Source organism: Lontra canadensis, unplaced genomic scaffold (genome assembly GCF_010015895.1).
Source record: "Lontra canadensis isolate GAN:19392208 unplaced genomic scaffold, GSC_riverotter_1.0 scaffold1, whole genome shotgun sequence".
Lineage (NCBI taxonomy): Eukaryota > Metazoa > Chordata > Mammalia > Carnivora > Mustelidae > Lontra > Lontra canadensis.
The window spans coordinates 8,160,070-8,426,616 of NW_022630995.1; the positions used below are offsets into that span (position 1 = coordinate 8,160,070).

At 39.1% G+C, this 266,547-nt stretch overlaps 3 protein-coding genes, 1 long non-coding RNA gene and 1 pseudogene across 7 annotated transcripts; 2 read left to right on the forward strand and 3 right to left on the reverse strand.

Annotated features, from left to right (window-relative positions):
- Positions 1-27,153: 27,153 nt before the first annotated feature.
- EPGN (epithelial mitogen) lies at positions 27,154-33,484 on the reverse strand. Its single transcript, XM_032840463.1, has 5 exons — positions 33,276-33,484; positions 32,632-32,721; positions 29,644-29,764; positions 28,763-28,915; positions 27,154-27,394 (listed from the first exon to the last, which is right to left on the reverse strand). The coding sequence occupies exons 1-5, from the start codon at positions 33,316-33,318 to the stop codon at positions 27,340-27,342; spliced, it is 462 nt and encodes a 153-aa protein (XP_032696354.1). The 5' UTR covers positions 33,319-33,484; the 3' UTR covers positions 27,154-27,339.
- A 4,700-nt stretch (positions 33,485-38,184) lies between these two features.
- MTHFD2L (methylenetetrahydrofolate dehydrogenase (NADP+ dependent) 2 like) lies at positions 38,185-168,267 on the reverse strand. Of its 4 annotated transcripts, none has more exons than XM_032840591.1 (8): positions 168,113-168,267; positions 150,689-150,873; positions 149,780-149,902; positions 128,702-128,854; positions 127,462-127,569; positions 110,181-110,273; positions 66,354-66,479; positions 38,185-39,513 (listed from the first exon to the last, which is right to left on the reverse strand). In XM_032840591.1, exons 1-8 carry the CDS (start codon positions 168,250-168,252, stop codon positions 39,401-39,403), a joined length of 1,041 nt encoding a protein of 346 aa, XP_032696482.1. In that variant the 5' UTR covers positions 168,253-168,267; the 3' UTR covers positions 38,185-39,400. The 4 variants fall into 4 exon arrangements, with proteins under 4 accessions (XP_032696482.1, XP_032696620.1, XP_032696542.1 ...); XM_032840729.1 differs by lacking the exon at positions 168,113-168,267 and adding an exon at positions 163,625-163,741; XM_032840651.1 differs by lacking the exon at positions 66,354-66,479.
- Positions 67,402-69,354, forward strand: LOC116871274 (annotated as a pseudogene).
- Positions 168,268-197,427: 29,160 nt separating the features above from the next.
- LOC116857060 (growth-regulated alpha protein-like) lies at positions 197,428-199,197 on the reverse strand. The gene is made up of 4 exons (XM_032840921.1): positions 199,067-199,197; positions 198,842-198,965; positions 198,675-198,758; positions 197,428-198,192 (listed from the first exon to the last, which is right to left on the reverse strand). Exons 1-4 carry the CDS (start codon positions 199,158-199,160, stop codon positions 198,177-198,179), a joined length of 318 nt encoding a protein of 105 aa, XP_032696812.1. The 5' UTR covers positions 199,161-199,197; the 3' UTR covers positions 197,428-198,176.
- Positions 199,198-225,785: 26,588 nt separating this feature from the next.
- Positions 225,786-233,820, forward strand: LOC116870466. Its single transcript, XR_004383230.1, has 3 exons — positions 225,786-225,881; positions 228,098-228,178; positions 233,791-233,820. It is a non-coding gene; the product is annotated as an uncharacterized LOC116870466 (long non-coding RNA).
- The last annotated feature ends 32,727 nt before the right edge of the window (positions 233,821-266,547 follow it).

Sequence of the window (266,547 nt, forward strand, 5' to 3'; positions counted from 1 at the left end):
AGAGTTGGGGGAGGAGAGGCATAGGAAGCCAAAGAAGGGAGAGATCTTGTATTGATTGAATATTCACTATGTATGAAATATTAAACCAAGAGCTTGACACATATTCTGTCTTTCAATCCCACAACAACTTACTGAGTAGATGTAATAATCACCAATTTACTGAGACTCAGATAACACTTCCAAGGTCATGCAGTGGTGGTCATGCTAGGTTTGTTAGATTTAAAATTCCTGGCCTTTCCTTGTAGTCCCTTTGCTTCCCAAGACCAGTCTACTGGTGTGTGGTTTCCTAAGTCACCCTCCTCCCTCCTGCCCAGGCACAGGCTCTCTTGCTGATCAGGGTCAGAACCCTGAGCCACATTACTCCTGTTCTCCCTCTCCTTGGTCCTCTTCTGGCCAATCCCTTTGCGGTTCCTCCTCCCATTTGGGGGCCTATCCCACCCTTCAGACTCAGCCATCTTGTTCTTTGGCTTGTACTTAACCCTGGTTTAGCTTTAACTTTCAACTACAGGTCGTAAGTCTACCTTGGGTTAATATGACTCTTGGTTGAAAGCAGTACCAGAGCCCCACTGGGTCATTCCTCCTACAAGAAAGACATCTCCTCAACTTATGCTCGACCTCCAAGAGTAGAGGATTAACATGTATGCAGACACTTCACCTCACTATAACTCAAGCTTTGGTGAGAAAATACTTGGGTCTGAGATTTGAGGGTCTATCGGCATGATAATTAGAGGAGCTGGAGAATTGTGAAGCCCAAAGGAGCAGACTGTTTGAGGTGAATAACTAGCTCCAAATGAAACCCTCAGGAGCATGCAGAGCTGAGCCACCCCGTTCTCCCACTCCAAGCCATATATCAGGTAATGAAGAGGGCCATTCAGAGGAGATGATTGTTGGGTGTCATTTGCTTGAAGTGGGAAAGAATTTGGTGGTTGTGAGTGAGAGCATAGAAGGCAGAAAACTCGTAATGTTTTCTACAAGGGTTTCAGAGGCTAAACAGAAAGTGTGGGAATTGTAAGTCAACCACAAAGCTATAGCATCCAGTTTTGTAGAAAACTGAGGATATAGGGACACAGTTCCTTTGTGACATAATAACATTATAATGCTGTTGAGGGAAAAGAGATTTCTCCTTGCTTTTCAGCCTGAGTAAAAGAAAACAATGAAGAGCTTTCTTCCAGTGAAGTCTAGATCCTCAGGAATGGGAGGTTTGCTGCACCTAGAACCCTCCTGACCATCTGGAGAACTCTGGTGTACAGAACGCCCCAAAGAATCTCCTCTTCTGTAGATCAGAGAAGGACATGGGAAGGGGACTGAATTTCCCCAGGCCACACTAGAAAAGCCTGAGGAACACTTTTAAAGTGTCTCTGCTTTGCCGGAGGGTGAAGCAGGCTCCATATTTTGCACTTTTTTCATATCCTGCAGCACCTGGCTCTGTGCCTGGGAGCATAATCAGTGTTCTGTCAATGTTCTTCAGGTGAGTGAAAGGGTTGGGCTTTAAATGGAATGGCACCTGGGAAAGCATGAAAGAGGGGGAGGCTTAAAAGCATGGACTTGGAGCCAGAGTTCTTGGGTTGAAATCCTGCTACTCCATTTACCAGTAGTGTGACTTTGTCACTTAACTTTTTTTGTGCCTCAGTTTTTCCTGTAGGAATAATAGTTTTACTGTGTTTTAAAGATCTTGTGGGTCTTCAATAAGCCTGAAGTGTTTAGAACGGTGCCTGGCTTCTCGTAAGAGTTCAGTAAAGTTTTGCCACTTGGAATTTAGCATTTTGGAAACTATAAACCATAGAAGGTTTTCATTGTTTTTAAAATGACTGAGATTGGATAAAAGGCTAATGTGATATGGTAAACCCACAGCATTCAATTGTTTCATAATTTAAGTCTGACTGTTTATTTTCAGTACCAAAGGTGGTAACGTGGAGTAATTTGTAATTTGACTTATTCATGAATGTCAGTCCCAGTGCTGTTAGTCTTGCATGCAAGATGGACTTTTCTCTGGAGTATGTGTCCCAAAACCTTGCCCTCAGCACCTGATACCTCATGTAATTTCATAGTCATTATTTATTTTTCTAATAAGAACTGTAGGAACAAGGATGGTGTCTGTCTTATTTCTGGAACCTAACACGATAATAGCTTAAAAATATGGTAGGTTTACTGTGGCAGCTAGAACGCTAAGAGCTTATATAATTGACATCAATTAATATCTTATTCAATACTCACAACGCTTTGAAGCTAACCATTATCATAGTAGATTATTGCTCAAAAATACTCATTCCCCTACTCCCACTTTCATGTGTAGAAGGTACTTCCCTACCTCTTGATTCTACTTGCAGCCACATGACTTACTGGGACAAATGGGAAGTGAGCAGAACTGGGGCAAGCTGAGTCTTGGGAAGCAAGTGCATGGATGTCATTTCCTTCTTGCACCTCTGCCATTACCATGGAAACCATCGGTTGGTTGAGCCACTGGTCCCCAGAGAAGGATGAGGGACGTGCAGAACAAAGACCCAAGTCCCGAGCTGAGATGAAACCTGTCAAGATCAACCCTCCTCCAGGCAGATTTCCAACTCACAAGGGAGCCCATCCAAAATCAACAGAACTTCCCGGCTCCCTAAAGAAGCACTGTAACCTATCAATTTTAGTAAATTGTATTTTTATTTTCGCTAGTTCAAAATGTTTTTATTTTCACTTGAGACCTCTTTGACTTTTGTATCATTTAGAAGCATGTTATTTACTTATAAAATATCAAGAATTTCCCAGCTATTTTTCTGTTACTTACTTGAAGTTTAATTCCACTCTGCTCTGAAATCATTCTTTGTATGATTTCTATACTTTGAAGTTTGTTGAGGTATGTTATATGGCCCAATATGGGGTCTATCTCCGTGAATGCTCCATGTGAGCTTTAGAATAATGTGCTCTCTGGTTCTGTTGGGTGAAGTATTCTATAAATGTTATTTAGGTCATGTTGATTGATATGTTCTTCACGTCAACTGTATTTTTCTACCTGCTTGACCTATTAACTTCTGGAAGAGAGGTGCTGAAGTCTCCAACTATCATAATGAGTTTGTCTATTTCTCTTGTCTATTTTTTCTATCAATTTTGGCTTGCATTTTTTAATACACTGTTTTTAGATACATACACATTTAGAATTGTTTTGCCTTCTTGGAGAATGGAACCCTATATCATTAACTAATGCTCTCTTTATCCCTGGTAATTTTCCCTATTCTGAAGTCTGCCTTTTCTGACATCAATTCATCTCTTCCAGCTATTTTTTCATTAGTGTCAACATGGTATGTCTTTCTCCATCCCTATACTTCTAACTTTTCTGAGTCTTTGTATTTAAAATTAGTTTCTTAAAAAAAAATGATTTTCTTATAGATGCTGTGTAGTTGGGTCCCTAGCAATCTTTTAATTGCTGTATTTAGACAATTCTCATTTAAATTGTTTTTTTTATATAGTTGGTTTAATATCGACCATGCTTGTAGCTGTTTTCCATCCGGGGTATTTGTTCCTTGTTTCCATTCTGGGTTTCTACTATTTTCCTGTCACTTGCTTTGTTCGTGTTTTTTCTTGCCTTTTATCATACCTTGTAATTTTCTGCTGGAAGCTGGACATTATGTATTGGGTTATAGAAACTGAGGTAAATAAACTTCCATGTGAGGTTTTATGGTAATTTGGCTAGGAATTGGGCTGTATGTAATCTTTATTGCAGTTGTAGGTGTAGAGGCTTAAAAATTCCTCTAGAGTCTTTGTGTGTGTGTGTGTGTGTGTGTGTGCCCTCATTACTTTAGGCTTCCCTAAGTATTCTTCCTCAGAGAAAGTCTGCATATCTTGCAGCTCTTTCTGCTATAATCTACTCTTTAATACTGAAATCCCATTGCATTGCTATAAGGTGTGTGGGAAGAGAAAAGTTCTATAATCCTATGATGAGATCTACTTTTTCATGAGTCTTTGTCTCTGGGTTGTGAGCTTGACAAGTATTCCTTAGCTTGTTTTTTCCTCCGTTAGATGAGTTAAGAAGACGAGAGGGAACTGGAGTGGTATAAATGCTCTTGCCCCAGGTGGGATAAGGCTCTGGGGAAGTATTTCCTGTGGAAAATAGGCATTTGTTATGGAGAATGCTCTATGTGTATTTTGTAAGGTATGCTTCCTGTCCTCAGTCAGAGCCAGCAGGGTCTCTTTCTTACCTCTTCACCAAGAGAGTTATGGCTTCTGAAGCTAAAACCCATTAAAAGTCAGAGCCCCCTACCTGCCCCCCCTCACCAACACTACAGCCCTTAAACTTTTCTCACTCCCACAGTATTCCATAATCAGCCTCTAATGAGTCATCAAAATTACCATCTATTTACTAGTAACATTTGATGAATTACCTGTTCATCAAAATTACCTAGCATTGTACGACTCCAAGGGCTTCCGCTTCAGATAGAAGCAGCAGATCTCATCTCTCTTCCCATCTGTCTTTTTAGATTTGGTGGTAGCAGTGTGTCCTGGGACCTTAGTTCTCTGAGAGACCCAAGAAAATTTGTTAATTTTTAGTTTGTTCAACTTTTTCTTACTGTAGGTTGGAAGTGTTACCTTCTAAGCTTTTAACATGTTGGAGCTGGAATCAGATAACCATCAAATCATTTTTTAAGTAGTGAAGATGTTAGTCATAAATTACATTCTTACTTGAAATAGATTAATCTCATACTTAATAGCCTTCCTCAAATAAGCTCTATTCATACATTTTCCAATTTGTAAAATAGCCATTAAAATAATCTGAGACACAATAATTTTGCCATTGAATATCAGAAGACTATGTGTATTCATCTTCTATTTGTGAACTTATTTTACCCTTGGCCCTCTCCCATCCCAAATGGAACCTGCGATTTTAATTATGTGACAAAATTTTTAGTAACATCAGAGATCAGATAAAGACAACTTCCAGAGAAGAAGTGCCTATGAACTTACAGTTTGTACCCAGAAACAAAGACAATGTTGGACATGCAAAGATACCATGTAATAACTTCTATTATTTACATCATGTAAAAATGAACAATAATTATGTCATAGATACAGTTATAGAAATATACTGGCAAAAAAACACAGGTAAAATGCTTTGGATTTCTTTCATTTATCTATTTGAGGAAATTTTTATGTATTTAAACTCATTCTATTATTCCTGTTCATCTCCTTGTTTAAAAAGTCATATAGGTATTGAAGACATACTGAGTAAGCCCCAAGAGATCTGGCTCAACTGAGAGTCATTCCCATTTGAAATAAAAACATGGATTAAGGCTAGCAGTTAGCCTGTTCATATAAGTACCAAATGGACTTGGAGAGATTACAGAACTGTGATTTGGTGGCAGGATCACCCTGGGAAGCTATGGTGAAACCCAAGGACAGACTCAGATCCGTGTCTGTGCTGGAGTTTCTGGGCTGAGCAGAAATCCAAAAACAGCCACAGGAATGGGGTGTGCTATAAGGAGAGAAAATCTTTAAGTTTTTAGTGGTGGTGGACAGACTGTCTCTTGCCTGAAATGAGACAAACAGAAATTTTCTCAAAGGTGAAGATGTTTCCAGGAAGTCCTCTGGCTGATAAGTATAGGGACTGGACTAGATCACAAAGGACTGGTGCAGTGTTGTATTTGAAGATGCAACTGGGGTTGCAGAGGCAGAATGCCATCTACGGGTGGAGGGCAATTTTTGTCAAAAGACAATAAAATGGATCAGAAAACTTCTTGAGGTTATTGACTCTTCTAATGATGATTTTTTTTGCTTTTTTTTTAAACTTCATTCTTAAACTCCAGCTCCTACACATCTTAGCATCAAGTTGTTTAACAAACTCAAATCAGTTTTATCTATAGAATGGAGCTAACACAATATGTATCATAGGATACTTTTGAGGTTGAAATAATTTCTTACATTCAGAAGAATTCCTGGCCCGTGTAAGGTATTTAAGAAATGATATGTCAATTCCCCCTAAACACACACACACACACACACACACACACACACACACTGGTAACCAAGAAACAATTCTTGTCTATGATGAAGGTCAGAGATAAACAATATATGCCAAAATGTCAGAAAGGACCCTTTAATTTTATTCCAAAATAAACAAAAGTTTAGTAGATATAAACTTCCTCATTGTGGAGAATGTTGCAATGCTGTGACAGTTTAAGCAATGTTTTCACATATGTGTAGTTGCTGGATATCAGAAGGATACTTAATTATAAACAATGACTCTTCAAAATTTAGAGTGGGAAGATCTTTTTCTTTTATAGAAGAAGGTTGAACAATAGGATATTTTTTTGAATGTCTAAACTTTGGGGAAATACATAACGAAAATAGTATATTTACCATCAGGAACAATATGTGAGAAAATCTTACGTTCCGCTGTTTATATTGCCCTACACATGTAAGCATAAAGGACAAAAAGAAAGAATTGATTTTAAATGATTTCTTTCTCTTGTTTTAGTTTACTTGTAAGTGTGGCATCTATCTTCACTTTGGTTGTTAATTGATGCCAATTTAATATTGTATATGTTATAATATAAATGTTGTAAGCCTAAGCTTAATTTTTTCCTTAGAATTTTTTTTCATAAAACATAACCATTATAACAGGCTTGAAATAGCTGCATATTTAAAGCTTTATTTTGTTCAAGGACATATGAAGTTATTAAATACAATAAAATCCAGAGTAGAGAATCCGTGAAAGCACAATGTTATTCATCTAAAGTTATAGAAGTTATAAACACCCATCCTAAACAATAGCAACATTGTAGGCAATCTGAAAGATTCCAGAATCTATAAATTCTGTAGTTATCTACAGAACTGCAGATTAACTAATGTCGACTGCAAATACTCCTTACATTATTTATTCACTTAAACCTTAGCCATAGACCACAGGACCTTACGTAACTTAGACTATAACATGTAATATAATAATGTTATAATTAAACTATAACACAATTTACAAACAATTATTTATATTTACAAGGTTGCTATTTTTTCCTACCTTCATTATCTCTGCTGGATCAACTAATTGTGTTGGTTTCATTAGTTAGACTGAGAACAAATTTACACTATCAAGATAAAAACAATATCATCTGAAACAGAATGGGCAAAGATTTGTGTCCTGAGCTGAATTTTCTCCTTCCAAAATTCGTAGGTTGACATCCTAATCCTCAGGACCCCAGAATGCAACTGTATTTGGAAAGAGAGTCTTTAAAGAGATGACTAAGTTGAGGCCTTTCAGGTGGGCCCTAATCCAATCTGGCTGGAGTCTTTCTAGGAAGAGGAAATTTGGACACAGAGAGGTATCAGATACAGCTACCTGCACAGAGCAAAGAAAATGTGAGGCCATGGCAGGAAGGCAAGCCCAGGACACAGACCTCAGAAGAGACCAAAGCTGCCAATACCTTGATCTTGGAGATCCCAGCCTCCAGAACTATGAGAAAGTAAATCTCTGCTCTTCAACCTACCTACTCTGTGGTATTTTTTACAGTAGCCCTAGCAAACTAACGCAGATTTGATTCTTACAAACCCCTAGGAGAAAGGTAGAGTTATAATTTTTTTTAATTTATTATTATTTTATAGAAAACAACACCACCACCACTGCAACAACTAAAACACAGGAAACAGGGTTTGAAGCTGGCAGTAAAAAAAATCAGAGCCTTGCCTTTGACCTCCAAGTTTCGTATTCCCTTACTGCTCATTATATACATTGCGATTGAAACCATATTTATGTTGTACATATTTATTTTATTGTCTAATTGAGTATATTGTTAGTAAAAACAGTTTATAAGCTATGATAGGGAAAAAAGGAGGAAAGGGAAAGAGAAAAAAATGCGGGTTTAGAACATTCATAAGGAAAATATTTCCACTGAGCAGATAAAAACCATGACAATACGTTGCCATAAACTTGCATGGCTCAAAGTAAGAATCAAAGTTCATGCGGATAACACAGAAGACCTCAAGACCTGTGATGAGACACAGAATGACTGGAGGCACATTGTCAGCACCTAAGGAAAATATGGAAGGAAAGTAAACTTTTGTATAAATGGGCACCTTTTTGAAATCGCAAAAAAAGACAATATGCTTAAAACACATAGGTGGCATAGAGAACAGAATTGAGAAACACAAGTGAAATCATGTATATAAGCAAAATTACAGAGCAGAAAATCTTAGTTTCAATTTTGCAGTAATGATAGAAAGTGGAGAGACTACAGTATTTTGAATTAACCTCTCCACTGAGAATAGCTGGAAAAAACTGAAGCAAAATGAAAGAAGGCATTGATCTGAAGGCATCAGACAGTGGGCCAGGCAGTAAGAAACTGAAGAATCCATATCTGGGGAGAGGGCGGTGAGCCCCACTGTGGACGGCTCTTCCTCAAGATGATCCCCCCAGCACAGAGAATAGAGGATGAGGGACTGAAAAGCTGAAGGGGCTATTGACACACTTATGAGAATGGGGACAAAAATTAGACTTTAGAACCAAAAAGGAGGTTCCTTGTTACCAATTGTCCCGCCTTTCACTGGGGACTTGAAGAGTTACATGCTAGTAGTAAGAAAGAACCAGAATAAACCTGGTCTCCTATTTTACAGTCAAGGAAACTGATACTCAGAGAGGTTAAATAATTGGCCCAAGGTCCTACAATGAATTATAGCAGAGCTGGTATTTGAACCTGGCTAGTCTGGCTCCAGAGTGCATGCTTTTTATTATCATATTACAGTATTAAGTCTGCATAATATTGGCATCCTAAAGACAACAACAGCACAAATGAGACTTTAGACCAATTTCACATATAAATTTTGATACAGGAATCTTGAAAAAAAAAAAACAGAAAAAAATTTAGCAGCACATTAAAAGAGTGATATAAGAAGAGCAGATGTGATCCATGTTAACAGTGCAAAGAGGATTTACCATGAAGAAAATTACTAATTTAATTCAAAATATTAATACAAGGACAAAATCATAATAATCTCCATAGATGTTAAAAATTCTTTTGATAAAATGCAATATCCACTTTTTATTTTAAAAATACTTTCAGTAAAACATAAATGAAAAGATGTTTTAATTATACATAGATGAACTCGAGTCTATATTATGTTAATGGAAACTACTAGATATATTTATACTAAAGTTGGAAATGAGATGTTATTATTAGCTAGTATAATTATCAGCATTAGATAAGAGAAAGAAATAAGAGGCAAAATATTTGTATAGTGGGAGACAAATTTATCATTAATAGAAGAAATGATTTTCTATCTTTAAAAAACAAGAGAATTGTCTCAAACTATTACAATCAAAGAGATTTCAATAAGACAGCTGAAATGAATTCAATATATAAAATTTGATGGCCTTTCTATATAGAATCAACAACCAGTTAGAATATAAAATGGAAGATCGGACTTGTAGGAATACCAATATGGTTTTTAATATTTATGAGTAACTTTCATATGAAATGTGCAATAGCTCTGTGAACAAAATATTTTTTTTAAATGCTATTGTTTGATATAACAAAAGACTTGAATCAATTGAAAGATGTAGCCTAGTCTTGGACAGAAACACTCAACATCATAACAATGTACATTCTTTCTAAAATAAGGCTCTGCATTTGATACAATTGTAAGAAAATAACAACATTGCAATTTTTAAAATAGACTAGGTAAATCAATGACATGAAACAGAATCCAAAGACAGAAAGCAATATGGGAGTAGTATAGAATATTAAGGTAACATTGCAGAGCAGTGCATAAGAACAGAAATTACTCAAGAATTGTTGGGTTGCATCACTAAAGACTCATTATTGCCTCAGCGAGTGTCCATCCAAGTTATTTAGCACCAGGCCAATTTGGAGAACAGTGCAGAGATTCCTCAAGAAATTAAAAATAGAGCTTCCCTATGACCCTGCCATTGCACTAGTAGGTATTTACCCCAAAGATACAGATGTAGTGAAAAGAAGGGCCATCTGGACCCCAATGTTTATAGCAGCAATGGCTACGGTCGCCAAACTGTGGAAAGAACCAAGATGCCCTTCAACGGACGAATGGATAAGGAAGATGTGGTCCACATACACTATGGAGTATTGTGCCTCCATCAGAAAGGATGAATACCCAACTTTTGTAGCAACATGGACGGGACTGGAAGAGATGATGCTGAGTGAAATAAGTCAAGCAGAGAGAGTCAATTATCATATGGTTTCACTTATTTGTGGAGCATAACAAATAGCATGGAGGACAAGGGGAGTTAGGGGAGTTGAGGGAAATTGGAAGGGGAGGTGAACCATGAAAGACTATGGACTCTGAAAAACAATCTGAGGGTTTTGAAGGGCGGGGGTGGGAGGTTGGGGGAACCAGGTGGTGGGTATTGGAGAGGTCACGGATTGCATGGAGCACTGGGTGTGGTGCAAAAACGATGAATACTGTTATGCTCAAAATAAATTTTAAAAATTTAAAAAAAAAGAATTGTTGGGAAACTCAGAAAGGCATTTAAATAATAAATGACTTTATTTACTTCCTCCTTGCACTAAACCAAGTTTTAGAAGGATTAAGTTTTAAGCCATAAAAGTATTAGGGAGCACCAGGAAAGCGTGCTTTCTTTTCTTTTCTCTTTTTTCTTTTCTTTTATTTTTCTTTTCTTTTTTCTTTTCTTTTCTCTTCTCTTCTTTCTTTTCATTTCTCTTTTCTTTTTTCTTTCTCTTCTCTTCTTGTTTTTCTTTTGTTTCCTTCTCTTTCCTCTTCTTTTTTCTTTTTTCTTCTTTTTTTTTCTTTTTCTTTCTTTCTTTAATTTTTTTTTTTTTCATAACCTCAAATGAAAGCTTCCTCAAGTGTGGAAAAAGAAACAGAAATCATAAAATAAAAGAAAAATAATAAAAGTTGAAAATAAATTCAACTACATATAATGTTACAGGTATCAAAAAGCACGATAAAAAAATTTAAAGACAAACAACAAATATTTGCAAGACATGTCAAAAAGAAAAGGGGTAATTTTCTTTCTATAAATGGTGTCTTATTTCTGACTTATTTATCTGCCCTGGGGTTGATAAAGAAATGGAAACACTAATATCTTTTAAGTACAGGAAGAGGTAGGTCTGAACTAGCAACCCCAATTTAAGAACCAGCTACCTGATTTCTGGGAGCTCATCTTTCCATATCTTCCATATGTTTCCATTTCTGCAACGTGATATACTTGTACGGATATTCCCTGCAGGCCTATTTGCTGTGATGACACTAGAGGCCATGTAAATAACCATCTAGTGGAGACCAGTTGATTAATAATGTAAAACTCTCCAATAAATGATGCAGCCTTGGATGTGCTTTCATGAAAAAAATCTGCAAAGATACATTAGATTAAAAAAAAAAAAACTAGTATATATAGTATGGTTTGCTTACCTTGTAACATGGAGACCCCAAATGTTTGTTTTAAAACACCATTTTTGTGGTACATGGGTGGCTCAGTTTTAAAGCATCTGCCTTTGGCTCAGGTCATGAGCTCAGGGTCCTGGGATCGAGCCCCCATCAGGGTCCTTGCTCAGAGGGAAGACTACTCTCTCTCCCACTCGCCCTGCTTGTATTTTCTCTCTCACTGTGTGTGTGTTTCTCTCTGTGTCAAATAAATAAAATTTTTAAATAAATAAATAAATGATATAAATAAAAACAAAACACCATACGTTTAAATGTTTGCTCTAGTAAACTATTCACTTTGTCACAGAAAACAGGTACAAAATAGACCCATTATGTCAGATTTCACTGGATTTTTGTCACCTCAATTACATCTAAGTGGTTTGAGTACACTTTGTAGAAAGCATCAACGTCTTTTGTGGCTGAATGTCTTTATTTTGTTCTTACTATTAAATGAGGTAGAGTTCCATGGTTGCATTGATTCTACCTAAATATTTTTAATATTTCATTTCATTTCATTCCACTGTATAATAATCTGCTCCTCTGATGGGAAATTTGCTGCTATTCTGATTGACTTTTTCAGGCAATCTATCTTCTTTTCATGGCAAGTTTTAAGAGTTTTGAGTCCTTCTTGTTTTGTAGTGTGATTGTGATTTGTTTAGGTGTGGACTTATTTTTACTCACTTATCTCAAGAGCAGGCATCCATCTCCACAGTAAAAGTTCATGTCCTGCTTTGATGCTGAAAGCCACTAGCCATCATTCCTTGAATGTTCCCTCTGAGCCATTCATTCTTTCTGGACCTTGTATTAGACTCACTGTGGAAGTTTTCATGCTTTGCACCTTTTTATTTCCCTGTGCTACATTCTAGGTGATTTCTTCAGATCTTGCCTCCCTTTTGCAGATTCTCTTTGTTGTGCCTAATTACTGATTAATCTAGATGCCGGATTTTATTTAATTCCAAAGACTGTATTTAAGATTTTCTCTTGTCTATTTTTCCATTCTCTGCTCTTATTTTATCAGTTCCTTTCTCCCTTTGAACAATTTCAGCTACCCTTTTTAAAAAGCATTTTGGATCACATGTCTTCAAATTACTTAGGTGTTAATTTCACATTTCTTGGGTCAGTGGACTCTCATCCCTGATATTCTTCATTTGTTTTACAATTTTTGTTCATTAGGTCATCTTAAGTGGGAACTATCTTCTCTGGAAGGTCATCATATACCATTGGCTACGGAGACTTCACTATAAAGCATTATGATGAACTCTGCTTGTGCAGTTAGGATCATAGGTTTTGAATCTTTCTCTTTTTTGTCTTACATTCCATTTCTCAGCTTGGGATTCCCATATGCATGAGTACTGTGATTTCAGGCTCCATATCCTTCAAGCTCTGCTTTCTTGAAATTGATTCTGTTTCTACTCATAGCCTAGGTTGGGCATTATTCCATTGACTGAGATCTTGACTATCTGATATAACTTTTCTAGTCCTTGTACATAAACAGAACAAAGGTTTTCTAGCTCAGATCCCTAAGCGTTTGCTCAGAAGATCTTAACACCCTCAGACCAAAGACATATATCTATTACAAATTCCAACCACTTATCCTTTTCTTCCTATATAGCTTCAACTTCTCTATGACTCTGGGATTACTCTCTTTTTGATATATAATGATATCCCTTTCTTTCTTCTGAGTTCAGTCATGCAACAGCACTTTCTGACACTAAAATCATTTTTCCAGGTTAAGATATAAGCATAAAAATGATGCAATTGTGATGATAGCAGAAAGCATGGAAAAAGAACTTTACAAAGTTACGTTTTGAACTCCTGTGATGGCATTAGGTCTGGCAGCTGTGCTAAGTGAGGAATATGGCAGATCTATAATGCATAGTTTTGTTGTGACAGAGTTGTATTAATGGTAACAGCACTCTCACTGAAGTGAAATTATAGAAGTTCAGCCTGTCTCACTTTATACTTCAGAGTTTTCAAAGTACTTCAAAACAGAACTGATTGTGGAAAGGCCATCTTACTTTTGAAAAGATATTGCATGCATAACATAATAGCCAATGAAAGGTAAATTACCAAAATCAATGTGCTGAAAGGTAGCAGTTCAACACAACAGAAAGTGTAGAACATTCCCAGGGCCAGCCCAAGAAGATTCAGTACCAATTTACATGTCAGAACATTTTCAGACCTATTCTAGAAAGAAAAAAATTCCACCTATTTATTGTAGTGGAGGTGACACTAATCAAATTTCATTTTGTCTGACAGGCCCACATCAATAAGAATTAGCATATGAAAAGTGTTACTTGGATGACACATAGGAAAAGCCATGACACGTAATTTTAACTACATTGAGATTTATTTCCTCTTTTATTCATGCTTCTGCTTAACAAGCCAGAACAAATGTAATCACATAATTTTGAAACCAAGAAAAGTCTTGAGGCTAAATTTTGCATAAACATCTGTATCCACATACTTTGAACAGGAGGTTTTAAGAGCAATCTGTTTGAAAATCTCCAGGGCTAATATTTCAGATTATTTTTCCTATCTTTTAAAAACATAAAGAAAAAAATGACAGAGCTAGAAGCAATATTCTCCTTGCAAAGAAAATGACTGTATTGCTTGCTTTTCATCTTTACTATCCAAGAACTCCAACAGTGTGTTTCTGTGACTAATTGGGAGTGGGGAGGTGGATACAGAGTACCTTTAAAAATATCAATTCCTAGGAACTGTCTCCTGAAATTCTGATTCTCTTGATCTGTGTTGGAGTCCAAAAATCTGCATTTTAACTAATATCCCTTCCACATGATTCCTGGGAACAGTAAATTTTAATATAAAAATACCAATTTGAAGAGACACATGTGCTCTGATGTTTATAATGGCATTATTAACAATAGCCAAACTATGGAAAAAGCCCAAAAGTCCATTGATTGATGAATGCATAAAGATGTATAGGGCACCTGGGTAGCTCAGTCAATTAAGTGTCTGCCTTGAGCTCAGGTCATGATCCCAGGGTCCTGGGATGGAGTTCCACATCAGGCTCCCTGCTCAGCCTAATTCTGCCTCTCTCTCTCTCTCTCTCTGTCTCTCATGAATAAATAAATATATAAATATATAAATATATAAATAATATATTTTTAAGAAAAGATGTGCATATAAAACATATGTGTGTATATATATATAATTATATATGTGTGTATATATATGTATATATATAATGGAATATTACTCAGCCATTAAGAAGACTGAAATCTTGTGATTGTAATGACATGGATGGAGCTAGAGAGTATTATGCTAAGGAAAATAAGTCAATCAGAGAAAGATAAATACCATACAATTTCACTCATGTGTGGAATTTAAGGAACAAAACAGATGAACATGGGAGGGGAAAAAAAGTGAGAGGTAAACCATAAAACAGACTCTTAGCTATAGAGAACAAACAGTGTTTCTAGAGAGGATGTAGGCTGGAGGGGGATGGGTTAAATGGGTGATGGTGATTAAGGAGCACACTTAACTGTGACGAGCACTGGATGTTGTTTGTATGTATCGAATCACTATATTGCATATCTGAAATTAGTATTACACCATATGATAACCAACTGGAATTTAAATAAAAACTTGAAAAAGAAAAAAAAAAGCCCATAAAACAAAACCAAAATATATCATCCTGCAGTTTAAAATTTATACACTATACGATAGATCTGAACAATTAAATTAGGAAAATACCAAGAACAATTTTCAGGGAGAAATGTCACCAGAGAGGTGATTAAAATGTAAATGAATAAAAAGAAGAATGTCTGAACCATAGGGATTTTGATAATGAATGAACCCTAATATAACTGATGTGAATTTCTTATAGTTTGCTGATGGATTAGGTAAAAAAAATACAGAAATTAATAGAATTTAAAATTTACTTGAATTTAGGTAATTAGATTATTAGATTATCACTAGCAGAAATTAACCCATAACTGGCTGAAATTACACACAATCAAATTTATTATTCATGAAAGCACTTATATTAGTTGATTGAACAGTCTTAAAATCATTGTTTGTTAAATTACCCAGCTTTTAAACCTAATGTTATTAAGATAATCCACGAAATCATTTTCCTTTTTTGCTTTAAAAAAATCATTATTGCAATATTATTACTTTTTAATCATTATTTTTAATATAGAAAACAATTATTCAGTTTTAGTTTTGAAAACAGACAAGAACCTGTGATCCTCTACACCAGCATATGAGTAGAACAAGTTTTCAGGTGTGCCTGGGTGGTTCAGTCAGTAAAGTGGCTGCCTTCAACTCAGGTCATGATCCCAGGGTCCTGGGATGGAGTCCAACATGGGGCTTCCGGCTCAGTGGGGAGCCTGCTTCTCCCTCTCCCCCAACTTGTGCTCTATCTCTTGCAATCTCTCTCTCTCTCTTTCTCAATAAATAAATAGAATCCTAACAAAAAAGAACGAGTTTTCAAAACCTTTTTATTTTATTTTATTGCTTCTTAATTAATTTGTATCGTTTTACACATTAATCTAAAACAAAAACATTAAACAACTGCCATTTCTATTTTGTTTAGTATTAATAAATGTGAATATTTATATGATCCCAATAGACACACAGAGAAAAGCATAGAACAAACTCTTTAAGACAAGGAGAATCCAGCTACAGTGCACAATGGCTCTGACATGGACCCTTCCATCAGAAATTGTGTGTCGTGGGGCGCCTGGGTGACTCTGTTGCTAAGCGTCTGCGTTTGGCTCAGGTCATGATCCCAGGGTCCTGGGATTGAGGCCCACATCAGGCTCCCTGCTCAGTGGGAAGCCTGCTGCTCCCTCTCCCACTCGCCCTGCTTGTGTTCCCTCTCTTGCTATCTCTCTGTCTGTCAAATAAGTATATAAAATTAAAAAAAAAAAAGAAATCGTGTGTCATAAATTTGATGCGTAGATGTAAACACCGTACTTTTTCCCCCAGTATATACCAAGAATACCAAAAAACTCTTTAAAACGTCCTCAGTTGTTTTACCATGAAGCAGTTCACAAATTTATTTATTTACGAACATTATCCACAAATTTAGTAACAACACACATTATACAGCAGTTAAATTCTCGGCTGTCATCCAATGTTAAAATTAAGCAAAACTGGATCGAGTTCAATCTTGCAATCATTTGTCGACTATTAAAATGTGAGTCGCTTTATAAAGGCAGATTCTCCAGCTCAGCTTCAGCCTGCGGTTGCAGGAGCCAGGCAGGGCTCCCTAAATTATCCTTCGGGGACGTCCAGTTGATTATCCAAGGTGATTCTGGAATTGACTTCGAAAGGAAACTTTAAACAATTATAATTTGATCATCCTGATCGGGTTTTCTATTCTCCCTGGTTAAGACGTCTTTCTTGGGAGTTGCAAAATACATGGAAGGCAGTTTTCAAATGTGCAGGGTCGTTTTGAAGTACACAGTCGGACAGACGATTTCATGCATCTTTGTATCGTATAGTATATAGTGTATCGTATAGTGTATCTCTGGGTTTTCTAACCAAAGAAACACCAATATTTTGGATCACTTGCAGCTTCACAGCAATACAACTGACCTTGCATGAATCATCTAACTGTTAAAATGTGTAGATCTGCTGCGGCAGCTTGCCACCACTGGTTCGCCACTTGTGGTTGAGGTCTGCCTCACTTTCAAGGTCAGTGCTCTCAGCTGCCTCACTTCCAAGTTCAGTGCAAGAGGCCTAACAGCCAATTACTCTTTTTCAGCATGCCTCATGATTGCAGGTTGGTCTGAATTTTTCTCATCATGAATAATCCTCTATTAGCATAGGAGTTAAACTTCTTGTTTGACGTAAAGAAAGGAGATGTTTAAAAAAATAATTTTAAGTTTGCACTATCTGGGAATTTACTGCAGAACAGCAGAGCTCTGTACATTTAATAAGAAAAATGTTTGGTGTAGAGTAAGTCTGGTCAGTAGCGAAACCAGCGGGTTATGTAATCAAAAGTTAAAAGTTGCCACTAATGTATTAGGTTACAAATTAATTTTTTAAAAAAATCTGTGCAGACTCCTGGACGGGTAGGTCTAGAAAGCATGTTTTCTAGCACAGTCATGTGGCTTACTAGCTACCATGTTAATATCCAGATCCTTCCAAGCTTTGAAAAAAAAAAAAGTGGCATATTTTTCTGTTCACTGATTGCATGTGCAAGCTTTTTAGTTTTTGAGCTTTCATTTTAAAAAGGAGTGGGTTGTTGGACTCCTGGCAGGCTCAGTCAGAAGAGCATGCAACTCTTGATCTTGGGGTCATGAGTTTGAACCCAACATTGGGTGTAGAAATTACTGAAAATTTAAATAAGCTTCAAAAAAAAAAAAAGTGACTGGGTCTGCATGGAAAAATGAGACTACATATGTTTTTTGGTTTTTTTTTTTATTTTATTTATTTATTTGACAGAGGGAGAGAGATTACAAGTAGGCAGAGCAGCAGGCAGAGAGAGAGAGGGAAGCAGGCTCCCTGCCAAGTACAGAGCCTGATGTGGGGCTCGATCCCAGGACCCTGAGGTCATGACCCTGGCCGAAGGCAGGGGCTTAACCCACTGAGCCACCCAGGCACCCTGAGACTACATATGTCTTACAAAAACCTCTAAGGATCAAAAAGTTCAGTAGTTTCTACTATAAATTTTTAGTAAATTTGATTATTTTGGAAGCTAATAAAATGTTTAAGCTGACAATGAAATGCATTGACTCGCTTATCTTAAAAATCCCAGGGACTTGGGGCGGCACCAGGCTCACTCAATCAGTAGGGCATGGGACTCTTGATCTCAGGGTTATAAACTCGAGCCCCACGTTGGGGGCAGAGATTACTTAAAAAGAAACTCTTTAATAAAATAAAATAAAAATTAAAAGTCCAGGACCAGAGTTGGCTCAGATCAGAGGTTGAAATCTCTTCCCTGTTTCTTCTGCTAATTTAGCAATACAATCAGCAAAGAGAGAATTTGACACCACAGAGTTCCAATAAAAACCCAAGATTTGTGGCACCTGGCTGTTTGTGTTGATAGAGCATGTGATTCTTGATCTCGGGGTCATGATTTGGAGTCCACGTTGGGTGTAAAGATGACTTAAAACAAACAGGGGCGCCTGGGTGGCTCAGCGGGTTAAAGCCTTTGTCCTCTGCTCAGGTCATGATCCCAGGTCCTGGGATCGAGCCCCGCATCCGGCTCTCTCCTCAGCAAGGAGCCTGCTTCCCCCCTCTCTCTGCCTGCCTCTCTGCCTACTTGTGATCTCTGTCTTTCAAATAAATAAATAAAATTCAAAACAAAACAAAACACCCAAGCACTGATTTCCGTTGACCTGGATTAGGTCACAAGCCTGCCTGCCTCTCAGTGAGTAGCTCGTATTGGGGGTGGTGGGACTCTCTGAGTGGCTGTGGGATCAGGGGTAAGCTAACGACAGCTAAACCAGGTACGGGGAAGGTGAAGGAGAATGGTACTCCCAACGGCCATTGGGGTGCTGTTCACAGAAGCAGCTTGGATGCTGGCAAGGCAAACACAGGAATTGTTCCGACATGCTACCTCATGCCATATATATCTGTAGCCATGGAAACAAGCCACTGGTGGATAGTCCGCTCTGATCAGGTTTGAGAAGCATCTGAAGGTCTGCTCACTCACAGGGTGCCCTCCTGTCCCTCAAGCACATGGACTTCAGCCTGCCTGGAGCCCCAGGTTGCAGACACTCCTGGGCAAAGGCCCGGCTCACTCAGACAGGTCTGGACCCTGGACCAGAGCAGTTAAGGCTCAAGCTGAGGACTCCAATATATGCCATGTGTGACTTTTCTTTCTTATGAATTTCCTTGGGCTTAAGAGCCCCTTCTTTGCAGTTTTGTTAATTCTTTTTTTTAATTAATTAATTTATTTGATAGAGATTACAAGTAGTCAGAGAGGCAGGGAGAGAGGAGGAAGCAGGCTCCCTGCTGAACCGAGCGAGAGCCCAATGTGCGGGTCGATCCCAGAACCCTGAGATCCTGACCTGAGCCGAAGGCAGAGGCTTTAACCCACTGAGCCACCCAGGCACCCCGCGGTTTTGTTAATTCTTAAGAAAGTTCTTGCTGCTGGAAGGTCTGTAGTTTGGCATAATTTATTGCCCAATATAGACTGCCGATGGAAGCAAACTTTTTTTCCCATTCTGCATTATTTAAAGATCTTTGAACAAAAGCAACAGTTTCCTCAGAAGGTGAGAAAAAGGGAGGAGGGGAATAAATCATGATGAAGGAAGAAGAACTGGGTCTCTTCGCATTCATGCTGCAAGTCAGTAATATTTGGGGGAAAACCATCTTAGTGTTAATTAAGAAAGGAAAACACAGTAAGGTGGTTTTCTATTTATAGCTTAACAAAAGAAGGAACAAACACAATAATAAGTTTGTCTGAGAAAACTTGAATCCACAGTAATAATTTGGAATTATGTCCTTGGCATTTCCGCTAAAATTTGGTGGGAGAAATGAGGGTTCTCATAATCCCCCTTAGTGTCTAATATAATCAGGATATTTCAAGTGCTTAATAATAAGAATTAAGTTGAGAATTATGTTGAGAGACAGATGTTGTGATACTTGGAAAGCTTATTTGGAAATCATCAATTTAGGGGTCCCTGGGTGGTTCCGTGGGTTGAGTGTCTGCCGCCAGGCTAGGTTGTGAACCCGGGGTCCTGGGATCGAGCCCCGAGTTGGGCTCCCTGCTCAGCGGGGAGCCTGCTTCTCCCTTTCCCTCCTGCTCATGCTCTCTCTTGCTTGCTATCTCTCTCTCATAAATAAATATAATCTTTTAAAAAATGTGTGAAAACATCAATTTACTCCAACATAAAGGGACTATCTGAGCATACAGAGGATTTTGTTTTTGCTGATGCATGGTTTCAGCTGTTAGAGCTGCTAAACAAAGGCACAGAGCTGCTGAGCAAGCTGCGTGAGCTGCTCGGAACGCAGGTGCCTGCTGGGACCCGAACATAGCACCTTGGTTCCTGCTTGCGTTATGAGCTGCACACATCCACGTCCGCTGGTAGAACTCTCCATCCTATTTCTGCAAAACTTCCTGCATCACTTGACAATAATGCACGATCCACTCTCCGACACTCCCTTCCATGAACGACGGCATGTGTTCCTCCGAGGTGCCCTATATACTGAACTGTTAATTTCCTAACTGTTTAACATGTACAAAACTGTGCTATGGTATTTGTTAGGTTTCTTCTCCTTCTCTCCTCCTCCTCCTTCCCCTCCTCCTCTCCCTTTTCCTCCCCCTCCTCCCCCTTCTCCTCCCCCTTCTCATCCTTCTTCTTTTTCTCCTCCTTCTACCCCTCCTCCTCCTCCTCCTCCTCCTTCTTCTTCAACATATCATTGACAGTTTTTGAACATGGTACCCCTAATTCCAGTTTTCCCGTAAGCCCTATGGTTTTTATTACTCAGTTTTTTAGGGCAATGATTTTTAGGAAGGCATATGTCACATTATTATAAAACCAACTGTATTGAATGTCAACAAAGCTTCTTCAACAGAAGCGCCCATTGTTAAATAATTGCAAGTAATATTTATGGAATGGGCACTGTGTTTTAGATTTTTACATATATGAGCTATCTAATTTAACTTAGTCTCTCTCTCTCTCTCTCTCTCTCTCTTTTTTTAGAAAAAAAAAGAGAGAGAGAGAGAGAGAGTGTGTGCACACTTGGGCATTAGTTGGGGGCGGGTGGAGCAGAGGGAGAAGGAGAGAGAGAATCTTAAGCAGGCTCCACGCTCAGCAGGAAGCCGATTCAGAGCTCTGGATCTCACAACCCTGAGATCATGACCTGAGCCAAAATCAAGAGTCAGTGGCTTAACCAACTGAACCACTCAGGTGCCCCAAATTTAACTTAGTCTTAAGACTAAGTTAGGTGTAATTATTAGGTGTAATTACACCTAAGTTAGGTGTAATTATTGTCCCCATTTTATAATAGGATTTAAAGCAGTTAAATAATGTATTCTCCATCACAGAACTAATAAAAGTTGGGACTCAAAACCGAGCTCTCTGAGATTGCAGATCCTGCTTCAAACAAACCTCAGGTCCGAGCAGCAGCCGTGGTTAAAGGACTGTGCCAGGTGAATCAGGCCTTGAACCTGGGCGGCCCTGAAGTCTGGTCCAGGTTCTGCTGCTCCCTAGATGTTTGTCATTGAACAAGTGACGTGAACCTTCTGTACTCAGTTTCCTAATCTGGAAAATAGAGAGCAATCATAAAAATACAGCTATTACATATGGTGCACTAACAACTTCTCTCAAGACACTGTAGGGGAGAAATACTATCCCCTTTCTACAAACGATGGAACTCAGGCTCAGGAAAGTTAAGAAATTAGGTCACAGAGGCGCAGTGAGTAAGGCTGGAGCCGGGATTTAACCTGTCTGTTAAACTCCGGAGACTCACCGAACCCCTCTCCGCCACAGCCCTCAGTAAAACCTTTCTCCTGGCTGCGCCTGCAGAGTGAAAGTGAGGCTCTCTTTAAATTACTTGGCACTCTGCTCAGTCTCAGGTATAAACCGGTGAACAGAGTCCCTTATTATTACCGCTGGAATTAGCCAAGAACAAAAATCATTATAAAACAAGGTAAAATGTAAACAGTGTTTGGGAGATTAAAAAGCAAGGGAAGAAGGGAGCATAAATATCCAGGGAATTCAAAGGAGGGAAACGTCGTTTCTGTAAACAGGCAGAGGTGGAGAAGGGTAATGAATGTGGCGTGAACACGGAGACCCTACCGCAGATAGGCTTGAGCTCTGAGAACACAAATCTGGTTGGGATTAGACCTGAGACCGACTGAGGGCATGGGCAGGATGGTGTGTCTGCTTCCAGGTGAGTGTGGGTTTCCCTGCTGAGGACCTTCCTAGGCAACCCAGCCTCTGCCCTTCCCTTATGGCTTGTGTGGTTTGTAGTCCAACAAGGCCCTCTGCAGGCAAGCTGATGGCTAGACTCAGGGTTATGGAGATGAGGCGGTATCGTAAAATCAGTCCAGTCAAAGGACCAAGGCTGCAGATTTTAAAGGCCCACGGAAACCCTGAGCAGAAGCAGGCGAGGCGTTGAGGGCACGCTCCGAACCAAAGCAAGGCAAATATGTGGGACCAGCGCTGTGTATCCTCTATTTTCTACAAGAAGCTAGATTTTTAAAACTGTATTAAAATATCTAGATTTTTAAATGTGAGCTTGTTTTACAATAAACCCCAGGAAGGTTGAAGGCAGTGTGTCTGCAGGCTGTATCTACTGTAGAAGCCGCAGGTTTTCCAAACACAACTTTCAACCAGGAAGGGGATGTAGAGATCATCCTTAGTCTAACTTTTCCACTTAACAGACGAGAAAAATCACTCAAAGGAGCCTGACAGAGTTAAACAACCACGCAGCTGGACTAGATTGCAAGTCATTTAAGTGTCTGTGCCTTACCCTGATTTTTTAGTGTTGCTTCCAGATTTTGCCCCTCGCTGGACCAGCATCATTGAGCATCTTTCTTTAAAGTGTACATGGGACTCGGGGTAGGATCGTGAGAGTGAAGTTGTGGGAAGGAGAATGATGATATTTTTCTGTACATGGGAAAACCACTCATTCCCCATCCCCTCAACACACTAAACCAGTGTCCCAGTTAGGCGACCAGCACCAGAGAACCCTTCTTCACAGGCTGGGAGGCTGGGGTCAAGAGTTCCCAAGGGACTTCATCATCCCCAGAATCCTAAAGATAAACCAGGGTCTACTTACAGCCTATCATCTCTCCCCAAAATGTACATTCATCTGTCAGTGGGCACATGAACCCTGTTCTGACCCCACTCAAAGGATGGTATGCCTTTGTTACTAATCAGCAGGTGACAACAGGGAGTTTTTCTGGTTGATCCATGGCAAAGGTTATTATTTTATGTATTTTAAAGAAAGGGGCTTTCTTTTCATTTGCATACAAACCAATTGGATATTATCTCTAAGCCCATCAAGAAGCAAACCCCCTAACACCAATATTTTCCCTACAATATTGGGAACCTTTTTCATACAGAGTTTCGATGCGGGACTTTGGTCTTTACCTGGTTCAGGTCTAGGCTCTGCTACTGAAAGGCTAAGTAACCTTGAAAAAGGGAAAGTCTTTTCTCCAAGCTTCAGTTACACACTCATGGATTAATTAAAATAATGCTAATAATGCTTTTCAAACGTTGTAAGTGCTCATGAGTTGTAGCTATATTATACTTTGTATTTACACTTTAACTTGGTTTGTGAGGAGACTCAATATTGAATCGATATTTCCGTGCAGTTTTGAAGACCTATAGATGCCATTCTTTCCAGAAGACTGTGAAGCCTAATTAACAGCCTCTTGAAGATCAAAAGAACTGCTAGTTTGATCCTGCCTGACCGCAGTCCTAACTAGATTTCAATCCAAGTGGTTTATGCTCCAATAACACCTGAGACATGAAAATTATAAAGAAAGGCTATGAGATATATTACAGATAAGATCCAACTAAACAGTTCAATTCTCCTTGTTAGCTTATAATCACATTCCTAATCTTTATGGGATGTTTCTTTGGAGGCTGTGGGTGTTGCCCACAATCTGGAATAGCCATCATGTTCCGCTTTGGCAGAGGAATGAAATAGAATGGTGGGACTCGCTGATTCATGTAGCTATTCTCCAGGGGCCTAGCCTTTGCCTTTGGAGGCAATGAATGGCTTGGGCTCTTGTACTCATGGGCTGAATAACTAACAGAAATCAGAGCTGAATTTGGAAGATCTGCTTCTGAATGTGCTACTGAACAGGACCGCACCAAGTTTTGGACAGCAATGTGGACTCACCCAGATGAACAGCGCCAGACTTTGACAAATTAAATTTCAACACTTCCAGTTCATCTTGGCAGTTGCTAGTAACCTGATGTCATGCAGCCATGATGTAAGCCAGAAAGAGCGGTATTTTGCAATAGAAAGATTCTGGTAACCCTTCCCTTGAATGTGGGTTGCAGGATATCAATATTTACATCACACTACGGAGAGTTTGTGACATTTTGCAATACTAGAAGTTAGATGGCTTACTCACAGTCTTCTGCAGACAAAAATTGTCCTTATGTCCAACATCAAAAGCTCAAATTGCTGATGTTTGCCTTGTTATTTTCTTAAGACATTTTTTTCAATTGCATATAATGAATGGAAATCTTCTTGACATCACCAAAATGGACCATTCAAAATTAAAGGAGTAGATTTGTATTGTGCCCGGAAATGCAGAAAGATAATCTATGTTTTAATTTCATCTACTTCAAACATTATAAAAATATAAGATACCAAAAGGCATTTGGGCTGGGTCACCTGGCTGGATCAGATGGTAGAGCGTGCAGCTCTTGATCTCACAGTCATTAGTTCAAGCCCCATGGTGGGTATAGAGATTATTTTAAAAAATAATAATAATTTGGGGACAGAGGATACAATAATAAGTAATTACACTTCTTTTTTTTTGGTAAATTTACTGGTTCAAATGTGAAGTTACAGTGTTTTTTCCCCCACCCCTATCATGGTCCAATATGCTAACTAATGAAGCACTTATGAATATTGATGACTTAAGAATGTGTCCTCAAAGATTGAAGGACAGACACAGGAAGAAGACAAAATGGGAAGTGAATGAAATCGATGATCCCTTTATCCAGTTTGTTTTACTCAAAGATGCCAGAAGCATGTTCCCAGTCCTTTCCTAGATGATCCAGCCCACTTAATAATTCATGACTGAGAGCTGAAAATGCTGGCTGACGCAGGGCCTCCCTGGCAGACTTTTCTCAGGGTCTTACTGCAACAGGGAAAAAAACAGAATGGAAAAGTTTGCAGAACATATTGTTTGTATGCATTTTTCTCACTGGAGTCTCGCTTACATATGTAAATATTGCCATAGGAATGCCAGAGATTCATTCCTCCCTGCAAAATCCATTCTAGGTTGATCATTTTGTACGACAGACCATGAACCGTTGGCTTCTCATAAACCACACTTTAAATTTCTGCCGACTCACTGGGGTGGGGAGGGGATCTTATCCTATTCCTCAGTGAAAAAAATCTGACTCCTTATTGGTTTCTGTTTTGGTTTGGCAATCTGGAAATTTTAATTCTCTTCCTGGTGTTATTTAATTTCAATTATATTGGGCTTACAATTTATAAATATTTATAACCAGATATTTATAACTTTTTTGGTTATCACCTCCCTGGACTCCAGCATTAATTCCTCTTTCCTTTCATCAAGAGTCAGTCCTTAATTAAGCTTTATTGCTTCTTCGGGGACTCTCCCCAGCTTTTTAACACCTTTTTGAAATGCCCAGGAAGGGCACAGCTTTCTAGGTGCGGTCGCTGGAGTCACTGGGAGGATCCTTCTCCTCCCCACTTTTTGGTATGATGTAACCTTTGCACAGTTTGCGAGGACAAGCAGGAAGTGCTGACACGCAATTCATCTGCATGAAATTCCTCAGGGAGGAAAAACAAAGCTGGAGAAATACCTTCTCCTCAAAGGAAAGCAGAATGTGAGGTTTTGTTTAGAAGTGAACGGAAAGTCATTAGAAGCTAAAGTCTTGTTACCATTGTAAGAGCGTTCATGTTTGATTCTCTTTTAACCCATCTTGTGATCAGAACTGTTTCGCTTATCTATGTCATGAAGGAGAAAAAAAGTCCATAGTTTTAGATTGAATCCAAAAGAAAATTGGTAGGTATCATTATTCTTTAATTCCTGTTTCACTTCCTTGGAAAACAAAATTTTAATTTATTATTCTACAAAACACACATTAAACACACAGTGGTGTGTCCGGGTGTTCGAGGGGGTACGGGGGGTAGAGATGGGGTTAAGAGTAATCCCACTTGCAGAACAAATACAGAAAAATTTCTCTTGACCCACTGTCCAATTTTGAAGCTGTCAGGGCCTTGTAGAAAATAAAACCAAAGCCCAAAGAAATTAAAGGACCTGCGCAAGACTATTCGACTTACGTGGAAGAAACAGGATTAAAGAGGAAGGACCCTAATTCCTAAATAAGTAGTTTTGCCATTGTTCCATTTTTCTCTCACTATGTGCAAATCTGCTATCAAGTATTCAGAAATGGTAAAGAAAGTTTCCACATGCTGTTGGCTGGTGAGAAGATTCCTATGTCCAATTCTTCAGTTTCTATTTCAGGGCCAATGGTCGAATTTTATTAGTAGGATTCTAGAATTGCGGTCAAAATGGATAGTCACCAGGTAGTTCCACTAACAACAGGAAGAGGTGATGACCATAGGCATTAAGGGACCAATGAGTCCAGCACAAAGTTTTATAATCCATGCAGAAACAGAAATGTTTCACCTACTCAGGACTCAATATCCAGTCAGCTTTCAATCATCAAGAACTCTTTAGCTTATTCCGTATTTCACAGATAAAGGCTACATAGTGTTGTCATAAGCTGGGCATGATTTGTGTTTGCCTTGGACACTCCATTTTCTTTTCTCTGGTTTAGACTTCAGGCACATGCTTGCGTTCCTGGAGGTGCCATAACACTGACCTCATCCTGACAGCTGACACCACATTCTCTCAGACACCGTGAAAGCAACATGTTTGGGACCAGGTCCAGAGAGCAGTGATCCAAAATATTGGTGGTAGCAAAGCACACGAAGAACCCAAGCTTGGCCTTGCCTTGGCTTGCTGCAAGGTTGATAATGATTCCCACGGACTTCACATCTGACATTGGGTCCTTCTGCAGTAAGAACAATAACCACACAACAACAGCGACCAACCCAGAGTAGGACTATGAACTTGACTTCTGTCACCATAGCTTGTTCACTCGGCTCCCATGGCACCCTAACGATGGCAGAGGCCGAAGACCAACGTTGAAATTTATTCTCTCATTTCATCATGATCTCAACTTCCGTTATTTTCCAGTCTAGTCAGCTTGGGAAGTTTTGTTGTTCCATTTGAAGATTTCAATTTGGGGCCCACTGATTTTTATAAATGCCTCATGAACATTTCTGACAAAGGCCTCACAGTGGTCTTCCTCTGGAACAGATGTTGTAAGGTGATTTCAATTTTAGACACCTAAAACAGAACATTGGTTTCCATGTGAATTTGACAGCTGTTTCTATAGTTAATGGAGAATGACATCTATGCTCTTGGTGCCCTACCCCAAATCCATGGGGTGGACCCATACCCCAGGCTCACAGCTGCATCCTTCTCCAGAGGATCGCCCTTGGCCAAGAGAACACTTAGCCCGAAGCTTCCTGGGAGATTCCAAGCCCTTGGCCCCTTTCCCACCAGGAGCAGCCTGCCACCCATGCTTGATGACACAGAGCACTAAAACCAAGACTCCTCGCTCTAGTGGGAGACGTCTGCCATGCCATTCATATTCTAGATCTCCCTATGGAATTGGGCCGAGGCTAGACCTCAGCAAAGTCTACACTTTGCTCACCTTCTTCCTCCACTCTAGTTTTCCTTACTCCGTTACAGGGTTCACCTTAGAGCACTCCCTCAGCCAGTGACTTGCACAAGAATCCCCATCTTAGGTTTAGCTGCTAAGGAACCTGACCTCACAAGGAGCCTGACCTCACACAGCAGACTTGTTAACACTAAAAGGTTTTCCTTCCTTTTTTTTTTTTCTTTTTCCTTTCTTGGTCTCTTAGGCAACTGATACAACAACATCAGTTGATAGAACAGATTTTATAACAATTGATCTACAATCGACGTAATAGATGTTCTTCTCTCTAAGATACAATTATTAAGCAAACAAACTTTTATTTTGTACAGTCAGTGTTGGTCATTTTTAAAAATGGCAACTTCGTCAATAGAGTACAGCCAAGGAAATGTATTTGCACTTTTCTCTTTAAAGTATCTCCCATTACTTCTTGCTTTTATCCTAGTGACATGGATTTAAGAAAAAATTACCAGTGTGGATAACAGAAGGAATTTGTATGTGTGGATCAAGCTTATTTTCTTAGGCTTTTGGCAGTCGACAAAATCTTCCGAATAAACCCTTACCTGAAGTCTAAAAAGAAAATGGCCCATGTTGGCCATATATTTTCATTCATTTAATATTCATTTCTTGATTTGTTCATTCAACAAATATTTGCTGAGTGTCCACTATGTGCCAGGCTCAGTAATAAACACTGAATATACAACCGCGAACAAGTTACATTCTCTACTCTCATGGTGTTCACCAATTTTGATGTGGGCAGACAGATGAGGATGAAGGGAAACTGTAGATTGGAGCAATTCTAGTGCAATTGCAGGCTAATTTTTACTGCTTGTCTGTGTTTATAAGGAAAAGCATCAAAACAAATATGTAGGAAACTACCAGATCATTTTTTAACTAAAAAATTACACGTCAGTGCTTGGTATGTTCTAGGGGCTCAATAAATATTCATCAAGTGAACCAGTGCCCAGCGACTTCACATTTTCATTTTTTCCTACCTCTTTCTTATGTAGCAGTAAAAAATAGCAAGAAAACCACTTAACAATAATCCAACGCCAATCCCAATTGCAATGTATTTTTCATAAGAATCCACAGCGTATGAAGTTAAGGTCAAGTGCTCACACCTTTCTCCAGTATAACCAGTAAAACACCTTTAAAAAAAAAAAAAGAAAAGAATGCATAATTAAAAAACCCACAGTGGTAGAAATTACCAATTTCAAAGAATAAAAATTTCAACAGAAAATAAGTAATGTAAATTAAAGAGAAAAATGCCAAATGAAAGCCAACTGTAAATGTATTGAGGAAGCTAGGTATTTCAAAATAGTCAATTCATTAAGGCCCCATATTAATGTAACTTCCCTCACAGGTAGAAGGGAAAGGTAGTCTGCTTGCATGAGTTGATCTAGAACACTGTTAATCTACTCTTTCACAGGAGAATGCCTAGCAAACCAATGATCATAAAAATAGTATTTAATTGCTCTAGAACTTTATATTCCTCAAGAGTGTTTGCTACCATCTATTTCATCTCATCCTGTAATCAATCCCGTGAAAATCCAGGATCATCCTTGCATGTTGCTTAAATGCACATTTGGATTCAGTAGTTTTGAGGTGGAGCCTAAGCTTCTGCATTTGTAACAAGCTCCCTGGTTACAGAGAAGCTGTTAATGTGGGGACCCTATTTTTGAGTAATGAGGGTTAGGTAGTTTAGAAAAAGACTCCTTAGATATTCAATTACAGTGATTCATGTCTGGATGATGTACCCTTTTTACTAGATAAGAAACAGGTGTGTGGAAATGTACTATGTGAACCGCATAGAAACGTGTCAAACGTAAATTCATCTCCTCCCATCTCTAGGACTTGGAAAGTTCTTTGCAATTACGTGCAGATGGCTTTCTCCAGCTCATGGTGGAATGCGCAAACACCATTGATGCAGTAACTATTGTGGTCTTCCAGGCAAGGATGTGAGAACTTCAAGGCTATGGGTCCTTCTGTGTAGTCAACTAGGAAAAGGACATACAACATTAACAGATGAAGTGGGTCATACTCGTATAGTAGATTTGTTACACGTATGTCAAGAGAGTTTTGTTACACGTATGTAAAGAGAGTTTTAAATTTAAGAATATTCTTTGGGTGCTCTGCCTTTTAAACTACTGACTGGTTCCTTCAGCAGGTTACAGTCACAGGCTCTAGGTTAATATCATTTAGACGTATCACTAATTAGGGGCTGGAGGTGGATGGATGATTGCTCTGTTCCTTCTACATAATATGGTAGAGATACAAGTTTGCCTAAAGGTGGCAGCATTGATTCTCATTTTAGCCTTGATTCTCCTTTTTTATTTCTCCCATTCACACCTGAGAAGTCAGCATAGGGAATCGGGATTTATGGAGATAATGAAGTTGAGAAGATGAGAATTCCCCGCTTCCTCTTCTGTGGACTATCAATTGAGAAAGGACTTGTAAAGGGAGCCCTGTGCCTGATTTCATAAGAGGAATTTTCATGACCTATACAAGAAGCCAGAAACGAGTCACGGCTCAAGCTTTCACACAGTTGAAACAACACCTTTGAATATTAATTGGAAATTTTACTCGTTAAGAGACATTCTGAGAAAATAGAGAAACCCTCGAGATAGACAGAATGAGAAAATTTGGGTTTTGACTTCTAACACTGTGCAAATGACATCTGGCAAAACTTCCATGGTCAAGTGTCTAGAATCTCTGAAGGAAGCTTTCCTTTGGGAAACTGTCTTGTGGCAAAATGTATACATTTCAGGATGCTTATTCCTTGTTCTCTGATGGACTGAAGACATATACCTATGCTATCCTTGGGGCCTATGCAGTCGGGATGGTACTTGAGTAAAGCCGTGTAATTGAGTCCTCTTTGGTAAAAATCTAATTACTGATTCTTAAACTCATCCCAAGCAGAATTGGTGACATTCCATTTTGTCTTGTTATGAAAACTTATTTCCCCATTTTTAGTTATCATGTGACACCATATTTGCCTTGCTAGCTAAGTAGATGTACAGAATCCTACTTATTTATTTTTAGGGGAAAAAAGATATAAAAAGGCATATTTTTCTTATATTTAAAACACTGAATTTTAGGTACTAAGCCACCAATAAGATAACTTCATTTTGGTTGAGAACATACAATATTACCTTAAGATTCACCTTCATTTTGTTGAATGCGATATTGTGAATCTAGAGTCTCATTTTAATAATTAACTCTAAGCCAGTAAGAATTTCCCATTGTACACTGTATTTGGTTCTTCCTGCTTCAAGACTAAATCAATTGAATTAGCCAAGCCTGAACCAGGATTTGCTAGATAATGTGAGAACTGAAAGAAAACATCTTCAAAGAAAGAGTGTACTAGAGAGCCTCATCTTTCCCCTAAGGAGAAGAATATTAGGTACAAGTTTACAAAAAATTTCCTAAGATATTGGATGCAGATTTTTAAATTAAATTCAAAACAGAAAAACTGAAGTTCTCCATCAAGAAAACAAAGGAAAACTGTAGAGATGATACATTCAGTCCCCTGTTTTCTATTATTATTCTCTGTAACTTGGAAGAGTTTCACTATTAAGGAAGTAAAAAGGTGGTACTGGGTGCACTTTTACGAAGCCAGTCATTGAGGGGAAACTGTTCTTAAATTTTCTAAAGTATTATCCCCCAGTGAAGATCTTTCCTCTTGGCTCAAAGGCTCAGAAGACATGAAGAAGTTTGGCTAAAAATTATTCTAAAGCTCACACAGATTTTCTTTTGCAAGCGGGTAGTTATTCAAAACTCACATGGGCAAAATATTTTAAGTTAATTTTTTTTTAAATTTAAAATCACTGGTGAAATGTAGAATGTTTAAATATTACTTGCCTTCGTATTCAGAAACAAAACATCTGACTTGATCTTCTCTTTGCCTGGCTCTGAGAGCAAAATATCGTGTTTTCTCTGTCCTATGTCTTATTACCTGTCTTCACAAGAGGCAGTAGTGATTTGTGTGAGGATTGTAACTACCGGGTACACAGGTCTTGGCAAGTCACAAGTTTACCAAGTCCACCTCTGAGAGTTCAAACAGGCTTAAAAAATAATGACGCGCAACAGCAGCCAGAAGCTATTCTAATAACAATAGTCATGGTGATGATATATCATCACCACCAACAACCAAAATTGGGTATAAATGGTTTGGAAGTATAGCATATGCTAAAACAACAACAAAATCCCCCCAAAACAAAACAAGAAAAAAGATCTTTCCAAAGATGGATTAAGGCTTCATCTTGTCATAGTTTCTTTGGCTGCAAAGTCATGGTCACAGATGAAAAGACTGTATCATAATAGCAGTCATCAAGAATGCCAAAATGGGGGGCACCTGGGTGGCTCAGTGGGTTAAGCCTCTGCCTTGGGCTGAGGTCATGATCTCAGGGTCCTGGGATCGAGCTCCGCATCAGGCTCTCTGCTTAGTGGGGAGCCTGCTTCCTCCTCTCTCTCTGCCTGCCTCTCTGCCTACTTGTGATCTCTCTCTGTCAAATAAATAAATAAAATCTTAAAAAAAAAAAAAAAAGAATGCCAAAATGGGGACAAACCGCCTTGGGACATGCGTGGGTTATATGCAGAAAATGTGGCATGTGTCACATTCAGGACCGTAACTGAAAACGATTTCTGTGTCTCTCATCCACTTTGCTTGACCCTTTTATAAAGGTAATTCTTTGCGGGTACATGGATTGTCACTTCCATTTAACAACATCTTGCTAAAAGAGTCGATTATCTAATAATAAAATATATATTTCAAAATTTCCAATGTTGCTTTGATCACAATCCAAGTATCTCTCAAAAGGTTAAAAAAAAAGGCACTTAAAATACACAAGTGTGAAGAAAATACCTTCCGTTTTGTTAACTGTCCAGTTACTTTGCTGGGTTGTGATTGGGGGTGTTCCCGACACGGCTGCCTCTGCGGTCAAGGCTGTCATTGCTATATGAAGGAGGGGGGAAAAGGCATCTTTAGCAGGTGAGCTCCTTCTATGTGCAAGCAACAGATTGAAAGTTAGGTGCAAGTCATGGATCCAAAATTCTTCTTAGTCTACTTATTCCCACTTGTGTTCTATTTTAATTCATTTACATTTGAAATCCAAAATCTGACCGGGGCAGTTTCCTGACTGTTTCCCATCCATACCGATTCCAGGGATTACCTTATAATTATGGAAAATAGAAATACATTTATTTTTACGAGTAAGTGGATATGTGGGTTACTAATTCAATCACAAGGCTGCTAGGACACAGTAGTTAAAATGTATCAACTGCTCTTGTTGTATAAAGCAAGCATACAGGTCTCAAAAAAGGGGTTGTAACGATCTGTTAGGAACCCAACCAGCTTTACATAAGAAAATTAATTCACAGATTTCTTGCTCTGTCCTTTGTCATGAGGAACGAAGGTTAAAAGCCAACTGCTCGTTAATTCAGAGAAAACAAATTCTATGCATAATTTACACGGACACAAAATTAACAAGATGAAAAGGAACTACCTACCTTTGAATAAGAGATAGACTGAGATTGAGACTCCGAAGGCCATTTCCTGCTGCTGTTAACAGTATCTTTCTTATCCTCCGAGACTGACGGTGGAAGGTTTTTATTGCGCTCTCCGGAGCCTTTCTTGCATTTATATTTCATGAAGCGTCATCTGCCAGTTCTTAGCAATCAAAAAAATATGTACTCCTGGCAGCAGCCGCAGGTAGAGCCCTCCAGGCGCTAGCACATTTGTTTAGGATACCTGTGTTATCTAGCAATGTGATCAGGTTTTCTTTTGAAACACTGGTTTCTTGTTACCTGTGGGCATAATCGTGTATTTAAAAGTACTTAAAACAACAAAAAAGAATCGAAATCCGGGAAAGGCCCCATTGCTGGGAACAGACTGGTACCAGCTCCAAAGTTGCTAATGACCTACATAGGATTCCAACCCAGGTGAGCTCTGATATTTGCAAACCAGGAAACAGCATCACCAGGCAGTAACTCAAACATCCCTGAAACTGCTGTCAATTACGCCACCTCTCAGTACAGACTGCAAGCAAATCAAGATATCTTGGAATTTAGAAGCAGGGGAGAAAATGAAATTTGGGTAAAAGCAGAGGTTTCATATTCCATTGTAATTGTTTGCTACTTTGTGTTGCTACTACAAGTTCTGTGAAAATAATTATTTTGAAGAGCGTAACGTTTGCCTTTATGTGATTCTGCCATTTAAGTTTTTTCTGATGAAATGGAATGGGCTCCCAATTTCCTTAGAGCTACCATGCTTCAATCTGTGCTAAAGGGCTTTGGCTAGAGAGAACCAGTGAGGTACCAAAATGATAATGATGATGATGATGATGGTGATGATGATGATGTCATCTCCACTAAGATAAAATTAAAATATTTAAGTTTGGTATGTCTAATGAATGGAAAGTTCTAAATTTAACACGACATTCAAATGTTTCTGTTAATCTAGTTATGATTACTAAAATACCATTTTAAAGGCCAAGATGTGATGATTGCTATTAGATTTTGTGAGTGTAGGAGGTTCCCATAAATTTTCACTTGCCCCAAATTATTATAAAGAACCTATATAAATATGTTTTACTGAGGTGGCATGTCTTTCTACTAGGAATTTCAATTGCTCATATTTTCTGGACCTTGAAAACCTGTTTAAGTCAAGATAGGTTATCATTTGCATTGTGTCCATCTAGCAAATTTGGTTTACCAGAAAGGATCACTATTGAAATATGAATTTGGCTTCAGAAATCACACAAGAATGAGCTTGTTGAACTCATTATAAGTTGGGCAATCACCACAAGAGTCATCATTTTAAAGTTAAAAGAATATACAACACTTGGCTTACTTCAAATGTGCCTACATTTTGTATTTCTACTTTTGTAGGTCTTTTTTTTAACTGTTCATTATTAAAACAATTTCTGGATAATATTTTTCCCAGGCAAATATTATTTGAATTATAAATCAAATAACATCCTCCGCACCACTGCTGTGAATTTAAGAAGAAAAACTTTGCAAAAGATTAAATAAACTATTATGATCATTGCAGTTGTTGAAGGGAGATACTATGACTAATTTTGAATATCTTTATCTGTAAGGCTGGGACATAGTACAACAGCCATCTTGGTTATTAATGGTTAAGTGGAGTTTGCATAATGCTTTGCATTTTGCCAAAGACTTCCATGCACATCTCCATCATTTCTTTAGTAATCCTGGCCCCAATGAATCCAGCGCCTAACATATGGTATATACCTAATGAATCCAACTTGAGTCAATGAAGAAATAAACAAGAGGTCTTATTTCTATTAAGGCATATGAAAACTGAGGAATAGAGGCTCAAAAGAGTGACGTACCAAATCCCCTATAGTCAGGACTTAAATCTGTATTCGGATTCCAGATCTTATGTCCCTTTTACTTCCCCAGCTCTGTTCTCTGGTAGAAATCCATATACGGATCTGAGGAATTCTCTGAAGGATCTCCTAAAATCAAACTTTAAATAAATTACCTCTATCCTAAGAATCTAAATATTAAATCAACTGTGGCTTTCACTCACATATGGGCTGAGAGGAATGGCCTCTGTTCTTTCCTGATGTTTCCCCACTCTGGTGAGATTAGGCAACATAACACAGAAACTCACCTACCACTTTCCAGAAGACATACCAGAAAATCGCTCTAGTCAGCTCATGCACATCTTTCCTCTGGGACTCCTACTAATGGATCCCACTTACACACTCTTTAAGAGAATCCCCTGCCTTCATTTCTTCAGTCCTCTCACAAAAAAGGCCCTTACCCAATCCTAAAGAATGGGGGAATGGGCATTGCGAGGTGGCCTTACTGATACCTTCTTTCTTGAGACACATTGGAGCACGTTGGAAAAAGGGGAAAGAAGGCTAAGAATCCTCCACTATCTTCCCTTCTGCCACTTTTTCTGTTTTGTTTAATTTACTCATGTCTCTCCTCTGGTCATAAGCATCTCTGACAGTGTCTTCCCTCCCCCCACCCCCCACTCACCCCTCTGCCCTCCTTTCCTTTCTTTGCCTTCTTTCTTACTCTTTCAGTAACTCAACAAAAATCCATTGCTAGACAATGGCAGGAAATGATCATCGGTCCATTGCTCTCTCTCTCTCTCAACTTATTCTGTAATTCTCATGTATGCAGTTGCCATTCCTTCATTCAATATCGAATGCCTGACACATCCAGGGCTCTGGGCTGGATGTGGTGTTAGTACGACAAAGAGACAAATCACGCATGGACTCTGCCTTCAAGGTACTAACGGGAGTTAAGGAAAGCACATACATATCTACAGAACTTGGTAGGAACTGAGAAGGGCCACGGATGTGCAGAAATGGCTGTGAGAGTTCAGGGGTGGGACTTCGTCAAATTCTCGTGGCAGTTTTCATGGAGGGAACCTGGAATAACAAGGAAGATGTAGGTATGTAAGAAGAGAAAGGATTCCAGGTCAGGGAGGCAGTGAGGGAGGGAGCGTGTTGTAATGACAAGAGAGTGAGCTCTGACTCACATCATCCCAGACCTTGTTTTGAATTCTAACACCACGTCCACTATCCATCTGGCCCTGGCTAAGGCTTTTTAATAACCACAAGGGTCAATTTCCTCATCTATCAAATGTAAATTGTCCATAACAACACAAAAAGTAAAGCATTTAGCACATGCTGGGTGCTCTCTTAAGGACAGCCGTTGCTACTGAGCAAGAGTAGAGGCACAGGGTGTGTAGAATGGCCAACAAGGTCAGGGATTTAGTGGTTAGTACATGGTACTGAGTCCTAAATTTTCATCACTAGTCTCTTCCCAGACTGATGTTATACCAAGACTTTATATATTTTGTCATCACGTGACACTGTTAAACTGAACATAATCTCTTCTCCAAAATCAGCTCCCTTTTGTAACTTTCTCGTGTTAATCAATGATAATATCTTCTAGGCTCTAACAGCAATTCTCCTAATTCACCAAACATGGCCTTCAATTATCTAGGCACGCTCAAAATCTATCTCTGCTTACTTATCCAGCTGGATTTCCACCACTGTCCAACACACACCATTCATTTCAGTCTGACTCTCGCTTTCATATATGCTTGCCAAACCCATTCTCACCTCCATATCTTTGTATTATTGTTCAATCCCCCTTCATTCTTTTTATAGAGACTTGCAGGAGAAGAAAAGTTGCTTCTCCAAATCCCTGCTGCATGGCTGTCATCTTTTTTTATTTTTTAAGATTGTATTTATTTATTCGACAGAGATCACAAGTAGGCAGAAAGGCAGGCAGAGAGAGGAGGAAGCAGGCTGCCCGATGAGCAGAGAGCCCGATGCGGAAATTGATCCCAGGACCCTGGGATCATGACCTGAACTGAAGGCAGAGGCTTTAACCCACTGAGCCACCCAGGCGCCCCGTCTGGCTGTCATCTTTTTGATGTCTACCTTTTACTCACCCCAAATATCCATAAATGAAGTCATGGTACCAACGAACCAACTTTATCTCCGTTTTGGGCTGACAAAGGCTTCCTTCTTGACTGGACTTCAGACTCCTGAGTCGTCTTCTTGACTAGGCTTGCTGAACCCAGTTTTAGCAAAGAATGCTGCTAAGTCAGTTTATGGAGGACCTCCTCCCCAATATCTGATCAGGTTCTCTTGTCCTACCCTTGATATCTGGCCTGCCTTCAGCAAGAATCCTGGTAAGCTAGTTTAGCAAGAGTCTTCCTACACTTGAAATATAATCAATTTCCTCTTAGAGTAATTTCCCACCTACTGATCCCCTTACTCTGCTCACTGGATATAGATCCACAGCCATCTTTGCTGTGTTTGGAGTTGAGTTCAATTTTTTCTATTGCAGTCGCCTTGATCCCGCTGCTACAGTCTTGGATAAAGTATTCCTTACCGCTTTTATCAAATGTCAGAACAATTTTTCTTTTCTAGTATTTTAGTCTCTAGAAAGATTCCCTCCTGAATTTTAGCTTAGCCAAGGGGCAGAAATCTTCCCAAAATAATTCCTGCTGTACTTTCGGGGGTTGGGAATGGTAAGCTCAAAACTGCAGACTTTACTTTTTCCATGTACATGTATTTTGGGTCAGTTTTATCTGTTTGGGGGAATCTGGGGCCCTTTCTGAAATGTTTACTTGGGAGCTTTGAATTTAAACTTCTGTCGAGGTTACCACACAAAGATAGATCTGGACTGACTTTGGAATGGGCTATAGAACCTTTTCTTGCATGCCGAAAAAACTTGTACATTTCCCCAGCAGGCGGTAAAGAAATAGGTAACAATTCTATTCCTGAAACTAATATTACACTATATGTTAACTAACTGGAATTTAAATAAAAACTTGAAACCATGAAAAAAGAAAGAGGTAACAAATACATGAAAAAAAAAATCTCATAAATATCTTAAGGAAGAAAGAAGACAGGTATTCTTCAAATCGCTTTTATTATACAGTTGAAATATGATTAATTATAAGTATCTAGACTATTTTCACACAGTTGATCAGGGGCACACACTGATAAAAACATGCACTGGGTAAGAATCATTATTGGTACATAAACACACCGGGATTTGGAATGAAAACAATACAATTAAGTGACTAAGGTAGTCTCAAAATAGCCTTCAAGTGACATTCAGGTTTATTTCCTAATTTAAAATGTGTTAGAAATGTGGCATCTACTCTGAGAACCAACTCAACTGCCATAACAGAAGAGGGAAGGACTGTAGGCAACAAAGCAGTAGATTTTCAGTTATAGTCTAAGGTTTAGTGTTGGCACATTGTAAATGTATTATTTTCCTATTAGTTTCTGAATCTATGAACAAACCTTCATTCTTTAATGAAGTCCTCGCTCATACTATACCATATTTTTCTAGTATTTGTGGGAGGACACAACCACAGTTTTGTTTTGTATGTTTGGTTTGGATTTTCCATTATTCCTCAAGGAAGATATTATCAATTACACGTAAACCTAACATAATCTCGTTACATTTTACTATGGCAAGTAGTCACTCACAGTTTGAAATGATCACTTCCTTTCTAAGCAGCACACATTTTTTTGCCTCCTTTGTTTACTTTTCTTACTTTGAATGGAGTATCGTTTCTCATTAAGATGCCTCACAGCATCCATTTGGGAGACACATGAGACCAAGATTTTACTTTTAATATTTTATCTTTCTTTTAGCACGTAAGCTCTTTTTCAGCATATAGTAAACATAAAATATATAAAAATGGAGTCTGCTTATGTCAAAACCTAAATTATACTATCCACGGGCACCCATTTGGCTGATAAGACATCTATTGAAAGCATACCGTGTGCGATATTTGTGTCAAAAATATATTCATTTGTTATGAGCCCTTTATTGTTTAATATTATGAACAAATATTATTCACAAAATAAACCACTGTTACCAAAGTTTTCACTGGAATTGGTTGTTTTTCTTTTTTTTTTTTTCCTCTAAAACTCAAAATCCGTGAGCAGGAACTGCGTCAAGTTGCATGAATCATCTGATCCACGACGATTCCATCCATGAAAAAATAAATACGATGTAGAAATAAATAGCTTTGTAGTAAAATATAAAGGTGTTTGCCCTTTGTCAAATAAGTAAAGAGCATGATTTCATTTTGTTTTATTCTTTCATGTGACCTAGTAAATGAGTTTTTTAGCTGCCAGAAGAGTGTTCCTCAGAAGCATTGCCACTGTCATGGGTCCCACACCTCCTGGAACTGGAGTGATAAAGCCAGCCTTTTTCTTCACAGCTGATGGAGAAAACAGAAAGCCATCTTTATTTTTAAATTTTCCTGAGAATTTCGTATTTTTAAATAACTAGTTAAAAGGTAAACTGAGGCATATAAAACATTTTTTTAAAGATTTTTTTTTTAAAGTAATTTTTATACCCAACATGGGGCTCAAACCTATAACCCCGGGATCATGATCTGAGCTGAAGGCAAACGCTTAACCAACTGAGCCATCCAGGTGCCCTGAGCTTATGGCTCTTGATCTTGGGTCCAGGAAGGGAGACCCACATCCAGCTCCTTGCTCAGCGGGGAGTCTACTTCTCCCTCTCCCTCCGCCCCTCTTTTGTCTTTCTCTCTCTCAAATAAATTAAAAAAAAAAAAATCTTAAAAAAAAAATAGGACTTGCAGGCTTTACTAACTGAGCCAGCTAGGCACCCCGAAAGTTTTTAAGAGTTTATTTGAGCACTTATCAGTCTGAATTGGACAGCAGCGACCTGGAAGTGGTCAGGAGTGCTCCACCAGCAAGGAGCTGGCCAGAGACTCCTAAGAGAAGAGGTGGAAATAAAGCAAGGTCGTTGTGGATAGGCTATCACTTAAAGCCCAACTGGCTTCTTGCGACCCGTTGTCCTCAGGTTTTGACTGTGTAACCGTGAGGCATTTATAGGCTTAGATTTTGGTTTGCTTACATAGGCTGTCATGCCATTAGAGTCCTGTTCCAGCCTCCTTGTTTCATGAATTTAAGAGACTATAGTGGATTTTCCTGCATTACACCTATAACTCTAAGAACCTCTAAATACTTCAGAATGAGGTAGCCTATAAACACTCACACACTTAGACAAATAATCCTGTGTATGTTATCTAATCAGCCTCAGAGGTGGGTTGAACCTCCACGCAGTTGCTTTTACATGATGAAAACCTATAACCCAGGAGGGACTCGACTACCTGTAATTCCGGTGATCTACTTCTAAAATACATGATATTGGTCACAAAGGGGGAACAGGATATAGACAGTTCAGCACACACCATTTGTTAAATTGATGAATTCCTGTTCTAACAATAGCATCACTTATGTGTGGATAATACGTTCCAGTGCACCTCTAATAAAAATCACCTATCATACTTGAATTACTGAGCATATACACATAGTCCTGTCCTAAGGTATGCAGACTTCTTATTCAGTGAATAAACTCAAAGAAAATGACAGAAAACTTTCAGCAAGTTTTATTTAAGAATGTTTCACACCCATATTATCACACATGAATGGCCCCATGCTTTGACCCGATGGTTTTATGCTTTACCATGTGAATATGAACAATGAGGTTTTCCCAGGTAACTCTTACACAAAGTTAGCATCAACAATACTTCTCTAATGCATACTCTGACATTATTAGTCACGTTATTGAGATGTATGGCCTTTTACAAGTTTGCTCGTGTATGCTTCTATAAGAATCAAAACTAACAGATGTTATCTGGATCTCAAGTATTATTTTTGTACAATTTATACTGCTTTCTTGAAATAGGGTTTGTAAAATTTACACTTACCTTATTTGAAGTCTAGTAGTACACTAGAATTTTTTTTTTTTAATCATAGGAAGAAAAAGGAATAGGGTTCTTTCATTTAAGCACAAATAGGCTTAAAGACATCACAAAAAAAGAAAAAGAAATCCAGTATGTATTATGGATTTTCTCATGGTATGTAACAAAGATAAGATGAGAATACTTATGATCTGGAAGGTAACAGATTAGTTTTCCAAAAAGCCCCTCTACACATGAACATTTCTTTCCCTCACCACACATCCATCCAATACCAAACACTAGGCTAGGTCAGTAGCCATTCCACAAATAGCTGAGTCTGCAATCCTTCCCTTTACCCTGGCTATTCCTTCCACCTGGAATACTCTTCTACTTTATCCAAATAAGAGAATCCTTATTATTCTTTGAAAGCCAATAAAATATTACCTGGCTATAATTTTCCTCAAAAACTCACCCCTCCAGTGTTCAAGTAAAAGCCCCACTTCCTGTGTTTCCAGTAACTTTATACACAACTCTGTCATGGAAACCAACACACTGTGCTGTCTGTCCCCTTTGCCAGGCACTGGTGCCTGGATGGTAGCAACCAAGCCTTTACAGTTGGGTGCTGTCACCGTTGGGTTTCATCTTAGAGTCTCTCCGTGTACAGGTCAGGCATTCAGTAAATTCTGATAAAGTGAACTTAATAGCCTTTGAGATTTATTTATTTTTATCTTTACTTTTTTAAGATTTTCTTTATTTGTTTGTCAGAGAGAGTGAGTGCACGTGCGGGGGGAGCAGCAGGAAGAGGGAGAAGCAGGCTCCCGCCCTGAGCAAGGAGCCCGACGCAGGACTTGATCCGAGGACACTGGGATCTTGACCTGAACTGAAGGTAGACGCTTAACCGAATGACCCACCCAAGTGCCCCTAGCCCTTGAAATTTAAAATCTGAAATCAATTTGCAAGAATGTGTCAGTGGATACAAACAGTTCAGTTCAAGCTAATTGAAAATTAGCTTGAAAACCTCAAACTACTAATTTGCATGACCAGTGCCTTCCAGGAACTTTACTATAGAATTGGAAAAGCCATGGCCTTAAAACATCAATGAATCTCTAGAAGAAATGTACTATGCTACTATTTATTCTGATAGTATTTAGAATCATGTATTTGTCACATTCTGCCTCTGAAATATTAATGGATCAAAGTAAAAGACAACTGGGTGATGCGGCAAATGAAGATTCAAGTACAACTAAATCTTCAAGGGAAAACAGGACGGTCCATTTCACAGTCAAAAGGTAGATCAAATTGACGTCAGGGAATCTGCTGTGCATAAGTAGTCATTTTATATAATGCAGTTTTCAACTCTGAAAGGTAAAGGGGCTTGGAATTATGCATATATAAAAGCAGTCATAACCATAGCTACTATTGACCAAATACCTGCGACTTGCCAAGAACTTTATAAACACTATTTAAATAACACCTATGGGATTATTATTTCATTTTAATAGACAGAGAAAGTGTGTCTCCCTGAAGTTAGAGTGACCTACCACTCCCTTATATGGTAGAGACACTGTTTACAGCCAGGTCTGAAACATTCTACGGTTCCATAATTGCACCCCAGCCCAGTGCAACTGGAATACCATGACCCGAATAAGTAGAAAAGTCCCAAGAAAGACTCATGAGCCAAAAATTAACAGAGTTTTCTCAAAGGGTTTGGAGGAGAGTCTGAAAAAGGAAACAAGGAGGGAAGTTCTAGCAAACTAACTTTCCAACATTTTTACTCCAAGTACTCACAGCTCATCATCTCCGAGTTACATCCAGCACCTCGATTACACAGCTAGCTGAGCAGTCGGGAGTTTGCTTTCTTCCTGGGTGTCAGATCAGATAAACCACGGGTCTACTCAGGTATCATGACACTCCTCTTTCAAATTAGGTTTTTCACAATATGCTTACAATTGCATTCTTTGGCTCAAAAAAGTGAGGTTTGGGATGGAGGGAGAGGGGTGAGGACAAGCTGGTGCACGAAATCACACCTGCCTGAGATCTGTAGCTGGTGTCTGCTTTTTTGCACTCTTTACCTGTAGAAAGTAACACACATTTATCTCATCTTGCCCACCATTTCATAGAAATACACTATGTGATGGGTAGTGGGTCTTCACCTGTCCTGGCTAGGGCTTCTCTAGATACTCAGAAGCATTCATTTGCATCAACAGAGCCCTGTGCACTGCTCGCTAAGCAGAAGATTATGTCACTATGAACATATCTGGCCATTCAAATGCTGTTTCAAGTATTTTTTTAATCTTTGAAATAAAGTGGAGGAATATGAAAAATCAAGTTAGTACACAGTCACAAGACGTCAACTGTGATTTTTTTTAAGATTTTTTAAAATTTATTTGACACAGAGAGAGAGATCACAAGTACGCAGAGAGACAGGCAGAGAGAGGGGAAGCAGGTTCCCTGCTGAGCAGAGAGCCCAATGCGGGGCTCGATCCCAGGACCCTGAGATCATGAACTGAGCCGAAGGCAGAGGCTTAACCCACTGAGCCACCCAGAAGGCAGAGGCTTAACCCACTGAGCCACCCAGGTGCCCTCAACTGTGATTTTGATGGGAAAGAAAAAATATATATAAAGTTCTCTATCCCTTTTGAATTGATTTTCATGGGAATCTGTATCTGAGAAAGAACTAGAAGTTTATCTGCTGCTGGCTAGGGTTAATGTATCATTTATTTCCATAAGAACCAGGATATGGAAGTATTGGTTTCCCAAGAAAGGTAGGGAATGCCAGTTGGTACAGATGTCAATGCTCAAAAGAAATTCTGTAGTCTAATAATTTTGCATAACTATGTCAGGGCTGTCCTACACGACATGTTTACGAAGCAGCAGAAGTGGCTTGTGAGCTGTAATTAGTCAGGTGAGAAAGAGTTAAATTCAATACGTTTGATGCTCTGAAAAGCATCTTCCCCAATTGTGTCTGCAAGAGAGTAAGTTAACAAGCATTACATCACCAGAATAATCTCTCATTGGTTGGTCTTTCCCTGAGGGCAGACAAAGGTTTGCACCTGCTTGGAGAAGATGATGCTTTTAAAGATTAATCCTATTAGATGTGGGGGAAAGAGTTCTAGATGCTTTATTGAAATGAATTACAGAAGCACTTTAAGGCAAAATTTTCTTCAAAGACTTATTCACTTTGCATTCAGGTGTGTGGGAGTTATGTGTGTGTGTGTGAAGAAAAATGCCAAAAATTCTGTATGGATGAGAACCAGGTACAGGCTCCATCCTGCTATCCAAAAGTAGAAAGAGCATTCCTAGGAAGCCTTTCAGAAGCCAAAATAGTGTAATCAAAGAAGCATATGCCATTAATTTATATGGAAAAAATGTTGAGCATGCCCAGATCTAAAAAATAACCTCGCTTTGGCTTTCCTGACATCTTAGGATATCTCTTGCTAACAGATGCACAAAATAAATGGGGCTAAGCATAAAGGCTCACAGACACGGCTCCCAGCTCTGGTGGCTGGAGGCTGATCTGCTGAGTGCAGGTCCCAGGGAAGGAGCTTGGTGCCCCACCTCCCCCGCCATGGCTTGGGGTGTACACTGCCTCTGTGATGCTCACTGTGAAGCAAATACTTAACGCTTTTTGCTTTGTACCTTTTCTTTATTTCTTTTTTCAGAAAAGCTACAATCCTCATTTAGATGTCTTTCACTTAGTGAAAACAGAAACTAATGTAGTTTTTTTGGTAAAAGCAAAGTGACAACATGAACTTCCAAAAAGTGGGGGAACATGTATTAGATCTTGAATTAACATGATTCTAGAGCTACTGAAACTGACAGTGAGCACAGATAAAACCATCATCACAGATCCTATTGTTATCTGCATGGAATGTGCTCTGGGAAAGAGACTCAGAGAAAATGAGTTGGTCAAGCTTCAAGGTTTCTGCAAATAAGGACTGTTTTGAGGAAAGGCAACAATTATCGTGACAATTTATTTCAATGACCTCTCTATACACTGTAGACACTGCAAAGTAAATTCTGTAGATTTCCTTGAGGGTGATAGAGTTCCGCCGGCACGATCTAGACTATCAAAGAGTATGTTCAGTTGTACAGAAAGAAAAGAGATGACCACTCAAAATCAGTCATCTGGGAACACAGGACTTGCCTTTGCACATTCTACTCTTTGTTTGACATACCTTTCCTGCATTTTTCCACCTGATGAATATTTATTCTTCCTTTTCAGATCTGGCTAAATGTGACTTCCTTCGTGGTGCTCATTAACTCCACAGGCTGAGTTAACGGTTCACTGACTGACCCATGAAACTCAGCAGTGATTTTCCATTTGCAGCCATAGCATATGCTGGAACCAACCTCCTGAGAAATGTAGTCACACGACATATGCCTCCTCCCACCTCATGATTCTGGTGCACGCCACTGAGAATCATTTGCTAGAGTGAGATTTCTAATAATGGGGTGTGAGGGGAAGTGGGTTATGCATGTTAACAGCAGCAAAGAGGAAGTTTAAAACATGGTTGAAATTCACTGCTTCGTTAAGCTACCTCACTTGGGGATTTCTGGTTTCCCCGTCAGGCCCCAGGCAAACCCCCTCATGCAAATGTTTGAGTCACAATTGCTAATGCCCCATCAGTCAAAGCAAGTCACGTGGTCAAACTCACACTGAGAGTCTTGGGGTAAGGAGAATGGCAAAGCCACATAGCCAGAGGGACATGCGCATAGGGACAGAAGAAATACCTGGTCGTATTTTTTTAAATAATCTACTATAATAGTTTTTCGGTTTAGAGACAAAATCTCTAACCTGCTGCCAGATTCATTCTTTTAAACACAGATTATTAGATCATTTCAGCTTTGAAACATCTGATGAATCTCCACCGTCTTCAGGATAAAGTCTAAACTGTTTATACTTGTGGCAATTAAGGTCTTTTAGGATCTGGCCCTCCACCCGGGCCTGGCATTATTTCCCAACACTTGCATATTTTCCTAACTTATTCACTGTTCCCACACTGGCTCCAGCTGGGCCCAGAGAGAGTCACCACAAATGTTTCTTGAGGAAGACAGCCAGAGCCACTATCCCTTGGAGTGGATAGTGTAGCTAGGAGATGGATATTAAAAAGATAATCACCCAAATAATAATTGAACTCTGGCTATGAAATGTGCCACACGTGTGAATGTGATAAGGCCCTCACTGAGCCTTGCATATGTGGGTGGTGTTTATCTAGGCCGGGCCCAGAAATATGAAGGATAAATCCAACCTTTCCTGCGAAACAAAGAGGTGGTGTGTAGCCAGTGTTCTTGGTTAGGGGAGGCAAGGTCTGTGCAAGAATGAAGGGGAAGAGTCATGCTCCTGTAGAGCCCAGAAGAATATGTTAAAATTCTGGATATTAACCTAAGAACAATGGCTAAAGTATTTTTTTTAAATTTGGGGGGGGATATATATATATAACTATATATATAACTATATATATATTCTGAAGCAAGATAAGGTCAAATGGAGAAACTGTTTTGGATTGGCATATTTCTCTAATGAAATGAGTTTATCATCTGGGGCAGAGGAAAAGGAGATAAAGAGAAAGTAAGAACATAAGGTTAAGATGTGCTAAGATGGTAGTAAATTCTGGTTCTTCTGCAGCTCAAGGAAGGAACAGGAATCAGAAATGGGCATCAGAGAAAGCTCTGTAAAGTGACAGAAAAGCTTCCAGATCTGATGGATGCCTGAGGGGTAAGATAAAGGTGAGAATACAATGCAGATATAAGGAAATAGTAAAAGCAAGGAGGTTTGATCTGACAATGAAGTTGATGCAATGGAGGAGTTAACAGAAGTTCATTATGACCTAAGTACAGGAGGAAAACAGAATAGAATGAGATGTGGGGTGGTGGGGGTGGTGGGTTATATGACACCTCAGGGAGGGGGCAGGACATTTAGGCTGGGTGATGGCAGCTGTAGTTATTGTGTCCTGGTGACTTTTTAAAGAAAGTCTTTTGTGAATAAACTTGGTTATTTCTATCTGTAGGAACAACCAATTTTACAAAATGAGAAACTGGGAGTGAAAAATGTATACTGCTTAATAATTTCCAGATAATGACACAGAAATTCATGTTGCATTTTCACAAAGTTTCAGGTCCTTGAACATTATTAAATTATTATCCAAGAAATCATTTTTTACCCTGAAATCCAGAGGCCAATCTGTCATGTTCCCTTTTCTCCACTCTGTGGATGACTATTTTCTTTTGGTACCTAGCTTCAGTCCAGGGTCAAGAATTCAGATGGGCATGGCTTGACAGATTTCCCAACATTCTTACTTGAAGACAACCATGTGTCATGGTCAGGATTAAAACAAGAAGTACAGAACAGAAGTGATTAGGTTATTTCATGTTTAAAATCTGAGGTGATGACAGGGATGATGGAAGAAATGAGGTGTCTAGTCTATGTGTCTCAAAAAAATCCAGGGGTGACATGTGATCACAAGGTGTGGAAAGATTACTCAGGAAGGATACTAACAGCAACATAAGAGACAACAAAACGTCTTTTAACAACTAGGGTGAGAATGAAAGAAAAACGTATGTGACCATTGACCTTTGGTACAGCAACCCATGTTTCATCACAGGGTATCTCCGGCTGGTGTGTTCTGTGCCATTATTTCCTCTGGAAACTTTATATTTGAGGTTCCTAGGGTCTGGAATTAATAATCCAAACTCTCGCCTAAGGTACTCTGTTAGGGAGACTCGATAATTCTTTGGCACACAGTGAATTTCTGCTTTGTTACATTACATACTACGCCAAAGTTTCCAAAAGGAATTTCCAGATGTACCTAAACAATTGATTTTCTGGTATGCCTTGGAAGTTGTATTATTCCGGCAGAGTCAAAGAATATATTTGTTCTTTATAAATGTAGTTTCAGGTAGAGGATGAGGAACTCATGTCTCAAGTTCCTGTAATATTGTTGTATTTCTCTTTGCATTTTGTCCAGTTTTCTGCCACTTTTGAGGAAGTACTCCATGACCCATGTCAGATTTGCAACTAATTTTTAAAACAAACTTCCATCCCACAAAGGAAAAGGAATGGTTCCTTACGTGTGGCAAAACAGCAGATGAAAATTTCCTGTTTTTCTCATATGAATTTCAGCATTCTAGTATAAAAGCGTAATTGTCTCAATTAAATGCTTGGAGAATTTTCCCATGCTTCTAAATGCAGGCCATTTAGACATGACCTCTCAAATACATCCACTATAATGAAGTGGAGACAAGCTTCAGGAAAATGAAGTACATGAATAACAACCAGAAAAACCTGACTGGCTCAGGACTGGAGAAACAGTATGACTCAGGAGGTAAGATGGAAAACACTCCACTTTCTCATATGGTTGATATAAAAATGACACTTACGAGCACGATGAACCAGAGAGAGTAAAGGGCTCCTTGGCAAGTGAATGGCTCACTGCTGAACTCTCGCAAGGCTACAAGGAGTCAGAGACCCCAATGGCAATTCACTCTGCTTCCTCTTGCATTTATCTGGTTGCCTGATTCTGGGGTTTCTACAAGATTTCTACATATATTAGGACATTCATTATCTAAGCACCCTTTGGGGCAGTAATAGGACAGACAGGATTAATCCCCTAATGGAGTAAAAGAGTGAGCCTCTGATCCACATTTCTAGATGGATTGTGCTGGTTTCATTAGCTTTGTAAGTTGCACTTACACATACATTCTTCACCTATTTACTGTGCTATCTGTATGTGCAAGATGGCTAAGCCTTTTTTTCCCTCTAATGTTCTCCTTACATTAAATCAAATCTCCATATATCCAGCTACCTGCCTCATAGATGTGAACACCAACAGAGAATGCTCATACCACTCAGAATGCATTCAATGGAGTCAAATAGCAAATCAATCACCAAATGAAAATCTGAAATTGCTTTCTGTGAACTATGTCTGTGATCCTTCTGTGGAACCTCCTTCATGACCATGGATGGTATCACCTACCATTGTCCATTTCCCTTTCAGTAGGCAGGAGTAAGGATTACCGCCATGTGTATTTCTAGTACTTTACCAAAAAGACTAACACTATCTCCCTTTCATTAATTCTTGAGAAAAACATAATCATCATGTACTCATCTCATTCTCCCATAGTCCTTTTTCCTCAAGTCACTGAACATTCCTATCATACAGTGAGAAATGTGTAAACTAGATAGGCTGTTTGGAGGATTCTCCAAATCTCTTAGCAAGGCCTCGATGTCAGTAGCCTGCCATTATCAACCCAAGATGCTAGGAGATAAAATCTCCATCTAGAGATATTTGTACTTTAGTATGGAGCCCTGGGAAACAACTAAAAAAAAAATCGCATCCTTAGGTGTAAAAGAAGAAGGACTTGCAGAGGCAGCAGCCCTTCTCTTGTTCCTGGGGATGTCCTCTCTGTGCTTCAACTTTTACCTCCTCTGTGAAGGTAGATTGCGCAATTTCAAATATGTTCTTCTACAAAGAATGTCTTTACAGCTGATCTGATTTCAAAGAACGTAGACTTCACAATGAGCACCGTGCTGTAAAATGTAAGTGTGCAGTGAGCCACAGTAGGGTAGGTGGCCCCCTGAGAAGGATCTCACGGTGACCATGACTACTTGTTTTATGAAATGACCTGTAGAGGCACTAGACCACAGTGTTGGTAGCAGTCTCTCTAACAGAGATGTTTGCAAATTTCCATTCACTATTTTTTTTTCAAGATTTTATTTATTTATTTGACAGAGAAAGAAAGCACAAGCAGGGGGAACAACATTCCATCTACTTTTTAAAAATGACAGGAAAAGGCGAGCCTGGGTGGCTTAGTCACTTAAGTGTGCGACTCTTGGTTTCGGCTCAGGTCGGGATTTCAGGATCATGAGATCCTGCCCTGTGTTGGGCTCCATGCTGGGCATGGAGTCTGCTTCAGTTTCTCTCTTCCTCTCCCTCTCCCCCTCTTGCTCATTCTCTCTTTCTCTCAAATAAATAAATAAATCTTAAAAAAAAAAAAAAAAGATTGGAAGAAATCACCTCTGGGATAAAGTGTTAGGTTCTCTCCTCCCTTATCCTAAAGCTGGACTTTTGGGCTACCTTGTAATCATCTACCACAAAAAGTTGATATTTTGAGCCAATTGGCCATATTGTTATGAACTGAATATTTGTGTCACTCCAAAATTTGTATGTTGAAATCCTAACCTGGGATGTGATGGTATTAGGAGGTGGGGGCTTGGGAAGGTGATTAAGTCACGAGGGTGGAGACCTCAGGAATGGGTTAATGCTTCTATTAAAGAAACCCCATTGAACTCTCTCATTCTTTGCACTATATGAGGATACAATGAGCAGTTAGCTGGCTGTAACCCAGAAGAGGGTCCTCATAAGAATCTGACGATGGTGGCACTGTGATCTTGGACTTCCAACATCCAGAACTAAAAGAAATAAATGCTTATGGTTTTAGTTGCAGTTTGTGGAAATTTGTTAAGGCAGCCTGAACTAAGACACCTGCCATCAAATTGAATGATTAACACTGAATACTGAGTTGATGGGGAGTCTCTTTAACTTTTTCTGTTGGTTTTGTTTGTTGGTTTTACAATATCACAGACTAATAGTTCTGTATAAATGATCTACATCAAAGATAGTAACATTTCATTAGAAACTGGCAACACTCTCTTACTTTCCCATCTTGTAGAACACATACTTAGGAGTAAAGAGTACTAAAATCCCTTCCAAAAGAAGCTTACTTTAAATCAAAACAGATGAACATAGGGAAAAGAAAAAAAAAAGGAGAGGGGAAGGCAAACCATGAAACAGACTCTTAGCTATAGAGAACACAATGAGGGCTGCTGGAGGGGAGGTGGGCAGAGGGATGGGTTAAATGGGTGGTGGGCATTAAGGAGGGCACCTGTGATGAGCACTGTTACTTGTTGTAAGTGATGAATGACTACATTCTACTCCTGAAACTGGTTTTACACTATACATTAACTAACTAGTACTTAAATAAAAGCTTGAAACATTAAAAAAAAAAAAAGAGGAAGAAGAAGAAACTTATTTTAACATGTAATTTGGAGAATATAAATTCCATGAAAGCAGGAACTTTATCCTGTGCATGGCTATAGCCCCAGTACCTCGAAGGTGTGCTGCATGAGAAATACGTGTTGAGTAAATCAACGAATGACTCAATGGATGTATTGTTACTGGATCTAGATTGTTGTAGGTTAATAACATGCTTAATGCTACCTTGAGTGGCAGCTTTTGTCCCCATTAAGGCAGCTTGAAGGAACTACTTCTGTAATGGAAGAGTCACATTAGAGATTTCTAAGTACAGAGGAGGATCATATAGTTGACCAAGGGTATGACTAAGAAGGCTGAGACCTGCTGTGGGGATGGACAGATAAAAGAAATATAGGACAAGAAGCTCACTATACAGCGACATATAATTCAGTAGACAACAGCTGAGTAGAAGTATAAGGTAGTATAGGATTAAGAACAAAATGAACAAGGCTTATGGGACCTGCTACAGGAACTTGGAGAAGGTGGGGATAAGCATGAGAGCTTTAAAGTGGCTTTGCATGAAGAGCAGACTTGGCCAGAACAAAGTTGAGGCCAGAAAAGCAACGAGGGACAGGGTGGGAATGTAAAGTTACATACTTCTGGATTAGTTCAGAAGTGAGCATGGAGAGGGAGGTGAGTCATGTGAGCGCACAAGTGCACACACGCACACACACACACACATACACACACATACACACTCTCTGTCTTTTGCCAGGCACTGCACTCAGCAAGTCACATACATTAGCTCATGTGAGGCGATTATTTCATTTAATCTTTGTAACAACTTTATAAGATAGCCTCTATTATCTCAGTTTTTCAGATGATAAAATCAAGTTTCAGAGAGGTGAAGTGATTTGCCTAAGATCATAATTGTTTTATGCAACAGAACTAGGATTCAAAACTAAGTCAGCTTGACTGCAAATTATAATATTTTAAGAAAGATTGGACACAATATAGAAAGAGAAAGGAGGGACAAGGTAGATCTCAGGTTTCAAAGGTGAGATACTGTGTGTACAAAGACATCTGGAAGTGACTGTGGTTTTAGTTCCACATCTAGTAGTTTCTTAGAAAATGGTGTTGGGCTTCTATAATAATTCTAGACCTCTTTTGTCCTCATATTTTGACTACTGTGTTAGAATTTTTCAGAATAATTCTACCGGCTAGAGTCCCAAATTATAGAGTCCCTTTTGTTGTAGTAGGGCTTTCATGGCTTTGAAGAATGCAAAGTAAGCCTCCAGCTACTTGGGGCATAATTCACGACTGTTTACAATGTCTCATTTCCCTTGTTCAACAATGGTGAGCCTACTATTGAGTCCAAAAGACCTTTTGCAGTTTTTCTTCTTTGCCTTTGGTCTGCTATTTCTCACCTGGAAAGAGCCCCTTTTTCTCTTTCTCTGTCCACTCTCTACCCTATATACACACACACTTGGGTAAAATTCATCTTTTCAGACTCATCTCAAAAGGATTCTAGAACTGGCGCCTTCACTCTTGCTTATTTGAAAACTCTTAAGAGTCATAATTGATTCTCTTCTTTCTTTTATATCTAATCATTCAGCCAATCCTTCCAACTCGTTCTTTAAATTCTATCTACCATCTAAAAACCTGTTAACACCTTCACCCATTACTGTGTTGGCCCACACCTCATCTTGGATAATTTCTTACTTGGATAATTATAATAGCCTCCTAAGAGGTACCCTATTTATATCCTAACCTCTCTAAGGTCTATTTGCCATCAGTAGCCAGAGTAATCCTGTTAAAACGCAAGTCAAATGTCATTTCTTTGCCCCAAATTTTCTAATAGCATTCCAATGCATTTAAAGTAAAGTCCAAATATCTTTCCACAGCCCTACATGATATGGTATCTCTGCTGTTGCCTCTTTGACTTTATCTCCATGATTCTTCCCTTTATTTACTCTGAGCCCGTTACAATGGCCTTACGGCAGCTCATGATAGCCAGCAGGCATGCTGGTCCTCAAGGCCTTCATGCTTGCTGCTCCGTGTGTGTGGACTAGTCCTCTGCCCTATATCCACATGGCTCCCTCCCTCACTTTGCTCAGGCTGGTGGTGCGCCTTCCCTGAACACCCATTTTAAGCAACCTTACTCTATAATTCTCTAGCCTCCCTTATCTTGTTTCGTTTTTGTAACAGCAAACACTTCCTAATATATTATATGGATATGTATGTATTTGTTTACTGTCTTCTCCCACCAGATGTAAGTTACCTGTGGGTTAGGACTTCGCCTCTTCAGATCAGTGTCACGCCTCGAGTGCCTATCACAATGTCTGACAAATAACATTGCTCCAAATCCTTCTGCATTCCAGCCTCAGCCTCTCTCTGGCCTCCAGGAATTCCTGGGAGGGCCAAGGGAGGCTCCTTCCCTTCCCACTGTGCTCCTTAGCTCTGTTTGCAAAGGATTGTTGTGAGGGACCAGAGAAGTCCCTTGGACTACAGTGCTGGGAATCATGGGCCAGGAAGAAAATCACTGGCAGGAAATGGGCTCAGCTGTTGTGACCCCTACAAGGCTGATAAAGACCATCCTTGGCATAGTTTAAGAAAAGGGCAAGTTATAAGCTGGGATCTGGGCCTTCTTTTCTCCCTTACTATCTGTGGCAGTTGGCCTAGGGGTCCCCTTTCCCTCCCTCCCTAGGACCGTTCTCTCCCTATCCACATACTCCTCTCCAAGTTTAAGCACTGAACATCATGAAAATTATTCTTCTCATGAGTTCAATGAACTGCTGTTGGTCCTGTGTCATCCTTCTGCAGCCTAGAGGGTGAGGTAACCCGGCTTCAGGAGGGCATTTGGTCCCATTGCTCTCCCAGCATATCCATGGGATGGTACAAGAGGACCCCACAGGAGGCTCTGAAGAGCAAGCAAGACACTGTAGAGCAGAGAGCAAACAAATAACACTAGGAGGGAAAGGCCCTGCCCGTGCCCCAGTACCCCCTGTGTCCCATCCTGAACCTAGAGCCCCCACACTGTATTTTTTTAAAAATTTTAATTGAGATATAATTTATATAAAACATTATTTAAGCTTAAAATGTACAACCTGGTAATTTGATACATTTATATATTACAATATGATTACCATCCTGTCTTTACTTAACACCTCTATCACACCACATAATTATAATTTTCTTTCTGTGAGAAAACATTTAAGATCTAGTTTTTAAAGCAATTTTGAAATATATGATATGGTATTGTTAGCTAGAATCACTATGCTATGCATTAGAGCTCCAGAACTCACTCACTTTCTAGTTACAAGTTTGTACCCTTTAACATCTTCCTAGTTCCCCCACCCCCCAGCCCCTGGTGACTACCATTCTACTTTGCTTTGACAAGTTCAGTTTTTTCAGATTCCACATATAAGTAATACCACACAGGATTTGTCTTTGTCCGACTTATCTCATTAAGCATAATCCCCTCAAGGTCCATCCATGCTGTCACAAGTGGCAGGATTTCCTTCTATCTTATGGCTGAAAATATTCAGTTGAATATATATATACCCCATCTTTACCCCTTATCCATTGACTGACACTTTTGTTCCACAGCTTGGCTACTGTGAATAATGCTGCAATAAACATGGTTACATAGGTATCTTTTTGATAACCTGTTATTTTATTTTATTTTATTTTATTTTATTTCTTTTCAGTGTTCCAAAATTGATTGTTTATGCACCACACCCAGTGCTCCATGCAATACGTACCCTCCTTATACCCACCACCAGGCTCACCTAACCCTCCAAGCCCCTCCAAAACCCTCAATTTGTTTCTCAGAGTCCACAGTCTTTCATGGTTTGTCTCCCCCTCCGATTTCCCCCAACTCACTTCTCCTCTCCATCTCCCAATGACCTCCATGTTATTCCTTATGTTCCACAAAAAAAGCGAAACCATATGATAATTGACTCTCTCTGCTTGACTTATTTCACTCAGCATAATCTCTTCCAGTCCTGCCCATGTTGATACAAAAGTTGGGTATTCATCTTTTCTGATGGAGGCATAATACTCCATCATGTATATGGACCATATCTTCTTTATCCATTTGTGTTGAAAGGTATCTTGGTTCTTTCCGCAGTTTGGTGACATGGCTATTGCTGCTATGAACATTGAGGTACAGGTGGCCCTTCTTTTCACCACATCTGTATCTTTGGGGTAAATACCCAGTAGTGCAATTGCAGGGTCATAGGGTAACTCTATTTTTAATTTCTTAAGGAATCTCCACACTGTTTTCCAAAGTGGCTGCACCAACTTGCATTCCCACCAACAGTGTAAGAGGGTTCCCCTTTCTCCACATCCTCTCCAACACTTGTTTCCTGTCTTGTTAATCTTTGCCATTCTAACTGGTGTAAGGTGGTACCTCAATGTGGTTTTGATTTGAATCTCCCTGATGGCTAATGATGAACATTTTTTCATGTGTCTGATAAGCCATTTGTATGTCTTCTTTGGAACAAGAGCCCAGGACCTGACGGATTCCCTGGGGAGTTCTACCAAACATTCAACGAAGAAATAATACCTGTTCTCCTGAAGCTGTTTCAAAAAATAGAAACAGAAGGAAAACTTCCAGACTCTTTTTAGGAAGTCAGCATTACCCTGATCCCCAAACCAGGCAAAGACCCCACCAAAAAGGAGAATTTCATACCAATATCCCTCATGAATATGCTAAGATTCTCAACAAGATCCTAGCTAATAGTATCCAACAGCACATTAAAAAGATTATCCACCATGTCCAGGCAGGACTTATCCCTGGGATGCAAGGGTGGTTCAATATTCGCAAATCAATCAATGTGACTGAACAAATCAGTAAGAGAAGACAGAAAAACCACATGGTCTTCTCAATGGATGTAGAAAAAGCATTTGACAAAATACAGCATCCATTCCTGATTAAAATGATTCAAAGTATAGGGATAGAGGGAATTCCTCAACTTCATAAAATCTATTTATGAAAAACCCACAGCGAATATCATCCTCAATGGGGAAAAGCTCACAGCCTTCGCTTTCAGATCAGGAACACGACAAGGATGTCCACTCTCACCACTCTTGCTCAACATAGTACTAGAAGTCATAGCAACAGCAATCAGACAACAAAAAGAAATAAAAGGTATTCAAATGGGCGATGAAGAAGGCAAACTCTCTCTCTTCACAGGTGACATGATACTTTATATGGAAAACCAAAAAGACTCCACCACCTAAACTACTAGAACTCATACAGCAATTCAGTAACGTGGCAGGATACAAAATCAATTCACAGACTTTCTCGTACACTAACAATGAAAATACAGAAAGGGAAATTAGAGGATTGATTCCATTTACTATAGCACCATGAACCATAAGATACCTGGGAATAAACCTAACCAAAGAGGTAAAGGATCTGTACCCGAGGAACTACAGAACACTCATGAAAGAAATTGAAGAAGACACAAAAAGATGGAAAACCACTCCATGCTCATGGATCGGAAGAATAAACATTGTTAAAATGTCTATACTGCCTAGAGCAATCTATACTTTCAATGCCATCCCAATAAAAATTTCACTGGCATTTTTCAAAGAGCTGGAACAAATAATCCTAAAATTTGTATGGAACCAAAAGAGACCCTGAATTGCTAAGGAAATGTTGAAAAAGAAAAAACAAAACTGGGGGTATCATGTTACCTGATTTCAAGCTTTACTACAAAGCTGTGATCACCAGGATAGCATGGTACTGGCACAAAAACAGACACATAGACCAGTGGAACAGAGTAGAGAGCCCAGATATGGATCCTCAACTCTATGGTCAAATAATCTTTGACAAAGCAGGAAAAAATATACAGTGGAAAAAAGACAGTCTCTTCAATAAATGGTGCTGGGAAAATTGGACAGTTATGTGTAGAAGAATGAAACTCAACCATTCTCTTAAACTATACTCAAAGATAAACTCGAAATGGATAAGAGACCTCAACGTGAGGCAGGAATCCATCAGAATCCTAGAGGAGAACATAGGCAGTAATCTCTTTGACATCGGCCACAGCAACTTCTTTCAAGATATGTTTCCAAAGGCAAAGGAAACAAAAGTGAAAGTGAATTTTTGGGACTTCATCAAGATCAAAACTTCTGCACAGCAAAGGAAACAGTCAACAAAACAAAGAGGTAAGTCACAGAATGGGAGAAGATATTCGCAGATGACACTACAGACAAAGGGCTGATATCCCAGCTCTATAAAGAACTCCTCAAACTCAACACACACAAAACAGATAATCACATCAAAAAATGATAACCTGTTCTTATTTGCTTTGGATACATACTCAGAAGTGGGATTGTTGGATCATAAACTCAACATGCAGAAATCAGTTTTGTTCCTATACACTAACAATGAAAGAAATGAAAAAGAAATAAAGAAAACGATCCCATTCACAACAGTATCAAAAACAATAACATACTTACAAAAAATTGAACTAAGGAAATGAAGGATCTGTACAATGGAAATCACATGACTTTGATGAAGAAAACTGAAGAAGACACACAGAAAAGTGGAAAGGTATCCCATGCTCATGGGCTGGAAGAATTAATTGTGTTAAAGTGTCCGTACTACCCAAAGCCATCTATAGATTCAGTGCAATTCCCACCAAAATTCCAATGGCATTTTTCAGAGAGATAATAAAAAAATTGAATGAAATCACTGAAGACCCTGAATGGTCACAGCAATCCTGAGAAAGAAGAACAAAGCTAGAGGCATCACACCTCCTGATTTCGATTTATACTATAAAGCTAGAGTAATCAAGGCAGTATGGTAGTGGCATAAAAACAGACACATAGACCAGAGGAACAAAGTAGAAAGCCCAGAAATAAATTGCTGCATGTAAGGTCCACTATTATTTGACAAGGGAGCCAAGAACACTTAATGTGGAAAGGATATGGTCTTCAGTAAATGGTTCTGCGAAAACTAAAGAATGATACATAGAAAAACGAAATTGAACCCCTATCTTTTCTGCTTACAAAAATTAAGTCAAATGAATGAAAGACTTAAACATAACACCAGATACCATAAAATTTCTAGAAGAAAACAGGGGGAAAGCTCCTTGACACTGGTGTTAGAAATGATCTTTTGGATATGACACCAAAAGCAAAGGACACAGAACAAAAATCAACAAGTGGGACTACATCCAACAACAACAACAAAAAACTTTGTGCACAGCAAAAGAAATGATCAACAAGATGAAAAGGCACTCTATAAAATGGGAAAAAAAATTTGCAAATCATGTATCACATAAGGGGTTATTATCCAAAATACCTTCTAGAAGTACCTGAAGAATGTAACAACTAATAAACGAAGGAAAAAAATCCAATTAAAAATTGACAGACGACATAGACATTTTCCCAAAGAAGACATCTGAATGGCCAATTAGTACACAAAAAAGTGCTCAACATCAGCCATCATCAGGGAACTATCTGGCAGGGCATACACACAAAAACCTCAGGACTTGAACCAGGAGACAGGCAGAGTCTGTGTGGGGATCAGCAAATGGGCTTTCTCATAGGCTTGTCCCTAGTTCCTGCAGGTTTGCCCAGAGTGTACTTACCCAAAGCTGCCTAGAACTACTACTACTGTCCTCACTACTGGAGTGTTTCTGGGGAGTGCCTGGCCCAGGCCTTTGATCTCCAGCAGAGCCTCATAACAGTAGCAACAGCCCCATCTCTTGAGGCTGGAGGGTCCTGCATCCTCTGTAGATTCCCACCTGAGGTCTCCAGCCCACTTCTTGGCCAAATGACCCAATTCAGTCAAAGCTGGCCTGTCCTCTGTTGTTATTCTACGTATCTGGGATCCTCGCCTCATCCACTCTGATCTATCCTTAAAACTCTGGAAACCTGTTCTCAAGAGGTAGGTCACCCGGGGCCAGTATATGTCACAGCAAGACCAGCAGGGCAGACAGAAGCTCAGGGATGACCCCAGCTGGTTCCCCTCCTAGGAGCTTGCCCAAAGCAGACCTCACGCTCTCCTGACACATCTCGCTGTGTGGGTTTCTCTTTCTTGTTTGGTCACAATAGGTGGTAATTCATATGCCTTTCCTATTCAGGACCAGTTGTTGATGGCGTCTGAGTCAGGGTGAGACCTAGATCTACTCCCCTTGCTATTTTTCCGACTCCTGAATATATTGCATGGCATGCATTTCAGTAAAAGTATGGCTTAGTGAATTTGAAGGGCTGCACAGAAAACATCAGTAATGATCAAGAGATCAAAAATAAGGTCAGTAAAGAGACCTAAAAATTGGAAATCACAAAGGGACTTGATTTTCAACATGGCATGAAGTTGCCAAAAAGCGTCTAGTTTTCAGGCGCCTGGGTAGCTCAGTTGGTTAAGCACCCAACTCTTGATTTGGGCTCAGGTCATGATCCCAGGGTTGGGAGACTGAGCCCCATGTCAGGCTTTGTGCTGGGCATGGAGACATGGGATTCTCTCTCTTCCCCTCTGTTCACTCCCCCATACCCGCTCATATGCACGCTCTCTCTCTAAAAAAAAAAAAAAGAAAGAAAAAAGTGTCTAGTCTTTACCAATGATTGAATAATAAAACTAAGTTTACTTAGATTGTACTATTTACATATTACAAATCTACATATACTTTATCTACAGAGTTCATGGTTAATACTGGAAGATCTGAGCCAAGGTATGACTTCACTGACATTAGGCATCCACTAACTCCACAGGAAAGAACTGATACGTGGATCAGGCTTTGAAACTGACTAAAAAGCAAGCAATGAGATTGTATATGGAGATTTTCACAGCCAAATGAATTAAGGGTAGACTGAATGGTGTGTGGGGGCTGGATGAAGAAATCTCTCTCTATTCTGAGTAAGAGATCAGTTCTCAAGTTCTCATGTACAGAATGGATCATTCTTCATCCAAGCATGACTTCCCATCTAGAGACTCTGGATGGATTCCACATCCTTTTCACTCCCATGCGGAGTGGACATGTGGCTATAGTCAGGTCAATTTTCTTAAAGAGCAGTCACTTGTCTTCATCTCTCTTTCACCTTTCAGTGGAAGAAAACATGGATAAGGAGGCAATTCAACTTCAGCTGTGTGGATAAGAAGAACACTCAAGTGGAACAGTGTTGTGGGCCAAACTGCGTCTCCCCCAACTTCATACGTTGAAGTCCTAACCATCAGTACCTCAGAATGTGGCTACATTTGGTGATTACGATGATGCCATTAGGGTGGACCCTCATTTAATACGGCTGGTGTCCTTGCAAGAGGAGGAAAACTGGACACAGAAATGTACAGAGGAAAGACAATGTGAAGACAGGGAGAAGTCGGCCACCTCTGCGTCCTGGAGAAACAACGCTGGTGACACTTTGATCTCTGACTTCTAGCCTCCAGAATGGTGAGAAATAAATTTCTGTTGTTTAAGCCACACGGTGTTTAGTACTTTGTTATGGAACTTTTATCAAGTGAATACAAATAGTTTGATAAAAGAGTTATCCCTGAAGGAAGAAGAGCTAACTCCAGACATTGGCAGGAGAGAGCTAAACTACCTTGTTGAAGCTCATCTCTTTTGGGGTCCCTTTGTAATGGCTAGTATGTCCTCTAGTATAATACTTAGAGGGGGGAAAACAGAAACAGCATTTAACAATGGAGACAGAGTGAGGCAAACTATGATATATTCGCTAAACATAACCAGGAACCAGGGCTTCAGCGTGGAAAACAGCTGATAAAAATCTAAGGGTATAAGTCACATATTCCTCAAACTACCGAAAATAGGCACACAAGATATCTGGAAGCAAGTACAGTTAACAACAACAACAAAAAAGTTGCGTCAGAGTAGACATTCTTTTCCAAATAATGTGGCTTCTCTACTTTTATAATTTAAATGTTTTATCGACACTGTAATGTACCTTTAGACTAATCTTGTAATTTCTATGAATTCCTGTAACTTTAAGTCAGCAGACAGAATTGCTCTTAGACATTAGCCTCACCTATTTTGACTTTGAGAAAAGCTACATATTGTTCTACTTCTTTCCCTCCTCAGCAGTTCTTCCCAGCATTATCTTATTCCCGGCTTTGGTACAGAGTGTGGAGGTGTGCTCAGAGACGAAACACAGGGAGGAGAGATGGGAGGGAATAAGGAGCCAGACATTCCAGTTCCTTTCATTCCACTGCAATCCCTGAGGAATTCATCATAAAACTGAAGCGAAGCTACTAAAAGCTGCTGAAGACTGTAGAAACATCTGTGTGGTAGCCACGAGGTGCAAATGAGGCCTGAGAATTTGCCAGCGTGAATGAAGTTAGCTGAGTTCGGCTCACCGCATCCATTCAGCGAATTGCTGTCATAAAAGCAGTATAGTTATGAGCTTGTCCAGTGCTCCAGACGGCTTCCCAGTCAGAAGAAGTGATTTACAATTCATGCCACATAATCTCTTGTTTCTACCTTATGAAGATACACTCTTCTTTGTGAGAAATGCATGAAGTTTCTTTCAAAGCTACTAATAGAAAATGACCAGGTGAAAGTAGATAGGTCCAATTGATTTTGTTGCTATTTTTTTAAATCTGTATAGCAAATCTAAATTTTTCAAGATAGATTATTTATTGTGCGTTATTAGTAAGGAAAACAATTCTTAGACACAAAATAATTTTATCACGGATGCTTTCAAATGCTGTTTCTTCGTGCAAAGCCTTAAATTAGAGGGGAGAGGCTCATTCAGGTAATAGAAGGGGAAGGGTGAGCATTTGTCAAATGCTGGAAGCAATGATGAACTATCTTGAATTCTATAATTAAGGAACAACTTAAACCAAAATAGCATTTCAATTTAGTAATAACTTCAAGGCCCTATGAACTCCTCAAGGCACACAGAGAGGAATGGTTTTGTTGGTATTGTTCAATGACCTGTAAAAATGTTTGTCATAATATTAAAAACTCTCTTCCTATGGTTTGTACATGTATAGGGAATTGAAAATAGTAGGAAAACATGTATTTAGTATGCCATAATTTATTGAAAACATTAGAAACATTGAGAATTAATGTGTTCTGTTTATTTTCAAAGACTTATCAAGAGTAGTTTGAACAGTGTTTTGTGTTCTGCTTATACACCATGCAGTACTGGGTAAGTATCTTCCCTACTCGTTGGGGAATTTTGGATTCCTTTCCAAATCTGAGTCCGCTTCCACCATTTTGTACTTGCCCTTTCAACATCACGAAAGAGAGATCTTTCAACGTGAAGATTTACGCCAGCACCGCTTTCCTCATTTTTGTTGGTGAGCTCGCCTTCACTGAGTTCCTCTGGCTGTGTACCCGGAATCTCGCAAAGGGCAAGTGGTGGCAATCCCGACATCCCATGTCACCTACTGCAAACTCTACCGTCCGCATCACTGTTTTCCGTTTTTTCCTAGCACTTCCCTCCGTCTGGGATCTGTTTTTGCAAAATGTCACGTGGTTTATTAGTGGGGGTCATCTGAACCAAGTAAAGGTGTGCCACGACCAACCACGAATGTAAACTGAAGGAAGGGACGTCATCGGCGCCGGTCACAGGGCACATTGGTTATTTGCAGCGCGATTAGCAGGTGGAAGAGCGAGCAGAGGAGTTTACGCTGCCTGTGGCTACAGTTAATACGGCACGCTCCCTGAACTCTGAACTGCTTTGTCCTTCTATCCCTAAACCGTGGTAACTGAAATCTGGGTACATCAGACCGTGTAGAGTGAGGACAGGTGGATGTGGATACTGTTATCTAGGCACTTTTAGAACTTGCTATCAAACTTGTCCTGGGGGAAACATAAAAGAAATAAGTTTGTGTCTCAAAACAAAAGTATTAACCCAGTGAAATACAGAATAGTGGAGACAACGCAGGATTGAAATTCCAAGTGCCTGGCTATGAACCCACAGTGTCCCATCATGCGTCAGCTCAGGGATGATGCCCAGGCTCCATGTTCCTCTGTAAAATGAGGGATAATAACAATGCTTTATAGGGTTATCATAAGAATTAAATGAATAATTCAGGTAAAAGGCTGAGGAAGGACAGTAAGCACCTTTCAAACACTATTATTACTAAATGAAAAATAGTTCCAAGTGATCTGAGAAGAGGGTGTCCCCATGTCAGAAAGCTTCTCCCACCTTTCTTACCCTCCATATAATTTTCTACTAGATCTGCCTGCCTCCTCTCTCGGAATATTGGCAATTTTATGGCAGAGGTGGCACACGATTATTGGAGGACTGCTGAAGGGAGGGACAATCCTTTCTCCCTAGGCCACCTTGAGTCGTGACCCCCATACCAGGCCACCAGCTCAAGAAGGGCTACTCGATTCTATTCTGGGCTCTGGAGAACAAAGAGGGAAGGAAGCAGAGAATGGAACAGAGGAAAAAATGAGAATGAGAAACACTTGTAGATGAAGGAAGATGCGTCTGGTGCACATTATATCTAAATTAAAACAAACTCCTGACATGAACATCATAAAGAAATATTTAGGGTGATTTATGTCACCTTTTGTCAAGAACTATAGTATAGGGTAAGGAAGCTCTCATGCTGTGTTTGATATAAAATATCACTCATAAATGAGGAGCCCGATTCAAAAGTGAGGCCGAAACATCTAATAATAAAGCAGATTACTGGAAGGCATCCACATTTTCTTAGAAAGAAAAAAGACAAAATGCCTCCTGGTTTTGCAAATCATTGAATTTGCGATTATTTACCTATTTCTGCTATTTCTGACCCCTAAGGGGGTCAGTTAATGAAATTATTCTTTAAAAATCGTTCCCACCAAAGGCCATCCTGTTTCCCTTTACTAGAGAGCTGCACATTTCTGAAAGGACGACTTATTTTCGCATTTGACTTTACTGGCATCCACTTGTTTCTGTTGGCCGTACGGTTAGAGCAAAATGCTCACCGATACTCACAAAGCAACCACACTCTCCCGTGGGCACTTTGCAGCCAAGTGCTCCCTCTAAGCTCTGCGGCATAAGCCAAGTTCAAGTCCCTCCCTCTCAGCAGAGGGATCATCCCTCACCTCAGGTGAAGTCCCGATGAACAACCTGAAGAACAACTTGTCAAAACCCATCACCCGCCTGCCCCTCTGGCTGCCTGAGTCATGTCCTCGCTGGCAAGGCCTTCTTGACCAAGTCTGGGTCTTCTTAGGGTCCTGGGTCTACGAACCAGGGGCGGGGAGCAGGAGTAATATAATCCAGCAGATGGGCATACCTTATGACAGGATTAGAAGACCCTGACCTTCCAAAGGCGGCTGTGTTTTTACCTAATCATTCGGGAGCACTCAGCTAAACGACCAAGGTCCAAGATGCACCAAGCGTTAGGGCTGGGAAGAGCCTCTGCTATCACTGTTGCCATTTAACTGGTAACATCGCCAACAACCAGAGAGGATGTAAAGTTCCTAGGTCTAAAAGCACCTCCCTGTCTCCCAGCCTGGTGTTCTTTCCCAGTTATCTTATATCCTTGTTTCTTTTTGCCACTTCCTTTTTTAAAAATTTCATTATACATCTAGATAAACGTAACTGCCATTCAGTTTAATAGAGTCTACCAAGTGGAGGGATATGCAATCTGAGGTATATTATCTATGTGTGACTGAATAGTCACACATAGATATGAGCATATGCACACACCCCAAAATGCCCACTTTTTTTTTTAATACCCCCCAAAGCGAAAGAACATTCTGGGCTACACCTAAGAATGCATGGAAATTGTCTGAGACCCATGGGCAAGCACATGAGAGAAGGGTCCTAAAAGATGTGTTGAACTGCTGGGGAAGCTTGCCCTACCAGCATGGTCAAGGTTGTGCACTGCAAATATCTGCTTTTCTTGCCTCATGCTGGGTTCTGCCTATGCTACTTGGGTACATCATAAGCGTACAGTGATTTTGCAATAAGCGTGTGGTAACTGTAATGTTATCAGGAAGCTGAATGACTGTGCAAGGATAAATAAAATAAGGTCAGGTTTTAAAATGAAATGTTTCCCTTACTCTTTTCGTGTTGAGAAGTTCAAATAAATTATCGATACCTGACATTACTGATTGGACATGACAAATGAAATAAAGAAATGAGGTCACTTCCTAAAGAGTTTGGCACATACACGTGACACACACATACACACAAGTGCCCATGGTTACATGGAGAGCCACACTTCTTCACGGGAAGCTCCATCCCCAGCAGGGACCGCGGGAATGACAGCCTGTGAGGACAGCAGTGTGTTCTCCCTACTATTTCTTATTCGCGCTTCGGTCCCCACAATGTATTGCAGCACAAGTGTCCTTGGAGTTTCTTTTTCTTTTCTTTTCTTTTTTTTTTTTTAAGCACCAGGCTCAGGCAGTATGCTTGAGTGCCTGTGTGTTTGGTTTCATTCAATACCATGCTAGGACTTGGGTAAAACCATTGGCTGATGACCAGATTCCAAGACAAAATGTAAAATTTAGAATTACTTTAAAAAGGGCATCATCTATTATTCCTTTCAGTTTGTCTATAAAGACACAGGTATAGCTGATACAGTTGTTGACATGGCCTCACTTTTTTTGGCCAGATGATCAATCCAATATATATAGTATTTCTAATATGAAAATATCTCTATTTACTTGACTAAATTCATATCTTATTGGACATCTAAGATTCCTAGGTTATACTGAAAACCTGAATGCCTATAAGCATTTGATGAAGATATTGGAAGTAAAATTGGATTAGGGGGAAACTATCTTTGCAGGGGCTCAGTAGAGATAAGGCATGGAGTTAGAATTGTTTGTTACTATACATTTGATGCCTTATCTCCTTCAATGGCCACAGAAATGTTAATCTAGTTCCTCTTCCTCATCCCCTTTAAAACACAAGTAAAGAATGTTGTCTTGAATCAACCAGGTAACTCTCTAGATTTGAAATATTGTTAGGATTAGCAAACACACCCCAAGATGCCTTCTGGCTTTAAGAGTGAATAGCTGATTATATAGCACAGAGGGCAAAGGACAGAGACACACTTCAAAAAATCAAAATAATGCCTGGTATAGAAGGCCAGCTGAGTTCTTTCACTAAAAACCTGCATTATAAGGACTTTAATCTTAAAACTAAATATTAATGGTATAATTATATTTTCCTCCCAAGAAGTAAGAGGAGAAAAGGAAAGAAGGAACAAAGAAAGGAAGAAAAGGAGGGAAGAAGGAAGAGAGGGAGGGAGGGGAGGGAGAGGGAGGAAGGAAAGTTAGGAATAAGTGAGTGATTACACTCTCGTCCCTCAGAGGAAAGAGGTGCAGTGATTAATAACGTAGTAATGCCTGCATCAAATACAAAGGTGCTCTCTCCACTATGAAAACTTGCAAAATAGAATTTTTCATTGCTTCACTCCTAAAAAAAGATAGAGTTTATTACCTTCAAAGTCCACATCTCCAACCAATTTTGTCTTTCCCGTCACTGGGTCATGGACGTAGTTGATGCCCACATCGATTACAGCAGCACCTTCTTTAACCATATCCGATGTAAGCAACTTTGGAATACCTGAAAGCAAAGCAGAGTTGGAAAATACTTCGCCTTCATCCTTGAGCAGAGCAAAGGTTTATATAGCTGATGTTTTGTTGTCATGGCTTTAAAAGATGTACAAAATACACTGTTCCTAGGAAGAAATGTGATCATTTGATCATTTCTTGACCAAGCAGAAGAACAAAGGCACATGGTGGCTTCTGTGCACGAAATCCTACCTGGATTGACCCTTTCACCTCGGAGATTGCTACCAGATTTCTCCCGATGGGCACCCAGTGGAGTAGCATCCTTTCGTATTTCATGTACTGTAAATAACATGGGGACATTATGGATATGAAGCAGCCTCCTATCCAGGTTGGGTGGAGTGAAAACTATTTGGAAACTGGAGGTAGAGAAAAGGAAGGGTGGAGTGGGCGGGGGAGGGTGAATAAAAAGAAAACAACAAGATGATAATAATTTGAATTCTCAGGTTGTAGTAAATGGTCAAGTACTGCACACGTCATGGTGTCACATCAACTCTAAACACAATGTTACCTTGGACTTCCTTTTTATTTTTTCTTGGTTTCTTTGATTCATTATGTTTCTATATGACTTGGAAAGGTATATGATATACTCAGCTCTACTCACTATTTCTCCACTGCAGTGAAAGATAACTTACGTCTTATGTTGCCATTCATTTTCTAGAACTATTTTCCAAACTTTATTTCAAGTAGGACAGTGCCAGCTAACAGTGGTTAATGTTCCAATTATTTTTGTTAATTACTAAGATGCCAACCCCAAACTTAGTGTCTTAAAACAACACTACATTATTACATTTCACGGTTCTGTGGGTTGACTGAGCTCAGGGGCTGGGTCTTCCTTGGGGTCTTTCAAAGAGCTGGAATCTGACAGTGGCTAAGGCTGGAGCTACCCCAAGATGTGACTGGGCTGATTGTGCAAGATGGCTGACTCACACACGGCTGCACTTGCTGTTCGTGGTTGGTGGAGCTCAGCGGGGGCTATCAGTTGGAGCACACAGACGCGGCCTCTCCTGTGGCTTGGGCTTCCTGGCAGCTGGCTTCCAAGAATGAGTGTTCCAAGAAACGGGGACCAGAAGTTGCCACTAGCTCAAGGCTGGAAACTGGGAGCTGGCACAGTATCACTTCTGTCGTATTCTATCAGCTAAGCAGTGACAGAATCCACTTGGATTTCAAGGACAGAGAGTCCACCTTTTAGTGAGAGGAAAATCAAAGATTTTGCGGCCATCTTTACAACCACTGTGTCTAGGAGGTGATTTACTCATTTTCACATTCTACATCCTTTGGAAGAAAAAGACACATGCTGTGTTGTCAGAGGCTTTCTACTACATTTAAACTATCAATTTAAACATTCCATGGGGTGCCAAGGTGGCTCAGTCATGAAGTAGCTGCCCTCAGCTCAGGTCGTGATCCCAGGGTCCTGGGACTGAGTCCCGCATTGGGCTCCCTGCTCAGCGGGAAGCCTGCTTCTCCCTCTCACACTCCCCTGATTGTGTTCCCTCTCTCAGTATCTCTCTGTCTCTGTCAAATAAATAACACAACCTTAAAAAAAATCAATAAACATTTCAGATGGCTTAAATGTCACCTTGTCGACATACGATTTTTAGTACAAATAAGAATTTAAAGGCTGGGATGCCTGGTGGCTCCGTGGACTAAGCATCTGCCTTCAGCTCAGGTCATAATCCCAGGAAAGTCCCACATTGGCTCCTTGCTCAGCGGGAGTCTGCTTCTCCCTCTGCCTGCTGCTCCCCCTGCCTGTGCTTGCTCGAGCTTTCTCTGTCTCTCTCTCTCTCTGGCAAATAAATAAATAAATAAATAAATAAAATCTTAAAAAAAAATTTAAAAGCCATAAGGAAATGATCAGAACTAAAATAGATGTAGCTATCTGATAGGTTCCTCAACCACATAATAATATAACCAATGAGGCATTTATGTTTGAAATATGTTTTTTCTCTTGCTTTCTTATCCTCGCCCATAGAACTTCTTCCTTTTTATCAGGTCTAGCATAGATACTAAGTATTATTCTAAAGATAGTCATAAATCCCGTTTCTTCTTGGAATCCAATAGAAAAAGAAAACATAGCCTTTTGGCTCCCTGAGCAGTGCCACGACGGTCAACAAGAACCAGCACCTCATGAAAGGTGGCAAAAGGGAGCCAAAAAGAAAGCAGTTGATCCATTTTTGAAGAAAGACTGGTATGATGTGAAAGCATTAGCTATGCTCAATACAAGAGATTTTGGAAAAACGTTAGTTACGAGAACACAAAGAACCAAAATAGGATCTGATGGCCTCAAGGGCCATGTATTTGAAGTGAGCCTTGCTGATCTGTAGAATGATGAAGTTGTACTTAGAAAATTCAAGCTAATTACTGAGGATGTTCAGGGTAAAAACTGCCTTACTAATTTCCATGGCATGGATCTTACCCACGACAGAATGTGCTCCATGGTCGAAAACCGGCAGACCATGACTGAAGCTCATGTTGATGTCAAGACTACTTTGTCTATTTTGTGTTGGTTTTACTGAAAAACACAACAATCAGATTTTGCTCAGTACCGACAGACACACCAAATTCGGAAAAAGATGATGGAAATCATGACCTGAGAGGTGCAGACAAACAACTTGAAAGAAGTGGCCAAGAAATTGATTCCAGATAGCCTCAGGAAAGACCCAGAATGGCCTTGTCAATCTATTTATTCACTGCATGATGTTTTTCTTTGTTAGAAAAGTAAAAATGCTGAAGAAGGCCAAGTTTGTGTTGGGAAAGCTCATGAGCTTCACGATGAAAGGAGTCGTTCTGGAAAAGCGACTGGGGAGGAGACCAGTGCTCAAGTTGAATGAGCTGATGGATGTGAGCCACCAGTCCAAGAATCAGTTTAAAATTCAGACTTTTAGTGCTGACAAATTAAAAAAAAACACCTTATTGAGGTATTTAATTTCTAATCATTCTTTTTATATACTCTAAGCTTGGTGAATCATGTTCTGAACTGAGGGTGATGTGAACTTTTCTGAACTGTTGTATGGATTTTATCCATTGTTCTTAGTTACTGCAGACATCCAAAAGGGTAGTGATCTATTTTAAGCTGTAGTCATCTGAATGGAAGTTGTACAGATGGTTAATAAAAGTAAGTATTTTCTTTAAAAAGAAAAAAGGACATATATATTGACATATGATATAGCTGCAGGAAATACTTTAAAGATGAAAACGTTGATGAAACAGGTATTAAAATCCAGCTACTATGCTTTTGAGAAAGATTCAAATTTCCCTCCCAGCTGTAGTTGTTCATTATGTTTTCTCAGAGAATATCAGACTCACAATAAACAAATGTACAATTTTCAAAATAGAAAGGAATGTGTGCTTGATTTTAGTTCTCAGGAAAATTACAAAATGGAAAAACCTTAAATACATGATTAATTTTTTCTGAGGATGACATCAGATATGTCCATTTTAGAAAAATCTAGAGAATATCTTAAGTTTAGGATGAAAATAAAAATCCCTATAATCATGACATTCAAAGATAGTAAGTATATTTTTATTGTTTTTCTAGGATATATAAATATTTATATATTAGATATAAAATGATACCTATAACTTTGCCAATATTGTGTTTATGTATCCTACCATTCTGTCATTAAAATTAAACTGTGAGCATCTCCCCATTCTATCAATTATTTGAAACCTAAAACCCACATGAAATAATTTCTTATATGGATTACCATAATAAGTTATACAGTTCTGAAATTTTTCTAATATTTTGCTATTATAATTAAATGTAGTGATGATCATTTCTGTTCAAAAAACTCTGGGTGATTTCTATTTATTTATTTATTTATTTATTTATTTTTAATGTTTAACTTTTTTTTTTTTTTGGTGATTTTATTTTATTTTTTTCAGTGTTCCAAGATTCTGGATGATTTCTTAATTGCAGCATCAAATTTGACAAAATTTTTCACTAAGCCCTTATTAACATGATGGAGAAACATGGTTGGATAAAAGCTCCTATTGGTATGTCATGGATAGTTAAATAATGTTTTCCAAAACTGTTGATCAATGCATCTGTAAGAGGTTCTATAGAGGTTTTCCATGAAAAGTATTTGTTGGTCCCATTTTTAAAATTTTTTATAAAGAACTTGGAAGAACACACTGGCACCATGATAGTGATTTCTTCTTTGTTTTCCTCCAGGTCTATTTTCTGCCTTTCTCTGCTCTACTCTATGCTGGGGCTAATCTTACAGAGGTCTTGCGTTCTTCTGATATCTCTTGGAACCCTGTGACAGCCATGATAATAAGCTCCAGCTAGCCTGCTGGAGGATACAAATCCTGTGGAGGAAAGCTGACACATTTCAGCTGAGGCCATCCTAGACTAGACTCTAGCTAACCAGCTGAAGGCAGATGCTAGAGAAAGCTCAGTCAAAATCAGAAGAAACAAGCCAAGGTCACCATAACTGACCAGCTGAACACAAAATAATGAGAAATTAAAAAAAAAAAAAGGTGGCTGTTTAAAGTGATTGAGATGTTTTGGTTTTGGTTTTGAACACAGCAGTAGTTGCACAGCCTACATGTGTAAATGAACAAAATCAGAACAGTTAATACATAGCCCACTTTGGGATGGTGGACTGTAAGTAACAAGAAGAATATAAGAGGAGATAAATGTATAATTCTGACCAGGTGTTGCACTTGATTAAAAATTCATGAAAGGGGCGCCTGGGGGGCTCAGTGGTTAAAGCCTCTGCCTTTGGCTCAGGTCATGATCCCAGGGTCCTGGGATCCAGCCTCACATCGGGCTCTCTGCTCAGCAGGGAGCCTGCTTCCCCCCCTCTCTCTTCCTGCCTCTCTGCCTACTTGTGATCTCTGTCTGTCACATAAATAAATAAAATCTTTAATAAATAAATAAATAAATAAATAAATAAATAAATAAATAAATAAAAATTCATGAAAATCCAGGGATGCCCAGGTAGCTCAGTCAGTGGGGCATCCTACTTTTGATTTTGGCTCAGGTCATGATCTGAGGGTTGTGGGATGAAGCCCTGTGTCAGGTGTTGGGCTGGACATAGAGTCTGTTTGAGATTCTCTCCCTCCCTCTCCTTCTGCCCCTCCCCCCTTCCTTCTCTAAAAGAAAAATCAATCAATCAATCAATCAATTAGGCTATTCTAAGGCAAACAGAGTCCAGATACAAGGGTATAATGTTTTCCACTATGTTTTCAGCAGAGTGTCTCTGGAAGCACTAGTTGTATTCTAGAGGCTACTCTAGAGAAGAATGATTAGACTGGATCCAGAACTCATGTCATATGGAGCAAGTGCTATCGAACTAGTTGGTTTAACTGTTTACTACCAGTCTGCAACAGGGTAAACAAGCTCATGCCACGATATAAAACAACTCTCTCACTAAACACACTGTTTAATTCAGCGAGCTTTCTTTTTTCATAGCAAGGCTCTCTCAGTGAAGGAAGCAGGATGTTGATGTATATTCCGGCTCAGGAACCTTATCTCCTTGTGGACCTGTGGTTCCCAGAGGGTAAGAAAGAGTCATGGACCAGTACTGGTCCACACACTGAATACCTCTGAAATAGAAGAATGGTTGAACAAACTCAGGCTGCTTATCTCAGGAAAAACAAACCAAACAAAGAAACCAAGCAACTGAAAACAAAAGCAAAGCCCAATAATTGTGGTAGTGTCATCAATCGGTTAAACTGAATAGAGCAGATTTACTCTAAATGTTTTCAGAAGTAAGAATGAAAGAAGGAGGGAACACAGGGAATAGCCTTCAGCTCATTACAGAGAATATTTTAAGAATAAGAAAATGTTCCACATAAAGATGTGTATATATACAATGGAATACTATGCAGCCATCAAAAAAGGAAATCTTGCCATTTGCAATGACGTGGATGGAACTAGAGGGTATTATGCTGAGCGAAATAAGCCAGTCAGAGAAAGACAATTATCATATGCTCTCTCTGATATGAGGAATTTGAGAGGCAGGGCAGGGGTTCATGGTGGGTAGGGAAGGAAAAAAATGAAACAAGATGGGACCTGGGAAGGAGACAAACCATAAGAGACTCTTAATCTCAGGAAACAAATGGAGGGCTGCTGGGGGGTCGGGGGAGGGATAGGGTGGCTGGTTATGGACATTGGGGAGGGTATGTGCTATGGTGAGTGCTGTGAAGTGTGTAAGACTGATGATTCACAGACCTGTACCACTGAAGCAAATAATACATTATATGTTAATTTAAAAAATAAATAGATCATATAAACCCAAAGAAAAGAAAGAAAGAAAAAAAAGGGAAGGAAGGAAGGAAGGAAGGAAGGAAGGAAATGCTCCACAATGAGAAACTGTATAATGCCCTTATTCCTCACTAGAAATATTCACAATCAGTTAAAGAAGGAATTGATCTGGGAAGGTTAGTAATGCCTTCCATTTCTATGATTCAAACATTGTCTGTTGTATAATCAAATGAAATGTCCCTTTCTTTTTCTCTCAACTAATTCATTTCTGATCCTTGCAGAATCAAGGATCTGATTCTCATCCTATCATTCTATTAAAGAAAAGAAAAAAATAATATAAACCATATTTAGTGCTCAAATTATAACAAATGGACATATAAAATCTGTCTCAGATATTATAAATACTCTAAGGCATCTATCTACATTGTTGTCTTGTAGAGGCAAATGATTGGAAGTATAAAGTTGTTCATTAATTATATTTTTAAATACACTGAAAAGAAATTTCTTAGACAAGATGTACTTAGTTCCCCAAGTATACAAATGTGATATATTTAAATTCTTATATTTGATGACAGTGAAATAGAATTAAAAGCTATTTAAATATTTGCTAAACATTTAAACACCAACAGGTTTTAAATGCTATTAGGATGTGGAGTCAGAGGGTTTTTTTTTTTTTTTAAGTTGAAAATGAATAGTGATTTCAAATAACTATTTCCTATGAGATTTACTTATCTATGTATGTATTTATTTATTTATTATTTTTTGCTGATAATTCCATGGAAACCTATCCTTAATTCTTATATAATTTGAAGGCTCAAGCATTGTATGTGAGAACCAAAACCATCCACACCCACATAGTTTACTGTATACATTAATATGACTTTACTATTCCACTGTCTTCCTCAACATGACTATTATTCCAGGAAACTCTTGCTCAGAAAGATTGAAGTTGTAATTAATTTCACTGTCCTGGGAAGTTATTAAAAAACTCATTTTAATTAATATCTAATTATTTAACTTTTCAGTAGATAGTAACACATGACTATTTGTTCTCCAAGACCCTTGAAAAATCCTTGCTTCAAAATCCTTTATCTTCTTGTACCCACCAATCCTAAACCTTTGTATTATGCTCCTTACCCAATCCTATGCAAGCCTACACATTGAAAGACCTGCCTTAAAACAAATTCCAACATCTAAAGATCCCAACTTTACTTCCATACCCCAAGACACTACTAAGGTAAACTGGCTCCCAGGGAGTTTTCGGGGGGGAAGGGGGGTGGCGGAAATCCCTGATTTGTGGAATTTGATGATTTCTGTGGTATAAATACTCTTCTATGGCATAAATACCTCTACCATAGGACCTCGAGATGGCAAGTGACATCAACTGAACATGGAATTAGAAAGAGATGCTCACAATTAACCTTCACAGGGTTGATGATTGTAGGAAGGTACAGGACACCACTCTTCCTAATAGACCACCAAGACAGTATTTTCCCACATCTCTGTAACCATAAGCTCAGATAGTTTTATCAATGGATTGTTTGGGTATTTAGGGAGAGCCAAAATTCAACAATAGTGGAGATCCACGAAGATTTCATCAGTAACCACTCTTGGCCATGATTCAAGATCTCAACTCAGAAACCATGGGTACTTCTGTGGCCTCTTGAGCCTCTTGCTGGGATAGGGAAATATTGGTCTCTCTGGAATGATGAGGTAAGTCTTGTATTGAGTCTGAACTTTGGTTTCTTTTATGAAAGCTCCCCAAATGCTGAACTTATTTTGTCTCCAAGAATAAGGAACCCTTTTTAAGAATCTTTTGATTACTTAATCAGTTAAAAATATTTTTATCCTTAGTAGAGATCAGTCTCACTACTTAAAATGAAATCTGTCTATGTCCCTGTCATTTTTGTTGTATCTCTACATGGGAGAAGTTCACAGGGAGGAGATGTGAGTAACCTGGATAAATCCATTCTTCAAATCAGCTCTAAGAACTGAGAAATTCAGAGAGTGTCTTTTGAACTTCGGGAAATCCTGTGGAAGAACTGTGCCTCAGGTCACTAAGTTAAATTTCATGAGGACTTTCTTCATAAAACAAGAACCTTGTTTTGTTGTGAAATTTCCCCAAACCTTTGTGTCTGGGGAGAACCGCAAATTGACCAGGTTTGCAACCAGAGAGGGCCCAGCCATCAGATGTGGGGGTGTGAGGCACAAGGTGTGCAAATAGCACTTTCAACTGACCAGCCCCAGACTCTCCTGGATTTGCCTCACTCTAAAACCAACACCATTCTCCCCTCTGATACAGACTCCTGCTTCTAACATGCATTTATACCATATCCCAAATCCTTATTAACTCTTTCTAGATGGGTTCATTTCACTAAGGATAACTGAAAATTAAAACAGCCATTCTAAAGAAATTTTGAGTTGAACAAAAGTGTTCATTGGAGAGGTATTTTAGGACCTAAAGGAATAAAATTCCACCCATCCAGTGGTCTGCATTTTTTAATGTTTTTGCGGAAGTACTCAAAGGTATTCATATTCTGTAACTGTTCCCTTAAAAGATGTTTTGGCCATGGCAAACAAAAGATAAAAACCTAAAAAAGGTCTCTCCTCTAGATTCCTCCAAATTTCAACACAACCCTAACAGCCTTCATCCTATTATTCCTCTTCCCTCAGCTATTTCCGCCATTTCCTTCTGAGTTGTTCTTTTAGCTCCTGGATGGCCAGAACCCCGCAAAGTTAAATCCCCCACAGTACACGGAAAACTGCTTTGGCTTTAAGATCTAGTCTTGTTCTGAGCTGAAAGCCAGTATTAAAGATTTTCCGATACCTGGAAAAGTTTTGTTTTCCAAAATAAGCTAAAGTTGGACTTAAACTAATAGAGAATTGACTGTTTCTTAGAACATTCATCCTCATAGTTAAAAATCCCAGTGGGTGAGGATATAGATTCATTCAGAATTTTAGAGCCATAAATAGAATGTCCATTTCCTTTCCCTATAGCAGCAAGCTGAAATTCTATTTTGTCTTTGTACCTCCCAAGGCAATATATTTTGCTGTTAGATCTCTATTTTGTTTTCGTTCCTGTCCCTTTAGGTCATAATAATCAATAGTTATTTTCGTTCTTCTTAAGATATCAACACTATACCTACCTGGGTCATTACGCCCAGAGTTTACCAAGGCACTTTGCACTTTTCCCAAGCCCTCAGCTAGGGCCTAGAGAAGAATCCCAGGAATTCTACACTTTCATTCAGATGATGATTCAGGGCAGAACACCCATTTCAGAAGATAGGAATCAGAAGCTCAATTTGAAGTTTCTAACAGTTCAAAGTGCTTTTATGTTATGCTGGTCCAGCAGCAGATATATTCCTGAAGTACATATGATAGAAGAAACATTACAAGTTTAATAAACTAGCTATTAGATTTTACAGAAGCATTTGCTGTTGTGAACCCCTACCTTAATATTTAATAGTTTTCAAAACTCTTATCAGTTGTCCAGGTTCCTGATAAAACACTTCAATTCTATATTCTGGGATATTCAGTAACATATGAAATTTAATTGCCATATACTTATGATATCATCATTAAAAAATTCCAGCTTACAAATATAATTATATACTAAAGCCCAAGGCAGGTTTACAGAGGAAGGCTTGTGTGTTTTTTCCCCAAGCCAATTAATCCATCTATGAATTTATTTTTGACAGAAAAAAAGACATATTATTAACACATTTTCAGAAATAATTGGGATAATTATTTTAGGGTAAACTATTCTCATCAGAAAATTTAGTAAGAGGATTTCTGACATGTCTAAGATTTCTCTCTTGTGGGTGGAAATCTCTGATTGGTAAGTAGGCTAAGCCATGGGCCAGCTACACTGAATCACGCTACTTCAAAAGCTATGGGTTTCTTATTAGGTGACTCCAAATCTGTTATTGTGTGAATCCTTATATGACATATATGAAATAAATCACCAGTGTTTTCTTTGTAAAATACGATGAATAAACATAACACCTTAAAAACAATGCTAACATGGGGTGCCTGAGTGGCTCACTCAGTTAAGCATCAGACTTTGGTTCAGGTCATGATCTCAGGGTCCTGGGTTGGAGTCCTGCATAGGTCTCGTTGCTCAGTGGGGCATCTGCTTGTCCCTCTGCCCCTCCCCCCACTTGTATTCTGTCTCTCTCTCTCTCTCAAATAAATAAATAAAATTAAAAAACAAACAAACAAACAAAAACAAAAACAATGCCAACACCTAAAGCACACACAGAGCACAGTAAGTACAGCCTAGGTACTAAGTTTACCCTGATATGAAAGTGTAACCATTACCCCTTGAGCAAGTATGAGGCTATATCCTTACTCCTCTTAGCCAGAACTCCAACTGAGTATTTTCAGATGCCTATTTGAGGATCTCAGAATTGAGTTCACATGAATCAAAAAACAAACAAAAAAAATCCTTCCCCTCTGAATCCTCCTATCACGGTCATCTTTAAGTCTTTATAAAATGGCTCAGTCAAGGCATCCTGATAAAACGAAGCACCATATTTACACATCAATTTAATTAGTAGAGTTCAAAGGGCTGTACAAACATTATCTAATTAAACTTCACAACAATTCAGTGAAGCAAGAGAAGGTTTACCCATTATCCTCATTCACAGAAGAGAGATTTTGAGGTGCTGAGAGGCTAAATGATTTCTTAGTTTCACAATGATGAGTCAGAGGGGAGGCTGGGAACAAAACCAGAACTCTTGTTCAGATATAAAAGTAACACCATGGAAATGCTTATTCAGGTGGATTACTCCTTCAGCTGGAAGTTGTCCTACTACATAAATAACAAGAGTAATTGCAGTGGAATTTGTATGAATGTATATGTTTCTTTCTAGATTAGAAAAACTTTCTTCAGCATTATTTGTTTTGGAGACAGTCCTGTGATGGCTAAGTGTATCCCAGCTAAACAGAACCTATACTTCAGTGTCTTCCCCAAAAGTCCCCCTGTTATTTCTAGGAATCTTCAAGAAGTATTTATAAACTAATGAGTCAGTGGCAATGACTACAGAGCATATCTTCTTTTTCTCGGGCTTCTTTGGTTCCTATCAAGTATTTGTTTGGCTACTCTGTGTATCATTAGAATATACTGTCCATACCAAGGACCATCTCTGGATGCCTCCAATACTTCTAATCTTTGGGGTGCCAGAAGAGTGCCAGGCTCCTTACAGAGCTAAGGGCCAGCGGGGTCCTGCTCTGTGCCATATTTCATTATTTAGGAGTATGGAATCCCCTTGTTCTCAGAAATTCACAGGCTCACTATCAACTTCTGACTTGAATCTTTCCTCTGCAAATTCCAGTGACCTTGTGGGGGCTGGATGCATGCTTCTCTTTTCTTCCTCTCATCAACTAACCTTGTTCCCTTCAAACAGACTTTGGTGGATCTGAGGCATGAGTAGAGAGGTTGGAGGTCAGTGGGGTCATAGGCAAGGGTCTATATTACTAACCACCATGCTATATACAGAGTATTAAAGTCAAGTGGAATGGGTTTCAAACATTTTTTAACCCTTTCTTTAAAGGAAAAATATCTGGGGCACCTGGGTGGCTCAGTTGGTGGGGTATCTGCCTTTGGCTCAGGTCATGATCCCAGGGTCCTCGGACTGAGTCCTGCATCGGGCTCCCTATTCCATGTGGAGCCCACTTCTCCCTCTGCCTCTGTGCCTCTTTCTCTCTCTGTCTCTCATGAGTAAATAAATAAAATCTTTAAAAAAAAAAAAAGGAGAAATGTTTACCAAGCTCAATATGTAACATGATCAAAGCAAGGAGAGATGTACTAGCTACAAAGAGAAGATGGGGTTGGGTGGAGGATGCTCTACTGCCAGCCCCTTAGGTTCCCCAAAGTCAAATTTGAAAACAAGTGAGCCCCAATTTCTCTGCTTTAAGGAGGCAGCTCCTAAAGGCCAGATAGTCTAGATAATGCATACAAATGAGACCCAGTAATCAGGAAACACAAACCATTTTTTGATAACCCCTATAACTCCCTTTGTCTATAGTCCTAGACCTTCCCTTCACCCACCTCCTTGTGTGCTGGTCTCAGACTATTGGTAACCAATATTGTGGCTGGACTGGCCCTTGTGGTTTTTATGATGATTGTAAGACAGCATCAGCAATAACCACCAGGGAACTCTGAGAAAAAAGAAAAGTTTATTTATATGACTGGGATATTACTTACACACCAAGGAGTACCCAGTGAGGTCACTGGTAGGGAGTGAGTGCATGGGCCTGGGATTCTGCTTTTATTGCAGTTCAGGGTGGGAATTTAAGGTGCAAGAAGAGAAAACTCAAGCAGCCCAAGTGCTCAGTTATCAAAAACCAACCAAGAGCTCTAAAACAAAGAAGTCTGGCAGGGAGAGGTGGCCTGACTCTTCATCTAGCAGCTGGAGAGGTGTTTACTGGAGATAACCATCTTTGAAATGAACGCCTCTTTGAAGTGGATGCCTCAGCAACTGAAAGCTCTGAGGCCTAACTTATTAGGCATCGTATTACAAAAAGGAAAACCAGCTGTCGGGGCTTACACTACACACACCTCCTTTTAAGCCTTCAAGCACTGGTTGAGACCCTCTGTGCTTACTGACTCAGAGAAGTGATCCAGACAAGTAAGAGAACAGAGAAAAAGCACTTACTCCCAGGCTCCTGGATTTCAAAAGACCAACACTTAGGAAAGACAGAGGGACTCAAGCTAGAAAACGGAAGGGCTAAATATAAAGTCAGGAGACTGGAAGAGGTGGTGAGAGCTTAGACTTGAGAGGTTCCCAGGGAGGGGTTGCTAGGCAATGTGCCTTGGGCTTGTCTTGGAGAGCTGGCAAAAAACCCAGTATTGGTTTGAGATGTTCAAAAACAAAAGGATATTTTCCTCATCATCTGGGTGGAGACTGAGAAGGTGTCATGGCCCCAAATAATTAAGTGGATGTAAGGAGAGCCTAGGCAGATGCCTCAGATACCTTCTTAGAGTTTCGTGTCGCACAGGGATAAAGCCACTGGAAACAAAAGGGCCAGCACATGGGCAGACAGTTGGCCAAGGACCTAATGAGATGAAGGATATCTCACTGGGTGCCAGGTTAGGAACTTATAACAGTGGGAACTAAATGCCCCACCAAGCCAGGGTACTTATACACACCCTCAGGGAAGTGTGGAAGGAGAGTCCAAATAGATGAAACTCAAGCTTCTACCACTTTGAATTAACTTCTCAAAGATATTAATGAAAAAGCCAATAAAGACTGGGGGTGGGGGGAGGGGAGTCTAACGGATGTTTAAGGATACAATGGTTTAGATAACTGGTCACCAAACACCTGAAATACTTTCTAGAATTAAATCAGATCTACGACTACAAGAATCTCAAGCACAGATAACAGACTTCCGTCTTTCACGGTTAAGGTGTGTTGGAAAGACAATTTAACAGTGTGATGCTTCTTAAAAGAAAAGAAAATAATAAAGCCTCCACATGTGCAAATTGGGTGAACTGCATTTCTTCTTCATTGACCGCACAAGACCAGAAATCTTGTCTGGATTTCTACTAGACAAGGACTGCTCTAGAAATATTGCTGCTAGACAAACCTCGATAAAGAGAAGATTAAACTAGACAGGTTGTACGATGTATCCCATTACGATTTTACTGACCTGTATATCTAGGATTATCCATGACGAAAATCTTAGCCCTAGCAAGTTTTAAGTGCTTGTCTGCCTCCTCTGTTTCTTGGTCAATATCTAAGATTCCAGTTCAAATCTCAGGCTGTACAGTTAAAACCTGGGTAACCGTGGAGAAATGCCTATTTCAGTCTCAGTTTCTTTACCTATATATCGAGAATAATAACATCATAAACATGGCCAGAGAAGTAAATGAAATGATGTATATAAAGTGCTTAGCACATTGCCTGGCATCTAGAAAATACCCAATACTTGCTTAGGATATGCCAGAGTCATTCACGTATTACCTTGGAGAAAAAAACTGGAAGAAGAGAAAGATACTGTACCTGCGTACATTCTGTCATTCTGTTACAATGTATTGATAGAGGAGGCAGTGAGTTAGATGGGAGCTAGAGTCAAGGACGGTGACAAACACAGGCAGCACAACGTCACAACTTAGAAGTCTGGGAGAACTTCACCCAGACTATGGGGCTTCTAAGACCCACAACATCCTGGCCTTATGGCTCCCAAGACCCTGGGCTAATAGATCAAGAGCCACAGGGGCAGAACACGTGTTCTCTTCTTTCACCTCTGCCCCAAAGTAACCCCCACACTCATTATAACACATTTGCACTGAGGTTTTAGCCACCCCCCACCACCACCATGGGGGAAGGCTGCCATGACGGTTCTGGTACAAACCTTGTAGGATCAAAAACTTCCCTTTCCAACCTGCGGGAGGATGGCCCCAAATGACTGGAAGCAGTCTTCATTAGAGACTAGCCATCCATGACCCAAGACACCCCCCCTCACAAAAAAGGAAAGGATTCCTGTGGCCTCAGGGCACTGCTCCCTCTGGGCTGCCAGCTCTCCCATCTTGAGCATGTACTGTTCTTCAAAGAAGGCTTTGTTCTCGCTACTTTCCTTTTGGCTGTCTTTTTGTGAGCACAAATCCTCATGTAGATCCTTCCTGTGGAAATCGAGGAGCTGAAACCCCCATTCACACAACGCAGTTCGCTCCCACTGGTTATTTTTCAAACTGTGAGTTGTGACCCACTAATGAGTCCTGAAATAATCCAGTGGCAACTTAGCATTTTCTTTTTAAAGGAATAGCACAGCAGGACGTAGCACGGCATAAATCAAAGAGCAAGACACATAGTGAAAAATCCTTCGCAAAAATCGGTCTTACTTTATGCATGTATATGTAAGTATACATTAAGTCAAGAAACGTATGATACGTTGCATTAAAGGCCCTGATTCTTTATGCCCATTCCCCCTGTAATCAAACTCCTTACCATGGGACTTTGCACTTCCTTTATTTTAGGAGATGTCTTTTTTCCATGCTTTGAACCTGAACCTGGCGGTGGTAATCAATCTGGCCAATAGAATAAGGCAGAAATGACAATATGCCAGTTCAAAACCTCCCCTCAAAAGGTCTTGCTTCTTTCTCCTTGCCCTTTGGCAACCCCCACTCATGATGGGGTCCCATCGGGGCCTGTGTAGGTCCCAGGTTAAGGAGACGCACAAAATACAGCTACAGTGCATCAGCCAAGCCCAGAGCAGAGTAGAGCCCCCAGCGGACTCACAGACACATACGTAAGCCAGTCGACTTATAAATACACAAATGAATCAATCTGAGATCAGCTCAGCCTAACCCTGTAGTTCGCTCTCCCCAGCAAACCAGACTTGTGAGTTATAATAATGACTGTTATTTTAAGCCAAGAGTTTTGGCATGGTTCGCACTACAACCACACAAAGTAAAACAAATTGGCCATAACTAAAATACTTGAAAGATGAAGGTTAGAAATTGACATATATATTCTACCAGTTACAACGGGCCCTGAATTTGTTTTCCAGTGGATCCCTAACATCTCCATGTAGATAGTATGAAAGGTCTTCTACTACTCCTTCAAATCACTGTACATCAGGACTTCTCATAAATGAGAAGTCCTGATGTACAATCACCTCCTTTTTGTTTCTGGAAATTTAAAAAACATAGACAAGTAACATAGAAAGATACATAAACAACAAAGAAATAACACAGAAAGTAAAGAAAAAAAATCCCCCCCCCCCCCACTGCCACCACTCAGAGTCAAGTATCAACATTTGGCATATTTATTGCCAATATTTTTTTTAAGTTTATACTTTCTTGTCCTTTAAAATATTAAAACTATAGGACTAGGTAAAGTATCACTCAAACTTAATCTCCATTCTCATCCTCTTGCTAGACTGCTCTGTATTCTCCCAATCTTCTAACCTTTTTCTCGTTCTTTTGTCTACATGTATGTGCTCATGCATATCAACTATACATGAAACATTGAGGGGTTTTTAGAACATAGGGATGGAATAGGAGGCACATGCTAGCTGTCAGTTACTAGTAATATTCTACTTCTTGGGAAGGAGTAAGTACATAGGTATTCATGATGATATTATTATACTGACCATATATTTTGCAAACCTGCTAAACTGATTCATGAATTCTAGCAGTTCTTTTGTAGAGTCCACCAGATTTTCAGATAATCACGTTGTCTGAAAATAAAGACCATTTTACTTCTTCCTTCCCAAACTGGATACGTTCTATCACTTTGCTTACCCAGTTACACTGGATAGAACTTCCAGTACAATGTTAGATGAAGTACTAGGAGGGTAGTCTTAGTCTCGTTCCTGATCTTAGGGAGTGAAGTATGATGTCAGCTGTAAGGTTTTCATAAATGCTATTTGTCAGGTTGAAGGAGTCCCTTTCTCACTCTGCAGATAGTTTTTGGTGAACTGATGGTGGAATGATGGACTTGGTCAAATGTCATTTCTGGGACTATTGAGATTTTTTTTTAAAATTATTATTATTATTATTTTTTTCATCTGTCACTGAGTTTTTATTTTCAAATTGCCAACTGTGGTCATTGAAGTAAAGTCATAGTGCAAATCAAAATTCAGGAACTAGGTCAGTATTTGCAAAGCTTCCTCTGGTTTAGTTATTTCCAAACAAATATGAACATATATCTTATTTCAGTTTACTTGTTTAGACAGTCCAATATTCTTGCCCTCAGTTATTCTATTAAATCACACCAGATTGCCTTTTCCTGGCTGTGTGTGCTTAACTTTTTTTTTTTTTTTAATTTATTTTCAGCATAACAGTATTCATTGTTTTTTGTACCACACCCAGTGCTCCATGCAATCCGTGCCCTCTCCAATAACCACCACCTGGTTCCCCCAACCTCCCACCCTCCGCCCCTTCAAAACCCTCAGATTGTTTTTCAGAGTCCATAGTCTCTCATGGTTCACCTCCCCTTCCAGTTTCCCTCAACTCCCTTCTCCTCTCTAACTCCCCTTTTCCTCCATGCTATTTGTTATGCTCCACAAATAAGTGAAACCATATGATAATTGACTTCCTCTGCTTGACTTATTTCAGTCAGTATAATCTCTTCCAGTCCCGTCCATGTTGCTACAAAAGTTTAGTTTCCTCCTTTGTGGGAGGAACTTTATAAATGCATTCATCCTTTCTGATGGAGGCATCATACTCCATAGTGTATATGGACCACATCTTCCTTATCCATTCATCCGTTGAAGGGCATCTTGGTTCTTTCCACAGTTTGGCGACCGTGGCCATGGCTGCTATAAACATTGGGGTACAGATGGCCCTTCTTTTCACTACATCTGTATCTTTGGGGTAAATACCCAGTAGTGCAATGGCAGGGTCATAGGGAAGCTCTATTTTTAATTTCTTGAGGAATCTCCAGACTGTTCTCCAAAGTGGCTGCACCAACTTGCATTCCCACCAACAGTGTATTTTTATTTGTTTTTAGTATGTTAAAATTCTGAATTACATGGATTGATTTTCTAAAGTTACACCTATCTTGCATTCCTTTGATAAACTCCAATTGGTCACGATGCATTATCCTTTCACTATATTAAATTTGAAAAAGTTTCGGTCAGAATATTTGCCTCTATAGTCACAAGAGATAGCAGTTTATTGTTTTCTTATTTTTAAGATTTTATTTATTTGAGAGAGAGAACATGAGTGGGGTGAAGGGAGGGACAGACGGAGAGGGAGAAGCAGACTTCAAGCTGAGCAGGGAGCCCCATTGTGGGGCTTGATCCCAGGACCCTAAGATCATGACCTGAGCCAAAAACAGATGCTTAACCAACTGAGCCACCCAGGCGCCCCTAAAAATTTTCTATTCTTATAATATCTTAGTCTAGTTTTGGTATCAGAGCAATTCTGGCCAGTTGAGAAGTGTTCCTTCTTTTTCAGTTTTCTCTAAGAGTTGGTGTAGAACTGGCTTACAGTTCTTCCTTAAATGCTAGGTAAAATTCACCAGTGAAGCCATTCAGACGTCGAGATTTCTTTGTGGGAGGAACTTTATAAATGTAATTCCTTTAATAGATAGAGGGCTATTTAGGTTCTAGATTTCTTCTTCTGTGAACTTTGGTATTTCACGTCCTTCAAAAACTTCATCCAGTTCATCTAACTTGTTAAATTTATTGGCATAAATTTTTTCATCATACTCCTTTATTATCCTTTTAACATCTGAAGAATGTATAATTATATTCACACTCTCATTCTTGATATTGGTAATTTGTGTTTTCTGGTTTGTTTTTTCTCCCCTAATCAGTCTGGCTAGAAGTATGTCAAGTACATACTTTTTCTACATATTCTACTCAAAACCTTGTGAATCTTGAGTTTTTCTGGTCTGGATAGTAGAAATAAGCACTATTTGTGGCACTGTGTAGGTGCTGGGCACTGTTATCTCTATTCCCTTTAGGTGCTTCTTTCTCTGCCATGGATAGTTTCCTCATATATGTGCACGCTGAGTACTCAAGAGCTCCCCTCTCCCCCACTCTGAAGTCTCTCTGTGTAGCCTCTCCTCTTCCCTATTGTGTCCTGTGAATTTCAGTCATTATGGTCTTCCCAGACTCACAGCTCATTCTCCTCAGCTCAGAAAGTCCATTCTGCTTTGCTAGGGTCACCCCCATCCCACGGCACAGTCAAGCCAGTCAGATGGGACAATCAGCTCCAGCGTACCTTCCCTTGAGAGCTGAGGGCTCCTCAAGCTCACTGGCCCTACCCACTAAGTTGTATTCTCATAAGACTTGCAGGGTCGCGGGATTCTTGGCCAAGGAATAAAAGCACAATTTCGCATTCCCCAGTGCATTCGGACAGGAATTAGTAATATAATCCAGTGCCACTCCAACAGGAGACCTAGGAGAAGAGCCAAGCTGGGTCTACCATGAATCCCACATGAGCTGGCACTTGTATTTGTGCTGCACAAAGTTCCTTGCTCCTACCACATCTGGCTGTAACATCATGCCTACCTCAACAATACACATGTTTTAGTGGGAAAAGGGTTCTCCTCCATATCTCACTTCTGCACTAGTAGGTTGGTTCAGTGGTAAATATGTGAGACCTTTTGTTTGCATAATAAATAAAATAAAAAATGTATTTATACGTACTGGATACAATGAAAACATTTTTGTTCCAATATAATGTTTATGTTTTAACATTTTTTTTTTTTTGTATTTTAACTTTAATGGGGACCTTGTTTATAGGTCTTAAAAATTTAATATGCTAGGGTCACCTGGGTGGCTCAGTTGGTTGAGCTCTCACTCATGATTTTGGCTCAGGTCATGATCTCAGGGCTGTGAGATTAAGCCCAGCATAGGGCTCCATGCTGACCATGGAGGCTACTTAATATTCTCTCCCCTCTCCTGCTGCCCTTTCCCTCCCACTCCCCACCCTCCGCTCATAGCTCCCTCTAAAATAATAAATAAATTTGATGTGTTAATTGTGTCAATTTTTTTTATTGATTTTTCACTTGTGTTTGTATCTTTGTGTTTGTAACTTTTCTAAGAAAGCTTTACCTGCTCCAAATTCAGGAAGATATTTTTCTATTAAATTCTCCAATAATTTAAATTTTATTTATTATTATTATTTTTACTTTATTCTCTTCATTCCATCTGTAATTAATTTTTATGTATGGTATAAGGTAGGAATCTAACTGGAGTTTTTCTTAAATGGTAAGTCAATTGTTCTAACACTATATACTGAATTGTTATTTCCTTCAATGTTTAATGACAACACCTCATTTCATACATACATATGTGTGCATTTCTGGGTCTTTAAATTTCCTCTCCCCTTCTCTCTCTTTCTTCTCTTCCCAGAAATCAGTTTGTATAAGATACAATTATTTATTATTTAAAGAATTAATAGAAATTATCTCAAAACCATCTATCACTTATATTTTTTAAATTCGATTTATTTTATATTTAATATCTTTATCAGATTTCCTACTTCTTGGGTCACATTTGGTCATTTCTTCCCCTTAGGTTTAAAATATTATCTAGGTTTTAAAATTCAGTAGCATAAATTATTTATACAATTTTTTATTGTAAAATGTTTTACAATCTCATGGTTACATGCAATTAAAATTTTCTGATGTTACTTTTTGTGGCATCTTTTTTTTTTTCCCCTTTCCCCCCACCCCCTAAATTTGCTCCTAATGGCAACATATCTTCATGAAAATTTTGGTATATTCTAATACAAATTGTACATTTATTTTAGTCAGTCTTCCTCTATCGTTGTTATACCCAGCTTTCAGGCTCCACTAATTGTCAATTGACTGCTCTACTGTTTTAATAGGACCTTGGGGAATAAACTGCTCTGTTGTCTGAATCAGTTAGATTTAAGCTTCTTTACAGGTATAGTTTTTGAGGCTAGTCTTTTGTTCCACTCCCTACAGGTGTCGTCTTAGCTCATTTTTCCTTGTTTCTCTCTGTTAAACATATAGCTGACCTGTGGTTTTAGCATGTTGTTCTCAAGGACTCTAAGCCTCCTCTTAGTTGTCTACCACCAAAATCTCCATTATTTCTAAAAGTGCCTCTAGGCTTGAACTTCCCTCCAATCTCTCCAAATAAAGTCATTTGCCTTGGAAAGAGCTCCATTGTTCTTACAGGCTGTCTGTCCCCCTAGGCAAAAACTCTGAGCCACTTCTCCAGGCCTGAGTGTGGGGGGCAGTGGTCCATAGCTTTAATGAGTTTCAAAGAAGAGCCAGATACTCTGAAGGTCTCAACTGATGTGGTTTTCTTTGTCTCAAACTTTTACTCACCATCCACAATCTTTCTTCACACAGATCCTATAGTATTGTTGATTGAAAATTTTATTTCCAACTTACTGACCATGTCAAATTGAATTACTAATGTTATTTTATACAGTCTCTACTCAGACAGACACATATTTTGGGGGGAGAGTTCGCCTTTACATCTTGCCTTCTACACTACTATTTTAGGGACTCATTCTAGAGGAGATAAACATTCTGAGTCCTTATGAATCTGGAAATTTCTTTGTTTCATCATCACTTCTGAGTGATAGTTTGGCTAGGTATGAACTTCTAAATTAACGGGGTTTTTTCCTCAAATTTTTGAAGATATTACTCCTTTGTTCTCTGGCATCCAAAACCATTGATAAGTGATCAGTCTTCACTCTGATCTTTGTTCATTTGCAGATACTTTCTTTTACCCTTAAAAATGTTAGGACTGTTAATGTTCTGAAGTTTTAATGCAATGTGTCTAAATATAACTATTTTTCTTAGTATTTCTCATCACAGAGAATTTTTTTCAAACCCATATCTCTCTTTAATTTCATAAAATTATCAGTGATCCTCCTTTAAGGTGCTGTCTATATTATGCCTACTATCCTCTTCTGGAAGAGTTTCTTAAATTATCATCCACATCCCAAGGCATTTTTTCTAGCTCTTTGTATCTTTTGTTTTGAATTCTGAGACAACTTCATTTTATTATTCCAGTGGGTTTATTCTTCTGCTATGCTCGCCTGCTATTCAGTTTGTTTTTAAAGTTTTATTTTTTATTGCTAATGTTTCTAATTACTTAGTTTTCATAATTATCTGTTCTTGTGTTATAACCCTGTATTCTTATTTTTAAACTTTCATACTTCTCTCATGGCTGTAATCTCTTATCTCGTTAATGGCATCAAGAGTGCTTACATTGAAGTCCTTTTCTGATCGTACTAGTATGTCTATTTTCTTCACGGTCAGCTTTTTTTTTTCCTTTTTTTCTCACTGTCAGCTTTTCTGTTTATCAGGTTTGTTGTTTATCCTTTATTGTCTTTGTGAAGTTCTTATATACTCATTTTCCACAAGGTATCTCCTACAAGGGCATCCTGATCTCTTACAGTAAGTTTGTGGGGGCCTCTGCAGAGGCTGCACTGGGAGTCTGGCTCCTCTACAAGCCTGGCACGAAGGGCTGCATTCCTCACAGTTCCATTTCCAGACCTGCTCCTGTTAGGTCCCAGCTCCAGACTCCCATAACTATTCAAGCTGTGCTGCAAGAGCCCCAAGCTAAATGGCAGGAGATACTGCTGTCCTTGGCTCAGCTGGGAGTAGAAAGCTGGTAGCATCTTTCCCAGCACCCAATTTTACACAGGTTGCACAGATGTGCCTCTGAGCTACTACACAACTTGTGTGGGCATAAAGATGCCAGAACCTTTTTCCAAGCATTCACCTGGGTCCCAATGCTTTCCCATCTATAGACTGTCTTCACAGCTCAGACTGCTCTGAACTTTATTTGTTCCCCCATTGTTTTTTCCTTTTAAGGAAATATCCTTACTCCAGTCTACAGAGATCTCTTTTTGTTTCCTAGAACAACCATATTTATTAATTTTTTAAAAGATTTTATTTACTTATTTGAGAGACAGAGAGTGAGAGAGAGCATGAGAGGGGAGAAGGTCAGAGGGAGAAGCAGACTCCCTACAGAGCTGGGAGCCCGATGAAGGACTTGATCCTGGGACTCCGGGATCATGACCTGAGCCAAAGGCAGTCACCTAACCAACTGAGCCACCCAGGCACCTGATGTTTATTAATATTATAGATGTTTTGCTCTGATATCTGAATTTGTAGCAGATAGAATGAGCTATGTTTCAGCATGTGTACAATTCACCATTATTGACCAGAAAATCACACAAATATTTTCTCTATATAAAATGTTCTTTTTATCAATAATATAGACAGTGCATGTGATATATAACATTTATCATAAAATATGCAGAAATATAATTTTCTCATACATATAGAAACAGAAACATCTTATCTAATGGGGTAATAGGTTTTAAAGACTTTGAAAATTGCTCTTGAAGGTACTATGTTGGAGAACAATCTACTGTCTCTCAGTGAATCCAACATGGCTGGTTTTCTCTCCATTACTTGGTCAGATTAGTTTCTCTGGTTGATACCAGAGGTGGTAGCTGGCTCAGTTTAAGGGCCATGCTGAATGAAAAATAAATCCTATCTTTCACCTCCAGGCACACACACTACAGCATGATGCCTGAGTTCTAAGAGTCACGTAGGACCAGAGACTGTCTGAAGATAGAGCATATTCATATTTCTATTCTGTGTTCTCTTTTGGGCATACCTAATTAAATAGAATGTCAAGTAACATAGCCTGCATTATTTAAAATGCTATTTCTCACTCTTGTTTTATGCTCTTACTGTTGCTTTAAAAATTTATCTAGGTTAAGTGCAAGTACTGTGCAGTTCACATTATCAGATACTATGACATATTAATGATCTCATGTATTTTGAAGGGACTATTTGGGCATTTACCATAGGATGTCAATGGCCATGGTTTCAACCATTAGAGCAGAGCATAAGCTGTGGTGATTGAGCAGTTTAGGAATTTAAGCACTCCCCCCAAATATCTGATACTCAAGAAAGCGCTTTCTCACATAGCAGCACCTAAACCATTTTCACACAACCGAAATCAAAGCCAAGCAAAACAACCTACAATAAAAAAACTACAGAAAGTTCTAAACAGTGAGGGCACCAAATTAAAGTCAGGAATTCTTAGCTCCAGGACTAGGTACACAATGACTAGGAGTGTGATCCAAGATAAATCATATGGCTATTTGGACATCACATATAAAGTCAAAGCTATGGATATCTACTCCCTAAGAACACTTCAAATATAAATATTTCATAAAATATTCACTAACTTTTCCCAACACACAATATACTTAATGCATCTGTCTATTCTTCTCCTTAACAGGCACGTACTGATGGTTTATTATGCGTTATGCTCTGTCTGGGTATTGATAGTGCAAAAATTAAGAAGAATACATGGTATGTTTTTAGGAGTTCATGATCAAATAGGAGAGTCAGAAAACTATAACAGAATATGGCCCTGAGATGTAGAAATGTGTAGGATGAGGAGAGGACTCCATCAGGGAGGGCAAACCTAACCTGCCTTGTGGTGGTGAAGGCTTGTTTTCCAGATGACTGTGATGATTCTTAGATGCCTTGAAATGTACAAGGTAAATGGGTAAAAAAAGCTGTTCTAAACACGGGAACTCAACTCTACAAATAAATATGGACTTCAATTAACTGCATAGGTTTAAGGAAACTGAAAAGAGTTTCAGATTGTTAGTCTAGGATGCATATTGAGGGCAACAGCTAGAGATGCATCAGGAGTCTGAATACAACCACCAAATGGTGAAGAAAATATTTTATATCCCACTGTGCACTTAGGAGAAAACAAAGGCTGATTCTCATTCAATTGATCACATTACAGTTCCAATACATTCCACATTTATAAGAGACTTATTCCTCCTTTGAAAAAAATTAGAAATAGCTTAGTTTCATGTGACATTCAATTCTTGGAAAAATTTAAGGCTGGGTGTCAGCAATGATCTAGAGGGATGGGCAAGACAGAAGTCCCTGTGGGGAGGACTGAGGAGTCTCTGAAGGGAAACTCACCCAGGTCTGCACATTAGAATCACCTGGGGAGCTCGGAATACTCTCATTGATTAGGCTGCATCCCAGGTCAACTAAGTCCGAACTTTAGTGGGTGGGACACTAGGCATCGGCATTTTGAAGCTCCTCAGTTGATTCAAATGTGTAGCCAAGGTCGAGATCCTGCTCTAATGAAAGAAGTCAGGTGTATGTAATGAGCTTACTCCAGCATAGTATTTATTGTTAGGGGAGAGAGAGATCTAAGCAGATCGTAGTGATCTTAACTTGGATTGGGCTCTACATTCTCCCACATTCAGGATCGCTAGAGAGGAACAAGTCATAAATAAACCATAGCAAGGGCTCTTTCCTTAAAAATTCTAGAGCATGTTCTGTGACCCTCTAAGAGAGAATACCACGAAGGGGTATTCCTTCCCGTTTTGCAGTAGACCTTCCTGCAGTTCTGTTGAGGGTTCCAGCACACCTAGGATGGGGTGTGTAGTTAAGAGACTGTGTCCGGCCACGGTGGCAGCAGAGGAAAATGGTGCCAATTTCCTCTTGGCAGGAAATACGGAACCTGATACCCACATGAATGTGTCGTTGGGAGAAGGTGCTGGGGAACATTATGTGAAAACTGACTGGATGTGGTCGGTAGTACAAAAACCTATGAGAGACTCAAAAATAATAGCCAAAGTGTGAGGCAGAATTAACAAAGAATTCCACATGGAATCTCTAAAGCTTTAGCGCTGCAAGGAAAATATCCACGTGGGAATGTTTTCATTCCTTCAAGAGCTATTTGATGAAGAGCCGCTACGTGCCAGGTACTACAGTAGGTGAAGGAGATAAAGAAATGGACAAGATGGACAACAATCTCTTTCCTAACAGAGCCCACATTTTCATGGAGAAGATAGCTAATAAAAAAAAATAGATACATAATACAATGTCTGATAATGGTAAGTGCCAGAAAGAAAAATAAACGGCTGCTATTTTTAGATAGGCCTCTCTCTAATCATATGCCATTTGAATAGAGAATGAATGAAAAAGAGTGTTACTATGCAAATGAGTGGTTTAAGAAACGTTTTGGTTTCAAGACCACTTTTTTTTCCTTAAAAATTATTGAAGACCCAAAGAGCTTTGCTTATGCAACTTATATCCATTGATTTTACCTTATTAAGCAATTAAAACTGACAGATTGTTAAATATCTATTTAATTCTTTGGAAAAATAATAAAAAATCTATTACATGTTAAAATAAAAAATGCAATTTAATTAAAATAACTATTCTAAAGCAAAAAAAAAATTGTGAGAAGAGAGGCACTGTTTTACAATTTTGATAATCTGTTAATGTTCAGCTTAGTAGAACACAGCTGGATTCTCAAATCTGCTTCTGTATCCAGCATCACACATATATGTAGTTGGAAAAGGAAGAAATGTTGTAATAGCCTTCTAAGATAATTGCGGTTATCTTTCTCTGAATCTACACCAAAACTTGACAAGCAATAAATTCTCAAAAATTAGTTGCAATGTGGAATTTGAAGCCATTTCGATGACCTTTCCATATTTCATAATATTATAGTCCAATATTGGTCTATCTGGAATTTTGAATGGATTTGGTGACATCACATATTGCTTATTTGGAAAACATCTCTTCATTGAGTTATGCAGATGTTCCAAATGCTACCACCTATCATTATACAATTAAGAAAATCGTATCTGTTAATATCACCATTGATCTCCTGAGAAAAAACAGAAGTTAGTACTGGGAAGCTGTCAAGCTTATAGAGAAAACATTGCTTTTGCAAAATTTGAAGTTTGATTGAAATCAAATGATAGCCTAACATGGAGGGCTAGTACATGCTACCACAACTCATCCACACACCTTTTGTACCCACTACCAGTCTTTGCTTTGATATGTTCCTTCCCACTGGCAAAAGCAGATCATTGAGCACTAATTCATTTCCTTCAAAGCCAGCAGAAGGATCTGACTCTACCAGTAGGCACAACATCCCCCCCACCCCATCCATCTTTCTGTCTAAAGATAATACCACTTCCCAGCAGACTGGAAAGACTGTGATAAATATAACGAGTGATCTCACTCTTTACCTGAGACCCCACCCCCCACAAATAGGGAGTGGCCTTGAACTTATAATCACATAACAACCGTTGAAACAAACAGTAACAAGAAGATTGTTCTGTCACACCTATCAACGAACTGAACGGTTTTACTTCTAATTTTGGTCCTCCAGAAAGCATAAAAACAATATTACTGAACAATAATTAAGGCCAAACCTCATAGAGTCTACTGCCATAGAAGAGCTCAGTGTGTGAGCCAAAATCAGGAAAGAAGGGGCACTTTGAGGGAATGAAGAAAGCTCTCTGTTTTCTTGGGGTAAAGTTTAGTTTTGGGAGAATTACTAGTTGTTTATAACACTACAGCTTTGTTTTGGGAGAATTACTAGTTGTTTATAACACGCTTTGCAATCTAAGAACCAAAAAAAAAAAATAAGGGCAACACATTCATATTCATTTGGAAACATCAAAAATATTCAGAACATGGAACTCTGAAGAGGCCTGAGATGAAAGCAGGGAAATTACAGGAATAGTTTTCTGATTATTTTTTTAAATGCTCATTAAAAACCAATAAAATGACACTAAATACCAAAAAAGGCCAGTACATATTTTTAAAAAAATGAACGGAATCCACAAAAGTAGGTTTGAGAAAGCTTTCAGACTTCCTGGTAGAGTCTGTGTCCTGCCATCAAGACCCTCCCCACATAGTCTAACAGGAGTGTAAGGAGGCGGCCCACTGACATTTGCAAGTTTGAGGATCACTGATGGACGGAGCCCCTGTCTTTGGGGAATTCAAATGTGCTGTGTGGAACAGACTTGTAAAACTGAAATGCACTGTCGTAAAGATATACCAGTTGTATACAAGATGCCTGGTTAAAAGTGGTGAAGGGAAAGAAAACTGCAAAGGTCTTTCTTGCTGATTATTTACAAACCCTTGAAAAGCATATGTCAGCCAAACATCCATTTCCTCTGGGAGGTCACAAGGGCCCCGCACCAATCCTGACAGGTCCCTCTCTCTATATGCATCTGTGGCCCTGCACTTCCTCACCAATTTTCAAATTCTGCCATTACATTTGCGTGTTGCTACATGATTAATAGCTATTTAGACCATAAGCTCCACGAGGGTGGAAACTAAGTAAATCTTACAGTACAATCATTGCTTAACCCAGTTCCTGACCTACCATGTGCTCAATAAAAGTGTGAGGTCGATAAAGTGAAGGAGGTGGTGTGCAGCTTTAGACCAGCTTGATGAGTCAATCCTTAGAGGTGGCCCCTTAATCTAACTGGGAGAAAGACAAAAGGAAGGGTCCCATAGGAAAATAGGAGACTTATCAACGCTTCTGCTCTGTGTATTTGAACTTGGTGAAGAGGAGTTAATACGAGAAGGCAACTAAATCCAGTTCGGTAATCCCATATCGGAAATCTTCAGATAACAGGTAAATGCTTACAATTCTGACCAATGAATCTGAAATATTTTTTGTGAGATAAGCCTCTTTTTTCTTGCTAGTGCAGAAGAGAGAGCCTCCAAGAGAACAGAGAAACCTGAGCAGTTCCTCTCATTTGTGCCTTATAATGTGATTGGCTTGGCTGGCACTGCAGGGCCGCAGGGAAGGAACCAGAAGGTTCGAGACAGCCCCACATGCCTCTGTAGGTCTTGGGAGTGTCTGAGCTGGCTGCAGAAGCAAGGATAGCAGGAGGAGACAAGAAGTGAGCAGGAATTCTATGAGTTCCAAATCCCAAATCCCAGGGGGAAGCTTGGATATGTACCAGTTATTCCGACCCATGTGGCAGGACAGGACTAAGCACAGCCTGAGTAATTCTTCACATGGAAATACAGAACGATAGCGGCAACATTGGGAATTCGGAGTTAACCCGTCGGGTAGGCAGCTTTGCCATTTGGTCTGCACGAGCATGCCATCTGACTCACTGGGAAGAACTGGGGCTCTGGAGGCAAACAGATCTCCACCTTGACGACGATGAATTGTGTGATCTCACACTAATAGTAAGATTATATCCCACATATACAAAAATAAACGCAAGAACATTTCCTACCGCTTGGCCTAGGTTTGCTGTGAAAATAAAATTAAATAGAGGAAGGCACAGAGCGTGGTGATTAGCATACGGTAGCATTTCATGAATGACAACTGCCTTTGGCTTCTTAGTTTGCTAAATAAAATCTCAAACACAATAGGAATCTTGTAAGTGACCTTCTTTCTGTGTAACTAAAATGCCTGTCTTTTTGTAGCAAACACTTCAAACCTTTTCTTTTTCCAAAAAAAAAAAAAAATCAAGATATAATTAATTTTCACAAGTAAATGTCATTGTTAATCTCCTTTTGGCAATTTTAGCAATTGAATTTAGTTTATGAATATCTTTAGTTATTACCGTAAGGTGAAAAACAAATGTGGCTGAAAGATCACATATAAATGAACTAAAATTGACCTGATTTTACCTGCTTTAGCCACTACTGTTATGTGACTATGATCTCCAGTTAGTTCCAGGAAACCAATGTCAAAATTAGTGAATCATTGTTTTTTTGTCTCTTTGAGGGTTGGGGGGGAAGTTCTCCTTTCTTTACGTAATTGTTCTAGGATTAGCAGGTACCAACTAGTCTCCATCTAGAGTTTATAGACCAGAATCCATAATGAGACACATTTGATAAAAAGAAAATATTTAATGAATATGCAAAAATAAACAATAGGTTAAAAAATCTGGATTTGATTTATAAATTAAATCCTTGGCCATCAGAGTCATACAAAATTTTTTTTTTAAGTTTTTCCAGTTGAAACACGTATTTTGTTAGAAACAAATATGGGTCTAACCAAAAACAATGAAGATGAAGGGATAATTTTGCCTTTTCTTTTTTTTTTTTTTTAAAGATTTTATTTATTTATTTGACAGACAGAGATCACAAGTAGGCAGAGAAGCAGGCAGAGGGAGAGGAGGAAGCAGGCTCCCTGCTGAGCAGAGAGCCCGATGCAGGGCTCGATCCCAGGACCCTGGGATCATGACCTGAGGTGAAGGCAGAGGCTTTAACCCACTGAGCCACCCAGGCGCCCCAATTTTGCCTTTTCTGAGACAGATTATTAATTCCTCAAGAATGTCAGCATCACTCAGTGAGAGTATGCTCTTTATCATGGCCACACATTATGAAAGGGACATACATGGCAGACCATGTTTTAGAAAAGCAGAACTGGAATAAAGATACAGTGATACCCTACTTGGTGGGGGGAAATGCCAAGTTTTTTTTTTTTTTTTTTTTGAATACACGAATGTGAAATGTGATTTACTGGCAGAGAGTTATAGAATTGTAGTCACAACTCTTCAAGATTTGCAAATTTAAACTCATGCTAGTTTTTTTCTTCCTCCAATATGTTCCTTTGGTTCTATTAAAAAGTGTTATTAATAAAATGCAAAGTGTGACCAACATAACTACCAAGTCTTGAGAAACAGTTGTGCCATACGCATCTACTATATAAGGCTAGTAACCTAACTGACCTCTTAGGGATGCTGTGAGATTTTAATAAGACAATGTTTCAGAAATGCTTAATAAATATTTGTCATAATAATTATTAAAATAAATATGAACATTAGTGTGTGTGGCTGGCTCAATTGGTGGAACACATGACTCTTGATCTTAGGGTTATAAGTTCGAGCCCCACGTTGGTATACTTTTTGGGTGAGATTACTTGAAATCTTAAAAAATAATTAAAATAAATATTAGGAACACTGATATTTAAATAAAATAATGAAATGCCTATATTGAAAACTCTATTCAAAGATTATTTTAAATGTTTGATAATCACTACATTAAAAAATCATACTCAGAAATGAGAATGTGTTAATTATTTAATGTGATAGAAAAAAAAAAAGTTAATATCCCTGTACATGTTTTTTAAGAGACATCAAGAACTAACTAGTGCTGGAGATAAATTTGAAAGTAAAGAGGTTTTCCTAACATTTAAAATATTTGTGTAAGGGGAAAAAAAAGAATGTGCTCCTATTTCTTACAAAGCTTGTTACAGTTCAAATACGGATTTGCTCTTAGCTGACTGAAGCAGAAGGAGGCATTCATGACACGGGTATAGCCCCTGGAGCGTGAAGCAAGAAGAGCTTCAGCAACAAGGAGTGTTCCAGACAGCAGGGCAAAGGTGGAGATCAGGAGCTCAAAGGAGAGCAAGTAGAGATTTCCCTTTCCTATCTCTTTCCCTCATATTCCTGCCCTGCTCCATCCTCTCGGTGCTAACTGAAATCTAGATGATTTCTTTCTACTATATTTTTGAAAATGAACAGAAGAGCCACAATTACCCTCAGTTTCAGCATCTCTAGGTCTTTCCATTTCCCATCTCTCTTTTTTAAAATAAGCTTTACTGAGATGTAATTTATACCCCATACAATTCATCTAGTCACATTTCTTTTCATTTCTTCTTTTCTCCCAAGAAGAGCCATTTATTTTTTTATTATGTTCAGTTAGCTACTGTGTAGTACATCATTAGTTTTTGATATATTATTCAATGATTCACTAGTTGCGTATAACACCCAGTGCTTACCACGATCTGTGCCCTCCTTAATACCCATCACCTTGTTACCCCATCTGCCCACACCCCTCCCCTCTGAAACCCTCAGTTTGTTTCCTAGTGTCCATAGTTTCTCACGGTTCATCTCCCCCTCTGATTTCTCTGCTTCAGTTTTCCCTTCCTTCCCCTATGGTCCTCCATGCTATTGTTTATGTTCCACATACGAGTGAAAACATACAGTAATTGTCCTTCTCAGCTTGACTTATTTCACTCAGCATAATCCCCTCCAGTTCTATCCATGTCAATGCAAATGGTGAGTATTTATCCTTTCTGATGGCTGAGTAATATTTCATTGTACTTATGAACCACATCTTTATCCATTCATCTATTGAAGGGCATCCTGGCTCCTTCCATGGTTTGGTTATTGTGGACATTGCTGCTATGAACATTGGGGTGCATATGCCCTTTATTTTCACTACATCTGTATCTGTGGGGTAAATACCCAGTAGTGCAATTGCTGGGTCATAGGGTAGCTCTATTCTTAACATCTTGAGGAACCTCCATACTGTTCTCCAGAGTGGCTATATTAGCTTGCCTTCCCACCAACAGTGTAAGAGGGCTCCCCTTTCTGCACATACTTGCCAACATTTGTTGTTTCCTGTTTTGTTAATTTTTGCCATTCTAACTGGTATAAGGTAGTATCTCACTGTGGTTTTGATTTGTATTTCTCTGAAGACTAGTGATGTTGAGCATTCTTTCATGTATCTGTTAGCCATTTGTATGTCTTCTTTGGAGAAGTGTCTGTTCATGTCTTCTGCCCATTTTTGACTGGGTTATGTGTTTTTTGGGTGTGAAGTTTGAGAAGTTCTTTATAGATCCTGGATATCAGCCCTTTATCTGTAATGTCATTTGCAAATATCTTCTCCCATTCCATGGGTTGCCTCTTAGTTTTGCTGACTGTTTCTTTTGCTGTGCAGAAGTGTTTTATCTTGATGAAGTCCCAAAACTTCACTTTTGCTTTTGTTTCCTTTGCCTTTGGAGACACGTCTTGAAAGAAGTTGCTGTGGCCGATGTCGAAGAAGTTACTGCCTGTGTTCTCCTCCAGGATTTTAATGGATTTCTGTCTGACAATGAGGTCTTTCATACATTTTGAGTTTATCTTTGTGTATCGTGTAAGATGAAACCAGATAAGACTCCAAATCGCCAAGGGAATGTTGAAAAAGAAAAACAAAGCTGGGGGCATCATGTTGCCTGACTTCAAGCTCTATTACAAAGCTGTAATCATCAAGACAGTATGGTACTGGCACAAAAAACAGACATATAGATTAATGGAACAGAATAGAGACTCCCTCAACTCTATGGTCAACTAATCTTTGACAAACCAGGAAAAAATATCCAACAGAAAAAAGAACAGCCATTTAATTAGCATATGTGGTGCCTGGTAGGAAATGAGCCATTTCAGTTTAGTAAACATCTCCCACGCTCCTTCACTTCTCTGTCATAAAAAGTCAACAGCCTCAGAAGACAAATGGACAGCAGGCAAAATCTTTCCAGGAACAGGGAATGAGTCATCTTAATATTTTTTATTTTATTTCGTAATTATAAAATAAATATCTCTTGGAGAATTTACTTGGAGAATTCAGAGGAAGATGAAGAAGGAATCAACATTTATCTATCATCTATTATGCATTAGCCAGAAGTAACTACTCCTCTCAAGTTGTATTTTTTCTTCCCTCTTTGTTTTTCTGTTTGTCAATGAGTGTGTGTGTGCACGCATGTGCGCCTATTTGGATTTCTACCATAGATGCAATAAAATATAATTATTTCCAGATACAACGGGCCATAAGAATTCCTTTTGATTACTACACCATCATTCACAGTAAATGTTCCCATATTGTTGGGTGTTTAGGCTGTTCCCAACTTTTTGTTATCACAGATGAATCTGTGATGGACATCTTTGAAAACAGCCTCTGTAAACCTCCTTATAATTCTTTTTTTCCTAAATATTTTATTTATTTATTTATTTATTTATTTGGGAGAGAGAGTGTATACTTCAGTGGGGGGAGGAGCAGAGGGAAAAGCAGACACCCCACTGAGCATGGAGCCTGATGCAGGGACTAGAAGGGGGCTCCAATCCCGGGACCCTGGGATCATGACCGGAGCTGAAGTCAGATGCTTAACCAACTGAGCCATCCAGGTGCCCCTATGATTCTCTTTAGGATAAATTCCTACATGTAGTATCTTGGGAATTGACATAATGTTTGTTGATAAGCTTATATCCAAAACAAGTTTTTAAATGTATTTATTTGTATCTGAAGAAATTTACTAACTAATCTAGTTAACTAGATTAGTAACTAAGCTAGTTTACTAACTAATCGAGCGCCTGTGGTAAACTAATGCCATTTTCTGAGTTCCGTCCAAACCATCCAGTTGCCTTTGCAGAGCTCCCACTAGAAAGTCAGAAAATTGATCATAGAAGAGGAAACTCCTTCAAATAGTTTTTTATTCAAATAAAGTAAATTTGAGGTGATAGCTTAGTGACCTAAAAGAACTTAGGGTACTCTTAGTATACAAGAAGGAATTCTCATTCATTCTGACATGGTATGCCACATTATTTTACCACAAATATCCTGACCAACTATCCTGAGAAGAACATATATTATAACATATCCTTTGGGGGCGGCCTTGTGATTCAGTCAGTTAAGTGTCTGCCTTCAGTTCGGGTCATGAGCCCGGGGTCCTGGGATCGAGTTCCACATCGGCCACCCTGCTCAGTGGGGAGTCTGCTTCTCCCTCTCCCTCTGCCTCTCCCCACCTGTGCTCTCTCTCCCTTGCTGTCTCTCTCAGTCAAATAAAAAAATAAAATCTTTTAAGAAAAAGTATCCTTTGTCGTGTTGAGTGTCTATGTGCCATGTGTGTTCACATATGTACGTGCGTGTATTTTCTAAAGAAAAGGAATCATCCTGGAAATTTTAAAAATAAGTGTAAGTGGGAATTATGAGACACAAGAGAAACTCAATAGAAACATTACTGAAATGCAGCTGCCTTTTTTTGCAGTGAGATATCTGATCCGATATTGAGCACCATCTCGAACTGAAGGGCACATGCTGGGCTCCTAAGAGTGGATTGCCGCAATCCGCACACTCAGAGAACTATGAATTAATTGAGTTTGTTCCAACCACAGTCATAAAGCCCACATTCATACACAGTCCTCATTAATTCTCGGGTTTTGTAACAAAGGTAAGTCATTCTAAAATAAGCAATTATTAATGAGCCAAATCAGAAATCAGTTTGGGGGCAAGGGACTTAAGCTTAAGATGAAGGGCCAAGCGAGAAACCTTTCTCTGACAGCAGAAAGGGGTAAAAAGAAAGGACTTTCATAGAAAGCTGCCTGAGGAGATCTGTACCAACACACCTTACTTCTCAGGGCTCTCCTTCAAAACCAGAGCCACACCTGATGCAGTGAGCCGGGCACAGTCAGAGTCCACACAGAGTGTTTCCAACACCGCCTCTGTGCGGATTATCACACAAGGGTTGATAGGTGACATTTTGATCCCCCATTTTTTTTTTTTTTTAATTTTCAGTTTTTCTGGAGTTTAATGAGATGAGTGGATGTTACTGCAAAGCCACAACTAATGACGACTGGCTACAGATCTAATGAAATCATTTCACTTTCTGCCAGTCAACACACGTTCGGAAGAGACACCCCGTGGCACCACACGCTCTGAATGTACCGCAGGAATGATGACTTCACCAAAGGAGGGCTCAGCTGCTTGCCCACACTAGGAAGGAGAGCTGTGGTGCGCTCCTGTTCTCTCACTGAAGACAGTCATCGTTTCTCGGTTGTCCCCGTGCCGCCTCCCTGCCTCGCCTCTGAACCCTGCAGGTGCGAGCTCTGAGTCAGTGGCGCTGATGCAATGCCACAGGAAGCCACTCCGAAGTGGAACAGCCCCAAACAAGGCCTGATGGGGAGTCTAGGGCTGAATGGACCTGGAGGAGCTCACCTGCCTCTCGGAAGGGCCTCCTCAACTGCCGAGAAAAGAGCGTGGAACCAAGATAAGCACCTGCGTTCTAAAGAAGGAAGTGCGTTTGCTCAGCAGTGAGTTTTCTAGTCTCCAGTGCCAGCCAGGTTCTTGCAAAGATACCAAGATAAACAGGGCACAGTCCTGGTTACTGCGGGGCACTGTGCCATGGGAGTCACTTCGAGGCTGTCCCCTTGATGCTGTCCCTGTAATTCTCACTATTCTGTACCCAACACAGACCTCTGTTTCTCCGCTCTGCTTTTCCTCTTTTATTTTGCTACGCTTCAAAATTCGCATGCAGCTGTCTTCGACTCCTCCCACACCCGCTTCCTTCTTCCGGGTCTTCCTTGTGCTCACACCGTACACCCAGGATGCGAAGCGACAACGTCTTTCCAGTCTACTTTCTGTTTTTCCATCTCACTTTCAATGCCCCCTGTATTTAGAGCCACGTCAGCGTTTCTTCCAGCCTCATCCCCGCCCAGAGGCTACCAGCGGGACCCTTCTAGAATTTAAATATGATCATGTGATTCCAGTGCTTGTGACTCTTTGAAAGTTGCCCCTGGCCTACAGGATAGAACCCGAAGCTCTTCATTTCCTCTGCTGCCTGGACTTTCCGAAAGACTCAGCCTCATCATTCACCACCCACAGTCAGGCATCTATCATTTCCACAGGCATCTAATATTTTCTTTGATACCTGTGTAGCGTTTTAACCCCTCCAATCTGCCAGAGACCCCTTCCCTGGGTTTCCGCCCCATGACTCTCTGTTCGTTCCATGCGCTGGGAACCAGCTCCACCAATTCATCGGGGGCGGTGAAGCAGGGTGGTCATCCCTCCTCTGTGGAGCTTGCTCCCCGTCTCTCTTGCTCTCAGTCCCTCTGTGTCTGTCTCTCTCCCTCTCTGGGTGCATCTCCATCCTTCTTGGTCTCTATATACCTCTCCTGGTCTTAATCTCCATCTCTCTTGGTCTCTGTCTTTGTTTCTCTTTCTCGGTCTTTGTCCTTCTTGGTTTCTGCCTCTCTGTCTCTCTTTCTGTTTCCTTTTTTCTAAATGATGGATAGACAGCCAGACATACACAGACACACACACCTCTCTAATACTGTATTAGTGAACCACATTACACTAGTCTGTTTGTACATCATCTTTTTCTCTACTAGACTCTGAACTTCTCAAGTTCTGGAACTATATTTTACATAGCTTTGTTTTTCAGTACCCGATGGAGGGTCTAATATAAGCAGTGGCAAAATTAACATCTGTTGAAATCACACTTAACTCACTACAGCACTGCTTACAATAGCAGTAAAGGAGAAACAGCATGTGTGTCTATCGACAGAAAATGGACACTCGGGCAGCTGAGTATTACACAGCCAGTGCCACATGTATTTGCATAAATACATCTCTAAAACACAATGTTAACCAGAACAAAACAAGTCTGCAGAAATGTACAGCATGTAGAAATTAAAAACATTGATAATGATATTCAGATCTGACAAACTGGTTGCTGGTGTCTAGGGGGTAACATTGTTCTTTGGCTCACTTTTATGTGCATTTTTGATATTTTGTCATGTAAAATTGTAAAGACCTGGCCATAAAAACATCACAAAGATCATGCCAATAGCTAGAGATACTGTCTTGAAAAGGTTCTTCCTCCCTGTGATACACACATACACAATCAAGTAGAATTAGCCATAAATGACATATCATTTAACACTTTAAAATATATTTCAGGGGTGCCTGGGTGGCTCAGTGGGTTAAAGCCTCTGCCTTCGGCTCAGGTCATAATCCTGGAATCAAGCCCTACATCTGGCTCTCTGCTCAGTGGGGAGCCTGCTTCCTCCTCTCTCTCTCTCTCTGCCTGCCTCTCTGCCTACTTGTGATCTCTGACTGTCAAATGGATGGATAGAATCTTTAAAAACAAACAAGTATATATATATATATATATATATATGCACACACATATATATTTCAAAGGAAATATCTATGTTTCCTCATAATAAAGACAGATCTTTGATCTAATTGCTCTTTACTGAAGTTCTCTTGGATACTGCTGTTGAACACTTACTTTACTCAAGAGAGGAAGGAGACATATGTGTAAAGAGAAGACCCTGCAAAGGAAAAAGCAACCTCTGCTTCCCAGAGCTTACTTGATAACAAGTAAAAACACTTGGTGACGAGAAGGTAAGAACCCCTTTTTCACAGTCCACGCAGTCATAACAAGTTAAGAACAAAATATATATAGCAAGTTAAGAAAAAGAAATAAAGCCTTGGGATGCTTCTTAGATGCTGAATTTGGGGGGATGTTTTTGCTTATTGGAGGTTAACACGGATCAAGGAAAAATGTACAAGTTCATACGCAACTTTTACAGTCCACATATCCAATTACTGGCAACTTAAATAAGCCTTAAATAAGCCTTTTGGTGCTAGATGACAAATTCATGTTTTTTCATTTAAAATATATTGTAATTTTAGTCAGAGGGTCACAATACAATGTCAGACTGAAGGGAAGGGAAACTATGCTTATTTCAGACCAGTTCTTACAGCAGCCTGTACCACTAGTATTAGTATCTCCTTTTTACAATAGTTGAAAATGCAGCCCAGAGAATTAAATGTGATTTTTAAGATTAAAACTCAATTTGCACCCAGATCCTCCTTACTTTTAAAAAATTTTTAAAGATTTTATTTCTTCCAGGGGAGGGGGTAGGAACAGACAGGGGGGAAAGAAAGTCTTTTTTTTTTTTTCTTTTTTAAAGATTGTATTTATTTGAGAGAGAGAGAGAGTGAGAACAAGTGGGGGAGGGGCAGAGGGAGAGGGTGAAGCAGACTCCCACTGAGCAGGGAGCCTGCCGTGGGTTATGCACGAAGCTTTAAATAGCAGTTTTGTTTTGGAGAATACAAGTAACCATTCATTAGCAAATAACTAAAGACCAATCTAATAAATATTACATGTTCCTCGTGCACATAATCCTGGGTGTTTACAAAGATGTCCCCAGTTGTTTACTGCAATGTTTATAATAGTAAAAAACTGGGAGCAACCTAAATGTCCAACCATCAAGAACTGAATAAATAAATTATACTTACAGCAGAGAATGCTACAAAATCAGTAGAAACCACGCCTTAGAAGGACGCATCTGATGAGGAAACATAGACAGTGTAGAGCCATAAAATGCACATTGTCCATGCAAGGTGAAAAGAAATGTGTAAATATGTATATTTCCATAGAAGTATAAAATAAGGGAAGGCTCATTATCACACTGTTAACTGCGCTTGGCTTTGGTTAGATTATTGTGCATGTTTGCTAAGTTTTTATGGTAGGGATGTAGAAAATAACCAATACTCAGGAACATAACAATAATTAAGCACCCTGTCGTACATTGATGAAGCCTATTTGTTGTGGATTAGGGAGGCTCTGGGGATGGGTTGGGGAGGGCTACAACTGGGGAGGGAGAGGACGTGGGGAAAAGGAGAGGGTGACAGACTGAGAGGGTGGGAAAAGGTCTGTGAGAACAAACCCCTTCACCTAAGTACCTCTCCCTTCCCTAACCCCTCACAGTCAGGCTGTTTCAAAAGATGGTGGGAACAAGGGGCACATCCAGGGACAACAGAATGCACAGCTATGAGCAAAAGCAGGTATCATCCTGAGAAGCCACAAATCTTAAGTAAAAAATAAAGCTTTTATGAAGTTAGTCTCTTATCTGTAAGTCACTTCCTTTATTTTTTTTATGTTTATGAGGACCAGTCCACTTTGATACTAAGTTAATATCAAAGTGACCAAAAGTATATGCCTAAAGTTACATCGAAGTTGTAGGTTAACAACCAACTGATTTATTGTTTCTAAATTTTTGTTTAAATTCATGTGCAGTGGCCTAAGAAGGAGTAACATATAACATATTACTATATAACAGTTATTGAGTGTTTGCAATATGTTAGCCACTGTGCGATGTTCTTTGCCAGGATTGGCTTTAACAACACTACATTAGAGATTATGATTCTTCCCATCAAAGAGACTGAGGCTCAGAGATGGGATGACTTGACCAAGGTTACAAAATTAGCAAGTGGCAGAGCTGGAATCTAAATTCTGGAATTTCTGCTCTAGCAAGGCCTGGGCATTTACACTACTCTGTAAAATAACTAATAAAATTGAGACAAATGACACATTTAGGAAAGAAGGAAGGACTTCTAAGTGGAGAAACAGAGGCTGAAATGGCAAGATGGAGTATAAGAATTGGGATACGCAAAGGACAATGGCATGAGCGGTGGAACCAACGATTTCCAGGCTCCACCCTGGGAATTTCTCAGTGTCCTGGCACTCGCTCCAAGGAAGAGGAAATCCACCAGAAGGAAAACTCTATTGAGAACCTAAGATGATGTTTGATGGGAGCTTGATGATACAATGGGAGAAGTCATGAAAGAAGTTGGTCGGTCACCTTTATTTTATGACGAGTAAGTAGGAATACTCCAAATTACTCTACTGAATTGCCTCTTTATCCTGTTTTGTATTACAGTGTCTATCATTAAAAGTGTTGCAATAGAGACGCGAGAGTTACGGCTGCAAGGTTCATTCATCCTGCTGGAGGGGATTGGCTTAGTGGATCAAATGCCAGCTTTCACCAGCTACGACACTCTGCACCCACAGGTTAATATGCAAGTGGCACTGACTCAGCAGCTCATCTCCTGAATGGAGCTAGTTCCACAGTTTACTCATACTGGTGGAGGGTCTTTCAGACCGTGTCTGGAAAAAACCTGTCTGTCCTGCTTGAATAATGAGGATTACTAGAACTGTTACAGACTTAGGATATCCCCCAGTGTCCTGGAAACATGAGATCGAAGTGAATCAAAGGGTCTTCTCATACTCTCTCAGCATTGGTACCCTATCCTGGCTAGCTTTCCCTTCTCCTTTTTAAAAAAATATTTTATTTATTTATTTGTCAGAGAGAGAGAGAGAAAGCATAGACAGGGGGAAGAGGAAAGGGAGAAACAGGCTTCCTGCTGAGCAAGGAGCCTGACGTGGGACTCGATCCCAGGACCTCAAGATCATGACCCGAGCCAAAAGCAGACACCCAACCAACTGAGGCACCCAGGCAGCCCTACCTTTCCCTTCTTTATCACTAGCCTCACACAAAGCCAACACAGCCTTCCCTTAAACCATTCCTTTCAATTCAACTATTTAATATTCTTACTATATTTTAGATGTCTATACTAGTCTCTTTCATCATCACCTTGCTTATAATTTCTTAAGCTTATTATTTCAAATCAAATCAGTTCAGTTATCCACTTTATGATACAAGCTGCTCTTGTATGTAAAAACCTTTCACCTTTATGACCTTTTCAACTTACTTTATAATGACAAGCTAGGAATGTTTAGTAGTTACAAAAAATCATGCTACCACTATGTGAATCAATCAGTAGCTAGAATGGTTCTTTATAAAATTATATGCTTAAAAATTTATCGTCTAAATTTGTATCAATTTGAAGTCCTTGTTCCAGTTGTAATTTCAAAATGAATACAACACACGTTAATCAAGTACTCACTGTATGTCAGATTTTGTTTGAGGCACTTATATACCGCATTAAAAAAACAAAAACAAAAACAAAAACCAGTCCCGTCCCTACTACAGTCTAGTGACGGTGACGGACAACCATAAACAGATGTTAAGGGCCATAACCATGGTCCAGGAAAGTCCCCCAGATTCATTCTCTCTGTGAACTCAGAGGTTTTGAGAAGAGACTTGAAGTTTCTTATTTCTAAAGGCATAGTTTGACAGAATCTGATTTTCAAATTTGAGCTTCTAAATTAATCTAACTCCTGAATGTGCAAAGAGATGTTTTAAAAAGGAAGTGATACATAGTTAAACCTATAAGGACAGGACCATGGGAATTTGAGAAACTGGAGGGGTGAGCTGAATATTAATATATGCTAATTTTATTCATGCCTCAGGATCTTTACACAATGACTTCCTTTTTTGCTTTTTTCTTCTGCAAGCCCATTCCGAGATTTCATCACTACATTCTTCATTGTCATCCCTCAGACGTTATCAATCTTTCTGATACATCACGCACCACTCCTCCTTCTACTCTACCTGACTCCTTGATGGGACTACTTCCATATATGCTGACATTCTAGTTATGCCAACGATCCAGCCCTCCCTTTTCCAGCTACCTCTGCCATTAGATCACTATCTCCTTCTTTAATACCCACTGCTAATTGTATTTGTTTATTTCCCACACAGAATGCGAGATGTGCTTCATTTTAGTAAGATTTCAGTCCTACTGTCTGGTGATATGGAATTTCTTTTTTATGTTAACTTGCTCCTTCTTTATAATTTCACTGTAATTTACCGATATCGACATACTTTATCCTTAAATTCTCCAGGTGATTAGTAAGGGCAGGGAAATGAGCAATCTTTAGTTATTTCTTATAGGCTCTCAATTTTCTTCCCCCCAATTTCCCATTATCCAAACATTTATTTATTTCTTCAGGACGACTGCAGGGTCATCTACGGGGCTGTCTTCCAGCATTCAGCATACCTTTGTGTCTAGTGACCGGCATTAGGGCTGGAATACAAGGCCTGTTCACACTACCGTCATTCAAAATGTCCTTCAGCCACCACCCGGAGGGAGTGTGGTGAAACCCGGAATGTTGATCCAGCATGGCTGTCTACGACAGCAGCCACCTGCCTGGCGCCCTCTGGTGGTGACAGGATGCCCGGACTGGGACAGCCACTAGACAGAACCTCAGTACTGCCTCTGCACCTGCTGGCTTGAGTACCTCCTGGCTCCTATTTTATTAATTCGATATAGGCTTGGTCCTTCCCTTCCCTTCCCTTCCCTTCCCTTCCCTTCCCTTCCCTTCCCTTCCCTTCATTTTCCTTTTTCTTTTCTCATTTTATTTTTTAACACCTCATACTTAGTGCTGATTTAGGCCTTTACAAAGGAGCATATGGTGAGGGTAGAGGAGACACTGAAGGATGATGACAGGGGTGGCCATAATGACTGGGACATACAGCTTGCTTTAATCCCAAGAGAATGTCGCAGTGCTTGAGAGAGGATCGCCTATCTTCCATTTCCCACGACAAGAAAAACACAAGCTGAACGCACATCGGGGGATTTTTATCTCACTAGAAGAAAATATCCATTCAGTTTTATAACAGAGAAACAGAAACTAAGATCAACTGTGAAATAATTCTTTACAAGTTGTTAACATTAGAGTCAAGTAGCACCTTCTTAAGATCATGTAAATTTCATTCTGTCTAAAGTCTGAGATGAACAACGATGACCCAACGCCCCTCTACTCACCAGATTCTGACTCTGGCATGTGAATGCAAGTGTTTCTAAAAAGAAGTCAGTTTAATATTCGTCTTCTATGAATATATCAGTTGCTGTGGCAGTAGTATTTCACTTAACGTTATCTGGGGTCTGAAAAAGTTTATTGCTTCTCTAAACGTCTGTCTTCCTTCTGTCAATCCCATTCAAAAATTTGCATTCAATATCACCTGAATATACAGTTACTCAGAAAAACTGGAAATGTGGTTAGATGTACCAGCTTACTGGGGACTTCCTAAAAAGGGAGTATTTGTATTTTTACTCTATCAGGATGCAAATTACTCTACCTGGAGTCATCACACGTATATTCTGAGTTCCAGAGAAGGGCCTATATCAGAATAAGAAAGTAAACTAAATTTGGTTGAAACTAATTTGAGCTATCATTCTCTTCATCAAACTCAATTTCTTTTGGAACTTCTACTCTTCCTTTACAGTTTATAACCACCCAGCAATTCAAATGTAAAGTCTAGAAATCACCAATAATGTCTAATTGATAAACAAAATGAAAAAGGCTCTCATTCAAGCCCTGGATAAAGCAAGAAGAGTCACAATCGTCTTCAATGTAGAAATATTATGTGGCAAGAGTAGAGGTAGAAGTACAGGGTAGAATTATTTTGTATGCTTCGAATATAAAGCAAATTATGAAAAATCCTTGATCCCATAAATGAAAACCCAATACCTCTTCTCTGTTCCTCCTTCTCAAGTCCACACTCTTTGACATAGCTTAAGCACTCTTAAAACCATAAGCCAGGCCACGTCAATCTCTTGCTCTCAGCCATCCTTGGCTTATATCAAAGTCCTTCCCAAGGCCCTACATGAGCTAGCCCTGGCTCTCTTTTCAAGAGCATTTCCTACCCGTCTCCCCATAACTCATTCATGTTTAGAATCAACCACGTCTCTGAAGGCACTGACAACGTGCATGTTCGTTCTTGTGCTTAATCTGTCATTCCAAAGGCTATTTGGGTTTTCCATAATGAAGTGACAAATGTTAACGTAGGCACAGCGAGCCAATATAATAATTGCCAAGAGACAAGATCCGGTCGAGGGAAGTTAGTCATATGTACGCCTAACTCTCCCAAGAAACTGTTTTTACGGACATGTCAGCAATTAGGGCAGGAATTGCTCTGCTGATGACATTTCACCAAATTAACAGCCACCGAAGACTTACCAGCAGCTACTATGATAATATCCGCCAGCTGAGTATGGGTCTTCAGTTGTTCTTCGGGAGTATATCTGTGAGCTATGGTCACTGTTGCATCACCTGGAACGGAGAAGAATGTCCATTAATGGTTACTGAGCTTTTTCAAAATTTATGAATGCTCCAATTCTAGAGGAGATTCATTTACAGCCTAAGAGCAGGAAAATTGCTTTGAAATTAAGAACAAATCTAGAAAAGAAAACCTAGATGACCCAGAATATCATACTCTTCAATTAACCAGCAGAAAATCAGCTAAGACCATATGAGAGTATGTGCTGACCATCATAAGAGAGCTAAAAGTAAGGTTCTAGAAACACAGCATCAGAAAGTTCTGTATTGATGGGTTAATACGTAAATGCAGGGGATACTCATTGGTCTGATAACAAGGTATATAAATACTGAAAACAGCAAGATAAGGGCACTCAAAATGGGGCAATGTATTGTGGGAGCACAGCTGAGAGATTAATTCTGCGTCTTCTTTTGAGGGTGTCTAGGAAGGGTTCCTAAAGGAGATGGTACCCTTTTTTTAGGTCTCAAAGTATGAGCAAGGGCATACTAGTTAAGGAAAGAAAGAAAGGGCATTCCAAGCCAACAGAATAACCAGAAAAAAATCGACTAATTTTGAAGTTGTACGTTTAGGAAATGACAAAGAGGTATAAAATAGAACAGGAAGTATTTGCACAGGCTTTAAGGAACTGGCATGTGAATAAGAGAGCTCAGCAGCCTGAGGGGTTTGCAGAGCTTCAAGAGTGAGCCAAGGAAGAGGAGTGAAAGACAAGCTGGGAGAGGGAAGTCAAAGAAGAACTTCCGGTGAAGACCCAGCTGTGTGAGACAGGGCCTTCTCTCTTCTCCTAGAACATACAAATGCTACACATTTAATGACAACAACAAAACTCCATGATCTCCATTTTCAGCAAAACTAGAAGACATATTTTCCACAGACTCCAAAAAATGTCTGAGCATTACCCAGGAATGGCACAGCTAGCATACACCACACAGGAAGACAGGCCGCAAAGACATGCAGAGAGTGAGATGGCCAGGAGCGGCTGGTCTCTGAAAATGAGCTCAGAAACATACTGTGTGAAGGTGGAGGGTTCAGGTCAATCTCTCATCTGTAGCAAAGAGAGAAATAAATGCAGAAGAAGCCCTCTTGGATCCAGTCAACTTCATGGTGGCTGGTAACAGAGAGCTCCCATGGAGGAGCCACTTCAGCAGGAAGCAGTCTGAGTCTGTGTAAGTGGTGAAGGAGGGATCTGAGGGAGGCCCGGCACCTCCTCCCCAACCCCCAGCAGCACTACCCTGCGAACAGCAGATCCAAGAAACCCACCTCATTCAATGGTAAGTAACAACAACAACAAAAAGATTTGACACAGAATTAGTAAAAGGATGCCATCTGAAAACCAGCCCAGGAGAATCCGGGGTGTGATGGAGCCGTTCTGATTCTAGTGGTAGTGATGTGACTACATGCGTTTGTCTAAATTCATGGAACTGTACACCCAAAAGAGTGAATTTTACTCTATTTTTAAAGTAAATAAAAGAATTCATTTTAAAAATGGCAAACCCAAGGATTGCGTGGATCCCTGGGTGTTATATGCAAACAATGAATCATGGAAAACTACAGCAAAAACTAATGATGTACTGTATGGTGACTAACATATCATAATAAAAAAAATTAGAATGGGAAGGGCAAAGATGAGAAGTTTGCTGATCACCTACTATCTAAGGACTAGAATCAACAGAAAACATTTAAAGTCGATCAATCAAATAATAGAAGTATAAGAATATTTAGAAGTATAAGGTAAAACATTAAGAGATCATTTTTATTGGCAAATATCAAGTAGGAGAAAAAAGAAATGGAATCAGGGAAGAAAAAGAAAGTATCTCTATCATTTTTTAAAATTAGAGTATCAATAGATACCATATGAAGAAAAGAGAACTAAGAGTACTGTGTAAAGTTAAAACTATTAGAGTAAAAATAAACCTCCCTAAGTATCAGAAGAACCATACACAAGAAAGAAAAAAATGTAAAAAATAATAAAATCCACAAAAACAAATAGAACAGAAAATAGTGACAGTTCACATCTTTAATATTTATCATCATAATAAAGTTTCTTAAGTTACCTATTTAAAAGAATAATATTTCCAAATTGGCTCACAAAGCAAAAACAAAATCTAATTCTTTACTTTATGTAAGGTATATCTAAAACAAAGCTGTTTGGAAATGTTAAAAATAAAAAATGGGCAAATGTGTAGCAGGGAAATGACAAAAAAGATAATATGTTCTTATTGTCAAATAAAGAGAAATTTAGCATTAAATAGGACAACGAAGTACACACTATAATGCAAAGACATGATTCAAATGAGCACACAATGACAAATATATAATATATAAAAGAGAAATATAGCTCATGCACAGAAATTACAGGGGCTACAAACTGAAAAAGAAACACATTGTATCTGCTGAATTTAATTCATCTTTCTCAATGCACAACAGATCAAAGATATAGAAAATGTACATAATATAATTAATGTTATGTGCCTGATTGTAATATATCACATTTTGAAAGTAGAACATATATTTTTTCCATGTGATCAATGAATATTTTTTAAGTGATATGATTTCAGATATAAAGAAAATTCAATTAATACCAAAAAATAGCTACATAAACCTCAGATATTTCCTTTGATCACAAATCAATAAAGTTATAATTATTGAAAAAAAATCAGAAATTACAAGGTTCTTCCACTGGAATTTTTTTAAAGCCCTATTTTGAATAATTCTTGGGTTGGGGCACCTGGGCGGCTCAGGCAGTTAAATGTCTGCCTACAGCTCAAGGCATGATCCCAGAGTCCTGGGATCGGAGCCCCACCTTGGGCTGCCTGCTTAGCAGGGAGCCTGATTCTCTCTCTCTCTCCTTGCCTCTCTCCCACAAATAAATAAAATCTTAAAAAATAAATAAATAATAAATAATTCTTGAGTCAGAAAGAAAACACAAAATAAGAGTACAGGATTTCTAGAAACATTTATAATGAAATTACTATATATTAGATCCTATAAAATAAAGATAAAACAAAGCACAGAGGAAAACTCATAGACCTAAATTATTATATCAATAAAATAAAATAAGAAAATCAATAACTCAACTTAAAAATGTTAGATAAAGAACAAAAAGGAAACAAAAGAAATTAGAAGGTAAGGTGTTAAGTATGTCTAAGACTTGTACTTTCATAAGCAGTGAGAGAATTCAACAAATTACCAAGTAGAAAATATCCAGTAATAAATAGCTTTCATATGTAACAACACATTAGAAGAAAAAGTGAAAGAGAAGACTCCATTATAATAACAATACAAAAGATAAAATATGTATCTTAAATAAATAAACAACATACATGTGCAAAATCCATCTGAAAAAAAAATCTCCATAACAACACCAAAAGACACAAGACTAAAGAACTAGGCACAGACCTGTACCCCTGAAGCAAATAATACATTCTATGGTAATAAATAAATAAATTAATTAAATTTAAAAAAACATATTCTTGGATAAAAGACTCCATATCCTAAAGATTAATAATTCTATGTTCATTACATATTTAACAAAATTCCAATAAAAACTGGTAGTTGTGCATTTTTTTGGAAGAATATAATTTCATCCTAAAGTCAGTAAGGACAAGTAAAAGAATAAGGAGGACAGGTTTGAAAAGGAAGAAGGACGAGAGGCCACGGACCTAGTAGCGCTTGAGAGCGGTCGTATTTCCGTCAGCGGTACCACCTTCCGCCCAGCTACGCCGGGCAGGAGTCTGTGAGGCTCCCTTCTGTCTCCTCTCCCCTTCACTTGCTCTACACCGTCAATAAATGTCGAGTATATGTTTCAAACCACCCCACGGCAAACCTAAGGGAGAGATCCTCCCACCTCTCCCTTAGTACAGTCCCCCTGTATGCGGAAAGGTCCCCTTAGACTTTAGTGACCCCTGCGAGAATGTCCTGCTGCATGAGAGCCCCCCACAAAAATCAAAACCAAACACCCCCCCCATCCCTGATGAGTTTCTGATTAAACGATATCAACCCACAGAGAGGTTTTCAGCCTACAACTCAGGAGACCAAGGGTGACAGCAAAAGAGAGGTAAACAGAGGGAGTTAAAGGCAAATGTGTTTAAATCATGCCTCAGTCTCTCGGCCTTTGGCCCTTGATGCTGAGAACTGTGGTACCTGCTCCTGGGGCTGCGAGCCAGCGAGCCCGAACACTGCCTAGTTAAGCTGTGAGAGTTCTCGTCATTCCTGTTTTCAGGTCTGGTGCCCTCTTACTTTTCTCCCGCGAATCCTCTGGCTCGCTGCCCCTAATCCTAGCTCCTCAACTCTTCCCTGGGGTGACCAGTACCAACAAGCCCCAGCACCTACTTGGCAGAATGATGCATATCTCTGACCCTCAGATGACTTTTTCCCACACTCGGCTTTATCCTCTTACTGTGCATGTGATACCAGCCTGGGCGAGGGCCTAATTTTTCTAACTATCGCACAGACCCAGATAAAAACTTTTATAAGCAGAGTCTTAAGCAATTTCGTGGTACCCGGTGTTTGACATCATGTTTGTAAGATACAGCAAGAATAAAAAAAACTTAGGACCTATCTCCTGGAATCTGGGAGTTCTGTTAGAACTTAATAATTAACTGCTGGGCAAGATAGGCTTCTTGCTGTATAGAAGTCCACGGTCAATCAAGAATTGTCTACCGGGAGCTGTCTGAGCAGTTTTCTAGGCTATGATTATACTGTAATTTATGCAAAACTGCAGATTATGGCAAAGAGTTTTGGCAACTAACACAGAGTGCCAATTTGAGGAAAAAATATTTGCTACTTAAAAAGACACTAGAACAAACAGCACAATATGCTTCATTTTCAAGTAGCATTTTTTTTTTGTTTAAATGACTCGAAATGAGGAGTTTATTTTTGTTGGATGTTTCTAGGTCATTTCCTGGCTTCGCTTATTCGATAATCAAGAAATAATCCTAGAACCATGCTAAGCAACGGAGACAGACAGTCCCACATACTCACAGGAGAAACAGTTATGTAAATTGGGATGAGAATACACAGTGTGGTCAGTTCCACATTAAAAGGCGGTAAAAGCCACAGGGTCGGCACCAAGCACTACCGTCTCCTCTAGCTGAGAACAGTGTAGGAGGAGTTAAAGGTCTTAGGGAAGAAAGATTCTTGATGTGAGTAGAATTTATTTTGCTTCTGCTTCATTCCCCCTATGTTTTCATCATCCATGCCCATCGATAACTATTTCCCATAAAAATGCAAGAAGGGCATGTTATTTAGCCCAGTTAGAAACTTCTTCCTCTCAAGAGCCAAAGTCTCACTTTTTGCAACTTTTACCATGATCCTAGATCTGTCTTCAACAGCAGCACAGAACAAGTCTCAACGTCCTTTTCCATGAGGCAAATTTTTAAATATCTGCATTGGCAGATAAAGCAAAATGCCCAATCCAGTAGGGGCTTGACTCTTACACGTACGCATTTGCCTTGTCGTTTTCTCTGGATAAGAGAAAATGGAGTCATTCCTGATACATTAACTCATACAATGGTCTGGTTTAGAGGGGCACCTAGTGGCTCAGTCCGTCGAGCATCCAACTCTTGATTTCAGCTCAGGTCACAATCTCAGGGTCATGAGGCTTGTGTCGAGCTCCGTGCTGGGTGTGGAGCCCACTTAAGATTCTCACTCTCTCTCTGCCCCTTCCCCCTGCCTCTCCCTCTAAAAAAATAAAAATAAAAATAAAAATAGAGGCAAAACACTGAGAAAATTATAGGCAGGAAAAGTCAGTATTCATCACCAGAACAGCATCCAAAGGAGAAAAGCGGCCTGAGTTCTGTTTTTGGACAAATGCCTCTAGAGGTCTAAAGACTCTGGACTGGAAATACGTGTTTCTTACCCTCGTCGTAAGCTGCGATCGCGTCTTGTAGCACACAACAAACAAACAAAAACCTCTCTACAGAGAAATTCTCTGTAGCAGCTAAATGGACAGAGCCTACATATGCGTGATTACAATGGCCCTTATGTAAGAACTTGCTACACATCTAACATTGTTCTAGCACCTTACACAAGATTATCATACATTTTCCTATCACACAATCTTCATAAGATACCGCGAGAGTATTTTTTATGAGGTAGAAGCTAATGTCATTTGTATGTGACAAATGAGGAGCCTGAGGAGACACAAGAAGTCCAGTAATTTGTCCAAAGTCCTACAAACCATCTAAGAGCCCGAATTCAAACTAATTCAGTCTGGCACTAGCGCCCAAGCTCTAATCATGACAAGCCACAGCCTCCGTCTGCATCAGGCAGACAGAAGCAACACGGCCTGGGTTCACAGTTACAACATCAGAGCCGGCAACCATGACATGGTCACGTCAGTTGGCAGAACAGCATGGCTGGACAATCGTCCTGCCTCTTTTGGGAAGCCACTGAGGGATCTCAGATGACACCTCTTTTTCCTCTGGGATAAATCCTGCCTTCAGATTCCACCTGGCCTGTACCAGTAGTACTGATAAGAGGCCAGCTAATGACGGAAAACACTGATAAGGGGCCAGCTCATGCCTCTAATACAAAAAGGTTTTAGCTTTACTTTTTACCATTTGTAAAATGATCAAGAGGCCATTTTCCAGATCTTGAAATAGTATGAAACAGTACTGCATTCTCCCAACTCCTGAATTCCATTTACTGTAGGTCTCTATTTCTTTTTTTTAATCTCTTTAAAAAAATATTTTATTTATTTATTTGAGCTAGAGAGGGAGAGAAAGAGCACAAGCGGGGGGAGCAGCAGAGGGACCAGAGAAGCAGACTCCTCGCTCACAGGGAGCCCTACGTGGGGCTGGATCCCAGGACCCTGGGCTGGTGACCTGAGCTGAAGGCAGATGCTTAATCCACTGAGCCACCCAGGTGACCCTGTAAGTTTTCTATTTCAACTTCAGTTGTTTTTTTCTAGATTAAATCGCTTAAATACTTTTAGAGAGAGTTACAGAGCACTCAGAGCTAAGCCTGCTTTTCAGGGTTAAAACGGGCCGGGCTTTAAATGCGTTTGTATCTGGTCAAGACCTGCTTGGTCTGATTTGCTATCGATCAGTCCTTCCGTTATCTTCCAGACACCCTGGACTACTAAGTGGATGACAGCTAAGGAATATGGTTCCATTTTTGATTAGTCAAATACCACTTCAAGCTCACTCCTTTTAAAAAACCATCTCAAACTACCTTTGAGACAAAGAGTATTAGGGAGGACTAAGTCCTCATCACCAGTGTCTCTAGATATTTAAAAAATCTGCCCCTTTATTTGGCCCAAAATTATTTAAGTTACAGATTCATTTATTCAACAAAGAGGATATATAATAATACACATATAATAAAGTTCTATGTAGTAATAAGTGTTATGAAGAAAGGAATGCAGAGAAAGTGAATCCAGAATAACAGCACAGGTGATATATTGACAAGGTGGTGGGGGACAGCCCGAGGAGGTGACGTTCGGAGAGAAACCCAAAGGAAATCAGAAAAATATTTTATGTAAATAACCTCCCAAAAGAACATTCCAGTAAGAAGGAAAACCAAGTCAAAGACCCTGACACACAGGCACGTATGACGTGTGTTCTAGGGAAGCAAAGGGCAGCCGTGGCTGGAGGGCGGTGACGGAGGGTGAGAACGGTAGGAAGTGAGTAAAAACACGCAGCCCAGGCCAGCTCCTGTAAGTCTCACATATCACGTGAGGGACTCTGGATTTTATTCTGATGTCATGTTGTGCTGAGTATTATGGGAAGCCGTGGGTGATTGAGACCCACCGTGTGGAACACATGGGAGAAGGGACAAGGATGGATGCGGAGAAACTGGTTTATAAATTTCATAGTGCTCCGAGGGAAAGACATTGGCTGTCAACTAGAACCTTTGGTGGAGGTGATCATGGGTGTATTTTAAACAGACTGTTAATGGGTAAGACAAGAGGTGTGAGAGAGAGTGGTAAAGGGTGGCCAGAGCAATGGGGTGAAGTGACAGTGCCACTTCCGAAGACAGGGCAGACTATAGGGAGTAAAATTAAGATTGAAGGTTTGCATATATAAGTTTGAAGTGCCTATTGGCCATCCAAATGGACGTGTCAAGTGGACAGTGGTTACATGGGTCTTGACACATAGGAAATACAGAAGGTGTTTAAGGCTATGGGACTAGAAAAGATGACCTAGGAATGGCTCTGGAATGACAAGCGAAGCCCTGGGCTTATTCCATGTTCTGAACAGTTGTCCTCACCCTGACCACATTAGAATCCTCTATGGAGCATTTTAAAAAATACTGATACTGATACTGATACTGATAGGTCCAACTGGAAGATTCTGATTTAATTGTTCTGTGTTGGGCTCTGGCAGCTATATTTTTAAAAGCCCCACAATGATTTCAGTGGGAAGCTAAAGTTGAGGACCACTGGTTTAGAAGTTGGGAAGAACAGAATGACCCAGAAACAGAGAATGAGAAGAAATATCTAGTGACATAGAAGAAATGCATGCCAGTGGTAACTTTAATCTGTGCTTAAGCAATAACAGAAATAGCCCTATATAATGCGTCCATTTCATCAAATTAAAAAGCCTGTTATGAATATTACTCAGTTCATTACATAGTTTCCTGCTTATAAGAACCCTCAGGAGAAATTATTTTTCAGTCTTAACACCAAAAACCATTTTATTTATCCTGATCATGTATTTATTTTTAATTCTAAAGACATGTAATTGGACAACCGATCATTTTTTTCCTGTGAAGGAGCTCTCAAAATGAAATTAGTGACCTAATCATAAAGTATAGTTTAGACTCAAACACATTCACCCAACATATATTCAGCACTAGTACATAAAAAGCAATGTGCTTGGCAGTGGTAATATATCCGTGGAGATTTAATGACAGGCCTATTTTTAATAGCCTTATTCTTGGCTCTTAGTTCCAGGCCTTGCTTCTCCCTTTTAACTATTTCACATTGGCATGGTGTTTCATATACTGTTGTGGCCCACATTGAATACTTTTTAGAATAAGTATACTGTGATAGCTAACATGTACTCAACCCTCACCATGTGTGAATACTAAATCCTTTACAGGTATCAGCTCACTTAACTCTCCCAACAACCATGCATACCCTGATCTCACAGGGACATGCAGGAACAGAATATGTGTTCAGGCAATGGGACCAAAGAGTCTACGCTCACTGACATCAGATTCTCCTGATCCAGGGGTCAATCTTTGCCATTCAAGGCTGCAGCTATGGTGTGAACAGTATGGCAGTCATAAATGAAGATATTGGTTTTGAAACCTTCTATTTCTAGGATTATTTTCCTATTAATAGGAATGAAATGTTTTGAGTCATTGACATGAATCAATTCTGCAGGTGACCAAATTCTCCACGGTACCAAGTTGCCAAGTCAGGAATGATAGAATTTCTGATTGTGAAACAGATTTTAAGCTATAAAAAACCCCCCCAAAACAAATAAAGTGATGAAACTCTTCCAAATCCTAGCCAAAATGAGCTAGCCAGCTTAGGCACGGGACAAGGGGTGCTAGCATGAGCCAAAGTATTGTTCTTTCCTTTCTAGCTGCTTTGACTAGAAGGGGTGTGTGTATGTTCGTAGGGGAGGGGTCTGTTTGTTTCAGCTTTATATAATTATACACTTATTTTCTACTCTCCAAGATTAACAGATGAAAATAAACTCAAGGACCTTCCTATAATATCTGATTCTGCAAACATGGCTTAAAAGATCATACACAAACACTAAATAAGTTCACCCAAGATTTCTGCCTGCATTTGAGAGTGAAATATTCAGGCTTCTTGAAGTACGCTGCGCTGCTTACAGCCCTTCTCGTCAACCTCTCTGTGGAAAAAGGCTAGACTTCTGGGGGCATGCTAATGCAAACACAGCAAATATCCAGGGGCAAATACAGCAAATATAAATACAGAGATATGTATTTTGTTAGGGGAAAAAAAAAAAAATGAAAACCAACTTCCAGAGCCAGAGAGTCACAGTGCTTATCATGTTAAAGACTATATACTCTATCACTATATTAAAGTCTCTGAGAAATATCACAGTCAAGTGATTGATTGGATTGATTGTTTTTTAAGATTTTATTTATTTATTTGACAGAGACAGAGACCACAAGTAGGCAGAGAAGCAGGCAGAAAGAGGAAGGGAAGCAGACTCCCCGCAGAGCAGAGAGCCTGATGTGGGGCTCGATCTCAGGACCCTGGAATCATGACCTGAGCCGAAGGCAGAGGATTTAACCCACTGAGCCACCCAGGTACCCCTGGATTGATTTATTTAATCCAGATTTCCCAAATTTATTTGAACAACTCCTCCCCCTTTTTCAAAAAATCAAACCCATTTAAGATTTTGTGGTACATCGGTGTTGCTAAGAATACAGCTTATGAATAGTTTTATTAAAATTTTCATGATACTCTTCTAGGAGTAAAGTAAATTTACCCATTCATTTGTTGAACAAAGACTCTGGACAACTATTGTGTGAGGTGCTGGAGATAAAATGAGAAGATAAGCAGATGTGGTCTTTGCTTTTGTGGGGTTAACAGTCTAGTGAGTGTGGATGAACAGTAATTTAATAAGGACACTAAGAAATGGTTATCACAAACTGATCAATGATGTGAAGGAAAAGTTCTTCAGTGCATCCATGATGGTGTGTGTGAGAGGGTGAGACGCGCTACAGAAAAGCCTGCCTGAGGCTTATATCTGAGCTGACATTACAAGACATGAGTAAGAGGGCGTGCCCCTACCTGAGAGACTGAAGAATGACAGGTAAGGGGTTAAAACAGATCAATGAGGGAGGGGGAAAAGAGGAGCAGCACTGAGATGCCCTGAAAATCTAGAGAAAGATTCACAATGGGAAATAGAAAAAGACCTCAAAATACGAAAAGCAACAAATTATAAGAAGAAAAAAAAAAGAAGAGACTTCAGAGATATTTACTGATTAAACAGAGTGCAGCCCACACTATTTAAGTATATTTAGTACCTTTATATAATAACACTCTTGGCACTGACTTTATTTATTATTTTTATAAATTTATTTATTTATTTTGGAGTGAGAGCAAGTATGTGGGGAGAGGGGTAAAGAGAGAGGGAAAGAGAGAATCTTCAAGCAGACTCCCCACTGAGTGCAGAGCCCAGTAGAGTTCAGTCTCATGGACCTGAGATCATGACCTGAGCCAAAACCAAGACCTGGGAGCTCCACCGAATAAGCCACCCAGGCGCCCCTGACTTTATGTTTTTAAATCACTAAATCATCATTTATATTTATGGGATGAATTATTTCTTTTGTAGAGAGTAAAATGTTTTCTTCCAGATTTTAGGAATTTCTAATAATTTCAGATGAGATCAGGTATGTTCAGGGCAGTATGGCCATAGACAAAATTTTTCCTAATTTCAAGTAAAAGATAGTTTTGTTTTTGCCTAATAGGTGGGATTTTTTGGTCTGAAGTGAAGAACAGTAGCAGACTTTAAATCTTAAATGACATTTAAATTAAGTGATTTAAGATTATGACTGTCAGAGGTAGGAGAGAGGAGATCTCAGGACACTGTGAATGAACGGGAGGGTACTGCTGGCAACATTAATTGAAAGAGATCACAGTGTTTTTCCAGTAAAACACTCAGGATCTATCCTTTTCTTTAGAATTTTTTTTTTCCCCTTGAGCTGCTAATAGATGCTGCTGTCTTCTTACAGAGAGGCTGGTTTCTTTGTCATGGAGGTGGGGAATATGATGGTGAATAAGTCAGCTATTTCTCTGTCCTCCTGAGCTTGCAGTCTAGTAGGAAAGCCAGCCATTAAACAGTTAGGAATGAATGATTAATCACCATAATTGTGCCAAGAGCTGCAAAAGAGGTTGAGCTTTCTGTAATAGAATGTAGCTATAGAGTGGTACCTTGAACATGCAGGCTTAGAGACACTAGAAAAGGGCTGCTTTGTGCTGGTCATAAAATAAATGTCTCATACTCTGAGGTCATGGGGAAAGAGAGAAAATGAGAGGGAAAGAGAAAAATGTGAACATTACTTTACCTTTTAAAGGTTAGGGGTGCCTTGGTGGCTCAGTCCCTTAAAGCACCTGCCTTTGGCTCAGGTCATAATCCCAGGGTCTTGGGATGGAGCCCCCACTTCAGGCTTTCTGCTCAGAGGGGAGCCTGCTTCTCCTCTGCCCCCTGCTGGTGCTTGCTCTCACTTGCTCTCTCTCTGTCTCTGTCTCTCTCTCTCTGTCTCTCTCAAATAAATAAATAAAATCTTAAAGAAATAAAGAAATGAACCAATAAATAATGTTTAATGATGGTTGCAAGAATATAATAGTCCCAGCCTCCTGATGTGAGAAAACATGCTATTTTCCAAGTACAGTGCTTTCTAGGTAAGAGCTGGTTGAATTTAGGAGATGTTAAAAATTAAGTAGTACTCAGGGCACCTGGGCAGCTCAGTCAGTCAGATGTCTGACTACAGCTCAGGTCATGATCTAGGGGTCCTGGGATTGAGCCCCACATCAGGATCCCTGCTCAAAGGAGAGTCTGCTTCTTCCTCTCCCTCTGACCCTCCCCTGGCTCGTGCTCTCTCTCTGTCAAATAAATAAAATCTTAAAACAATGAAGCAGTACTCTTATCACTCAGCTTAGAAAAGGAGAATAGAACAATCATTTTATTTCCTATTGCTTTCTTCTATGCAAACTCAGTGCTGGAATTCAGTAAGGTCTCTCATGGGCACAGAGGCATCACAAGACATACTATCTCCAATCTCTTACCATGGGTCCTTCTAACTTAGGGGTAGTGGGATGGGAGGAACAGAGAGGAAATGACTGCCATCCTCCCTGCCCCAGTTTGACAATGGTTCACTCCATGAAGGTAGCAAATGTCCCACTCCACTCCGCTGCCAACAAGATGAAGTCTCAGTGCCTGTGGTGTGAGCCTTTGTGTGACTCCTGCATTCCTAGGCATTCCTATTTGGCTCCTCTCTTTGAAACCCCAGAGTGCCTGGCCCAACCCAGCACTGGGCTGAGCTCAATCACACAAACCACTCAGATTACGTTGCACTGCCTGGACTGTCTGCTTCCAGGGTTACCTCCCGACAGCACCTCCTGGAGGTGAGAGACAATGCTCCCAGTCTGGCAGGTGTTCGTTTTCACACGTGGAGCCCATTTTCACAAAGGAAGGGCATTCTCTTGGCAAAACGTCTTACGGTTTTCCATTTACATAGCCTGCCCCTTGAACAGAAATGACCTGATACACAGAAAGGTGCAGCAGAAGGGCAGCTGGAATTCAAAAGCTGAACCCCAATGCAGAAGCCGTGTTTGGAGAAAACAGTGTCCGGAGATGAACTCTGCAGATGCGGACTGCCATCTTCCAGACACAGAGAGCCGAGTCTTTTCTACCAGTCTTCCCCGCAGCATTTCACAAGAGAATTAAGTACTGAATGCATGTTGTCTGAGCGAAATCAAGAAGACCCCTGAGCCCATAGAACTCTAAGCATAATCGGCTTGCTGTCCCTTTCAAATGCTATTTGAAAAAGTCCCTGTAGAGGGGAGCCAGAGCATCTGACTCTGTTTCAGCTCAGGTCATGATCTCAGGGACGTGAGATCAAGCTTGACATTAGCTCCGCACTCAGCGGGGAGTCTGCTTGGGACTCTATCCTTCTCCCTCTGCCCATCCCCCCGCCCCACCTCTCCGCTCACACAAATGTGTTCTCTCTCTCTGGCTCTCTCAAATAAATAAATCTTTAAAAAAAGAAAAAGTCCCTGCATCAGTGTAGGAACTGCAATGATACCACAATCTTTCAGCCAAAGGAGAAGCATGTAACTACATGTTGTGACAATTTGGGGGGAATCTGTCTAGATGCGATGTCCTACATAAGAATATAAAATACACAGAAAAACACCAACTCTATAAAAACCTTGAAATAAAATTAGATTCTGTATTCTTTTGATGACAAGTAATAATCTTAATACCTGGTCATTATGGTACTTTGCTATCTTGTAGGAACTTCTGTGTTAGAGAAACTCAAGAATGTCTTTCTTATTTCCTCACAGTAAAGCTAAAAATAAAGACATTGGGCTGAGACCAATGGCATTCAGTTTCCATTCTGAAAAAAAGGTGAACCTAGGTAGGTTGCCACATACAATGAAGACACAGTGTCCTCTAGGTAGGTGGTCACAACTGCACTCAAACATCCTTATAAGGAGTGAAGCTCAAGAGAAGAGATTCTCCATCGTCGATATCTTTATATCCCCTAAATTAACCACAGGCTTCCCAAAGCAAATGCAATGTTTGCTTAGAGATGGTGAATTTTATTTCATGCTATTGAATATTTATAATTTAAAACACCCCTACATGTATATTGTGTACCTCTGTATCAGCGTCCCCCTTCACCACCAAGACTGTGAGCTCTTGAAAGATAGGAACCATCTCTCACCTGCTCTCTATAAACTACACAGTGGCTCAAATGCCATGTCCTCCACAAAGCCTTCTGTGATGCCATATCCTCAACAGAAGATAATCTCCCTGCAGAATCCCACTGGGTCAAGCATTAGCACTACTCTTTACCTCAAGATTTGAGCACATTCTCAGCCCTTTAAATATTTCAAGACTTTGAGGAATTAAAAGAAGCTCTTTCTCACCAAACAGCTGGGATTGATGTCTTAAATAATCAGGACTCAAAGCTAGCCAAGAGTAGACACATATTAATCAAGCTAAATTACAGTATGGCCATTTTTCTTCTTGTACGATTATCTTTGGCTTTAAGACACAAATGAATCACTGAGGTTCTGAATCTCTTCTGGCAAAGAAAGACAGCGTGAGCTAAAAGCTCAACATTGAGAGTGTCATCAGAACAGTTCTATAGATATGAATTTGCCGAGGTAATCCCCCTTCATTATCTCCATTAGCTAACAATGTATATGTAGTCACGGCCCATAATTACTGCTCTAACAGACAGGGACGTTTGAAATATTAACTTTCCCACAGACTCCAAATCTTCAGTAAGCAGCTCTCAACAATTCATTATATTAATCATATATGTCGCCACACTCCCATTAAATATGCATGAGATTAAACACCACTCACGTTGCAAACGGCCCAACATCATTTTTAATATAATTTGTTACCTTTTAGATACTGTAATTATAACGGCACCTAGGTGGTGCTATAATAAATGGAAAGTTAACTACCTGACCTGTAAGTAATCAGTATTATAACTAATTCCACTTTAATTCAATTTTCTACATGCATTCATGAGAATATTTTATAATATGAAGTATATAAAGTATTTATAAAGTTAATATGTATTATGACAGGGGACGTCTAATTTAAAAATTGCATAAAGAAGGGAAAGAAGGAATAAATTGATTTTCTTAGACTTAGGAATTTTGGACAATGGAAACTTATCAAGAACTTAGCATACAATATACTGACATCTGTAAGAAAAAGTACAATGGAAAGTATGATTTGGAAGAGTATGATGTCATATTTCCAATCAAATACTTTACAGACTTTATAAATTCTATGTTTACATAAATTATTGCAGCAAAGACTAGATTTGATCCAAAAAAAGGAAACATAAAACCTACCAGAGAAAGACAATAAAGTTTCAAATCAAGGTGAAGAATACATCCTTAGCCTTGGATCATGTTATTCAAAACATTATGGTTAATATGTCCACAGATTATTGAGTTAAGCATATAACAGAAATCATAGTAATAGCCACGGTTCACACTAAGCAGCGTGTACTTAACTTATTATGTCAGCACCAGAATTAGAACTTTACGTTCATATCTCATCTAATTTTCACATTAACCCAGTGAAGGAGATATTAATATTATTTGCGCTTTATGGATATGGGCAGTAGAGACTTGCACGGCATAAATATCTCATCCAAGGACACAGGGTGTGGCAGGAGGTGGGTCTGACCCTGAGTCTATCCTCCTAAACACAGATAGCATCCAGCTGCCAGCTCTGGCTCCAGCATTTCCTTGCGTGGCCTTGGGTAAGTCACCCGAACCCTCTAAAATTCATTTCTTTTAGCTGCAAAATGCAAATAATATTAATACATGCCAGAATGACTGAGAATGAAATAAGAGGACTTTACCAGAAAGTACCATACAACTTGTGGAGCAACATAATGCTGCTTGTTATGTTATCAATGAGATAAGGAAATAAAATGTTGAAAATGAAGTAAAAGTTGCACACTGACACAGAGTCAAAACCTTCCAACAGGGGTGCCTGGGTGACTCCATCATTAAGCGTCTGCCTTTGGCTCAGGTCATGAGCCCATGTCTTAGGATCCCATGTCCTAGGATCCATGTCCTGGTATCTCAGGTCCGGGAATTGAACCCCAAATCAGGCTCCCTGCTTGATGGGAAGCCTGCTTCTCCCTCTCCCACTCCCCCTACTTGTGTTCCCTCTCTCACTGTGTCTCTGTCAAATAAATAAATAAAATCTTTGGAAAAAAAATTTTTTTCCAACAAAAACGGTATACCTAGGTAAATATCTCTGGTTGTTTTAACTTGTTTACCATAGAAATTACTGCAAAAAGGCAAATATGAATCAATATATTACATCCTAAGAGACAGAGAAGCTCTAGTAGATTATGTTGGAAGTGAACAGTAATGCTAGGGCTGTCGATGTTCACCATGAAAACTCTGTGCATACTACTAGATTTGGCCTTTCAAAGAGCTCTTCAAGACTAAAGCTTTTTGAAGTTACCTGGCGTCATCATCAGGCCCTAATTTACTGTGATCCGCTTAAGAAATTATTTCAGGTGTCTTATGTCAACAAAGATCCCAAAAGGAATGCTTAAAAATTTAAGATCAAGACACTGGAATTCACCAAGGTTAATAATGATAAGAAATCTCTATTTCTATACATCTGTGTGTCTGTGTGTGTGTGTGTGTGTGTGTGTGAGCATGCAGAAGTCTACTGACAACGTAGACTGTTATGTATTTAGTGGCTTTCCCTTTTCTTTATGTTCGTATTGTCAATTATTTAAAGGAAGTGTATATGGCCAAAATAATAGTAATAGGGACAAAAGGGCCATATATTTCCAGCAATTCTTTTATTCACTTTCAAGGTGCTCATGTCACTAGATGAAGGAGGAGGGAAGCCTTTATTTGCATAAATCCACGAATATACCAAGTCACGTTTCCAAACATCCTGACTCGATTTTAAGAACGAAGAAAATCATAAGAATATATGGAATCAAGGCCCGACCTACCTCCCGGCCGCTCGTGCTCTCCATCAGTGTGCAAAAGCATGGCGATGGGCATCCCTACATTCTTGGATCTTCCAGCTACAACCACATTTTTCCCAAATGTTTCAATTCCTTAAAACATAGAGTTTGATTTAAATGAAGAATCAACAATAAGAAGCAGATTAAACATTTGAACAGCCAACTAAAACATTCTTTAAAAACTTCTGAAAATCTGCATTATTGTGTGGCTTCTCTATAATGTGCCGCATTCGTTATTTATGAATATTCTTTTTATGCTTCACAGATTTGTCACTTTCTCTGTAATTGTCCTCGTTAAAAAACTACACTTTCAAGTTGCCATTAAATTACTTTTACACATGGAGATTCACATGAAGAGTTAGACATGAAAAGACTTAAAATATATTAACTACTAATTATAAAGTAAGCAAAGTACAACAATGTTGAGCTTAATTGGCAATCAAACTTTCAGCAAATCTGGAACAAAATGAAGTGGAGGAAAAGTGTATTCTTTTTTTTTTACAAAGCTCATGCCCTTTACCCCATCTGAAAGAGGTACTGAACTTCAGGGACTCAAAAAGGTAGGAAAGATAAACTTTTTAGACATAAAACACTCTACTTGGTTTGGGCACAACTGATTCGTACATAAAATGAAGAAGTTAGAATTAAGGTTTTTACAAGTAGTAATGTCCTAAGAGGATGGTGCTAGGATCCATCCTAGAAGATAAAAGGAGAAGATGTGGTCAGAAACAGAAGGGACAGTAAGGGAGGCAGGACAGTCACAAACATAAAGGCAGTATAAATTAATTAAAGTAGAGACAAACATCTCTCTATACACCTCAAGAGTCCGAGGGAGTATTACTGTATTTAGAGCATAATTCAAATGTAAATGCCTATAGTAAAAACCTAGGTCATTAGAGATAGCTCCAATATGTTCATCACATTTTGTTTTTAAAGGTAAGGAAAACCACAATTCATTTTGGAAAATGCACATTAAGTGTATAATTTAAAATGACGGAGACAAACCTGCTCTTGGGAAAACACTCCTACAAGGTACAATGGCAGTTACCTATAACCTGGCATGCGCTTCTCATTTTATTCAATTTTGGATTATTCTTTGACTTCTAAGACTTTACAGCTTTCTACGGACTAAGGTTTTATGGCTTGTCATTTTCTTTCACTCAGTAAGGAAATGGTTCTATCAGGACACTGCACAAATGCGTCCCGTGGACCTCAAGTTACCAACCTGTCCTCTTGATGATTTCCCACACAGCACTGGCAGTGGCAGGTATGAGAGAATGCTGGTCAAGGCACAGTCTTCCAACGTTGATGATATGAAATCCATCCACATCTTTTTCAGGGGCAATTCCATTGCACACGGTTCGCTCGTCCACATGGTCTGAAATGTAAATAAAATTGGTCTAACTTTAAAATGGTCATTTATTTGGAAGTCTTTCCTTGGAATCTGAAGACCCACATTATGATTTGGCTTCAGGAAAGGTGTAAAATCATTACTCTGTTCTTATCCCTTCCACCAAAACAGTAAGCCAAAGTGTGCTTGGCTGACGGCTGTAATTAACCACCCCAAGAGTTTAGGGCTGGCGTGGTGAGAGGGGAAATGTGTGAAATAAAACAAAGCCAATGAAAACTGGAAACAGCCATGTCCTAAATCTTTGCTTCAATAAGTTTACCTACTTAGCGGTTTAAATCTATGTTTTTCCCATACAAGACATTTCCATGAATAGGCTTCTATTAAATATTTCCAGCATTACAGATTAAAAGGGTCTTGTTGGTATTAAAATAATCATAACATCATTAATGTGCCTAACTTCCTCCCAAATGACATAACAAAAAAGCAAATCACACAGACACACACACACACACACAGGCACACACACGCACACACACACAGGCCTCCTTTGTCTGAAGCACTAGCACACTGATATCCAAAAATACCATTTTGGTTTTCTATTTGGAAGGAAAAAAAATAATAAGAGTAATAAACTAATCAAAAGAGACAGGAAATGCCAATCATCATTTCATTTTGAAAAGTAGTAAGTAGAAGTAATAAAGCTTCTCCCAAACCCTACAATAAGCCCATGTGCCTAATATACTGAAATAAAGGTATTATTTGCTACATAGAAGTTTCTTTGTTCATCACACAATGGATGTCATTTAGATATAATTTTTAAGAACATTATCTAAGCCCAAGTTAAAATTGTTCTCAAAGAGCTATGCCTTGTATCTTAGATCTTCTGTATTCTAAATGGGATACTACTACCGTTTTACTTTAAATTCAATTTGCCAGCATGAAACTCCAAAGTTTCTTACAGATACACCAGTAGTAATCTGAATTATGTTCATAAAGAAATTGGGTCTTTGTGAACAATCAACAGTTGTTGATGCAGATGCTTAACGACTGAGCCACCCAGGTGCACCACAAAATGCATCTCAAAGTATAGTCCTATTGCTGCTATTTTAAAAAAAAGTTATCCGGAAAACACTGGGAAGTCACTAGACACAGACAGATCTGGGCATCTGAAAAACAGGAATGGCACTCAGAGAATTTCCCATTTTGGAGGCTTTCTTAGACACAGGACAGATAGAACTTGGATAGACATCTGTGGTCCTACGTGCTTAAGGAATCAAGGCACAAAGTTTGAGGCTATCACAGGAGCTGAAAATTGAAGGGATATATCCAGAAAAGGAGAAAGGCACAGAGTAGAGCCTCAAAGTGTTATCTATAAATTCTGCCCAATTATCTGACCCCTAATCAACATACACATGAGAAAAACACCAAGAAGCCCATCAAGGCTCAGAGAACTACACAGAGATTGCACATGTGGTTCAGCAAAGGCAAAGCAAAACGTGAAGTCTTCAATGTGATAGGCATTTACAAAAAAACTTACAGGGTGCCTGGGTGGCTCAGTCAGTTAAGCATCTACTTTTGGCTCAGGTCATGATGCTAGAGTCCTGGCATCAAGTCCCTTGTCGGGCTCCCTGCTCAGTGGGGAGTCTGCCTCTCCCTCTCCCTCTCCCCTTCCCCCTGGTCTCTTTCTCTCCCTTGCTCTCTCTCTCTCTCTCTCAAGTAAATAAATAAAATCTTAAAAAAAAAACCAACAAAACTTATAGCTAACTTACACTTAATAATGGAATACTCAATCTTTTTCTTCAAGAAAAGAAGACAAGAGTGTCACTGCCACCGTTATTATCCAGTGTTTTACTGGAGATGTTAGGTAATGTGATAATACAAGGAAAAGAAAAAAGAGGCCCAAGATCGGAAAGGAAGAACTGAAACACCAGAGCCACAGACGGCATGGTTATTAATGCAGAATACCCTAAAAATTTTAAAAAAACAATAAAAGAACTGATAAAGTGGATTTTGCAAGACCACAGAGTACAAAATCAAAATCAATACAAAAAAATCAATTGTTGGGACACGTCGGTGGCTCAGTCAGTGAAGCCTCTGCCTTCGGTTCAGGTCATGATCCCAGGGTCCCAGGATTGAGTCCCGCATTGGGCTCCTTGCTCAGCAAGGCATCTGCTTCTCCCTCTACCGGCTGTTCCCCCCACTTGTGCCCTGTCTCTCTCTCTCTGACAAATAAATAAATAAAATCTTTTTAAAAAAAATCTGTTGTAGGGGCGCCTAGGTGGCTCAGTGGGTTAAAGCCTCTGCCTCCGGCTCAGGTCATGATCCCGGGGTCCTGGGATGGAGCCCCGCATTGGGTTCTCTGCTCAGCAGGGAGCCTGCTTCCTCTTCTCTCTCTCTGTCTGCCTCTCTGCCTACTTGTGATCTCTGTCTGCCAAGTAAATAAATAAAATCCTAAAAAAAAAAAACTATTGTATTTCCGTATATAAGGAGTGACTAATTGAAAATGAAATGTTAAAAATACATCTTACAATAGTTAACCAATCATAACACACTTAGGAGTAAGTTTTTTTTAAATTTTATTTTTTATAAACATATATTTTTATCTCCAGGGGTACAGGTCTGTGAATCGCCAGGTTTACACACTTCACAGCACTCACCATAGCACATACCCTCCCCAATGCCCATCACCCCACCCCCCCAACCCCCCTCCCCCCATCAACCCTCAGTTTGTTTTGTGAGATTAAGAGTCACTTATGGTTTGTCTCCCTCCCAATCCCATCTTGTTTTATTTACTCTTCTCCTACCCCCTTAACCCCCCATGTTGCATCTCCTCTCCCTCATATCAGGGAGATCATATGATAGTTGTCTTTCTCCGATTGATTTATTTCGCTAAGCATGATACCCTCTAGTTCCATCCACGTCGTCGCAAATGGCAAGATTTCATTTCTTTTGATGGCTGCATAGTATTCCATTAAGAACAAATAATCCAATCAAGAAATGGGCAGAAGACATGAACAGACATTTCTGCAAAGAAGACATCCAGATGGCCAACAGACACATGAAAAAGGGCTCCGTATCACTTGGCATCAGGGAAATACAAATCAAAACCACAATGAGATACCACCTCACACCAGTCAGAATGGCTAAAATTAACAAGTCAGGAAATGACAGATGCTGGCGAGGATGCGGAGAAAGGGGAACCCTCCTACACTGTTGGTGGGAATGCAAGCTGGTGCAACCACTCTGGAAAACAGCATGGAGGTTCCTCAAAATGTTGAAAATAGAACTACCCTATGACCCAGCAATTGCACTACTGGGTATTTACCCTAAAGATACAAACGTAGTGATCCGAAGGGGCACGTGCACCCGAATGTTTATAGCAGCAATGTCTACAATAGCCAAACTATGGAAAGAACCTAGATGTCCATCAACAGACGAATGGATAAAGAAGATGTGGTATATATACACAAAGGAGTAAATTTTTAAAGTTTGAGGGTGACCTCTACAATGAGAACTAGAAAACATCACTGACAGATGACCTAAGTAAATGGAAGGTATGCTGTGTTCATGGACTGAAAGATTCAATAGTGTTAAGTTGTCAATTCTTCCAAATTGATCAATAGCTTCAATGTAATCTCAATCATAATTCTATGAGGTTTTTTGGTAGATGCTGACTGATTCTAAAATTTATATGACCAGGCACAGGAAAATCCAAAGCAATCTTAAAAGTGAGTGAAGTTGGAGGACTCACAACACCTGACTTCAGGACTCGCTACACAGATAACAGCGATCAGGATGGCATGGTACTGGTGTAGGGATAGGCATATACACCAGTGGAACAGAATAAAGAGCCCAGCTTTAGATTCACACTTACACAGTCATCTGATTTTTTATAAAGATGCTAAAGCAATTCAATGGAGAAAGGAAAATCTTTTCAACAAAAAGCACTTGAACAACTTGACAGCCATACTGGGGGGTGGAGGGGAACTGAACCATAACCTCTACTTCAGAGAATACAGAAAATTTTATTACAAATGGATTATAAATCTAAACATAAAAGCTAAAACTGAATAGTTTCTGGGTGAAAACTTTAATTTGTGTGCTAGATACAGGCAAAGTTTTCTAAGAATACAAAACATCAAGGACAAATGAAAAAAACTGATCAATTCAGCTTCAGAAACATTAAAATCTTATGCCCATGAAAAGACACCATTAACAAAACGAATACCAAGCCAAAGACTGGGAGAAAATATTTGCAAAACCCGTACCTCACAAAGAACTTGCATCCAGATATATAAAGAACTCTCAAAACTGAATCTTAAGAAGAAAATAAATCAATATTTTAAAATGAGTTTAATACACAAGCAGCCATTCTACAAAGGAAGGTATTCATATGGGCAACATGCATGTGGGAAAACAAACAAACAAACAAACAAACACAACAGACCAGCGGTTCCCTAGGAATGAGGATGAAGGTAGGTACAGGGACTGACTGGAAAGGAACATGAGAAAACTCTCTCAATTCATAAGCAAAACAAAACAAAACACTTGTTATTCTGATAGGGGTTTAAGTTACATGAGAGTTTACATTTTTTTTAAACTTAAGAAATAGTACGCTTAAGATGTGTGCATTTCAATGCAACATAAATTTCACCTAAACACATGCATAATGATCTGTAGTTAATGACATGCACGCTGAAGTTTTAGGGACACACTGTGTGTTCTCACCTTTAAATGCTTCAAAAACAAGATGGGTTGATGAATGAACAAATGGGTAGATACATGACAAAGCAAAATAGCAACATGTTAACAATTATGGAACCTTGGTTGAGATTATATGGGTGTTCTCTGTACCATTCTTTTAACTCTTCTATACATTTGAAGTTTTTCATAATAAAATGTTAAAAAATTACAACCAAAAATTAACAACAAAAATACAACCACTCCCCAAAATCTTGGTCCCCTTTACTATGCTCTCCTCTTTTTCTCACAGCACATCAACTTCTAATAAATATAAACGGATATTTATTACATTTATTTTCCATTGTCCATCTCTCCTGCTATTCCACGAGGATAGAAATTTTTGTCTTTTTGTCTTTCTTGCCCTGATGTATTCCTGCCACAAAGAACAGGGCCTGCGACAAGAGGGACTCAATAAACATTTGTTGCATAAATGATTACGATTATTATTGACTCACAGAAAGAAACTAGACAAAATCAGGGGACAACCAGGAACAATTAGAACAGGCCACCATAAAGAAAAGATGTCTGATCCTTCTAAAACCTCTGACATCCATCCTTTAAAAACATAATAAAAAACCAAAGGTAACTTTCATTAAAATCTTTATTTGTCAGTATCTTTGTGTCAACATTGTTAAGTAACTGGCATTTTTACGTCTTCCAATATAAAGCTGAAGTAAAAGACTCATGTTTGTCTGTTCTTTATTGATTTATTCCTTTCAGGACTTGAAAAGTCAGAAATTTAAGGCAAAGTTTTATGCTTAAAGACAAAGTCCACACTCTGAAGACGAATATAGGCCCTTGAAAATGTGCTCATTTATTCACTCAACAAATATTTACTGGGTGTCTAACATGTGCCCAATATTGTTCTAAAGATTTAGGATACATAGCGAACCAAAAAGACAAAATTTTTACCCCCTGGAGCATACATTCTAATGGAATAAATGTCTTCCTAATCAAATTATTTAGCTATCGTCTCTTAATGAGTTAATTATTTTGTAGAAGTAAATAAGGGAGATACTTCTGGAAGCTTTGTTTCCTGTTCTCAAGCCAATAAGAAATATTTAAATCCTTTGGGTTCCACATCAAGGTTTTGAGACAGAAAATACTTATCAGGTGCTAAATACTTGCCCAACATCATTTAAGAGTTGTTTCATCATTGAGGAGCAAGGGGACAAAAAAGGAATGGGAATTGAGTCTAATCTCACTCTGCTACTCCACCCCCAAATATGAGAATTAGTAGAGCTTGGAGGCGGAGTGGGAGGTGTTGTCTAGGCCAGAAAGGGGTGGACCTGGCTGGCCCTCCACCCTTCCTTAGTCTCTTTCTCCTATAGCCACAGAAAATTCGCAGGACATTCCTAGGTCGACCTATTTTAAAGGCTGTGAAAAAAAACAAATTAATGGGAAGTGGGAACCTATACATAACACAAAGGTTGCTGCCTTTGCCCTTTGTAATTCTCTTAAGTGACCTAAAGAGAATATGGAGATCCAAAAGTTGCCCTGGTTTAAGCCCTTGGTTTCCTAGGCACTAGACACAGTGACTTCTGTCAAATGTACTATACTACACTCCAAGCAGTGTATATTCTACAGAGCAGAACACTCAGATGAGCGAGCACGTCTGCTCTGATGAGCTTCTCTAACACACAAGGGAAAAGAAGAGATGTGTTTGGGGGACCTCGCCTGCAAACTTTACAAGAGCAGCTGGTCTCACCCGTGTCCTAACTACCTCTTTCCTCTAGTGCCTGGCATAGAGTTATACGCAGATGATTACATCTTGTTTGAACTGGTAAATGAATAAAGAGGGTCAGAAGGCAGTCATACAAACAGATCTTTTAAAAAACTTTCTACAAAGAAATATTCATATGTTTCAAAGGGCCTTTTGATTTTGGTAAATTCTTTATCAATGCAGAATGCACTCAAAAAATAAATTAGAATATCATGGTAAGGGAAAAATTTTAAAAAGGTGAAAATAAAAAGAAGTAATCACAGTGGTTCCAGGAAATTCTGGATCTTGAAGATACTTTGAGTAGTCAGGCATCTTGAGTTACATGGTGTAACCTGATTATGAGAGCAATTGCTCAAAAAGAGGTAATTCTATACATCTCAGTGACCTTGGGATGGCTTCCACCTGGGAATAAATAGGGAGATACATACATGGCTACCTGGACCAACCAATACTACTAATATGTAAAGCAAATAAAAATAATTTACTCAGTTTCCACTATAAACTATTAGGCTTAAAAAAAAAAAAAAAAAAAACTGCTCAGTGCTGCCACCACTTGGTTAACATAACCACATGCAGGAGAATTATCTTCTTTGTTCGCCTTGCATATAATTTCTTTGATAAAAATGTTTCCTGTTAGAAAAACATTTTTTTTTTAAAGTGAGAACATGCTATCACAGGGATAGCTTTGTTTCTTTGTAAACACTCAAACGATATCCCAAACGATTTGAACAAAATACTCTGAAATCTGGCTTTTTTTTTTGAGTGAGCCTCAAATACAGAAATTGGTTACATAATAATTCATGGCTTGTGACACAACTTCAGTATTGGTTCAAGCACGGTCTGATTTTAAATAATTAATTATTTTTCATAATAAGCTAGGCATATGCAAATCCACCACCGAAAACAGAAGTTATGGCCTTGATAGCAATCTCTATTCAAGCACACACTACATCCACTAAGCCATCCCTTTTCCTGCTCCAACATAATGGGAACTTCATTCTATATTCTGTTCTTATCATTCCCTTGACTTCCTTTCTACACAGTTTTATTGCATTTATTTGTATTCCTAAAAGATCTGTTTTTTTAAACCATAGCTTTATTTAAGAATATTTGATATAATAAACTATGTATTCTTAAAGTGTATAAGTTGATAAGCTTTGATATATGTATATACCCGTGAAACCATCACCACAATCAGTGAGCACATTCACCACTCTGGAATTTCCTCAAACCCCTTTTCCTTCCTCTTTCCTGTCCCCTAACCTCCAACCACCAGTAACCACTTGTTATATCCCTCCAGAATGTATATGTTGAAGCCCCAAATCCTAGTGTAATAGTATTTGGAGATGGGGCCTCTGGGAAGTAATTAGGTTTAGATGAGGTCATCAGGATGGAACCCTCAGGGTGGAACTGGTGCCCTTATAAAAAGAGATAAGAGAGAGTTTGATTTCTTTCTCCACCTTGTGAGGATACAGAAGAAAAAAAGGGGACTGTCCAAAAGCCAAAAGAAGAGAGCTCTCACCAACTCTGACCATGCTGGTACTGATTTCAGATTTTTAGCCTTCAGAATTGTAAGGAAATAAAGCTCCTATGAACATGCATATACAAGTCTTCATATTAACATGTGTTTGCTTTTCTTTTAGGTAAATAGGTAGACATGAAACGGCTACACCATATAATGGATATACATTTAACTTTCTAAGACATGACCAAATTATTTTCAAAGGGAACCATTTTGCATTCCTATCAGCAACACCACCTCCTCACCAATATACAGTAAGGTCAGTAGTCTTTCTCATTTCAGCCATTTCAACTGTTTAATAGTTTAATAGTATATTACAGTTTCCACTTGAATTTCCCTAATAACTACTTATATTGAGTATCTATTCATGTAATTATTTCTTCTGTGATGAAGTGTCTGTTCAAATGTTTTGACCATTTTTGTTATTTATCCTGCTTGGTGTTCTCTGGTTTTGGTGTTTGTCTTTAATTTTGGAAAGTCTCAGCCAGTATTACTTCAAATCTTTTTTTTTTTTTTTTCTTTTTGGTTCTGTTTCTCTCTTATCTTGGTATCCCATTGCATGAGTGCTTTTTAAAAATGGCCTACAATTCTTGGATGCTCTGGGGTTTTTTCCCGCTTCTTCTTCTTCTTCTTTTTTTTTTTTTTTAATTTTATTTAAAATATTTCTTTGCATTTCAGTTTGAGAAGTTTCTCCTGGCATGTTCTCAAGCATATTATCCTTGGCCTGTCCAGTCTACAACTGAGCCCATCAAAGCATTCTTCTGTTAGAGTAGCTTTGATTTCTAGAATTTCTTTTTCATTCTTTCTGAGCGTTTCCATCTCTCTGATTTCCTTGCCCATCTGTTCTTGCATGTTATCTATTCTTTCCATTAGACCCCTTAAGATATGAATCACAGTTACTTTAAATTCCCTGTTCAATAATTCCAAAATCTGTGTCATAAGTGAATCTGGTTCTGGAGCTTGTTTTGTCCCTTCAGACAGTTTTCATTTGCCTTTTGTCACACCTTGTGATTTTTTTGCTGCCACAACCAAAACTGTAGGCCCAGGAGTTTCTCACTCTTAAACTGGCATACTTTGGCCTCCAAAAGCTCATCAAAATTCCATTTAGGAGTCTCTTTAAGATAGCAGTGTATAGTCCCAGTAGCTTCTGTTCAATGTCAGTAGATCGTGGCTGTGACTCTGTATTCGCCTCTCTCCAGATTTTGGGATGGCGGTTTGCCCTACACCCTCAGTTCTCTGATGGTCAAGAGAAGGATTGCTTTTCAGTTTGTTCAGCTTTTTCTGGTGGTAAGGACAAAAGGACTTACATTACTCTGGCTAGAAGTTGGCTTTTCTCAGTTAGGTTGTTTTTATTTTCTTGACAGAGATTGTTGAGAGCTCTTCATATATTCTGTATATTCCTATGTTGTCAGATATATGCCGTGCAAATATTTTCTCTTTGTAGTCTATTTTAAAATTTGTTTCTATTAAGGTATAATTAAACTCTAACACTATATTAGTTTCAGGTATACAACGTGGTTTGATATTTGCGTATATTGCAAAATGATCACCGCAACAAATCTAGTTAAAATCCACCACTATACAGTTACATTTTTTTCTTATGATGAGAACTTTCAAGATCTACTCTTAGTAACTTTCATATATGCAATATAGTATTAATTTCAGTACAAGCTGCACATCATATGCCCATGACTTATTTTGTGACTGAAGGTTTGTACCTTTTAAGATTTTTGATTAATTTTCAAATTGGGAAGTGTTAATAATCTTCCAACCATGTTACTCATCTTCAAAGCTGTTTCAGCTATTCTAAGTATTTCATATTTCCATACGAATTTGACACTCTGATTGTCTACTGCTACAAAAAAGTATGATGGGATTTTGACTGAGACTGCCTTGAATCTACAAATCAATGTAAAAGTAATGGACATTTTAACAACATTTAGTCTTCCAGTCCATGAACATAGTGTATTGATCCATTTGTTTAGGTTTTATTTCATTTCTCTTAGGAATGTTCTAGTTTTTGATGTACAGGTTTTTCTCATCTTTTGTCAAATTTATGCTTAATGATTTCATTTTTTGATGTTATTTAAATTTTCTTCATTTTAATACCTGATGTTTGATGCTAATACAAAAAATATCAGTTGCATTTTCCGTATTAATCTTGTATCTTTCAACTTTGCTAAAATCACTTATTAGTAGTATGAGTAGCCCTTTTTTTCCCCCTAGATTCCAATGGATTTTATACATAGACAGTTGTATTATTTGCTTTTTTTCTTCTTCTTGCCTTATTGTGCTGTTTAGAATTTCGAGTACAATGTTAAACCGACATCCTTGACTTCTTCCTCATCACAGGAGGAAAACATTCAGTCTTTCATAATCAGTTATGTTAGCTGTAAATTTTTCACACATGCCCTTTAATCAGTTCAAGGACATTCCCTTTTATTATTAGTTTTATGATGGCCTTTTATCAGAAATCAATGATAAATCTTACCAAATATTTTATCTGTATCTATTGAGATGATCATATGACTTTTCATATTTAGTTTGTTAACGTGATTAAATACATGTTTGATTTTCTAATTTTAAAGCAATGTTGCATTCCTAGAATAAAATCCTTTTGGTCATAAGGAATGATCCCCTTTATATATTGCTAGATTTTGTTAATATCTTTTACATTTATATTCATAAATGATACTGGTCTATGGCTTTCCTTTTTTGTAATGTCTTTGCCTGGTTTTTGGTATCAGGGTAATAGTGGCCTCACATAATGAGTTCGGGAGTACTTCTTCCTTTTTAGCATTATTTTTTCCTTAAATATTTCATAGAATTCACCAGTGAAGCCAACTGAATATGGAGCTTTCTTTGTGGAATTAATTTTAACTACAAAGTAGACTTTTTAAAAAAATTTTTTATAAACATATAATGTATTATTAGCCCCAGGGGTACAGGTCTGTGAATCGCCAGGTTTACACACTTCACAGCACTCACCATAGCACATACACTCAAAGTCAACTTTTTAAAAGAATTAATCATGTTATCTACATTTTTTTAAAGATTTTATTTATTTATGACAGAGAGAGATAGCAAGAGAGGGAACGCAAGATGATGAAGAGTGAGAAGCAGGCTCCCCACTGGGCAGGGAACCCAATATGGCTGGTGATCCCAGCGTGATCACCACCCAAGCCAAAGACAGATGCCTAAGGAACTTTTGAGCAACCCAGGTGCCCCACATTACCTACTTCTTGAATGGGCCTTGGCAGTGTGTGTCTCTCAAGAAAGCTGTTCACTTCATTAAAGTTATCAAATTACTTGGCATAAAGTTGTTTGAAATATTCCCTTTTATCCTTTTAATTGCCTTGGAATCTGTGTGATGTCACCTCTCTCATTCCTGATATTGGTAATTTGTATCTTTTTCTTTCCTTGATCAATTTACCTTTTGTTTCATTCATTTTCTTTACTATTTGTTTTCTATTTTATTAATTTCTGCTTTGATCTCTATTATTTTCTTTCTTGTCTTTCCTTTGTCTTTAACTTGCTTTTTTTTTTTTTCTAGTATCTTAAGGCAGAAGCTGAGGTTAATTTGGGATCTATCTACTTTTCTAAGGTAGGTATTATTAAGTATATAGGTACTATATATGTCCTCCCCGTACTGCTTTAGCAGCATACCATAAATTTCAATATGCTGTGTATTCATAAAAAGTCAAAAATAATTTCTAACTTCCCTTTTTTTAATTCAATGCATGGGTTATTTAGAAGGGTGTTATTTAGTTTCTAAGTATTTGGAAATTTCCAGATATTTTTCTATTAGTTATTTTTAATTTAATCCATTGCAGTCAGGGAAAACACTTTGGGCAACATGAATCTTTTTATATTTGAGATTTGTTTTATGGTCTAGAATATATTGTTTCTTAGTAAATGTTCTATGTAAACCTAAGAAAAAAATGTGTATTCTGTCGTTTGCTGGGATAGTGGTCTACAAATGTCAATTAGGTCAAATTGAAATCCTTATAGATTTTCTGTTTTCTCAATTATTGAGAAACAGGTATTGAAATCTATGATTATAATTTTGGATTTGTCTATTTTTCTTTTAGTTTTTTATTTTTCTATTAGTTTTTTATTGCAGCTTTCTTCTTAGGTATGTAAGTGATTAAAATTGTTATTTCTGGGGTGCCTGGGTGGCTCAGTCATTAAACATCTGACTAAAGCTCAGGTCACAAACCCAGGGTCCTGGGATCGAGCCCTGCATCAGGTCCATTGCTCAGAGAGAAGCCTGCGTCTCCCTCTCCCACTCTCCCTGCTTGTGTACCCTCTCTCGCTGTGTCTCTCTGTCAAATAAAATAAACTCTTCAAAAAAAAAAAAGATTGCTATTTCTTTTTGATAAATGGATCCCTTTATTACTGTGGCATGACCTTTTTAATCCCTGATAACATTCATTGCTCTAAAATACACTTTGCCTGATATTAACATAACCATTCTAATTTTCTTTTAATTGGTGTTAACATGGTATATCTTTTCCATCCTTGCTAATAACCTCTCTGTGTCTTTACACTTGAAGTGTGTTTTTTGCATGCAGCATTCAGTTGGCTCTTGTTTTTATCCAATCTGACAACCTCTGACATTTTATTGGGTCATTTACAACATTATATTTTATGTGATTAAAATTATCACCTTTACATGTGATTTCACTGTTGTCTTTTCCCCTCTTTTTCTTCTTTCCTTTAGAATAATTAAGTATTTTTAGTGATTTCATTTTATTTCCTTAATTGGTTTACTAGCTATAACACTTTATTGTGATTTTTTTTTTTTAGTGGTCACTTGTGCTTCTATTATATATACTTTTAATTTATCTCAGTCTATCCTCAAGTGATATATAACTTCCACACAGTATAAAAATCTAACATTAATATCCTACCATTCTTCTCTCCCAACTTTTATGCTATTGTTGTACATTTTAGTTTCATTTATGTTACAAACCACATATTACATGGTTTTTGTTTTTGATTAAATATCAATTCTAAGATGATTTGAATGATAAGAAAAATATGATATGTATTTACTCACATAGCTACCATTTCCAGTGCTCTTCGTTCCTTTGGATAGACATGTATTTTCAGCTGATATCACATCCTTTTGTTCGAAGGACTTCCTTTAACACTTTTTTGTACTATGGGTCTGCTCTGTCTGGGTTCTCCTCTCCCTAAATTTCTGAAAAAATACTTTATCTTGCCTTTGTTTTAAGACAGTTTCGCTGAGTATAGAATTCATGATTGACAGTTTTTTTTTCCTTTTCAATACCTTAAAGCTCAAACTATTTGCTTGCCTTCTAGCTTACATTGTTTCTAACAAGAAACCTCCTGTCTTTCTTCTTTGTGTTCCTCTATATGTTAATGCAATCCCCCCGCCCCTGCTACTTTTAATATTTTTTTCTATCACACTGTTTTGGAACAAGTTAATTTTGATGTTTCTGGTATAGTTTTCTTCATATTGCATGGCTTGAAGTTTGTTGAGCTTCTTAGATCTGTAGGTTTATAGTTGTCATCAAATTTGTGTGTGTGTGTATGTGTGTGTGTGTGCGTGTGCATGTGTGTTTTAATCTGAAATCTGAGTCACTTATGAAAGGATACTTAATTCTTATTCATAAAACTCCAAAAGAATCCCACTTCCCTCCTTCTTAAAATCTGCAATCATTCATAACACCTTGCTTCCATGATAACTGTAACAAAAAGAGGAGTGGCAAGGGAACACAACAGCTTTTAGCCATTCTCAGTCCAGAAATGGCTCCAAAAAAGTCACTTCCCCTCACAATCCAGTAGAGAGTAGTCACATGGCCACAACCTAGTTGCTCTGAGAAGCTGGGACATGTGAGGGAGCATATGGCTATTGGAGAACTTTTTCTGCCACAGAAAAAGGCAGCATTGAAACTAAGAATAACAGAATTAAAATAATTTCAGAGGACGTGAGCTGAGAAGTGCTCTGTGAGGCCATGGCACTTAAGCTAAGACCTGAAGGGTAGAAAGAAATCAGTTCTGGTATGTTTGAAAGAGAAACTATATAGTTAAGAGGTCAGAGGTTAAAGCACCATTCATGTAATAAATGTGCATTATCCTGGCATGTTTTCTATGTAATAAATACTATAGGTATAGAAAGATTTCAGGGGTACAGAGATAGAAGATCCTCATCAAATCTTGAACAGTGTCAGAACTTATACACCACTCTTAGAAAATACGCAGAAGGATGAGACTTGAATTAAAACAAACAAAAAAAGCAGTTGCTGGGAAGCTACAGGTTTCAGTCATTCCAGCAGCAACATTCACTAAAAGTCTACCATGATTTGGAGTGGATTTCAGAATAAAATATTAACTGCAATTCTCCCTACTTTGGTGGAACTAGCAGTCCAGTGGAGGAAACATATTACTAAAAAGGTAATAAAATATTCCATGTGGAACTGTCCCAAAGACTCATACACAGAACTGGGCTTTCTTCCTAGAGAAAGAGCAAAAATGTTGTAATAAAGTTCAAGTCAAAATTTGGATATCAGTTAGAAATAAACAGAATAAATGGCTCTACAAACATGAAGAAGTCCAGAGTGATGAAATTTCCTACTCTTGTCAAGAACATTAAAAATAAAGCAATAAGTGTTCTGTATACATAAATTGTATAATCTCTTAAGAAAAGCAATATGGCCAAGGCTTTTTTTCTCCAAATGAATAATTAAGTTTTAGGCAATGCATATATCTATATCCTTACTAATTAGGTCAATATCCCCATTTTTATGCTTACTAATTATCAGAAAAGTTTATCTTTGTTAAATCAACACAATAAACTCTAACTTTTCTTACTCAATTCCTCCAGATTTAATCCTTTAATCCTGGATTTCATTCTAATTTTTCTGTTTAATCCTCTTACATGAATTGGAAGATGTTAATATCAAAGACTTCAACCTTGATAATTAAAGGGAAACAGTTGAAAAGCTATGTTAGAATAAGACAGATAAGACGGAATGAGTTTTCCCATTCTACCTAATAATTTTGTTTTAGAAATAGATGAAAAGTAGACTTCAGAAAGCAAGAAAACATAAGGAGATGAGCAAGCATCTTTCTTGGCACCTGCCCTGCAGTCTCCGTTGTAGGATGATGATTATGGCTGAAAGGACACTATCATTCCTTCTCCTGGCATTGCTTTATGACTCACTACCTCCCTGACCTCACACAAGATTCTCAGTTCACTTCATATCCTTAACTATACACCACAGATTGAAAAAAAAATAGCACCTACTGGTAAGAGTAATTGTGGGTATTAAATGATTTACTATATAGAAAGCACTTTGGAACAGTGCCTGGCAATAGTAAATGGTAAATATTTGCAATTACGCATACCAGTAATAGTTGTTGTCATAAAGCAATAGTAAAACACCACATTAAAATATCATTTAGTGCTTGCTGTTTATAGGGTTATATCTGAATGCTTTCATACAGTTCATATAATTGAAATCCATTTAATCCAAACTTGTCCTGTACCAAATCCCATACTATAACAAATATTTATGGCAAATTTCAGCACACTTTAAGCTTCTAGATATTTTAATTTCTCTTCATTGTTTTAGTTAGAAAAGAATGGCTCTCCATGTTTAAAGCTCATTATTTCAGCCTTTTTTTTCAAATTACATACTGATACATACCCTACAAATGACATAACTTTTAACATAATATCACTTCAATAGATATAACTCAATAAAAGCTAAACACAAAAAAATACCTGATTAGGAGAAAAAATATACAGAACACGAATAGCAGACATCTTTCTGGCCTTGACAAAATGACCACTTACGATGTGAACAGACAGCACACAGTCAGGATAGGAGTAGGGAAGCATCTCATGTGACTGTTTTTATTTCTCTGTAGTTCGTGGATCAGCTTCAGGAAAACAGGCTGCATGACTGCAGACACACAGTTATATCCTGACCACTTCCAATCCTGACCAAATCTGCACCCCTTTGGAACATAAAAGGCGGTCTGTCCTGAGACAGACTCATTACTACTGAACAAGGCAGAATTCTATCTCATTTCTTTGGTTTTTATCCAAATGAGGTGCATGGAAGCTGTTTGTATACTCTGATTAATCTTATGCAAACTTGTCCTGCAACATCAGAATTTTTATTCTAAGTTAGAAATTCTTTTACTCAAGATACTGCCCTAATTGTGAAAAATAACCTCCCTTTCCTAATCATGACATAATTTAGAATCTACATTATTAAGCAAATGATAGAAAACTAGAGGAGTGATCAATGAGAATCATCTCATTTGCTCATTTGCTCACTGTTTCACTGATTTGTTGCAATCATCTTATCAAGACCTGGATGGGAGGGGGTATCTCAACCTGCTTCCACATAGCCAACCTACCAAAATGACTAAAGGAGTTCCATTTCTTCTGTAAAATTTAGAAGCTGATGCCCAGGGCTTGATGAAGAAACCAGAAAACAGTGTTTTTAACTCCTGCCCATACCAGTTGACCTTCATGATACTCAAGTGACAATTGTGTGTATTTCTTACACTGTTTTTGCTGTTTTTTCACAATAAATATGTACTTTAACTAAAAATAGTATAAACAAAAAATACATAATAAATATTATAAAACACAATAAAATATAATAATAACAATGGAGTATGAGAAGAAAACAGTTACTATTTCTATAAAAACTAAATTGAATATTTTGGAAAAACTCTTAAGAACTAAAATGAATTAGTAAGGATTTAGGTACGGATAAGACAATCATGAAGATTTGGAGTTTTTTTTTTTTTTAAGATTTGGAGATTTAAAAAATATTTTATTGGGGCGCCTGGGTGGCTCAGTGGGTTAAAGCCTCTGCCTTCGGCTCGGGTCATGGTCTCAGGGTCCTGGGATGGAGTCCCGCATCGGGCTCTCTGCTCTGTGGGGAGCCTGCTTCCTCCTCTCTCTCTCTACCTGTTTCTCTGCCTGCTTGTGATCTCTATCTGTCAAATAAATAAATAAAATCTTTAAAAAAAATTTTATCTATCTATTTATCTATTTATTTATTTAGAGAGCTCAAACAGGCAGAGGGAAAGAAGGAGAGGGGAGAGAATCCCAAATAGACTCCACACTGAGAGCAGAACCCGAAGTGGGGCTCAATCTCACAAGCATGAGATCATGACCTGTGTCAAAATCAGGAGTCAGATGCTTAACTGACTGAGCCACCCAAGAGCCCCAGATGGGGAGATATTTTAAAAATCAATATGAATTTTCACTGAGATAGCTTCATCTCAAACTGAAAATGAGAGGCAATGAATCGCAGGTATTATTAATGCCAGAAAATGATTCAAAATTCCAATCAGTAGGTTCCAAAGAGCTGTGGACCCCTATCAAAAGATCAATGAATGAATATTTAAATGATTTATGTTATAATACAACATTTAAGGTAAATACGCATTGTTTTATGATAACCAGCTTTTTCTGTTGACCAACATACCATATGTCCCAGTATCTTGTAGATTAAGTGGGGTAAGTAATGTAGACGAGTCTCCTCATATGTAAAATATAGAAGAAAGTCCCTACTCATAAGGCTGCCTTGAGGATTAGATAAAACTCTCCCTGTCAAGGAATACTTGCCACACAGTACGACACATTACTCACTGGCTAACACTGATGTGCTGGTGAGGGGTAACATAATAGCTGAAAGTAATGGCATCAGGAGCCAGTCTTCTGGACTCACATCCCAGCTCAATTACTTACCAGCTCCAGCGGCCTTAAGGGAAGTGACTCAACCACTCCTTGCTTCAAATCCTTCATTAGTAAAATGTCCATAACTCCAACCCCTAAGGGTTATCGTGAGAATTCAGTGAAGTAATAACATGTAAAGTGCCGAGACATAACAAATGCTTAATGTAATACATTTCAGCCAGTATTATTTCGTATATTACTGGCTTTTCAGCAAGATAGAGACTTGTCCTTTCTTGCATCGCCTGGGTGGCTCAGGGGTTAAGCCCCTGCCTTCCGCCCAGGTCATGTTCTCAGAGTCCTGGGATTGAGCCCCGCATCGGGCTCCCCACTTGGTGGGGAGTCTGCTTCTCCCTCTGCCCTTGGCCCTGCTTGTACTCTCTCCCTCTAGCTCTGTGGTCTATCTATCTCTCTAATAAGTAAAGAAAAAAGAGAGAGAATTGTCTTTTCTTGGAGCACCCAGATATTTGTTATTACCTTTGGTCCTTTTGCCTCTGTGCTTTTTACCATCTAAACTGAACACAGAACAAAGCAATTTATTTATACAGACAGATCAACAGTGCCATCTAGTGGCAATTCGCCAATTGTGAAAGGTTGCCCAAAAATGGTAAAATTTCTACGGACAGAAACTTAATTTTTAAGACAAACTCAATCTAATGTTTTAAATTTGTAAATTTATAAATTTGTGACATTTTTATAACTATTTGAATTCAATACAAATACAGGTGGGAGAAATTTTTTTTCTTTTTTAAGATTTTATTTATTTATTTGACAGACAGAGAGAGAGCACAACCCAGGTGCCCCAGGTGGGAGAAATTTAAAAAACCAAACCATAAGAAGATTGCTTGGCATATAGAGCAAAAAAAAAAAAAAAAAAAAGAAAAAGACTCTTTTTTAATATAAACCAAACAACTGGGCTTAAGCCCACTGCCAAATTTTTTGGGACCAATCTGTCATGTTAATAAACCGCTCGGAATTAGAAATGTAAATTTCTGAGGCACCTGGGTGGCTCAATGGGTTAAGTCGCTGCCTTCGGCTCGGGTCATGATCTCAGGGTCCTGGGATTGAGTCCCACGTCGGGCTCTCTGCTCAGCAAGGAGCCTGCTTCCCTCTCTCTCCCTCTACCTGCCTCTCTGTCTACTTGTGATCTCTCTCTCTCAAATAAATAAATAAAAATCTAAAAAAACAAACAAACAAAAAAAACAAAAAAAAAAGAAATGTAAATTTCTGGTGCAATTTGGACAGCACAAAACTTACGTACTAAGGCATTAAGTTCTACTGCTGGATAAAGTATCCTGTTAATACCATAAAAAGATCTCATGCAATAGCACCATTGAGCTTTTGCTTTTTGCAAAATATACAGAATTCAAAATTACTGCCTTCTGTGCTCTACTGGCAGTCCTGACTGTAGTCAGTTGAAATAGGTCTGAATTTCAGAGCCACCATTTAATTAAAGAACACCAGTTGTCCAATAACACAGTGCAGATGTCAGAAACTGCGGTAAATTAACTGAGTAGTGATTATGTAAGAGCGGTCAGCCCTCTGATTCTCCAATCACTATGTAAATAGAGATGAGCATCAGTGAGAACATGTCACTGCCTTCCAATCTGTTGGTGACCGGTCACTTCTCATTCGTTATTCAGCTCAAACATAAGCGGCAAATCATCCCTCCTCCTTGTCTCCCAGCGAGCAGCTCATGTGACATTTCACAAAAGTAGATCACTGACAAAGGGGAGTAACCTATAAAGGTCACAGGGCAGCAAAGAAAATACAGCAACACTGGAAGTGAAGTGAGATGTGGACAGAAGGTCTGGAAACAGGGACAACAAAGCAAAGAGAGCAGAGGCCCGGGCCCACCGGAAGGTAAGGACCATGAACGCAGAAGACAAGATGAAGCCACTTTGGGAGGATTCTAGTTGAGCGTAAATGGACTGTCCAAGAACTAGGTGATGCTGGAATGTTGACATGGTGCCCTTAGGAGCAATGTGGCTGTGAGCCACAGGAGCTTAGTGAAGGCCAACTGTTTCCCACAAATGAAGAAGGTTCTTGTGACAAAAAGGATGACAATATCCCAGAGTAAGTGGCACCAGCATAAAACATCACATTAAAGAAACTCTCAGGGATACTTCCCAACTCTGAAAAAAACTACAAACCCCAGGAAGATCGCTAGGCAAATGATTACAAAGGACAAAATGGAAGCTGACCCAAACTTAGAAAGGGATATACAATCCAGTCCACCAAGGCACAGGAAAGACACCTGCCCTATACTATATTTTAAGTTACATGATGAGAAGAAGGCAAGTTACTGTTCAACTCTGCTGATCAAGTTTTTTTGCAAAGAAATAACTTTAATTCTTAATGTTTCTAAGTTTATTTATTTGTTTTTTAGAGAGAAGTGGGGAGGGGCAGAGGAAGAGGGGGAGAGAGAATCTTAAGCAGACTCCATGCCCAGTATGGACCCCTATGTGGGGTTCAATCTCACAAACCTGAGAGCATGACCTGAGCTGAAATCAACAGTCAGACACCCAACTGACTGAGCCACCCAGATGCCCCTCGAAGTTTTTGGTTTCGTTTGGTTTTGCTTTTTAAAGATTTTATTTATTTATTTATTTGAATGAGAGAGAGAGAATGAAAGTGAGCAAGCATGAGAGAGGGAAGGTCAGAGGGAGAAGCAGACCCCCCTAACTGAGCAGGGAGCCTGATGCAGGAGTTGATCCCAGGACCCCAGGATCATGACTTGAGATGAAGGTAGTCGCTCAACTGACTGAGCCACACAGGAGCCCAGCCCCTCAATGTTTTTAATGTTTTAAATTATAGTATACTGAACAAATATTAGTTTTACTTTTTTTTTTTTTTCATCTCCCTATACATTTATGAACCACAGTGAGTTAATGTTTTGGGAGAACATTTCAAAGGTCACAGAACAGCTGTTATTTTTCCTATTGATTTTTAAGATCGGTTCACCTAGTTTCAGCTTACACACTCATTTTTATGGTCTTGCACTACTTTGTAAAGTGAGGACTGCATGTAATTTTTGCCTAAATTTTTCTTTCACAAGTTTCAGTCATTGTAAGCATAAGTCATTTGGGATTTGTCAACAATTACATGCTAGTCTAATAGCTAGTCCCTTCATGAATGTATTTTCTAAATTACTTGTGGTGTCACGATACAATGTCAAAAGATGCCTTTTAACCTAAAACCAAAGCAGACATGTAGAAGAGCCTTAGGTACCTGGTAGTGGCAACTGAACTAATATACCGCTGACTCTTGGGTCCATATTCAGTTGATCAGTTATGTCCAAAAGTTCTTCCTGAGAAACATCCTTAGGTTTTAGAATGATCTCACTACAGATCCCTGGAAGAAAAACAAATACAGAAAGTCACTTGACTAACAAAGAAGTGGTTTTCCATTCATGGTATCTTACACGATGTGCAATTGGTTTCCTTTCCTCCTGTCTGACTGGAAGGAAAGGCCCTTCTACAAAATGATGCTCAAAGCACCATTAAAAGGGATTTCTCACATAGCTCAGATGTCTTCTTATGATTCACATGGGTTCTTTTGGCCCAGTAGCCCACTGCATTTATTGGTGATAAACTAGTGTTAGTGGGTTTGAATACAGTAAAGATACCAATACAGCAGAGTGAACTGGCCAGATTTATTATCTGATCAACCAGATATAATAAAAATGGGCCTTTTAAAAATAATAGCAGTATAGTTGACATGCAAATATTACATTGGTTTTTCTAGGGTACAACCTGGTGATTTGACAAGTCTATTCATTTTGCTGTGCTCATCACAAGTGCAGCTACCACCTGTCACCGGACAACCCTATTAAAATACCATTGACCAAATTTCTTATGCTGTGCCTAAAAATGGGCCCTTTAAATGTGCAGTGTTCCCCTGACATGTCACCATAGGATCTGAAGTCACGCTAAGTGAATTCAGTAGGAAAGTTGAAGAAAAAGATTAAGAAATGAACATAAACTTTGGTAACGAATCTCTAACAATAATAGTTAAAAACAGTAAATGTTATTCAAATAGCACTTATTTGACAATTATCACTGATAATTATCACATTTGAAGTGTGATACTTCCAGAACACATGATTTAGTGACAAGAACAACGAAAATGCATCCCCACCTACAGCGGAAGCGGCTCTGATCTTCTTCCTGACGTACGTATGACTTGCCGGGTTATCCCCCACTAAAATGATACTGAGGTGAGGTCTTCTGTTCCCAAGGGAAATCCATGACTCCACACCTGCCTGTATTTCTTTCTGGATTTGTTTGGCCATTTCAGTTCCTGAGATAATAACGGCATCGTGTCTGTGGAAAATAAAAGAATAAGTACAGTACTAAAAATACAATAAGGAACTTTCAGTCACATCAAGGTAAGAGGTACAAGAGTGAACTACACATCTCTGACTGTTCAAGTGAGCAGCCATCAATCAGTCCCAGAGAGGCACAAAGAAATGTGTATACTGAAAAGGCTTTCTTGCTCTCCGTGATCTCAAAGTTAAAAGTGGTGAATTCAGGTTACTCTTACTGTGTGTTCATTTTTTTTAAGGTGCCTGATAAAGTATAAGATGGTTCTTTCTTCCTCCTGCCCCTGTCCTTTCACTATTGAAAGGTCTGGTGAAAGCAACATCTGTATGTAGCACATGATTATTTCACAAACACCAAAGGCAGATCAACGAATATCAAGAAGAAAGAAAAAGGAAGAAGGGGAAGAAGCAGAAGAGGAAAAGGAGAAAAGGAAACCTTATTGCACCTGAATTCTTTCCAGCACGTGTACAGTTTTTATTTTCTAGTGGGGGCAGGCATCATGAGTATCAACCAACACAAACAAAATGCAAATTTGCTACCCCTTTCAAATAAGTCAACTGTCCTTTCTAAGAGGTTGGTGTATATATATACATATATGTATATGTGTATGTATATGTATATGTGTGTGTGTATGTATATGTGTGTGTGTGTGTGTGTATGCCAAGAATATTCCATTTCAGTCTCAAGAATATTCAGGAATATTCCATTTCAGTCTGACACCAGTGATCCATAGTGTCCATCCAAGTTCCGACAATTTTGACATGAACATTGTTCTACCAAGAAGTGATTCTGAAATGTGGTCTGTAGATACATACACTAAAATTGCCTGAGAAGCTTGATAAACTTGCAGATTCCTACCCCATGATTCAGAACAGTCTGGAAATCTGCAAGTCTAACAAATCCCCAGACATTCCTGGGCATAACCATGTTTGAAAACCACTTCTTCATTTCAACACAAAAGTATAGTTTTGAAATAATCATTCCCATAGGTAAACAATTGAGGAAGTAAACTGATGAAACAATACAACTTTATAACTGTAGGTAAACTGAATTCTGTTTCTAATATATCTACTTTTCACTAAAAATCCCATAGCTTTCAAGTCAAGGAAAATTATGGCAAATTCAGTGTATCAATCTTGCTCCACTGTCCTAATTTTATAATAGCTTTATTGAAGTATCTGACATATATGGCACATATTAAAGCCTGCTATTTGGTGTTTTACTATACATGTATACTTGGGAAACTGTCGCCACAATCAAGCAAATGAAACCCTCAAAAGAATCCTGGTGCTCCATTGTAATCTCACCACTCCGCCATCCTTGCCACACCCCCTTCCCTATCCCCAGGCAACCCGATATGCTTTCTGTCACTATACACTAGTTTACAAAAATGGAATCATGCACTACATGCTCCATTTTATCCAGCTACTTTCACTCAGCATAATTAAGAGTCATTCATGTTGCTGCATATATTGACAGCTCATTTCTTCTTATTGCTGAGTAGTTTTCCGTTGTATGGATATATCAAAATTTGTTTATCTGCTCAATTGCTGATGGGTATTTGGGTTGTCTCCAGTATTTATTCATGGCAAATAAAGCTATAATAAACACTCATGCACAAGCCATTGTATGCACATATTTTCTCTTGAGCGAATGTCTAGGAGCAGAATGGTTGGCTCGTATGATAGGTATGTTTACATTTGTAAAAATCTCTCAATCTGTTTTCCATAGTGGTTGTACCATTTTACATTTGTACAGGCAGTACATGAGAGTTCCAGTTGCTCCACATACTTGCCATAACTTGGTAAGGCTGGTCATTCCAATTTTAGACATTCAGTGGGCTATGTGGTGGTATCTCATTGTGTTGTTAATTTGCATTCTCATAATGAATAATAATGCTATGCACCTATTCAGGTACTTACTTATCACCTACCTCTATTCTTTGGTGAACTGTGTAATTTCATGTTTTGCCTATCGTTCTATAGGTTGTTTCCTTATTACTGAGTTTTGAGAGTTATTCATACCTCCTAGGCTGAAGTCCTTTACCAATATATGATTTGAAATATTTTCTCCTAGTCTGTGCTTTGCCTTTTCATTCTCTTAATTGTGTCTTTGGGAGATTGGTTCTCAATTTTGATGTTTTTCATTCAGTTTTCCTTTCATGGAGCATGCCTTTGGTGATGTGTCTAAGAAAGCTTTACCTAACTCAAGGTCACAAAGGTTTTCTTCAATGTTTCCTCCTGGAAGTTTTATGGATTCTGGTTACACATTTAGTTCTATGACTTAGTTCTATCACTAGTTTGATGGGACTTTATATCAGGATATTGTCAAATGCTTTTTTATGTGTCTATAGAAATAATTATAAGATCATAATAATTTTTTGGTTTTAGTCTGTTAATATGATGAATTACACTGATTGATTTTCAAATGTTAAATCAATGTGGCATTCCTGGGATAAACCTCACTTGGCCATAATGTACCTATCCTTTCTAGATATTGGGGATTTAACCTAAAATTTTGTAAAATTTTTTGTATCTCTGTGCATGAGAGGTGTTTGTCTATTTTTCTTGTAATGTCTCTGGTACGGTGTTGGTATCAGGGTGATGCTCCCTTCACAGAATGAGTTAGGAAATATCCCATCTTCTTCAAATTTCCACAAGAGTTCGTCCAGAATTGGTATTATTTCTTCCTTAAATGTTTGGTAGAATTCACCCATGAAGCCATTTGGTCCTGGAGCTTTCACTGTGGAAAGTTTTAAAACTGCAAATTTAAGTTCTTTAATATAGAGGGCTATTTATGGTTATCTATTATTTCTTGAGTGAGCTTTTATAATTTGTGTCTTTCTACATTCTAATCATTAGTACACAATTGTATTATAGACTAAATCAAGATACAATACTTATTTCTGAGTTTAAATTTTTATCTTCAAGATTAGATAACAAACTTTTTTCACTATTTACTATGAATTTCTAGTACCCATATTTTACTAATTTATTTAAGTGACCTTTTAATTCTAAGAGAACTAGGTCCTCTTACATTAGAAAATACTAAAGGCTGCAGATATGGCAACTTATTCCAGCATGACTCATTTCTAAGAGGTGGTAAAAAATAAATACTTTCCGGGGCACCTGGGTGGCTCAGTGGGTTAAAGTCTCTGCCTTCGGCTCAGGTCATGATCTCAGAGTCCTCAGATCAAGCCCCACATCAGGCTCTCTGCTCAGCGGGGAGCCTGCTTCCCCCTCTCTCCCTGCCTGTCTCTCTGTCTACTTGTGATTTCTCTCTCTGTGTGTCAAATAAATAAATAAAAGCTTTAAAATAAATAAATAAGTAAATAAATACTTTCCATAAATTAAATTGTATCAGCAATATTCAGTTGGGGTAAAATACTATATAGAAGCAGGTTTATCTGCTAATATACTAGAATGCACTTTTATCATTAAAAACATGCATTTGTGTTTTAAATTACAAAATCACCTGAGCTCTATGTTACATTTTATAGCACATGCATAGAAATGCTGCTGCTGACATCTTTTATTAGCTGATTCTCTGTTACACACAATAATTGGTTCATAGGCTACTGTGAAACTAGCAATCACAAACAAAATCCAGGATGATTATGCCTTAGAATATTAAAAAGCTGTGTGACCCTGAGAATGTCAGAGTTGGCAATGGCATAAACTCATTCCTCGTTTCCATAGAGACAATCTACATACAGATTAAATTTGACCGTACCCTGTATGTTGGGATCTGAGAGAATGACAGGGCTTACTTTATAGCACTGATGTGCTAAGTGAGCTTGCTAATTATAGCTGACATGTTAGAGCCTGGCTGAGTTGGTGTTTATGGGCAAACACCCAGGAGACTGCCACCCAATTTTAAATAGGAACTTTGAGGATTTTTCGTAGCAGCTGGTTCAGCCCATCAATTCCCTCGGTCCCTGCAGAGCCTCGGCAAGCCTGGCTCGGGGGGGAGATAAGACTTAAGGATAAACGACGCAACCCGGCATTAGTGGAGGCCCAAAGTATGGATGCCCATATCAGTCCACATGCTGGAAGACCAGCAAACACACATATTATCTGGCTCTCATAGTCTTCAGTGCATAAGAAAATGAGATTTGTCAACAAGAAGATTGTTGAAAAATATTGACTATCAATAACAGTGCAAATATTCAGGCACAGAAGCACACAGCTCCTAAGAGTTCTCTCTGGCTCAAGTCAATCTCTGCCAATCCACTTTCCACACTGCAGCCAGAGTGGTTTTCCAAATGTAATCATGCCAGTTCTCTGTTAAAACTCCTTACCTCAAGCTCCTTGTTTATTAATTTAATTAATACCAACTGAAAACGTCTTATCTACCAGGCACTATTCTAGGAAATATAAATAGCAGTACACAAATCAAACTACCCACTTTCATGGCAACTATAGTCTAGATGAAGAAGACAGTTGTTTTTTTTTTTAAAAAGAAGACAAATTATTAAAAGGCAAATATTTAACATATCATGTGTGAAAAACAGAGGGAAAGGGCATATCTAGAAGCCAGAGTTGTCATTTTAAGGGTTTCATTCATTCATTCATTCAAAGAGAATGTGGGCATAAGTGTGAGTGGGGGAGGGGCAAAGGGAGACAGAGAGAGAGAAGCTCCAGCAGACTCTGCTGAGCACAAGCTGACTCAGGACTCAACCTCAAGACTCTGAGATCATGACCTGAGCCAAAACCAAGACTGGACGCTTAACCAGGCACAAGACTTAATTGTCATTTTATATGGATGGGTTAGGTGTCTCTTCTCAGATGAAACAGGTGCTATTTTATCATAAATGAAGGAAATGAGAGAATATGTCATGTGGCTATCTGGACAAGATAATTCTGGGCCAAAGGAAGTACAGAGCAGTACTTTGGGCAGGAGTGTGCCTGGCACAGTTGATGAATGGCAAGAAGGTTAGTGGCTGCCGTAGAAACAAATGTACCAGGACAGGACACAAGTCAGAGAAGTCATGGAACATCAGATCACATGAGGTCCCGCAGACCTTCAAAAGGATGTCGGCTTCCACCGTGAGATAGGAAGCCATTCGGTGATTTTGCGGAGTGCTCTGACCCGATTTTCATTATTCAATCACTGGTGAAAATGTGGAAGACAGACTGCGGGAGCAAGAGGGGAATGGGGGCACCAGTAAGAGGCGAGTGTGGTACGCCGGGCAAGAGATGAGGGGGCCTTGGACAATGAGGGTAGGAGTGTAGGTGCAAAGTAGTCTGAATCTGAGTTAATTCGGAGCATGGAGCCACTGGATTTATTGAAAGTAGGTGCACAGGATAAGGAAAAGAAGTCAAATATGACTCCAAAATTTTTGACCAGAAAAACTGAGAAAAGGCAGTTTTAACTAAAATCCAAATTTCCTGTAGCTTACAAGCCCCTGCATGAGCTTTCTTTTGCCTCACTTCTAGAGAACACTACACTCGCCAAGTCCCACATGACACAAAGCTGCCTTTCAACTTATCCACTGGGCCAGGTTGCTGTTTCTGGGCCTTCACATGCGCTACTCCCTCTTCCCAAAACACCCTTCCTTCTCCTTTTGACCTCCCCAAAATCCTAGCGCATCTGTTCCTCCTTCACTCCCATATATTCCTCAAGTCACAGCTTAGAAGGACCCCTGGGAAATGTTCTCTGACCCCTTCTCCCCGGGGAACTGCCTCTGCTATAAGGCCCCACAGCGCCCAACTCTGACCCTTCTGTCCTGTGGCAAATCTTTGTTGAAACCAGTGCCGCAGGCCCCTATGCGCACACACTATACTCAAAGCTGTGCGGGGCAGGAAGTTGACATTAACTACAATGCTCTTAACACCAAAGGGTATTTTGCACATGTATGTGTTTACTAAATATTTATGGAATTATCAGAGTTGAATTGTTTGTTGTATTATAATTTGTTGGAATTCTTATGCTGCCACTGAAAAGAGTAACTCTAAAACCAGCAGTATTGTTGTTTATAGCAGTGAAAATATTCTGCATAAAGTGAAAAAATGAGATGAAAAGTTGTAGGTACATAATTTTAATTTAAAATGTGCCGCATACGGCTAAAGATGAAGAAGGAATATGTAACATAAAATGGTGGGAGGGAGTACTTTGGATATTTAGCCATCTTAAAACGTTTTTTAGATGTTATCCAAAGAGATCTTCTTGAACTACATTAAGAACAGATAGAAAATATCTATAAAACGTATAAAAAGGACAAATAATAATACAACTAACAACCTTACCACCCAGTTTACGGTATCACTGTAACCACCAAAATTGTTCTGTAACCCTCTCCTACCCAAACCCTAGGCTCTCCCAGAGTTAAGCACAATCCTGAAATGTGGGTTGATGATTCCATGGCTTTCCTTTATCACCCAATGTGTGTAACTCTAAACATTAAAGATACACTAACATACATGATACATAAAGTAAAATATACACACGTTCCATAAATACATAAATACACGTTCCATAAATGCACCAGAATGGAATTGCTGATTATAGCATACATGTGTGTGTTCAATTTATGCCAACTTGTTTTCTAAAGCTGCTGCACTAGTTCGCAGGTCCGCCAGTGGGTATAAAAGTTTCTGTTGTTCTGCTTTCTTGATATTGTCAAAATGTTTAACTAATTAAATGGCATTTAATTGGGCTCATAATATCCATTTCCCGAATTACTAGAGGTTGAACGTCTTACAGGCTAATGGGCCATTTGGGGCTCCTCTTCTATGGAATGACTGTTCATCACTTTTGACCATTTTTCTAATGAATTATTAACCTGTGTCTAATTTGTCGGAGTTAATTACACATTCTGAACACAATCTTCTATCAGTTAGGTCTTCGTATCAGGCTTGTCTTTTCATTCAGTTTATGATTACACGGGATGAAAAGTTCTTAATTCTAATGAAAAACTCAACCGTTTTTGCCTCTGGTCTGCACAAAAAGTGCAAACTCTGACAAATTCCCATCATGATTCTATGACAGGACCCTCAGCTGGTGAAACAAGCCAGCTAAGAAACTGCCGGACACACTCCCTATAGACTACTACTTAAAATCCCACAGCGTTGTATTCAAGGGTAAAGTGATTCTGGAGTCTCCGTGAAGAGCCGGTTCGTTAGGACCCCACCGCTCTCAGAGCAGGAGTGCGACTCTAATATTCTGACAGGGGGTCAGTCCCTTCCAATATGAAGAAACCTGTGACGCATATGTGCCCGAAACCCTTAGAGCTATGTGCAAACAAGCTATAAACTAGTACTAACTGAAGTGTGAATCAAAAACAAAATTAACAAAAAATGTACACATAAGCCCAAATACTGTAACTCAATTGCAAGCCTTATTAGGTTTATTCTAAGAAAGAAAGAAAGAAAAAAAAAACCAAAAACCTCAGCATGGCAGAATGTACTCTCCTCACTGCCCGTGTCAGATTTTAAAAATAAATGTTTGAAAATTTATTTTGTGAATTAGCCTAAAAGGCCTAAGACTGTTTCATTTTGTTCAAAATCTGTTGGAAATTGCTAATAAACACATTAAAAAAATACACCAAAAAAGGGGACTTGAGAGCTGTAACTTTTAGAGAATTGAACTGCAGTCACTGAAACCAAAGCTTACCAACAGAAATCCTATCCCTTCAAAAGCAAGGTTAAGAAGTTTATCCCTTTAAAAGCATGAGAAGCAATATGAGAACGAATTGAACAATAATGGCTTAAATGATACAAAAGCAATTCTGAAAGTCTATTGCTGTGGGTTGAATTGTGTCTCCCAAATCCTCATTCTTTGCACCTATGATTGTGACCTTATTTGGAAATAAGGTATCTGCGAATATCATGAAGATGGAGCAGGAGGACAAGGTCATACTGGAGTAGAGTGGGCCCTTAATCCAACATGCCTGTCACCCCTATTAGAAAAGACACAGAGACACAAACACAGAGAACTCCACGTGAAGACACACAAGAAGATGGCCACGTGACCACAGAGGCAGAGATGGGAGCCTTGCTTTCCAGACCAAGGAAAACTAAGGATTGCCAGCGAGGAGAGGAGAGGAGAGCAAGGCTCTGTGGGTACCTTGATTTCTACCTTCTGACCTCCAGAAGTGTGAGGCTCAATTTCTGTTGCTTTAAACCATCTACTTTGTGGTGCTGTGTTTATGGCAGCCTTAGTAAACAAATACGTCTATAATCCTAGTTGAAAATATTCTAATTTGTGGGAAGAATCTTCTGATGGAGCTATTTTTCATAGAATACATTTATATTTTGTAATGTAATAGCATATAACTGAGAAGACGTATAATTTTACTGCATCTAAACATGGAAAAATTTAAAAATAAACAAACATGACAAAATATTTTACAAGTCCTAAAAAAAAACAACTTCTGTGATGACATTTAACTAAGTATTTGCCAAAGAAAGAAGACTCTGAAAGGAGACACAAAGACTGCAATTGTGAAAATATTTAGGCTAAAATATCTTCACATTCCAGCATGAAAAAACTAGAATTGAGACTATGTTCCATTTAGCAGCTTGCTCTGAGTGTCTGGCATCTGTAGAGAAAATACTTTGAAAACTAAAAAATACATTGTCTAAAGAAAAGAATAATTTAAAACTTCTTGGGTGCCTGGGTGGCTCAGTGGATTAAGCAACTGCCTTGAGCTCAGGTCATGATCCCAGGGTCCTAGCATGCAGCCCGTCAGGCTCTCTGCTCAGCAAGGGGCCTGCTTCCTCCTCTCTGCCTGCCTCTCTGCCTACTTGTGATCTCTGTCAAATAAATAAATAAAATCTTAAAAAGAAAAAAGTCTTTGAAACTTCTAAAAAAAACTACAGCAGCAAATTTAATTTTTACATTAAGCGTAAATTTTTTTTTCCCAGAAAATGATCAGTGTCAAGGTGTTAAAGATATAGCTAAGAAACTGATTCAAGAATACATAGCAAGAATTCAGGGTGTGTTGAAAGTTAGTGGTCACATAATTAACATAAAAAATTGAATATAGTAGATCAAAATTTCTCAATTGTTTTAATGTATAAGGATATAAATTACCTTTTAAAATGTTAATTTTGAAAACAGCTTTGAACAGGACTTTTATAGGTCCTAAAATATTTGTAAATCAGTAAAATATTCCAAATATGCAATTTTCATTATTTAAAAAAAATTTTTTTTTTAATTTGAGAGAGGGAAAGAAAGAACTCAGGCAGGGGGAGGGGCAGAGGGAGGACTCCATGCTGAACAGGAAACCCAACAGTGGGGTGGGATCCCAGGACCTTGAAATTACAACCTCAGCGGAGGGCAGACACTTAACTGAGCCACCCAGGTGCCCCATGAAATTTTCATTATTTTAACATCTCTTTTTACTCTTCAAAATGTGGTTTGGTCTAAAACTTATACAGTCACATTGCCATTAATACAAGAGCAGTCAATTTGACCCCTAAGATTCACAGAATGCACCTGTCATTACTAGCTCAGGTGACATTTCCTGAATAGGTAATGTTGCAAGTGACCGCCAAAAAAGGCAGAACAAAGAGCTCTCCCTTTCAGTATTCTCCTACGATTGCTGGGCTGGCACTAATGTGGCTTCATCAAAAAGCAAAAAATCACAGTAGGGGGTGGTGGGGGATGAGTAGTAGGGCAGGATAATGCACTACAACTTACTTACCTCCAGCCAGAAATCAACCGTTTCACTATTGATAGTGTAAAAGGAGATTTCAAAATGGAGCAAGCAAGCCTAAGAAAGTCTCTTTAAAATTGTGTGGAAAGGCTACAGGACAAATTTAGCAGGTCCTCACTGGAGGAACTCTTTTAACTTTTTGCCAGCTACGTACTCTCAGCCTAGACTTAACCTCCTCACTTCAAATCCCTTATTTGTATATTAACCCAACCAATCACAGTTAACCTACTTTCAATCTGTTTTGCACTGAGGACCTAAATGAGAACTGTACTTGTGACCTTTAACCTTTATAATTCTGTCCCCACATTGTCTCCCTCAGAACAGGAGTCAGATTTCTACCTGAATCTGGATCTCCCAAACTGCAATTTTAATTGCCCAAAAAAATGCCTTTGCTTACATATCCAGTGAATTCTTTCTTGGTCAGCAGGAGCTATAATGAGGTTGGACCCGTCACTTAACTGCTCTGAAAGGAATGCAATTTCCTTATCTATGTAATGGGAATGTTCCCTGTTTAACTTACAGAAAGGGATTTGGCTAAATGTTCACTGGCTGATTTGTAAAAATCACTCTTAAGTGACAGATGGTGACATACACAAACCACCAAGGAGCCATCATTTCGTGTTGTTTGCATGAGCCTGTTTATTTCTATTTTCCAGAAAATAAACCATAACCATCCTAGTCTATGGGCACTAGAACAAAATGTAGTATTTAATTAACTACAGCAAAGTAGCAAATAGAAGGAAAAAAAAACTACTTTTCTTGGGTATTAAAATACTCCTTCATAAAAGAGTAAAATAACCACAAATAAAATCTACCCAATTTCTGCAGTACATTTAATGTGTATACTTGGCTCTTTTTTCTGCATCTAGGTTTTAATATTATTTTCAACCACAACTTTAGAGCTGCAATGGAGTGTTTTATGATCTATAAAGATTAAAAAAAAAAAGTCTAATACAATCATTAGCAATTCAAATTTCTCTGCAGGTCATACCATAGCTTAATCACTATGTATCTCACAGTCTCACCTAGAGATTTTCAGTCTGATTAGTACAACAGAAATGAAACTCAAGGGAACCAGGGCAAAATTATATATTGAATAAAACCAATCACTAGTACTAGGGAGCCTTTTGAAATAAAGTTTTTGAAAGTGAACAAATACTTAGGAATATCAAGTTTATGTAATTTTAAAAACATTTCATTTCCCATCCTAAATACTACACTTTAACACCTTAAAAGTTATTTTATCAGAAATTATACTTCTGTAAACCAATATAAACAAAACCTAAAGCCCAGTTTTCATTTTGAATAATTCTGTTACTCAATTTTGCAATTTATCTCTTTCAGGTCCCTAACCTGTAAATTAGAACATCAGAAGCTACCTAAACACTCATATTTAAGTATCTGTGGTTTTTACTGGCAATATCTCAAATACTTGCCAATATACTGTGATTTGTTGCCAACATTTACAACTGAAGAAAATGCTAAATTTTTTAGAGATTAGTGATCTCCTATCTGAGTTTATGGATCCCCTAAAACATTTCATAGTCTCGGGTTAAGAAATAACCTTCATGAGATGCCTGGGTATTTAAGTGGGCTAAGCGTCTGCCTTTGGGTCAGGTCATGATCTCAAGGTCAGGAGACTCCCCATGTTGGGCTCCCTGCTCAGCAGGGAGCCTGCCTCCCGCCCCCCACCTGCTGCACCCCTGTTCTGACAAATAAATAAATTAAATTTTAAAAAAAAGAGAAAGTACCCTTGATTAAGGGACTCTGACAAGATAACTTTTAAGATTTACATGTGAAATTAGCTTTCTTGATTCAGAGAAGTACTACGAGATTTAATGTTTTCAAAAAGAGGAACAATAGTGAGATACATCAATAATTATAAATTGCTTATAGAACAAAGCACTGTGTAGATCATTAAAGTTCAAACCCTGTCTTCACCATTTATTTACTGTTAACCTGGGCAAGTTATTTGGTTTTTCTAAGCCTCAATCACCCAATCTATTAGGAATAATAATAGTCCACTTCAGCTGTTTTGAGGGTAAAAGGATATAGTAATGCAAAAAATCTCAGCAAAGAATTTAGCAGAATAAAGGTTCACTGAATACTAGTAAGATTTTATTTTTCAACAACACAACTGGATTAAAGGCAATTAATATTTGTTGCAATTACTCATAAATAACCAAAGCAGGGAGGGCACATCTTTTTTTTAATTCAATTAATTAATGCATAATGTATTATTAATTTCAGAGGGAGAGGTGATTCATCAATATTTTACAATACCTAGTACCCTCATGTGCCCTCCTTAATGTCCATTACCCAATTACCCAAACCCACCACACCCCTCCCCTCCAGCAATCCTGTTTGTTTCTTATAATTAAGAATCTCTTATGTTTTGTCTCTCTGATTTTGTCTTGTTTAGTATGATCTCACTCATATGTGGAATTTAAGAAACAAAAGAGGATCATAGGGGAAGAGACGGACATCTATTTCAAACTATATATGCCCTAAATTTAGAATTAAGAATCTCTGGATGGTCTTTGGGTTCTAGGTACACTCTTTATTGTGAGTAATTACAGAAACCAACATAGATCATTGATCATTTTCAGATCATTAAGTGAACAAACAAACCTTGCTGATATGTTGACAAAGCATGACCTGAATCTGAGAGTAAAATATTTCATATGTTCTAAGAACTAGACCTGAAGGATACCAAGATGGTTACATAAGTTATGACCAACTGACGTAATGTAATAGAACGCAGCCAACAAAATGTAGTAAAAACAACAACATAGAAAACGGACATGATGTAATGTTAAGCGGCACAGCTTGGATAAGTGTTCTTGGATAACACCAACCCTGAGTTCTTTGACACTAATTTAGGTTTAGATTATGTTTCATTCTGACCACAAAGTTTTCTATCTTTTAAGTATTTAATCTGGTCCAAGTGGCACCTAACAGCGAATCTCATTTATCACTGATCATTAATTTATCCCACTCATTGACAGTTCCAATTTCTCCAAAGTGCCAAGCTCTTAAGCCTCCCTCTACAACTTAATCATTTCCAAGACAAACTACTTTAAAACCTACCACTGGGCTCCACAGACTCCTAGGAGAGTATGTTACCATGGAAAATTACTAGTGTTTTTGTTTTTTCCTGGTTTTAATCATCCAATCAAGGTTTTAAAATGAAAAGATAACATCTGAAAAACATTAAAGAATCTGCTTAATTATTCCAAACATCATGACTGAGTAACAAGATCTGAGATTACTACTAGTCCTTTTTCATCTACTGACCCATTTTAATCAGAAAATTTATTTTGAAGACATTACATTAGAACACATTATCGCTGAACGGCTGGGACATAGACATAAAACTCAGATATAGATACTAAATGGTAAAACATGTAGGTTCTAAATTTAAAGTGACATTAAGAATTGCTTGGAGGGGCGCCTGGGTGGCTCAGTGGGTTAAAGCCTCTGCTTTCAGCTCTGGTCATGATCCCAGGGTCCTGGGATCGAGCCCCGCATCAGGGTCTCTGCTCAGCGGGGAGCCTGCTTCCTCCTCTCTCTGCCTACTTGTGATCTCTGTCTGTCAAATAAATAAAATCTTTAGGAAAAAAAAATTGCTTAGAAATCAACATTATAATCAGACAGCTATCTCCTTAGATAGGTAAGGCATCAAGATAGGAAAACCACACTATCACATTTCCTAACAAAATATGATTTTGAGAAACTGCTTTTGCTATTCATTGGAACGAACTCTTATCTTGGTTGAAATCAGTCTATAAAAAACCAGCTTTAGTAATGGTCCTAAATGGAGTCTGAATCCTTCAAGCTTCACATGAGGATAAAAGGATCTTTACATCAAATAATTCTATTGCAGAGTCAGAAATACTGAATGAGTACTAGAGGGGAGAGTCTGAATAAAAATGAACAGCCTAATAAAATTTGGTCTTTTTTCAATTATAAAATTCAACGACTCCCTCCACATGAATAATTAAGATAAACCATTATCTCTTAATATCTCCAAAATTGTAGGTTTTTTTTTTTTTTAATGCTGGTCTACCTGCAAAAATTATAAAGCCATTGGCAATGGGACATAAAGAAAGGTGAGGTTTGTCTCAGTGGGTTAAAGCCTCTGCCTTCAGCTCAGGTCACCATCTCAGGGTCCTGGGATCGAGCCCCACATCGGGCTCTCTGCTCAGCGGGGCACCTGCTTCCCCCTCTCTCTGCTTCCCGCTCTGCCTACTTGTGATCTCTGTCTGTCAAATAAATAAATAAAATCTTAAAAAAAAAAAAAAAAAAGCTGTAGGCTGGACACAAAATTTTGCAAATACTAAAAGGCATCATAGCACGAGAAGGGGACTAAAGAGATCTGCCAAATTAATGACTTTAGGAATCACTTTCCAACAGGATAAACATGGAACCAATGCTTAGGATAGCCATTTAATTATTGAAAATGAGTTCAGGCAGGATGACCTAAAGCAGCATTTGGAAAGTCCCTGTTGTAGGATACCTGCAAATCTGCTTTGACCATGGCATTAATGTACAAGGTGCGTAACCTCCCTTTCAAATGGGAAAGGCTGCTGCCTAGCTGTGTACCCTGAAAGCACTGGGCCAAAGATGCATTGATGTTTATAATCTAGTGACATTTTGATTTGTAAACTCACATAAAAAGGCAAAAATAGTAAAACTTTAATCACTAAATTTTTTTTAATGTTTTAGCTGTTGAAATAATTTATTTCATGAAACAATAAGCTGCAACAAATATAAGGGCTTATTTATTTCTTTGACAGTAAATATATGTTCTTCCAATTAATAAGATCTAATTTCTCATGAGGAAATAAGAAATTCACTGTAAATCTTAAAAATGAGAGAAAACTTAAATACTTCAACATTTTGTAATTTTCAAATTTTGTCAAAGCTTATTTCTTAAAATTCCAATTAAAGAAAAAACTTCACTAAAGAAGTACTTGTATGTTCTCTCGGTATAGGTATCTAAACAAAAATATGAAAAATAATAAAAAATGCTTTTTCATTTTTCATTTAAGGCTCTAGGTAGCTCAGAAACTGGCAATAAATCTGTTACTATAGAACAGCCAATACTGGGGAAAGAGTTTATCAAACTCAAAGATAATTTTCAATAAAAATAACACTAAGGCTCAAATTTCAAGTCAATAGGATTGATGTCAGATTAAACCACATTCACTATGAAGAACTAGACAACTAACGTGTAACTACATATTAAAAAAGATGACTGAGGATGGGGACAAGTGGGGAGGCAGACAGTGGCGACCTCTGGAAGATGGAATCTCTTCTCTCTGCTGGTCCTAGAAGAGAAAAGAGACACCAATAAGCATCAACACACTGTCCGAATTCCTCCCCACCCGAGACCCAACAGTCCACAGGTGTTTCTCTACCTGACAGCCAACCTCACTTTCATATATAGTATTCAGTGCCAAGAGGATGTCAAAACCACCATCCTATCCAAACTTGATTAGCACTGCCTTAAGAAAAGAAAAACTACCAAAAAGTATTATTTATTTTTATAGTCATAACCTATATCAAATGGGGGGTCAAAGCAGCTGAGTTGGAAGTAATACTTCTTTATATTAAGCCCAGCTTTCCAGGGAACCCTGGGTGGCTCACTTTGGCTCAGGTCATGACCCCAGGGTCCTGGGAGGAATCCCTTGCCTAGCTCCCAGCTCGGTGGGAAGTGTGTTTCCCCTTCCCCTGTCTCTCCTCCTCCTTCCTTCTTTCTCTGACAAATAAATAAATAAAATCTTAAAAAAAAAAAAAAAAGCTTTCCAATTGTTGCATTCAACTATTTTAAATTATAAAGAGACCATTAATACAATTTAAAAGATCTGAATTATCCCTTTGCTCCTGCACCTGTGTATGAAGCAAATGGCTTCCAGGAAACGTTTGGGTTGTAACTGTTGGACTCCCCATTCAATGTACATGGAGAGGATGGGGTGATGGGTTCTTTAGATCAAGATGACAAAGGGAAATTCATCAATTTATACAATCTGGAAAAGGCTATCGTCACTCTGAAAAGAAGCCTTAAAACAACTGAAATTGAAAAAATAGAGTGATTCTCTGCTAAGCACGGAGCCTGCCTCTCCCTCTCCCTCTGGCTGGTGCTCTGCCTAACTGTATTCTCTATCAAATAAACTCTTAAAAAAAAAAAAAAGAAAGAAAGAAATTCTTCCTTTAAAAAAGTGACTATACTATAGTCCCTATTATATACTATTATTATTATATACTATATTATATATAGTATATACTATATTATAATTATATACTATTATATAGTATATACTATAATACAATATACTATTGTATACTATTATATATTATATACTATAATACCTTTAATTCTGCAATTCAAACAGAATTCTACAGAATCTGCTTTTCCTAGGTAGTACAGTTCCAAGCCAACCGGCAAATTCTTTCGGACACCAGAGAGTGTCATTCAGCAGAACTCAAAATCAGTTTTATCCTCGTGGAAGACCAAATCAACAGAAACTACATCTCAAGTAAACCCTACTAGAAATAATATATTTTCTTATTTTAGTCACTCAAGTCTGAGAACTAAACGTGTATAAAACGGGAGCTAATCAATTTAAATTAAATAAGCAGCAGCCACGTTTCCACATTACTGATTATTACTTTCTTCCAGGAACTGCGCTGGTCACTGGAGATACAAAAAGATGAAAGAGACACAATCTCTGAGCGCGCAGAACTGCAGTGAACACGTGTTACTGGAAGCCCAGAGAGTCTGAAAACAGCATCTGTTCTGGACTCGCTGACTCTGGGTCAAGGGAATGTATTTTTAGATGCTCCGGTCTGAGTCTGCAACTCCAATGAGCAGAAGGCGGAAAGGCGAAGAGCTGGGGGGCGCCGCCGTGCCGAAGAGTAAAACCATACCCCGTTCTGTCCGTGCAGTGCACTGGCCAGCAACGGGGTCCAAAGACATGCAAGGACTCTAGGATTGACTTTCACTCTTAGACTGAAGAGGTTTTGGAAACGCCATACAGAAAAAAACCTAAAAAGAGGAGCATCTGAATTTGTGAAATCATCACGAATTTTAGAGTTAGAAAAGACCCCAGAATCAACAAAGGAACTCAAGAACTCAAACACTCGTGAACCATCGGGACCACGCTCGCTCCTTTGTTTAGGAAACAAACCGTAACCCAAACGGAGGCAGCTGCCCGAAACCGGACCACCTGTTTCCGCGGCGCCTCTCGCGGGCCGCGACCGTCCCCCTAAAGCACTCACTTCACCGCCGGCGAAGTGGGAATATTCTGGCGCCTCGGCTCAAAGCCGACCGCGTCCCAGCTGCCCCACTGAGGTCGACGCGACCCGCCCGCAGGGCCCTCAGGGCCAAGTCCGGAATCTACTCAGGCCTCGCCCCCCGCCCCGCCGGCCGACGCGGCCGCCCTAGCCTCGGCCCGACGCGGTAGAGCTCGGCCGGCGCCCGCGGCCCACGCCCCGCCAACCCGCCCGCAGCCGGCGGCTCCGCACGCGCCCGCACCCACACCCGAGGGCAGTGAACATCCCGGGCGCCCGTACCTCACGCCGCTGCTCCGAAAGCCCCGGAATACGCGCCTGGCTGCTCCCGGAAGCCCCGGCAGCACCGCGCTCCCGCCCTGCGCCCGCACGCGGCCGAGCCGACCACCGAGCAGCGAGAAGCCGCGCGCCGGCACCGCCATGGCCGCAGATCGCCGGCTTCCGGGCAGAGGCCCCACCTCCCGCCGCGGCCGTCCTCGCAGCTGCACACCGGGCTCCGCCCCCAGCCGGCCGGGCTGGAGAGCCGGTCGCTCCAGCAGCGGGCTTCGGGCGCCATGCCCGGGCGGGGCCTGGAGCCAACCTCAGGGCTGGGGGCGGAGACAAGAGGACGCCGGGAGGCGGGGCCAGGAACCAGGCTCGGAACCGGTCGGGGGCGGGGCCGAGGAAACTCGGGGCCTGTTGGGGGCGGGGCCAGGACCTAAGTGAAATAAGCGGGGTGGGGCTCGCCGCCGGGGGTAGGGAATGTGTCCCTGAGACTCCGGTTAGCGGCGTGACTTCTCACCCACCCCGTGCACCTCTGGTCTTCTTGTAGTGAGGGCGCAGGTACGGCGTCTGAACTGATCAGCCTACGCAGCGTGCCCCCTTTCACCCGAGCCAGAGCTGTCCTAGCACCCCCGACGCTCTGTGGAATTGATTTAAAGCCAGAAGCACGTTAACCGCTTCTTTGCTTCTTACTCCTTTGCTGCCCTCGGGGTACCTGGGAGCTGGAGAGGGAAAAAAAGGTGTGAGTGTTTGGAGGGAGGAGGGGGACCTAGCTGAAGAAGGCCTGAATTTCGGGATGTAGGCGGCTCCACCTTTATGGGAGGATATGCATTGACCAATGTTTGTCATTTTCCAGAGTTGATGACCAAGTTAACACAGCTTAGGAGCCTGCATTGTGTGGTGAATTGACAACTAAGGAGAAAGCAAACTATCAAATCCCTTTGAAAAAGTAAAAATCAGACTATGCCGGGATAGGTTAAAAGACAAATTAAAGCATGTTTTTAAAAATGAAGAGTTTATTTGAGCAAAAATCAATTTGAATCAGGCAGCATCCAATCTAGCAGATTGAAAGGCGCTCTGAGGAGCTATGCAAAATGATAGACTTTTCTGGGTAGAAGGGAGCAGGAAGAAGAAAGTCATACTAGCAAAAAAGTGGGTTTGTTATTGCAAAACCACTTTCCTTTCCGGGATGGTACAATACCTGACTAGCGCTGACCAGGTGATTCCCGGTTGCTGGTTTAAGATGCCATATCTAGGACAGAAGAAACTAATGGGGAAGAAGAATTAGGGAGGTCCTTCTAGACAAACTTAAAATCAAATTGATGTGAGACAGATTAATAGGAGAAAATCAGATTTAGGACCATATGTACAGGGAATCAAAATCAAATTTAATCATATGCATATGGAGAATCCACACAGACATGGAAATTCCAAAGTCAGGCAACATGATGCTTATATGAGCTAAGGACAGGGGTAGGGGTCTGAGGATACAAAGGGAGAGAGACCACTAGTAGGAAGGTGAAAGGAGTTGTTTCCGAAAACAAAGTGCCATATTATGCAGATAAGTTTCTTAAAGAAGAATCTCTATTAATAGCTCTCTTGCTGGTAAAGCTGGCAGTTGAGGGGGAAGTGAAAAGCTTTTTCTCAATCTGCTGTGTGGATTGTTTTCAAGTCAAAATAATTTTCATACCAAAGTGGCCCATCTTGGGGTGGCCTGTCCTTGGCCTCTACACTAAGTCTCAGCTTGATGACGTGGGGCTTAACATAAGCAACTCCATTTCGGACCTGTTACCTTGTTTTTTTGTTTTTTGTTTTTTGTTTTTTAACAAATAACAGACCCTGATAAGAGACAGATACAAACCAGCTGCAAAGGTGCAGGAAAGAGTATTTATCTCAGGGTCAGGCTGCAGCTGTGAAGTATCACAATCTCTTTGACCACTGCTTTCTTACTTAGAATCTTTTTTCTCTAAACTCATAACTGTCAGAAAAGTTGCGTTTAAAATCATATCGATAAGAACGAGACGTCCTGTTCTTCCTGTTGGACATGATCTAAGTCAATTTCAAACAAAGAAGCAGGCTTTATTTCCAACCTACCTAAAAAAAGCTTCAGATGAGGGATTTCTGAATACATTCCATATCTATCTTGACTTTATCAATTCCAAGGAATAGGCCCCTGGGTCCACTTCGCAGTCCAACTGTTATGCCTGAGTTTTCGCGTCTGAGAGACCACCAAGGAGCCGAGCACCATTGCAATCACATGAGGGTTTATTTGACAAGCTTAAGCTTGGGCCCAAGTACACCCGATGCAGCGGAGTAGGGACTTGGACTCCGAGCTTAGTTAAGGCAGGGGTGTTTATAGGTTCCTGTTACTAAAGCAGGGTGGGGATTCCTGGAACCAAAGCAGGGTGGGGGTCTCTGGAACTAAAGCAAAGTAGGGGAAAGTTCAGCCCTTGGGCACAGGGGTCTGAGATGGCTGCCTGAGCTAAGATGGCTGTACTTATGCTAAGGCTAAACCTGAGGTGGGATGGCCTTGATTTTTCTCGGCCACCGCACAACCTGATGTTGACCCCTTTACACACAGCCCTTTTCTGCCATTGAGCCTACCAAAATACCGTTTTATGTAAATTTCACCTCTACCCTTCCCCAAATCTTACAATAACCTTCCATCTCTCTAATTGATGAGACATTTGGGGGTTCCTTTGGTATGTAGACTTCCTCATTACAAGGAGCCAGTTACCCTAACATTCATCTTGCTGTAGCTTTGTCCCCGGCAGTTGCAGTCTGATTAGGCTAGGGTAACAGGCAGGAGTAATCATCCCACAGAAGGAATTCCAGGGATTCCAGCCCAGTAGTTGCGAGTCTAGCAACATAGGCAGTGTTCTGTGCTCTATGTGGGATGGAAGAAGGCATGCCCTTCATGAAGTCAAGTACCACATAGCCCATTTCTTTTACATCCCCATTATACTAGCATAGCACTGAGCAAAGAGTAGGTGTTCAGTAATTTCTTGAAAACTAATTTGTGAAGGTTTATAAGGAATGCATTTACACCACCACATTTCTTTTTTTTTTTTTTTAAGATTTTATTTATTTATTTGACAGACAGAGATCACAAGTGGGCAGAGAGGCAGGCAGAGAAAGAGAAGGGGGAAGCAGGCTCCCCACCAAGCAGAGAGCCTGATGCAGGGCTGGATCCCAGGACCCTGGGATCATGACCCAAGCTGAAGGCAGAGACCCCAACCCACTGAGCCACTCAGGTGCTCCTACACCACCACATTTCAAAACATAACCACATCGATTCAAATCTTTCTTTAATCATTTGGCCTTGTGATGAATATGTGACTGTCTCCTATGGACATATATTGATCAATGCTCTTCCCTATCCTCTACCTCAGGCTGAGCCCAGACAGCACCTCTTCCTCTCTCCTCATGCATAAACAGTATGTACTTCCTACTAACAAGCAACCTAAATTACATTCCACTCAGAAGAAGCTATCATTGTGAAGAGAAGGAAAACATTTTCTCTACCCTCAAGGTCTTCCAGCTGAACTAAGAATTAAATTTACATGAGACGAGTTAGCAGGAGGAACAACAGCTACAACCACCAAGTTTTATTATGTGTGCACAGAGGCCTGCTTATAAAATTGAGACATAAAGAAGTGACCAAAGCAGGGAGTTTGTATACGTCTTAGAGATGATAAATTGTTGAGGAATTCACAGGATAAGGAAATAGATGTTTGGGCTGAAGTAGTAGACCAGTAAGTAATAAGATTTATTTCTGCAGCTTTTTTTTACTTTAAAATCAGTATCTCTGGTGATAAGGATGTCTTTTTACTACTTAATATAGGGAGGCTATCTTTATATGAAAAGTTCATTTTCTGTATCCAAGGAGACAGAGGAGGGTTTGAGTGTCCTTGTACTGGTGGTTTCTTAAGTAATTTTTATTTAAAATAATCAACAGGCTGGGGCACCTGGGTGGCTCAGTCGGTTGGGCATCTGCCTTTGGCTCAGGTCCTGATCCCAGGGTCCTGGGGTCAAGCCCTGCATTGGGCTCCCTGCTGGGCAGAGAACATGTTTCTCCCTCTTCCTTGCTTGCTACTCCCCTGGCTTGTGCTCCCTCTCTCTCCCTCTTTCTCTGTAAAACAAATAAATAAAATCTTAAAAAAAAAAAAATGTGCCAAAGTGAGCCCTATGGCTGTTTCTGAGTAACTCATTAAAGTCATCTTGAGGGAAAAACCTGCATCCAGCAAAGGAAGACACTCCCCTGTCATCTAAAGGTAGCCCCACCAACGAGGCTACCTACTATCTCATCTCAATGTGTCCTCCATGGCATTATCCCCAGAGCCTAGCCCAATGGGTAGCACACTAAGTGCTCATAGAATATCTGCTGAATGAATGAATGAATGAATGAATGAATTGGGCCTAGACTCAGCAGGAATGGAATGAAATGCCCAATGAATTCCCACAGAGCCACTTCTGAGGAGATTTGGTCAGAGCTACTACTCCTGCCAGAGGTGTGGAGTACATAACTGAACTTTCCCCCAAAATTTTAAGTATACCAGAAAATGTAAGTTGTTGCCAGGTTTTGGGTGACTATAAGTTTTCTGACACATGTTGGTTTTCTTTTCTTTTCAATTAATAAAACACTCCTGCAGAGCATTATGCCTACTGTTCTTACAAATGGAGAAGCTAGTATCAGTCAGCTGGGTTGTACCACGAGAAATTTTCCCCAGGTTTCTGGATGGTGCCCTGGTCATCAGCAATGTAACTCCCTGAAAACTAGTCTGGCTCATCACTGGACAAGAGTGATATTGCCATTTTTAGCTGTTTAACTGATCAACTTATGTTGATTTAACTGATCAACTTAATGTTGATTTTTATGAATCTGAGGCACCACAGAGGATGTAAAATGTTTTCAACTTTGATTAGAGGAATTGTTTGAAGAAAAGGCTTTCCCCAAAAGCACTGAATATGAAAAATTATGGCCCTATAATCAAAAACAATTGGATTTGGTTTTTAAATGCTAAGACAGACTTTCTTATGTTTTTCTTTCCTAAACTAAATTTAGCTGCAAGCACAAGCTTAATTCTGACCACTACCTCAATAACACTAATCATTAGGGAAATGCAAATCAAAACCACAATGACACAGCATCTCACACCCACTAAGATGGCTGCCATCAAAGAACAAAAACAAAACCAAAAAAACGAGCGTTGGTGAGAATGTGAAGAAATTGGAACCCTTTTGGAGTTCTGCTGGTGGAAAGGTAAAAAGGTACAACCACTGTAGAAAACAGTATGGACATTCCTTTAAAAATGAAAAACGCAGGGCGCCTGGGTGGCTCAGTGGGTTAAAGCCTCTGCCTTCAGCTCAGGTCATGATCTCAGGGTCCTGGAATCGAGCCCCACATCAGACTCTCTGCTCAGCAGGGAGCCTGCTCCCCCCTCCTGCCCCCACCTGCCTCTCTGCCTACTTGTGATCTCGCTCTCTCCCTGTCAAATAAATAAATAAAGTCTTAAAAAAAAAAAAGAAAAATGCAAGGATGCCTGGGTGACTTAGTCAGCTAAGCATCAACCCTTGATTTCAGCACAGGTCATGATCTCAGGGTCATGAGATCAAGCCTCATGTTGGGCTCCATGCTGTGCATAGAGCCTGCTTCAGACTCTCTCTTTCCCTCTCCCTCTGCTCTTCCCCACCTCCTTGTGTGTATGCACACATGTGCATACACTCTAAAAAAATAATCAAAAATACAACTACAGTATCATCCAGCAGTCCCACTTCCAGGTATAAACCCAAAAGAATAGACAAGATGTAGTATATAGTTACAGTGGAATGTTATTCAGCTTTTAAAAGGAAGGAAATTCTGACACGTTCTATAATTGGGTGAAAATTGAGAACACTATACTAAATAAAAGAAGCTGGTCATAAAAAAGATAAATGCTGTATGATTCTGCTTATATGAGATGCCCAGAGTAGTCAGATGCAAAGACAGAAAGTAGAACAGTGGTTGCCAGGTAGTGGGGGAAAGGGGAGTAGGAAAATAGTAGAAAAGAAAAGTAGAAACTCTAGAAAAGAGTTCTAGAGACTGGTTATATAACAATGTGTTTGTGATTAACACTACAATACTATATACTTAAAAATGGTTAAGACAGTAAATTTTAGGTTATGTGTATTTTACCACAATTTAATAAGTTTTTAAACATAAAAATTAGTGACAAATATTTTATTGTTAATTTAGTAATTTTCACGCCCAATAGCAGTGAATAAAAGTTATTGAGCCACAACCTTAGCGAGGTTTTGTATTTTTTTTAAAGATTTTATTATTTATTTGACAGTCAAATTAAAATATTAATAAAGTAATAATATAAGCAGCTTTAATGCAGTATATTGACTATTGAAATAAAATAAACAAGTTTATTTAAAAACACAAATCATCTAAAACTGACTCCCCATTTTTTTGTATGTAGATTTTTTAAATCTACATAATTTTAAATTAAAAAATTAGTACTTAATGACCATCTGACAAAGAATCTTCAAGCAGTGGGCTTCACTGATGAATTCTTTCAAACATTTAAAAGAGCAGTAATAACAACCCTATACAAATCTCTCAGACGATAGAAGAAGGAACACTTCCCAACTCACTTTATAAGGCCACCATTGCCCTGATATCAAAACATTATAAGAAAGACCAACTACAGACCAAGATACCTCAGCAGCATGGTAACAAGAATCTTCAAAACAATAGTGAATTTAATAGCAATATGTATAAATATATGTAATAAATCACGATTAAGAGGAGTTTATTCTGGGAATGTAAGTCTGGTTCAACATTAAAAAAATCAATCAATGTAACTCACCATAACAACAGATTGAAGAAAAAAAAATGATCTCAATAGATGTAGAAAAAATATTTGACAGAATTAAACACTTCTTCATGATAAAAGTAATTGATATTCATCAAGCTGATAAAGGACATCTATGAATAACCCACAGCTAAAGTTACACTTCGTGATGAAAGATCCCTGAGATTAAGAAAAAGGCAAGGTTGTCTTTTCTAACCATTTCTATTCCATATTGTACTGATTATTTGGGACTGACTGAAAGGGGTACAAAAGAGCTTTTGAGGTTGACGGAAATGTTCTGTATTTTGATCATGATATATATAGTGCATGGTCTATACAATTGTGAAATGCATCAAATTAAAGACTTAAGAAAGTTTTTATTATGTAAATTATACTGAATCAAAATTGGTAAAACACAGGGCTGAAACATGTATTGGTTCTCTTTAGATGTAATCCACATCCCTCTCTAATGAAGAAACCCCTTTTCTAAGAGAATTATGAATCACCTTGATTTTCTGTAAGTAATTCGGCCTCTAGAGGGCACCCATATTTCATGAACTCAAAAGTTTGGCAATGGTTTAAAAAGCGATCATCAACTACTACATCCGAAAATAATGTATTGTATGGTGACTAACAAAACACAATTAAAAAAAAAAAAAAAGAAACTGTTGATGTGCTATATTTTGGCTAATTGAATTTAAATAAATACTGAATACCACCTATGAATGTAAACGCACAGGAAAGAATAATACATATGAAAATTTTTCATTAGCAGGTTTGGAAGAATTTAGTAATAAAATTTGTTCAAACATTTTTTGGCCATAATAATACAGAAAATCAAAATGTTGCTTGTGGAAGAGATGAAGCTTCTTTCATCAGTGTTACCTAAATAGTAGACTCAAGGTTGACTTTCATCTAGATGTTGTACGTCATTTAGACATAACCTTGGAATTCTTTTTAAATAAAGGTTATATTCTTGGTTACATGCTCATTATAGAAAATGTGAAAGTTACAGAAAAACTGAGTGAAAGAAGAGGAAGAGGAAAAGGAGAATAATTAGTAGAAGCCACTCTTGTCATCATAATCCCTGTGTGCAGAGATGAGTGCTGTCAACGTTTGGGCATACTGCTCCGGAGGTTTCATATATATGTTATTTCTGCTTGATTGTAATCACATATAACAAAATGTTAAAACTTAACCACTATTTGTTGTCTCGCCATGAAAATGAAGAATAAAATAAATACTTATTTAGGGGCGCCTGGGTGGCTCAGTCGTTAAGCATCTGCCTTCTGCTCAGGTCATGATCCCAGGGTTCTGGGATTGAGCCCCGCATCAGGCTCCCTGATCAGTGGGGAGGGCCTGCTTCTCCCTCTCCCACTCCTCCTGCTTGTGTTCCCTCTCTCACTGTCTCTCTCTGTCAAAAAATAAATAAAATATTTAAAAATAAATAAATGCTTATTTATAATGTAGAATGTTCATGATTAATTATGTTCCTTTGAAGTGTTTTTAATAGTATTCAACTAGAAAAGTTATAATGAAGTGTTATTAATATTTGGTAGTCCCATAAAATTGTCCGTATTTCTTTGGTGGCTCTGACTCCCTTATGCAGGAAAATCTTCTTGAGTCATTATAACTGAAAAGGGGTGAGCAGTGGATAGCAGAACTCCTTTTTCCTTACCCCAAACACTCTCCACTTAAGTTGTTAGAGGACAAAAATGTAAACTATGAACAGTAAAAAGTCTCAGATGAAAAGAACATTTTTTGGATTTTTACATACTGTGCTTATGGTACATTTCCAAGGAGAAAAGAAACTGTACATACATTCTGACTCACCTTTTCCTTGCCATGTAATAATAATGTGCTCATGTTTAGGTAGAAAGGACAGTGAAATAGATGGTAAACATAAGTTTGGAGCCTTGTTTGTGGAATTACCCATACTTTTATTGAAATCCACTTGGCACAAATGAGTTGAGTATAGATTTTAACTGATAAAAGGGACAAAGGGAAGAGAGTTCATGTGAATGTCAAAAATTTTATTAAAAATAAATAGTACTTGCTAATATTTATTGGAAACTTACTATACTCTTGGTACTGTAGTACTGCGTTACATGCATTACCTTTACTTAATCCTTACAACAACTTTGTAATGGTTTACAGGGAACTAACCTTTTCCTTCTCATTTTACTGATACAGAATCTGAGGGTCTTAGATCAAGCGACTTTTTCAACATCACAGCTAGTCTGTGCCAAAGTTGGGGTTCATACAGAAGTCCATCTGGTTGTAACAGCCACACTTTTAACCCTAATACTCTTCCTTCCAGGAACTTCACTTACATAACCTTTTCAAAGCAGGACTTCTTTTTTCTACTTTAAAGTACTTTATGAACATCATCACATTGTGCCCAAGGAAAACTTTGCCTAAAGAATTAATTTGAAAGAACTGATATAACTTCAGTCCCTGAAAAGAATTCCATAGGGCAATTTGATGCCTAATACAAGGCACAGATGAGGTTCTTGGTGTAAATTCACTGGTTTATTAAATAACAATGTGAGGAGTGGCTTGCTCTTGTCCTTATGACTGTTATCTCCTTCATTGTCCACAGGCTATTACATCCTGGTAGCTATAACACTATTTGTATACATGGATAATTGTAGTATATTAATTTGTTGTATGAAACACCTTTCTGGTACTCTTTTTGAGTGGAAATGAAACCCTTTCTTAGCCTCTAAAACTAGAATAATCCGCATCCCCATGATGCTCTTTATTGAAGGCTCTTAACTGCTATTCAGGTGTGAGAATGAGTAATTTGGGGAATCAGACCTGAAAGCACATAACAGTGAAGATAGTGTTGCATTTACTTAGGAATATATGAATACAATGATTTAAAATTTAATTAAATAATCATTTATTTAGCACATACTATGTGCCTATATCAATAAACTGACAATTGATTAAATTGTCCACAGTCATTGTTAAAAATGGATTAGACATCCATTTTAGATCTTTAAAACTGTTTTAAATTTTTTTTTATTTATTTTATTTTTAGAGCAAAAGAGAGAGAGAGAGTGCCCAAGCAGGGAGAGGGGCAGAGAGAGAGAGAGAGAGAGAGACAGATAGAATCTTGAGCAGACTCTTTGCTGAGCACAGAGCCCAAAGAGGGGCTCAGTCCCATGGCCCTGGAATCATGAGATGAGCTGAAACCAAGAGCCAGATACTCAACTGACTGAGCCACCCAGGCACCTGGATTTTTAAGGTTTTTAATAAAATACGATTATAAACTTGCTGTTAGGATATCTAAAGAACTCCAGAAAACCGCTCGACACTTGAAAATGAAAGAAAAAGTGAAATGGGAAATTAATGGTGTATAGAATCAGAAACCAATATTTAATACAATATTGATCACAAACTCATTGGAAGATGCAGTGTGGTGTATGATTCAAACAGGCAGCCACCTGAATGCTACAAATCAGCAAGCGCTAAGTCCACTGCACATTTTGGACCAGTGGGTTTCATCCACGTGGAGGACTCGCTTCCATGGGGGAACAGGAGGTACTGAACCTATCATGCTAGACTCATTCTTTCCAAATAAGTGATTTCTCCTCCCAAGAGAGTCATAAAATAGGGAAAGTAAAGACCAGGAATGTTATGCAAATCGAGCTAGTTCAGTTTAAAAAGAACCGTGGGGCCGGCAGAGTGTTCTTCCCATAGGTATTTCTAAAATATGAAAAAGAACAACAGTAACAACTTACACATATAACAGGAGTCAAAATCGGCATCGGAGATTAAGGTCAGAGACAAGGACAGAGGGAAGACCATACAAACATACTTGGAAAAGATGACCATCAGCAAGCCAAGGAGAGAGGCTTCAGAAGAAAGCCTGAGGACACCTTGATCTGGGGCTTCTAGCCTCCTGAACTATGAGAAGAACAAATTTCTGTGGTTCAAGCCACTCGGTCTGTGCTACTTGGTTGTGGCAGCCGGCGCAAAGTAACACTCAACCTAAGCTCGGTGACAATGGCTGCAGGTGATAGGCGGGCACTGAAGAATCTCAAATAGAAGAAGGACCTTTTAAGATCTGCTCTTCAGGGGCCACCCGGGTGGCTCAGTTGGTTAAGTGACTACCTTCACCTCAGGTCACTATCCCGGAGTCCCAGGATTGAGTCTCACATCCGGCTCCCTACTCAGTGGGGAGTCTGCTTCTCGCTCTGAACCTTCTCCCTCTCAGGCTTTCTCTCTCTCTCTCTCTCTCTCTCTCTCTCTCAAATGAATAAATAAAATCTGTAAGAGAAAAAAAAAACAGTCTGCTCTTTAGAACAATGACTATGCGATGCATGAGATTGTTGGGAAGGGATAGCTGGGGGTTCTGGGAGACTAGTTAGGAAGTTACAACAACGGTGTAGTGAAAGCTGATGAGATCATGAGCAGGGGGAGCGGTAGAGGGAGAAGCAGACAACCCGTTGAGCAGCGAGCCCAAAGTGGGCTTGATCCCAGGGTCCTGGGATCATCACCTGAGCAGAAGGCAGATGCTTAACTGACTGAGCCACCCAAGCAGCCCTAAGTGAATTGTTTATAAAGTAAAGTGGAAAAACACAGGAGCGGTGGGTAGGCTTCCCATGTGGCCTCCGGGAAGAGCTAACCAAATTACGGTGGTGATGTATTAACACCAACGGCAAACAGCAAGGAGAAATTCCAGGAGATAGGCATCAATCCAGATTGAGATCAAAGCATTTGATGACCCAGCGAGGGAAGGCTCAGAGCTGGCAAGGGGTAACAGTCAGGATGTTTGTGGCACCCGATGAATTACCATGTCACGGAGAAGAAATGCACCTCACCCAGGAACACACAGAGGGTCTCTTTGTGGAAGGAAGGGTCGGCATTCCACAGACTGGGTGCAGTCGGGTGGAGCTGGCGGTGGTATCAGAAGGAGCAGCAAGGACAGGAAAGGGATGGAATGATCCTGGCATTATGCCTTGGCTCTGCCCTTAATAGGCTTTATAACCTTGGGCAAGTCAGTTGACTTCTCTTTCCTTTCACAAGCAAATCAGGGTAAACATGAGGTGATTGTTATTATGACACTTTATTAGCTAATTAATACTTAGAGGGCTCAGAAAAAGCCCCCTGGAGGTGATTTATAAAGTAAGAGCTGAAGAATGCATAAAAAAGGAACGGAAGAAAAGCCAAGGAGGTGTGGAGGTGAAACGTGTTCTAGCAACAGGGAACAGCATCTACTGTAAGCCCCTGAGTCCAAACAGAAAATGCTGTTTTCAGAGAACTAAGAAGTGATTTGATACAACTACAGCATAGAGTTCCATCGGGACGACATGAGAAAACAGAAATTGCAAGCAGTTGAGTAATTTGTTCAAGGTCACATAGCAATAGGGTCTGATCTGTGAATTCAACGTGCCTATACCAGGACTTGCATTTAAATTATTAATCCTAGAGACGTCTGGGTGGCTCAGTCAGTTAAGTGTTTGACTCTGGACTTCGGCTCAGGTCATGATCTCAGGGTCCTGGGATCAAGCCCCACATGAAGCCCTGAGTCAGTCTCCACGCTCAGTGGGGAATCTGCTTGAGGACTCTCTGTCTCTCTCTCTTTCTCTCTCTTTCTCTGCCCCTCCCTCTGCTCGGGCTCTTTCTCTCTCTCAAATAAAGTCTTTAAACTATTGATCCTATACAGCCTCCCTATAGCACTATACAAAAAGAAAACCTTTGCCAAGGGTGGTAAAGGCTTAATATTTCTCAATGTGTTTAGGAAGTCACACAGTGAATATTCACTTGAGCTTAAGTAGAAAAATCCAGGCGAGAATGTTAGAACAAGGGTCATTAGGTATACAGAATCAGACCTCCAAAGCAAGTAAGCTAAACTTAGTCGGATAATTCAACCAATAGCCTACTAACCCTTGCTTTCACTCTAGTCCTCCAGAAAAGAAAGAAACCATCTCGAAACAGATTTTGTGACTAACACAAGATCTCAGTGATTAGTTTTCTATTGTAAACTTACTTACCACTCACTAAATAGAAAATGAGCTCGAAAAAGCCACAGTAATTGCCTTTATTTTACAAATAAAACCAAACCCAGATCCAGATCCCTCCAGTTTTACAATGGACTAGCATGGGTGGTGGTGTTACATATGATCCAGAGACGGGACCAGCTGGTGCATCTGTGCCTCTTCCCCAGAGCACCAATCCACAGAAGATCACACACATTGGCTCTAAGATCTTCTCTTCGTCCTCCATGTTCACATGTTCTGCTACAACGTGGTAAGTTGAAGAATTATTTTTGTTTGTCCTGCATGTGATTTGCCGGGATTTCCGAATCTGATGTTTGTTGTCTGATGACCATGGAGGTGTGTGGCTCAGACCTTCCTCTGACAGCACCGGCCAGAGGAGCTCCGTTAATGTCTCAGGGAGGAGGTTGGCTTCACAGTGCGCCTTTCACTGGTAGTGGTCACCTCTCAGTGTTGTTTTACCACATTTCCTACATTTCTCTTCGGGCTTCCCCTCCACCTCTCAAATGCATACTCCCACCTCAAGCCCAAAGCTGTCCTCATTTTCCCAGTTCTCCCCAGGGATTTGTCACCTGTGCTTGAAGTAGGACTTCCAGCAACACTTCTTGTAGTTGAAGGATTTCTACCCAAGGGGGAAGGAAAAAAAGGAAATTTTGCTCAAAATTCCTTGTAGCTGAAATACCTGTGCTTTGATCTGCCTAAGATAACTTACTCCAATTTGATCACTTCCACATTTAGTAGGGATAATTTATTACATGAAAGGTATAGTCACAATTCATTATCATCTATAGCAGAACTTTTATTTAAATATCCATCTACTTCAGAAGAAAAACTCTTGCTTCAGGACCTTTGACATGTGGTGTAGCTGTCTTCAATCTTTTTAATAATACATTCTCAGGAGCCAAGCAATTTAATTTTCCATCTTTCAATGCAACTCTGAAAGGAGACCATTTGGATTACTAAAAATGAGAGTACTGCCTTTTAGAAAATGGTTTATTTAAAATTCTAGAGTGATTTAATTGTATTTATTGGTTTAAAAAAACTACAAATACACATCAAAATAAATGTGTCCCAGACATTACAGCAACCATATATTTAGGATACAACATTCCACAGAGACTACCACAATTTTCTACCCTTGACTATGAGTAATGCCAGTTAAGATGTGAGATAGAATCCTTTCAGCAATAACCAATCAGAAAGCACTTATGACTGTGCATGTAATATGTACATAATACATGTAGCTCTATGCACAAGGTTCTGTCTTCGTTAATCGGGAAGTGGATCTCCCAAGTTGCCACCATAGAATATCCTGTATATATTGGTTAATATATTAATATATTAAGAGGCATTTTTGGCCTCTTTTTGTTTGCTTTTTTGTCCTGCTTTCAGAATCTCACTAAAATCTCACTTTTGACTGAGAAGAGAGAGGCAGTGTTGTCAAAATCAAAAGGAATGTGGTCTGTGTTGCTATTTAGGTTCCCATTTAAATTAATTCTGAAGTCTCTATGGCTGGTCACAGACCATAGGACTTCACCTACTTCTCCAGGGTCTGGAAGTTCCTTAAGTCCAGGCATGACCATCTCACCATAGTTTGAACTCAGAGTGGAAATTCCATGATTTAAAACTAATGTATTCAATATCCACTTCTGGTTTAAAAAAGAAACTCTTCAGAAATTATAAATAGTAGGTGACTTCCTTGACCTCAAAAATCTATAAAGCATCTCTGATAAGTACTATATTTAGTGACGAAATGTTTAAGAGCTTTGTTGAGAGCAAAAAAGACTGTCTGCTATCTCTTGAAGCTTGCACTGAATATTTTAACCAGTTGTAGTAAGCCTAGGGGAAAAAAAATTACAATAAAGGGGGGGGGGAAACCCTGCCATTAGAAGCAGATGACATAATGGCCTATGTGAAAGGTGAAAACTAATTAAAATTATTTTAAAGGTGCATCAACGATCCCTACCCTAAATGATTTATAAATTCAGTGCACTCACACCAAAACTCCCATACTGACAAGCTGGTTGTAAGGTATATTTGAAAGAACTAAGAAGAACTAAGACACTTCTGAGGAAGAACAGTATGCTGGGGAGCTTGTCTTTTCACTTATCAAGAATGTTTACGGTGCTGTTGTAGTTAAGCCCACACGGCACTGGTGTAGATATAAACATATTGAAGAAACAATGAGAAAAAGACAGAGTCTAGAAACGAATCCATTACATATATGTTATCTTGATTTATGGCAGAGCCTGCAAGATGATGGACTTCCCTATAAATGGTGCTCACACAATTCATTACCCGTATGTGAGAAATAAAAAGTGAATTTCTCCCTCACATTGTAGAGAAAAATCAATTCTGAGTTCTAAGGATAATAGACAAACTATCCAATTTTAGAAGGAAATACAAAGGTTTTTTTTTTTAATTTTGAGAAGACGACATAAAAAAAGTTATAGTGTAAAAAATTTATTTTAAAAAAACACCACAGATACAACTTTTTGCCACATACATAAATGACAGCAGTTAGTATACAAAACATGGTTTTAAAAGCTTTTATGAAATAACAAATACCAAAACAGAAAAAAATGGGCAAAAACAAATTCACACAGGGTGAAATACAAAGGGCTCATAATCGTGCAAGAAGATACTCCATCTCATTTGTAATAAGGGAAAGGCCTATTAAAACTACAGTAAGATGGGGGGAGGAGTCAAGATGGTGGAGAAGTAGCAGGCTGAGATGACATCAGGTAGCAGGAGATCAGCTAGATAGCTTATCAATCCATTCTCCAATCTCCAATCGGAGACCAAAGAGAAGAAGAGCAACAATTCTAGAAACAGAAAATCGACCATTTTCTGAAAGGTAGGACGGCGAAGAAGTGAAATTAAAGTGACGGGAAGATAGACTGTGGGGGAAGGGGCCAGCTCCTGGCAAGCAGGGGAGCAGTGGAGCACAAAATCAGGACTTTTAAAAGTCTGCTCCACTGAGGGACATCACTCCAGAGGCTAAACTGGGGTGAAGCCCACGTGGGGTCAGCATGGCCCCAGGTCCCGCGGGGTCACAGAAGGATCGGGGGTGTCTAAGTGTCGCAGAGCTTGCAGGCATTAGAGCGGGGAAGCCTGCTACAGAGACAGAGCCGAGGAGTGAGCTTTCAGCTCGGGGTTACCTTGAACAGGTTGCAGGCTGGGTGAGCTCGGAGCGCAGCCAGAGGCCAGGGACATGGGACTGATTGAGCCCTTGTCTCTGAGGGCACACTGAGGAGTGGGGCCCCGAGCTCTCAGCTCCTCCAGGCCGGAGATTGGGAGGCCGCCATTTTCATTCCCATTTTCCGGAAGTCTATGGAAAGCGTTCAGGGAACAGAAGCTCCTGAAAACGAACCCGAACGGATTACTTAGCCTGGCCCCTGGTAAGGGCGGTGCAATTCCGCCTGGGGCAAAGACACTTGAGAATCACTACAACAGACCCCTCCTCCAGCAGATCAACAAGAAATCCAGCTAAGACCAAGTTCACTTACCAAGGAGAAAGCAGAATTCCAGAGGAGGAGAAAGCAAAGCCTAGAATTCATGGCTTTCTCCCCATGATTCTTTAGTCTTGCAGTTAATTTAATTTTTTTTTTGTTCTTCTAATTTTTTTTAACTTTTACTCTTTCCTCTTTTAACGTTTTTTAACTAGTTTATCTTAACAATACATTTCATTAAAAAATAATAATAATAATCTTTTTTGAACCCTCATTATTATAGTCTTATTTTATCATTCATTGTATCTAACTTTATTTTTTGTATACACATAGAGTTTTTTCTTCTAAAAAATTTGGGTACAACTTCTTCTAATAGATCAAAATATACCCTAAATCTAGCTCTGGGCTTGTTCTAGTCTCCAGCTTGAGCAAAATATCTCCACTTGCTTTTTCTTTATTCTCCCAACCAACTTACTTTATCAACTCCTTTTTTAGAAATTAAAAAAAAATTTTTTTTCCATCTTTATAGACATATTCCATCCCTTCATTGTGTTTACCCTTATATATGTTTTTCATTCTTTAAAGTTTTGGGAGGTAGTTTCTTCTAAGGGACCAAAATGCTCCCAAAATTAAGTGGGTGACCCTGTTCTAGTCGCCAGTCTAATATATATATTTTTTCTTTTTTATATTTTTTTCTTTATTTGTTTTCTTTTTTTTTTTTAATTTTTTTTTTCTGAACTTCTTTTTATCCCCTTTCTCCCCACCATGATTTGGGGTCTCTTCTGATTTGGTTAAAGCACATTTTCCTGGGGTCTTTGCCACCCTTTTAGTATTTTATTTGCTCCTTCATATATTCTTATCTGGACAAAATGACAAGGTGGAAAAATTCACCACAAAAAAAAAAAAAAAGAACAAGAGGCAATACCAAAGGCTAGGGACCTAATCAAAACAGACATTGGTAATATGTCAGATCAAGAGTTCAGAATGACAATTCTCAAGGTTCTAGCCGGGCTCGAAAAAGGCATGGAAGATATTAGAGAAACGCTCTCTGGAGAGATAAAAGCCCTTTCTGGAGAAATAAAAGAACTACAATCTAACCAAGTTGAAATAAAAAAAGCTATTAATGAGGTGCAATAAAAAATGGAGGCTCTTACAGCTAGGCTAAATAAGGCAGAAGAGAAAACTAGTGATATAGAAGACCAAATGACAGAGAATAAAGAGGCTGATCAAAAGAGGGACAAACAAATACTGGATCATGAGGGGAGAATTCAAGAGATAAGTGACACCATAAGACAAAACAACATTAGAATAATTGGGATTCCAGAAGAAGAAGAAAGAGAGAGGGAAGCAGAAGGTATATTGGAGAGAATTACTGTAGAGAATTTTCCTATTATGGCAAAGGGAACAAGCATCAAAATCCAGGAGGTGCAGAGAAACCCCCTCAAAATCAATAAGAATAGATCCACACCTCGTCACCTAATAGTAAAAATTACAAGTCTTAGCGACAAAGAGAAAATCCTGAAAGCAGCCTGGGAATAGAAGTCTGTAACATACAATGGTAAAAATATTAGATTGGCAGCAGACTTATCCACAGAGATTTGGCAGGCCAGAAAGAACTGGCATGATATATTCAGAGCTCTAAACGAGAAAAACATGCAGCCAAGAATACTATATCCAGCTAGGCTATCATTGAAAATAGAAGGAGAGATAAAAAGCTTCCAGGACAAACAAAAACTGAAAGAATTTGCAAACACCAAACCAGCCCTACAGGAAATATTGAGAAGGGTCCCCTAAGCAAAGAGAGACCCTAAAAGTAGTAGATCAGAAAGGAACAGACAATATACAGTAACAGTCACCTTACAGGCAGTACAATGGCACTAAACTCATATCTCTCAATAGTTACCCTGAATGTTAATGGGCTAAATGCCCCAATCAAAAGACACAGGGTATCAGAATGGATAAAAAACAAAACCCATCAATATGCTGCCTACAAGAAACTCATTTTAGACCTGAAGACACCTCCAGGTTTAAAGTGAGGGGGTGGAAAACAATTTACCATGCTAATGGACATCAGAAGAAGGCTGGGGTGACAATCCTTAAAACAGATCAATTAGATGTTAAGCCAAAGACTATAACAAGAGATGAGGAAGGACACTATATCATACTCAAAGGGTCTGTACAACAAGAAGATCTAACAATTTTAAATATCTATGCCCCTAACATGGGAGCAGCCAACTATATAAACCAATTAATAACAAAATCAAAGAAACACATTGACAATAATACAATAATAGTAGGGGACTTTAACCCTCCCCTCACTGAAATGGACAGATCATCCAAGCAAAAGATCAACAAGGAAATAAAGGCCTTACGTGACACACTGGACCAGATGGACATCACAGATATATTCAGAACATTTCATCCCAAAGCAACAGAATACACATTCTTCTCTAGTGCACATGGAACATTCTCCAGAATAGATTACATCCTGGGTCATAAATCAGGTCTCAACCGGTATCAAAAGATTGGGATCATTCCCTGCATATTTTCAGACCACAATGCTTTGAAGCTAGAACTCAATCACAAGAGGAAATTTGGAAAGAACCCAAATACATGGAGACTAAACAACATCCTTCTAAAAAATGAATGGGTCAACCAGGAAATTAAAGAAGAATTGAAAAAATACATGGAAACAAATGACAATGAAAATGCAACAGTTCAAAATCTATGGGACACAACAAAGGCAGTCCTGAGACAAAATATATAGTGGTACAAGACTTTCTCAAGAAACAAGAAAGGTCTCAGGTACACAACCTAACCCTACACCTAAAGGAGCTAGAGAAAGAACAACAAAGAATGCCTAAACCCAGCAGGAGAAGAGAAATCATAAAGATCAAGCAGAAATCAATGAAATAGAAACCAAAAAGACAATAGAACAAATCAACAAAACTAGGAGCTGGTTCTTTGAAAGAATTAATAAGATTGATAAACCCCTGGCCAGACTTATCAAAAAGAAAAGAGAAAGAACCCAAATAAATAAAATCATGAATAAAAGAGGAGAGATCACAACCAACACGAAAGAAATACAAACAATTATAAGAACATATTATGAACAACTCTATGCCAACAAATTTGACAATCTTGAAGAAATGGATGCATTCCTAGAGACATATAAACTACCACAACTGAACCAGGAAGAAATAGAAAACCTGAACAGACCTATAACCAGTCAGGAAATTGAAATAGTCATTAAAAATCTCCAAACAATCAAAAGCCCAGGCCAGACGGCTTCCCAGGGGAATTCTACCAAACATTTAAAGAAGAATTAATACCTATTCTCCTGAAACTGTTCCAAAAAATAGAATTGGAAGGAAAACTTCCAAACTCATTTTATGAGGCCAGCATCACCTTGATCCCAAAACCAGACAAGAATCCCATCAAAAATGAGAATTACAGACCAATATCCTTGATGAATACAGATGCAAAAATTCTCACCAAAATACTAGCCAATAGGATCCAGTAGTACATTAAAAGAATTATTCACCACGACCAAGTGGAATTTATTCCAGGGCTGCAAGGTTGGTTCAACATCCGCAAATCAGTCAGTGTGATACAGCACATTAATAAAAGAAAGAACAAGAACCATATGATACTCTCAATAGATGCTGAAAAAGCATTTGACAAAGTAAAGCATCCCTTCCTGATCAAAACTCTTCAAAGTGTAGGGATAGAGGGCACATACCTCGATATTATCAAAACCATCTATGAAAAACCCACTGCAAATATCAGTCTTAATGGAGAAAAACTGAGAGCTTTTCCACTAATATCAGGAACATGGCAGGGATGTCCATTATCACCACTGCTATTCAACATAGTACTAGAAGTCCTAGCCTCAGCAATCAGACAACAAAAAGAAATTAAAGGCATCCAAATCGGCAAAGAAGAAGTCAAACTATCACTCTTTGCAGATGATATGATACTATATGTGGAAAACCCAAAAGACTCCACTCCAAAACTGCTAGAACTTGTACAGGAATACAGTGAAGTGTCAGGATATAAAATCAATGCACAGAAATCAGTTGCATTTCTCTACACCAACAACAAGAAAGAAGAAAGAGAAATTAAGGAGTCAATCCCATTTACAGTTGCACCTGAAACCATAAGATACCTAGGAATAAAGCTAACCAAAGAGGCAAAGAATCTATACTCAGAAAACTAAAAAGTACTCATGAAAGAAATTGAGGAAGACACGAAGAAATGGAAAAATGTTCCATGCTCCTGGATTGGAAGAATAAATATTGTGAAAATGTCTATGCTACCTAAAGCAATCTACACATTTAATGCAATCCCTATCAAAATCCCATCCATTTTTTTCAAAGAAATGGAACAAATAATCCTAAAATTTATATGGAACCAGAAAAGACCTCGACTAGCCAAAGGAATATTGAAAAAGATAGCCAAAGTTGGTGGCATCACAATTCCAGACTGCGAGCTCTATTACAAAGCTGTCATCATCAAGACAGTATGGTACTGGCACAAAAACAGACACATAGATCAATGGAACAGAATAGAGAGCCCAGAAATAGACCCTCAACTCTATGGTCAACTAATCTTCAACAAAGCAGGAAAGAATGTCCAATGGAAAAAAGACAGCCTCTTCAACAAATGGTGTTGGGAAAATTGGACAGCCACATTCAGAAAAATGAAATCGGACCATTTCCTTACACCACACACGAAAATAGACTCAAAATGGATGAAGGACCTCAATGTGAGAAAGGAATCCATCAAAATCCTTGAGGAGAACACAGGCAGCAACCTCTTCGACCTCAGCCACAGCAACTTCTTCCTGAGAACATCGCCAAAGGCAAGGGAAGCAAAAGCAAAAATGAACTATTGGGATTTCATCAAGATCAAAAGCTTTTGCACAGCAAAAGAAACAGTTAACAAAACAAAAAGACAATGGACTGAATGGGAGAAGATATTTGCAAACAACCTATCAGATAAAGGGCTAGTATCCAAAATCTATAAAGCGCTTAGCAAACTCAACACCCAAAGAACAAATAATCCAATCAAGAAATTGGCAGAGGACATGAACAGACATTTCTGCAAAGAAGACATCCAGATGGCCAACAGACACATGAAAAAGTGCTCCACATCACTCTGCATCAGGGAGATAAAAATCAAAACCACAATGAGATGCCACCTCGCACCAGTCAGAATGGCTAAAATTAACACGTCAGGAAATGACAGATGCTGGCGAGGATGTGGAGAAAGGGGAACCCTCCTACACTGCTGGTGAGAATGCAAGCTGGTGCAACCACTCTGTAAAACAGCATGGAGTTTCCTCAAAAGTTGAAAATAGAGCTACACTACGACCCAGCAATTGCACTACTGGGTATTTACCCTAAAGATACAAACGTAGTCGTCTGAAGGGGCACGTGCACCAGAATGTTTATAGCAGCAATGTCCACAATAGCCAAACTATGGAAAGAACCTAGATGTCCATCAACAGATGAATGGATAAAGATGTGGTATATATATATATATATATATATATATATATATACACACACACACACACACACACACACACAATGGAATACTATGCAGCCATCAAAAGAAATGAAATCTTGCCATTTGCAATGATGTGGATGGAACTAGAGGGTATTATGCTGAGCGAAATAAGTCAATTGGAGAAAGACAACTATCATATGATCTCCCTGATATGAGGAAGTGGAGATACAATGTGGGGGGTTTGGGGGTAGGAAAAGAATAAATGAAACAAGATGGGATCGGGAGGGGGACAAACCATAAGTGACTCTTAATCTCACAAAACAAACTGAGGGTTGCTGGGGGGAGGGGGGTTGGGAGAGGGGGGTGGGGTTATGGACATTGGGGAGGGTATGTGCTATGGTGAGTGCTGTGAAGTGTGTAAACCTGGCGATTCACAGACCTGTACCCCTGGGGATAAAATACATTATATGTTTATTTAAAAAATTAATTAAAAAAATTTTTAAAAAAGGAGAGAGAGAAATGGGGCACCTGGGTGGCTCAGTTGTTAGGCGTTTACCTTTGACTCAGGTCATGTGAGATAAACCCCCCATGGGGCTCCAGGGAGCCTGCCCCTTTCTCCTCCTTGCTTGTGCTCTCTATCTCTGTCAAATAAATAAATGAAGTCTTTAAAAAATAATAAAATAAAGAGAGGGAACAGAAAAAAACAACTACAGTAAGATACCATTAGTCAACAATTTTTTAAGTCTGTTGGCCAGTAGGGGGAGGAAGAGGAACATGCAAAAATTGTTTGTAGGCAGACTAAGTCAAGTATAACCATTTGTAAAATTGCATTGTAGGATGAAGTTGAAGGTGCGTATACAACCTTCTAGGCCCTGAATTTCCCATCTCTTCTGATGAGGCTGTGTCTTCAGTTACTGGGGCAGGGAGGGTACCTTTCATGTGGGAGAATTTATTCTCTACTTCGAGGGGGACAGAGGAGAAGCTGAATGTCCTTAAATATGCTGGCTCCTAAGTAAGTTTTATTTAAAATAATCAGTGTGCCAAAGTGGCACACTTTGGGGCAGCCTGCCCTTGGCTCCTACAGTGTAGTGTCATCAAGATAACCTATAGAAGCATAAAATTAACTATCTCATTCTGAAAATTTATTAATATGATAATGAAATGTGAGATCTCAGGTGAATATAATAATTTCATCAGCAATCCAACATTAAAATAACTGTCTGAGATTGTCTTGCAGTCGTATTACTACTATCATCCTTAATAAAAGAAGTACAAACCATTGTAGTCAGCATCTCAAGGTAATTAATAGATTTTGTTCTGCCTTTACATAGACTTCTTTGACACTCAACAATCTGCATGTATGTCTGGTTTAATTTTAGATATTTCACAGTTTTTATTTTGCTTAAAGCCAAAAAAAAAAAAAACTTTAGATCTAGTTTCTTTTTTATGAAACACTCCAGTGGATAAAAGGAAAAAAATTTAAAAAAAGTTTGTAAGGTCTCAGTAGGCACTTTTGATTTCAGACCTCGGTGGATTTAGCACAATAATATTCTTTATGGACTGCAATCTGGAGATGAATTTTTATGGCTTTCTCTTTCCCGGTTGAAGACTGAAAGGAAAAGATTATCAGAGGGGTATTTCCAAGTCAATAAGGAAGTAAAATTATTTATCTCGTTTGTTTATTTGGGAGGGATGGGGAGTACAGAATGCCATAAATTTGATAACAGAGATAAAAACTTTTTGCTTTATTATTTTTTGGGAGTGGAACTGTGCAACTTTGAGTAATCTATAACAAACAAACAAATAAACAAAAACCCCACATGACATCACTTGGATTAAAACCTCAAATCAGTAAACCAAGACTTACTACCTTATCTAAATGCAGTTTCAACTGCATTCCCAGAGTGCTGTAATCTTTAACCACTCAAAATGTAATCTCCAGGTCAATATGGAATCACCAGGTCGATACTAGGAAATTTACTGATAGATGTCTTCTAGGACTGCTTTATCTAAACAATGCATTCCTTGCTAATAACTTCCTTTCTTCCTTCTTTTCTTCCTTCCTCCCTCCCTCCCTTCTAACTTTCCTTCTCTTTTTTTAATGCTCTCTTTCTACCTTCAAGAACTTTTTTTGTTGGGGGCACCTGCGTGGCTCAGTAAGTTGAGCTTTGGACTCTTATGTTGGCTCAGATCATGATCTCAGGATTGTGAGATGGAAGGTTCTCTTTCTTTTTTCCTTTTTCAAAAAAAAAAAAAAAATATATATATATATATATATATATATATATATATTTTTTTTTTAAAGAACCTTTCTTGTTGTCTTGCTCAGTGGAGCTCCCCTCTACTTGCTACATGGAATGCTGCCTGATTCATTAATCGTTTAATGAAGTCAAGTAGATCTTCAAATTTATTCAGTTGAATTTTGTTTTTTAGCAGATCCAATGTCATTTTCAGCTAATGATGATTTAGAGAATATTGTCATGAGAAAGTTTGTGCATCTTTTTAAAAACCATGCTTGCACAAAGTAGGAAATGAATATGCTTTCATGTATCTTTGTCTTTTATGTCTACTTGCCCAATCATATTTAAGGTCTTAATGGAATCTGCCATTGACTGATAAATTAATAAGTCTTGTCCTGTCAAGAGCAGTATGTTAAGTTTCAAAAGTTCTCAAAACTGAATTATTGGCAGTGGCTTATGAGCTCAAGTTCTATTCATTGTTTTGTTAAATGGCCTTGGTTATGTCATATTTAACATTATTTTCTGCATCAATAAGTCAAATCCTTTAAATAATATAGTTACTGATACAGTACCACTATGTGCATAACCTCAATAATCAGTATATCTCATTTGTCCTCACAAGGGGAGGTGTCATTGAATTGTGTCTATAAAGACTGATAAAAGCCCAGCTTTTAGTCTATCTATCTTGAAACCTTACAACAATGCTTCAAGGATCATTTTTATTTTACCGATGAGGACAACATTGAAACTCAGATGAGGTAAGTAATTTGGCAAGGTCACAAGACGAGGAAGAGACTGTTTTTTTTTTTTTTTTCCTTTCAAGTGTGTTTGGTCACAGTACCCGTAATTTTTCTTTAGCCCACACTGCAATGGCTCATGGAGAGGGGTCTGAGGGGATTCTGGAGAAGCAAAGGGAAATGGTGGCTCTACCATACGCTCACAGAGGAGGCTAGAGTCACGGTCAACTCACAGGCCTCTTTGATGGTCCTCTAGATTGGACTAATATTCAAAAACCTTGGTTCTCCTCCTTGCTTTGTACTTAGATAGCTCTGAGGGCACTGAGTTAGGTGGTCTGAGTGCTTGTGTGTTTTGTGGTCCAAAGAGCAGACTTCTCTGAATTCTAATTGGCTTCTTCATGTCTGGGTCCATTTGATGTGTTCACGACTGCTCAGGTCAGCCTCATTTTCTTTTCAGAGGACTGCTCAAAGTAAAAGGTACAGTCCCAGTTACCTGTCACTATCACTCTGAAGGCAGAGGATGAAATGATCCCCAAGGAACGCCATGCACACAGGTGAAGATAAGGTCCCAGATGTGGGCTGGTGAACTTAATAAGACTTCTGCCTCAGCCTCTGTTTTATGGAGATGTTTAGATAAAACAGAACTCTCATCTTAAAATTTTTCTGTTCCAGCAGAGATACCACTAATCTACATTGGTATTGCTGGACGTCTATCTCTCATAGAGCTCACAGTTTGTCAGTTTTTGGAATTCTCTAGAGATATCTCAGAAGAACTCCCAAACAAGGAATCATCTTCACAGAATGGGATCAGCCATCATTCCTCTTCTTCGGTCCTGGCTTCTTTCCCTGGAAACCTCAGGTGCTGCTTCCATTACTATTTCCTGTTGGTTTCTCAGAGTCAATGGTCACACTACATCTCACTGTTCTAAGACTGATCTGAAGAAAGAACATCGTTCCTGCCCTCATCGACCGGTGGCCATCCTCTCAAATACTCTGTCCTCCACTTGCTATCTTGATGTTCCCAGCAGAAGGCTGTCTGGTATGCCAAATCTGAACTTCATGTGGACGATTTCATGTGATACCCTCTCTTGCCATTTTAGTTTGCTACAGGAAAGCTTTCATATCTATGAGTGTCAACCAAGAAAAGGAGGCAGAACTGAAAAACAAAGGCCTTTATTTGGAGTTTCCGAATGGCAATTCCAGGAGGAAACGCAGATTCCAGTGTAACCAGAAAAGTGCCACACCCAAGCTGAGGGAGCAAAGATTTTATGAGCAGAAGAAGGGTTGGGGGAGGGGCAGTCACATGACTTGAGTAAGGGGGGAGGAGGAGGGAAAAAGTCATGACTGGTGCTAACAGATTGAGCCAAATGTGTTCACACGTTGATCAAATATATTGGTGTTGTCTGATGAGACCACTCTTGGTATGCGCTCATGAACTACTCTGCTCTCAGAAAGCCAGACCAGTAGTTTTTAGTCTGGCCACCAACTGTCCTGTTGGTTTTACCAACAACTGCTTGCAAAACAATCACCCTGACTGGCTCAGTTTTAAAGTTACTTTTGTCCAGTTCAAAAGTTCATTGGAAAGGAAAATGGAGCTTCGAAACAGAGCTGCTCATGTCCAGAAATTGTATACATTCTCACAAGAGCAAGCCAGAGGACCCACGGTGGATGCAGACCCAGACCCTCCTCTTGCTCTTCTAGTCATTCATGTCTTCCCTCCCGTTGTGTGATAAATATATTTGGGTTCACTTGAAAGCTTTCCAGTAGTAGCAATCGGGAGGAAAGACTTAAATCTCCTTTGGTTTAACTTAGGAACATTAACAGTAGCTGCATTTATTGACCCTTAGCCAGTGTTGGTACCATTTTGGTTCCTCCCACAATCTCAAACTGCCCTTCTGCAACAGGTACATTTTGTTAGTCTAATGAAAAGTGCTTTGAATACAGGAATTCAGGTCTCTTGTGGAAGGCTGCATAATGGGTTGCCAAAGATGTCCACATTCTCATCCCCAGAACCTACACAATTTGTATATAACTTCTACCTTCATTGTAAAATAAACTTTGTTGGTGTGATTACACTCAGGATCTTGCAATGGGAAGATTATTCTGGATTATCCTGGGTGGGCCTGATATAATCACAAGGATTCTCATGAAAGGGATGCAGAAGTCAGAATCAGACAGAAGGGGAGGTAGCAGTGCAGAAGGACAAGAAAGAGATTGAGAAGGCCATGCTGATCGCCGGGAAGTTTCAGAAAGATGGCCATGATCTGTGGAAGGCTGATGGCCTCCGGAAGCTGGAAAGATCAAGGCAATGGACTCTCTCCTGGGGTTTTCAGAAGGTGCCAGCACTGAGGCCACCTTGACTTTAGTCCAGTAGAACTAACATCTGACTTCTGACCTCCAGAACGAGAAGAGTGTAAGTTTGTATTGTCTTAAGCTACTAAAGTTGTGATAATTTGTTGCAATAGCAACAGAACACTGGTGCTTGGGTCAGATCGCTCCCCTTCTTTACAGAAATACAGGGGTCACCATCATCTCTTCGGCACTGCTTAGCAATTTACTCAAATTATAATGCTTCATTCTGTAACAACTACATGGAGGAGTTTCTATTCTTGTACCCCTTTTACGAGAGGAGCAATGAGGTTTCGATGAATGGAGAAATTTGACCTCTACTCACACAGAAGGCATTAGGAATGGAAAGCCACGGTCAGACCAGTCTGATTCTTCACAGCCTCTTCTCTCAAACAACGCATGAACCAGCTGAAGCTTCTTCATCTTTCTTTTCAGTCACCTTGTTAACTTTTAAAGTTAACAAGGCTTATGTGGAGATTGTCATATTCATACCTTAAAATTTTATCCTGAATGTATATGGAGATGTTCTGCATCAGACAGATTTCTTATTTATTACCTCCCAGTGAGGCAATAAAGCAGAAGTATCACTTCCTGCTTGCCTCAGGCCTTATGCCTGGGGTAATGTGACAAAAGCGGGTTGTCTCACTCCAAAAAGGGGAGCTGGGGGATACAATCGTCTCTGCTTATAAAGGGGAAGGAGGACTTGTTCCACTGTCCTCCTTGAAGGGTCTCCTTCCTAACTTGCTAAAACTAAATCCCAACTCTAACCCCGTGTTATATAAGTAAATCTTTCCAAGAGTCAGATTACCCCTCCTCTCCACTGATAAGACCTTTAGGTGCCTCCAAAGTCTGTGGCTTTATCTCTTTTGACCTGTAAATGTTTGGAGGGCTAGCCTTCCAGTCTCCCACCACCCTGAGGCTTAACCTGACGCCTGTGCCTGGATGTAACCATTGGGTCCTCTTTTAGGAGATTAGAAAAGTTTGATCATCTCTTAGGATCAGAGCAATTCATGAGACAAATGACAGATTAACGCTTATGGTATGTGAAGAGGTGAGAACTTTTACAAGAACACTGAGAAACCCAAGGAAGTTTTCTTTTCCACAGCCTAAAACACATTGACCTTGACTTGGGGTTAAGGAAGGAGTTGGTGCTGGCACTTCTGGATCTTCCAGAATGGTTTGCATGTGTTTACCTCGATATTTAAAGATCGCTGTTCTGTCCATCTCCCTCATTCTGAGCAAGTACCATAGGAGTTACGAAGAGACTAGTATACTTAATTTTCAGGGGAGAGCATAGAGGCTCCAAGTCACTGTTTCTTGTCTGCAGTTACCCAGCAACTTAACACAAGCGTGGGCTTGTGCTATACTTCCTCCTGAAGGCTACGAATGTGCCCGGGAAGTAGGTCCTGAGTCAGAGACGGGCACACACCCTACCTGGCCTTCCCCATTCGTGCACAAATTGCCCTCCCTTTCAGATTGAGAATACATTCTCTTCCAGGCAGCTCAAATGCTTTCCAAGTCATGCGATGACTGCCTTTGTTTCTGCTGCGAAAGCTGGATGTACCCCCACTGACCCAGGGGGCATTTAAATCCAAACTTTCAGGTTTAGAAATATTTGAACCATCACTATACTTGTGAAACACTGGAACAGCATTACACTTGGTGATTGTTAACGGTCCACGTCTTGAGATAAGAAAATAAGACCTTCTCACTTAGACCCTAGGCAGTTGAAACACTCAGCCAACTCACTTTTCCTGCTTTCCGTCCCCCCATTATAAAAATGGTTCGAGTTCTAAGGAAGAATGTAACGTACAGTTTAGCCCCCAGCTTCATTAAGAGGGAAAAGAATGTATAATTGAAAAACCATTTCACAAAATAATTTAAATGAGAGCTCTTTTTAAAAAACATGTATTAACATTCGCAAAATTTTAAAGAGCTCCGACTGAATAACAGTTGTTTATACGGAAACAAAATGAATATTTTCTGTAAAATGGAGATTCTCAAGGTGGGGGACCGCAAGGACTTGGAAAAACCATCAAATACACCTTTGTGAACAGGAGTGGAACTAAGGAGTGCCCGCGCTCGCAGCAGTCTCTAGGTGGGTGTGACCTACAGTTATAAACTTACAGTACTTGGGTATTCAGAAGGAACAACAAATCAAGAAGGAAAAAAGAAAAAAAAAACATAAACAAGAAACTTTTGTAAATAGCTTTATTTTCATGCTATTTGTAAAAACACATTAATAAATATTTAGACTTCTCTATTTCAAGACATAGAGAAGCACCACATAATTAACACTAAACAAGGCATTATGCCTTACAAGGAAGACATAAAATGTCCAAGGGATATTTAAAACATTGGAGTTTTTAAAGCTTCAACATCAGAAATGTTGACCACATACTGTGAAACTCTCTCAATAAATAACAACCGGCATTCTTCTCAACAGTACAAAAGCAGATGTACGCCCACATCCCACCACCTTAACAGGGATGTATTTGCTTGGATCCCACACCATTTATCTCCAGCCTTTACCATGGTGAATGATATGGTATGGTTTCCCCCAACTGTCCCCCCTAGAAATAATAACTTAATGAATGAAGAATATTTAAGATTCATCATCTACAAATTAAATAATAGAGCTGAACCAACTTTGATGGAACATGAAAATGACCTTTTAAAAAGTCATTTTAAAATTTTAAAATAAGAGTACAGCAAATTACCCAATTGATGTCTTTAAATATTAGCTAGGACATTAATATGCTAGCTTTGAGAAAATAAATAAATAAATAAATAAATACATATGTTAAAAAAAAATAGAATGATACTCTTCGTCAATAGTCAAATACATTAAAACACAGCCCAGGGAGTCTCAGGAGGTTTTCATCTTCTGGCCCCATTTCACTAAGTCTGCAACAGTGAGCTATAGGCTTTTGCCTTCTCTCTATCTCAGTTGGTGCTGGCCCTGTGAGGAGAAAATTGTTGCTATTAATAGGATTCGATAAATTGACTGCATAATCCCCTGCCATGTAGCCACCACCTACATCACTGCCCCACGATGCAGAAAATGCCAGGCTCCTGGATCCTAATTAGGAATAAGGGGCCTGTGATCCCAATTGTATTATTAGCTTCAAAAAGCTGGAAAATGTAATGTCCCAGTGGAATAAAAAATTCCATTTGGGACATCACTTAGACCTCATAGCAAACACTTGAAGTAGCTGTTTTTATTTTTCCACATTATTGAGACTTAAAGAGATTCAGTACTTTCCCTGGGGTTACAGGAAACATCAAAAGTGGAGCCTAGGTTACCCTTAGGGCAGGGAATCACTGCAGAGTCCCTGATTTTCAGTCCTTCAGCTAAACCCTTGATAAAAACTCCCGGGGACACTTGCCAGGAGTGGGGACCTATGGGTCTCGTCCCGCGTGTGAGTAAAAGGCACAACTCACTTGTTCAGCATCTTGTTGATGAGTCTCTTGACCAGGGGGGCTTCGGGGTTGAGACAAACCTCCTGCCCGCTCTTGAGAGTGGCTCTGCGGAGAGAAGGCGGGTCCGCGTTAGCGGGGGTGCGGCCGGGCGGGGGCAGCGGGGCTCCGCGGGGCGGGGGGTCACCTACATGACTTCCGTCTGCTCGCAGTGGGGTCCCGAGGGCGTCACCATGACGTTCTGGATATTCTTGAGGTGAATCCCCTGCACGGTCTGCAGGCACTGGCAGCGCAGCTCGGCGGCCACGGGCGCCCCTGCGGGGAGAACGCACCGGGTGAGCGCGCCGTCCCGGGTGGGCGCCCCCCGCCCCCGCCCCGCCCCGCCCCGCCCCGGGGCTGCGGCCGCCGAGTGTCACCTGCGGCGCGGCGGCCGGCGGGGAGCAGCAGCAGCAGCAGCAGCGCGGCGCCGAGGAGCCGGAGAGCGCGGGGGGCGGCGGCGGCGCGGGCCATGGGGCTCAGCTCGGAGAGTCGCGGCGGCGGTGCGGGCGGCTGCAGAGCGGGAGCGAGCGCTGGCCGAGCGGACTCTGTGGCTCCCGGAGTCGGGAGAAGCGCTTTTATCCCCGGTCGGCGCGGGGAAGTGAGCAAGCCCGGGGCCAGGGAAATTCCCGGCAGCGCAGGTCGCTCCGGGGTCGGAAAGGTCGTGGCGGCCCCGCCCCGGGGTGGAGGGGGACCCGCCCTGCCACCCGCCTGCCCGGCCTCCCGCGTGTCCCCGCGAGTCGGGGACGTCCTCTTTCCGCCCAAATCCCCAAAGGGGGCGGGAGTGGCCGTCGCGCTGCTGCTGTCCCTGCGGGGGTCGCGTGGGCGCCCAGCGGTCCCGGGGCGCGGGGCAGGTTCGGCCGGACCCTTCAGTTTGATCCTTCAGGGGAGAGAATTAACTCTCACAGACACTGAAGCTGTTGCATTTGGAAGAGTTGAGGCGGGCATGGCAGCCTCGCTTACCTATACATCCTCCCACTCTAAACTGGGTTTTGCAGGTGGTATTGTCTCCGGGATAAAAGCTCTGAAAGTGTCATCTCAGATGACATGTAAGAAGGTTGGTCTTCTTTGCTGTGTTATCAGCGCAGACACGTCGCACTTAGTCCTGTGCTTTGCGCAGCGGGGCACGGCTGCAGGGGACGGGGACAGACTGCCCTCGCGCCGAGTCGGGTTTGAGGATGCAGCTGGTAACCTGCCGCGTTGCTTCTCCTCGCAAATCTGGGACTTCCCACACTCCCGCAACTCCTGGAGCCCCGCGCCGGTTGTCTAGGACTCCGTGTTTCCGTTCGGGGCAGGTGTTCGGGAGCAGGGAGGGCTGGGACTGGGAGGTCCCCTGTTCTAGTCCTGGCAGAAGGATTATGGACACCAGAGAGCCAGGACCTAGCGGACTCCCACTTTACTCCTCTGAGTCGCCAGCAGACAGGTTTCCGAGCGTGTAAATACTAGGTTACTACGTTGTTCCACCGAGGAGCCATCTGCATTGATCTGGCTCCTGAATTTGATCGCCTAGGGAAACAACTGCCAGCTACTTTAGTTTTCTGAGAATGCCAATAAAACTTTTCAGTCTTTGTAGCTGAGGTCTTCTCACGGGGGCAATGCACTTTTCAGCATCAGTTTTGATATCTCTTTTTGGATTAAAGTGGATAGCTTCAGTAGACTCTCCAGGGTAGCCCAGACCTCACAGATGTGGAAGATACTCTGGTAGTGCTAGTGGGAAGGGCTGGGGGCGGAGGGAGCTGGTCTGCCTCCAGAGCAGGGACAGTGTGGTAGAGCCCTGAAGGCTGGAACCTCAGCTACACCATTTCTTACCCTGTGATCCTCTGATTGTGGGCAATTTATCTACTCTCTCTCCGCTCCTGGGTTTCCTCTGTAAAGGAGAACAGTAATTAAAGCCTGCCTCACAGGGTTGTTACAAGTATTAAATGTGTTAACATTTGCAAAAACATCAGCACATATTGCGTTCTGTAAATACTTGTTAAAATAGAAATTGTGTTTTAAACCCTTCCTGTAATGGACTAAATATGCCCTCCACAAATTCCAGTGTTGAAGCCCTATACCTTGTGATGATGAATTAGGAGTGGGGACTCTAGGCCGTAATGAAGTCTATATGGGGTTCTGGGTGTGGGAGTCTTAGGATGTAATTAAATGCTTTTATAAGAGGAGATACCCAGAGAGCTTGATCGATCTCTCTCTCTCTCTCTCTGTCTTGTGAGGGTACAGCAAGACGATCTGCAAGACAAGAAGAGGGTTCTCCCCAGATATTGAATCTGCCGATCTTGATCTTAGACTTCCCAGCCTCCAGAACAATGAGAAATCAATGTTTATTATTTAAGCCAGCCAGTGTATGGTATTTTGTTTTAGCACCTTGAACTGATGAAGGCACTTACCTGTGGTGAATCCTTATGTAAACAGGGGGAAAACATCTTTCAATTTGTCTTTTAAAATTTTCAGCATCAGGAATTATGAAAGGAAGGTACATCTATATTCTTTCAAGCTCTTAGAACAGATTTTTAAAATCCAGTGTTTGAAATTTTAGTTTCCTATGTAAAATGGGAAAAAGAATAAAAATTCTCCCCAATCCATTTATGGGAAAACGTTTCAGTTATGACTGTCTTATGCCTTGGGCATTAGCAGCTGGATACCCAAACAATAGAAAGTATTAGCTGTAATGATTCCCGGACCCAACCCAAAGTATTGACGTTAGCAAACACACAGGAAGAGTAGAATTTCAATTTGCATATAGTAGCAGCCAAAAGGATGAGACATTCAAGAATTAACTCATTATCTGTGGAATTATCTACAGTGTGACTCCTAAGACTTGTTTAAATCAGAATTATTGGCATTCAGGAAGTAAGTAGAAAGGTATTTTTTTCCTTTCATAATGTACCACTTTCCATTATTTAATTCATTTAATTCACCCCCTACTAAGTTTCAGAAAATTTTCAGAGCACCAGTGTTATAAAGCCCGCCACGATAAACAAATCACTTCTTGTTTTAAGATATGCTGAATGCTACTTTTATATGTGCAAGCTCTAAGTCCATGCTGTCACTAACCCAATGAGGTTATCTCTAAAATATACATTCAGTTTACTAAATTCCATTTTACCCTATAATTGTTACTGTAGCTTTCAGATTTGACAAATACATTGCAATATGCTTGCAAAAGCTTGTGTCACTCTTCTGCCATCAGCAGCTGTCTTGTTAATCGACCCAAAAGAATGAGTGTCGTGGCTCTGCTTTATCCTGACTTGCTTGAAAGCTGTGCTGGCAGATTTGCCACCCTCTCCCTCCCATTTCCCAACAGCTTTAGTTTGTTGTATAATGGTTCTGCTCTGAAGGGAGCTTGTCACTAATGAGATCAGCTATCACCTTGTCTAAGGCCCTCAGTTGCACATCTGTGCTAACCTCCCCTTTCAATCTCTACTACAGTTGCTGTTTCTACCTGTCTGGTACGCACTCTTCCTTCAAACAGAATGCTAGTTTTCCCTCAGGAATCCTCACCCTTGCCCTTATCGGTCCACATGATTAAGGGGAGATGACTTGGCTTTTGAGCTCCCGAGTGGAGTTTGTGACCCTCTGGCAGTGTGGGTCCCTCCTTCCTGCTTGTTTCCTCGCCCAGGCCAGTATGGGTTCAGAGTGGAGCCACGGATTTAAGATTGGTCAAGTCAGAGAAGATGCCGATTGTGTTGGAAGAAAGGAAATTGAGAGGCTCTTGCTTCTTGCTGGGATTGCTAAATTGGTACGATTGAAATTTGGATTCTTGCCACTGCTTGGGGGAGTCTGCCTGAGAATGGAGCTGCCACAGAGGAAGGCATGGGCCCTCACTGACCTTGGGTTATTTAGGACATTATTGGAGCACCTGAATCTAGCTTTGCCTGACCTAATCCATGGAATTTCATTGTGATACAGTGGTTGATTTTCTTTCCTTAGGAAGTGAATCTGAGTCACGTTGCCATCACTTAAGATGAAAGAGTCCTGAAAAATACTTACATCTTTTATATATATAAAGATTTTACTTATTTATTTGCCAGAGAGAGAAAGAGCACATGGGGAGGGGGGGCAGCAGGCTCCCTGCCGATCAGGGAACTTGATGTGGGGCTTGATCCCAGGACCATGGGATCATGACCTGAGCAGAGAGCAGACGCTTAACCTACTGAGCCACCCAGGTGCCCCTCCATCTTTCATATTGCTGCTAAAATTATCAACCACAGAGTGATTTCTTCACTATTTAGATCCCTCCCTCCCTTCCTTTCTCCATCTATTCATTCATAAGTTAGGATTTATGAATTTGGAAGCAAGTTAGTTCCCAGGAATACCAAAAAGTATAAGATGCATTGTACTATCACCAAAGGCTAACAGGAGAAGCAGACATATAGAATATTATGAAGTAACCTGGTAAAAGACATGATAGACTATGTCCAGGATATGATAGGAGCATAAAAGTGGAATCCCTAACCTTGATTCTCATTGGTATGTCCTGAATTCTCAGAGATCTTTGCAGAAGCCTCTCTAGGCCAAGTGTGCCCCCGAACTAAGTCGGAAAGGATGGATTTTCCCAGGTGAATGTGGAGATTGAAGGGTGGGGAAAGCATTCTAGAACGCGATCACCAAATACACAAAGTCAGAGAGGCCAGAATGAGCCTGTGTCTACTGGGAGCTCCCGAAGGCTTATATATTTGGAGTTTCGCCCAGGAGGCAGAACCCAGTCACTGAAGGCTGTGTGTGGATCCCTTTCAGTTGTTACCACCATTGGAATGCTCTTACACCCATCTGAAGCGGTTTTCATGACTGTACGTGCACAGATTCATCATTTAGTGTGGGATGCAAGTAAATAGAAGTCAAAGCGTGTGGCAGGAAATGAGGAGATAGTGGATTAATTCAATAGACCTTTACTAAGCACTCCTGGTATATAAGGTGCTAGGGCAGGTTTTACAAGAGATGCAAAACTGGGTAAATGCCAGACTCCTGACTTGACATTCTTTAATATCTATCCAATATACTCCCTTAATTAACTTCTGCTGTTGTTGCTCATGTAGTGAAGATGCTGGTGATTTGAGCAATTTGCAATTATTTAAAATCATTTTGGATCACACCAAGAAACACTAAACATTTTTAAAGAATTTCAAAATTAAAAAAAATCTAAGTTCTCACTTCTGTTTTCTTAAAATGGGTGAATTGTTTCTTAAATGTTCATGGAAATAGTCCTGATGAAATAAATACTGCTATGATCATATAATGCAACATGAAGAAAGGGTGGTATGACCAATTTACAAAACAGAAGTAAACACAGGAAAGGGGAAACTTCCCCACGGAAATAGTTTAAGTTATAAGAAGATGTTTTTGGAGAATGAAAACATCATGATGATTTTGGCATTATGGAAGCAAAATTTAGGAAGTCGATAGATGACTGTATAAACCACTAATATAAAGTGTCACACATAGTGTCACACTATATATTGTAGCTAGGAGAATTATGAATCAAGAATAAAAAACTTGATTTTTAAATGTTGTCCATAGTACCTTTTTCAATGTTTTTCACTGCACCTTCATGTATTTTTTTTCACCAGAAATACTTTTATATATATTTTTGTTTTTATTCTTCTTGACTGTGTGCATTCTTTTTTTTTATAGAGACATCCAGAGATTTGCATACCTACATGTGATTGCTAAGAAGCAGTTGAAATCTTACTAAACCAGCATAAGCCAAACAAAAGAAACAAAACAAAAAACCCAGTGCACCATGGTGGTGGTATTTAGGACTTATTTGGTATAAACAGCAGGCCAATAAGGCTGTCAACTACGGCCAGGGCAGGAAATAGCAAATTATTAGATGGGGCTGGAACTGGGAAATAGAAATTCGGAATAAATCTTATTCTGTCTGTTTTTCTTGGACCATGCAATCTCTCATTTTGGCGTTTCTCTCTGTGTCTGCTTCATGTTTTGTGTATTCTGTGTCCCACTGGCTTAGCCAGACTAAATATTTGTACTCCTTTTAAGGTCTTGAAAAGAGTCCTCACCTCATAGGATTATTATGAAAAACAAATTGGTTTGCATGTGTAAAATGTGCCAGAAAGTAAATTCTATATAAATAATGAAAATAATTTATAAAATGAAAATAAAATAAAGAAAAAAAAATAAAATAATGAAATAATTAAATTTAAGAATAGCTTTTAAAAATTGAAGTAAGTTTAAAATTTAAATTTTGATTAAAATTTAAATAAAAATTTAAAAATTGAAGTAAGTACAAAAATTTGTACTTCCATAGTTAAGGCTAAGCAATCAGTATTATTTTTATAAAGATGTTATTTATTTATTTGAGAGAGAAACAGAGCCAAAGAGAGAGAGAGAGCACAAGCAGGGGGAGAGATAGAGGAAGAGGGTGAAACAGGATCCCTGTTGAGCAGGGAGGCCTATGTGTGGCTCGATCCCAGGACCCCGGGATAATGACATGAGCTGAAGGCAGGTGCTTAACCCACTGAGCCACCCAGGTGCTCCAGTAATCAGTATTGTTGACCGCTTATCTTTAGCAAGTGGGGTCAGGATGGGGTTAACGTTCTTTAATACCAAAGAGGCAGAAGGAGAAAAAGGTAAAGATCCGGAGAGATTGAGGATGAAGGGAGCTAAGTTTAGGGATTGTCATAGTAAGGTGGGAGGACAGGTCATTTCTTGAGGGGTCAGGGCTGATGACAGGGCTGGATATTTGACGGAGGTGAGGCGGCTCTGGGACCACAGTTTGTGAAAGTCCAAAGGTAGTTCACTGTAAAGAACAAAAGCATTGAAAATACCAGAGAATTTCACCTAGAACTGGAAAGCATTAAATTACACTGATACCAACTCACAGGATTTCATTTCTTCCGCAATATTTTGTAGCTCAGGGACAAAGCAGAGAAAGACAACGGGAGTGAGCAAGAATGGGGTATTAACCTAGTATGAACTGTGCAGAGAGTAAATTGCAGAAATGACTAACCGCGGAGTCCAGGGTGCGCTGGAAGGTGAATGAGGGAGGATAAGGCATGAGAAACAGAAGCAAATGATGGTGGTGGGGTTTTTGAGGGACTTTTTGGTCCCCATGAATGCCGGATATGTTCAGTTTAAGTTTGAAAGCAGGAGTGTTAAAAGGATAAAGGGTTCTGGTCTCAGAAGAGCCTTTCATCATTGATAATCTTGTGGCATTGTTCTGAATATGATGACGTCAAAGGCAAGGTTCTGCTTGCAGATGACGGGCTAGCATCGTTCGAATGTTCTGAAGTAGATAGAGGAGGTCACAGAAACATGAGATCCCATTAGGATAGCTGGGTGGAAAATATAGAGGAAATGCGGAAGGAGGATGTCTTGGTTATATATCACATACGATAACTCTACATTAAACATGTACTTACACAACTAAATATCATTTAGTGAGCACATTTTGTGTTATTCTTGGTTAGTTGAGTTGCTTAGCCCAGCAATTAAAAAAAAGTCCTTATCCAAAACTTTTACAGTGATCACATTGTTTTCCTCCCTGTGGTTCAGATTTGAAAAATATAGTTTTCAGCATTTATTGTGGTTGGCATTTTCTAGAATGTAGATGTACTCTAGGGGATAAAGTTTGTTCCTCTAGAGGAACAAATCAGAAGGACAAACAAATAATTACAACAGTTTTTGGAGTTAGAGCTGATGAAAGTTGGGATATGCTGCTTTGGAATCACTGAGTAGAGGACAAATTACCCAACACTGTTCATAATTAAGACTTGACTGTCCTAACTCTGTTTAGGTTTGAGGACTCCTTTTGCTTTCAAGCTTTATGGCCACCCACATAAAACTGGGCACTGTTACAATCCCTTTTTGTGTCTGACTCAGTGAAGATACAAATAATTAATATGATTACATACTATGTTTATTTCTTCTTCTTATTTTTTACCAAAGGGAAAGTTAAGGCCAGATCTCAATCATCAGATACTCTGTATATTTCATAGTTTTTTAAACATAGTGGTTGATAAACTTTGCAGAGTTTTTTGTTTGATTTTTGGGGAAATGCGGTTTATATTCATTGTGCTCTATTTTTCTTTACTGACTGTAGCACCCTGGCTTTGGGCTGTGGTTCTGTTGAAAAAAAAAAATTCTTGCTTGCCTGTGCTGTACCCTTAGTGGGTTGCTTAGTGGCTCAGGGATGTGGTCACTGCTGTTTGGAAATGTGTGCTCTGGGGTTAAGCACGAAGGCAAGGGAAAGAGAGTAATTCTCCTTAGTCCCCAATTCTGGGTCGGATGCTGTGTGTGAGCACTTTATAATGTCTTTTTAATTATCTCAAGAATGCTATGGGGTTGATATTATTATTCTCATTTTAGACACAAAGAAACTGAGATAGAAAATCTTAAAAGTGGAGTTAAACTAAAACTCAAGACCCTCTGACTTAGAAGTCCACAGGCTCAAAGCCAGTTTTTTTCTCTGCACCAGGAAAGGATCAGATTGGAAAGGAGACTGTGTAAATGTTAAGTCTATGGAGTGCATTTTATTTTATAAACCCTCTTAGAAAACATTGCATTTTTATTTATTTTTAAAAAGTTTACCTAGAAGCCTTTTTTTTTGTAAGTTTATTTATTTACTTTTTAGTAATCTCTACAACCAATGAGGGGCTGGAACTCATGACCCTGAGATCAAGAGTGGTATGTTCTACCAACTAAGCCAGCCGGGAGCTCTGGAAAACAGTGCATTTTTATTTATTTATTTATTTTTTAAAGATTTATTTATTTATTTGAGAGAGAGAGAGAGAGAGAGAAATAGGGAGCATAAGCAGGGCGAGGGGCAAAGGGAGAGGGAGAAGCAGGTAAGGTGGCTCAATCCCAGGACTCTGGGATCATGACCTGGGCTGAAAGTAGCCGCTTAACTGACTGAGCCACCCAGGCACCCCAACAGTGCATTTTAAAATGTTCTATCTAGTTTGTACTGGGAGCCAAACAGAAATGTTGGGGTAATGACAGCCGCTCGCCTCTGGAGTTTCAACAGCCCAGAGATTCTTTGCTTACTGTGCCATCTCCACTCCAAATGTTTCACCCCATGGAGTTCCCAGAGACTTCCAACATGAGGTTAGGATCTGCAGATCATATAATCTGGAGGTAGATGATAAGCAGGGTGTGCAAAGGGCCTAGCCAGTTTAAGGTTTCTACCTCTGGTGACACTTCTAAAATCTTGGAACGCTCAGCAAGGAGGTTGACTCTACCATGGACTGTCAAAGCTTGACTCTGTCATTAAGAGACTACAGCAATGCTTTTAAGTTATAAGTCATGATGCATTAGTAGGTTGCAAAATCAATCTTGTGGGTTATAACTAGTATTGGGAAATATAATGGAATTAAATACAATAGGATAGAATAAAAAATATACCATCATGCATCATATATGATCAGCTTGTCTTATTTTGTAAAATTTTTGTTGCTTATATACATGGGTCACTGTAAAACTAAATCCTCAATGCACAAGATATAGGAAACGGACCTCTACGAACAAAAATATCCCTTCAGTAACTGTTTCATTAATCCAGGTTGGGACCATACAAGTTCTTTGTTTGTAGATACTGTCTGTTAAGAATTTTCAGTGAGAAAAAAAAAAAGTTGAAGTAATGCCATTTTAATTTCATCACTCCCTGAAAGTTTGCACAACAAGGACCTACAGTAAATTGCAATACAACCTGTGCTTTTCTCAACAGAAATGCCGTCTTTAGATGTTCTTGCCGATAAGGTGACAGCCTTACAATGCTCTCAGCAGAGTTAACCTAAAACAAAGAGTAAAGCAAGCAGAACTCGTTTCAGTCTTTTGGCCTGTTAGGTCATACTTACGGATTATGATATCCAACTAAAGTTGTTTGTGGCAAGCCTCAGAAGAGAAATAAGGAAAAAAGTAAAACTGTAATACCTTACCATTTGTACCCCACTTCTTCCCATGCTAACTTTTCAAAAAATTTGTTGGACGACTTGCATTTCAATTTCGACACTCAGCTGATTTTCACGGAAACATCTCTGCTGGTGTGTAACTCAACCCACCAGACTATGATAGCACAAAGAGTAGTGATAATAATAACGCAACAATTATAATTATTAATAATCACAAACACTTAGTAAAAACACACCATTTTGTATGTTTTTTTATATGACATGGAACTGAGATTGTGTCTGTGTGTGTGTGTGTGTGTGTAAAATTTCCTTATAATGCTAACCCAAGAAATAGATATTCAAAATATACCCATTTCAAAGATTAGGAAAATAAGGCATGTGTTCCATGCTTATAAATTTGGACCTTACACTGGGATAAAAATAGAAATCTTGAATGTTTGTGCAAGATGAGTGACATAATTTTATCTGTATTTAGCAAGATGATTGTCATGACACTGAAGTGAAATGCTAAGAGGGAAACACAAAATGGGCACAAAACTCTTCAAGAAATGATTATCTACTGTCTCCAGTATATCTCTGCCCCATTCCACACACACATATTCCACCTACATGGAATGATAAACTCTTCTTTAAATATGCTATGATTTTTTAGACTTAAGTGTGTTTGTCTCTCTTTTTGAAGTTATGTTCTTCCCTACCACTAGTAAATTACCACTAGTAAATTACAGCTCTTTGTTCAAGATCAAGCTCATGTGTTGGTAACTCTATGAAACAATTACTTCGTACTATTTGCCTGTACAAATAGCATGATATGGCAAAAAAACTAGTGGGTTGGGAATCAGCCAGATTTTCTCTGCTTTTTACATGTGTGACCTTAAACAAGTTTCTTAAGGGTTTTTGTGGTTGCTTACTCAGTTGTAAAATGGAAATAATACTCTACCCTGAAGAATTATTGGGGGCATTAGCTATGATCCTTGGCATCTAAAAAGTACTTACATGATGGTACTATTTTATTTGTGTATTTATTTATTAGATTTTATTTATAAATTTTAGGGAAAGCTAGAGAACGTGAGCAGAGGAGGGACAAAGGGAGAGAGAGGGAATGAACCTTAAGCAGACTCCACAATGAGCATGGAGCATGACCCATGGCTTAATCTCATGACCCTGAGATCAAGAGGTGTGCTGAAATCAAGAGCCAGAGGCCTAAGAGCCTGAGCCACCAGGTACCCCAGTGCTGATACCATTTATGATTATGCTTTTCCAAAGTCACCCAGAATGAATCATTCTCGTTTCCATCTCTTATGGCATATTATTCCTAACCTACATAAACAACTGACACATTAGATTGAGTTATATTAGCTCATGAGCAAGGGCAGAGGCCCATTTTCAATTCCAGTATATAGCACTATGTCTGGCACTGAGAGAAATGACCTCCATAGACTATTGTTGAAATGAATGATGTGGGCCTATCCTGGGGATAGTAATAGAGAGAATGGATAAATATCTGAAAGTTATATGGGCAGACCTATAGGAGTTTATGAGTATAACACTCATTGCCTAGTCAGCAGGAACAATCTGACACTCAGAATGAAAATCAAACTGATGAAACACAGTAAGTTTCACTGAACATTACGTTTATTTAGCTTTTAGAAAGAACACAGGACGGCTTCAACACTGCATGTGATTGGAATTATGATCAATGAATTGTGGATTTTTTTCATAAGCTTTACTGAAATTTTATCTACATAGATGACATTGACGAATTTTAAGTGTAAGATTTTATGACTTTTATGAAAAATATATTTTTTAACAACTGTCTTTACACATTTAAAATTGTTATATTCTCTTGAATAGTTGACACTTGATCATTATGCGTTGACTCCTTTTACTTCTAGCAATATTTTATTTTTTTTTTTTTTAAGATTTTATTTATTTGTCAGGGAGAGAGCATGAGTGAGGAGAGGCAGGCTGAGGCAGAGGGAGAAGCAGGCTTCCCACAGAGCAAGGAACCTGATGGGGACTCCATCCCAGGACACTGGGATCATTACCTGAGCCGAAAGCTGTCACTTAAGTGACTGAGCCACCCGGGCATCCCTCCTAGCAATATTTCTTACTTTGAAATCTGCATATGTTTATCCATCCAATTTTATTTTGATTACTGTTAATATGGTAAATCTTCAATCCTTTTACTTTTAAACTATTTGAGTCTTCATATTTAAAAGTGAGTTATTTTTAGAAAGCATATGTTTGAATTTTGATTTTTTATATGGTCTGATAATCCAGGGCTTTAATTTTGAGTATTTATTCTGTTTACATTTAATATGATTCTCAAATGATTGGGTTTATATTTACCATTGTGCTATCTTTTCTTATTTGTCTCATCTGTTATTTTTTCATTTTACTTCTTTTCCAGCTTGCCATCCTTTGGATAAATTGAATATTACTGTATTATTTCATCTTACTTCCTATTATGGCTTATTATCTATACCTCTTTTTTTAATTGCTCCAGGATTTATCAATCTCTATTTTAGTATGACAACTTCACACACATAGTGAATAATGTTACAATAGTGTAGTTCCATTTCCTCCCCTTGCTTTTATGCTATTGTTGTCATACATTTTTCTTCATGATATAAACTCTACAATATGTTGTTGCTATTTTGCTTTAAATAGTCAATTTTCTATTAAATAGACTTTTAAGTAACAAATTTTGTACTCATGTACATATTTTCTATTCCAGTTGTTCATTCTTTGTACAAATCCAAGTTTTTATCTGGTATTATTTAATTTCTGCTTGGAGGACTTCTTTTAACATTGTTGATCTGGTATAATTTCTTTTTCATTTTTTGTATGTCTTCATTATTTTTTAAAGTTATTTGAGAGAGAGAGAGAGAGAGAGAGAGAGAACACAAGCAGGGGGAGCAGCAGTGGGAAGAGGAGAAGCAGGATCCCTTCTCAGCAGGGGCCTCAATTCCAGGACGGTGGTATCATGACCTGAGCTGAAGGCAGATGCCCAAACCACTGAGATACCCAGGTGCCCCATATTTCATCATTTTTAAAAGTCTTCTTCGAGTTTACAATTTTAGATTAATAACTATCTTTCAGAATTATAAAGGTGGTATTTTATTGTCTTCTAGGATGCATGGTTTCTGATGAGAGGTTTGCTGTCATATTACCTTTGTTCTTCTATTCATAATGCTGTTCCCCCCCCCCCCCCCCCCTGTTTCTTTTTTAAAATTGCTTTCACTTTTTTTTTTTTTTTTTGTACAGTTTGATTATATTGTGTCTTGGTTTGATTTTCTTCATGTTTTTTTCTTCTTGGGGGTTATTACATTTCCTGATATAAATTTTATCAGATTTGGAAAAATTTTGGTTATCATTTCTTCAAATAATTTTTCTGGCTCTCATTACTCCTCACCATTTTCTGAGACTCCAGTTCTAAGTATTTTAGGCTGCTTGATATTGTCCTACACTTCACTGATGGTGTCTGTTTTTAAGTCTTTCCTTTCTGTAATTCATTTTGTTTCTTTTGCTATGTTTTCAAGTTCACTATTTTTTTCTTCTGCAGTGTCTAACCTACTGGTAATTCATCCAGTGTGTTTTTTTTTTTTTTTTAATTTCACCTATGGTATTTTTAATGTCTAAGTGTTTGCTTTAGGTGTTTTTTATTTTTTCCATTTCTCTCCTCATCATGCTCATCCTTCCCTCTATTTTCTTGAAAAATGGATTATATTAATAATAACTGTTTTAACATCTTTGTCTACTAATCTATTATCTGTGCCATTCCCATGTCTTTCTCTTCTCCTAGTTAGGGTGATAGTTTCCTGCTTCTTTGATTATTTAGTAATTTTTGATTGGATGTTAAATATTGTGAATTTTATGTTGGGACTGGATTTTTATTTTTTATTTTATTTTATTATTATTATTTTTTAAGATTTTATTTATTTATTTGACAGACAGAGATCACAAGTAGGCAGAGAGGTGGGCAGGCTCCCTGCTGAGCAGAGAGCCCAATGCGGGGCTGGATCCCAGGATCCTGGGATCATGACCTGAGCTGAAGGCAGAAGATTTAACCCACTGAGCCACCCAGGTGCCCCGGGACTGGATTTTTAAATGATTCATTTTTATATTACTTTAAATATTTTTGCAATTTGCCCTGGGATACAATTAGGCTACATAGGATCAGTTTGATATTTTCAAGGCTTGATTTTAGGCTTCCTTAGCATGGATCCAGAATACCCAAGGATTAAAAATTTGACCCCAGTGGGATGCCTAGGTGGCTTGGTCAGTTGGGCATCTGCCTTTGGCTGGGGTCGTGATTGTGGGGTCCTGGGATTTAGTCTCGTATCAGGCTCCTTGCTCGGACCGGAGACTGCTTCTCCCTCTGCCTCTGCCTGCCGCACCCCCTCTGTGCTCTCTCTCACTCTCTGACAAAATCTTAAAAAAACACAAAAAAACAAAACAAAAAACTAAAAATTTGACCCCTGCACTGAGGCAATACTCTTGAAAGAATTCTACTTTTGAGCCTAAAGTGTGCTTTGAATTCTTCAGGACAAATTTTAATCCCATCAAATAATAAATATGTTGATATTCTCTGTTATAGAACTTTATTAAAGTCAATATAATTCTACATAAATTGTCATTGGAAACAAGTTGAAAATCTTTGGGTTGCAGAAGAATTTCTTTACTAATATGTTTATTTAGGGTGAAATTTCTTTCTGTCATGTCTTTAAGTTATTTTTTCCTCTATCTTGCATTCATATCCATCATAAAAATACATGAAAAGTGGGCAAATCTTTATGAGGTAAGACGCAATTTATTCTGTCGTATGCTTATGATAAACACAATTAAAACAAGTCAGTGGCTATATTTTAAATTCTGAATTGTTCTTATACAAAAAACTTACTTTCTACTGTCCTTCAAGTGACTTTCTTGAGTCTTTAAACACTGGATGATAAGTCTGAATTTTGCCTTATAAACTCAGGTGTTCAGAAGCATTTAAATTGTTTTCTTTAAAACTGATTAAATGTGCCCTTATGCCTTCATTCCACCATGGAGAAAATTATTTATCAGTTATTATTGTGTCTCATTGTCCATACTTCTTTGTAGTGCAAAGGATTTATTCAAGGCAAAATATCCAGGAGTGTTCCTCTGGACTTTGGCTCAAGCTTATTTTCTATAAAAGGAGAAACATTGGCATGGTCATTTGAGATGCAGTACTGATTAGCTTTTTTTCTATTCCATAGCACAGAAACTGTTGCTAAAGTTGGTAGTACCAGAGCTTCCTGGTCTTCCAAGTACAGATTACAGCCATTCTTCCAAAGTCCTCTTACCTTCCTGGAAAGAAAGAGCTGAGAGAAGGAACAACATTGTTGATCTTGGCAGTGTGTGAAAGATACTGTGACAATCCTTTCCCTTTGCACTCTTCTGTCTCTGTGGTATCTAGCAGGGAACTAGGTGGAGGTGGAGGATTGATCATGAATTCAAAAAGAAGGTAAGAAAAAGAGAATAAAAGACTCAGGAAGGGTGACTATGAAACAGAAAATTTTGGTCTGTGTAGCCAAAATGGTGGAATGGCAATAGGAGCCACTTCTGGTTCTAGTGTCCTTCTTCTTCTATATTTTCTTCTTGTTTCTTTTGGATGTTTTCAAACTAATAAGACCATGCAGGACATGGACTATACTGTCTCCTTTTTTCCAGAGTAAGGGTACAGTTCTAAGGTTACACACACATTAATTAATAGACCATTTATTAAAGAGTGACCACATTTCCGGGATTGGGTGATACTGAGATCCAGAAATCAAAATATCTATCCCTTCATTTTCAAGAGCTATAGGGATGCCAACAGGTAATAAAAACCTGCCAGATATTATGTATATAAAGAAATAGGTATAGAAAGAGGAGTAAAATACTATCCCTATTCTTATAGGGCTTAAATTCTAAAAGCTAGGATAGATAAAGAAACAAAAATGTATCAGGCAAATTCTACATGCCCTTAGACTTAGGGAAGAATGACTCTCTCTCTTTAGCCAAAGTCTGAGAAGACCTTATTACAAACATATAGAAAAATAAATGTACTGGAGAACATATGAGTACCTCTGCCACATGAGGAGCCAGAGAACTGTGTGGCATCAAATGACCTTTAACATCTTAACATCTTTAACATCTTAAACACCCTAATTATCTACCCTCTTGACTAACAAAGTTTAGATCCAAGGCTGAGTGTCCCAAGCACTGGAGAGGCTAATGAAAAATAAAGGTGGCAGTTAGGCTTTCTTCTAGTCTCTTCTGTCCTGGAATACCTAGGAGGAGCTGGAGGTGTATTAAAACAAACAAACAAACAAACAAACAAACAAGGGGTGGCTCAGTAGGTTAAGCGTTTGCCTTCAGCTCAGGTCATGATCCTGGAGTCCCAGGATTGAGCCCCATGTCTAGCTCCTGGCTCAGTGGGGAGGCTGCTTCTCCCTCTCCCTTTGTTCCTTCCTGCTGTGTTCTCTCTCTCTCTCTCTCACTCTCTTTCAAATAAATAAATAAAATCTTTACAACAAAACAAAACTTTTAAAACAACAACAACAAACTCAGAATATTCACAGCCTAAGAAGCTTGAGTGAAGTCAAGAGGGCCAAGAACCCTTATGACCAATAATTTCCCTTTCCTTTCACTCAGAGATCAGTTAACAGCAGTTAATAAAACCTAAGGAATCCATCCACTGTATGTTTTCTCATTTATTCTCAGTGTCTAGATAGTTTATCAAAGGCAGCCCATTACAATGTATGAACATGATGTGAAATTCATGGTTCATTCTGAATCTAAGTAATGTTTTAGGAATCTTATTAACAATTCAAGTCACTACTTTAGCAGAGTGAAACTTCCAAATTTAAATTAATAATAAAGTTATCTAAAGATTAATGATTCAAATAACGTCAAGTTTTGCTTGACTGCCTATAGAACACAAATTTTAATTATGAAAACTTAAGAATTAATTTTGCTGAAAAGTTTGTAGTCAGGAAGAATGAATTTTAACCATAAATGTAGCATTGATAATAAAGGATATATGTCTTTATTTTATACACATTCAAATATGGCCTTCATAATAAAACACCCAGATACATGGAGTAATTAAATTTAGTAATCTTTGATGTTTTTCTTACTTTTTTCATTTCTTTTTCTTTTTTAACATTTTTATTCTTTTTTCTCCTAAGATTTTATTTCTTTATTTGAGAAAGAGAAAATATACACAAGCAGGGGTGGGGCATAGGGAGAGGGAGAAGCGGATCCCCACTGAGCAGGGAAGCAGACATAGGGCTCAATCTTAGGACTCCAGGATTATGATCTGAGCTGAGGGCAGACGTGTAACCTACTGAGCTACCTAAGCACCCCTCTTTTACCTACTTGCATCATATAAAATCTATAGCTTTAAAAATTTCTAAAATATTATTGATATATATTTATCAATATTATCGATATATATTTGTCAAGATAGGAGGATAGAACTATTCTCTGAACATTTTATTAGTTCACAACTGTTAGATATAGGCCCGAGTTCATGGATATCGGGAGTGTGCATTTGGGGAGGGAATTTTGGAAAGACATGCTAAAACAGATGTCTGGGAGATTAATTTTGGATGAAAGTTAAGTATTTTTATAATTACCTAAATTTGTGCTTATTTTGATAACCCCTCAGAGGATTTAGTGCTTTTTGGAAACAAAAAGTATTTATTTTCTGTTTTTATACACACAGAGTTCATTTTATAGTGCTTGGAATGCAACAGTGCTAAATCAGTTGAAATAAGATGTTCTTGGGAAGGAAGAGAAATGGAGTATAGATGATAAAGTTTGATGGTTAAGACCTCAGATTGGCAAAGCCACACCAAGGGAGGAAATGCATGTCTTTCTCTCAAGTAGAACTTCTTGACCAATGAATAAATGCTATTTTACCTATGACCAATCTTGATAACATAACACAATGTGGCATTACTAGGAAAAGCAAAGAATTATCATCTTGTCTTCAGTGGGTCCTCAAACTATTCTTGACAACTTGTGCATTGAGAGATAGGCCTATTTTTTCAGTGGTTAAAGAAGCTGATTCTCCTCATTTGTTCTAAGACCGTTAATTTGGTCTTGTTTTCAGTAAATCTCTTTTCATTATTAAAGTAAAAAACACTAGTTACTTCCATTGATTGAAGTACTCCAAGGTGTAGGAATTTCAACAGCAGGAAGTTCATTTCTCAACTTCTTATGACTCAAGAGACTTCAAATTCTTCATGCGTTAACAGCAGGACAGCCATTGTCATTTCCTGGTGGAAGACTTTCACAGTTAGGACAGAAGTCTGAACTGGTCATCATGTCTTGGGATATATTGTCAGTGGGCTGATCCTCATGGGAAACTTGTAGGAACAATATTGGGTAGGGAATTTGGATTTTAGAGGAAGAATGTGGAGTCAGATGGTCTTGCCAAGTGCATCTTTGGTACTTGACCTTTGGCCACAGCTTCTCTCCTACAGGAACTGACACAGGAAATGCTACTTCCTGGTTTGAACGACATGTTGGACTCATGGCTCAACAAAACAAGAATCAGCAAAATGAAATCTTGTTGCACAACAGACATTACTTAGAGCATGCTGCATTGGGGACAAAAAGTCAGTAGGATTCAGCCTGCAATGTCAGATCTGCCAGGCTTGAGTCCACTAAGAGCAGAAATAAAGCAAGAAATGAAATAGTCTGACTTTGGTGCTATAAAGGACAATGGGATGCCAGCTGACTCCAGGTCAGGCCATTTTCCCTCTTCTATTAAAATGGCAGACCCATGGCAAATTTATTCAAATACATCATGGCAAAAAATTTCTCAAAGACAACTTCTTCATGCCAAATATTTCCTGTTTGTTTTTGTTTTTGTTTTTTGTCCTAGACTGTGAATAATATTAGCTTATTTTAGAGCCTAGCTCTTCCAATTTTCCTCCAAGACAGGGCCAAGTAGTGTTTATTTCTCAGAGAGGCCAAGTCTTTACAAGCAGGCCTGGGAATGAGGGGGTGGAGGGTGGGGAGGGGGGGTGAAGCAAAAGGGCGGGGAGAGAACACAGGCGCTTTCCCTGATATTCTATTTCTTTCTCCCTCTCTTCCTCCCACTTCAGAGTGGTTTGAGTTCACTAAATGGATAGCCATTGTCATTGAAACCAGAGAACAGAGGTGCCCAGCATTTGAGGGGTGAAACCACTTTGCTTTATTCAATAGCTTACTCAAAAAACTCCTCATGATGCACAGGATATGCACACTGGTGTCCTAGAGTAAAACATAGTCATAATTTCGTTAAAAGTCTGTAATTGGAGAGTTATCATCCCAAAGGTCCCATAGGAGCTCATCCTTAGCGAATGTTTCCCAGTGTCACTTACAGTCATTGCTGGGCTCAAATCATTACAAGAGTGGAATGTTGAATTGTTGAAAATTCTGTTAGCCAGTTGTTAATTTTTGGGAACATAAATTTGGCCGTAGTGGAAATTAGCAAATGCTACAAGTCCGGGCTTTATTTTTTGAAAGCTGCTTTCAAAACACACTACTACATATAATCCTTCTCTGCTCTGTATAAATGTTCTCCCTTCCTTCCTCCCCCTTTCTATAGCCGCTGCTACCCAGCTGCCCTCTGCTCAGATCTGTAGGACATTTTTCCTCCTTTAGTTGGTTTTCTTTTTCATTCTTGATTTTTCTTGGGCTTCACTATTTAAAGAACTTGCAGACACAGAAGATTTTTAAGAGTTTGCTCTCAAACTCTCTAACTGGACTGTTAGAGAAAATGACTCCCCCAACCCGAGGAGATGTTTGAGCATATTTAAACATATATGAGAATTATTTCTTTTTCTTTTTTCTTTTTTTTTTTAAGATTTTATTTATTTGTCAGAGAGAGAGAGAGAGTGCTCAAGAGAGCACAGGCAGAGTGGTGGGCAGAGGCAGAGGGAGAAGCAGGTTACCCGCCAAGCAAGGAGCCGGATGTGGGACTTGACTCCAGAACGCTGGGATCATGACCTGAGCTGAAGGCAGCCACTTAACCAACTGAGCCACCCAGGTGTCCCTATTTCTTTTACTTTTTAAAAAACAATTTAAAAAATTTATTGGATTATGAACATAATGGCTTTTTTGGGTTTGTTTTTGCCTTTGTTGAGATATGACTGACAAAACTAAGATTTTTAAAGTGTTCATTATGATGATTTAATATATGTAAGTGTTGTTAAAAATTTTTTCTTCTATCTAGTTATTTACCATATCCATTACGTCATATATTTATCTTTTTCTTTCAATTTTGTGAGAGCATGTACATTTTAGTCTCTTACAAATTTTAGTTATATAGCACAACCTTATCAACTTTGATCATTATCTGATGTGTTAGATTCTCTGGACCTTTTTGTCTTCAAATATTTATCTGGTATAAAACTATTGTTGGGGCGCCTGGGTGGCTGAATTAGTTAAGCATTTGCCTTCGGCTCAGGTCATGATCTCAGGGACCTGGGATTGAGTTCTGCATTGGGCTGTCTGCCCAGCAGGGAGTCTGTTTCTCCCTCTCTCTCTACTCTTCCCCTCCCTAGCTTGTGCTCTCTCTTTCTCTCTAGTGCGCTCTATCTCTGTCTCTCTAATTCAAATAACTAAATAAAAAAAATCTTTAAAAAACCCTATTGTTCAGTTATTCTGATTAAGTAGATCTAAGTCTTGCAAAAATGATGCATATTACATGTGAAAAATATGATCAAATTTCTGGAACACCTTAATAATGGTATCTATCATTTAGCTGATTATATATTTTGTGTTAGTGGGCTAAGTGGTTTTCAAAACTTTGCCTTAATTAGCCCTCACCCCTCTCCTCTGCATTCCTTCCATTACCCTTGTTTTATAGGTAAGGAAATGGAGACAGAGAATCAAGAAGTCCCGCAGTGAGTAAGCAGTAGCTGTGGTTCAAACCCAGGAGAACTGCCTTTAGTGTGTGCTGCTCTTGAGTGCTGGCTGATGCCATGTGACTCCAAGTGAGGGGACAAGGGGTGCTCTGTGGAAGACAGTGAAGGACAATATGTACATGAAACTTAAAAAGAATCATGAATTAGGTAGATCCAGGTTTTGTAGAGCCTGAAGCTCATGCAATTATAGAGATGGTCTAAAAGAGGGAAGACAAATTACAGTGTAAGAATAAACATTTATTCGGGGCACCTGGATGGCTCAGTGGGTTAAATCCTCTACCTTCGGCCCAGGTCATGATCCCAGGGTCCTGGAATCAAGCCCCACATTGGGTCCTCTGCTCAGCGGGGAGCCTGCTCCCCACCCCCCATCTCTGCCTACTTGTGAACTCTGTCTGTCAAATAAATAAATAAAATCTTTAAAAAAAAGAATAAACATTTATTCTAAATAATAAAAGTAATCCTACCAAATTATAAACTTATAAAGCTGAAAAATACCACAAAGAGAAAATCCGGTGAAACAGAATATGCTTGTTAACTAACACCAGCAGCATCTCTAAAACACTTTGACTCTATATTTGCGGTTATAATACTCATCGTATCTTCTTCATATAACAAGGACATTTAAGACAATCATCTATACAAATACTAGAAAGATGGTTTTTTCTTTCTGTTGGGGGGTTGATCAACGTCTGTTTTTATCATGGAGAGTCGGTTTCATAAAGCACGTGACCATGTACAGATGTCCTATTTGTCAGACGTACTTACTGCTTTTGTACCCTTTTCAAGAATCTGATAGATTCTATGGAACATGATTCCAGCCAAATAAAAGAAAAAAAGATATGAAACATTTTCGACCATATACCCTACATTATTAAGATAGTCCTGAAATGGGGTGGGGGTTTTATTTTGTGAACTGAGTCCTCTGGTGCAACTTTCCATTCTGATGACTGGAAGAATTTTCCCCAGACTCACTCTGCCTCTGTGTATTTCAACCTTGTTTCTCCCATGCCTGCAGCGTTTTGGTGTTGTGTGCCTTAAAGCCTGCTCTCCACCGCAGGAGTCCAGGTGAACAGGCACAGTGAAGAGAAGGATGTTCCTAGAAGCTATGCTTGTGCCGGGATGCCTAGTAAAAACAGAACCATTTATAACGTGACTGTGAACTAGTAAATATATATATATTGCCAAATCTAAACTAATATCCTCATCTCAACTTCCCCTTAGCCAGATATCAAAAATGAAACATCAACATTTTCTGAAACAAGAGGTGGAAAAGGGGAAGTGGGAGCAAGGAAAATAAGCAGTCCTAAACAATTTGGTTAAAATACAACAGGAAATTTTATAAAAATATAGAAGCCTTGCTAGGGCCCCTGTCAAAGCCTTGAAAAAAGGCTGACCTAGTGGAGGGTCCTGGAGTTCAAGCTAAGTAGCTTCATGATACGTCCACCCATGGTTGCCATAAAGTTCTCATTTTCCCCGGTGACGGTGACATCATTCCTTAAAAAGCTTGTACCAATGTTCATCTTTTTGTTTGGGGTAATAACTATGCCCCTAGTAACTGGTAACAGTAACAAATATGAGAAGATTCTGTTGTATGTTCATAAAAGCGTGAATCAAGTCTAGGTCACCAGAATGATTTTATGAAAAACTATCATCAGGTTAGGTTTAAAGAGATTTTTTTTTTTTTCTTGACACTAAAGTGATGTTTTGATTTTTATCTGTCCTTCCGGATCTCCACCCAAACCACTTTCACATTTACTACAATAAAATTTGCATGTAAACATTTTAAATCATTATATTTCTAAACAAACTTTCATTTGGTTTCCTTTTCTTAAAGCAAAATTAATGTGGGGAATTTTTTCAGTAGCTGATTTATGCTCAGGGTAACAATGCCCTATTACTATTTTTCTCTAGAGGCATCTGTGACAGAAATGTTGGAGAAAAGGGAATTTAAAGGGAGATTCTGAAATCCTTGGGAAATTCCGCAAGTGGACAAGGCTTCATAGCCATTTGGAGAAATGACATTGTCCAAGAATCCATGAGTCATGCGTTAGGCATGCGACATTGTAACGGAGTCAACAGAAGGAAACTGGCCTCAGACCAGGAACTCCTGGCTGCTGAGACAGGATAACTTTTCAGGAGAGTTGTCTTGAGGGTTCACTCTGCGTGAGGTGCTTGTGATTCAAATCTAGCTCCTGTTGTTAAGGGGAAAAAACCCCAAGAAGTCACTTCAGTCTGCGATAGGACTGTTTACAGGCCGGGAAGAGAAAACCTTGAGATCTTAGCCCATATGGTGAGGTGGAGGTTGAAAGAAGAACTTTAGGGAAGTTTCCAAGCAGTGGTGCTATCTCGGTTGAATTTGAAAGGATGTAAAGAATTTCTTGTCATGCAAAGTAATGGAAAAGGTATACCAGACAGAAGAGTATGAACAAAGACTCAGAGGTATGAGAATTTAAAAGATGGACGCTGAGGCAGGGAAGAGAGACAGATCCGAAGAGGAGTCTGGAGAGGTGGCCAGAAGGGGCCAAGCAGAGAAACACTTTCATCAGGATGAAAATATAAACTTATCCCAAAGACCACAGCAAGGGGTGGACACTGGAGACTAAAGCTGGGAAAAGACATGACCAGAGTCCTATTTTAGAAAGTTCACTTGGCAAAACCGAGCGAGGTGGAGAGAGGGAAAGCTGGAGGTTAGGCCATGAAGGAGATTTCTGTGGTGAACTAGGTGAGCGAAAGGAGGACTCAGTCTAGTGCAGGAGGCCTAGGAAGGGAGAAGAGATTCATGATGGAATTTTTAAAAAGTCACGTGTTGGAATGTGTCACAAACGCAAGTGGAAGTACAAGTAGAAGTAGAAATGCTGACAGGATGATCATTCAGTAGAAGTACTGACTGATGTTTTTTAAAGATTTATTTATTTTAGAGAGTGCATGCACACGTGCTTGAGCAAGTCGGGGAGTGGGTGCAGAAAGCGAGGGAGACAAGCAGACCCCCCAGAGCAGGGAGCCCGACGCGGGACTCGATTCCAGGACCCTGAGATCATGGCCTGAGCCGAAGGCAGACGCTTAACCAACTGAGCCACACAGGCGCCCCTCAGTATTGACTGATGTTAAGAAATACAGATGACACAATAGAAGGTGAAATAACCAGGACATAAAATTGTAGCATATACAGAGCACACCAGATTGAAATGAAATCTATCAAAATCTTAACAGCCTTCGTCTCCAGATAGTGAGGTGAGGCATCATTTTTACTTTCTTTTTCATACTTTTCTATGCTCAGAAGGAATAGTATTTGTGATGTAGAACTATGTCAAATGGCAAGAAGAAAAGAAAGGATGGAAGGAAGGAGAAAAAGGAGGAAAGAAGAAAAGAGACATTTCAAAGCTGTGAAGATGTACTTCATGGTATATGAGAAGTAAGAATGTTTCCATAAAGAGAAATAGCGTTAAGATTCTTACAGGAGCTTCTTTAACTTAACCTATTCTAGAAGTTTCTACAACTTCTAGAATTATAGACGATGGCATCCAGGCTGATGTATAGCAGATGGGGGAGTAAACAAGGGATGAGAGCTGGGGTAAGAGACTAACAAAGTTGTGTTCTCCTGACTGACCGTTGGCTTAACTGTGACTGCTGGGGAGGCTAGACGGATCTGGGCTGAGGAGAGCAGCGGTCTTTGAGACCGATCTCTTGGGTAGCCGCTGCCCTGCTGAGTCAGAGCTGGGGCCAGTCATCCAGCGCCGCCCAGTCTCTGTCCAGCCCCTCCCTGACTCAGAGCACTTGATGCCTTGGCTGTTCCCCTTTGCTGAGAGTTTGAATGTGCTAAAACAGAGCACTGAGGTACATATCCACTCATTCACTGTGTTGGCACCTGCTTATTCTTTCCTGAGCTTTTAGAAAAGGAACCAGAATTCCCATCATTATATTAATAAAACTGGTGGCAGTGATGATAAAAATGGGCAATACAATATATTTGCTAGAGAGGGTCAATAGCTTTACTGGGTATTCAGAAGTTCCCATTTTGGGGGTGGTTTCTTTCTAAGGAGAGTTAGTTAGTGGTTCCAATTTTCTGTAGTCACTTCCCTTGTCAGAACTGCCTCTGAGGAGAGACAGGGTGGGTAGGACAGAGACCATCCAGTTAAAAACCCTCTCCTCTCCCTTCTCTTCTCCATGACGCGTCTGCCTTATGGACTCGACACTCAGACCAAGGTCTCAGTTCATATATCAGTTCCCTCTAGATGGCTGAAAGTTCCCATTCTCGTGCTCTCATGGCCACTGTACTTACCCATTACAGCGGTCTACCCCTGCACTTGACTCGTCTGTCCGGTCGCTCACTAGACTGCGAGGTCTGAGGGGAAGAGATTAGATCTTATTCCTGTTGTATTCACAGAATGTACCACAATGCCTGGAACATAACAAGATGAAAAAGCACTTAACTAAATAATTAATAACCCTGGTTTTATTAAGTGACATTATCAAGTTAATAAATGATTAAATTCAGAAAAAATACGAAAGTTAAAAACATGAAAAACCAAATACTTATAACAATTGCCTGGCTTCATTAGTGAGTGCTTTAATATAAATTCACCTCTCCTTCCCCCAAACACATACGCACACACAAACACACACACACGCATGCGCACACGTGCACCTTCTGTGAGCAACTGCTTACTGCTGCGTTGTGCTCTGGAAGACAGCAGAAGTACTATCAAAATAAAGTGTTTATTAATTTTAACGATGGCAAGGGCTCTTGGACAGTGCTCATTATACCCAGAAACTGACATGATTCTTGTAAAATAAGAACGGCAGTGGGAACCGATCAAAGAAGTTTCATTCAACAACTGTTTTTTTCCCCAGACATAAACTGAAACTTTTGCTAGGGTTCAAAATCCTTGTAATTATTACTTGTGCATATGGAAGTAAGGCTCTTAGAAGATGCACTGAGAAGTACACAATATCACACTGAAATATTGCTGCACAAAATGAATCTAATCATGAAGAAACATCAGATAAATCCAAACTGAGGGGACTCTATTCCCAGAATAAAGGAGACCAGCTATTAGATATTGACAACTAAATGCTATATGTGATCTTAGATTTAAATCCTGAAGTTTTATCTCAGCATCTCTCTCTCTGTCCATCCATCTACCAACCTATCCAGCTATCCATCTGACACATGAAGAATATTATTGAGACAATTGTCATAAGCTGAATAAAGTCTATAGATTAAATAATGGTATTCAATCACCATTAATTTTCTCTTTTTGATCATTGTAACTAGCTATATAAGAACATTTTCTCGTTTTTAGGAGTTCCTGGGAAATTGGGTGAAGAATTTTCTAGAATTCTTTATTCTTTTCTTGCAACTCCTCTGTAACTTTAAAGGTACTTCAAAATAAAATATTATGAAATTGAGGGATATAAATACAGATAATCAAATTGAGACAGGTGTACTGTTATGAGCTGAATGTTTGTGCTCCCCTCTCCTATTCATACACTGAACCTAACCCCCATGTGATGGTAGTTGGAGGTGGGGTCTTTGGGAAGTGATGAAGTCATGATGGTGGAGCTTTCCTGAATGAGATTTTTTAAAAAATAAGTTTTCCTATAAAAGAAACCCCAGGGGCACCTGGGTGGCTCAGTGGCTTAAAGCCTCTGCCTTTGGCTCGGGTCATGATCCCAGGGTCCTGGGATCGAGCCCCGCATCAGGTTCTCTGCTCCGAGGGAAGCCTGCTTCCCCGTCTCTCTCTGCCTGCCTCTCTGCCTACTTGTGTTCTCTGTCAAATAAATAAAATATTAAAAAAACAAAAGAGAGAGAGAGAGAGACCCCAGAGAGCCCTCTTGCACCTTCTATCGTGTGAGGACACAGCAAGAAGGCGGCCTTCTAAAACCAGGAGGAGTTTCTCATCAGACACAGGATCTAGCAGTGCTTTACTCTTGGACTTCTCAGGCTCCAGAACTCTGAGAAATAAATGTTTATTGTTCAAGCCACCTGGTCCGTGATGTTTCTGTTATAGCAGCCCAAACAGAATAAGACATACACATTAAACAAGTAGTTTTTATACGAACTCAGGTTAATATTTAAGCATGCTGAAAATCTGTTAAGAGTCCTAGGAGTGTTTGTTTCTCTCAGGGTTCGTTTCAAAGGGCAGGGGGGCGTATTGGGTTTGGTGTAATTTCCAGTAACATAGTGCAAGGATGAAGGCCCCCACATGTTAGTGTTGCAATAATCTGAAAAGCCTCCTCAGCCAGCCCAAGTCCTCAGAGACAGCTAAGCATACAGGTCTAGGGGCCGCAGGGAACTGGAGGAAGAGATCCAGTGTAAATAGAACTTTCAAGCTGACCGTTGCTCTATTGCTCTCTTGGCAGTTTCTTGCTTTCTGTTGCACCGCGTGAAGGTAGGCACACCTTCTGATCAATAGAGTTTTCTCTTGCCTGATGCTTTGATAACAAATGTTAATTGTATTCAAACAAACAAACAAATCTCTGTTCTCATTCGTTGAATGTTGACAGGGTTGCCAAAGGACTTTCATGGGCCCTGGACACTCTTACCTTTATGGGGCTTTCCCATCCTAATCATCTAAATGGTAAACATTATTTTTGACATAACTTGAAGTACTTCAACTTTTTCTTTTGTTTTAGGCATCTTTCTCTTTTGTGAGAAAAAAGCAAGTCTAACTCTAAATCTTCTTTATTTTCATCTTAAAAGAAACTGAAATATTTTTATGGGTCATAAAATTTATTGTGGGGGCTCTGCACTGTGTCTACTGTACCTAATGCATAAGTCAGCTGGCCTTGATATAAATTAGATTTTGGAATTTTTTAGTCTCTATCTCTAGACCTCTAAGGAAGGTAAGATTTGAATTGATGTAGACATCTGGTTGCTAAAAATCAGATCTTGCTCTATAAGAAATATATTTATATGTCTGAATATTAGTTGAATTTTATAGACCCATGTCTCACTATGTGTATCTATATCCATATATAATTAGAGAGCCATAGTTCATAAAAATTGTCTCTTAATATTGAACCAGATATTGAACCCTTGTATTTTTATTCAGGGTTCTGTTAACAAAGGCTCAGAAAACTATCATCTCCTGCTGGCTTTGAAGACCCATGATGCATCCTAGACCCTCCTGAGATCCCGCTTTATAAAATCCTGCTCTATAAAAAATATTATATATATATAATTTTTAAATTTTTATTTATTTATTTTCCAGAAAGAGAGAGAGAGTGCACAAGCAGGGGGAGCAGCAGGAAGAGGCAGAAGCATGCTCCTTGCTGATCAAGAAGCCCGATGTAGGACTCAATCAGATCTCAGGGTCCTGAAATCATGACCTGAGCTGAAGGCAAATGCTTAATCAACTAAGCCACCCAGGCATCCCAATAATATTGTATTTTTAGCCTGTGGTTTCTAACTTGCTCTTTTTCTTTTATTTGCATTAATTAATATATATATTTGTATATATATATATATATATATATATATGATAGCACTGTGACATAGTTGTATGTTTCTATTAATTTTTTCCGAAGGTGACTTCTTTATTGATGAGATCATAGCTTACCTCCTATAAATAGTGTTATGATATTCCAGAAGATTCTGCAAAATCAAATAGAAGGAAAAAATGCCATATGGAGCTTCCATGTTAATTTTAAAAACTTACAAATATTAGTTTTTATATAGAAATGTATTTAAAAGAGTCAATGAGAATCACTTTTCTAAAAAAAGGAGATTGATATCAAGGGCTGGCCAAAAATTAGGTCTTTATTTGCTGCAAACTCTTTCTTAAAATTAAGACATTTTCCACAGTCCTCAAGATCATCACATTGGATTTTAAAGGGTATCTAACAGAGCTGCGTCCTTTGATGAAACCAGTCCCTATACCCTTACTGTTACCACTGTTTCCTTTGGACCAAGTGTGAGTGTAACATCTCAATGCCAGTGCATGAGGACACAGTCTACTCCTTTCCATCCCAAATGTATCGAAGAATTAAGAAAGATTCAGAATAATTCATGTTATAAAAATTGGGAAATCATGTAAATGCTTTTAAAAATGTCTGTTATTATGCTTCTGCAAATGTAGAATGTCTAGGTGCTGGGTATTCATGGTAAACAAAACAGTAAGAAAAAAAAAATGTCTGTCCCCATGAAAGGTTACATGCTACAGACATCAGTTTTGTTTTAGCTATTGTGAACCCTTACTTCTGAATTCTAGAGCGAAGGTTTCATTTTTTCATAGAAGCAAACTCCAAGACACAGTTTGGAGACAGGCTAACATCCATTCTGCAGAATTAAAATAATTAGAGAAGCAGGAGAAAGTTTCTGAAATAAGAATTAAATTTGAATCAGAGCTAGTGTGATTGCAGCAACCCCAGGCGCATGTTGGCTGACCCCCAGCAATCTGACTCCACATAACCTGGGAGTTCCTTTCACCATGACGACTGGGTCCAACAGCCTTTGGCAATATAAGTGAGATGCCCATGGCTTCTGGAAAATGGTGAAGAAATCCTGTTAGGATCATTTCGGTTCACCAGGGAACCCCAAAGGATTATGGCAAAGGATTATCTAAAAGCAGAGAAATAATTCATCTCAAAAATCTCATTATTTTAGTGTGAAGCTTATTCTTGAAGAGACCTCTACTTGGCTCTACAGTGGAAATGGATCCAGAAGTTTCTAGATAGTTTTGAGGAGGTGAGTTGATTTTTCTCAATTAAAATTCTTCATTTCTCATGCAACTAATAAGAGGTTTCAGATGTCAGCTCCATCACTTGCTGGAATTGCACTAAGCCTTTTTTTCCTGCTCCTTAAAAGGTTTCATTCATGTCTTTCCCTCTTCAGTGGTAGAAAAGAATAGCAATAGTAGTTTTGCCTTTTTGATAACTGAAAATGTAGAGCAAAGCAGTAAATCTAAGAGTATTAATGTCTCTGGAAAAAAAAAGAAAGAACAGAAAGTTCTTTACTCTTTCTTAATCCAGTGCTTTACCGTGTAGGTACTTGTTCCTGAGCCTGACTTTTGATTACCCATTAACCAGTGGTTGGGTACAGCAAGACTAGACTTCCTAGACTTTCAGTGGAAGGAGGGAGAAAAATACAACTGATGATTTAATCAGTTGGATAAGGAAATGAAATTTACCTAAATGGAGCAGAGAAAATCCTCTGACTACATGACCTAGAATAAATTTACCCATTTTTATTGTATGTCTAATTTGTGTCAGATAGTTTACATCTTACTAACTATTGACGATAACATCACAAAGCAGTTGGTGTCCTCATCTTGTCAATAAGGAAATTGATGCTCAAAGAAGCTTAATAACTTGCTAAAGTTTATCTGAGTAGCAAAAGGGTAGAAAAGAAGCCAGGCATATGCTCAAGTAAAAGATAACCTGATGGAATCTAGTCAGCATGGTTAGTCCCAGCTACTTGACGACGATCTTGGACCCATACATGAATGAATGAATGAACAAATCAGTGATTTAAGACAATAGTCTCTGTTTTAAGAAAGACTAAGATGGAGCTGGTAACTCTGGTCGTGTGACTAATAGGGCAGGAAGAAAGAGCATTAGCTAAGAATATTCCTATTTTTTTAAAAAGTCCTGACATTTAGTGCCACAGTAGACCAGTGAGAATTCATTATCTCAATAGAAGATAGAGATAGGGAGAAAAGAAAATAAAGCACACTCTTTTTCTCTCCTGGTCATCATTATAGAAAACTCCATGAGTAGGATTCAAACAGCTTTTATTTAGGGGAAACCTAAGTACCTGGGAAATAGAAGGACAAATTAGAGGAGAAGCTTTGTGCTAGAGCCAAGGTATATTTTTTGGATAAAAAGGATACTTGATATGTACAAAGGAAGCAAGAAACCATAACACTGAGTAACGCAAGGCCAATAACCTTAGAGGATTGTTTTGTTAGAAACCAATAGTCTAAGAACATCTATTAAAGAACATTGGCCAGTACAGTTATTCTACTTATTATCAGAGCGTCCTTCAGATTGTCATAGTGCAAAAAGTCCTGAAAAAAAAAAAATTGTGGTTGCGTGTGGGTTTCCCTACTCTTATTGATCAACTCAGGCTGACAAATATTTAACTTCCATGCTTTCTCATGACTGGTTCAGCTTTCTTTGAAGCCAGGGTATCATGGTTGGCTGGTGAGATGATAATGCCAGGTTCTAAGAGCTGTTGAAGATAAGGAGAAAACCACTTTTTCTTGCTCAATAAGGCTTTTATGAAATTAAATAGTTGCTTCTGGACTTATCTAAGAGGTCCCAGTAGGATTCAGTACCAACAAACAAGGTGGTCTGTGGTGAGACTCACTTGGAAGAGCTGAATTAACCTGGCAATGGGTGAGGGCAGAGGCATCCCTTGTCAGAGGCAGTACCAAAAACAATCACTCTCATAAAAGTAACCACTTTTCAGGAGTCCAGAGGTTAATTACGCAATCCGTGGTGTCTCCGACCAACGAAGGATAGTTGCGTTACCTTTGTGAGCCTAATTCTACTGTGAAATTCAGGTGCCTTTTTTTTTTTTTTTTTTTTTCCAGCTATTGGATCCACTGGATCCAACTTTCTGGTTCCTAGGGAAATTCTCTGAGCTCACCAATGTCTCTCATTTTATAGCTTTATTAAGGTATAATTTCCTTACAAGAACTTTGCGTATTTAAAATTTATAATCTGATGAACTTTGATATACGTATACATCTCTGAAACCATCGTCAGAGTCAAGATAATGAATACATATATATATCCATTACCCTCAAAAGTTTCCTCCTGTCCCTTTGTAATTCCTCCCTCCAACCCTGCTGCTCAGAAAAGTGCTGGTCTCTTTCCCCCAAAAATGCTGGTTTGCACAGAGGCTCCCACAGAGAATGGTCCTAGAGATCAAGGTGCAGCCTCAGGCTTTGTCTGTTCTAGCTCAGAATTCATGCCACATTTCTTGTGCCTCGTCCTAGTTGTTAAGCAAGTCACTAATATCAACTCAGAATCAAGAGGATGGGATTAGATTCCTCTTCTCAAGAAGGAGTAGCAAAAAATTTTCCACCATCTTTAAATTACCACACTGAAATTGAAATGATTATAATAGCCCAAACTCCCCATTTTAGAGATACAGATACCAAAGCATGGAGTTTTGACGTGACCTCACTTTGGAATAAATATAATTTACTCCAAAACTCCAAATATCATGCTCAAGACTTCAGGAAAGATTTAAGTCAAAAACTTTGGTACCTGCCACGTTGCTTTTGGCCTCTCTCTAATTAAAAACAAAAACAAAAAAAACAAAAAACAAAAACAAGCAAAAACCTTCAGCAGGCTGCTTAGAGGCTCCCAGGACAAAGCCTTCCAGTTCCTATCTATTTCTCATGTGGGCTAGAAAAAGAAACACTCCAATCTTCAATTTGTATGGGGAATTCTCACAGATGCCACAGAAAAGGATGTGTTCATTGCAAACACTCTGCAGTATATGTTGTCCGCCATGTTTTTCACCACCGCATTTTCATATGGCAGACCTTCCAGGGTATGACCAGAAATGAGAGCAGCACGCCAACACATCTGAGGAGGATTTAGACCATTAAAGTATTGTCACAGATTGGCTTCTCAAGAAACAGATGCTGATGAAAAGTGTCTAGAGATCTGGTGTACAACAAAGTGCATATAGTTAACACTATTGTGCTGTCCACTTAGACATGGTTAAGGTAATAGATTTTATGTGTTTTTTGACCACACACACGCACACACACACACAAATAGGAAGCAGATTGTGAAATGATTTTGAATTTGAAGGCATGTTAGGGATCAAAACTTATGAAAAGAAGGGGGAGGCAACAGGATTGGGCTGAAGAGAATAGGTGCATTGTGATGCAGACCCTATTTAAGACTTAGACAACCCAGCACGATAAGCCCCCAGCCCCTCCCTGAGCAAATACTGTCCTCCCACCTAGAGCTGAAATGACCCATCTTTATACCCTCACTGAGCCACTGGAGGCAGTGTTCTCCAGGGAGGGTCTGACTTCGGTCAAGGCAAGTGTCTGCAGCTGAAACAGCAAGTTTTCTTCCTTGAAGTGGCATCTGGGCAGGGGAATGCCATGTTCGCTGCTATCATTGGAGACAGGAAATACAGATAACGACATAAGGGGAAAGTAATGACTTTACTTTTGAAGAGATCACCTGAAATCCCTGAAGGAATTTCTATAGAAATACAGAAACAGAGCACATGATTCACTAATAATTTCAGCACACTGAAAATAGAATCCAAGGGTACTTAGTATTCATTTTAGCCACAAAGTATCTGTTCTTTGCTTTCACACACACACATGCACACACACATATACACACACCCTCTTGTAACATAACATAGATAAAGGTAAAAAATAAGATCATAGGGTTAGGGGTATGGGGAATGTAATACATTTATGCTTTTTAAATTTCTACACTATTGAATTTATTCATATTATCAGTTCTTATGATTCTTTGAACATTTTTAATGTTTTCCTAATCATTTGTATTTTTATAAAAACAGTCTCTAATCCAAAATACACTAATAAGATGCAATTTGAGGGGCACATGTGTGGCTCAGTCAGTTAAGCACCTGCTTTCAGCTCAGGTCATGATCTCAGGCTCCTGGAATCAACCCCGAGTTGGGCTCCTGCTCAATGGGGAGTCTGTTTCTCCCTCTCTCCCTGCTTGGGCTCTCTTTCTTTCTGTGTCAAATAAATAAATAAAATATTTAAAGAAAGATGCAATTTGAAGCTTTAAAATGTTACAAAAAGGTAAATATGTTGACTTACTTCTTAATATTTTTGTGTAATTTTGCACTTTCATATAGAGTGACATTTCTTTCCACATTTTCAAGCAGAATATTTTGAGTCTTCCTCAGATCACACTTGCTCTCTTCATGAACTTAAATGAATTACTTATTTCTTCTAAGTCTCAGTTGCCTCGTCTGTAGAATGGTGATGTGATGGCACTTACTAGGATCTCTCTGAGCATTAAATGATAGAATATGTGCAGACTGCCTATGGCAGTGGCTGGCACGTAGAAACAGGTCAGTAAGTAACTGAGTATATGGTAATAATAGTAACCATCTCTTCATGAGCAGAAATCAGTTATTGCCACAGGATACCCTTTTGCAGAAGGTATTTGTTGAAAATGAACAGTTTAGAAATGGAAACCCAAATTCTAATCTCAGTGTTCAGTTTCCAGGACTTTTCTTCATCCGTCACCAGGTGGCCCCACATCCATAGCCTTCCTGGCTCTGCACTCCTGGAAAATGAATCAAACAACAAGAAGATTCTGCAGCAAGAATCCATGGTGATAATAATCCAAAGTGCAGATGGTCCCTTTAATAACCAGCGTGCTTTTGGCTAGAAGAGAGAAAAGCAAGCGTCATATGTTTGTAATGGGCAAGAAAGATATTTTTCTTCAAGACTAGTCTGAATGAAAGAGGTAAATAAATCATCCTATTGACGTTGAACTTCTCAAATAGTACATGGCCTAGCATGCTAGGCTGAGAAAGATCTCTAATCTCTACTTTTTCTCTCTTTTAGAAATTGATTAGTTAACAATTAATCATTTTTTGGCTTTACCTGAGTACTTACAAAACAGTTTCAGAACCCTTTCCTCCTCTTTTTCCACCTGAAACACAGAGCAAAACTACAGATTATACATTCTCAAAGATCCTGTCAGGAAAGATCCTGTCAGATGAAAGGTTTTGTCATATCATGACTAATTCATTATTTCTTCCTCTTATCTAAGAATCCTTGAAGTCTTCAGATGGAGCCTCAAAAATTTCCTTTCAGACAATGGAAAAGTCTTTCCAGGCTATGTAATGTAATGCTAGAAGAAATTCTTGGTGATTGATTATTTGAATAAATGGTAAAAGAATTAATGGTAAAAGAATTAATATGGTGGAACAGAGCATATAAGAACCACCATATTGTAGTATTAGCAGTTAAGAGTCTTAGGGCTAGAGTCAGAAGTCTGGTATTCTAGTTTAACATAATAGCAGTGTAGCTTGGATAAGTCATTTCCAGATAATCATACTTCCTTAGTGAAGGGAGGTTTTTGTGAGAATTCAATGAGATCATAGGTAAAGTGCTGAACATTTTGCCTGGAATATGTGGTAAGGACATAATAACGACTTGCATTAACATCACTGCTTTTACTCACAATATCATGGGATGATGACAATAATTAATTTCATCTTCAATGGAAAGATCTAAACATATCCATTCTGACTTTTCTCAACTGATTCTGAATTGAGCCTCAAAACCAGCCCTAAAAGGAGCAATATCTTCCTTGTTTTTGCAGAGGGAGAAGTGGTCAGAAGGGAGGAGAGCCTAACATCATTTGAAAGAATGCAGCCTAGAACTAAACTGGATGGTCTGAGTATATGTATATTTTTCTCTTGTTTATTTGTTTATTTATTTAATTTTGTTTTGTTTTGTTTTTATTTTTAGCTTATTTATCTGAGTATATATTTTGGTTAAAATATACCAAGTTATATTTTGAGTGAATTCACAGACTTTTCAAAGTAAATGAGAGAGACTGGATTTGATTGTGTCCACTCTATTATATATTTTATGATTTTTATCTCAGGAACAGATGTAGAAATAAGACAGAATTATAGAACTTACTCTAGAAAGTCTTTCCTGTAAATGTTCTGTAGGTAAGAAGGTAGACAGTCTAATTGTAGTGTGAATACCTCACAATTCATAATCAAACATGACTCATCTTATGTCCAAAATTTCCAGCTTAATGTTTTACATGAATTGTTAATATTCAATTGTCAGTTAATTTGTGGCAAGGACTTTTGCAGCTAGCCATCAGGACCCCAGTAACACTAGATGCATGCAGAGCATATTTTGATATTTTTCCCGCATTTTAGAGAAGGCTGTTTAGTTTATTTACTAAGATAAATATATTACTGATGTAGTCACTTTCATCAAGTAGTTATATGTCTAAAACATTTCAAGATGGATTCAAATGCAATGTTAATTATACATGATGTTTTGAAACTTACTAAAAACTAAACTGCACTTTTTAAAAAATATTTTATTTGTTTATTAACAAGAGAGAGAGAACACAAGCCGGAGAGCGGCAGGCAGAGGGAGAAGCAAGCTCCCCGCTGAGCAGGTAGCCCAATGCATGACTGATCTCAGGACCTTGGGATCATGACCTGAGCCAAAGGCAGAGGTTTAACTAACTGAGCCACCCAGGCATCCCCTAAGTTACACTTTTAAAAGCTAAAAATTGGAACAAAGATTAGCATAAATCACTTATATACATACATGCAGGGTTAATAATATATACGTATGTGCCAGGTACCACATTGCAGATTTTTTATATATTATTTCATATAATTTTAAAGACAATCTAATGAGGATTATTGTCCCCATTTAACATATGAGAAAACCAAAGACTTAATATACTAGACCACTAGTTTTCAAAATATTGACTATGTACTATTTTATTATGTAATAATCAATGCATGCAAAACAAAGCCATTTACTAAAGATATAAGGTTTAAAGCACAATCAAAAGCATAATCAAAACAGACTTTCATGATTACACCTCATGGGTATTGGATCTAGAGCTTTATCACTATTATCAAATATATCTATGTTCCTCCACTCTTCTGTTTCTCTGTTTCCAGAGTCAATTACAATCCTAAACTTTGCTTTTTTCTTATAGTTATAAGTGGAGCTATTTCCAAAGCCCAGTCTAGACATTAATTTATTTAAAATTGTTTTAGTTTGCATACAAGTGCATCAATGTTTTGGTAGTCACTGACTCATGTAAACATGGTAAGCATAATTCTCGGATTTTGTACTTCCTGCTCAGAATTCATCTGTTGGTTTTGTGGTTTTCATTTCATATTTATGCATGATTTCTTGACTATCACTTACTTTGTACTGATTCAATGAGGAAAATTCAATTTAGCATTACACTTTATAAAATAGTTTTCTTGAAATTCCAAAATTTGGGATTGGACAGGAGTAACATCAAGTATGCTTTCTCATAATTTTTAACTGGTTTATTGTGTTGTCAATGGGAATATTGAAAAGACAATACACCACACAAAAACTACTGCTTCTATCTCAGAACGAGCAGATTGTGAAAAACTCTTTAGCTTTCCTTCAGTTGCTCTTGTAATATACCAGCAACTTGCCAGGCACTGGCCACAGGATTTCTGCAGAGTGAAGCATTCCTATTTTTTTATCTGAATTGTTGATAGAATGGATAAGATGGCCCTTCCTTCCTTTTCTTGATCAAATATTTTTTAAACACCCAATAAGTGCTGGAAACTATACCCAAATCTGGGGCTTCAAATGTGCAAGGGTGTATGATCCAAGATGCCAGGAACCCACGCAATATCAAGAGGACATAAATGAATGTGCTTATTTTTAAATTAATTTAATAAAACATTTGCAACAACAAATGGAATCCAGAAAGTAACGGAGTCTTAAGGAGTTTATGCAGGTGCTGTGGGTATCTGAAATTCGGGATGATGACGCGTGACTGACAGCTGCTGCTTGAGGAGGTGTCAGTGGAAGGGTGAATGTTGGGCATCTCCCGTCCCATGTCATCCTTTATGGCCAACAGGATCCACACACTGAATCACACAGATGCGCGGCACTTTGATGAAGGCTTGAGAGCAGCTGAAGAAATAGTATGGACGGAGCCTGGGGGAACTGCTTACATGAGAAGGTAAGGAAGTGCTTAAAAACGGAGAGGGATTTGTTGAAAGGCCAAAGTAGCTAGCTGGAGGAAGTTGTCCTCCCTGGGAAGGGAAGGTGTGAACAAAGATCTCAAGGAAGTGAGGGATTAAGCCAAGCAGATATCTGGTGGGGGAGAATTCCAGGCAGAATAAATAGTCGCAAAACAGAAGCGTGGCGGCTTTAGGTTTAAGGAAGAGCGCGGAGCCCTGTGTGGCTGGAGTGAGTGAGCAAGGGGGAAAAAAGTAAAAAATGCGGTCAGAGAAAGAACAAAAGACGCGACATGCGAAACCTCCTGACTCATTTCCAGGGACTTGGGTGTTAACTCCGAGAGAGAGGGGAGTTAATGGTGGATTTTAACAGAGGAGAGTCCTGGTCTGGTACATTCTGAAAGGACCTTACTGGAAGGGCATCAAGAGTAGACACGGGTGAGTTTAAGGTTATCAGGGAAGAGGTCATTGCAGTCATTCAGGCAGCTGAGGATGGCGGCCCAGACCAGAGGGTGACCGCGCTCGTGATTAAACTTTGAAAGTGAACCAAGATATCCTGCTGTACTGGATATGGAACATGAGGAAAAAAGAACAGCTGAGGATAACTTCCAAGGTGGCTTTTAATAATATTCCAGGTGACAGATATATGGGTAGGGACAAGGCAGCTAGAGTGACTGGCATGGATCCAAAAGCTATTGAGGTGTAAAATATGTAAGAACTGGTGGTTAAATCATCCTTTTAACTTTAAAGGTATGTACTCCTCAGTGTAGGAAATATGCCCTGGAGGGGCACCTGGGTGGCTCAGTGGGTTAAGCCTCTGCCTTTGGCTCAGGTCATGGTCCCAGGGTCCTGGGATCGAGCCCCGCATCAGGCTCTCTGCTCAGCAGGGAGCCTGCTTCCTCCTTTCTCTCTCTCTGCCTGCCTCTGCCTACTTGTGATCTCTGTCTGTCAAATAAATAAATAAAATCTTTAAAAAAAAAGCCTCCTTGTAATTAATCCCATCCTTCAGATAACTCTGTCCTAGCTCTCATTTCTCTTGCTCTGAACCATCAATTTCTTCCATGCATTTCATAACATATTGCATGATAATTATAAAAGATAAATATTTAGGGATATAAATCCTAATTTTTTAACATACTGGTAAATAAAAATGAGGGGGAAAAAGGACTCAAACACTCATGTGTGTGAGAGGGTATAGAAACGTATACACTTCTCTCACAATTTTTTAAAAGGGACCCCTTTCTTTTTCCAGTTGGGGACCTCACATGACGGGGAAAGCCGGGATGAATCAATAGAGAGACATTTTGTCATCTTTGTACAAACCTGGACATATTATTGTGAATTCACCAGGCAAAGCAGCAGTCACAATTGTTAAATAATTTTTCTTTTTCTTAAAAAGAATCTGCAGAACTAAAAGCCATCTCTAAAAGGAAAATACGTGATGGTTATATTTCATTGAAGACTACCTCCTAACAACACGCTAACAACACACAAACACGAGCCCTCCCCCACTCCCCACCCCCTCCTCACGCCAAAAGTGAACTTATGGCAAAAAATGAGCTTTGCAGTCCCATGCAACCCTTTCTTCACACCCTCCTCCTCTTCCTCCCAACTTGTGTTTTCATATCCAGAGCCTTAGTGTAGAAAGGGTTTATGTGTCTCTTTGTGAGTGCTCCTAGGTGCCATTCTTCCCTTTGGGGACTGTCCTGTACATTTCATGCATTGTTTTATCCAAAGTAATGGTATTAGAAGGCAACATAGTATTGACTTGATCAGAATGAGGTTCAGAAAGAGGTGTGAAGAACTTATACATCACTCAGTACTTTCAGTGATTTTGTTTCTCTCACTTACAGTTTAATTTGCCTGTATCAGAATTCAATTATTAAATGAAAGTATGAAAGGTCATTCTTTCTTCTTTTGTAGTTGAAGCATATTTCCAACTGCATCAAAATAAAAGTAACTAATAGAAATACTTTCGAGTCCAAACACAAGAAAGTACAGCAGAATGAGGCACATCCCTGATTTCAGTATCCAAGAGGCTCCCAGGTCTATTAACTCTGTTCCATTTATTTATTTATTTATTTATTTATTTATTTATTTATTTATTTTAAGATTTTATTTATTTATTTGACAGATGGAGATCACAAGTAAGCAGAGAGGCAGGCAGAGAGAGAGGAGGAAGCAGGCTCCCTGCTGAGCAGAAAGCCCAATGTGGGGCTCCATCCCAGGACCCTGAGATCATGACCTGAGCTGAAGGCAGAGGCTTAACCCACTGAGCCACCCAGGTGCCCCTAACTCCATTCCTTTTAGTCTGGAATACAGTTAAGTGCTGGGTGGCACTGTTACAGATGGAAAGATTTGCCTGGAGAGGATGGGAGGTTTCTCAACATATTGAGTAGGATCATAAAAAGGGATCAAGGGTGTCTGACTCAGTCCAGTGTTTTCTAAAGGCAAACCACACTTAGATGTTTAAATCTGTAGCCAAAAATCTCCAAACAGAACCAACCGCAGGGACTGTGAGGAAGTCAGACCCTTCGGGAAAAATGTATAAATGCTGTAAACTCTTGAGCAAGTGTTAAACAGATCCCAGAACTCCGGGGCTATGTTAACTTGGTGTACCGTAACAGAGAACTAGAGCAAATGGGGGTCAGAACATCAGGGGTTACACTACCACCCTCCTGAGATTAAACGAAGATGAGTGTTTTGGGCTAACTTGCTATTTCCAAAAAAAGAAGACAACATAGGAACAAAAAAATGCAAACCGAAGACTTTTAAAGTGAGAAACTAAATAACAGATAACCGGTTTTATTATCTATAGAATACTTAGAAAGACACGTATTTGTATAGACAAAGAAATTTTTTGCATACTCCCTCTTTGAAAGAATTGTTGTAATTTTCACTCTCCTAAAATCAGAACCCAGGACAAGGCCTTGGATGCTGGCAGCTCATCTGTGGACTGCCGATCCGGAGACCAGAGTGAGCCGTCAGAGTCCAGTTAGCCTCATGAGTTCCAGAAGGACAAAATCTGCAAGTGGGAAGCTGGGCCTGGTGGTGGGAGAGGTCAGAACTCCTCCTCCTCCCTACTTCCCCTATCCGAGCATGTGTTTACCAGGTCCTGAAGGCCAGCGCCCCAGCCTTTGAGTGTCATCCCCGAGCTGGCACATTCCGGCTAGAGAATAATGTTAGTATGTACCAAAATAGGCTTACAGACTCACAGAGGAGAATCATAGGGCCTGGGTCAGAGCAAAACCTAGAAATCTATCTATTCCACTCATTTATCTCCCTAAAGCCCTCCTAATATTCCCTTCCCCCGAATCTCTTCTCTCTTTCAGTCCCAACCTTATTAAAAAGCCTTTAGAACTGGCTCACGTAGCGTTCTTCTCAATTCTTTGATCCTTCCGGTTTTTAGCTTTTGAGATTCAGTAGGCTTTCCTTGGGTAAGTTCACTGTTCTTTCTAATGAAAATAAACCTAGGGTTTTATCTCCTTCTAAGCCTCCCAAGTAGTTCTCCCTCCTACCAACAGGACAAAAATCCTGGGACATGCTAGCTCTACCCTCAGATGGAAGAGGAAGAAACACAAAGAGTATGCATTCCTATATATGCCTGATCTCATCATATGTATTTATATTGAATGAAATCTCAAGTACACAGTGAATTCTTATATTATTCTTATGTATACATAACTGTGGATGCTGAGTAGACAACATTAACACGCAGAGGGCTACCTTATGTTGTGTGCTGGTCTCAGCCTATCAGTGACTGATGCTGTGGCCAGACCAGCTCTATGGTTCTTAGTATGATTGCAAGATGCCCTCAGTAACAATCATCAAGAAACTTTGGAAAAAAATTAAAAGTTTTATTACTTATAAGTCCTGGAAACTCTGGTGTACTTGGGGTCACACAGCATACTGCTAGTCCCTTGGGAGATAACCTGGCAGATAAGGTGACTCAATTATATCTGAACAGGGCATTCCAATCCAATAAATGAAATTTGGTCTCTAGCATTTATAATGTAAATCATATTATTCATAATTTCTGATACATTTATACATGATACATTTATCATATAAATCCTACTATGCGTAATAGCTTTTACACATCCTTTAGGTAGATGGCAAAAATTTGGCAGACGTTTGTCAAGAATGATGTATCATATTATTACACACACACACATATGCACAGACAGAGGACGTGGGCCTGGAGTTTTTCTTGAGGTCAAGGGTAAGAGCCTAGGGGTTTGTAGGCTCACTCTGTATTGGTAAATTTAAAACATAAGATCAGGAATTTAAAGCACGAGAAGAGAAAAAACAAGCAGCCCAAATAGTCAGTTAATGAAATCAACCAAGAAACCTAAAACAGGGAGACTTGGGGCGCCTGGGTGGCTTAGTTGGTTAAGCGACCTGCTCTTGATTTCAGCTCAGGTCATGATCTCAGGGTCCTGAGATGGAGCCTGACTCCAGGCTCCTTGCTGGGTGCCGAGACTGCTTAACATTCTCTCTCTCCCTCTGCCTTACTCCTGACCCTGCACTCTCTCTCTTTCTCTCAAATAAAATAAAATAAAATAAAATAAAATTAAAATGAAATAAAATAAAGGCCTCAAAGGGAGGTGCCCAGTTCTTTATCTAGTTCTGCAGTGGGCAGCGTGTTTATTGGAAACAGCCATCCTTGAAGAGGATGCCTCACTGAAGTGGGTCCTGGGCAATAGAAGCTTAAGTCAGGCGCTCGAATTACAAAAAAGAAAAACCACCCGCCAGGACTTACACCACATCCTATGATTTCTGTTCTGTGTGTAACTCCTAATTTAGAAACAATCCTCAGAAAAAGAAAGAACCAAATGTCAAGTGCAATTGTGTGTCCACCACCCAGGTAGGATAAGATTCAAAATAAGAATTGAGCTGAACTACAGAAAAATAGAGATCTATTTCTCATTTCTTGGATACCCACGATTATGAACTCAAGTTTTTACCCATTTCACTATAAATTGTGTTACTGAATTGGGATTTTAATTGAAATGTAGCCAGTGTTAAATGATGCGCATCCCCTCCAACATTACCCACACTGCTTTAGTGCTCCGGAGAACCCAGGTCTTGCCTGTGTGGAGAGGTGTGCACGCCTCAGGTAACGCATGGAGAGTGGAAGCTCTGAGGCCCCAGCAGTTCTGAGGGAGTCCTTCTTTGAGGAAATTCTATTTTCCTTGACTCTTATATTACCCGATTTCATCTGACCATGGAGCCAAGTGAACTCTGTCTTTACAAAATCTATGCTGACCCCAGAAGTCTCGGCAGGTGATGCAGTTACCTCCAGGCTGTGTTGAGGCTGCACGTTACAACTCCCGGGAAGGGCGCCTGGGTGGCTCAGTGGGTTAAGCCGCTGCCTTTGGCTCAGGTCATGATCTCAGCGTCTTGGGATCAAGTCCCTCATAGGGCTCTCTGCTCAGAGGGAGCCTGCTTCCTTCTCTCTCTCTCTCTCTCTCTCTCTGCCTGCCTCTCTGTCTACTTGTGATCTCTCTCTGTCAAATCAATAAATAAAATCTTAAAAAAACAAAAACAAAAACAAAAAAAAAAACCTCCCGGGAAGCCATAGGTCACCCTTGGCTTTAGGAAGCGCAAGTTTATCCCTCAAGTACCTGATGGATATTTTCCAAAAAAGGTCTTTGCAGAATACATGACTTCTCTTTACGCATCTGTCTGGCTGAGACCCTACACTATTTTTTTATTCATTGTGTAGATATAGGCATCTCCCTTTCCAGAGTAGGTCATTAACCTACCTTTGCCTTACCTTTCAGTATTTTATTCACTAGTAGTTGGGTATGTATCTTTATCTATTCCTTAAAATTTAAAAAAATTATTTGTTTATTTATTTATTTATCTGAGAGAGGGAGAGAGCTAGAGAGAGAGAGCAGGGGGAGGGGTAGAGAGAGAGGGAGAAGCAGACTCCCCACCCAGTACGGGACTCAATCTCAGGACCCTGGGATCATGATCTGAGCCGAAGGCTGATGCTTAATCAACTGAGCCACCCAGGCACCTTATTTAAATAAATAAATAATTTGCTTTTTAAGTAGGCTCCATGCCCAGTGTGTAGCCCAATGTGAGGCTTGAACCCACGACCCTGAGATCAAGACCTGAGCTGAGATCAAGTGTCAGATGCTTAACCAACTAAGCTACCCAGGCGCTCCCTGGATATGTATCTTTAGACTGCCAGGAAACTGGTGTTTATATTCAAGATAGCAGTCTTTATTTATATATTTATGTCCTTACCAGTCAGCTTGACTTATCTAGAATCATGTCCTATATTATCACAGTCCTTTGCTAAAATGTGCAGGATTTTCTACGTTCCATTATCTCTGACCATTCAATTTAGAATGTGAAATTGGTGGCCTATAGTGAATAATACTCCTACCTATATGGCATCTCCCTCTGAAGTTCTCAGGAGAGGGATGCATTAATTATGGAGCATTCTAATACAAAGTGTGTAACGTATTTTATAGAGTCTCATTCTCCCTGCCCTCGATCTTTCTGTTATGGTACCAGAATCAACATTTGACCAATGTTTATTTCAAAGTTATGTAAGATCCATAAAACAGTAGCAAAAAGAAAGTGATATAAACATTAACAGGGCTTGCAAACAATAATCAAAACCACTCTTTAAAAGGAAGATTGCATGTTTCTTCCAAAGGAGATGTTTCCTGGCAGCTGTTAGCAATAGCTGCGTCTTTAAACCAGGGTCATTTTGTATCACTGAAGAACAAAAGTCTAAAGGAAATTAAAGGCTTTTCTAACTACTTCATGTCCCTGTTGGAATATAAAAACACATACCTGAACAACCACAGCATTTCCATAAACCAATAAAATGATGACTCAGAAAGTTAAATACCCAAGCCACAAACCACTTACATATGAATGTTTTAAAGTTATGTAAAAGTCCTATTTTTAAAATATTCTTATAATTAGAGAAGAAATAAATTGTGCAAAAGTCATTTAACCACTCACTCTTCCCTGAACTATCTCAAGGAAATTCACTCATTTCAAAAAATGCGACGCTGAAGGACGTTGTAGAGTTCCAACAGATTTATTATGATGACAGTAAACATTCTTTGCCATTTGCTTCCTTTGTTGTCCTAATGCAGCGGAGAATTTCAGATCAGGACCTTTTGCTAGCACACATTCTAGTGCATTGCTTGCAGTTCAGTGATATGCCCATCCCAACGTCTTTGACTTCAGCCATATTTGTGGTCACTTAACCAAATTCCTCAGATTGTGGCCTGGTTCCTGGTTATTTCTATCATCTAAAGGCTGGTTCAAATTTCTACACATGTGAGTTGATTAATTGTGTGGACATAGGCTTTGGGCAAAACCAGATAAATGGACTGAACCACGTTGTGGTTGATTTGGTCGGCTCATGGAAATAGCAGATTGTACCCAAAACACAATGGGCAGCAGAGAGCCAAAGTAGCAGTATAATTCCTGACACCCAGTATATGATCTCTATGAATCATTATTTAATGCCAACTGATGAATGATCTTGATCATTAATATAAAACTTTGATCTCAAAATATGTATTGTAGCTGAAGAAGACACAACTTGTCTGTTCCTTTGTAGACATGAAATCTTAAATGAAGTGAGTTACTGCACTGAGTGTAGAACTAAGTTCCCTCCTTGGAGGCAGAGTGGTTCTCTTTAAAATATATTTATTGTATAATTTCCAAAAACCAAGCTAACGTGGGAATGCAGAGATCTGCCATTAAAGAGAGAGTTCAGAGTCTAGAGAGAAAGAGAAGTATTATAATATAGATATTAACAGAGTTGCAAGGAGCTCCAAAGTATCTACAAACCACATTTTATACTCAGTAGCCTCCATATATATAAAACGGAGAGAAATAATATTGCACAAATTAATATTGAATAGATTAATAATATTACCCAAGTCTTAAGGTTGTTGTGAGGATTAAATGCATTATTATAGATAAAATGCTCAAACTAGTGCTTGACACATATTAAATGTTAGCAATTGTTAGCACTTGTTATCATCATGGAAACTCCACACTTTCCTTTCTTCTTTAGTTCCTGTAGTAGTAGCTGCTATTTAATGGACGCTTATTGTATACCACATATCTTATTTTTTTTTTTTTAGGATTTTTTGTTTGTTTAAGAGAGAGAAAAAGAGAGAGAACAAGAGGGGAAGAGGGGAAGAGGGGGAGAGGGAGAAGCAAATTCCTCACTGAACAGGGAGCCCTGATGGGGTTCAGTGTTAGGACCCCGGATCATGACCTGAGCTGAAGGCAGACGTTTAATCAACTGAGCCACCCAGGAGCCCCTATCTCACATATCTTACCCCAAGTAATATTTTATTAGTCTTTCCCATAACTCTCTGAAGTAACTATTTATAATCCCAATTTATAGGTGGGAAATTTAGCATTCAGAAACTCAATAATTTGCTTGATTCAGCTCTAATAAATCCAGAGCTAAAATATACTTTTCTTCTAAACCACACCATGGATGAAGATCATTAATGGAGAACTGGGATTACTGCTCAGGTCTCCAGCAGTTTTACTGTCTGGAGGGCTGGCCCTTTCCATCTACCCTTTGCTCTCTTTATGTTGAGATAGAGTTCTACTATAACTTGCAGGGTACTGGAAAAAATATACAAAGTGAATTCAAAGAATTGTTCTAATATTTTCTCCCTTTCTACAGCAGGCCTGTAGAGAAGATGGAGTTTGTGGCCCTCATGGAATGAAGAAAAATATTTGAGCATTAGACCTCCCATTTTCAAAGCTTTGTACAAAGACCTCTATTTCTAGAAGAAAAACATCTATCATGTCCCATTCATTCCAAAGCACTGAGCAGTCAGAAGAGGACCAAACAAACGTGATGCATGAGGAACAGGGATGAACGAGGTTGTAGGGAAGAAGCGCACTCTGCTGGGGTAGAGCCTACACTCGCTGCCCTGAGGACCCTACCCTCTGTCAGGGTCCTCCCTGGGTCTTTCTTCAGCAAACTAAGCATGATTAAAATGGGCTTTTAACAATACTCAACTGCCTTTTTATGTGATCAGCTGTGTTTATTTTTATTATTTTAAAACTTGAATATGTATGCTTGAGTAGGTGTGTACACACACACACACACACATACACACGCAAGTGTATTTTTTCTTTATAAGGTAATGAATGGCTAAAATTGATTGAACAGTTAATTATTTGCTAGGACTGTTCATGCAGTACATTATTTCATTTAATTAATTTCATTTAATAATTTACATTATTTCACTAATCTTTAAAGCAGCCCTATGAGAGGTAGGTATTATTCTTATCCCATTTTCACAGATGAGGAAACTGAGGGTCCAAGAATTTTAAGTAAAACGCCCAAGATCACAAAGCTAGTAGAGTATCTGAGTTGTAGAGCTAGTAAAAATGAGAAGTCAGACAGCTAAATGCAGATATTGAGTTTTTATGCATTGTGTCAGACTGCTTCCTATGGTCTTTAGAAAATTTTGAGGATAATTAAGAAATAAATGTCACTTTTACATTGTTAAGAGCTAATCATTGTCCATATTTTCATGTTTTTGTGCACATACAAAATATTACGCCAATGCAAAGTTTTCATTTTTTTCATTTGATGTATCAAAATGCACAATTTAAACTATTTTAAGTTGTTTACCTAGCTCTCATTTTTAACCATAAAAGCATTTCATTGATATCTTTGTGTTTAATGTTTTTTATTCAATTATTTATGACTGTCTTTTTGGATATATTCCTAGAAGTGTAATTCCTATGTCAAAGACATGATTTTGTCTTAAAGCTCCAGAGTCCATTGAGTGAAAATTTATTTAGAACTTCTCATGAGAGTTTCTATTCTCTCTACCTGTCGACCCCTTATTTACTTCTCTATAGCAGCTCTTACCCCGCGAAGAATTCCAACTTTCTTCTCATTTAGAGTTCAAGATGTTTTCCAAATGGGAGCCAGCTACTCACTTCAACAGATATAAGTTTAACAAGTTGATGTAGTGTTTGCAACTCTTACCCTGTGTTCTCTCCCAAGTCAACCATTTCACTCCTTAAACACAGGCTTTGGAGTCTTTAGTGCTTTCCAGAAAGTTCTGGAGAGTTCTGTCTGTGGTGCCACTTACTCTACAATGTCTTCTTGGAGTCTTTCCAGTCTCTCTCTTCCATGCTTTCATATTCACTCTGCCTCACCGTATTATTCAAATGTGGTCTCTACTTTCCCATTTCAACTAGACGTATTGCTTTCCTAGTTTCTCCGGTGGCTGGAAGCTTTCTGTACTTTGTGTGCTTTTTTTGAGCCACCAGATCTTGCATTTGAAGACAGTTGCCTATCCTCCCAAGTCCCTGACTTCCTCTGGGTGCTGGGCTCTGTGGCCAGGCTTTTACTTGGGATCGCATAACATATCATCTCTAGGTAGGAGGGAAAGGGATAATCTTCCAATCTACAAAATGTCTCTCAGGCACGACCTAAGAAGAATTGAAGATCCTGGACATAAGTAGAACTTTAACTATTCTCAACACTGTAAGTCAACACTTAGCAAATTCACTATGAAGAAATAAGTTCCACTTTTCATTCGCACACTTGGGGTTAAATCCATATTGCAAACAAAAGACAGGTTAACACAAGTTAGCTGGTAAACAAATCTCATGTTTTTAATGAAAAGATCAAGAAGTGTTCTGTGAGTTGCAAAGATGACAATGGGAGCCTGCAGAAGACCATGAAAGACGAACTCTATCATCCATGACAGCTCACTATTTCAATGAGTACTGGTATTGGCCTTATAGAAACAGAGATCAGGCGAGTAGAGTCCCATGTATTTAGCTGAGGACTAGGAGGTAGAAATCAGAAAATTTGGGGTCCAATCCCAGCCATGACAATGACTTCACATATTTGGACAAGTTATTTTGACTTTTGTTTCTCAACAGGAAGTGCTAATATGAGGGAGATGACATTACAATACCAAGTGTGAACTGCAAGGAGAATGACAAAACAATCCATCTAGTCAATTCTTCATCTAGAGAAGAAGGACTAGACAGAAGTCACCGGTCAACTTGCAGCCCACACCAATCTTCTAAGTGTGTGTGCTGCAGCTTTCATATTTACAATTTTCATATTTACATATTTACATATTTCAATTTTGAAATAATAAAATAATACCTACTAGAATATAGCATTGAAATCATCCTAAAATGTTGGCCAAGTGGTAGAGGCAGTGATGGAAATCAAAGCCTTGTGAAAATAAGACCTGGTGACTTTGCATCTCTTAGATATTTTCATTTCCCAAAAGAAGAAAAGTATAGGCTCATTCTGTCAACTACGTGTTGATGGGTTTTTAGAAATCTGGACAAAAGAGAGTCCATCTTTTTCAAAACACTTTTTAATATTTATTTCTCACAGTTAATGAAATTTCTTAGCAAAGAAAGTGTCTTAGCTACACGAGGGGTCAGGGAACACAGCAGAGAGGCGATGGAGTATTTTAGGGACAGATAGCCACAGGCTTGGAAGACTTAAAAATCACTGAAACAAATATGGCTCGATTGTCTAGGACCAAACACTCAATCTTAGATAAGACAAACTAGACCAGGGGCTCTTGGGTGGTTCAGTCAGTTAAGTGTCTGCCTTCTAAGAACTAAGAACTAAGAACTAAGAACTTATAAGGCTAAGAACATGATCCCAGGGTCCTGGGATCCAGCCAGGCTCCCTGCTCAGTGGAAAGCCTGCTTCTCCCTCTCCTAGATTATGTTCTAATAATTTTGAAAAAAGTTGTTTTGCTAGTATTTGAAATGTTTTTCCTCTAGAAATGAGGTTGTGAATGGTGGGTTATACTTCATTGAATAACCCCTGTCCCAGCACATTCCAAATACATACATATACAGGCACACACACACGCAAATCCACACTCTTTCAAATATGAAGCATCATGACACAGCACAGGCTTTGATTAATGGGGCATGGTAATAACCTACCAGGAATTATTATGGGAGGAATTAGTGACCTTAGAAAAACTGTTTAATTTCTATTATTTTTGTTTTATTCATTTGAAAATAAAATCAGGGGCACCTGGGTGCCTCAGTTAAGCATCTGACTCTTGATTTGGGCTCCAGTCATGGTCTCAGGGTCGTGGGATCAAGCCCTGAGTCCAGCTCTGTTCTGAGCGTGGAGCCTGCTTAGGATTCTCTCTCCCTCTCCCCTCCCTTGCCTCTCACTCATGTATGCTCTCTCTTTCTCTCAGAAAGAAAGAAAGAAAGAAAGAAAGAAAGAAAGAAAGAAAGAGGGAGGGAGGGAGGGAGGGAGGAAGGAAGGAAGGAGGAAAAATAATTATAAATCCTCATACAGGTGGTTGGTTAACTTCCTCACAGGGTGGTTGGTTGTGAGCATGATGTAAGGTAAGGTAAGCAAAAGTTCTTCTTACATTGCAATGTCCTACAAAATGTTACTTATTGATATACTCTAGTGCTCTGTGGTTCAGCTACTCTCTGGATTAAATCACCCTTCATAAAGGATGTGGAAAACAAATGTTATTTAAAATATTTCTATAGAAGAAAGTGCATAGTGTGCTAAAATGAGCTATAGTAAGTCAGGAAACTAACTCCCCCAGCTGTGGTGTTGCCAGCCAGCCATCTGGCCAACAGAAATATTTCTTCACTGTCAACCCTCCCTTTCCCAGCTGTAGTGATGGCTGCTTCCCAGAAAGCGATGTCTGTCTATTCTCCCTCCTTTGGTGGGCGCTTGTCCTGTATTTACCATATTATCCTCCTTATTTTCATAACTTCCCTTAAAGCTGTCATGAAAGTTTCATAGCTCTCTACTCTTTAGTTACATCATGCGTATGAACTTTGTTTCTTTGGTCATTCTAAACCACTGGGAGGCAAGACCCACCTTCTCATCTACAGATCAGAGTATCCAGCACAACTCTAGACAAAAAATTGATACCTAGCAAATGCTAAGTAAAGAGCAGGAGGGATTTTCCAGGTGACGAGAATGCCATCATAAAGCCAGAAGGTAAATGGCCTTGTTGCCTTTAATGGGTATTATCTAGATTATAATGACCACATTGAGAAAGAAGGAAAGGCAGGAAGTTGCAAACCCCAGAGGGGAATGGAACAAACTAGAGCAAAGATCATCTATGATCAGTAGTCAAGCCTGAAGGCACTTGAGAAGCAAGTCACTTGATACAAATTTTTAGTAATAGTAATTTCATAAGAAACAAAGAAGTGCCATTTGTCAGAAGCTTAGAAGAAGAGAATCTTTTAAAAATGGGAGAAGATGAAGTTGAGCAGGAAAATCACTTTCAGGTGAGTAATTTTAGGTTAATGGTATACGAAATAAATCTAATGAGATGGTTCAGGCAGCCAGGTAAGTGTCCGATTCACCTTGTCGCTTGCAGTCCTGACAATAAATAGAAAATTACCTCTGCCTTCCTTATTTTGAATTGTACTGACTCTGCTAAAAGACTAAATCATAACTATAAATAGCAAATATTTTTAACGTATACTGTATCCCAAATCTATCTCACTTGCTTTAAATAGATTACCATATTTAATTATTACGTTAATGTAATGATTTAGGACTACTGGGGAAACTTCAACTCGGAAGTGTTAAACAAGTTGTCCACTGAATTACTGAATTATATTTGCTTACACGCTCACAAGTTGTGGGTCCAAGGGTTACACTCAACAATCACTATTCTTAAGCAGCTCTCTTAACCATTTAACACCTCTTAACCATAATACCCCCAAATATGAAGAAAGCTTATTCACTTGGGTTAGTCTAATTCTGTGTCTTTTGATGTGAAAAAAACAAAAACAAAACAACAACAACAAAAAAAATCCTCTTCCTCCAAACTAACGTATGTGCGGTCTTCTGTCCCAGTGCCATCATGATCATCCTTTCTACTTTTAACCCCAGGTGTCTGTTGGTCTTTCCTTCTTTCCCAATTTTCCACACTGTATCCAGTTGAAAACATTGCACAAGGGTTCATTGGCTCATTAGCAGTCTGTGGTTAATTTTGGTTAGACATCAGTGGGAGTCAAATAGCAAGAGGTCTGGCAAGTAGAGAGATTGGTTAGTTTGGTTCTAATTTGTCTTTCTCTGAGACCCATAATTCATGATCCAGAATCATGGCTTATCCTTGGCCTGGCTTGTCGCCATGGTTGTCTTTGAGGCCAAGCAGGAGGCTGAGGTCAGGTAGTGTGGCTTTTCCTTTTTCAGGGCAGATGTGGGAGGGAGCTCCAAAAAGAGGGGGTAGCGGAGGGAGGGACGCAACAGCTGGTATGTGCTTAGTGTGCACCAGTCTAACTACTTTACATAAATTATTTCTGATCTTCACAATAATCGTTTGAGATGGGAAGCATTCTGATTATTTCGGGAGGAAACCAGGTGGCCTTAGTTGTAGAAAAATGCGCACATTCACATTGCTGTAAATGACAGAATAAGAACTCATTTCAGGTTCACCTGATTCCAAAGTCTGCTTTCTGCTCCGTGTCAGTTGCAACCCAAGGGCTGGAAGTTGCCCGGAGTAAGGAGTTATGGGATTACAAACTCCTGCACATACTTTTTGATATCGAAACTCTCCTCTCGGGAGTGATCACTGGTGCCAGGCTCTTTGCTGAACACATTCCATGCGTTGTCTAAACTAATTCCTCACAACTCTATAAAATGGATACTGTTGTTATTTCTAATTTACAGAGAAGGGAAAAGAGCCTTAGCAAGATTAAAAAGTAGTTTTTACCTGGGATTAGACACCAGGTAATCTGATCCCAAACAGCTTACTCCCATCTCCCAAGGGCCCTTTATAGGCATAGCACAAACGAGATGTTTTTGTTTACCACCTTGTCACCATTTCTCTTGGAGGTATATGTTGTTGTGTGTATGTAAATACTTATGTAGGGCTCATTAAATGCCAGGCACTGTTCTAAACTCTGGGTGGGAAGTCCTTAATTTAATCTTCACAAAAATCCTGGAAAGCAGCTATCATTATCATCTCCGTTTTACAGATGAGGAAAATAAGGCATGATGTGAGTAAATCACTTGCCCAATGTCACACAGCCATCAAGGGTCAGGACTCTCTTCAGAGATCATGCTTCTACTCTCACTGAGCTCAGCTGCCTGTTATGCATATTGCTGCCAGAGCTCTGTTCCTAACACTTGGATACAGTCTTGTCCATCCCCTGCTTAGAGACTGGCAATTTCCCATTATTTATGATACAAATTCAAAAATATTTTACTTGTCATACAAGGCTCTTTACAATTCTGTTCTCTCTTGCCATTCCACTTTCATTTCTACTTTTGATTCACTTGCTCCATCTACTCTAGACCAGTGGCCACCCTTAAACTAGCCTAAACAGTCATATTTAGTTACTCATGATTTTCTTCTCAGATTGGGAGTTTCTTCTTTGCTTTTCAAAACCCAAATCAATGTTCATATTCTCTTAATAACTCTCTTCCCCACTGATCTTTCCTTTTTTCCTCTTCACAGAGTGATACTTGCTACCTTCTGGACTTGTGTATACTTACATGGTAACAGTCTTTCACACTATCTTTCTAACATACTGTGATATTTGTTCTACCATTCAGATGAGACCCTGGATCTCTTTAAGTCAAGCACTGTGTCTTATTACCATGCCCATAACTGTGCCTCGTATTTAGTGTAGATTGCTGGCCTTCATGAATACTGCTGAGTGAATGAGTATATTTGTAAGGGAATGAAAGTGTTGAACGCATTTTAAACTTTGAGGAAAAAAAAACAGTAGAATTTCTGAGTGCTGTGGAACTAGATTAACTTTCAAAGTTAATAAAAATTATTTCTGTATTGCATGCATTTTTTAAGACAAGAGTATAGCAATATTTTCTGGTTTTGATAGAATTAGCACATCAGAGTTGTTAACGTGCTCAACAAGACTTTGATGAAAGCAGTTGTTCCTTAGTTGGAGGGATGAATAGACTTGGTCCTCTGATGTTAGGTGGAGGTAGAGAGCACTGTTTTTTTTTTCTAGCTTTTTCAAAATATAACTCAAGAAGTTGATATTATATTTTAACCCCATGATTTTTTGTTGTACTACTTTTCTAGCTATCTTACTACTAGTATAGGATTTATCTTTGGGGATGATTTAAGTGTAGCAGAGGCAAACTCTTTCTGATAATGCTTTAAGTGATAGCTTTTCCCACTTTTAGGAAACACCCTATAAATTTCCTGGCTCCTTGCCTTTTCTCTGTCCAAATGTTCATCTTCCTCACCATGCTCCCACCCATCACATCATGCCCAAATTCTTAGTCACAGAGGTCCATCTAAAATGTTCCATTCGCCATAAACTTTCTAGAGGAAAATTAATCTACTCTTCTTCTCTCTTATGAAAACATGGTGTTTTTTGCAATTATAATAACATTAATCATGTTGGCTTACTCCTGTAGCTCTCCTAGTGGCTTATAAGCTACTTGCAGGTGGGGGTCCTCGCATTTGGTGTTGTGTTATACCACTTTCTCCAAGCTATCCTAGCCTCCCTCCAGCTCCTTAGCGTGCCAAGTTCTTTCCAATGTTAGGGCTTTAAAGTTTTGGTTTTCTCTGCCTGTGTGTTAGACGCCTAGGGGAAACTGCAACTTTTCTTCTCTTTTTTCTTTTAATATGACTACCGAGCAAGAGACTACATTTCTTACTTGGACTTTCATCTAGGTGTAGCCATATTGCAAAACAATATGACACCAACAGGATTGAGTGTAAGTAATTGTCTCCAACATATAGAGATGGCACTAATATTATCATTTTCCAACATCACAGGGAAGATATAGGCTTACAGAGGTTCCATAATTCCTTTAATTAAAAGCTTATACTTTCAAGTTGAGACACTTCTACCCTCATGTATCTGAGGTGTTTGGTTTGCAAGAGTCAGATGCACAAAATCCAGACAGTTGTAGGATATCTGTAATTGGCATCCAAGCCCTAGTGAATGATGACCACACCCACACAAGCCAGTTAGTTCCATGGTAGCCTATCCAAATACCTGAACATCCAGCCAAACTTCCTGTACAAGTGCAATGTTCCAGTCATCTGTTTAAAGAAGTTCTTCCAAGATGGTCATCTCTCCTTCCTTCCTGCTGGCTGGAAGCAACTGTAGAAGTCACGGTGAAGGACGACGGAACTGTCCTTCTCAGCCTAGATCCCTGGATGACTTTATAGAACACAGCTCAACTGCCAACTCTGGCCTGTGATGTGAAAGAGAAATAAACTTTTGTTTTGTTTAGTCATTAAATTTTAGAATCTATTTATTAACCATTAACCCCAACTAATACGCCCCAGAACACCTTTCTATCAGTAAATCCTACTGGTATTTCACTCTCAGCTTAAATATTCCATTCTCAAAGAAGTCTTTCCCAGCCTCTCAATCTACAGTCTTCCCTTACATGTGGATCTTCGATCCAGCTCTTTTCTCTTAGGAAGATCACGTCCGTCTGGAACTCTTTTTATTGATGTGGTTCTTGATCTCTCCCTCTTGCTGGATTGTAAGCTCTAGGAGCGCAAGGACTGCATTTGCTCATTCGCCAGCACTAATGAACTGTCAGGCACATAGGTGCCTCCCAAAAAAAGATTTGTGGAGTAAAATACAGCTAATAGTAATAATTTGGGCAATAATGGTCACTTATTAAATATTTACAATTTTCAAAAATTGTACTAAGTGTTTTACACGCATTATCTCATTCAATCTTCCCAACAACACACAGAGAAGCCATTGAAAAATATCAGAATCCCAGTTTACTAGAAAAACAGAGGTGTAGGGAGGTTCAATAACCATACAGGTTCACTTAGTTCAAAGCTTATATTTTCAAGTTGAGACTTTCTTCTGTGGTCCTGTATCTCTTGAGAGTATGGTTAGCAAGAGCTGTGTGCGTAATATTCAGACAGGTCTGCTAACTGAGAGATCCAAGACTTCCACTAATTGAAATTTAGATCCTAGTGAATTATGACCACTTCAAAGCAGCTGGTTTTGGTGTGAACACCCAGCGGACTTTTCTGTGCGACTGCAACACTTACATTCTTATCTCTATGTAACTACAAAAGGATCAAAGCCTAAATGCTGTTTATAATTTAAAAATACTCTCTAAAGCCTGGGTAGTTAATTCAAACTAGGACACAAAGAAACAGTCTTTGGAACTCCCAAAGAGGCAACTACAAGATTTTTTATTATTTTTTCCTTTGTTTGAGTCCAGGATTGGATCAGGGGCTGATTAATATTTTAGAGTTATGCATGTTATTTTCTTAATGCGTATTTGCTGAAAAGCCTCCACACACCAGCCAAGGCAAGACTTTAGTAGTTAGCACAAGAAAAATCTCTAGCTGTAAAGTCTGGTGTAGAAGATTGAGAATGGTAGTAAATCAGGAGTCAGGGCGCCCAGGATCTAGGTCTGCACTGCCCAGGATGGTAGTGATTTGCGTTTAAATATAAATTAAATTAAAAAAAGACTCAGTTCCTTAGTCACACTAGCCACATTTTAGATGCTCAACAGTCACATGTGTCTAATATGAGACAGTGCAAATTCACAGACAATGTCCATCATTATAATAAATTCTACTGAACAGTATTGTTCTAGACCAGGAACTTTTTGGTCTCAAGACACTTTTAAACCCTTTAAACATTTTTTTTTTTTTTTTAGTGTTTCACTTACTTAACTTCTATTTTTATTTTTAGATTAAAATGTAACTGACATACAACATTATATTGTTTTCAGGTATACAGTATAATGATTCAATATTTGTATATAATGCAAAATAATCACCACAATAAGTTTAGTTAACATTCATCATCACATGTAATTACAAATTTTTTCTTATGATAAGAACTTTTTAAAGACCTACTCTCTTAGAAACTCCAAATATGCAATACAGTATTATTAACTACAGTCACTATGTTGTACATTATATCCCTAGGACGTATTTATTTTATAATTGGAAGTTTGTACCTTTTGACCCCCTTCACCCATTTCTTCTACCTCCTACCCCTTGGCCTCTGGCAACCACCAGTCTGTTCTATTTATGAGCTCGTTTCTTTGTTTTTGTTTTTTGTTTTCTGATTTCAAAGAAAAGTAAGGTCATACAGTATCTCTCTCTCTGATTTATTTCATTTAGCACAATGCCCTCGAAGTCCCTTCATGTTGTTGCAAATGGCACGATTTCATTTTTTAAGTGCCTTAAGACACTTTCAAACTCTTAAAAATTATTGAGGATCCCAAAGAACTTCCTTTAAAATATGAATTATAACCATAGGTGTTTAGTGTATTAGAATTAAAACTGAGAAAATTTAAACCAACTCACATTCCATTAGCCATCAGAGTAATGACACTACTACATATCATATAGTCCCCGGAAAACCCCATTGTACACTTGTGAGAGGGTTGCGGCGGAGGGGGAAGCAAATAACATCCTAAGGTAAAGATGTTTTGACCTGACAGACACCCTGAAATGGTCTCAGGGTCTCCTAAGAGTCCCAGATCACACTTCGAAAACCACTGACTAGACATAACTCTGTGACTACCTAGTTCTTTTTTTTTTTTTTTTAAGATTGTTTATTTATTTATTTGGCAGAGAGATCACAAGTAGACAGAGAGGCAGGCAGAGAGAGAGAGAGGAGGAAGCAGGATCCCTGCCAAGCAGAGAGCCCAATGCGGGACTTGATCCCACCACCCTGAGATCATGACCTGAGCCGAAGGCAGAGGCTTTAACTCACTGGGCCATCCAGGCGCCCCTACCTAGTTCTTTTATTCCCTTTTTCTTCCAAATGCTCTGGTACTTATTTTGCCCAATCAAAAATCAAGATCCTGATGATTTTAAATGTTGGGCAAAGTAAAAAAGAAATTTTTAATCAAAGTCAGACTTCTTTGAGGGGGAGAAAATAAAGGCTCTCTCACCGTGGGACTACATTTAACCGAATGGAGGCTTAGAAGCTACTCCAATGAGTGGAGTAGCTATAGTTTGGATTAAGTGGGTTTTAGTGATTTCTCTGCTTTGACCTCAGTAGATTTTCTTAAACGGACGTCAGACTCACAGTGGCCCAGGCTGGATAACCTCAGACAGCAGCTTGATACTTACACTTCGAATTCTCCCAATGTAATTTGTGTTTGCCATCACGTTGCCATATTAGTAAGGACCTCCTGAAAGGCCATTATATAGCACAGATGGTAAGTTCATATAGAGATATCTATCTATATCTATCTATATCTCAAAGTCCTGAATCTGACCTAAGCACCATTAAAATGGTTCCAGAATGTTTGGTTTTAAACTAAGTAGTCACAGGTCTTTGCTTATTTGTTCTAAACATGTCAAAATGTTATACAACGCAATAATCATCCTGAACTTTCAGAGTGAACAACTTCTCTGTCAGTGTACTATTCCTGAGAGTAAAGTGGAGTTGCTGACAAAGCACCTTGTAAGAGGCTAACCATAATAGACTTTGCAAAAATGTCTTTAATAAAAACAGGATCTTTTCTGGGAATTTGTTAATCTCCATTCTGGTAATGATCTGATTTTGGATGATTTTAAGTATAACAACCTACGAAAGATTCCATGGGTTTTATCAGTATCTGTGACCCAAGTTGCCCCTTGCTAAGGTGTCTCTTTATGTAAGCACATGATGTCTGAGATATGTAAGTAGAGGAAACAGGAAAGGAGGAAATCCCCCTGCAGTGGTAAAGGGTAGAGCCAGGCTGGTGAAACGCATCACCCAGTGAAGTTGTTGCCCCTTGTTCTCTGATGATTCTCTGCTAGTTCTTGACAAAAGAAGTTACTCACAAATAGTTTCTTTACTCTTGTCAGTGACTGAGTCCTGTTTTCTTCCTCTCCTTTCTAGATAGAATCGGCTTCAAACTTTTCAAAAACCTTTTCTAAGTAAGCCAAGTGTGTATTGTGAACAAGTGGGACTCTCGAGGCCACCAAGGCAAGTTTCTTGAGTGATGCTGCTTGGATGGGCTGCGGGGTTGATTGGGATTCGTGTACAGCTCCTTTCAGTGCTTGAGCCAGAGCTACCAGTGAGGGCAGCAGTATTAGGGGGCCCTTCCTCACATATAACCTGAAGGGAAAGAATCACCTCTGTGATTCAGAACAGCCTTCTGGACCCCTTCTTCACTCCTTCCTCACTGTAACCCAACTTCAGATAGAACCAGGAATAGGCATAATTAATCTGTCATTGATCTGGACCTCATCTAGTTACTGCCCCAACTTTGCTTTGGAAATGTATCACTTATAAAAACTTCGCAAATATATAATCTGATATTGTGCTCGACATCATATGGTAGTGTGACCATCTTGATTTGAAAAGAAAGAGGCGAGGCTTTGTGAATTAAGCTGCTTATTGAACAATCATATCACTGCAAAATATGATGTCTAGATAGCATGTGGTAATGGATTAAATCCAATAGTACTGTAAACCTTCTAAAAAACTCAAAGCTAGTATTTTAAAAAATCATTGCAAGTGGAGTCTGCCTTATGCTGAATTTTGTTTTCAGCGTGCACTGAATCTTGCTTTTGCTTCCGGACTGCATTCTGTCTCTCTTTCTGGTTGAGGATGATAACATCCTCTTATTTTAAAGAGTTATATAAACATCCTCCCACCATAGCCAAGTGCCTTTCTCTGCAAAGATGTCAGATCAAAGTTAGTACAAACTCCTTTGACCATTTCCTGCTGCATCGTTCCAAATTCACTACCCCCAAATGTTGTTCTATCCTTTTGGGGAACTCCATGCTTTATCATGCTCCTTCTGATCTTCAGGGATGGGACATTTACAGCTTATCCCAGGGGTAGAGACAGTGACAGTGTCCAATGTAGAGGTACCTCACAACTGTCTGCCCTAGGGAAAAAGAGCAGGGTGAATTCACCACTAGCATCCTCCAATATCCACTGGTGGCAACAAGAGAGTCAACTGCCTCTATCTTGTGGGTGCTCACATGTCATAGAAGTTCCAGGGCGTAAAGCAAGAGACATGCTGTGTAGCTAAGGCCAGGTGTGGTCAGGTAATACCGACTCAGAGTGGCTTACTGCACGAATGACTGGGTAGAGGGTGAGTGTGGAAGATGTGAGGCAGGGCACAACCCAATACAATAATTACAAATAATAGTAGGTAATACAATATCTATGTGTGGGAATGTGTTCTCTTGGTGCAGAAAACAAAACTAAGCATTCTGGATGAATTTTTCTGGGGGAAAATGTGATTTATTTGTCTGGATACAGACAAATATCCAAGGAAATAAATTGAGCATAGAGCTAGGCAAGATTCCTCCAGTCCAATGTTCTGATGGTTCTTGCATCCTACTTCTTGGTATCCCTAAACAACTTGGTATCCCTTTGTTCCCAGTTTGTTGGTCTCTAAGAATGTGGCCAAGCAAAGTAAGTTGTGGTTTTACTGATAAAGTTCCTTATTCTCCTAATCTGATGGCTCAGAGTGAGTCAATATATTCTTTGGCTGGGGCTTTAGGTAATGTCACTGCCATTTCAATAGACTGCAGCTGCCTGCCCTTTGGCTGGTTTGGATCAGTGCCTATGTGGCTCTTCTGCTCGCTAGTAGTAAAGGGAGGTCATCCAAGTCCGTCATGGGTCAGAAATAAAGCCTTAGACAACACTGTTGATGGAAGGAAACAAAGAGAACCCAGAGAAAGGAAAGAAGAAAGGAGTCGTCCTCTTCCTTGACAGACAAGAAAGAACACATTCAGATGTCACCTGGGTTCTAATCCTGACTGTCAAAGAGGATGAGGAAGGGGCGCTTATATGATGAGCAGGATCTCCCAATGGCACCTGGATGGGACAACCTTTACCATAGTTTTGTGTTCTAGTACAGAGGGCTGCTGTTCATCAGAGTCAAGGTCAGGAATGCTAGTTGTTCTTCAGGGAACCTACAGATAGTGCTCCTTACAACTTCCTGAATTATGAGTTTTGATTCAACTAAGACAAGAAAAAGTAAGTTAGATAAAAGACCAAAATACCACCCTTACTACTAATAAAGCTCATATTAAAGATCACAATTTACATCTATCGGTAGAGGTACTCCTTAATACTGAAACTCAGAATTAGGCAGATTTATATACCTCGCAACAAGTTGGGTGGAAAAATCGCAGACATCCCCTGTGGGGTAAGCTGCTTTCACACATGACAGAGAACAGAGCAGATCACTTGCTATAGGTGCGCAGGTGGCTCCCAGGAGAAAGGTAAGAGGGAGATTTTATGTCATGCAGACCTACTTGGTTCACTGCAAACTCATCCATCCAAATAATCTTCTTCTTCCCCTTTTTTTTTTTTTTTTTTTTGAGAGAGAGAGAGAAAGAAAGTGCATGTAAATGGAGGGAGGAGGGACAGAGGGAGAGGGAGATAGAGAATCTTAAGCTCCACAATGGTGCTCCTCCATCTAAATAATCTTAATTTTCCTCTCAGAAGAGATTAATTCACTTTTTAATACACCTTCTTTTCCATAAGCAGATACATCAAGAGGGAGTAAAAGCAAGTTTACAGGTAAAAGACCTTCTTTTTCTGAGCTGTACAACCTGCAGGTCAACTGGCACAGTCCCCGCCCCTCGCCCCATCTCTTTATTGTGGGTAGGCTTGTTGCCCGATACCGTACCTTCACAATATGGCTCGTTCTGTCACTCTAGATTTTGACTTCCCTGGGTCAGTATTGAGACTGATCAAGAAAGGATGACAAGAAAACCAAAATTTTTGAAGAAAGTTTTTTTATACCCATGTGTTTACTGAATGGAGAAAGAAAGCTTCAAAGATAATAAGATACATACTATTTCAATGATTCTAAGATTCATATTTGATCACATTTTAACATCTCCAAAGTCATGGTATGCTTACCACTACTGGGAAACACAGATTAGTTGACTGATATTTCTTCTAAATGGCATGTAAAATAATGACGACTTGCAATCTATAGTGTCTAAGAATGAACAAGTTAATAAATGACGAGCCTCAAATTTGTCACTTGGTTGTGTGATTTCAAACTTCAGACTAGTTTTTGACCCACAACCCTTTTCCCTTGAAATAGTCAGGCAATTAAGGCAACACGTGTGTTTCATGTTCTATGCAAACGATTTCCTCCCTTCCCCACAGCATCTCACATATTGTCATGCCATTTGGCATTCAGTCTTGCTTGACCACATCTGTACAGAATTATGCTCTGAGGGAGCCAAATTCCTTATTTTGTGAACCGAGGCTTCTCAATGAGTTTTATGAAGTGGACTGATGAAACATATCATTATCACAAGTTGGACTGATGGTGATTGAAATGTTTTAGCAGCTGGGCCTTGTTAGAAGAACAAACTGGGGCTGACAATTTATGTAAACGCAAGTGGAATGTGAGGGAAAAGGCTAGGGAACTTTTCTTATTGCTCAAGACCATTCCCTTTTGCAATCAAGAAATGTGGGAAATAACGAGTGATTATTTCATAGTTGGCTTCTCAAGCAAGGCTTCGAATTTTTTCAGTTAAATAAATCTTAAGCGTCTCCTTTGTGCAAAGTGAGAACTGGTAGCTCCAGGAGATAGGACATGCCATCTGCCACTGAGAACCTAATATGACAAAAAAAGGGATTGCAGTCAAGACTAATAGGAGAATGAGATGGTCAGATAGGTGATACAGGGTTTTGAAGAAGGAAGAAATTATGTATGACAGAATCAAGAGAAACATCATTTAAGCAATGGCAGAGCTTCAAAAACTTAGGTGAAATTTTTTCAACTCGAGATGTGACTGAGACTTCTGGTTTCTAATAATGGCAGTCTTGGTTATCTGGAGTCCCACTCTCACAGAAAAAAATTTAAAAAGTAGGTAAAATATTTTAAAAAACTCTTTTAAAAGTTGAACAACCAAAGCAATAAAGAATCATTAGATCAAGATTTGAAGAAAATCAGGAAATCAGACAAGTAAGTGGAGTATAAAAGACACTTTTGTCCCTAAGGTGATTTGCTCATTCCCCCAAATCTGGACTGTAGTTTTGCTGATCCACATATAATGGCCAATCTAATGGAAAGCAGCTGTCGGTGAGTTCATAACCTAGGAGACTGCACAGACAGGCTAAAGAAGACCCAGGTGTAAGCCTTCCCTCAACCATATTTCACACTGAATGGCTAAGTCCAGGAATATTAAACTTCAGACTTAAAGATTTAAGGTGGTCCTGGCCTGTTAGAGATTTGGAACACAAATCAACTTGGGGATAGGCAATGAGCAGCAAGCAGGCATACTCTATCTTTAAGCTTAAAATACTTTGCTGCTGGTAAGGATATGACCACATCCATACAGACACTGACATTACTAACTTTGTGTAAGTGTGTGTGTGTGTGTGTGTGTGTGTGTGTGTGTGTGGTGGGGGGGGTGATTACACTATAAATTACCACATTTTGAAACTGGCATCTTTAATGACAAAGAATCTGCCTGCATTTGTGATTTTCTCAAATTAAGATACTGGTGAATATTTAAGTCAAGAATATCCAGCTCAATATTTTACCTGTATTTCATACCTTTCTTGCATGAAATGGTTTCTTATTCTAATAGTAGTAAGTATAGTGAGTTCTTTCAAGGAATTTCTGTCTTCAAAATATGCTAATCATGGATCAATGTCCTTTGGGAACTTATAATAAAAAAGCTAATTTTTCTCAATAGGTGTGACAGACAATTTCCTTCAGTAGTTAGGGTTATTGTAAGGTGTAACGTATCTGGGGTATGCATATTGTAGCCAGCATCATTAGTCATTTGAAATATGAGTATAAAACACAAAGTATTTTTTTTCTCCCAGTCTCCATTGTTGGATCGGCTTCACAATTTCTGACTCCTGAGAGTTCGTGTGTGTCCAAGTCCGTCCTGTGACCCCTTCTCAATTTTATCTACAGCCGAGACCTAGGTTAACTTATTTGGATTTTCATTACCTAAGCTTTCCTTATCCCTTGTATGCTGAGGACATTTCCACTGATGTCTCCACCTCTCACCTTTCCTCTGAGCATCGAGACAGATGTTGCAATGGTTCAGTGTCTCCACTTAGATGTCCAACACACATCTCCAATCTTGCATGTCCAGAAGAGAACTCTAGTTACCCTCCGAAACCAACTTACTTATTCCTCATCTTTATTCAGTAAAAGCCACCATCATTCACTCAATTGCTAAGACCAAAGCTGCATTGTCTACTCTGATTCCTCACTTTCTTTTTTCATACCCTGCCTCAAATCCATCAGCAAATCTTCAGAATATATCACTCATTTGATATATCTCACTCTCCCTACAGTTATCTCCTTAGTCCAAGCCACCATCACAGTCTCATGGGAACCACCATGAACGCCACTGAATTTGCCTCTTCACCTGTTTACCCCACACCCTCACTGTTCTCGACACTCCAGCCAGAGTGATATTTAAAGTGAAACAAAGCATTTAATTCTTTTGCTCTCAGTCCTTCAATGTCTCCTCATTACACCAAGAAGAAAATCTAAAATCTTTTCCTTGCCAGCAAAGTCCTTTATCACAGTCCCTGGCTACCTCTTGAATTTTATTTTTGAGACCGTTCCTCTCATTCACTCCACAATGTCAACCTTTCCTTTTTCCTTATTCTTTCTAGAGTGTGCCATTCATAATTTCATTTTGGGAACTTCACTCTTCTTCTTTCACTTGCCAGGAATATTCTCCCACCATTCACAGGCCTTGCTCTTACCTTTTATTTGGTTTCTTGTTGAAATGTCCTCTTCTCAGAAAAAACTTTCTGGACCATCCTAGCAATTCCCTTGCCCATTTATGTTTCTTCCTTGTCCTATTTAATTTTTCTGATATAAATCTCAGAATATATAATAATATAACCTGATATTATGTGATATATTTATTTGTGATTGTCTTGTGTCCTACACGATGATACAAGCTCCATGAGGCCAGAGCTTTACCGTATCTTTGGTTTTTGAAAATAAGCCAGAATATGGAGGCACTCATCACATAAATGGGTAAACACCAGTATTCCAGGCTCTTAGATGACCTGGAAAGGGATTTACATTTACTAACAGGCTAAAGATGGCTTAGTCCAAGAAAATGAGAGATCCTCTTTACTCTCCATTTTCTAGAATCTGGACTTGGAAACTGGTTAAACTTAAGTAAAAGGTTCTTTGTTCATTCCACATGACATTTTTTTTTTTTTTTTTTTTTAAGGAGAGTATGTATTGTGGGGAAGGGGCAAAGGGAGAGGGAGAGAGAGAGAATCTTAAGCAGACTCCAAGCTCAGTGCAGGGCCTGATGCCCAATAAGCCCAGTATGGGACTCAATGCTGGGCTTGATCTCATGACCCTAAGATCATGTGACCTGAACTGAAATCGAGAGTTGGACACTTAACTGACTGAGCTACCCAGGTGTCCTTACATAACAAGATTATTAAATCTCTTATCCCATTATATCTGCTTCTGGGGATAGTAACAGTGCTTACATCATAAGATTGCTGTGGAAATTAAATAACTTAAAGCCAAAAAGTGTTTTAAGGGGACCGACATATAGTAAGTGCTCAATAAGTATTATCTGTTGCCATTAATATTATTGTTGTTACTTTAGATTTAGAGTTTCCTTCTTAACCAGTAATAGATTACTCTTACTCTCCGTATCTTGCATATGGAAACATTCATTAAATGTTACTGTAATATTTACTGTATCTTATACAGGCTGCTCTGTCCTCACTTTGCACAGAGATGTAGGGCCCCAAATGACTTTTTAAGAAGTTTGTGCCTACTACTGGGTATTTACCCCAAAGATACGGATGTAGTGAAAAGAAGGGCCATCTGTACCCCAATGTTTATAGCAGCAATGGCCACAGTCACCAAACTGAGGAAAGAACCAAGATGCCCTTCAACGGACAAATGGATAATTAAGATGTGGTCCATATACACTATGGAGTATTATGCCTCCATCAGAAAGAATGAATACCAACTTTTGTAACAACATGGACGGGACTGGAAGAGATTATGCTGAGTGAAATAAGTCAAGCAGAGAGAGTCAATTATCATATGGTTTTGCTTATTTGTGGAGCATAACAAATAGCATGGAGGACAAGGGGAGATGGAGAGGAGAAGGGAGTTGAGGGAAATTGGAAGGGGAGGTGAACCATGAGAGACTATGGACTCTGTAAAACAATCTGAGGGTTTTGAAGGGGCGGGGGGGTGGGAGGTTGGGGGAACCAGGTGGTGGGTATTAGAGAGGACACGGATTGCATGGAGCACTGGGTGTGGTGCAAAAACAATGAATACTGTTATGCTGAAAAGAAATTAAAAAAAAAAAAAACAGGAAAAAAAAAAAACCAGGAAAAAAAAAAAAAAAGGAAAAAAAAAAAAAAAAAAGAAGTTTGTGCCTACTGGAGCCAGAATCATGCAAAGCAAGAATTGCCAGTATGTTAGGCTAATACTGTGTTAGCATTTTTTTTTTTTTGCCAGAATTTTGAGTCAAAAGAATATATTCCTGTGCTGTACCCATTTTACTCTTCATTGTCTAAATGTTGACTTTTCTTTGTGTCAGTATAACTACGAAAGGGCTTTTTATGGGGACCCCTGCGTGGCTCAGTTGGTTAAGTGTCTGCTACTCCCCCTGCTTGTGCTCTCTCTGTCTCTCTCTTTCTCTGACAAATAAACAAATAAAATCTTTAATTAAAAAAAAGAAAGAGCTTTTTATGGTGGCTGCTCTTTTTTGGTCTTTGCTATATTACCCAAAGATAAAATGATCTTGTTACTTCTCTTTCATTTCTAATTTTATTTGGTTTCCCTTTTTTTCTTGATGAGTATGGCTGAAGGTTTATCTGTTTTGTTTATGTAATTTTTTAATGTTTACATTCCTTTTATTTTTTAATAAAAATAAAATTTACTATTTTTTTCTTTTTTCCAAATTTGTATTTAAGTTCTAGTTAGCTAACATATCATGTGATATTGGTTTCAGGAGTAGAATTTTTAGTGATTCGTCACTTACATACAACACCCAGTGTTCATCACAACAAGTGCCCTCCTTAACCTCCATCACGATTTAGTCCATCCCCCACCACCTTCAATTTTGTTTATTTTTTTTAAAGAACCTGCTCTTAGTTTCATTAAATAATCTCACAGTGGAATTTTAGAGAGGCAACTCACTTGTGTTATTTCTCTGTGAACCTGTCTAGTTCCCCATGAACCCTTTGGGAATATCCCATCAGTAGGTTCAGCACTGGGTTTTTGTAAAATGTAAATCAGCTGTGGGAGAGTTGGGTATTGGGCATTGATTCTCCATGTTTTGAAGCAGTGATTCTCAATATTAGTATTCATATGGTTATTATTGCTGTATATTACTTGTTATTATGATCTGCAAAGACTTTTTTATACATGATTCTTCTGATCTGTCACTCCTCTTCCATAAAATTTGAAAATCATAAACATACTATGTATCTGTTCACGTACTGTGGTCCTTTGGAAGGTCATGAACAAGTGTAATTTCTAAGATTATTCTACATTCCTAAACCAATTGTTTGTCTCATTAAGGACAATATCACTCTCACTGCAGATGCAAATTTTAATGTAACTCCAGGTTGTATACTCAGTTGTCATTAGAAACAAATGTAAACTTTAGCCAAAGAAAGTAGGTGACTTGAGAGTTGCATAAGTTTCCATCTAAGCTGATCTGGGGAAACATTTCCTAATGTAAGTGATAGAAAGGGATTTTGTTGTTCTTGGATTGAGAGAAAGCAGAGCATGATTGATCAATTGATCTCTCTGTCTGTCTATTAGGTATTTATAAAGTGCTTCCTATGTACCAAACACTTTTGTGGACTGAGGATGGAATCGATGTTATAAGACATAGAGAACTGTTGTTCTGCAGTGACATGTCCAGATAGCAAACAGTGGCTGATAAAGTAATACTTGCTTCTTTCTTTCTATCTCTAGAACATTATCCACCTTTCCCCTGTGTGTGTGTGTGTGTGTGTGTCTTGGGGGTGTTTCTGTCCAGTTTTGGATTTCTAAACCTACAGTCTCAAATCTCAGAGGTCATTAGTCATCCAGTATGCTTAACCTCAATACACCTTGAAAGAAGGTTAGACGAAACAGTGGCCTACTGGATCTCTAGTTCTCAAACATTACTGTGCCTAGGAAACATCTTAGGTATTTGCATATCATATGAATTCTTGTCCCCTGGATACCCCCTTCCACACTAAGAATCTGATTGAATTTAGAGGGCGACATCTCAAATGTGGCATTTTCACAAGTAGAGAACACATTTTGAAAAACAGGGCACCAGAATAAATAAATTTTTTGAGGGCAACATTTTTTTTTTCATTCACTATAAACATCATCAATGTCAAAGTCAATGGTTGTATTTGCTATTTTATCATAATAATAAATTATCTTTAAGCAGACATCTTTT

What these genes read in the sequence shown, in the direction of transcription:
- EPGN (XM_032840463.1), bottom strand. Translation starts at nt 33,318, where the DNA reads ATGGCCTTCGGAGTCTCAATCTCAGTCTATCTCTTATTCAAAG. An exon ending in AGTCTATCTCTTATTCAAAG is followed by an intron (nt 32,722 to 33,275) that starts GTAGGTAGTTCC and finishes TCCTTCATATAG; the next exon opens with CAATGACAGCCTTGACCGCA. An exon ending in CTGGAGAAAGCCATCTGCAC is followed by an intron (nt 28,916 to 29,643) that starts GTAATTGCAAAG and finishes TTTTTTTTAAAG; the next exon opens with GTGTTTTACTGGTTATACTG.
- MTHFD2L (XM_032840591.1), bottom strand. Translation starts at nt 168,252, where the DNA reads ATGGCGGTGCCGGCGCGCGGCTTCTCGCTGCTCGGTGGTCGGCTCGGC. An exon ending in TTTCGGAGCAGCGGCGTGAG is followed by an intron (nt 150,874 to 168,112) that starts GTACGGGCGCCC and finishes TATTTTCCACAG; the next exon opens with ACACGATGCCGTTATTATCT. An exon ending in AGTTCAGTTGCCACTACCAG is followed by an intron (nt 128,855 to 149,779) that starts GTACCTAAGGCT and finishes TTTACATTTCAG; the next exon opens with ACCATGTGGACGAGCGAACC.
- LOC116857060 (XM_032840921.1), bottom strand. Translation starts at nt 199,160, where the DNA reads ATGGCCCGCGCCGCCGCCGCCCCCCGCGCTCTCCGGCTCCTCGGCGCC. An exon ending in CGCCGGCCGCCGCGCCGCAG is followed by an intron (nt 198,966 to 199,066) that starts GTGACACTCGGC and finishes TTCTCCCCGCAG; the next exon opens with GGGCGCCCGTGGCCGCCGAG. An exon ending in TGCGAGCAGACGGAAGTCAT is followed by an intron (nt 198,759 to 198,841) that starts GTAGGTGACCCC and finishes TTCTCTCCGCAG; the next exon opens with AGCCACTCTCAAGAGCGGGC.